General features: G+C 39.9%; 2 protein-coding genes across 18 annotated transcripts; one reads left to right on the top strand and one right to left on the bottom strand.

Moving 5' to 3' along the window:
• The first annotated feature begins 91,931 nt into the window (after window positions 1-91,931).
• Window positions 91,932-106,252, top strand: CCK (cholecystokinin). Its single transcript, XM_072650246.1, has 3 exons — window positions 91,932-92,046; window positions 94,028-94,285; window positions 105,846-106,252. The coding sequence occupies exons 2-3, from the start codon at window positions 94,030-94,032 to the stop codon at window positions 105,977-105,979; spliced, it is 390 nt and encodes a 129-aa protein (XP_072506347.1). The 5' UTR covers window positions 91,932-92,046; window positions 94,028-94,029; the 3' UTR covers window positions 105,980-106,252.
• Window positions 106,253-126,010: 19,758 nt separating this feature from the next.
• On the bottom strand, window positions 126,011-265,373 carry TRAK1 (trafficking kinesin protein 1). Of its 17 annotated transcripts, none has more exons than XM_072651454.1 (17): window positions 265,106-265,373; window positions 229,930-230,124; window positions 183,490-183,566; window positions 175,684-175,800; window positions 174,113-174,213; window positions 172,424-172,532; window positions 169,398-169,476; window positions 167,331-167,461; window positions 164,932-165,006; window positions 164,238-164,375; window positions 159,538-159,611; window positions 157,601-157,837; window positions 155,483-155,799; window positions 147,761-148,102; window positions 134,581-134,683; window positions 131,937-132,014; window positions 126,011-129,257 (listed from the first exon to the last, which is right to left on the bottom strand). In XM_072651454.1, the coding sequence occupies exons 3-17, from the start codon at window positions 183,538-183,540 to the stop codon at window positions 128,474-128,476; spliced, it is 2,736 nt and encodes a 911-aa protein (XP_072507555.1). In that variant the 5' UTR covers window positions 183,541-183,566; window positions 229,930-230,124; window positions 265,106-265,373; the 3' UTR covers window positions 126,011-128,473. The 17 variants fall into 17 exon arrangements, with proteins under 17 accessions (XP_072507555.1, XP_072507553.1, XP_072507541.1 ...); XM_072651452.1 differs by lacking the exon at window positions 265,106-265,373 and adding an exon at window positions 257,880-265,040; XM_072651440.1 differs by lacking the exon at window positions 265,106-265,373 and adding an exon at window positions 257,745-257,845.
• Window positions 265,374-288,358: the final 22,985 nt, after the last annotated feature.

Raw genomic sequence — 288,358 nt, 5'->3', positions numbered from 1 at the left:
TCTGTAAATTTCCTACAGGAAGTTTTATTCATGTGACTTTCCATCTTCCTTCCACCTTTAAGGCCCCCTATTTCTTCATCTACAAAATAAGGCAGTCAAATCACAGGATCTCAAAGATCCCTGGCCACTCTTACATTCTCCCTCTTCAATTCTATAATTCTGCTCTAAGTAAGGTCAACTTTTTTGCTTGTATAGACAGCAATATAGTTCCTTATACTCAAAGAAATTCTAGACAGATGGACAGCATACTGTAAAAATTAAATTAGGAATAAGGGGAGGGAGGAGGAAAAATGTTTTACAGTGTCTTCCCCTCTTCTTCATTATGGAAAAAAGGCAGGTGTTTTCTCTTCAAGCAGATGGAAACCCTAGATGTCCTAAGGCTGATAGAGCATTTCAGTTTCCATGCTCTAAGGCTCTAGGCTTACAAAGAGAGTGACTGCACCATGCACTACCACCGTGACTGCTCGAAATTTTCCAGTGTCAAACATGGAAAACTTCTCCCATATGCGTATGACTTCTTTCAGATGCCAATGAGCATTTTTCAGAAAGAGCCAATGTTCCAGTTTTGAAAGGCAGATAAGTAACTCTGGAATAAAGAAAGCCAAGGAAAGAGTTCCTGTGCTTCATGTACCCCCAGGGAATGCAAGTTTTCTAGATAACACGATCTAATGGAAAACCTGCTTATTGACTGAGTTAATTATACTAGTGAGGAAGATGGTTAGGATAATGAGGAAGGGGCTCCATGCTCTCAAATAAAAAATGAGGGTATTATGAGAATTATTACAAAGAAAGCCACCAATGTGACATCATGGAGGGAGACCGCGAGGGACAGAGGGAGCAAAGAGCCAGGATAAGAACAACAGTGAGATGTAATATGCCAATAATATAATGCCCTTACTTTACAGTACAGTCAAGAATACTACCATTCTTTTGGTCCCTTGGCATCTTCTATTTTTCTTGTCACCCACCGTCAGGTACCTACCCAGTAGTTAAATCTTATCTATTCTCCTTCCATGTTGCCTCTCACACCTCTCATTGATTGACCAACAATAGGTCCCTAGCCAAGCACCACTTAATAGTTATGGTTTGGGGAAAAAATAATTATGGTTTGGACCATAATGGCTCAGAGTGAATGAAAATAGTAATTGTTACTCTTGTGGCCAGAGAAACGTAGAGTATCCCCTTCCTGTCTTGATTTTTTTTTTTTTCAATTAAAAGGTCCATCCTTCGGTTCACTTCTTAAATAGTCTCAATCACTGAATGGGGGTTGCCTCAGTCAAAGCGAGAATTTGGAAAGACCTTAGCTCAAAAAGGCCAAGGTCTCCCACAGCATCCTAGACCATCTTCACTTGTCCTGATCTATATCTGGCCTCTGGACCCAGATGGCTCCAGAGGAGAAAATGAGGCTGGTGACTTTACACAGCCCTCCCTCACTCAAATCTAATTCACGTGAAAGTCATGGTATCATCTTCCTGATGACATGGTCCTCTTCAAGAATGAAGGATAAAACCAAATCCATTTTCTTCCCTCCAGTCAGCCAATAACAACCCCACTTCTGGCCCTTATTTTTTATTTCTTGAACTAGTATGATAGCCTCCCTAATTTGTCTCCCTGTGTCCAACCTCTCCCCTTGGCCATCTGTTGTCCTCAAGCTGCCAAACTGATGTTCCTGAAGCACAGGTCTTATGATGCCTCTCTCCTGTTCAAGAAACCTCATTGGTTCAGAATACTTGGCTCAGCTCAGCAATGCCTTTCTCCTCCTCCTTCTCTTCTTCCTCTCCTTCATCATCTAGCCTTTCCCTGCTGCATTTAAGGTTTGCAAAGTGCTTAACATACATTAATGTATTTAATCACATAGTGGGTATTTAGTAAATGTTTATTGAATTGAATTGAGAAACAGGAAGGTCATTTGTATAATAATCAAAAATCCCTGTGACAGTTTGCACAACTTACTTGGACAAGGCAAGATAACCTATGGTTTATCCCTAAAGAGAGGGGGATAAGTGGATATTTACCCCAAAAAACCAAATAAAGAGGAAAAGAATTCATATTTATAAAAATGTTTATGTAGGCTTTTTTTGTTAGAGCAAAGAATTGGAAATTAAGGCGTGCCCATAAACTGGGGGATGACTGAATGAATTATGGAATATGAATGCAATGATGAAATTTACCATGCTATAGGAAATCATGAAAGGTTCAGAGAACTCTGTTGAATCTTATATGACTTAATGCAGGATGAAGTGAGCAGATTCAAGAGAATGATATTTATATAATAACAGCAACCTTAAAAGACTTTATGTAAATATAAAGATGAATAACTATGGATATGACTTGTTATCTACCTCCACATGGAGAGGTAATGCATTCAGATTGCAGGATAAGACATTTTTAGACATGGCCAATAGAGAAATTTGTTTTTGCTTAAGTAAAAGTATTTTTTTCAAAAGGTTTTGTTTTTCTTTTTTTTCCATTGGGTAAAGAGAGATGGAAAGAAGAAATGAGAAAGGATAAGGTTGCCCTCCCACAAAACAAAAGAGAAGCTGAAGAACTTTTTAACAAAAAGAAGGAAGGTCAGACAGAATCATACACAAGCAAGAAAGCTTTGAAAGTTACAGGCTGAGGGGGCAGAGCCAAGATGGCAGAGCAGAAAGATGAACTGCTCTAGCTCTCCTGCCAAAACCCATAAAATATCTATTAAAAAAATTACTCTAAACAAATTCTAGAGCAGCTAAAGTCACAAAACAACAGAGTGAAAGAACAGGACTGAAGCAGGCTTCAGGATGCAGAATCATGTATAGCAGCTGCAGTTCCCAGCTTTCTCAACCCACAAACACCAAAGACAGCTTCAAAACTCAGTGAGAAAGCTCTTTCACCTGGGTGAGAGGGGAGCATGGTCTAGCCTCAGCCCGGCCCCAGGGCAGTGGCAGCCACTACAGCAGCAGCATCCACTTTTGGAGCCCTTGGCCTAAATACCCTGGGGGAATTGAGCAGCTGATCTGATCTCAGTCCTGAGTGGTGGTCCTGGGGTGAGGAGGAGCACTGTCATGAAGGAGCTGGTGAAGGCTCTGGAGAGGGAATCCTACTCACAGATCCTGGGTAGAAAAGGGTGCTTGTGGTTACTCCCAGATGAGAGTGCAGGCCAGGAGAGGAATAAACTCCTCTTCCCTGATTATGCCAGAAAATCATAAAAAGTGAGGCAATAGTTTACTGAAGAAGACCCAAAATACTAAGGAAAATAACACCTTTAAAAATAGACTAACCCAAATTGCAAAAGAGGTTCAAAAAGCCAATGAGGAGAAGAATGCTTTAAAAAGCAGAACTACCCAAATGGAAAAGAAGGTTCAAAAGCTCACTGAAGAAAATAGTTCTTTAAAAATTAGAATGGAGCAGATGGAAGCTAATAACTTCATGAGAAACCAAGAAATTATAAAACAAAACCAAAAGAATGAAAAAATAGAAGACAATGTGAAATATCTCATTGGAAAAACAACTGACCTGGAAAATAGATCCAGGAGAGGTAATTTGAAGATTATTGGTCAAAAAAAGCCTAGATATCATCTTTCATGAAATTATCAAGGAAAGCTGCCCTGATATTCTAGAACCAGAAGGTAAAACAGAAATGGAAAGAATTCACTGATCACCTCCTGAAAGAGATTCCAAAAGAAAAACTCCTTGAAATATTGTAGCCAAATTTCAGAGTTCCAAGGTCAAGGGGAAAATATTACAAGTAGTCAGAAAGAAACAATTCAAGTATTGTTGAAATACAATCAGGATAACACAGGATTTAGCAACTTCTACATTAAAGGATCAAAGGGCTTGGAATATGATATTCCAGAGATCAAAGAAGATAGGATTAAAACCAAGAATCACCAATCCAGAAAAACTGAGTGTAATTCTTCAAGGGAAAAATGGAATTCAATGAAATAGAGGACTTCCAAGCATTCTTGTTGAAAAGACCAGAGCTGAATAGAAAATTTGACTTTCAAATACAAGAATCAAAAGAAACATGAAAAGGTAAACAGGAAAGAGAAGTCTTAAGGAACTCATTAAAGTTGAACTGTTTACATTATTACATGGAAAGATGTTATTTGTAACTCATGAGACCTTTTTCAGTATTAGGGTAGTTAGAGGGAATACATATATATATATATATATATATATATAATGTATGTATGTATGTATTTGTATATTACATGTGTGTGGGTATGTATATGTACATGTGTGCATATGTATGTGTGTGTGTGTATATGTATATATGCATATATAGAGGGAACAGAATGAGCTGAATATGAAGAGAGAATACCTAAAAAAACAAACTTTACTGTTGGATGGAATGTACTAAGAATAAGAGAAAGGGAAAGGTAGAATGTAGCAAATCATCTCACATAAGAGAGAAGAAAGAGCTTCTACAGTGGAGGGGAAGAGCAGGGAGATGAAATGAAATCGAGTCTTACTGTCATGGGATTTGCCTTAAGAAGGGAATAATACACACTCAATTGGATATAGAAATCTATTTTATCCTGCAGGAAGGAAGTGGGGAAAGAGATAGGAGAGGGAAGATGATAGAAGGGACGGCAAATTGGGGGAAGGGATAATCAGAAGCAAACACTATTGTGGGAAGACAGGTCAGGGGAAAGAATAGAATAAATGAAGGGCAGGATAGGACAGAGGGAAATGTTGTTAGTCTTTTACAACATAACTATTATGGAAGTGCTTTGCATTGTTACACATGTATGACCTATATTGAATTGCTTGTTTTCTCAATGAGGGTGGATAGGGAGGGAGGGAGGAAGGGAATATGGAACTCATAGTTTTAAGAATGAATATTAAAAATTATTTTAGCATGCAACTGGAAATTAAACTATACAGGAAATGGAATATAGGAATCTATTTTGCCCTACAGGAAAATAGAGGGGGAGGCAGATGGAAGAAGAGTAGGTAATAGAAGGGAGGACAGACTGAAGGAAGGGGTGCATGGGGCGCATGCTGTCCTGGGGTGGAGGATGGGAAGAGATGGGGAGAAAATTTTGAATTCAAATTATTATGGAAATGAATGTTAAGAACTGAAGATAAATAAATTATATATAAAAAATTTTTAAAAAGAAAGTTACAGGCTGAATTTATTATATTTATTATAGGATTTTCTGTAATCTTAATTTATTGAATATTAACTAAGTGAATTTATTATATACTTTAAAAGAAATACAAAGTATAATACTAATTTTCTATTCTCTTTTATATATTGAAGTGTTCCTTTTATTTGGCAAATTAAGAATAAAAATAATTTTAAAAGACAATACTTATGTCAAAAGTAGGGAATGAGATGGATCAGAGATGGATTCAGGAGGCTCATGCTACTAGAGAAAAAATTCTAAGAGGCATCTATCCCCTGGTCCTAAATTTAAAGGAGCAAGAAATGCTTCAAAAAGTGATTGTAGACCTGATTGAAGTATTATAGGAGTATTTTAAAGTAAGTACTATAAAGTTAAGTATTGAAAAGTAATTATATAGGAGTATTATAAAGTAAGCTGCGAATTGTACAAAGGGAACACCTCTGAACAGTGATTAAGTGCTGACCTTGTGCAGCTTGATGATTTCTGTCACCTAAAAGGAGGTAATAAAATATATATTCAATTTTTTCTCAAAACTATCATTTAGAATTAGAGATTCAGAATGAGAAGAGACTTCTTTTTCTCTCTTCTCCACTTTTCTTTTCTCATCTCTTCTTTCCTTTTTCCTTTTCTTTTACTTTTCCTTCTCCTTCCCTTTCCCCTTCAGATTCACCTGTCCTCCCCTTCCTTTCCTTTTCTTTCCTTTTTTCTGTCCTTTCCTTTTTTTGCCTGGACCTGTGAGTGATTTCATTAGTGAAGGGAAATCCCAGTATGGACACTCCTGCCACCAATGCAGATAAGCAACCCACAGGTAACTTAGATGATCATTTTTTCAGGCACTGAGAAATTCAATGCTTTCCTCAAAGCCATGACTCCAAGACTGAATCTCTTATCTATGAGGCCACACTGCCTCCTTATGAGTTGTAGAATCTAGTCACTTTATTTTGCAGGTGAAAAAACTGAGGCCAAAAGAGGTTAAGAGGTAACTCAAACTCATACAACTACAAAATGGCAAAAGTAGGATTTGAATCCAGGTCCTCTGATGCTAAATTAAGTGCTGTTTCTACTTCACTTCTCTGCTCATTGCCTCTTCCTAGCTCTATTTCTTTCTGCTGGGGCATGGTGATAAATTTAATTTGTGTAAAAACTGTAAAAGAAAATCTATTTCTAATACAAGTTCTCATCCATTCAATTGATTTAGCAAGATAGGATGATGTTAGAAAAATGGGCTTTTTGGTGAAGAAGATGCCAAATCTTCCTCCCAAGAGCCAAGAAGACCAAAATTCAAATCCTGTCCTTTCTGCTGGACCTTAGACAAGTGACTTAACCTGTCAGTTGCCCAGGAAGCTTTTTTAGACTCTACGTTGAACAGCAGGTGCTGCCTTGCTTGGGTAGTAGGGAGTTTACTCACTGGGCTTTCCCTATGCCCATGTAATTTATAAGTGCAGACACCTTCCCCTAAATGTTCAAGGCACTGTGATAGGATATAAAGACAAAAGCAAAGCAACCTCTGCCTTCAAGAGGTTTTGATTCGATAGGTTTCTCATCCTCCTTGATATCTGGCCATTGGAATCCTATGGCTCTGGAGGAGAAAATGAAGCTGGTGACTTTGCACAGCCCTCCCTCCCTCAAATCCAATTCATTTGTAAGTCATGTTATCATCTTCCTGATGTCATGGTCCTCTTTGAGAATGAAGGGCAAACCACACAACCATAGCCACAAAGGTAAACAAAGGAAAGAGCATTCATTCTCATGCCCCATCCAATAAGACCAAGCAAAGAAAGAAAGCTTTCAAGTCTCAGGCATATGCCACATTGTTGTCAGCCATATACCTATCTTGACTAGGTGACTGGCAGGAGCTACCACTGATTCTGACGAGTTTAGTCCCCTATTCTCTCACCTCCACCCCAATGTCTCTGTTGAGAGTCAAATAAGCCAATCTGGAACAAGGGTTCTGCAAAATCCATATCCTCCAGATCTAGCATGGAACCCAAGGTTTCTAGATATCTTTATCTAGTAGAAAAATTGCTATTGATTCCAAGGTGATAAGTCACTGGAGAAAATAGTTAGGATAATGCAGGAGTAGTTCTACCCTTGACAGAGGAGAGTCCAGGAAATTGTGGTAACTGTCCAGCAGAAAAATCCAGCCAAAGTCCAGTCTGCTTCTCTTTGGCCAACCACCTGCTTAGTAATTAGGGAGGAAATCTATACAGAATGCTACCCTGAGGGAAACAACTGGAATTTGCTTTTGATATTTCAGTGAGATATTGTCAGCCAAGCATCCATCAGGCCTGGGCATCTTCCTGTTGATTCAGAAAGCTTTGCCCTCGATGAATTCACTGAAGCTTTGCCAATCCAAATGTTAAAAGTCTGAAAAACTCTGCAGTTATAGCAGTTGCCTAATTTTCCCCAAGTGGTGAATATGAAGACAGATGTTGGTATCCATCATTCTAAATGAAATCTGCATTGCAATCTTGCTTTTCCTGAATGTTGTAAATAGTGGCCACCTAGAGCTGTAAGTGACCTCACAAGCTACCTAGTCCTACCATCTCTTTTTACAGGTAAGGAAATTGAGGCCTAAATTCTGTTAGAGACAGAATTTGAACCCAGGTACTCTGAATCCAAAACCAGTGCTTTTTTTTTTTCTTTCTCTTGAAGTTGCATCTCACCTGGGCTGGAAGAGTGGTGGCCACCCACATTCCTGTTCCTACTACTGATTGACACCAAAGTTTTGCATGGTGGTCACACTCATTTAGGCCCTCATCATCATTTGGCTGGACTGTTGCAATAGCCTCCCTTTTGGTCTCAAATGAGATATTTGTAAAGTGCTTAGCACCATGCCTAGCACATAGTAAAAACTATGTAAATGCTTATTCCTTTCTCTTCCTTTTTCTTCTTTTTTCTTCCCCCCTAATTTATCATCTCATTTCATCCAGTGATTGGATGAAATTTTGGTCTTTCCAAACTATTTAAGGCTTTTCCCACAACTTGCAGAATATCTTGGTTTGCTAGATTCAACAGAGTTGTTCTTTCCTGACTAAGGTATCTGTGTGTATCAGTTACTTTAAGTGGGGGCAGGGTGGTTGATTGATTGATTCAATCAACCACCACCTCTCACACATGCATTGTATTTTTACCCTCAAAACAATCTGCTGAAGAATTGTAAATTAAAGCCCATCAATTGAAGAATGGCTGAACAGGTTGTGGTATATGAATGTAATGGAATACTATTGTGCTGTAAGAAATGATGAACAGGAAGACTTCAGAGAGGCCTGGAAAGACTTATATGAACTGATGCTGAGTGAAATGAGCAGAACCAGGAGAACATTGTGCACAGTAACAGCAACATTGTTCAATGATCAACTGTGATTGACTTAGCTCTTCTCAGCAATACAATGATCCAAGACAATTCCAAAAGGCTCCTGATGGGAAATGCTATCTACATCCAGAGAAAGAGTGATAGAGTCTGAATGAAGATTTTATTTTTTCTTTCTCATGATTTTCCCCTTTTCTTCTGATTCTTCTTTCACAACTTGACTGATGTGGAAATATATTTAACACGATTCATCATGTATAACTTATACCAGATTGCTTGCTGTCTTGGGGAGGGGGAAGGGAAGAGAAAGAAGGAAGGGAGAAAAATTTGGAACCCAAAATCATACAAAAATGAATGTTGAAAACTATGTTCACGTGTAACTGGAAAAATAAAATACTATTAAGTGCAAAAAATCTACTGCAATAAGTACTATTATTATCTCCATTTTAAACACAAAAAACTGAGATTAATAGAAGTCAAATGCCTTTCACAGACTCATATAACTAGCAAGTGTCAAACCAAATTGTAGCCAAGCAGAACTAGGAAAACGAAATGCATACAATCTATATGTGTATATATGTTTGCATACAGATGTTTATATATGCATATATGTATATATACATCTACAATGTGTATACACTACACTATAACACTACAGCAATGTAAACAGAATTCAAGAAAAAGCCTGAATGCTGTATAATTATAATGATCACACAGCCCCAAAGAAGAGGAATGATGTCTCCTTTCCTTTTTTGAAGAGGTAGGAGGCTATGAGCATAGAACATCGTTTGTTATAGACAACTTAGGTGATATATTGGCTATATATATTGTTGGATCACTTTTTATTTTCTTTTTTACTCTTTATTACAAGGAATGACCAGGAGAGGTGGGGAGGGGGAGGGAGGAAAGGGATAGATTTGTAAATGAAAGTGATAGAAAAACAAAGATTGAAAGCTATAATAAAGTGAAGTGCATTTCAGTCTTTGTTGGCTCATTGGATTTGGATCCTCCGATGTTCCTTGGCATGAATAGAGCTAATTTACATCTTCCCATGATGGACTAGCCAATTGTGACACTACCATAAAAATTATAGAAAACCTTGAAAATTGCCTTGTGTTTTTTCACTTGTCTTCTAAATAGCACAAACCACAGCCAAGCAATCTCAAAGCTGATTGTTGGTTATGCCCCATCTACTTCAAGGTCCTTGCCAGGGTTTCAGCAAAGTGACAACCCAAAAAGTGATACATATTGGTATGTGTTTATACTGAATTCAGGATTGTAAGAGGGTAAATGCAAAAGATGAGTATCTCAAAAATGGCAGAGTGCAGGAAGAGAAATAAATAAGAATCTTTCAGTTTGTAGGGAAGGAAATAAAATAGTTAACAGTGAACAAGAACAGGATGAAGCAAGAAAACAGCCAGGAGAATGGAAGAAGACAGAGGACATTTAGAAATAGAAAGCTCTGCCTGACCATGCTTAGAAAAAGAAAAGAAGGGGAAGGAAATGGAAGCATATCAAGGGGCCATTGAGAAGAGGAATACATGAGAAATTAGGCAGTATAGGCCAGTAGGAAAAACTAGAGTCCAAAGACTCCTCCTCTGGTATTTCCTACCTATATGACTTCTCTAGTTGCTGATTGCTTTCTCTGTAAAATCAGAGTGTTGGGCTTGATCAAGAGTTTTTAACCTTCTTGTGTCAAGGCAATCTGGTGAAGCCTGTAGGCCCCTTCTCACAGTAATGTTTTTAAATGTGTAAAATAAGATATGTAGGATTACAAAAGAAAACAATTATACTGAAAGATAGTTACCAAAATATTTTTTTTAAAACAAATTCACAGACCCCCGATTAAGAGCTCTTGGATTAAATGGTCTGAAAGTTCCATTCTAGCTAAGTCTTGGCAGACACAGTAGATGAAATACAAATGTACAGAATTAAATATGTGGATTCTGAAATAAAAGTAAGAGTTAGAAAATAAGGGCTCATGGGGAAAGGAGATTTAAATTACATAGAAATGGAGAAAGTATACCCAACAGCAACAATCTGGGATACAAATGGAGTTTAAGCAGAAATGTGACACTTGGAACTGTCAGAAAAAAGCAACTAGATGTAATTTTAGTGCAAACAAAAAAATTCTGAAGAAAAGTATTTAGGAAGAGACTGGTGGTGTTGAGGCTTTTCCCAGTGGTCAAACAGGGAAGAGATCAATTCAGGGATGAATTTTTTGTTTAGCAAATAGAATGTGGATACTAAAAAAGACCTAAAATCTGGGTTGGAAGTTGCTCGTATGATCAATCAATCGATAAGCATTTATTAAGTGCCTACTTTGTTACTAGGACCTGGGGACAAATGAAACAGCACCTGCCCCCAAGAAGCTTATATTCTACTGGGGACAAACAATGCAAACATACATAAATACATGTTGATAGTTGTGAATTGGAGAGGGAAATTTAAATGGCATTCAATTAAATAATTATCTATTGAGTACTTTCTGCATGCAAGGCATTGTGCTAGGCCTTGAAGAAACAAAGACTAAAATGATACAGTCTCTGTTCTTATGCAGCTCACAATCTGCTAAGGGGACATTATCAGCTACATAGTAAATGGGAGGTAACCTGGAGGATAGGCAGAAGCATGGCTTATGGATGGTGAAAGGAAATGGAATGCCCAGGTTGGGGAACAACTAGTAGTCTATTTTGGCTTGACTATAGATTGTATGAGAAGGAGCAAAGTGAAATGAGTCTGGAAAAGTAGGTATGAACCAGATAGTAGACCACCTTAAGTTGCAGGCAGAGGGGAGAGTTTTTAGTTATGTCCATATTAGTTCAAATAATGAATCCCATGAAGTGGTCACATTATTTGAACTCATACTGCATATTTCCATTAGGCTGAAACCATTTACCATATTTTACAAAATTATAACTTCAAGTAATGTAAATTCAAACACATGCAACCACTTCACAGGATTAATTATTCACACTAATATCTTACACTACAGATAATGGGGAGCCACTAAAAGGATTTGTGCATATAGACTGCCCAAAAATAAAAGTGATGGAGAAACATTACTTGTAGATATAAAGCCTTCCAATTCAACTCAATAATAACATTTTCGTGGAAGAAGATTTCAAATATACCTAGTGGGGAAAGGTTCCATACATGGAACCATTGGTTACAACAAATGAAGAAGTTTTGAATGCTGTGGATAAGTTCACTTACCTTGGTAGTATACTTTCCAGGGATGTACCCATTGACAATGAGGTTGATCCATGCATTGCCAGAGCTAACTGTTTGGGAGGCTCCAAAGAAAGGTTTAGGAGAGAAGATGTATTAGACTGACTACCAAACTGAAGGTCTACGGAGCTGTTGTGATGACCTCATTTTTGTATGCCTGTGTAACATGGACAGTCTACCAGCACTGTGCCAAGAAACTGAATGGCTTCCATTTGAACTGTCTTAGGAAGATTCTGAGGATCATCTGGCAGGATAAGGTACCAGACCCTGAAGTCCTTGCTCAAGCTGAAGTGCCAAATATTCAAACTATGCTTCAGAGAGCACAACTCTGAAATTCCATGTTGTTCAAATGCAAAATGTACGCTTGCCAAAAAGACTATTTTATGGAGAACTTGCATGGGGCAGGCAATCACATGGTGGCCAGAAGAAATGATACAAGGATGCTCTCAAGGTCTCTCTCAAGAACTTTGGATTTGGCTGTGCAACATGGGAGACATTGGCACAGGACCACTCAGCATGGCGTGCCCACATAAGAAAAGGTGCTGTGCTCTTTGAGCAAAGCAGAATGGAGATGGCACAAAGTGTAGGATAAGTAAATTTGGGATGACATTTTTAAAAAATGATTAAATGGAGCATCAGAATAAATCTGTGCTAAGGTTATTGTTACATTTAGGGAGAATAGAGGTTCAGAAGAGAAATAATTCAATGCGGGTTGCAGTAGTTGAGATGACATAGGAATTGATCTCATCTTGAAGCATGGGTAGAGCTTAGAATAGGTGAGAGGAAAGGAGAGAACATTTCAAACAAGGGAGACAGTATGAGCCATTGCTTCTCATACAGAGAGGTCAGTTTTGAGGAGGTGACAAATTAAAATTGAACAGATTCAAGCAGAGAGAAGCCATCCATGTGACCTCTGTGTGTGATTTGTCTTTCATTCTCAAAGAGGACCATGACATCAAGGACGTGATGCCATGACATGCAATTGAATTTGATTTGAGTGAGGGAGAGCTACACAAAGTCACCAACTCCTCCAGAGATGTCTGGGTCTGATGGCCATATATTGATTAGGACGACTGGAGATGGCCCCCCATGTGACTTAGTTAAGGTTGGGAAAGTGTGCCCTCTTGTATTTGAAAATTGTGCCCTCTGTCTCCCAAACACTTTGAGACCTTAACTACAATACATACAACTTGACTTCTAGTATCATAAATATCATGGGTGATGAAGTTTGGAATTTTCTAAAAATATGAGCACTTAAAATTATTACTGTATTTTTAAATTCCTTTCAGCGTTTCCATTTCCCTCTTCACATTGTGCCTTGGACAGATGCATAGTTTTGTCTACTGCCAACCCAACTCTGGCCCAACTGTTTTGGAGGGTCTTCAAAGTCAGACTGAAGAGATCAGATTTAAAGTCATGGAAACCATGGAATAGCTGGCGGTGTTCATGCAAAAAATGATACAATGAAAATAATATTTTTCAAAGGATGAGTCTGGAAGCAGGAAACAGGATGGATTACAAGAGAGAAGACCCTGTAGAGGCAACCTCAGGTAGAGGAAAGAACACTGTATTTGAAGTCACAGAACTTGGGTTCAAATTCTGGCTCTGTGTCACCATGATCACTAATCTTCTGTGAAATTCAATTTCATCATCAGCAAAAATGGTGGCATCAGATTGGTAAGATGCCTTCTAGCTCTAAATCCCAGAATCCTAGGGAGTCAGGAAACAAGGTAAGAGGCTGCTGCCATAATTCAGGCATGACATGATAAGGACCCAGACAAAGCTGGTAGCAGAGGGAACAGAGTAAGAAAAGACAGATGTGCCATTTCCCTGAACCATTTCACTAAAACTAGTCCATGTAGCTAAAGTCACATTAAGGCATGGAAAAGTTATTTAGCCTGAAAAAAAACCCACCATCTTTTAGAATAATTTCTAAGGAAATGGTGCAACTCTGAGGTACAAATTATAACAAAGTGCTGTAAATACCCCCTCGAAAGATTTTTGCAAGGGAAGAAAGCAATTGCTTTCCCAGTGTGTCACAGAAGAGGTCCCTAAAAGTATCTAAGAACCAGGAAGATAAAAATCCATTAAAAGCTCAGCAGTCAAAACTGAAAGTACTTGATTCTTGATGGATATCAGCTGAATGAAACCCCAAATGTAGAGCTAATTAGATGGAAGAGCCATTTGTAAAAAAACAAAAAACAAAAAAAAACTAAGAATACAGGCACTGATTAATATGCGGATGTAATTAGCCAACCTGCTGACTAGCTAATGCTTTGCATAAGTGGCATGATATTCAAATGCCATCATGCCCTCCTCATTGAAGCAAGACAAAATGCTGGCACAAAAAAATAAGCATAATTGAAATGCATTCAATCATGTTTAATGTAGGGCACTTCTCACCCCCACAAGCCGCAAGTCTCTCTGCCAAGTTTTCTCTGTGTGAGATTAGGAAGATTCTGATAGAGTAGAAGGGGATGGCAGCTTGGACCAATGTTTGCAGAAGTCACAGGTACTAACCCAATAAGGCAAGAACTCTTAGTATCTAGACAAGCCTAGTCTAAACCCATGAAATATAAAGCGCTTTCTGAGACTTAACCAATCAGTGTCTTCCTAAAGGAGGTAAGAAGTAAACATGCTAGAAGTTCTTTATGGCCCTGAGGACTGAGCAAGCAACCACACCATAACGTAACCATGTTCTATGCGACTCAGCATGGCAGAGTGGATAGCAAGCTGGACTTGGGGTGATAGATTGAAATGTGGAATCAATCTTTGAAATCATCTAATTCAACCCCCTCATTTTACTGATAATCTTCAATATAAATAGAAAGGGAAGAAGTACTTATTAAGCACCTACTATGTGCCAGGCACTGTGCTAAATGCTTTTACAAATACTACCTTACTTAATCCTGACAACAACCCTAGAAGGTACTTATGCTTTTCATTTTATAGCTAAGGAAACTGAGGCAGACCAAGGCTAAGTGACTGGCCCTGTCAGGTAGCAAATAAATATTTGAGGCTGGATTAGAATTCAGGTCTTCCTGATGCCTAGTCAGAACTCCCTCCCTGACTATGGTGCTATGGGTAGTTGCCTTTCTGATGTCTTTATCTGGTGGGAATCTTCTTTGTGCTACTAAGACAGGCCACCTAAAGGATCCTTTTCTAACCTTGTTCTGGCAACAGAGGCCTCTCAGTCTGAATCCAGTTGTGGCCAGCCCTTGGTATTAGCTATTGCATCTGACTTCGGTTCCTCAGACCTAGTGTCCCCCAATCTGATTTCCTCCAGATCAGAGTTCCTAGTTTCTGCCCCAGATAGGAAAGAAAGGCATCTTCTGTCCCAGAAGAGGCCCCTGTGGAATTGAAATTTACCTACCTGGGACTCTCTGACCTGAGGTGGTTGTTCCCAGACCTGGGCTTTAGGCCCCTCTAAACACATGAGCTCTCCTAGACTTCAGTCTATTCGATATGACCTTTGCCTCAAGGGTTATACCTTTTACACCTGCCCAGAGCTTTACTGATTAGGGAGAGCACAAGTAAAGAACTAGTTCTTCTGATTTTGGTTCCTGAATTCAGAGCTATATCTTGTTTTATCCCTAATCACTGGCTCCTCTTCTGACCTTGAAAATGATCTTAGAACTAGAAGGGATTTTCAAGAAGGAAAGGAGGAGGGAATAAGCACTTACATAACCCCTACTATGTGCCAGGGATAAAGCACCTACTAAGTGCTTTCCAAATACTTCTTCATTGATCTTCTAGTCTAATTCTCTCATTTCCTAGATGATGGCTATCTGCAATTCATCCTGTCTATGACTTGTTTGTATTTAGGTGTCGGCATGTTGTCTCCCACATTCAACCATGAGTTCCTTGAGAGCAGGGACTATTTAGTTTTTGTCTATGTGCCTGGCACACAGTAGGTATTTAACAAATGTTTATTAACTGGGTGACCAAGAGAAGTAACATAAGAAGGTAACATGTGGCAACACCAGCATTCAAATCCAGATTCTCTGATTACAGACTGATTCAGTGCTCTTTCTGTTGTGTCAAAACCACAGTGGCCTCAGAGGATCATGCCAGCCTCTTGGCAGCAGGAATGGCATTAAGTTCTACATTTCTGTATTTCTTTTTCCAGCACAATGGCTAGCCACTGATCAGTCAGGGCCAAAGGGGTTGGTGACCAGAATCAGTCCCTGTCCTTTCCATATCATCATAGTTTGCCTTAAGTTCATTGCTCTGGGGTTGCCTAATTTCTCTATAGGGGCTGGAGGCTCTGCAATTCTTATATTCATTGCCTCTTTACTCCTATCCCAGCTATTCCTGGGAAAGTTGCTATCTACAGGCTTGCTAGTTATTGAGATGGTTGTGGACTCAAAGTCTAAGGATTCTTCACAGCAAGAGATAAATTTAAAAACCTACCTAATATACAAACACAAATCAGATAGGGAACAACTAGTTTATTGCTACACAGAAAAGGGAATAGTAAGTAATAAGGAATTAGAGAATTATTAGAATAGAATCCATTTGGGAGGCTAATATTGGAGCCTAATTGGAGCACAAAAAGGTTGTTCAAATCTGCTTTTCAGCTCAGTCACAAAGTGACTTTTTAGCCAGTTCATCCACTGATCACACTCTAACCAAACTTCAAGTGGGATGTCCAATACCAATGTTTTCCTTGTCTTACAGCTGATCCTGTTACTACAGCTGCAATCACAACTGCTGCAATAGAGACTACAGGCTTTCCAGGACCTTCTGATGTTCACAAGGTTAATCCTAGAGGAAAGGAAACTAAAGAAAAAACAAGGCAGATAGGGCCTTCTAACCAAAGCCCAGCTAGTTGGATCCATGCTCCATGTGAGGATCAGTGGTCCAAAGGCCCCCACCATCATACTGAAGTAGAGAAGGTCCTTTCCTTCTTTTATCATCAGACTGGTATCAGATTTTATCTTTTTAAGGTACCACTTCCAAGAGAACCACCAGCTGGGAAGCAATTTCTTTCACCAGGTATGACACCCCGAGTCATCAACTTTCCTAATTTAGCAACAATCTGGAGGATTCAAATCCAATGGTGAGTTATGCATAGCTGGAAGGAGGCAGAGGATATATGTGCATCCTAGAGTTTCTATGTTGTCCTCTAAGGACAAGTCAGAAATTGTTTAGGAATACTCCAAGGCTGAGGGGTGGGGGTGGTAGGTACCTATACATATATAGGGGAATCTTGTTATCTCTTTGGGTTGGCTCTTTAATCATCTTTTGTTTTGAATTAATGTGGCCTCTTGTTGGAAGTAAAACAAAGAAACAAACAAAAAATTTGTTGGGTCTCAGGGTTTATAGTTTTGAATAGATACTGACCCATACCAAAACTGAGTAGCCACCAGAGACAGGCCACCTGTAGAGGGGAAGGTAGAGAGGAGTGCTAGGCAGTGCAAAATGCATTTGGATCTCATTTACTTATGTTGGTCAAAGTTACCCTAAGGGTTAGCTACCTACAAGGAAAACAAGAAATTATTTGTTCAGTAAATTAGCTCCCTTGTCTGTTTCCATCAGAAATGGAATGTGTTTTCCTTTTAGAAACTAACTTAAAAATGTGTCCCTTCTCCCCCACAGTTCTATTCTCTTACAAGACACAGTCCAGTTAAATGGGCAGTAAACAAAGGCTCCTCCAAAAGTCCAGCAATTGTTTCATCGGATTCAACTTTAATAGAGAGGAAAGAAGAAGCCACTGTGTTCAGTCCTTTCATTTTCTCTTGTTAATTAGTGTAGGCCAAGAGATGGCTCTCTCCTGACTCCAAAGCAGCCAGATGGTAACCCTGACATTGGCTCCCAAAGAGCCAAAATGAGCCAAGTCTAAGCTAACAAGAGGCTCTGCTGAATGTCTTATTAAAACAAGACATTGCAGGCAAGTTGACAAGGTAAGGTGCCAAGTCCCTCTTAATATGGGTGTGGAATTTTTCTGTTGAAGCTGAACATATCACTTCTCCTAAAGTTGTTTTTTGTCCACTGTGTTGTCTCACAGACAGTTTCCTTTTCAGGTTTTGCTTGATATAAGCTCAGCAATTAACCCTGTTCTCAAAGGTATCTTCTGAGAAGTCATCCACCATACAGAGTGCACTATTCTTTTGATCTCAGCCTATCATGCAGGCCTATTATCGATGGAGGAACATGTCTTTGTACTGAGTCTCCTCCCCTGCCTGGGATGTTCTCTCTCTTTTTCTCTACTTGTTGGCATCCCTAGCTCCTTTCAAGGTTGAAATCATGGTCCACTTCCCATCCTAGACCTTGGATGATCTCCCCAGTAATAACTGTGGGGTGCTCTTCACATTATTACTCTGTATGTATTTTGTATGCATCCTTTACATCCTGTCCTCACCAAAGGAAATAAATTCCTTTAAGGTAAAGAATGCTTTGGTTTCATCTTTGTAACACCCCTTCCTCTCATCCTAACTTAGCATATTCATTTAATAAATAGATTGAACTGTTGTGTATGGTACTCAACATTATAAGTGAATTCTATAGAAGTCCATTCTAATGCTGGTGTTGAAGGATAAAATAAACTAAGGTGTATGGCACCTCATTATTAGTCTCTTTCAAGTGGTAGACTCTGTCGCACCATAGGACAAATCTGTCTTCTCAGAGGAATCCTCTGCAGTCTGTACACCTTAGAGAGATAATTCAGTGTAGGAAAGGTAGGAATTTGGGTGTTTCCTGTAAGAGTGCAGGACAAAGGTCACCAGTTCCACTCCTATCTCTAATGTCTTCCAACTCCTAAGGGTCATCTGCCTGGCACTAATGTTAACTCTCAGAGAACTGAGAACTGAAAGGAATTTACTCATCCCAACCCAAATAACTAGCATTTGCCTAAGGGATTTGCTCCTAAAGAGGAAGCAAAGCTGTCAAAAGGCAAATTTGACCTGAGGGTATCTTGAGGTACTAACTCACAAAAGAGCTATTAGTCAACTCACAGAAGAGTTCCCAGCAGTGAATCTGCCACAAAGAAGCTATCTTCCAGGAGATAAATAGCAGATGTCAATAAATGCTCTGTGGAGAAACAGCAAAAGCCAACTTCCTAGCCAGAAAAACAGCTCAAAAGATGACATCAGCTGTTCACAGTTCAGTGGAGAAATCAGCCCATGAACAATTTTGCTGCCAAGCTTCTGGATGATAGGTAGCAGTTTTGGAGATAGACAAGTATTTTATCCAGGATGCAACCTTAAGGAGTAAGCTGTGCTTGTAGATGAGTTTCCTCTCTCCCACCAGTGGCATAGTAATCCATGGGAGAGTATACTATTCTGCATATGAGTGGGGAATTTTTCTTTATGTGATAAAGTAAAATTTCAACAAAGGCAGGCTGAGGCAGAGTTTTTTCCAGGACAAGATAACATTTTACTAACGGTGACTTGTAAACAGTTAGTAAAATGGGTGATGCTGGCCATCTCACCCAAAAGGCCAGGGACTGGAGCATGATCAATTTATTATTCAGGCTAGCAATAAATAAATTGGGTCAATGATCTCTGTCAATAACCAAAGACCTTGAGTGAGGGCTGACAGATTCTTTTAAACTTAGGTATCTGTCTTCCTTCTGATTGACCTGACAGTATATCATGTGGATCTCCCCTGGCAAAGGTAAAACAATTCCAGTTGGTAGACATTTTAATAAGGCGTTGGGGTATTGGGAGAAGGGAGTAATCCTCAAGTGATAAGATTAGTCTGCAGCAGGGAAAAGTGAGTTGGTCTTCAGCAATTAAAGAATGCTCATTGCTAGATGGGTGTGAAATGCCTCCAGTAATCTTGGATAAAAAAATCAAACCAATGCCAATCTGCATCCCTCTGGTTCTTTTCCCTTTAGAAACCAGATCACTCCTAACTTTAACAAGATAAGAGGACAAGAGTGTCTTCCCCAAGGATAGGCCAGCCCAAGATGATTCTTTGTTTATCTGTGACTCTGGGCAAGTCACTTAACCCTATCTGCCTCAGTTCCTCATCTGTAAAATAAGATGGAGAAGGAAATGGCAAACTATTCCAGAATCCATTCCAAGAAAACCTCAAAAGGGGTCATGAAGAGTAAGACATGACAGAAAAATTGCCTGAAGAACAACAAATAAAAGCAAGGATCCCAGGTTAGCAAAAAAGTGGCCTGGGTCTAGGAGTGGTTAGTTGGGATAGTTGGGGTCTGAGAGACTGTCTTTTGAGCTAGACTGAGAAATGGGGGTTTGACAAAATGGGAGAATAGGATGAATTACATAGTAATATTGGATATTAAATAATATAGCATAATATGAATTTTCTCCACTTATTTATCATTTTATTTTGATTAAATACCTTTGATTTGAGTTAACAAGTCCTCTGATTTGATTTGAGCAAAAGAAATATCAGATGGTGATTCATTAACCATTGTTTTAACTAGATACCAACCTACACCCTTTGAAACTAAGCATAGCTTTCTAGGGTCTGTATTGAGACAGGACATAGACTATGTAAGTAAATCGGGGCAGCTAGGTGGTGCAGTGGATAGAGCACCAGTGCAGGAGCCAGGAAGACCTGAGTTCAAATCTCACCTCAGACACTTGACACTCACTAGTTGTGTGACCTTGGGCAAGTCACTTAACCCCAATTGCCTCATCCTGGCTCATCTCCAGTCATCCTGATGAATATCTGGTCACTGGATTCAGATGGCTCTGGAGGAGAAGTGAGGCTGGTGACCTGCACAGCCCTCCCTCACTCAAAACAAAGTCAAGTGCAAGTCCTGTCATTATTTCTCTGATGGCATGATCTTCTTCGTCAACAAAAGATGAATACACACAATAGGCGTCAGAGTAATAGATTTCCATTACTTTCTGGTCATTTCTAGGCATTTCAATTGGTGGTAACCACTACTAACAAGTTAAACTTTTTAGGAACTAGGACTATACAGCAGTGAGGAGGATTGTATAAGCTACATACAAAAATCACTTCCATTACTTTACAAACCAACTGAGATAATATTTGTAAAGTGCTTAGCACAGTGTTAGCATATAGTAGGTGCCTAATAAATGCTTGTTTTCTTCTCTTTACAAATTGTTTCATATACAAAAAAGACACCACAAACCATCAGCAGGATAAGCACTTTGAAATTTGCAGCAGAAATAGAAGAAACAATAACATATTTCTTTAACATTTTGCAGTAATAAAGTTCTTTTCTGTATAATATCTTATGAGACCCTCCCAACAACACTACAGGTTGATATATTGTTCCTAAGTAGATGAGACAACCAAAGTCAGAAAGCTTCTGCTATTTCCCCTGTAGGCATTAGTGACTCCCAATTCTATCTGAGTATGACACCAGTGATCACGTACTCCTCCCTCCCCCTCATCTTTCAGATGGTATCCAGATAGATAAAGTGATTTGCTCCAAGGTCACACAGCCAGTAAATAGCAAAGCAGAGACTGAACCCAACAATTCTGATCCCAAATAGCAGACTCTACCTTGCCACTTCAGTGTACTCTATAGAACAGAGCAAAGCTTAACTGGTCTATATGGGAATTGAACTCATGACCTTGACGTTGCTAATACCAAATTGTACTCAAACTTATTGCGCTAAGTACAGGAAAGATAATAACCAGGACAAAGGGTCTGTCTCCCTCCCTGTCTTCAACATTGCTTTTATTAAATAGGTTAAAACAACAGCTACTGATTTTTTTTCTAAAATAGGTCATCCACTCCATGACTCTCTTGTCTGGCATGAAATGAGACAGTTTCCGTACCTTAGAGCTTTGGAGATTCAGTGCCAGACTAAGTGCCTCCTCTCACTTCAGCTATGCGCACCTTTCCTAAATGCTCCTGTTGACTTAAATCCTCAGAAATCTAGCCCAGAAAGCAAGACCTTCACCACTTTGTAGCTCGGAGAGAGTCCTGCTCACCAACTTCAAGTTCAGATATTAATAGTGATAATTACTATTATTATTATTATTATTTATATAGCTCTTCAAAGTTTACAAAGACTTCATATGTCATTTAATCCTCACCACAACCCTGTAAGGTAGGTCCCACTTTATGGATGCAAAAACTGGTGATTAAAGGGATTAGGTGACTTGCTACCTAGATAGTAAGTATTCAGACAGAATTTGAATTCAGGTCTTCCTGACTCAGCCCAACTCTCTACCCAGTATGCTACTTAGCTGCCTACTAATAACTATAAATCTTGATGTCCTTTCCCCCTTAGTTACCTGGGAGAGGGCACATTCCTTACTTGTTCCTGAAATGATGATGCACCCAATTTTTTCCTAAACATTTCTAAGTCAATCTATCAACGAATGAGCATTTAGTAAAGAACTTACAGACTATGTTTTGGGTACTGTCCAAGGTTCTGGGGAAACAATGACAAAAATGAGAGTCCCCGCCCTTGCAGAAACCTATGTTCTATTGAAGGAGACAACATATGCATGCAAATGTGTCTGTGTCTGTGTGTGTGTGTGTGTGTGTGTGTGTGTGTGTGTGTGTGTGTGTGTGTGTGTACACAAATTAGATATAAGGTGATTTGTGGGGAGTGGAGCAGAGTGGAGTACCTGGGGATATTTGGGAATGAATGGCCTCTTGTAGATATGCGTAAGCTGTCTTGGTCCCCCCAAAAAAAACTCTGAAGCAATTGTGAGGTTATTTGCATCACTCTGAGATGCTATCAGTCCCATCTATAATGGAAGGGTAGGTTTTCCAACCAGGAATTTCTTCAGGGAATGCATGCACTTTTTTAAGGGGAGGAGAGTGGGCTGGGAAGAGAAGAACAGCTACCCTTATTTACACTTATGTCTGCTTCCCTCCCCATATAAGCATACTGCCTGAAGTCATAAAAGTCTGTGCTCGTGCTTAGGAACTGGAAGTAGCCAAGCCCAAAAGTTGGACCCAATCTCCCTCTCTAAAGCTGTTTGCCTGCCCCTCAGCCTGTCACCACTGCTGAGACTTTCTGCTCCCCCTCCTCATGGATCCTCTGAATGAAGCCTTCTCAGTCCAGAGCCAGCCTTGGCCTTTGCCCAGGAGCCTAGTTGGCAGTTGCATGGAGAGAAGAGAGAGACTGAGAATCTCTGAAACAGGGGCCTTTGAACCTTCACATTGTCCAGTCCATTAGATTTCAATAATAGAGCTCTGCCCGTAATTGGTGGCCCAGCACACATATAGGTAAGGAGTAGAAAGGATTCTATTTCCATCTCAGCTGTTGCCAGGACTTTAATGGCCTTGTGCCTGGTCCTTCCTTCCCTCAGAGAAAATGCAGGTTCAGCCTCCAGTGGTTGGAAAATTTTGAGATGATGCAAGATGTTTACAGGTTTGGTTACTTGACTGCCTGTTATTTTTCCCTTTCACATCCTTCTTAGGACAAACTTTCATTCTGCTTAAGCCTTCCTAGAGGCTGAATGTTTCTTGACAAAGATATTCTTTTAATAATAGAGATGGATATGGTGTTTGGAAGATTAGAATTTGAACCCTGCCTTTGAGCTTACCAGTTGTGTGATCCTGGGGAAATCACTTAAGCCTCAGTTTCCTAATCTGCAGAATCAGGATTAAGACACCTATAGAATCCACCTGGCAGGATTGTGGGAAAACTTCAATGAGACAGTATGTATTATGATAATAATAGCAATAATAGCTAGCATGTACATAATGCTTTAGAGTTTGCAAAGAACTCTACAAATATCTCCCTTGATCCTCATAACCACCCTGTGCAGTAAGTGTAATTATTTCCTCATTTGCCAGGTGGAGAAACTGAAGCAGACAGAGGTTAAATGATTTTCCCAAGACAGTAGACAGCTAGCAAGTGGCTGAGGTCAAACTTAAACTCAGAACTTCCTGTCCCTAGGCCTAGTGCTCTGTCTCTTCTTACACCATCAAGATGCTCTGTCTATCTAATCAGACATAGGCCTACGTGTATAAAGCTTTTTGTACATTTTAAAGCACTGTGTTAGTTATTATGACCTCAACAACAACCCATAGCTTTCATACTGACTGACTACTCAAAGGGCTTCCATGGTGAATTAAAATGAAAAGTTGATGACAAAGCATTTATCAGTGTGTACTATGTACAAAGCACAGATTATCAAAATAGATAAGGAAGACCCACCCAACTCTGAAGGAGTTCCTATTCCAGTGGGGCACATGATGCGTATCAGAAGTTTCAGCTGCAAGTCAGAGGGAAAGGCTCCCTGATCTTTGGGATGCAAGGGTAAAGTCGATGGTAATAAATATTCTCTAATGTCATTTCTACTGATAATCACATCCATTTCTGATATTAAATTATTTGAACATTGGTGGTGAGCATTTTATTTTCCAAGTCTTCACTCTTTGTAGCTGCTAAGGAGGGAGGAGCTTTAGTATCTAAAGAAGTAGCTGTCAAGTTATATTGGCACAGGGGTTGTTTTCCTGGATGATGCCTCTAGGGGCTGATGTGGAAGCAGGACTAGTGGTCTACGGAGTGCTGCCAGTCTTGGGGTTCTTGGCTTACCTGCCCAATGGGGCTGGTGGTGGTAAGGAACTTCCATGGAGCACATGCTGGGGTAACTATAGATCAACAGGGCATCCATCCAACAAGCAAAGTTAGTTAGCTTAATTAAGTACGTGAAACATCCTGACTTAGTTTAAATTCATATCTTAGCCAAAATGCAGGTGGGAAATGTATCCCTTTGTTTTTCCATCTATAGGGAATATGTATTTTCATTCAGGGTATCATTACAGTAAGGAGCGCTTCATGCTGACAAAGGCTATCTGTTGTATATGCCCTCTGGGTCAAAGCTAATTCCTCCTGCTCTGGTTGCTGTTCTCTTGATCACTTTTTTTGCATTAATTTAGGAATGTGTTTCTTAAATATGGAAATTATGGATAAGCACTATTATGTAAATAGTTGGGCAGCAAACAAAACAAAGCCAAAAATAACCTTATTATTTAGTCACAATTAGAAATGGTAGGTGATAGAGCTCAAGGGGTAAACAAAGAAACAATTCTGCATGCCCACCTTCTTTATAATATCCCCTATTATTATTAAGGAATAAAAGTTTACTTTTGCAACATCATGGGTAGCTATTGAAATGTACCATTCTAGAAGGCAAGGAAAAAAATTAAAGTCTGGGAGACCATGGCACCAGAAAAGTTGGTATTCAATTCAGTTTGAACCGGCACCTGGCGGGTGCTAGGCAAGAGGGGCAGCATAGTATGGTAGATGGACACCTGACCTTGGAGACAGGAAGGTTCAAGTCCAGCCTTTGCCACATGCCAGCTTGTGTGACCTTAGGCAAGCCTCTTAATGCCCCCAGCTAGTTCTGCAGAACAGGTGATGATCTTCATTGGTAGAGATGCAAAGAGAGTTTCTTGAATGATGTCATAGGTGCCCAATTCCTCCCTTTAAAAAAGTGCTGGTCACTGTGCTAGATACTGAAGATATAAACCCAAAAATGAAATAGTCCCTGCCCTCAAGGAGCCTATTTTGGTAGCACCCAGAGCACACCTTGTTCACCCTGAACAAGGTTGGTTGGGTGCCCAGATCACTAACCCTTTCTCCATTCCATTTCTATCTTGCCAATACAGAGAATAACACCGAAGCCACGTGGAAACCAAATGTCAATGGTATGGATCAAACGGATTGCAACAAGAACTGTCTTCCACAGAACTTTGAGTCAGTCATGCAGTCCACAAGAATTTACTAAGCACTTATTCTGTACTAGACACTGTGCTACCATGCAGGATAGGCAGAAAGGCAAGAACATGGTCCTGCCCTCAAGGAACTCACAGTCTAATGGGGGAGAGGGGACAAATATGACAATAACTAGCTATGTACAAAATAGATACAGATTATATAGAAGGTAATCTAAGAAGAGAATGAAGTAGCAGCTGGAGGAACTAGGAAAGTCCCTCTGTAGAAGGTAGGATTGCAGTTGTGTCTTGAAGGAAGCCAGGGAAGCTAGAAAATGGAGTTCAGGAAGGGGAGCACTCTAGGCATGTGGGAACAGCCAGTGCAAAGGACCAGAGATGGGAGAATTGTCATGTTCAAGGAAGTTAAGAGGAGTGTCATGTGGTTGGATCATAGAGTGTTTGGGAGTGAAGTACAAGAAGACCAGAGAAGTAAGAAAGAGACAGATCTTGAAAAGCTTCAGTTGCCAAATAGAAGAGTTGATATTTGATTCTGGAAGTAATAGGGAGCCACAGGACTTTGATAAGTAGAGTGGTGATATGTTGGGACTTGTACTTTGGTGGCTGAATAGTGGATAATGAACTGGAGTGGGGAGAGACTTATGGCAAAATCAAATAGAATATAAAGTACTCTTCCCACAATGACCTTGGGAGTAGCATCTTCCTATTCCATTCATTTGGCCAGGGGTAAAGTCTGTTCTACATGAAGAACAAAGATTCTCCCCCATTAAGCCTAAAACTAGGGTTGATCTCCCTCCTGGATGCACATAACTTGCCCACTTCTCTGCAAATCTTCCTGCTTTCAAACAACCAGCATTTATTAATCACCTCCCATGGACCAGGAAGCATGCCAGGTGCTAGGAATACAAACATGAAGGTGAAATACTTCTTTCCCTCTAAGAACTTATAATCTAGGTATAGATAACATGTATAAGGCAGGTATACACAAAATAGAAATTCATAATGGGGAAAAGATACTAGAAGCTGAAGTCAGGAAAGTCTTCATTCAGAAGGTGGAAATATTATAACTCACTGATTAGGTCAATAGCCATCTGTGGACAGAGCCAGCAGTGTTATACAAGGGTTAGGTGTGATGAGTCTGGCTTCTCAGTGATATCAACGATAGAATGGAAAATAGATTGCCTTCTCCTTGAACTGACACCAGTCAGTGGAGTAGGAAGTGACTAACAATTGGGAAACTCAGGAATCCAAAAATACTTAAGGAAAATAATGAAACTCAGCCTTAGTCACACTCATTACTCTGATATCTATCTGATTCATTCACTTCCGAGGAAAAACAGTTCTGCGCATCCCATTTCCAAAAGAGGAGTAGTTATGTTGAGTCTCTTGGGGAAATGATCAAATTCTTGCTTTCCTGAACTAGTTATCATAATATCATATCCCCAGTAATATAATCATCACAGCATCATTCTTCAAAGTGCTCATACACTATGAGAAAATGCAGACCAACAAAAACTTCACTTCAGAGTCATCAAGTAAAGCCAAATCATCCTCAAGCCAAGTATGGATGCATAGTCTCTTACATAAAGATACCATCTTTGTCTACTCTTTATTTGTATCTTGTCTTGGCCTCTTTTGCTTCAAGCTCTGAGGAAGAGGTGACCTTATCCTTCCTGAGGCCAGTTCTTCCACTTGAGTCTTCAGTTCTCCAATCTTAATTCATTTAACCCTTCCATCTCACCAAGCTATCACCCTGCTGCTTTCCTCACTTTTATTGCCAAATTCCTAGAAATAGTTATCTGTCCTCCTTGTATCTAGTCACTTACTAAGCCACATCTCTTAACTCCTTGCAACCTAAAGTTGGTAACCCTCTCCAAGGTCTCCAATGACCCCTTAACTGATAATCTAGTGTTCGCTTCTCATTCCTCATTCTCATTCTGCCTTTTTTTATCCTTCCTGATCTTTTGACACTATCCACCACCCCGCTTCTGAATATTCTCACCTTCCTTCCCTTCTGTGATATTGCTTTCTTATAACCTGTCTAACCATTCTGTCCATGTCTTCTTTGTTGGATCATCATTCATTGCCTAGCCCCTTAAACCAGGTGCATGTATTTTTTGCATTGTAATTATTTGTGTCCTGGCTTGGTGTTCTTAACATGTTCATGATGCTGTGGGAAAGAATGCCAACTTAGGTTCTAATCCTGGCTTTTCTACTCATTACCTGTGTGATTTTAGGCATTTCCATTCTGTGGGCTTCATTTTCTTCATTAGTAAAAATGAGAGGAAAAGATGAGCTCTAAACTTCCCTCTAGCTGCAAAATTATGATACTCTGGCAAAATGATGAAAGAAAGTCTGCAGTGCTCAGATTGATTTGAGAAGTTGTACAGAAAGACATAGATAAAATTACATAGGATCAGATGGCATAGAAGGCATGTAATCTGTACCATTAGATCAAATATGCACACCTTAAAGCACCGTGTGATAAATGTCAGCCCCATTCCTCAGCTGTACTCTTAACCTGGATCCTTCCTCAGCTCCTGGGGTCCCTCACCCCCTCAATCTCTATCCCTTTTCACAGTAGAATATCCCTCCACCATGCCATCTCCCTTCTCCCATTAGAGCATTCCTCCAGTCCTCCATTTTTGGTGAAAGGCTCAATCCCATCAACCCTCATTCCCCTCCTGGCTGTGCTTCTGACATTTTGGACTTCAGCATCAATGGACATCTCCCTCTGCTCTTTTCACCACCCTGTTGTGTGTGGGTTGTCTTCTCCTATTAGAAGGTAAACCTTTGAGGGCAAAGGCTGTCTTCCTTTTTACTTCACTTTGTGTCTCCTTGCCTTACCTTGAAGAGGGAACCCACACTAATGGGACAACAGATTGCTCAAAATAGTCAGCATGTTCCTCTTTTGAAATTCAACAAATATTTGTTAAGCATGTATGGGTCAGGAACTGGGGTAGAATCTCGGGAGTACAAAGACCAAGATGAAAAAGTCCCTGCCCCCAGAGAATTTAAATTTTACTTGGGGAGTAGAGGAGGGGAACAACACATATGCACAAAAATAAATACAAAATATATACAGGGTAGAAGAGGCAGCAAGGTGGTACAGTGGATAGAGGACTTGGAGAGGAAAGATCTGTGTTCAAATCCTGCCTCAGAAGCTAGTCAGCTGTGTGATCCTGAGGAAGTCATTTAACCTTCAGTCTCCTCCTCTCCAGAGTCAGCACAATAGTAACTGTGGGGCTATTTTGACAATCAGCAGAGATAACAAATGTAAAATTCTTTGCCGACCCTGAAGTGCTATGTAAATGCTATCATTATTAAATATGAAAAGGCTCATTCCATTCTTTTTCAAATTGCCAGTGCCTTGAACATAGTAGATGCTTAATAAATACTTACGATTTATTCAATTTAACTTTTATAGATCTTTCCAGATGACATCTCCTTACTTGTCATTTATTTGTCTAACGAAGGATTTCTAGATTGACAGGAGAACAAGAAGCTGGAATTTAGTTCAACAATAATGGGAAGTCTTAACTGGGAATTTTTTTGTTCATCTTTCCTACAAATATAGCATGAATAAGAGCTCAGAGACTAGCCAACCAGCTGATATCGGTCACAGGATGCATCTATGCTGATATCTGCATGAATCTGCTGTCCACCATCCTGCCTTTCCAGAAAATCTGCAGAACCTTGGTCTAACACTCTGAAAACCCAGTACCTTGATCATTCTGACCAATGAGCTTTAGCCAAGGTAATTCTGTGTCACTCCTCAATGGAAATAGTGAAGAGCTCAAACATTAAAGGGAAGGCAAGACCTCAAAGTCTTGCACACAGTTTAATTAACATGCATTATTAATTACAAATTTGATTTGAAATGAACAAAAGGGTTCTCCCCCCTCATACTTATGGGTGACACGAGATACAGGAGATGCTGCCAATTCAGTAATAGAATATTGCACACATATCTCCATTACCCCAAGTGAAGAAGAATCAGCTGGACATATTAATTTGCAGAAGCTGAAACAATCACCTTGTATTGAATCACAACTAATATTTTTTTACTGGTCTAATTGAAATCAAATTATGCTCCAGAATTCAAAGTTGTAATGACCTTGCTTCATCCCAGCCCACTTCACATACCATTGTTTTGGTTACTGTTGTGCAGTTGTTTCAGTTCTGTCCAACTCTTCATGACCTTATTTGGGATTTTCTTGGCAAAGACACTGGAGTACTTTGCCATTTCTTTCTCCAGTTCATTTTGCAGATAAGGAAACTGAGGAAAACAAGGGTTAAGTGACTTGCCCAACGTCACACCACTAGTAAGTGTCTGAGGCCAGATTTGAACTCAGAAAGATGAGTCTTCCTGACTTCAGGCCCAGCATTCTATTTACCATACCACCTACTTGTTTACATCTCTCAAATACATCCATCATGTCCTACAGTTCTTTTTTTATATGTCTTAGCCTACCAGATTCTAATAACAAGAATTAATAATAATAATTGTAGCTGATATTTCAAGGTCACTTTAGGGTTGACAAGGCATTTTATATGCATCATTTCATTATAAATTTGACTTTTACAAGGGGAGATGAATAAAAAAGCATTTTTTAAAATTAGGTTTATTTTTAAATTTTGAGTTCCAAATCCCCTCCCTCCCTCAAACTTCTCCTTCACCCACTGAGAAGGCAAACAATCTGATACCCATTATACATGTGATATCATGCAAAAAAATTTCCATTATTAGCCATGTTTTTTTTCTAAAAGCAAGAAACATAAAGAAAATAAAAAAATATGCTTCAATATATACTCAGAATTCTTCAGTTCTTTCTCTGGAGGGGGAGAGCATTTTTCATCATGAATCTTTTGGAATTGTCATGGATCGTTCTATTGACCAGAGTAGCTAAGTCTTTCACCATTGATTGTTGTTTCTGCATACAATATTATGGTTCTGCTCAGTTGCCTTTGCATCAGTTCATGTAAGTCCTCCCAGGTTTTTCTGAAACTATCCTGCTTTTCATATCTTATAGCACAAGAGTATTCCATCATAATCACAAACCACAGCTTGTTCAATCATTCCCCAATAGATGAGCATACCCTCAATTTTCAATTCTTTGCCACCACAAAAAGAGCTGCAATAAATATTTTTGTACATATAAGTCATTTTCCTTTTGATTTAATATCTTTGGGATACAGACCTAGTAGTAGTAGTAGTATTGTTGAATTAAAGGGTATACAAAGTCTTATAGGCCTTTTGGGCATAGTTCCAAATTGTTCTCTTGAATGGTTGAACTAGTTCACAACTCCACCAACATATGTATTAGTGTCTCAATTTTTTCACATCCCCTTTAACGTGTGTCATTTTCTATTTCTGTCATGTTAGCCAATCTGATCAGTGTGAGGTTGAAAAGAAATATTTATTAAGCATATACAAGAATGTCTCTACTTCCTGCTCCTGCTGGGAGGGTCATCTTAGGTTGGGATGGAACACTTAAGAGAGTCCTTAGAAATCTCAAGGGGCTGTTTTAACAGACTATCTCCTTGTTGTTTGTCCTTTGTTCTCAAAGGGGACCGTGACATAAGGAGGTGATGCCAGGACATGCAATTGAATTGGATTTAAGTGAGGAAGGGCTATGCAAAGTCACCAGCTTTGCTTTCTCCTCCAGAGCTATGCAGGTCCAGTGGAGAGATAAAGATCAGGACAACTAGAAATGGCCCTTGACACTCTCCATAGTGATGTAGAGGGTGTTTGTTCTTTGACCTTCCAAGAGCTAATGAGAGAACACATTCTCTACTGTACTGTGGTTCATGTATGGTCTGGATTTGTTATTCTATTGTGTGGAAAACCCCTGGGGTAGAAACCCCACAATGTTGATTGGTAATTTTCTATAGATAACTGGGAAGTTGTCTGAAGGAAGGATCTTGAAGGGTGAAACAAAATGTCCCCGGCCTCATAGCTAGTATGTATCAGAGGCAGCACACAAACCAGTGTCTTTCTGAGTCTAAAGCTCCAGCCCAGTCTTCACTCTGTACTGCCTCTCAGTGTATATATAGAGTCATTGAAATGGAAGGAATCCTAGATTTTGAGCTGAAAAGGACCATCTTGTCCACCTCCACCTCATTTTCAAGAGAGTAAAAAACTGTGCCCCAGAAGTTGAACAGCAAGGAAATGACAGAGCTCGGACTTGAAATCAGATCTCCCAGATCTTGGATCAGTTCTCTTTCCATCCCACCAAGCTGCCAAGTGCCAACAGCATGCATAATGTCTTTGCCCTGATGTTCCCCACCTACTCTGGCTGCTGATTAGCTACATTCTGGCTGCAGGGAGACTAGAAAAGTTTTATTCTTTTTCTGAAGTCCACCCAAATGCTAGACATTTTTCGTAGGTTATATGACCCATGAAATACATTGACTCATGGTAGCTAGCACAAGGCCATTGCCTTCCAGAACCACAGGAATTTTTAGAACTTGGTACTCATCTCTTCCAACTCTTCATTTGGCAGCTAAAAAAAACCAAGACCCAAAGAGCCCAAGATCCAAAGTCATCTTGTGAGAGGATGGCGGAAGTGAGACCAGAACCCAGATCTGATTTTCAGGCCAGCATGTTTGCTGCTACATCATGAATGCCTTCCCAATATTTTCTCTTTCTTTATGTTGTTGGGTTAGGATTAGAAATGCCCCCTGTTGCTTCTCCATCTATAATGTAAAGGCAAGTGGAGTCCTAATCTGATAAAACCTCCATGGCTGGGCGGTTCTGTCTTTGGCAGCTTAAGAAATAAAAAGGAAGACATATGAGAAAGATTTTTGGTTAGGACTAAAAAAATGTATTTTTAATAACAATAGCTTAAATTTATATAACAACTTAAGATTTTGAAAGAATTTTCCCCAAAACAACCCACTGAAGTAGCAAATGTAAGTAATAGTGTTATCTTCTTCTTATGAATTAGCAAACTTAGGCTCAGAAAATGTTAGGGCACTTACCCCAGGTCACTCACACAGCTCAAAGAGTGACAAGCTGAGACTTGATCGATTATACCCTGGTTTCAAATGTTGGAATGCATTTCAGCTGATTGGCTCCATGCACCAGCAGACAAGGGTCATAAGCTAAATCTCCTCTGAAACTTAACAAGCATTTGAATGCCTACGAAACAGAAACAATCCCTGCTGTTAAGATGCTTCTATTCTACAGGGTGAAAACCAGTGATTGTGAATAAGGATTCACAAATATATACAGAGGAAATACAAGGAAAATTCAGGGAGAGAATGCACTCATCATGGTAAAGGGGAGAAAGTGGGAAATCAGCAAAGGCAAAAGGTAGTCCCTGAACAAGCTTCAAAGGGATCTAGGAACTCTGTAAGGGATGCAAGATGGTCATTGCAAAAGCATGGAGAAGAAAGATGTGATATTATGTAGGAGCTACTATTGACTAAAACATAGTATATGAAGGAGAAAGGGAAGTTAGAACCAGTTTATAAATGACTTTGAAGGTCAAAATTGCTCATATTTGATACTAGAGGCAATGGAGAGTTATTGAATCTTTTTGAACAATGGAGTGTAACACATACACTTTAAAACACAATCTGGTAGCTGTATGGAAGATGAATCAGAGTGGGGTGAGACTTGGTATAAGGAAAATAATTAGGAGGCTGTTACAACAATCCAGGCTAAAGGTCATGGAGACATGACCTTGGGTGCTGGTTGTGTGAGCTCAAAGAAAAGAAGAGATATGAAATATGTTGTGGATTCAACAAGCCTTAGAATCTTCACAGGTTAGAAAATTGAGAGATTTCAGTAACCTAGATTTTGTTCAAGCAGCATCAGCAATGTTCCTTTATCAATTCCCTCCAATTTCATCCCTAACCTTTTGAAAACATTTCAGCACTTACTAACATCTACTTTGTGTCCATTATCCTCTTGATGACCCATTATTTTGATTTTGGGGCAAATTTACTAGTCCATTATTTGCAGTCACATAGCATCACTGGAGGAACATTGATATCAAAAACTTAAAGTTTTGTTTTGGGGTTAATTCTCGGTTCACCATTAAAAACATCATTCAATTTCAAAATGCATCCTAGTCCAACTATTCAGTTCCAGGTCTCATCTATTCTATTTATTCAAGGTATACACACTGACACACCGAATCTAGGAACTGTCCATCCAACTTCATATCATAGACCAGACGGTAGGCAATCTTCCTCTAAGGTTTTCTCTGTGCGGATAGTGAGAGCAAACTCTTGAGTAACTAAGAATCTCATTGAAGAGACTCTCCAATGTATCAGAGTTTGACACAAGTTGCATAAATAGTGCTCCTGCAAATAGGAGGACCCTACCATTTATAGGAATCCTTCTTCAGTTGATATGTCATGCTGGATCTTCTCCATGATGGTGGCAAGTGCCTTTGGCAAGTATGCCTACCTGTTTTGTGACTAATTGGATGTTAAATTATCAATGGGTTGTCAAACAAAGTTACCTAAGCATTAGATTTGATCAAATGAGATCAGAGAATCTCCCCAGAAGGGACCTGAGAGGCCAACTAGACTAACTAGTGATGAAATTGAGATCCAGGGGGATGATGTGACTGCCTGGGGTCAGAGGGGTAATATATTGAACTTGTGGATCTAGAGGTAAAAGGGACCTGAAGGGCCACCTATCCCAAACCCTCACATTTTATAGGCATGGAAACTGAGTTTCCACCACAAGAGATAAAACCAGAGATAGTACTGTTCTCCACTTCTTTGCAGCTGTTTAAAAGTGATGAATTTCATGAAGGGAAGGTTACACTCATCACAGTACCTGGAGCCTTCTACCTAGTTTGTTGGTTTTCTTGAGTAAGAGCACCAAACTTAAGTTTGACATCCATATGTTATATTTTTAGGGAGCCTTGTCAGGCAATCTCCCTTGTTAGAACAAAACTCCCTGATACCCTCAGGCAGACATTTGATAGAGTATGAAAATAAAAAAGGACATCTGGGAGGTAGCCCCAGTGCTGACAGTACTGAAGCCTAATTTAGGACAGGGCTCCAGCAATCCAAAGAAAGGCTGATTGCCCACACGAAGGAGACAGATGTCAACAATGGCATTATGTCCCACCCTCCTGACATTTCCATTCCTGAACTGATGTCATTTGCTTTCAAATTTCTATCTGTTAAGAGACAATTGTCAAAATATAAAGGGGGGCATTAGTATTATTTCTCCTAATGATCACAGTAATTAATAAAGAAGGGATGATTCTATTAGAACCTTTCACTGACATATTTATTATGCAACACCTCTTCCATGCCCATATACTTATACTTCAATGAAATTGTGATCTCAAAAATATTATCTGCCCCACCCTCCAAGATGCAAATCAAAACCCATCCATGTTTTCTCATCATGTGGGATATTTGTTGGTGTCCTCCCATAAATTCTCCTTAGAGATTCTACCCAACACATCACTGGTCTTCCTATCAGTCATTTTTGGCACTCTGTGGATACTAGGATAGACTATTATCTCTCACTCTAAATACATGACTGCCCACATTCTTTTTCAGTCATCTGTTTCCTAGATGCTGTTTCTTCTATTACTTCTTGTATACAAGCCATCATCAATAATATGCTATGGCTATGGCCCCTTAATTAGCTAAAGAATGCAAACGATGAGAGAAAGGAAAGGGAATCCCTATAGTGTTTGACATTTGTCTAAGAAATTAAAATGTCAGGAATCACTGTGTCCCATTAACAGCCTACTAGGGAATGGCTAAAAAAACTATGGAACATGAATATAATGGAAAATTCCTGTGCTGTAAGAAACAATGAATATAATAATGAGAGAGAAGCATGGGAAGCCTTATAGGAACTAAAGCAAAGCCCAGAAAACAATTTCACAATGTAAATAGAAAGAACAACAACAATAAAAAAATTGAAACTGAATGTTGTACAAAGACCAGTCATGACCTCAATGAAGGAAGGAAGAAAAGAAAAAATGGAGGGAAGAAAAAAACATTTATTAAGCTCTTACCATATGCCAGGCACAGTGCTAAGTGCTTGATAGATAATATCTTGTTTGATCCTCACAACAAGCCTATCTGTCCTATTATTATTCCCATTTTACCTTTATGGAAACTGAGGCAAATAACGATTAAGTGACTTGACCAGGGTCGCACAGCCAGAAAAGAGTCTGAGGTCAAATCTGAACTCAAGTCTTCCTGATTCCAGACCCAGTGCTCAATTCATTGCTCCATTTAGGGATCTGAAATGGCATTTTCCCATCCCCATTTGTCAAAAAGAGATGGGGGATTATGGATGTAAAAAACTGCCTAAAATGTCAAACTTTTTTGATATTTTGGCTGGCTTTGTTGTATTTTTTCTCTTTTAAATTCTTTCTTTCAGAGGATAGCTCTCTGGGAGATAGAAGGGATACTTTTGGAAAAATGTAAAGAATGTGAAAACAAAAGCTATCAATAGAAATCTATTTTGAAAAAGAATAACACTGAAAACAGAGTGAGAGACCACTGAATCAAGTTTCTGTGAGTGACAACACTTTGGAGAATATGGTTTCGTTAGAATGGTGAGCTCAGAAACTTGGTGGTAAGTGACTAAAAACTGAATAAATGAGGAGAAAAGAGTGTTGGCAGCTCTTTCCAGAAACTTACAAATGAAAGAAGGAAATACAAAGTATGATAGCCTGAAAGAATGCGAGGGTCCGATGAAAGATTTGGGTTTTTGTTTTATTTTTAACATTGAGGGAAACCTAAGCAGATGTGTGTTGTCCTTCATTCTCAAAGAGGACCAACAAGATATCACTATGTTATCGTCAAGTTATAGTTTCTAATTGTGGTTGGTCAGACTAATATGAGCTCAGAATGTTTTACCACAGGATGGACACAAATAGTCCATGTAAACATTTGGTGTGGATTCTCTAAATTTGCACATTTCACATTTCTTTTGAGCTACTTCAATTCTGTTTTACTCATATAGCACAGAATCTTCTCTGATGTGGGCATGCCATGCTAAGCAGTCCTGTGCTGGTGTTTCCCATGTCACACAATCAATTCCAAAGTTCTTAGGAAGACCTCGAGTGTCCTCGTATCACCTTTTCTGGGCACCATGTGAACTCTTACCCTGTGTGAGTTCTCTATAAAATAGTATTTCTGGCAAGCATATGTTTGACATTCAAACAGAAAAGCCAGCCCATTGGAATTGGGATCTCTGCAGCAGAGTTTGAATGCTTGGTAGTTTAGTTCAAGGAAAGAACTTAATGTCTGATACCTTATCCTGCCAGGTAATGTTCAGAATCTTCCTAAGACCATTCAAATGGAAGCTATTGAGTTACACAGATGTATGTGGGTAGCAAGAAAGGAGCTGGTAGACAGAGAGAAATTGAAGAGAAGAGAGGGGAAGGGAATGATGTGTATGTAGGGCAAATACCTTAAGGAGATGACGGTATAGAATCAAGAGCACATGTAGAAGGGTTGGGCTCTATAAAAAGAAGGGAAACCTCTTTCTCAGAGACTTGGAATTGGGGAGATTCTAAAATGTGAATTTGGAAAGATATACAACTGTGGAAGGTCTCATTAGTATCACTGTCTCACTTCAGCCCATTATCCATTCCAAATGATCTCCCTAAAACTGCAGTTCTGACCATGTTACCCCACCATTCAATAAATGTTGATGGCTTTCCATTATTTTCATTTCCAGGATCCAAATAATTTTAAAGCCCTTCAGATCTTGCCTCCCTTCTATCTTTTCAGTCATCTGATATCTTACTCCCCTCCACATACTCTATGACTGAATGGTCCTGGCTTCCTTACCATTCCTCAGACAAGACACTCCATCTCCCAGCTATGGTCATTTTCATTAACTAGTTCCTATACCTGAAATTCTCCCCATATTCTGCCTTCCTCCAAGTCTCAGCTAAAACTCCACCTTCTGCAAGAAGCCTTTTTCAGTCCTTCTTAATGCAAATGCCTTCCTTCCTTGATTTCTTCCCATGTCCCCTGCATGCATCCTATTTTCCTGTAGTTATTAGTACATGTTGTACCCCATTAGACTGTAAACTCCTTGTGGTTTTGCCTTTCTTTGTCTCTCTAGCACTTAGCACAATCTCTGGCGTGTAGTAGGTATATAATAAATATATGTTGCCATGACTAAGAATGGTTTTGAAAAACAAAGACAAGGTCATCTGCCAAGAGAGGAATGGAATACAGTGCTAAGATGGCATGGACGGATGGAGGGGAAAAGAGGTTCCAAACATCTGTTACAGGGAACATAAGTCAATCAAGGAAGAATAAGAGGATTACAATGAAATAGTAAAGACAGAGTTAAAGTTAGACAACATGAATTTATAATGAGATGCAGCTAGTAGAATTAGGGGGGAGGGGAGGTTCCATAGTATCATTAACCAGAATAGGAAAGAAGACACATGGTGAGGGTGACCAAGAGTAGAGGAAAAGCAGGTTACAAACTGTGGAAAGACAAAGAGGCTAGGGGATTCAGTGGTGGAGGACAAAAGGTAGTTCAACTGCTTATCTAATGAGCCAAATAATTATGTCCAAATTTGGTTGCCCAGAGAAGTTCATTAGCATTATTCTACGTCAATTTCATGATGGCATGTTTGCCCAGGTTCTGGATAGCGGACAATGTTCTCGTGCCTTCCCAGTCACCAGTGGAGTGATATAGGGATGTGTGCTTGCTCCCATGCTTTTTAACATGATGTTTTCAGCCATGCTGACAAATGCTTTCAATGAGGATGAATACAGCATCAAGGTCAACTACAACAACACTGATGATAAGTTCTTCAATTTGAAAAGGCTACAAGCCAAGACCAAAGTAGAGGGAGTGTTGGTGCAGGATTTTCTGTCTGCAGATGATTGTGCACTCAATAAAGCGTCTGAAGCTGAGATGCAACAAAGTATGATCAATTCTCTGCTGCTTATGCTCATTTTGGCCTAATAATTAACATTAAGAAAACACAGGTGCTCCATCAGCCATCACCACACCATCAATATGTGGAAACATCAGTTACAACAAATGGAGAAGTTTTGAATGCTGTGGAAAAGTTCACTTACCTTGGTAGTGTACTTTCCAGGGATGTACCCATTGACAATGAAGTTGATGCACTCATTGCCAGAGCTAGCTCAACATTTGGGAGGCTCCGAAGAAAAGTTTGGGAGAGAAGAGGTATTAGAATGACTACCAAACTGAAGGTCTACAGAGCTGTTGTACTGACCTCATTGTTGTATGTCCATGAAACATGGACAGTCTACCAGCACAACGCCAGGAAACTGAATCACTTCCATTTGAACTGTCTTAGGAAGATTCCAAAGAATACCTAATAGGATGAGGTACCAGACACTGAGGTCTTTGCTCGAACTAAACTGCCAAGCATTCACACTATGCTTCAAAGAGCACAACTCTAACGGGTTGGCCACATTGTTCTAATGCAAAATGCGCACTTACCAAAAAGACTTTTATGGAGAACTCACATGGAGCAGGCGATCACATGGTGGTCAGAAGAAGCAATGCAAGGACACTCTCAAGGTTTCTCTCAAGAACTTTGGATTTGATTGTGTGACATGGGAGACAGTGGCACAGGACCACTCAGCATGGTGTGCCCACATCAGAAAGGGTGCTGTGACCTATGAGCAAAGCAGAATTGAAGCAGCACAAAGAAAACATAGGATTCGCAAATTTGGAGTACCCACCCCAAATGTTCACATGGACTATCTGTGCCCAACCTGTGGTAGAGCATTCTGAGCTCATATTGGTCTGATCAGCCACAGTCAGATACACTGAAACTTCACCTTATCATGGTGATGTCATTTTGGTCCTCTACGAGAACGAAGGACAACAATCAACCAACTAATGGACCAAGACTGTGAAAGGTAAGTATAACAAGACTGAGAGAATATAGACAAGGATGATGTTACTAGAGATTACATTAAGAACAAAGAATAGGTTCAAAAGGAGCGAAGAGGCAGAGGGAGAGAGAGAAGTCAGAAGATTATAATCAAAGGGGAATTTAAGAGTTCAAGATGTTGGAGGTGACACAATTATAGGTGGTGGTGAAGTCTAATGTACGACCATCCCTGAAGATATCGGAGGTCAAGGTAAGACTAATGCCATGGGAACTGAGAAGGTTGATGAAATGGGAGGCCACGGTGTTTGAAAGTACATTAATATGTATATTGAAATATCCAAAGACTGTGCCAGAGGTAGAGGTAGAGTAGAAGACTACAATATGGGTACTTAACTCCTCTAGAAAGGAAGGAGAATGTCCTGGAGGAATGAGGATGAGGATAGCGATAAAGATGAAAATAAAGATGAGTAGAACAAATCTAAAAGGAGGCGATGCTGAAGAGGGATGGTGGCAGAGGGTCTGGAAGTCATAGTAAGGAACAATGAGTAAACCAATTCCTCCTCCTGTCAAGTATGTCAAGGAAAAAAAGAGAAGTATTGATATGTGGTAGTTAGTGTGACCAAGAATATAATCTTTAGAGGGAACCAAATTTCTGTGAGGTCCAAAAGCTAGGACAGTGTGAAATGATGTTTAAAAAATCAGACCAAGTAAAAGTCACATAAATCAAGAGATTTTATTTGTTTAAACAAGAGGAAGTAGACTCAGATCACTCTGAACACTCTTCTCATTCTAAATGGGACAGCCTCAGATTTTTATCAGTTTGGAGGTGGGGGCAGGAATAGATCAAAAACTAGTGGAAAGATGTCAAGGATGTCATAACATTTTGTGGTTCCTATATTTACATTCTCAATGTTTTACATTATAAAAAAATGCTTCATAAGCAACTTAGTGACTTCAGGAGAATGTGCTTGTCATCTCGGTTCCAATTTTCAAGATTGCTCCAAGATGGAATCAGTCTTGTTCTTCTTCAATGAAGAGATGTAGTATAAAGGGGAGTCTGTTAATAATACAGCTGGGCATCCAGTGAGCACAATGGAAGAGGAGGGTAGAAGGAGATAAAAACTTATCTTTATAAGGCATAAAGGGCAGAGGAGTAAGGATGAGAGTTCAGGGAAGGGTGGTAGAGAAAAGGAATTTTCAGCTTCCACAGGGATCAAATCACAAGCATCTGAAGAAGTCAGGAATCTTCCAGCCACCAGATGGACAGAAAAACAACCGATGGAGGTCCCTATCTTCGAAGGTCTTATAATGATTGGGTGGCATACACTTCCCTAGTTTTTTTCTCTAAAAACTGGGGACTTGGTAGTAGAAATTGTGGGGAGTTTAAGCCAGCAAGATGATTGAATACGCAGTAATCAGGTCCTGGGATGAGTTAAATTCATGCCTAATGTCATATCATAAGATGGTGAGACATGCTCAGAAGACATCCAGCTTGCAAGGATTCATAGGCCTCTGAATTTCTGGTGATTTTGAGTCTCCAACAGCATGGATCCAGTACTGATCCTGACTCCTAGATGCCTAGATGCTCTGTTGATTTCTTTAGGGCACTGCTTTCTTCTAGAACTAAGCTGAAAAACCACTTCAAGTTGATATCTGAGAACAACTTTGTATGTAACTAAGAGAGCATTTGCAATTTAACAAACACTTCCAAAACTCTAACCTAAAGAAGAGAATAAAGTGAGAATCACAATGACTGTGAATGTCCAAGAGAAGAAATATTTTTGGTGCTTGTAGGAAAGGGGTCTTTTCTTTGTGATCCTCAAATCCTACCAGCTGCCCATTCAATCTATGAACAGAATTGGCCTCTATGAGGCATATACTGTCAGAGAAGTCCAAGAGGAAGACTGTGTGGAGCCATAGCTAAGGTGAACCCTTCAGTTCTTCATGTGGCAGGAACTGGCAAGAGCCAGGAGCAATCAAACCCTATAAAGGTCAGACAACCACTCAAAATCATTTGCCATTTTCCCTTCCTTCCCTCATGGGAAAGATGACATGGCTTACTCCTCAATAAGGTTAAACCCTTTATCTGTACCCTTGGACCCATCAACTCTTTCCTTGCCCAGGATCTTGTCCCAGCACTCATGCTACCACAAATCCTACTAGTGGGAGTATAGCAAAATCACTTAACCTCTCAGAGCCTTGATTTTCTCATCTGTAAAATGGGTATGAAAATATTTTTGCTACCTCCCTCATAGTTGTTCTCTGTTATACCTCTTAAATTTTATTTATCATTTATGCTTTTTTTCCATCTACCTATAAAGGTCTCTCGATCAAATAAAAACAAAATTTCCCATCCCTTCCATTCCATTCCATTCCATTTTTCCATTTCATGGAAAACTTTTTCAAAATAAGAATTGCCAGTCTCTGTTATCTCTACTTCCCCATTTCTCACCATCTTCATTTGCTTGTAATGGGTCTCTGCCCCATGCACTCTCCTGAAACTTCTCTCTTACGGGTCACTCATCAAAGATCCCTGAAACAGCCAAAGCCAATGGCCTGAACTTCAGGCAGGGCATCTCCTAATCTGGATATTCTGTGGATGCCTGAAATTCACCATATCCAAGACTCAGCTCCTTGCCTTCCAAACCTCATCTCCAAAACTTTGCTGAAAATAAGAGAAGACATTGAGAGTAGAGATAAGGTGGGGTGCTACCTATCTATTGCTGATAATTCAATTTATGGGAGCAGATGGTCTATCAATCAACAAGCACTTACTAATTAAGCACTTATATGTGCCAGAAACTATGCTAAACACCAGGAAGACAAAACAAAACAAAGTAAACAGTATTTGCCTTGAAGGATCTCACATCTTAATGGAGGAGAATGTCATCAAGAGAGACAAATAAGAGTGAGGAAAAAGGAGAGAAAAACGGGTGAGAAAAAAAGGGTCCAGGTCAGAGACTCAGGCATATCTATCTATGCTTAGGAAGATGTGGTTCAATGGCAAGAACATGGACTTTGGGGACAGAGCACCTAGATCCAAATCCCACCCCTGGTTTATGACTTTGGAGTTACTATTGACCATTCCTGGAACTCAGTTTCCTCATCTGTAAGATGAAGAAATTGAACTGTGTGGCCTCAGAGGTCCATCCCTTTCCCCACCACCAATCTATCATCATACAAAAGAAAGTCCCAGAAAAAAAGGAGAGTCAATAGTATGAATGGCTATTAAAAAGGCAATAAAAATTAATGGAAATTGACTTCCCCTTCAAAAAAAAAGACATTATATTTGGTGATTTGAAGGACATGGATGGAGAGTAATTTCAGAAGAATGACTGGAGCAGAGGAAGATGAGAAAGTGGAGACATCAGAAATAGACAACACTTGCAGAAGTTTGACTGTAAAAAAAGGAAAAAAATGGGATGGTAGCTGGATGGGGTAGAAGGATAAGACTGGCCTTTTTTTTTCTTAAAGATTGGAAAACCTGGGCACATTTGTTAGTAATGGAGGGGGGGAATGGTGAAGATGCTTAACAGAGAAGGAATGACTGCTGAGGTAGGATCCTGGATAAGTCGGGAGTCAATGGGATCAAGGACACAGACAGAGGGTTTATTTAGCCTTACAGAAAAGTAGGCTATATCTTCTTCACAGGAGAGAATAAAGATGCTGCTACATGGTTTTTTGACCTTTACAGGGTCTGATAGCTCCTAGTTTTTGCCAGCTCCTGCCAGATGGAAAAGATAAGAGTCCACCCTAACTGTGTCTCCATGTGTCCTAGACTTATGTAACTTTCTACACCCCACAAAAGCTGGAGTTATTTGTGGATTGAGTAGGCAGCTGGTGGGATTGGAAGGTCACAGAGAAAAGATCGCTTTTCCCTTTCCCACATATTCTGAAAATATCTCCCATCCTAGCCCTGCCCAGGAACTGAAATTCTCACATTACTCTCTCCTTCGGGAACAAAGTTTTAGAGGTATTTGTTCATATGCAAATGTTCTCTTGGAGGAGTAACAAACCCAAAGGTTAGAAGCTCTTAACTTGAAGTGGTTTTTCAGATTAGCCATGGTGGAGAACAAGACCCTGAAGGAATCTTGAGGGAAGCTTGGAAAGTCAGAGGCTCTAAAAGGCTCATGTAACTTTGTACTCACAACCAATAGAGGCCAGGACTCTCATATAGACTAGATAGACAAGATAACTTCCCAGTGTGCTGCCATCTTGGAATGAAGTTCCACAGTTGCCAGCAAGTTTGAGTTCCACCTAGTCGTGGGCCCCCAATTATGAGATATTTACTGTCCCAGATGACTGTTCTGTAAGCCCCAAGACTTCTAAATCCCAGCTTTCCAGAGGTTTGAGTCAGCAACCATGGATGATGCCACTCAGCACAGGCATGAAGGCTGTTTGTGTTGCTGTTCAGTCATGTCTGATTCTTTGTGACCCCACTCATCAGACATCAAAGGGGGTTTGTGATAGAAAAATATTAAGCATTTATACTAGAAAGTCTCTAAGATCTCTTTTAGCTCTAGCATTTTTGTTTGTTTCTCTGGTTAACTGGAAGGTGAAATGGCTGGCTACTGCTAGTGATATCCAGTTAAACAGGGAAACAAAAAATGCTTAGAGACTTTCTAGTACAGATGCTTAGCATTTATATATCACAAACCCCCTTGGCAGTTTGATGAAGCTTATGATAATGTTTTCTCAGAATAATGTTTTTAAATGCTTAAAATAAAATCCATAGATTATAAAGGAAACCAAATATCTTGAAATGCAGTTGCAACTCAAATTAGCAATTGAACTCATAGGAATCACAGGACTTAGAGTTGGAAAGGCCCTTAAAAATTGTCAAGGAAATGACTTCATTTTTTTAAATGATCTCTATTTTTAACTCAATTACTTGTAAAAGCAATTTAATATCTTTTTAAAGTTTATCCCTTCCTCCCCTCTTCTCTCCCTGGTACAGCAAGTAGTCTGACAGAGGTTTATATATATGCAATCATGTAAAATATATTCTCATATGAGTCATTTGGAGGAGGGGAGAGAGAGAGAGAGAGAGAGAGAGAGAGAGAGAGAGAGAGAGAGAGAGAGAGAGAGAGAGAGGAAGGAGGAAGGAAGGAAGGAAGGAAGGAAGGAAGGAAGGAAGGAAGGAAGGAAGGAAGGAAGGAAGGAAGGAAGGAAAGAAGGAAGGAAAGAAGGAAAGAAAGAAGGAAAGAAGGAAAGGAAGAAGGAAAGAAGGAAAGGAAGAAAGAAGGAAAGGAAGAAAGGAAGGAAGGAAAGAAGACAGAAAGAAGGAAAGAAAGAAAAGAAGGAAGGAAAAGAGAAAAAGAAGAGAGAGAGAAAGCAGGAAAGAAGAGAGAAAAGAAGGAAGGGAGAAAGAAGGAAGTAAGGAAAGAAGAAAGAAAAAGAAAGGAAGGAAGAAAAGAAGGGAAAACTAGGATGCTATAGTCTGTATTTCAATACCATCAGTTTTTTCTCCAGAGTCAGATAGCATGTTTCATCATGAGCCCTTTGGGATTGTCTTAGATCATTATACTGTTGAAAAATATCTGCCATTCACAGTTCTTCATCATACAATACTGTTGCTACTGTGTAAAATGTTCTCCTGGTTCTTCTTACTTCACTCCAAATCAGTTCACATAATCTTTCCAGTCAGCTGGGTGGTGCAGTGGATAGAGCACTAGTGCAGAAGTCAGGAGGACCTGAGTTCAAAATCTCACCTCAGACACATGACACTCACTGTGTGACCTTGGGCAAGTCACTTAACCCCAATTGCCTCATCCTGGCTCATCTCCAGTCATCCTGATGAATATCTGGTCACTGGATTTAGATGGCTCTAGAGGAGAAGTGAGGCTGGTGACCTGCACAACCCTCCCTCACTCAAAACAAAGTCAAGTGCAAGTCATATCATCATTTCTCTGATGGCATGGTCTTCTTCAGCAACAAAGGACAAACACACACACATAATCTTTCCAGTTTTTTTCTGAAATCATCCTGCTCCTCATTTGTAACATCACCATAGTATTCCATTACAATCACATACCATAACTTGTTTAACCATTTCCCAATTGATGAGCCTCCTCTCAGTTTCCAGTTCTTCACCATCACGAAAAAGAGCTGCTATAAATATTTTTCTTCAAATAGGTCCATTTTCCTTCTTTAAAAAACAATCTCTTTGGGATGCAGACTGAGTAGTGTAAACCACCTCGTTTTACAAGTGAGGATACTGAGTGTCACATAAGTAAAATGATTTCTCCAACGTCGTGTGGGCAAAACTAGTAACAGACTGACTGGAATTTAAACTCATGAGTCATAGTATTATAGATTTTGAACCAGAGGCAGTGTCAGAGATCATTTAGTCCAACCACTATAGAAGAGGTAACTGAGGCCCGGAGAGAAAAATCCTTTGTCCTTCTTAGCTTTTCACAGATAGGGCTCCTTCTGTCTTTTTTTCTCCACAAATTCCATGTTGCTTTAAGTGACCAAATGACATACAAGATTTTAAGCCTTCATACAAGGTATTCTTAGGCTCTCTAGATAAGCTTCTTCCTACTTCTCCAGAAGATATTCTACCATGGCACCTACACCAGATCTTCCTCAGGACATGCAATCTCTCTGGATCAGCTCCATCCTGCAAGTGTGCAAACGACTAATTGTATTTCTTCCTCTTGTTTCAGAACCAGTTAGGGACGTGGGTAGCAGAGAGGTCCAGCTGAGCAGCCAGAGCTACTACATCATCGGATGTGGGGTTTCTATCCACTTTGAATTGATCCATCATAGCTTGCCATTGGTAAGGAGTAAAGTTCATCCACTCTCTCCTCTTAGTCTTGCAAGGACCAACAGCATCCCATCTGTCTTCCAGTACTTCATCAACCACAAGAAGGGAAGCAGGCAACAAGGCTGGCTCACCAATATCAAAAGTCAGTATCTCTATGATTGCCAATTGGGGCAGGAAGGTCATATCTTCTGGGTCCTTCTGCTGGACCTGCATCCCTCCCAAGCATTCTGAGAGTTCATCCAGCAGTGAAACCCTTCAGAAGGTAAAGGACAACTGGCATCCACTTCAAGGTGCATTGCAGAAGTCTCAATCAACATTTCTTTGGGTCCAGTGACATTCCCCTTCCCTTCCAAGATGGAACATTGAGAACTAGCACACATCTGAACCAATTCTTCCACATCAGCGCCTAGAAAGGAGTTGTTGAGAGACAGGATTATGTCTCTGGGCTCCATGCTGATGGAAACAATGGGGAAAAGGTGAAGCAAACTTGGGGAAAAGAAAGTTAAAAGCCTTTGCTTCAGTACAACAAGGCAGCTTGAAGCATTGGGTGGCTCTGCCTTGATTCAAACTTCTTTTATAGAAAGGAGTTAAGCCACTTGCATATAAGGGCAAAGGTATTTTGATTGGAGCACTTAGTGATAAATACTTAAATGGTACTTAGCAGGAGGTGGAAATTAGTGTCACTTTCACTGAAAACTTATTTTTATGTTAAAGGGAAGTAGGACCTCATCTTGTATCAGTTCTCAGTATTGAAGCTCTGACAGAAATTTTTGAGATTTTACATGTTGTCATTAGCAGCTATAAAACCCAGATTGGTCAAAATATGTCCTGAAACTAAACCAGAATATAGTCTTAAAGGTGCTCCGATACTGGGATATTATGGTAGGTCAGTCTAAATCCAAGAACTGCCACTTTAAGTCTCAGTGAAAAGATTTTGCTGTTCAGTCCTGTTTGAAAGTCTGACAAAAATTGCACACATAAAATTCCATAGTGCCTACATTCTTCACTTACCCTGTGAGATTGAGATGTACCTACTTGAGAAGCCCAGGTTAATTGAGTATGAGGAAAGGATCTAAACGCTGACATCAAGAAATGCTGTTTTTTCAGAAACTGGTATCTTGTGGTGGTTTCACTTTCTGTCTTCCCCCTTCCCTTTTCTCTTTTGATCAGTGTTATTCTACCTAACTGGAATAAATTTTTAACTGCTCTTACTCATAGAAAAAATAAACTTTGAACTCCATCTTAATTATAAATTCAAGTACCCAAAGCTTCCTGGGCTCTAGTAACCATCTGCCCTGTGGGTTCAATTCATTCACTAAGCATTCTTCCCTCTAGAGTAACAGAAACCGTAGAGGGTAAAGGTAGACCATGACAGCCAGCTTGGACACCCTTCTTCCCCATCCTTCCTCTCAATTATCTTTCCAGCATGCCTTTATACTCTCAATAGAATATAAGCTCCTTAAGGGCAGAGACACTGAGCTGGAGCTAGTTTATCTACAGCTCATACTGGCATAGCTACAGGAACCTTCTGAGATACAGATTTCTTTAAGACTACCCATGTCTTTACTGTAATCTCTTTAATGGAGTCTTCATCAGGTCTTTGTCAATGTGCATCATGGGCATTCATAACTCCTTTGGGAACCAGGTTACTGACCTTTTCTTTTGATTGTCGCTGTCCAGCAATTACATCATATTTAATTTTTCCTTTTGCAGGTTGCTTTTTTTGACCAAATGACATACAAGATATATGATATATGACTGTAACTGAGTACTATTGTGCTATAAGAAATGTTGAGCAAGATGATTTTAGAGAAACCTAGAAAAAGTTACACAAACTGATGCAAAGTGAAGTGATAAGAACCAGGAGAATGTTGTACACAGTAACAGCAGTATTGTAAGATAAAGAATTGTAAATGACTTAGCTCTTCTCAGCAATACAATGATCCAAGACAATTCTAATGGACATGCAATACAAAATGCTATCCATATCCAGAGAAAGAACTGATGGAGTCTGAATTCAGATCAAAGCTTATTATTTTTCACTTCTTGTGAGGTTATTTTTGTCATTGTTGTTGTCATTCTGTTTCTTCTTTACCAACATGACTAGTAGGGAAATGCATTTTTGCATGATTGCATTTTTATAAGTTATATCAAATTGTTTATCATTTTAGGGAGGGGGTATAAAAGGGATGGAGAAAGGGAATTTGGAGATTAAAAAGTTTTTAGATGAATGTTAAAATTGTTTTTACATTTGATTGGAAAAAATATCAAAATGCTTTGAGTTGATTTATGTAAGTGACATAACACACCTTAATTGTTAAATGAGCAACCCAGGATTTTTGCAAACTGGTAACTAAAGCTAGAAGAAAAGGATGTGGGAAAAGGATATACATTTATTTCTCATGATAGGCAACTGGAGGTTTACAAGCTCCAAATTAGGAGATGGGAACATTAGGTTGCCAAGTAAATGGTCAGGAGATCTGGTCCAGCTCTTTGGGTAGTTAAAGGTGGATTTGAAAAGTTACAGGGAACTAGGATCATCATCATGTGTCAGTTCTTGATCTTGAAGCTCTGACAGAAATTTTTAAGATTCTGCACATTGTCATTTGTAGCTATAAAACCTAGATGTGATTTGATCAAAATATGTCCAAAGCTAAATCAGAATGTGGTCTTAAAGGTGCTTCCCGGTTAGGATAATTATGGTACATTAGAGCCTAAACTGAGGAACTGCCACTTTAAGTCTCTATAACCTGAAGGATTTTGCTGTTGTTGTTCAGTTCCGTCCAGCTCTTATGACGTCATTTGGGGTTTTCCTGGTAAAGATACTGGAGTAGTCTGCCATTTCCTTCTCCAGCTCATTTTAAGGAAACTGAAGCAAATAGGGTTAAAAGACTTGCCCAGGGTCACACAGATAATGTTTGAGGCAAAATCTGACATCAGGTTTTCCTAACTCCAGGCTCAACATTCTATCCACTTTGTCAACTAGCTACCACAACTGAAAGATAACAAGTCTTATAATATGAAGTGCTTGAAATAAATGGGCCTAGTAAAGAATAATGCTAAATAATTAAAATTATTACTTGGGTAATCTGTATGGTATCATTTGGGAATATAGATCCAGGTATAATTGACTTCATTTTGGTCTCATTGTAAGTGAGACAGTTATGATCAATCAGATTTTACTATTTGGCATTAAGACAAAGTGTTGGGAAAATGCCATGGATCAAGAAATTTGTCTGCTGTGTGGTCCTAAGTCAAGTTACCTCAGTTTATCGATTTGTTAACTATATGAAAATGGTGTCTAAAATAAACGTGATGATTCATTTTATTAGAAATTTGAATTAGAAAAGTGAGGTCTTCTTTGTTCTCTTGAGTTATCAATATAATTGTTAAAAGACTGATGTAAATATTTTTAAACTTTAAGAGGACCCCTTAAAATGTCCTCATCTTTGAAGGACAAAATATTTAGATCTTAATGATTTGAAGTTGTTAGGTTTGAGAAATAGAGCTGAGAGGTGGATCTGGCAGCAGACTGACATCTAAGCAGAGTGTCTATGCTCAGTTAAAGTACAGTGATTTTAGTTGAGAAAGACATTTCAAAAGGAAAAGATTTAATTCAATTCATATCCTTACACATTGTCACATCGTTCTAAGAATTTTCTGAAGCTTTGACTTCTCAGTCTCTCACAAATGAAATTAGATAAACTTCTAGCAGAGCTCATCCATCTTTCAGCTTTTGTTCATAAAAGTGCTTACCTATAGCCCTTGCCTAAATTATACATCAAGTGCTAGGTAAATGTGGGCTAGATTCAGAGATAGAAAAGCTAGCTTCACTCCTAACTAGAATGAGAGTTTATAAATCAGCTTACATTATGAATCAGCTTATGTTAAAGAAGCTCCACTTAAATTTGTTCAGTTGTATGTTTTTATGATTTTTAAAAATATATTTATTTAGCACTTTATTTTTCCAATTTACATGTTAAAATAATTTTAACATTTATTTTTAAAATTTTGAGTTCCAAATTTTCTCCTCTTTTCCCACCCCCATCATTGTGAGGACAAACAATTTGACATAGGTTATACATGTGAGCTCATGCAAAACACATTCCCATATTAGTCATGTTGTAAAAGAAAACCCCCCCCAAAAAAACCCACGAAAAATAAAGTGCTTTTTTTTTTAAGTTTGTTTTGATCTGTATTCAGACTCCATCAGTTCTTTCTCTGGGGATGGATAGCATTTTTCATCACAAGTCCTTCAGAGTTGGCTTGGATCATTGTATTTCTGAGAACAGCTAAGTCATTCACAATTGATCGCCTTACAACATTGTGGTACTACGTACAATGTTCCTCTCACTTCACTTTGCATCAGTTCATGTCTTTCCAGATTTTTCTGAGAGCATCTTGCTCTTCATTTCTTTAGTACAACAGTATTCCATCACAATCACATACCACAGCTTGTTCAGCCATTCCTCCATTGATGGGTATCCCCTCAATTTTCAATTTTTTGCCATCAGAAAAGAGCTGCCATAAATATTTTTGTTTTTATCTCTTTTGGGGATACAGACTTAGTATTGGTATTATTAGTTCAAAGGGCATACATAGTTTTGTAGCCCTTTGGGCACAGTTCCGAATTACTCTACATAATCAATTAATCAGTTCTCAACTCCAACAGTAAATGTGTCTCAGTTTTCCCATATCCGCTCCAAAATTTGTCATTTTCCTTTTCTGTCCTAGTAGCCAATCCAATAGGTATGTGGTAGTACCTCAGAATTATTTTAATTTGCATTTTTCCAACCCATAGCAATTTAGGACATTTTTTCATATGCCTATAGATAGCTTTGGTTACTTCATCTGAAAACTGACTGTTCATATCTTTTGACCAATTGGGGAATGGCTTTTATTTTTATAAATTTCACTCAGTTCTCTATAAAATTTGAGAAAGTTTATCAGAAAAACTTACTTCAAAATTTTTTTTCACAGTTATGATTGCTAACCATTTTTTTCTCTATCCTATTCATCCCCCTAGCCCTGTTTATTTTATTCTATCTCTTTTCATCCTGTCCCTCCTCAAAAATGCTACTGTCTCCCCCAATCCACCCTCCTTTCTATCAATCCCATCCTCCCCTTCTATCATGCCTTTTCCCTACTACTTTTCTTTAGGGTAAAATAGATTTTTATACCCAATTGAGTGTGTAAATTATTCCCTCTTTGAACTAATTCTGATGAGCATAAGGTTCACTCACTCTCCCTCACCTCCCCCCTCTTTCCCTCTACTGTAAAACTCTTTCTTGCCTCTTTTATGTGAGATAATTTTCCCCATTCTACCTCTCCCTTTCTGTCAGTGTATTCCTCTGTCTCCCTCCCACTTAATTTTATTTTTTTAGATATCATCCCATCACATTCAACTCACACCTGTGCCATCTGTCTATATATACTCCTCCTAAATGTCCTAATAAGAAAGTTCTTATGAGTTATAAGTATCATCTTCACATGTAAGAATGTAAACAGTTTTACATTATTAAGTCCCTTATGATTTCCCTTTCCTCATTGCCTTTTTACGCTTCTCTTGAGTCTTGTATTTGAAAGTCAAATTTTCATCAGGAATGCTTGAAAGTCCTCTGTTTCATTGAATGTCCATCCTCCCCCCACCTCCCAGGGATTATACTCAGTTTTGCTGGGTAGGTGATTGTTTTTATGCCTCTTTTACCATGTGGTCTATTCTGTTTTTAAAGGTGTTGTTTTCTTCAATATTTTTTGTGCCTTCTTAAGCAACCTGTTGCCTCTTTTTTCATGATTTTCTTGTGCCACTCTCATTTCTCTTCCTAATTATTTCTCTCCCTCCCTTACTTGATTTTTTTAAAAATTGAGCTCTTCCATGGCCTGAGAACAATTCATTTTTCTTTGGATATAAATTTGGATGTAAAATACATCGAAAATTCTTTGAATGTAAAAGTTTGATGAAGTAATCAAAAGGGTTGAAAACTCTTAGCCCACCTCATCATTAAAGGTATACCAATCTGGATTGGTTTTCACTGTCAGAAGGAAAACACAGGGTTAAGGTGAACCAGAGACTCCCTTTTCAGTTTATTAATTATTCATTAGCCTAATTAATAAATTGATGTCTTATACCCAGAACCTTGTCTCTTGGAATTTTATACATGACAGAAAAAAAGATTAGACTTGCTCTGTTTAGCCTCAGAAGGCAGAACTAGGAATGGTGAATGGAAATAACAGAGTCAAAATAAAGATTTGATGGCCATGAAAAATTTTGTAATAATTAGAAGTATTCAGAAAGGGAACGGGTTGCCTCCAGATGGAGTGAAGCAAAGGCTTTATAGCCACCTGTTGAGTAGACTATAGAAGGAATCTTTATTCAGGGATTTCTGGGATGAGATGGCCTCAGGTCCCTTCCACCTCTCAAATTCTTCAGTTGCAGACAAATATGGCAGCCACCACTGAGAATCCAGGAAACTTTAACCTCTCAGTGTCCCAGTTTCTTCATTGCTAAAATGGGTCCAAAATACCACTACTCATATCTCCATCTACTTCACAGGGTTGTCATAAGGATATTTTTTAAAGTATAAAGCATCATAAAAATATATATTATTCATATTTATTACTATTGTGATTTATTTTTGAGTGAAGAGAACAGTTTCTTTGTCATAGTTCTTCCAAGTTCCCTAGCATCAGGAATAGAAATTTCTGTTTGTTATATGTCTGATGCAAGGATGATCGGAAATATATCAGATATCCTGCCCTGGGAGTCAGAGCCTCCTCAGTTCCTCGACTTCAAAGGAAACAGAAATGCATCAGAATTCCCTGGCGGTGATCCTGCCCAAGGTCCTTTCCCCCCTCGAAGCTTCCATGAATCCATGAAACAAGGATTTAATATGAGACAGCCAAGTGAGAGGCAGTAAATGACTTTAGCAGAGATTCGCTACTGCCATGCCATACATGGAAACAGCAATGGATGAGGACCCCACTAAAACAGAAGCACTCTGACATTCCTGAAGCAAGAAGTTACTGCTCTTACCTGCTCTGTGTAAGGAAAGAGGGAGCCCCTGCTGCTCTAGGAATATTCTGGAGGGAAGGAGCAGTGGGAATATGACTGCTTTGTTCTGAGAAACTTTCCACATACAAGATTGATATGAATAAAACAATTTCAGCATCAGTTTTCAGAAGTGAAAATAAAATAGTATTCATGAATTTATAGCCAAATGGCACTGGGTAGAGTACTGGACTTGAAGTCAGAAAGACCAGAGTTCAAACCCTGCTTCTTAGCTGTGTGACCCTGGGCAAGTAATTGAATTTCTCTGAGCCTCAGTTTCCTCATTTGTAAAATAAGGGCAGTACCTACCTCCTACAGCTACTGTGAGAGTCAAATGACGTAGATAAGTAAAGTGATTTACAAACCTTAAAATCCTAGTTATTATTAATAGAAATTACATTTAGTAACAATAGTATCCATTTCAATAATTAGATATTAAATACCTGCTAGGCCCTGGAGTCAGGAAGCCAAAATAAAAACAGTCATCAATTTCAAAGAACTTACATCCCATGGGGAGTTACCCCATACTTCCAGAGAGACAGTATAGTATAATGGACAGGGTATTAGCTCTGGGGTCAGAGGACCTGAATTCAAATTCTGCCTCAGATTTTAGCAACTGTGTGACCAAGGGCAAGTCAGTTAAAACTCCCTTGGCCACAGTTTGCTCATCTATAAAATAAAGGGGAAGGGGTTTGCAGTAAATGACTTCTGAGGTCCCTGTTGGCAAAAGGAAGAGGAGGCCACTGAAGGAAAGACTTCCTATAGGAGGTGATATCTAAGATGAGCTTTGGAGAAAGCTCAGAGATTCTAAGAGCAGAGGGGGTCAAAGTGTGCAGTCCAGGCATGGAGGACAATGTTGTTTAAAGCAGGGAGGCAGATCCTCTTTTCAATGAAACTAAAGATGATCAGTTTCTAGGGGAAAATGTCTTGATGCAAGGGACTGGCTGGACAAGTGGCTTCTTACAAAGGGATATTTTTAAAATCTGGATACTCTCATGACAATTCACAAAATGACTCATTGCTGTTTGTAAATTATACAATGAAACGAATGTTGAGGGAGAGGGGGAGAGGGAGAGGAAGAAAGAGAGGAGGGAAAGAGGGGGCAGGAAGAAGAGAAGAAAGTAAAGGAGAAAGAGGGGAAGGGAGGGAGGGAAAGAGGGAGGAAGAAAGGAAAAGAGGGTGAGAGAGAGAACTTGCCTCTTTCTCTTTCTAGTTCCCCCTCCTCCTGAAAAATGCCTAAGCAGTATTTACAACTACTCTTCCTTGCATCCCAAAGCTCTTGGAAATAAGATGAGATATGGGAAGGCACTTTGAAAACAGTTCAGTGCTGTCCAAATATAAGTCATTATTAATCCTAGTGCTCAAGTAATAGATATTTTGAAGCAACGAGCCACAGCTGGCGAATGACATGGATCTATGACAGCAAAAAGATCAGTTTGGCATATAAGAGACCAGGCAAAGGGATATTCATTCGGAGGCAATGTAGCAGGCAAGAAACCCTGCAGGAAAATGAGGTGATGCCTTCAAGCAGGAAGAGCACAGGATCTGGAGTTAGAAGACATGGGTTTGAATCTAAACCCTTCCACTTTTTCACTACGTGGTGTAACAGTAAGCACCCCAACATACACAGGGGGGTCTGCTATCACAGGTTCTTAGATCTGCATTCATAAAAGGAAAGGCAGCTTCTGAGAAGTTAACAATCACTTTAATCAAGCACATGTATCGTTCCTTTAACGAAGCACATATATCATTCACCTAGTTCAGGGGAGTCAGCACCCTGAACTTCAAAGAAAATACAGGGAAATAAAGATCAACAGACATGGCTTCCTCTGCCTGACCATAATCAATATATATACATATATATATGTATATATACATATATATATGTATGTATATATATATATAGTCTGCTGATTTGTGATATATATGTATATATGTATACATATATGTACATATGTATGTATACATATATATATACATATATCACAAATCCAAAGACAAGTCCAACTGTCTGATTATAGTCACTAGAGAGGGAAGCACCAACATCTGGGTTTTCAGAGCTGGGGGGCTCCTCAATGGCTTCCCAGAGTGCTCATCTGACCACACAAGCACTTCCAGTCAGTAAGCTCCAAAATAAAATCACACCTCAAAGTCCTTATACACTTTTTAGAGTCAGAGAGCATCACATCCCTTGAGAACCAGCGCCTCATTAACAGAAGTCGTGGACCTTCCTACAAATCTTCCCAAGCCCGACAATGGGTAGAAAAGATCCTTCTTAATCACATTATTCAGAGGCACGTTTAATAAAACAAGAACAGCAGAAGATCTTACTTTGCTTGCCCTTATACCTGGCCTTTAGTAAATGAGCCACTTGACTTTGCTAGTCTTTGGTCTTCTCATCTATAAAATGAAATGGCTGGACTAGAGATGATGTCTAAAGTGCCTTCCAGCTCTGAATTCTATAAGGTAAAGATGCAAACATCAGCTATGGTGACAAATGGATGGTTAAGAAGGAGCTACTGGCCATTCACCTGCTTCTTTTACATAGCAATGCATTAGCAGAATCAATTTTGGTTTTTTTTTTATGTTTATTTGTTTATTTTTAATTTTCAACATTCATTTCCACAAAATTTTGGGTTCCAAATTTTCTCCCCATTCCTCCCCTCCCCTCACTCCAAAATGCCGAGCATTCTGACTACCCCTTGCCCAAATCTACCCTCTCTTCTAACACCCCTCCCTTCCCTTATCCCCATCTTCTCTCTTGTCTTGTAGGGCAAGATAAATTTCTATACCCCATTACCTCTATTTCTTATTACCCAGTTGTATGCAAAAGCAATTCTGAGCATTTGTTCCTAAATGGGTTCCAACTTCTCCTTCTTCCTCCCTCCCCACCCATCCCCACTGAGAAGGCCAGCAATTCAATATAGGCTACATATGTGTGTAGTTTTGCAAATGACTTCCATAATAGTCATGTTGTGTAAGGTTAACTATATTTTCTTCCATTCTATCCTGCCCCCATTTCTTCTATTCCCTCTTTTGACCTTGTCCTTCTCTAAGAATGTTTACTTCTAATTGGACTCTCCTCCCATTTGCCCTCCCTTCCATCATCCTCCCCACTCTGCTTATCCCCTTCTCCCCTACTTTTCCGTAGTGGAAGTTAGATTTTCATACCAAACTGAGTGTGCATGTTCTTCTTTCCTTGAGACAAATGTGATGAAAGTAAGCTTCACTTTGTCCCTCAAACCTCCCTCTCCATTGAAAAAGCTTTTTCTTTTATGAGAGATAATTTGGTCCATTCCATTTCTCCCTTTCTCCTGCCAATATATTCCTCTCTTACCTCTTAATTTTTTTTTGATATGATCCCTTCTTATTCAATTACCCTGTGGTCTCTGTCTATGTGCGTGCATGTGTGTGTGTGTGTGTGTGTGTGCCTGTGTGTGTGTCTGTGTGTGTGTGTTTGTGTATAATCCCTCCAACTATCCAAATACTGAGAAAAGTCTCAAGGGTTACAAATATTATCTTTCCATGTAGGAATGTCAACAGTTCAACTTTAGAAAGTCCTTTATGATTTGTCTTTCCTGTTTACCTTTTCATGCTTCTCTTGATTCTTGTGTTTGAAAGTCAAATTTTCTATTCAGTTCTGGTCTTTTCATCAAGAATGCATGAAAGTCCTCTATATCATTGAATGACCATTTTCCCCCTGAAGTATTATACTCAGTTTTGCTGGGTAGGTGATTCTTGGTTTTAATCCCAGTTCCTTTGACTTCTGGAATATCCTATTCCAAGCCCTTCAATCCCTTAATGTAGAAGCTGCTAGATCTTGTGTTATCCTGATTGTATTTCTACAATACTTGAATTGTTTCTTTCTAGCTGCTTGCAATATTTTCTCCTGGACCTGAGAACTCTGGAATTTGGCTACAATATTGCTAAGAGTTTCTCTTTTGGGATCTCTTTCAGGGAGTGATTGGTGGATTCTTTCAATATTTATTTTGCCCTCTGGCTCTGGAATATCAGGGCAGTTTTCCTTGATAATTTCATGAAAGATGATGTCTAGGCTCTCCTTTTGATCATGGCTTTCAGGTAGTCCCATAATTTTTAAATTGTCTCTCCTGGATCTATTTTCCAGGTCAGTTGTTTTTCCAATGAGATATTTCACATTGTCTTCTATTTTCTCATTCTTTTGGTTTTGTTTTATAATTTCTTGGTTTCCCATAAAGTCATTAGCCTTGATCTGCTCCATTCCCATTTTTAAAGAACTATTTTCTTCAGTAAACTTTTGAACCTCCTTTTCCATTTGGCTAATTCTGTTTTTTAAAGCATTCTTCTCCTCATTGGCTTTCTGAACCTCTTTTGCCAATTGAGTTAGCCTATATTTAAAGGTGTTATTTTCTTCAGCTTTTTTTAGGTTTCCTTTAGCAAGCTGTTGACTCACTTTTCATGATTTTCTTGCATCACTCTCATTTCTCTTCCCAATTTTTCCTCCACCTCTCTTAGTTGATTTTCAAAATCTTTTTTGAGCTCTTCCATGGCCAGAGACCATTGTATATTTATTTTGGAGGCCTCTTATGGTAAGCATTGTTCTTCCTCATCTGAAAGGGTGGAAGGAAGTACCTGTTCACCAAGAAAGTAACCTTTCATAGTCTTTTTTTTTTTCCTCTTTTTTGGGCATTTTTCCTGCCAGTTACTTGACTTTTGAGTTCTTTGTCAAGAGGAGGGTATACTCCGGGGACCTGTAAGTTCTCAGTTCCTCCAAGGTGGCACAGGCAAGGGAGAGGAGTTTACTTCCTGGTTGGGCTCCCAGCTGAGATTCAGATCAGCTGCTCAATTTCCTCAGAGGCTTTAGGCTGAGAGCTCCGCAAAGGGATGCTGCCACCACAGCAGCCACCACTGCTGCCACCTGAGGCCAGGGCCGGGGCGGGGGTGGCCCTGCTCCCCTCCCGCTCTTAAAAAAAACCCTCTCACTGACCTCTGAAGCTCTATTTGGGGCCTGTGAGTTGAGAGATCTGGGAACCTCCAATGCTGCTGTTGGGGAGCTCGCCCTCAGGGCCCATTCTGATCTGCTCTCCCAGGTGTCGTGGGCAAGGCTGGGCTGTGCTCTGCCCTGTGTCCAGTGCCATTGACCTTTCCTGTAGGCCCTCCAGGCTACTCTGGGCTGGAAATCTCTTTCACTTTGTCGTTCTGTGGCTTCTACTACTCCAGAATTTGCTGAGGTATTTACAGGTATTTTATGGTCTGTGGGGGAAGACCTAGTGTATGTACATCTTTCTACTCCACAGTCTTGGCTCCCCCTCCCAAATCAACTTTGAACCCAAAGGAAAATGATAACCCAACCCTGGTATAGACATGCCAATGACTATTACTGGAAGTAAGTGTGGGCAAGGGTCAAAGCCATCAGTCACTCAGTTAACAAACATTTATTAGGTGCCTACTGTGTGCCAAGCACCAGGCTAAGTGCTAGGAATACAAAGAAAGGCAAAAGACAATCTTTAATCTCAAAGAACTCACTGATGAGGAGACAAAATGTAAATAATTTTAGTAAACAGTAATAGTAAAAAGATTCAGGAAGGATAAATTGCAACAGAAGAAAGACACCAACCTTCAGAGAGATCAGAAAAGGCTTCTTGTAGGTGAGATTTTAAAAGGTGGGGATTGAATTAAGTCAAGGAGGCCAAAAAATGCAGATGAGGAAGGAGAGATTTGTGAACATGCGGGACAGCCAGGAAGAATCGCCAGTGGACTAAGAACTGGGAAAAAATTGTAGAATGTACAGGGCAGGAATGGGTTTGTTTTTGTAACTGTATCCTCAGTGCCTAGCAGTGTTTGTCACCTCCTAAATACTTAATAAATGATGATAGGTGGATTATTTCTCCATTATTGATTTTTCATACAATAATAATGATATAGAGATAAGGATTAGACCTGAGATTGCAATGATACAGGGAACTCCCATGTGAGGAAACTCTCTCCACCAATATAAGTCAGCACCTACTCTGAAACTCATAATCTGCAAGAGCTGCTTGAGAGGTAAGCAAATAAACATTGAGCGGTTTAGTGACTTGCCTAGGGTCACACAACCTGTATGTGTCACAGAAAGGAATTAAATCGAGGTCTTCTTGGTCAGCCCTCCATCTGCTTTACCATGCTGCCTTAAGTAATTGTTTCAAATAAGAATGCTTCTCAGTGAAAAAGGCACCAATTGGTCAAGGGAGCCTCTCTCAAGGGACCTGTTTGACCCAGCATGGATTAAAAGCAACCAAGAGGGAGCTACAACAATTCATCCAACAGCTATAATACATTTAAATTGAATTTGGTCACAGAAACTTCTTAAGTTGGAGCCCACACGCCCCAGGGACCAAGGTAGCATAGGGCAACATGGACCCCAAGTGTTGGGGAGAATGTTTGTACTTCTGTTCTTACTATATCTTTCCAGTCAATAGACCTTTGTAAAGACTACTTAAATAAAACCAAAGTGATAGTAACTGGAGGTTGGTTTTGAGGAAAACACACTAGAAAAAAAGCTTGAACTGACAGAATTAGAGAATCAATCTCAACCCCTCCAAAGTACTCCTGGAATCCTGAGAGAGGGTAAAACTTTGATGGGCAACATAAATTCATCAGATGGAATTTGGAGTAAGGATTCCCAGATAGTACAGTCATTAAATGTTACGTGGATCTACTGGTTTATTCTTTTTCCAGATGGTTCTTATCTATTATACCATGCAACTCTTGCAAAACTTGGTGAGATTAAGGGGAAAATATTACTAGTCCCACTTACAGATGCAGAAACTGAGGCACAGCAAGTTTAAGTGATTTGTCTGACCCAGCAAGCGAGTGTCATCGTCAGCACTAGCCCCCAGCTCTGCCAATTCCTAGGTCGATGCTCTTACGGGCTTTACCTCATTATATACCTATCCATTTGCTCTGTTGAATATCTTCAGTGAAAATATATTTATTCTGCACTTCCTTTTGAGCTCAACTTGAGGAATCCATCATCATTCGTTATGATAGATTCCTGCATCCATAACCAGATTGGCAGGTTGTTTTTAAAAGAGAAAAAAAACCGTCAATAAAACATAAAGAGGCCCAGGACAGATGGTATATTCTGCAGGAGCTACATAGATTAACTTTCAGCAGGGAGGGGGAGAGAACTGGAGGAAATATGAAATATTCATGTCACTTGGTAAAGCCCCAACAGAGAGATAATTTTTGGTTTCATAAAAGATGCAAGCATTCACCATTAATAAGACAGAAATATATGCCAAGTTCAGGCTTCTATGGCATGAATCAAATCCTTCTCTTCTGTGACTAAAGATTGTAAAAATCAGAGATCACAGAAACCTGCAGAATAATGCTGCCTGCATATTAGAGGATTTCCATTAACATAAGTGAATTAATTCAGCATTTTCATTGCTTGGGGTTTCAATGTGAGATCACTTATCATTTCAAATTTCCAAGCATAAAGATGGATGAGAAGAAATTTGATAGTGGGTATTGTGAAGAATCTTCATTATTAACTATTGCCCATCACTGGCCAAAATAGATGTGTATTTCAATAAAATTAAAGGGAAATAAAACTGAAATGAGTGGGAGGAGGCATGATTTCTAGTCACTGGGGGATGAGAAGTGAAGTAAGTAATTTCCTCTCTCTAGACTTTAGTTTCATCCTCTAAAAAATAAAATCAGATCATTCCCCTCCTCACCTATATTGAAAAAATGATTCCAGGACTAAGGAGTCATTGTGTTGTAATGGAAACAGCACTGAATATAGAATTTGAAGGCTTGGACTCAAGTCCCAGGTGGAGTGGTCAATGCCACTTACCATTTGTGTGACCATGGGCCAGTCCCTAGCCTCCCCAAGACTCAATTTCCTAATCTGCAAAATGAAACCACTAGACTAGATCCATCTCTAAATCTATAATTCTATTATCCTATCACTAGATGGTCTCCAAGATCCCTCCCTTCTAGCCCATGATCAATGAACTATCAACTGCAAGTCTTATTATTATCATAGATTCCAATCGGGTAGTGTAGACAGCAAGTACTATTACAGTTCAGAAGAGAGAGATATCAGTTCCCATGATTCAATATTCCACACTAAGTTTCGAGGCCCCTGATTTCTCTCATTCCCCCCAAACCTCCCCTTCCATCTGTTGCTGTCTCTGTCTCTGTTTCTCTGTCTCTCAATCTCTATCTCTCTCCTTTCCCTCTCTCTTCTCTCTCTCTCTGTCTCTCTCCATCTCTCTGTCTCTCTGTCTGTGTGTGTGTATGTGTCTCTCTCTCTCTCTCTCTCTCTCTCTCTCTCTCTCTCTCTCTCTCACACACACACACACACACACACACACACACACACCATGCCTCAGTTTCCTCTCACCCTGAAACCTGCCTCAGCACCTGGATTCCAATTTATTGCGGAAGGGTATATGGGCACCTATTATACATCACTTCCCCTCTCTTTGGAAGCACCAAAATCAAGTTCATTTGTACACCTACCTATGTCTCTGAAAGTCTAGAGCTCAAATCATTCACTGAAAAGAGGCAAAGATTCTTGCAGAGCAATGATCTATGCTATCATCTCCAGCACAAAAAGGCATCATGCTGAAGCACCAACCAGAATTATTACATTTCAGGCCAAGAAAGAATCTGACCAGAATTAGAGCCATCATTGAGAATGGAGGGCAATCAGGAGCACAGAACCAGAGTGTCTTATTTGAAATGCTCTTTTGCTCTTTCGTCCAGAATAATTTTGCGTGGCAGGGCTTGCCTAGCCCTGGGTGTCCAGGAGCAGTTCTGTGCATCATCTAACAATTGGCTTTTTAGAGAATCAAGGCTGTACTTTAATAGGACTCTTCTGTGCAAGGACCTAGTGAATCATGTCAGTGCCTGATGTTTAACTCAAACTATTTTCTGGGCACTTGAAGTTTAATGTAATCACTGAACCACATTTTCCAAGGCAGAGTAGATGACTGACCAGCATAGAATCCAACAAGTTAGAGGTGGAAGAAATCTGAAAAGTCATATTGTCTAATCTCTTCAAAATCCAGATGAAATGCTTAATAAATACTTCATCTATCATAAAACTGTCAGAGAGGTGATTTGCTAAAGACCACATAGGTCTTAGTGGCAGAGTCAGTATTTCAACCCTAATCTCCTAGTTCCCAATTCAATGTCCTTTTCCCCACATCATTCTACCTGACTTAGGAACTCTCAGAATTCGTTCAGCTATCATCATCCTTTGCTCTTTCAATTAATTATAAGAATAATATCATGAGACTCATAGAATGACATTTGCCCAGTTCCTTCCACTTCCCTAATCCAATCTTCATACCACAGCCAGAGTTCTCTTCCTAATACACAGATGGAACCATTGCGTTGGAGAATCCCTCCTGTTTAGCAGACCTTAAAACACAATATAGTTTAGAACAATGGTATCAAACTCAAATGAATATGAAGACCATTGAACTGTGCATAAGGATCCCTGTGGGCCACATATTGACTTAGAAAATGACAAATTAACATTATGTATTGCATTTTTTCACTTATCTTGTTACGTATTTCCTAATTGTGTTTTAATCTAGTTCAGGCTGATCATGCCTCTATTCCTGTAGGACTATAGGAAAGTCACGTGGTCTCCTTAGGACTCAGTTTCTTAATCTGCAAGATGAGACCACTGACCTAGGTCCATCTCTAAATCCGTGATTCTATCATCCTACCACTAGATGATCTCTGAGAACCCTTTCAACTCATGATCAACCATCAGCTATAAGTCTTGTCATTATCATAGATTCCAAATGGGTAGTATAGATATTGAGCATACTGCAGTTCCGAAAAGAAAGATATCAGTTTGGGTAAGTCTCATCAATTCCCATGATTCAATATATCACACAAAGTTTCTATGGGCTTCCCCCATATATTTCTTCTCTGTCTGTCTCTTTCTCTCTCTTTCTCTCTCTCTGTCTCTCTGTCTCTCTTCCCTCACTCTCTCTGTCTCTGTCTCTCTCTCTCTCTCTTCTTTCTATCCCTTGCCACCCCCCTCACCCCCCCACCCACACACACACACAGTTTCCTCTCACCCTGGAACCACCTTCAGCACCTAGAGCCTTATCTTGGAACATCCATCTGCCATGACAGCCACCTTTCTCCCATCAGGGAGGTCCTCCCAGGGTCTCCATTTTAGACCTTCATTTCCCTCCTCCAAATGTTTCTGACTTTCTGGATTTCACTTTGCCCTGGATCAGGTACTTTTGTTTCTTCCCACTCTCCATTTTCAACTCCTTTTTATGTGTTGTATTTCTGTATTAGACAGTAAGCATCTTGAGGGCAGACAGTCTTTCTTTTTGCTTGTATTTTTATCCCCAGTGCTTAGCACAGTGCCTAGAACATAGTAAGCATTTAATAAATACTTGCCTCTTGCCTTGCAGATAATCACAGCTGAGAGGCAGGTAGATGGGACAATGAATAAAGCACTGGACCTTGAGTCGGGAATATTTAAGTTCAACTCTCAGTGTAGACAATCACTAGCTGTGTGACCTGTAAAATGGAAATAAAACTAGAAATTACCTTCTGAGGTTACTGAGAAGATCAAATGAGATAATATCTGTAAAGTGCTTTGTAAGCCTTCAGGTACTATCTAAATGTTAGCTATTAGTGTTATTTGTAGAAGTGAACCTTAATGATTTCATATATAATCTTTTGTTGAACTCTATTGAAATGTTTGTTCATTTTAGAATTCATATTTTTAAAAAATTTTAAAGTTAATCTGAAGTAGGCATTTATCTAGACAAAAAGGAATTGAACAGGGGGCTAATAAAATAAATAGAAGAAGTAAATTAAAATTCTTTATTTCACTATATAGGAGGGTTTATCTCAGTATGTCTACTAATCCTATTAGAGTTATTCAGTAATTCAGTAAAAGTGCTGATTAGATTCAGGGTACCATATATTTCAGGATATTTGGGGGTCAGAGGGAAAGATATAGACTAATGCTGGGCATTCATGCTCAGTCCTTTACTAGGTGTTTTGCTTTCCATTTTCAAACTGTCCAACACACTAAGGATTCTCTTTTCTAAATAAATCAGGAAAAAATTCTCTGTTATGTCAGAAAATTAATCAGACCCATGATAGGTAGGTTGTTTTTGATAGAACTTCCCAAATGTTCCTGGATATCATGCAGAAAAACCAAAACAAAGACAATGATTAATAGGTAAATAGAATAGGGCTTGAAAAGTTGATTTTAAAATAGCTAGGGGACAGAGTACTTTTGAAATGATTAACTGGGAGGAAAAAAATGAGATGTAACCCTGGAAAGCCAGAGATAGACAGCTTACTGTTCAGAGCTGACCTTCAAATAATTGAAAGGTTAGAGGACAGGTGTTGGGGCAGGGGGGAGGAAAGGCAAAATGCACTTCACATTTGTAGCTCGGCTAGGCGGAAAATTGGGCAGTGATTTACCAGTAGACTTTGGGCAAGCCATTGCCTCTCCGACCTTGTTTCTGCATCTATAAAATGGTACTCTGTACACTGAGGGAGCTATGGTTTCATCATCGAGGATCTCTTGGGAGGTAGTGAGTTCTCCATTACTAGAAATATTTAAGCAAAAGATGAATGACCTGATAGGTATGTCGGAGAATGAGTCTTGCTCAAATACAAGTTGGATTAGAAAGCCTGTAAGGCTTCCTTGAACTCATTTCTGGGATACTCCCTCGGTCAGTGGAGGATACAACCTTTCTATGCCTTCTTGGGTTGTGTGGTCTTTTTGTCATCATGTTTTCCTAGAAATCCTCCTTCAAAAATTCGCCTATAGTAGAATGATCGGATATTTTCTATAATAATAATATAATTTCTATAATAATAATAATAGCTAATAGCATTTATGTAGAGCTTCAAAATATGCAAAGCACTGCATATATCATTGCCTTATTTAATCCTAACAACCACGCTGAGAGGTAGGTGTTACTATTTTACAGAGGAGAAAACTGAGGCTCAGATAGATTAGGTGACTTGTTCAGGATCACATAGCAAGTATCTGAGGCAGGATTTGAACTCAGGTCTTTCCTAGGTGCACATCTCAAGATATCCATAATCATGGGTGGGAGGACAACTTGGGGAGAAAAAAGAAAAAAGAGAAAGGGATTATCCTGCAAGGAGAAAATACTGGAAACTAGGGAAAATGAGAACTGTGGAAGCTTATGCCCCTAAATCTTGCATACTCTCTGTCTGTCTGCCTGTCTCTCTCTGTCTCTGTCTCTGTCTCTCTCTCTCTCTGTCTCTCTCTGTCTCTCTCTCTCTCTCTCTCTCTCTCTCTCTCTCTCTCTCTCTCTCTCTCTCTCTCTCTCTCACACACACACACACACACACACACACACAATGACTCAATTTTGATTTTTTAAACATTGTGCTTAATAAATACTTGTGTACTTAATTTGATCAAAACCAAGGTTCTTTCTACTTTCTCACATATTCACTTAAATCTCCCTTCGATCCACCCCTTCTACAACTCCCCTACTCCTGTTAGAATGTTAACTCCCTGGAAGCAAAGACTGTTGCCTATAATTTAATCCCAGAGCTTTCTCAGCAGATGCCTGGCACATTTCTTCATTTCTTCCCTGGCTTGTACTTCAGCACCTCTCTGACTGCCCTAGAAAGTGCATTAGTGGGATAATTTCATCATTTTGTAAAATCTCATCAGTCTTGGGGTTCTGTCCCTTCTTCACCCTCAATCTCCTCCATTTAAGGAGAGAGAGACCAGCTCAGACATTTCATTTCTCTCCTGGCCACTTCGGGATATCTCTGACTCTTCCACCATGCCCTCGGCTTGTTTTTATCTGTCATCTTCCCCCATTAAATTATAAGGTTCTTGAGGGCAGGGACTGTCTTTTTTCAATCTGTATCCCCAGTGCTTGGCACAGTGCCTGACACTAATATTTAATGTTTATATATGTTTATAAATGTTTAATGAATGTTTATTGACTGTTAGCATACTAAATGCTTAATAAATGCTTTGCCTGCCTACCTAGGCATCCGTCTCAATATCTAGCCTAATGCTAAACATTCAAATAACTACGCAGGTGCTTTTATTTGATCTGGACCTATTATTTCATTTGTGTAGGAAACTGTTGGTCTAGAAACTCTTCTACCTATACAGGTCAGCAACTGGTCTACAACTTACATTCTTCAAATCAGAATTTAAGTGACTTATCTACAGTAATACAGCCACTAAAATGTCAGAGGCAGAAATAAAACCCAGGTGTTCTTGACTCTATGGCAGGCCCTCTATCCACTAGACCATGTTGTCTCCTCTCCTTTGGCCCAACACAGCTAAAAACGCCATTATTATTATCCTGAACATTCATCATCACTGTTGTACTGCTTACTGTACCTTGACAAACACAGACTGAATTATAGGATCTCAGGGTCAGGCAGGGTCTCGTATACTATGTAGTCCAACCAGAACCCAACCAAAAAGCTCTTCTACAATACTGCACTCAGGAAGACATCTTCCCTTTAGAAAAAGACAGAATAATAATTCATTCAAAGATTTAAACAAGATGGTCAGGTAAGGACGTGGTAACATTCAGTCACAGTGAAGAAAACCCCAGATAAAGCCAAGGCTAAGATATTAATGTCATAAACTAATGGCCCAATCACCCAAGCTATGAATCCTATTAAAACTCAGCATCTGGCCTGGAATACTGTTCCACATCAACCACTTCAGGGAAGTCTGAGGCTCATTGATCCCTTGAGCTGAAGTTGGGCAAAAACCAATCCGGTATCCACACCTAAGTCAGGTTTCTGTGCCATTTAGCAATGTGGACTTAGGAGCTATATTAAGTGAGATAAGGAGAATCTGTTGAAAAAGCAAAAAAACAAACCCTCAACGCCCATATCCTGAGAGGAAGAGAGCTAGCAATGGGGATAAAAATTGTCGGTGAGATGTTTCAGAAAAGCAGTTAAAATAATACTTTACCAGTCTGTCCCCCTCTCTTCTGATCCAGCTCAGACACAGATTTCCAAAAATAGTTTCCAAAATGTACTGGCCCTAACTAATGACATAAATGGCTACAGAGCCATCTGATGCCAAGATCGGAGGTACATTTTTGGGTTTTTTCTTCATTGTCTTGATTCCCTCTTCATTTCCTCCTTGTTTTTGTCCACCATCATCACCCAGATTGCTTTGAAAAATGTATCACCCCTTGCTGGCTCTTTCCTCTTAATAAGGAATCCTAAATCACTGCTGTTCTTACCTATATAGGACTTTTGCTCAATTGAAACAGGATCTTCGGTGCTAGAGACAAGGGTAGTATGCTGAAAAGAATGCTTACTGGTCAGGAGACCTATGTTCAAATCTTGATATGGACACTCATAAGCTATGTCATTACAGTACCTCTCTGGGCCTTGATTGTCTCATCTGTAAAATGGGGGCAGTGGGTTCTAGAACTATGTACCTCACAAGGATGTCTTGAGAAAAATTCTTTGTAATAACAACTCAAATAATTGTAGTACTTTCTGGTTTCAAAGTGCTTTTTTTTTGAGGGGGGAATCCTGGGATTACCTGTCTTGCTCAGTCTGGAAGAGGCTACTCATGGACCAGTCCTAATGACTGACACAGAGGCTTTGACTTGCTTTATTTGCAAACACCAGACCCTCATGAGACTGACTGGACAAACTGACACTAAAAGGGTAAGTTAGTGAAGAACCAATCTATCTATAGCAGGGGTTCTTAACCTGGGGTCTGCAAATTTGTTTTTTTTCCCAATATTATGATAACTAAATTTATGTTGGTTTCCTTTGTAATTTTATATGCATTTAAAAACATTCTGAAAAGGCTTCTTTCAACTCCCAAAGGGGCCCAGGAAACAAAATTAACAACCTCTGATCCAGAGAGAGATTTGAAAACTATACACGCATTATATGCATTTATATATGTCCATATGTATACATAAAGGGAAGTCATTTACTTGCAATGCTCATAATGAGTGTTATTAAGTTAATAAATATAATAAATCTGTTTCAGAAGTTGGCCTGGCCTATTTTGTTGTGCTGCACTGTGATTTAAGTATACTTGTCGTACAACAGAAGTGATTACAGTGTGGGCCACCTGAAAGACAGTCATAATATCACAGATGTACCCTCAACTGTGATGCATAAGCTGTTGTGAGTTTCCATGCCTATTTGTTGAGGGTTTTGCTGATCTAACTTGTCCGTTTTTAGGGTCAGTCATTTCTGCTTGGGTCTCTGTTGATAAGCAATGCCACACAGTAGGAAAAGACCTGTATTTGGAGTCCCATCCCTGCTCTGCCACTCTCTCACCTCAGCTCTCTCGGCCTCAGTTTCCTCCTCCATAAAATTCTAGGAGATTGAATTAAATGACCCTTAAATTCCCTTCTACCTCTAATGGTCCTATCAGAACAAAGGAAAAGGATCTTGGGCAGTAGAATCCCATTATAACCCTGAGATCAGGAAGCAAAGGCAGGGATGCCTCAGTCAGATGTAAGCTTCCAAACTGCTGAATTTTCAGTGTGAGCATTTATTCCTCAGAAATTGCTACAAATCACACCTTTATGTACTGCTTTGTTGATTGCCTCAACTAAAGAAAGTGTTAAAAAATGATGCAGATTAAACTTGAAAGTGCATGCACGTACATTTTACCCCCTAAGAGCCTAGTGTTAAACATTCACCATCATATCCCTGAGCAAAGTAACAAGCAGGTCTAGCCTACATTCTGATGAGTACAATGAACTGCCACAGATACAAGAGATGTGATCTTTACACCTTTGGATGAACAGAATAGGAAAGTATACTACACCAGAGCTTCCACATATCTTATGTTTATGAATTAGGTACCAAGGTTTGGAAAAGTTAAGAATGAAAAATGAATCTTGGATTTTAAAAACTTGGGTCCAAAGTCCAGATGCGTCGTGTACTAGTTGAGTGATTTGGTATCTATTGTCCTCCCCTCTAAAATGAGGAAACTGGTCCAGATAGCCTCTAAGGTGCCTGACCCTAAGGCTCATAACCATACAAAATCCTCTGTTCCCAAAAGTCAAGTTTTTTTAAGCTTTCCGAGTTTTCTCGGAAATTCACACAGTTTTCTGTGTGAATTTTTAAATATTGGAGAAAGTCCAACAAATCAACAAGTCAAAAATGTGCTTCATCTTTCAAATGAGAAAAAGAATCTCCCTTGACCACCTCAATACCCCCACATCCCCTCTTCCCATTCACTTTTGAACCATTTCGATGAACAGTGATGTACCAGCCTATGGGTATGTTCCAACAATGAGAACTCAGCATGCGTGATTCAAATATCAGAGAAGAAAGTTCACCTTAAAATTCAGCGATTAGTGTTTTTCCACGGTGTTCAATTTCCAGAAGAGAACCCAAGTCCAGAATATAAGGACTTAAAACATAGGTGCCCGTAGTTTATCACCAGCATCCCAAGAATTAGACAAAACCCATTTAAAAACTTGTTAGGATAACACCTCCAAGTTTTCACAGGAGCAGGGAGCTTCATGGGAAGTTCATTCCCATCAGTGACCAATAATGAGCCCCTGAAGGGGGTGAAGGAAATAGAATTAGGTCCAATATTAACATGTACCTGGAGAGTGAATGAAATGAAAAGCTAAGTGGAATGGAAGACCACTGTTATCCCAGGTGCTTTAGCTGGAGACTCAAAACTTAATCAGCTTTTCTCTCCTTGGGAAGGAAAAGGGGACAACAAGTTGAATCTGCATCTCAAAAATGTGCCTTGGTTTCCTGGCTTTTAGCCCTATTGTGAATCACGTACACATGCTGAGTCCTTTAAGAAATAATGAGATGTCACATTGTCCAGCGTCCTAGGATGGAATGATCATACAACCCCTCAAGCATACTTCATTACCCTAACTCATCTCTTCCACTGAAAAAAGCAAAGAAGATGGAAAGGAAAAGAAAATGGAATAGAGAAAGAAGAGGAGAGGAGAGGACAGGACAGGAGAGGAGAGGAGAGGAGAGAGGGGACGAGAGGGGAGGGGAAGGGAGGGGAGGGGAAAAAGTAAAAAATGTCAATTTACATTTGCAAAACTATATAAAACAATGACATTTCTCATTCATTTTGTTTTTTAAAATATATGTGTCTATACTTATTGGGAAAATCTTTCTTTTCAAATACTTATATTTGAAAAATAATTATTTTATAGAATATATCATTTATGCTAACATATAATAGGCATATCAATACTATTTTAATTGAACTAATAAAAAGTTTGAATGTATTTGTTTTATTTCTAATATGGCAAATATTGATAGATAGAATCCATATAAACAAAAGTTCTTTGGGGTCCTCAATAATTTTTTAGAGTAGAAAGGGGTCCTGAAATTCAGATGTTTGAGAACTGCTGCCCTACAATATGAGGCATTCTCTAAAGATCATTTTGAAGAGAAAATGCTTTCTGGGTCCTAAAGAATGAAGCTTCAGTGGAGAAACTGAGAAGTTTGAGACCAAGAGACTCTGCCAGGCATTTATCAGATCATCATGCGCAGCAGTCAGGCCTTCCCTGACCCCAATCAGATCCCTGTGCTTTCAGGTTTCTATTTCCCTGCTAGTAATTGGGACTTGCTGAGGGACAAGAGGAAACTGGAGGTATGGGCCCCCCAGCACTCTCCCTTCACCTAACTCCATCTTCCCACATTTATTTTTATATTATGAAGAATTTATATCATACAGAAAATTCATAGTATTCATGTATTTATTACTATCTAATATATTATATAATAAATATTATATATGCATTTATATTATAAAGAAAAAATAATTACTTACATTTCTAGAATACTTCAAAGTTTGCAAAGGGGCAACAACCCAGTGAGATAAGTAGTATAATTACCCCTACATTTACAATATAGTATTATTTTATTTTTAATTTTTGCATTTTTTTTTAATTTCATTAAAATTTTAAAAAAATTTTAAATTAAGAGAACGAAATGGGGGCGCAATTTAGCAAGACAAGATAAGGGTAGTTAGGATAGCAATGAGCTTTGAGTTCATGCCACAAAAGGATTGGTTGAAGGCACCAGGAACATTTAACCCAAAAAGGAGAGTTGGGGAACATGTCTGGCTTCAGGTATTTAAAGATCTGTCACATGGAAAAGAAACTGAATTTTTCTGTTTGTCCTCAAAGGACATAACCAGAAGCAATGAGTAAAAATTGAAAAGATATAATTAAACCTTGATGTAAAGATTTCCCCAACAATTAGAGATGTTTAAAAGAAGCCTGACTGGGTTCCCATGGAAAGTCATCAAGAAAAAAATAGACTAGATGATCAGTTGTTGGGTGCATTGTAGGGGGAGGTCCTCTGTAGTTGTTGGTTAGAATAGAAAACTTACAAGATCCCTTCTCATTCTATGATTCTGTCACTTTATAAATGAGAAAATTGAGACTCAAATAGGTCAAGTGAATTGTCCATGGTCACACAGTTAAGGTAAGATTCAAACTTAGGTCAGCTTATTACAACTCTAGAGATTTCCATCCCTTATTACCCTTTGCAATTGGATTTTGACGTAACTTAGAAACCATTTATTATGTTGTTTCATATAAGCTGTGTGTGCATAAGCTAATTAAGTGGTTGTCCATGTTATTTCTTTTTGAAATAAAGGAGAGGTGTAGAAAAGGAAACGGAAGGAAGAAGGAGAGAGAACAAAGGGAAGTCGGAAGAGGGCTTTGTCTTTGGCAGCCAAGCAAGAAAAACCATTCATCAAAAACCACCTGGAAAGCCTTAAGCACCATAAACCCAGTCTCATAGAAATGATCCTGCAACTTATGAAATTTGCAGTTGTGGGAGGCTTGACAACTAACAGTGAAATCATCAGAAATTCAATAGTAGCTAATACAGAAATTTTATTAATTTTTACTTTTCCTTGGTAGTATGAGTGTGTTTTCATGTCATAAACTAAAAAGGATCCATCAACAGAGAATATATTGTCCTCATTGTTTGAGGCCTTCAAAAAAAGAGGACTTCCGAGCTGTTTTGGGCACATGAAATTATACATAATAAGTATGCAATAAATAGCTAGCCTCTTTTTATCCCCTTGTTTTTCTTCATTTTCCCCTTTCACTCTCTTTATTTTCTGGTTTTCAGTGTGTATGTGGCAGTAATGAGGATTCGGCTCTGGGTCTAGATTGTATTGAGCCATAACAGGAAATGCAAAAGAGGGAGAAAATGTCTCCTCCATCTTCTCATCAATCAATGTGGTTTTCAAAAGCTGCCAGTTCTTGGCCACCAGTATGATCTTACCTCCAAGTTATTGTTGTTCAGTTTCAATCTTGTGTTCAGGCACTCTTTGTGACACCATTTGGGATTTTCTTGGCAAAGATACTGGAGTAGTTCACCATTTCCTTTTCCAGTTCATTTTACAGATGAGGAAACTGAGGCAAATAGGATTAAGTGACTTGCCTAGGGTCATACAGTGTCTAAGGACAGATCTGAACTCAGTTCTTCCTGATTTCAGATCTAGCTGCCTCTTGCTTCTAAATACTAATCCCTAAATAACTCACTGTCCAAAACTGGGTCATCTCTGGGTGTTGATTTCTATCATCTCAAAGAGACAGACAATTGTCAATGGCAACCCAAGAATCCAATTCCTAGAGTCAACAGCCTTGTCAGAAAGTTGATCTTTGGTCAGTTCAAGTCAACAAGCACTTAGTATCAAGGCTTACTTTGTGCTAGGCACCAGAGCTAAGCATGGAGAGTACAAATACAAGCAGAAAGAAGGACAGCCCTACCCTTAACAAGAATACATTCTAATAGCACAATACATAAAAGGGAACCAAGAAAGGAGAGGAGGGAAGAGTCAACAGTAACTAGTATGGCAGCTTTGCAGAGATTGTCCATGAGAATCAGGAGTGCAACCTGAAGAGCAATGAAAGCCTGACTTGCTTGGACCTTCCCTAAAATGGCAACAAACAGCCCAATCAGATGAAGAGACCAAAGGATACTTCCAATGTATATCACTGGCCATCCCTCATGTGACCAATCTCCCACCCAACACCTCACCTGCACACTCAGTTCTAGCTCAGGAATTCATGAGTCTTCAATCCTTCTCCCTTCCTAAGGCAACCAGAAGACTCTTTGTCACCACACAATATCAGCCCCTCCATCATTCAATGGTCATAAATAGGTTCTCAAACCTCTATATATCATTAAACTGAAAACAGAGAATTTTGCACATATTCTAGTCTACATGTTGTTTCCCTGTTAGAAAATAAGCTTATTTAAAGCTTAGATTGTCTCCTGTTTCTACTTGCATCTCCAGTTTTTTTGCACATAGCAACCACTTAAATACTTTTTTATTCATTCATTCAAACATTTTGTATATCATAAGATGCTGTACAAATGTAAGGTATCATCAATGTTTTATTATTCACATGGGACCAGTTGACTGTAACCTAATGACAATCACATCCTTAGAGTTCTTATTTCTTTGGGCCAGCACCCTTAATTGCTCCGTCTCAGATTACCTCTTTTTTTTTTTTAAACTATAGGGGCACATACATTTGGATTTAGCTGCAGAAATCCCAAAGAAAGGTCTTCAGCTCCACCCTACCACTCCTATGATGCTAAGTGATCCTAAGGTGCCTTTTTATCTCTTCTATTAGGATGTAATCTGTTCAAGAGTAGAAACCATTCTTAGTTTTGTCTCCCTAGCTACCTAGCATAGCACCTGGCACAGAGGAGGTGCCTGCTATTTCATATCAGAAGGTTTCTTCAAATAATTTGTTTAATAAAACTCAGATTGTGCTTATCCCACACATACCTGCTCCCTCTCCCATTCTTGCCTAATTAAAGTTGCCAAATCATGCAGTAGGATGCCAAGCATATCTGAGTAATGGGGATGGAGAGAAAGAGAGGAAGAACAATTTTACCAGAGGTTTGGAAGAATTCCCAAAGGGAGCCTCTATCTACTGCCTCCCAACAAGCGCATGAAATATTCATGCCCATGCAATTATGAAAAATTCCGTTATTTATCACATCCAGCAATTCTCAGCTCATTGTATACAACTGCTTTACTTCTGGGACCAATTTGCTGTTCCTTCCCAGAGTTTATGTGAAACTGGATCTCATCGGATCTTAGCTCTGACAACTTACAAGTATGTGTGTGAATACTGAAAAAGATCTGTGCTGGGTACTCTTGGTCAATGATTGGAGAAAGTAAGCAAATTTCTTTTTTTTTTCTAATATGCTTTTCTCATCAATTTCATGTTAACAACTCTAGGAAATGCCAGGTTATTATGGCATCATCTATCTAAAGCATGTCCCTGATTTGCAATATATTCTATGTAGATGGTCATACCATATTGGTCCAAAATTCAGCCTGAATAAAGGTTGTACCTCCAGAATAAGAGTTCATTGAAAGTCATTTTAGCTAAAATAATGAAAAACAATGCCTGTTACTCCACAAACTTGAATGGATCCCCATAGGATTTCAAAGATCATATATAAAATTATTTATATAGTTTGGAAGTCCTCAGCACTGCCCCTTTCTACATTCCAGTCTCCCTACACCTCACTCCTCCCCAGTACTCTTTAATCCAACCAACACTGCCTTCCTTGCTGTTCCTTGTCTGATGTCTCACCTCTTGTTTCTGTACATTTTTACTGGCCATCCCTCATGCCTGGAATGCCTTCGCTCCTCAGCTCTGCCTCCTGGCTTCCCCAGATTTCTTTAAGACTCAGCTCAAATTCTGTCTTCTAAAAGAGATTTGTTGTTTTTTTATTTTGTTTTGTTTTTTCCCAATTGCCTGCACTGCTGGTGTCTTCTCTCTGAAATTACCTCCCATTTACACTGTATAAATCTAATTTGTACATAGTTGATTGGTCACATAGAAAATAAGCTCCTTGGAGGCAGGAATGGTGTTTTTGCCCTTTGGGGTGGGGTGGTTATCTCCAGAACTTAACATAGTTCCTGTCACCTGATAAACACTTAGTTGATTGACTAAATTATAGGTAGTTACATGACCCAGTGGATATTGTTCTGGAAGATGAGTTCAAATCCTGCCTCAGACACCAAATAGCTAGGTGACTCTAGGGTTGTCCCTTCATCTCTGTTAGTTTCAGTTTCCTCACCTGTTAACTCAACAATGGCCTCCAAGGTCCCTTCCAGCTAATTAACAATAATAATAAGTGCTATAATAATAAATGCTACAACAGTGAGCATTGATACATGACTTTAAGGTTTGCGAAGGGCTTTATATGTTATCTAATTTGATCTTTATAGCAGCCTTGCAAGATAGGTGTTGTTGTTATTCCCATTTTATAGATGATGAAACTGAGGCAGGCAGAGAGTAAATGGTTTGTCCAGGTTCACAAAACAAGTAAATATCCAAGGCAGGATTTAAACTCAGGTCTTCCTGACTCCAAGTCCCATGCTCTATGATCCCATGAGCTGCTCTCAGCTTTTATATAAGCTAACTTTGGAAGAAAGAAAACCACATGTACCAGTGAAGGATGTTTATTCAAGGAAACATAGAACAACCGTCAGAGTCCCCCTTGGGACAGTAGTAAAGCAAGGCTTGAACAAGAACAAAGACAAAAGATTCAGAGCTGTCCTGAAAAGGACTTTGAAGGAACATGATTAGCAGTAAATCCCTGCGCCTACCAAGAAAGTTGTTTAAAAAAGATAAATTACGGGAAAGGAACCTAGATCAGACAAGCAGGGAGATGTCCTGATTGGAAAGACCAGTCAGCACTGGAATGAGATATCAAGAGAAATCTAGAGTCTTCTTTAACATCTGGGTTCAAACCTCAACTCCGTCACCTACTGCCTAGGTGACTGCAGGCAAAGCATTTCATCTTCCTGAGCCTTAGTTTCCTCATCTGAAAAATGAGGTGGGTCGGACTAGAGGACCCACTTCTGACTCTCAATCCAGTAGCTAGCAGTCCTCTGTGATCCTTCAAAATCTTGAAAAACAAGACATACTCATTTGCCTTGGCTGGGGTGCCTTCCTACTCTGTGTGAAGGGTGTGGTGAGGGAGAGAAATGGAGAGAAACTTTATTAGTGTCTGAAAGTCTCCTATGAGGGGCTTTGATAATGCTTATGGAGACATGGCTAGTGCTAATGCTGGAAATATGGAGTCTAGAAAAAAAGGATGTACAGAGTAGGAAGCCTCAATTTTCACTTCAACTTAAAAAGTGTGTATGACCAAGTCATCAGTGTTCTATCAGTACTGTACCTGCACATAATAGGTGCTTAATAGGATTTTAAGCCAGATTTTCAGGAGGAACCAGACTGTTATTCGTAGCTCATGTCTTCCCACCAGTGTTCTTTCCAAGAAAACCTTTGGAAGATTACAGACCTGGGATTTATGAATCTAAACCTAAGATCCTCTGAATGCAACCATGATTAAGGTCCATCTTTCCAGTGCTAACCAAAAACACCCCAGAAAGCCTAATGGAAAGAATCCTAGAGGACGAGATAGGTTGTTGGGCTACCTGGAGTTTTGGCTCAAATGCCCATTAATTATACGGCCAAGGGTATTTGCTAAAGGAAGTCACCCCATACTTCCCCAGCTGCTACTTCCTTAAGTGCCCATGCTCAATAGCATGGAGGCAGGGGAGGGTAGAAGGGGAGAGAGGAATGAAGAAGATGTTTTTAAAACTTTGAGAATGAACTGAGCATCAAATTGAACTTATTTTTCTAGATAATAGGAACCACTGAAATAATGTTCATTGTGAGGTCTTCCGTTCTAGCCAATTGTTCAAAAGTGTACGTGACACTGGGGTGGGAGGCAGGTGGGGAATAGTAACTAGGATTTGATTGACTACACTGCCGAAAGCCCTCCAACATCATAAGTTTTCCTGATTGGCTGAGAGTAAGACTGGGTTTTATAGAATGAAGAAATGAGATCTGTCTGGAGACCCCAGGCTGTATGCATAATTTACTAAAGAACTGCTGAATAATTCACTAAACTCTGTTCTCAGTAGCCAAGCATGGATATATACATATAAATGTGAAGATTTTTTTGATCTGATGATCTGGAAGAGTTAATATAGTTTCCCCAAAGGCTCTCTGTTCTCCTTGGGATTGGTTTATGTGTTTAGTTCTATTAAACTCAGTCAACATTTTTTAGTCTTCTGTTTCAGATAAAATACTCTAGGAAAATTTGAGAAAGAATAAACCACTTTTAAGTGACAGATATCAGGGAAAAGTCTTCACTGAAGGAGGAGCATCTAAACTAAAGCTTGAAAGAAGAGAAAGTTTTCCACACATGGGAATGAGAAGGCAATGCAATTCAAGCTTGCACAAATACATAGAGTCAGGAGATGACAATAATCAGAAACAAACAGTAATCCATATTGCAAGCAACATAGAAAGTGTGAGGAAGGAATAATTTGAAATAAGGCTACAAAAGTAGATAGGAGCTAAATTGGGGAGCATCTTAAGTGCCAAAAAAAGGAGTTTGGATTTTACCCATAGAGCCAGTGGTCTCCAAAAAGGAGACCATGGCGTCATCCCAAAGGGGTGAGCTTTCATATATCTGTGTGTATATGTATGTTACCCTTTGAGGTAAGTGCTACTATGATCCTCTTTTTCCTTGAAGAAATGGGCTGAGACAGATTACGTGATTTGTCCAAGATCACACAGCTGGTAAGTATCTGAAGCAGGATTTGAACTCAGCTCTTCCTGACTTCCAAGTTCAACACTACCCATACCTAGTTGCCTGATAATTTGTAAGCAAAATTACATGTATGAGGGTGAAAAGGGGTGTCCTCAACAATGTTTTATTGATGGAGATGCATGATCAAAAAGTTTAGAAGAGAATAAGAATGTATTAAGCACCTACTATGTGTCAGGCACTTTGCAAAATGTTACCTCATTTGATCCTCACAAGAAACCTGTCTTTTTATGATCTCTATTTTAAAGTTGAACAAACTGAGGCAGGCAGAGGTTAAATGACTTGCCCAGGGTCATAGCTGGAGTCTGAAGCAGGATTTGAATTTGGATCTTCCTGATTCCAGGCCCAGTCCATGTTGTGCTACCTAGAAACCATTGCTATAGGTAATAGGGAAACACTGTTGGGATTTGAGCAGAAAAAAAATGACCTAAAGGGAAGGATATTTTTATAGTTATCTAAGAGATATGTTGTAAAGGGAAAGCTAGAGGGAGAGACGTATGTAGGAAGGAGGATGTTTCAATGGTCCAAGTGAAAGAAAAATACAAGAACGTGACCTAAAATGGTGGCCCTCTATGTGAGTATAGAAAAGGGTCTAGAGAAGATATAAAAGCAAAGGAACTTGGCAGCTGATCTAGAAAGGGAGAAAGGGAAAGGAAGAATCAAAGTTGTTGCTGAGGTCTTGAACCTGGGTATCTGGAAGATGGTACTATATATTAGGATCTTAAAAACCTCACAGACAAATGCAGGAAAGCAGAAATATTAAAGAAATCCTCCAACAATCCTAATTCAACACCAAAATAGATGCTGAAAATCAAATAACCAAGAAAAGCCTCCAACTGTCTTTGAATATCAAACAGAGCATTTTGAATTTGATCCTGAAGTGATAGGGAACCACTGGAGTTTACTGAGTGAAGATGTCTCATTTGGCCAGACCTGTACTTTAGGAAAATCACTGTAGTACCTGAATGGAGGATGCACAGGAGTGAGGAGAGACTAGAGGCAGGCAGAACCAGCAGCAGGATTATTACAACAATATCTTGGCTTGATGAATCAAACAGATTTCTCAGCTGCTGCTCTGTGGTCTTTTCAGATTTCCAATGCCCACAGGCTTATGTCCATTTCAAGGCTTCTACCACTACCTTTTCCTGAAAACTCTGCTACTGATTCTGGTTACCTGGCAGACCTCTTACCTCTAGATTATCCAAACTAACAAGGTTGAAACCTGAATGAGGTCACCTCAGAGCACTTACTCAACTAATATCAGGAAAGAAATGAGTCATGTGCTCATGAACACATGGTGATTGAGTGAAGAAATTCTTGATCAGCCTTCCTAAGAGGAAGCTGCCAATGTGAAGGTGTAAGATGGGCTTATCACACCTTTTATTTGCACCCCCAGTTTCAATTCAGCAATCCTCCATCTTTGGTGCTTCTGAATCTTTCCAATTAGAAGACTTTTTGTCGTCACACAACTTCAACATCTCAAGCCCTCGTGGTAGGAAGGAGGCTCACCAAAGTCTCCATATGGTTAGATTGGAAGTAACCAAAAAAAAAACTTAAACAAGGAAGAGGATATCTGCACATGCTTCAAGAACTGGTCCTCAATGGCCAAATACCTCCAGCTCCATTATATTGACATTTACTTTTCCACCAACTAGAAATTACAAAAAGAAGTGGACTCACCTCACTTCCCATGTCCCCTTTTCAGGGTTCACAACCACTCTGGCTCAGATACTGATAAACTTTGGTATGGACTCCAGCTCCTGGACCTCTAATAGCTTCCCCTTCTGAATTTTCAAGCTCACAGGTCTGTAGCCTTGCATTTAAGAGCAAGAAAATAAAGAGAGAGAGAAAAGAACAGAGGTACCATGGATTCCCACTCAGAGGTAGGCTCAGTAGGCTGCTGACTTTGGCATTTCCTCTCTCCCAACCCAGTACCTTCCAGTGGTTATTGCCTCAAGCACCCTCTAGAATGAAAGACAGAGATCAGATTGCTAAAGCCTTTTGTGCACATGCTCTGTTCCTGCTCAACAGTCAATGCAAAGGCCCCCACTAGGTCATATTGTGCTTAGATAGGAAACAGTCATGTAATACCAGCAAGTGCCCTGAAGTGGTACCAAGGCTTTCTATTACCCAAGCCCAGAAATAGCTCTCATTGTCCGTTCCTTCATTACAAAAATAAAAGTCAACTACAGGAAACCAAAGATGGGAGCATTGTGTAACTATTCTAGAAGGAAAGAGTTCCTCATGTAGCTAGATTACCTAAACAGTTCTAGTCCTTAGGAAGCAGGCAGTCTTTTTATTCAGTGCTTCTTTATCCCTTTTAATGCCAACCCCCACCCCCCAGTGCCTTCAAGCTACTCTCAGATTCCCAGGACTCCATGTTTCTCCCACATCCTCCAACTCTTTCCAAACCAACCTATCACAGCTCATTCCTCCAGGGTCTGTTTTCTTGTATGGACCAAACAACCAATATTTGTTAAGCACCTATGATGTACCAGACATTGTCTTTATCACTAGGGATACAAAGACAGAAATGAAGAAATGAAATAGTCCCTGACTTCAAGGAGCTTTCATTTTCTTGGTGTAGTATGTGTGTGTGTTTGTATACATACACATATATACACACAATATGTATACAGACATATATAAAAACACATATAGATATATATATACAAAAATTAGACAAAATAAATATACACACATATGTACTTCTATATGTATATATACACATATATACATACATGTACAGATATATATATCTGTGTATACAAAAATTATACAAAACAAATACAAATTATTTGGTGCAGTGAATAGAACGATGGACCAGAAGTCAGGAAGACTCAGTTCAAATCTGTCCTTAGACATTTACTAGATCTGTGACCCTGGGCAAATCACTTCACCCTATTTGCCTCTGTTTCCTCATCTATAAAATGAGCTGGAGAAGGAAATGGGAAACCACTTCAGTATCTTTGCCAAGAAAACCCCAAACAGGGTCACGGAAGAGTCAGACACTACTGAAAAATAACAACAACCAATTTTGCAGGGAAGATAGTAGGAAAGTCTCTACACAGGAAGTAACCCCTGACCTATGCTTTGAGGAATACGAGGGATTCTAAGAACAGAGAGGAGGGAGGACATAACAGGTACTGAGCAGGAGATAGAATGTTGCATACAAGAAACAAGAAGGCTAGTTTGGCTGGACAGTAGAATGCTCAAGAGGAAGTAATCCATCATAATAAGACGAGAGGCAGATTGCAACTAAATTGGGCAGGGCTTTAAATTCTTAACAAGGTTTATTAATTTGATCTGAGAGGCAGTAAGGAACCAGTGAAACTCACTGAGCAGGAGAGTGACATAGTCAGGCCTGTACTTTAGGAAAATCACTTTGGTAACTCCCTGGTGGATAGGTCAGGAATGAGGGGAGTCTTGAAAACAACTGCAGTCATTAGGAGGCTGGTCCAACAGTCCAGGTGAGAGGTGATGAGTATCTGAACCTGAGTGTTGGCTGTGTGAGTACAAAGGAGTCAGGGCAGCCACAGATGTGAGTAGATTACACCTAAGTGACTGGAAGAATGATGGCAGTCTTGACAGAAATAAAGCCATTTCGAAGATAAATGGTTTGGAGAGGGAAAGATAATGAGTTCTATTTTGGACAAATTGAGTTTGAGATGTTTCTAGGGAACTGCTAATAAACTAATTGGCCCAGATGAATTAATTGTAACTAAAGCATTAATGGACAATAAAGTTACCCTTTTACATTACCCTTTCCAGGTGATATTTTTTATCTTAATAGCTGCCTTTAGTTCCTTGAAAAAGTGAATGCAAGCAAGAATTCTAGGTTAAAAGGCTGACTGATGGAAGAGGAAGATGTTATTGATTGGGAAGGAGTTACAACAGAGAACACATATTGGGGACCTGCTTGGGAATGGAGGCTGCTGAATACAGAATAAGGCAGGATACACTGGACAAGAGTAATAGAGGGAGTTGGGCTTGCCCACAAAGAAATATTGTGTATGCAAGTTAAATTAGCATATTTGGCATATGTTGAATTTTTCCTCATATGTAAATAAAGTATTATCTTTCTGAAAATCATTGTAAAGAGAAAATAAGACAAAAGTTTCAAATTTGTAAATGCTGGAGGAGAATTTGCTTTCTAACTGCAAATGAACTGGAAATCCTGTCATAGCTTTTCTGCTGAGCATCACAAAATAATGAACAATTTCCCCAAGATCCATCTAGGAGAGTTTTGGATCAATCAGTCAGACTACTCTGCTAAGAAGGCCGAGATCATGACTTTGACCTTGGGCCAGTTAGCTTCTCTGCCTCAAAATTACATACTATGGCCCTCCCTGACCCCACTTAGCCAATCCATTTCGCAGGTGATAGCAAAATATCATGAAAAGTGACCAAAGTAGAGTTCCACCTCTGTGTGTCATTGGGCAAATCGCTTAACCTTTCTGAGCCTTACCTGGAAAGTGACATAAAGATTACTTGTACTACTTACCTCACAAGGCTATTTTTGAGGATCAGTAAGATTGAGCAGCTTTAGAGCAAAGCAGAACTACAGCAGCTTAAAAAAAAAAAACATGAGATGTGCAAATTTAGAGCCATTTCCACTTCAAATATTCATATGAGCTATTTGTGCCCAACCTGTGGTAGAGCCTTCTGAGCTCATCTTGGTCTGATCAGCCAGTCAGACAGACTATACCTTGACCCCAACATAGTGATGTCATTTTGGTCCTCTGAGAACAAAGAACCATTATCAGTCATGGAGCAAAACTTCAGCAGGGTCACATTTAGAAAATTATACAACACTTTCAAAGATCCTACTTGCTCACTTCCATGAAAGTCTATCCTTTTGACACCAATTCCATCAGTACTTATGATTCTGAATCTTGGAAGACCAAGATCTCACAAAGAATCAAAGCAGAGGAATCCAAACAGGTCCGTTTGAATTGTAAATATAAACAGTTTCAAAGGAAACTCTAATCAATGTACAATAATTAACCACCATTTTAGAGGGCCAGTGAGGTCCTCTGGAGGTAGCTAGGTGGCATTAGATGGTGCGGTGGGTAGAACCTTGGGCCTGGAGTCAGGAAGACCAGAGTTCAAATTGGGCCTTGCACACTTGCTAGCTGTGTGACCATGGGCAAATCATTTCACCTCTGTTTTCCTCAGTTTTCTCATCTGCAAAATGGAGGTAGTAACAGCCCCTACTTCACAGGGTTGTTGTCAGGATCAAATGAGCTAATATTTGTGAAAAACTTAGTACAGTGAATTGCACATAGCAGAAACCTAATAAACACCCCATTGATGAAGAAAAAAACCCAACTCCTGATAGAGAGGTGATGGACTTAGAATGCAGAATGAGACATATTCAGAGAGGTGAGCAGTGGGGGAGGAACATGTCCAATGTGGGAATTCATTTTACTTGGGCATATTGGTTACAATGGGATAGAGGGAGATGAGAGGGATAAAGATAGATTTCTGTTCATTGGAAACAATAAAATTAAGTTTTCAAAAAGAACGACGCTTGGTTGTATGTAAGTAAGCTGTAGCAAGCTAAGAATAAAGATTTTGCATATGCATGACCAGAAAGGAGGAAGGCCTGGCCCATAGTGAGACCATGGTGAACAGAAAGCTTAAGTGCTGCTCGGAGGCCAGAAAAATATGCAGAGTCTGAGGCAGGCCCCTAGTGTGTTGACCAGAGCCCCCATGGAGGATTTCACAGTATGAAGTGTGAACGAGTTTGCAACTGGATCTGCCCTGATTGAGTCAGTGACCAGACCTTTGATCTCAGGATCCCACAGAACAAGCACACACAGTGGGGTTGTTAGTACCCCACACTTCAGTCCAATCCTATAAAGCCAATCAACATTTATTAAGTACCTCTGGAGTGCCAGGCACTGGGCTAAGTAGCCCTCCAAGGCACTTCTAATCTAAAGAGTTAGATCATACACAAATGGGTCAGGAAGCTGGGAGAGGGGTAGAACCGGGAGATAGCCTGCCTGGGGGCATCTTGTGTCCTAGAGTTGAAACCCAGCAGAGCAGCAGGTATGAAGTGAAGCAAGCTGAAGTCCACTTTCTGTCGTCTATAAAGGAAGGCATTGGGAGGAGGTTAGTACTTTGTCTTCCAGCCTTCCAAAAGGAGGGAGAGGAGGCTGAGGGAGGAAGTGTGAGTCAAGGCTTGGGTTAACAACAGAGTGGTAATATTCAAAGTGATCTTCAAAGTGCCCCTCCCATAACCTGGGAGGAGCATCTTCTTTCGTGGAGTTGAAACCAAGCAGAGCAATAGAAGCAAAAGGGACAGTTTTTATTCCTGTGTTGAAACCAGTAATATCCAGCTAACATTTCGAGCATTGTGAAGAAGGAAGAGGGGAGGGATTGTCTCCTGCAACTGTCTCCGTGCATAGCTAATAATAGCTGACTTTACATCATACTTTAAAGCTTATAACGTATTTTATATCATCTGAGTCACATGATCACCCTGTGAAGTAACTGCTTCCATGATGATTTTTTTTGCAGGTGGGAAAATAAGACTATGACTGAGATTTGCCCATCCATCAGTAAATGTCAGAGGATAGAACCAGCCCCAGACCTGACTCCAGCTCTACCAATCTACCATTATTCTGTGAAATTCACAATTAGATCCTTTCTAGATAGGACCACTTTGGTAAATGTTTCTAATGAACTTTATTCTGCTGTCTTAAGGTAGAGGTGAGCCTAGATTCTCAAAGGTTCTGACGTTAAGATATCGGAAGTCCTACCAAACTGGAAAGGTTTCCAGTACAGCCTGCCAGTGGTGATTAGCATCTCCTCAAAGACCAGCCTAGCTACTTAGAAAAGTTTATCACCAGAAGACTGGCTACTAGGCAGTAATTTTTTTGGCTACCACAACTCATGAGAACTGTCCATTCAAGGTGGTGCTGGAGACTTGGAGCCAGTAAAGGAGTCATCATCTGCAATTTATAGTCCTCTAAACAATGAAAGTATAGTCCTTTGGAAGTATTGAAATGAATGAGAAGTAATTAGTTTATAACTGTAACAGGGAAGATAAATTATAATGCAATCAATTTTTAATTATTCATATGGTAATTTAGTCAGAAAAATCTTGCTGCCAGATTCTATTGGCATAATTAAGTAGACTAATATAAAAAGTCATGAGTTTCCACAGTTTAATATCTCTCATTTATTTGTACTTTGTCATACTCCCCCAACCCCCCACCAGCAACCTTTTGGGACTTCTTTTAAGAAATGAAAATATTTAATTAGCTCCTCTAACCCAAAGGTGTGACAAACAAATACTTCTACTGAACCCAAAAGAAAAGTCTAAGATACAATGGAGTTGAGGGCAGAATACTGAGCAGAATGGAAAAAGTGGAAGCAAACCATTCTTTCCCAGGCAACCTTTCACAATATAACTTGAGTCACTGTCCCCATGACCACAGCAAAATTTGATTGCACTTTCAAGTTGAAAAGGCACAAAGTATAAACCCATATTTCTATATCTTACCATTAAAAGCCAGTAGGAAGTGATAGAAAGAAAAATTCCATTTAAAATAACCACAGACAGAATAAGATACACAGCAACTATATGAACACAATTACAAAACACTTTTCACAAAAAAAACATTTAAATAATTGAAGAAATATTAATTTCTTATAGGTAGAACAGGCCAATATAATAAAAATGAAAATATTACTAAATTTATTTATTTAGTGTCATATTGAACTGCCAAAGAACTATTTTGTAGAGCTAGAAAAATCTGAATCTAGAGGAACAAAGTGTTAAAAATACCAAAGGAATCAATGAAAAAAAAAATGAAAGAAGGCAGCCTAGCAGTGTCTGGTCTCACACTATATTACAAAGTGCTAATCATCCAAACGATCTGGTACTGGATAAGAAATAGAGAGGCTGATCAATGGAATAGATTAGGTACACAAATATGCAAAGTAAATGACCACAGTGACACAAAAGAGTGGAGTGCCAAGGGTAAGAGCTCGTTACTTGACAAAAACTGTCGGCAAAACTGGAAAACAGTATGGTACATCTCACACCATATAACGAAATAAGATCAAAATGAGTATATGATTTAGATGTAAAGGGTGAAATAATAAGAAAATTAAGAAAGCAGGGGAAAAATTAACTGTCGGATATATGGATAAAGGAAGAGTTTATTACCAAATAAGAGATAGAGAGGTTCATGGGAGGTAAAGTAGATGATTTTGATAACATTAAATTTTAAAGGGTTTGTATAAACAAAACCAATGCAGCCAAAATTAGAAGGAAAGCAGAAAACTGGGGAAAATTCTTACAGCAAGTTTCTCTGATAAGGGTCTCATTTCTCAAATATATAGGGAATTGTGCTGAAATTATAAAAATAAGATCCATTTTTCTAATTGATAAATGGTCAAAATATATAAATGGGCAATTTTCAGAAGCAGAAATCAAAACTCTCAATGGTCATGTGGAAAAAATGCTTTAAATCACTAATGATTAGAGAAACACTAATTAAAACAACTCTGAGGTACCACCTCATACCTATCAGATTGCCTAACATGATAGAAAAGGAAAATGACAAATGCTGGGGTGGGAGGTGGGCATGTGAAAAATTGAAAAATTATGGACTGATCTAACCATTCTGGAGAACAATTTGGAACTTTGCCCAAAGGGTTATAAAACTGTATGTACCCCCTTGACCCAGCAATCCCACTACTAGGTCTGTATCCCAAAGAGATCAAATAAAAAGGAAAATGACCTATGTGTACAAAATATTTATAGCAGCTCATTTTGTGATGAAAGAGGATTGCAAACGGAGAAAATGCCCATCAATTGGGGAATGGCTAAACAAGTTATGGTATATGAATATGATGGAATTCTATTGTACTATAAGAAATAATGAATGGGATGATTTCAGAAAAACCTGAGAAGACTTATATGACCTGATGCAAAGTGAAGTGAGCAGAGCTAGGAAAACAAGGAACACAGTAACAGCAACATTGTAATGACTATCAACAGTGAAAGCCTTTGCTTCTCTGATCAATATAATGATCCAGGATGATTCCAAAGGACTCATGATGAAAAAGGCTATCCACTTTCAAAGAGAGAACTGATGGACTCTCAGTGCAAGTTGAAGTTTTTATTTTATTTTTCTTGCTTTTTTCACAACATGGCAAATATAGAAATATATTTTGCATGACTTCATATGTATAGTAGTTATCATATTTCTCACCTTCTCAATGGGTGGGGAAAGTAGCAGGAAGGAGAAAATTTGGATCTCAAAACAAAAATAATTTTTTTAATGGCCTCAAGTGACTAGAACATGAATTCATTGGAGACTCAGACTTTGCTAATCCAGCAAGGGAAATTTGCAGAGGTTTATGGGTAGAAAGAGCCCTACACTTGGAGACAAATGACATGGCAGCTCTATTCACTAGCTACAAGACCTTAGGCAAGTCATTTCACTTTATGAGGCCCAAATTTCCCCATCTGTAAAACTGAGGAGGTTGGCTAAGATGGTATCCAATGTACCTTCTACTCATAAAATTGGTGGGTTTAATAATTTAATTCCTTCTAACTCAGCTAATGGTAGGCACTGGCTGAAGATCAGTTATTGAACTTGCTAAGAGTTCCAGTAATTCCTCCTATGATTCTGGAATGGAAAAGGGAATGGAAAGCAACTCTTGTCAGCTTTCTCCTTTTTTTATTTCTCCATAAACATGACAATCATTTCATGTTGTTCCTGGGTCACAGGATAGTGGATATCTATCTGCTGATTTTATGATGAACAAAAAGGGGGACTTTTTCTGAAATATTTGCTTTGAGAGACCCAGAATACAAAATCCTAGTCCAGTCCTCTCCTTTTGCAAAGGTAAACACTCAGGGTCAGAGAGATGAAAGGATTTGTTAGTCAGTGACATCTTTGAAGTTTCCCCTTTGGAGATGAGGTAATGTCAACCTTAGTGTCCACGAAGTAACTAGATTCCCTGTTTAAACAGGTTTCTTTTTTCCTAGAAATTTTTTTCTTTTTTTTCTTTTTCTTTCTTTCTTTTTTTTTGAACAGGACCTATGATTTTATTGCAATGAGAAAACTCCCTCTACCGTTGCAGATTGGCACCTGAGTTTCTGAGAGTTGCCTGAGGCAGGTTGAGAAGTTAAGGGTCCCACAGCTCATAGTCACAGCTAGGGTGCCTCAGAAGCTAGACTTGAACCCAGGGCTTCCTGGCTTTGGAGGCCAGAACTCTATCCATTACAGTAGTTTACCTCTCTAGAATTAGCTCAGAAATTTTTTACCACAGTTAACAAACAAAAAAATGCACCTAGTTACTCCAACCAATCTACATGAACCATAACAACCTTATGGATAAGTCACTTAAAATCATTTAATCAACTCCTCTTCACATCTCCTACAATAAAAAGTACTGTGTAAATGCTTGACTTTAAAAATGCAAGGAAGATGAGAGCTATGCAGTCTTCACCTGGGTCTCCCTCGGGGAAGGACAAAGTAAATGTATAAGGCTCCCACGTCCAAATGTCTCAGTGTCAGAGATCTCTCACACCTTCCTGGGCCGGGAGAGGCAGACTGGATTGCGGGAGAGGACCGACTACAGGAAAGGAAAGGAGGGAAAAGGAAAGCAAAGCAAAGCCAGAAGGAAAGAAATGAAGAGGGAAGGAAGAGAAGAGAAGAGAAGAGGAGAGGAGAGGAGAGGAGAGGAGAGGAGAGGAGAGGAGAGGAGAGGAGAGGAGAGGAGAGGAGAGGAGAGGAGAGGAGAGGAGAGAAAGAGAGAAGAGAAGAGAAGAGAAGAGAAGAGAAGAGAAGAGAAGAGAAGAGAAGAGAAGAGAAGAGAAGAGAAGAGAAGAGAAGAGAAGAGAAGAGAAGAGAAGAGAAGAGAAGAGAAGAGAAGAGAAATCAGAACTACTGAAGGACCTTCTCAGCCGAGATTTGCTGTCCCTGGTGAATTGCGGAGGAGAGGGAAGTAAAGCGAACTAAGCTGCTTAGCTTGGGAAAGAAGAGGGGCGCGCGAGAGCCTCGCCACGGAGCAGGGCGCATCGAAGGAGAAGGGTCCCTGGCACCGGGCGCACAGGAGCGGAGCGACGGAGCATGGAGCCGGGAGCACGAAGGAGAGGGGAGCGGGGAGCAGCCCAGCACCGCGCAGGGGAGCGCAGAGGGCATTCTGCGAGCCGACGCCAGAGGACAGCACGGCAGGTTGGCGGAGCTAGGCAGAGGACAGCCGCCTCACCGCGGCCGCCTCCCCGGCATGTCACTTTCCCCTCTCAACTATTGGACCAGAATGCTCCCCTGGACGTCCCCACCAACTCCTGGCCCGCCTCCGAGCGGGACAAACCGAGCGAGAGATGTTCTCGTTGATTCAGGACCCCAGGTTCTCACCCTGGGTTCAGGAGAGGGAATGAAGGTTCGAGGAGCTGCTGTTACCCCTGGTCTGCCGATCCCACATCTTTCCATTGGCCCACTTTCTCTACCAGCTGTGGCCAGCTGTACCACTGTTTTATCAGGGGTCCGTGGCTTCAGCTTTGGGGTAAGGGATGAAGAATGGTGAAAGTGGGGAGCTAGGGTCATTTTTTTTCCCCTCAAGCCCCAGGGATTCAGGGCAGGAAGCACAGACTTCTACTTCTGGGAATATGCCATAGACCGGGAAAAGAGGGAGGGGAAGGGGAGGCGGAAGGATCTTCAAGTAGGTTAGGAATTTCAAGTGCCCAATATCCTAGGATTTAGAGCTGCGGAGGACCTTAGAGAGGGCGTGTCCCCAGGGAACGGGGTCGGGAAGGTCTAGATTCAACAAATGGAGTTAAAAGTGCAGATGGCCCAAGGCAAAGGATTGTAAGGAATCTTGCTTCAGAATTGAAAGGAACCTCAGAGATCACGTAGGCGGGCTGGTCTTTTTACAAATGTAGAAGCTGAGGCCCAGGGAAGAGAAATAACGGCTTAGCTAAGGTCACACAGGGAGTTAGTAGCGAGTAGCTGTCCGAATTAGCTCCCACTTCTTTGGCACAAATTTCAGTATGCTTTCCACTGCAGGAGGATAGTAAGAAGCTTTCAAAAGGTCAAAGGCCAGATTGAAATTGATGTGAATGCCTCACCTCGGAACCACCCTGCCTACCCTGATCTGTGACTCCCCTCGTCCTAGATGAAAAATTGCCCTTCTGAGTTGTAACATACCCAGGGACAATCGGGTTCGAAGAATAAGAGCCCCTGCCAAGTTCAAATGAGTGGTTGGGAGACCGGCTAAGTTTAGAAATAGGAGTGTGTTGTGCAAAACTGGAAATAGGTCCTGAGGAGAGGAGAGAGTTAGACCAAAGTCATCCTCGAGTCTGTCCTTCCTCCCCGACCCCACCCCCACCTCCACTGCCCAGATACACATAGTAACTAATAAGTGGGTACAACCTCTCAAGGAGCGGAATCTCTACTCTGATCTTAGCTATTACACCTGGTACTTTGTATATGGGAAGGGAGGCTGAGACAGCCCATACCTGCTTCTGAAAGTTTGCTTCCTGTACCTAATTCAAGAAATCATACCTCCGGCCTAGTACAAGACTTTATTGACAGCCGCCTCGGTCAGATCTTCCTCTGAAATATTTAATTCACTCTATGGAGATACATTCCAGGCTCAGCCCTTCCTCCGACAGCCCTTTCAATGCAGTGGTAAAGAAGTCCATTATGACTCAGGAATGTCTTATGTTGGGAAGTGAAAGCAATCTGACAAGGGAGAAGAGATCTCCATAGCCTAGGCAAACTAAGGGTTGCTAAGCTGACTGGGTAGATACATATAGGAGAAAAGTTAGTTCCTGAATATCCTATACACAGGACTCAAGAGCAGCCCAAGATGGAGGCTAGAAGTTGGCCAAGGGTACCATGCTTGGGATAATTGAAGTACAGATTTAGAGCTAGATAGGACATTATCATCCGTAGAGTCACCTCTCCCTGCTTTTGCAAATGAGGAAACTGAGGCCCAGAGAAATTAAGCAATTAAAAAATTAAGTCCAGTCACATGGGTAGTATCAAAGTGAATAGGAGTTCACTGCTTCTAAATCAGTACTCCTAGGATGATTCCTCTGAGTTACCTGAATGAATTGGAAATAATATATATTTATTGTCCTTATTATGGGGTCATAAGTTTAGAGTTGGAATGGGCCTCAGAAGACTTAATCTAACTTCATCATCTTTCCATTGAGGAAACTGTGGTATAGAAAGGGTTAAATGACTTGCCAACACAAGTTTTTGTTTTTCAGTCTTTTTTTCAGTCATGTCCCACTCTTCATGATCCCATTTGGGGTTTTCTTGGCGAAGATACTGGAGGGGTTTCCATTTTCTTCTCCAGTTCATTTTACATATGAGGAAACTGAGGTAAACAAGTATTTTAAGACTCAAGTCTAGAACTCTTTACACACACAGTAGGCACTTAAAAATGATACAAATTAGCAAGCAGAAGATAGGAATTTTATCTAGGTGCCTATCAGTTCTTTCTTTCCAGGAGAATGTCACTTCTTTGACTAGAGGGACTGGTTGGGTTTTGTCTGTGGATCTCCAATACCTCACAGGTGGAGTAAGTGGCACATAATAAGCACACATTTAACACACGAAAGAATGAATGAAAACCCGCCTACACAGGCTAAGTGAGCATAAGGCTCTAAATTCCTTGCTACCATAAAGTTGGTGACTTGGAGACTGACAAAAACAGCCCTTTGTCTCCTTAACCCTAAGTTTATTTCTCTGAGGGAAGAAAAACAGATCTCATTGGTCCCATTTTACAAGTGATGAAAATGAAAGACAGAATAGATAGATAGTTGTGTGCAGAACACTTTTTAGTGATACTGGTAAGCATGAAGGTTCCTTATCCTGCAAAATATTGCTTCAATTCTCCTAGACAACTACTAGATGACTGGGTATCAAAGTGGGTAGAGCACTAGCATTGGACTCAGGAAGACCTGAGTTCTAGTCTCAACTCAAACACTAACCTTAGTTCGCTCATCTGTAAAATGGAGGTGATACTAGCACCCACCTCCCAGGGTTATTCTGAGTTAGGCAGCTAATATAGGTACAAAAGACAGAGAATAAATTCTGGCAAGAGAGGAGTTAACCAGTTCTTAAATGGTGTGTGTGTGTGTGTGTGTGTGTGTGTGTGTATGTGTGTGTGTGTATGTGTGTGTGTGTAGTTATATATATATATACATATACACACACACACACATACACACACACACACACACACACACACACACACATATATAGTGACCATTTTCCTCTGGGAGTTAAATTAATTTGTTCTGACCCTTTAGCATCTATCTGAGCACATGTTGATCCCCTATCTGCGTCAGCACTGTGTCAATAGATGACTCTACTACAGGCAGCAGGCTGGACTATTTAAGAGACAGCTTTTCCAAACCACCATAAGTTGTCTAACCTGGACACTCAACACATCTCTCTGGCTCGAAATAGGAAGTTGCTATCATATTTTTAAGGTAGGAAATTCGGAATTAACTCATTTTTATGAGAGGGATGAAATTGTCATTTACTGCCACAGGAATGCCTATTATCATGTATTTCTGGTGATCTATTTTCCATGTCTCTCATGGTTTTAAATTATTACTTATAACTGCATTTTTAACTATTCCTTCTTCAGACTTAGTCAAAATGAGAAACTATGACATTATTTTAAATAGCATTTTTAATGACAATGGTTAGTAAGTTGTAAGTGGAGTCAAATTGATTTGTATTTTTGAGGAAAAAAAGTTTAGTCTTCAAGGTATTAGCATCCTGTTCCCTCACAGATATAATCAAATACTGTAAAAGCTGTCCTTTAAAATGGGACTGAAATCATTTGAAGAAGTATAATGCAGGGTTGGGAAGGCTTTTAAAGTCTTGCCAAATAAAAATGCTGGAAGATTTTAAGGTTCAAAGTAGCTATGGAAATACCATTAAGCACTCCAGTGCTAGGAAAGTGAAAATTGCGTTTGCCCAGGAAACTAGTGTAGACCATTAATGTCTTCTCAAACGTGTTCTGATCTCTAGTGAGACCTCTAAGTCTTTCATATTTCTAATGAAGATGCATTTATTATGGTTAAGATTCAATGCTAAACCTTGTGTATTGCTTGTAAAAAAAAAAAACTGCTGTAAATGGGATTTTTTGTGGTTCTTGACTGCTTTTTAAAATGGATATTTCTTCCCAATTTAATCCAACACAATGGTTACTTAACTAAGGGGGAAATAAGTTCTCTGTTTGAGTCTGATTCAATGAATAGAATCTTCTTTTTAAAATGAATTCTCCTCCCTTTCATCAAAGGTTCTGCTGTCCTGTCTTTGCCTCTCCCCTACTATGAATCTTGTCCAGTATATCCAAGCTAATTAATGATGTTCCATTCAAACTAAAGGTTTCCTCCTAAAGATAGAAAAAAATAGAAGTTTTTCTCGGGGGGAGGAGAGGTGTTGGGGGGTGGATACTGCCTACTTTTTCATAAAGTGTACTTTGTCAGAAAGTAAGGACATATAGATGAAAAAACACTGGACTTCTAAGCTGAGAAACCATAGGCTTATAAAATCACAGATCTAACTGAAGTTCTAACTGAAATGGAGTTCAGGTTATCTAATTTAATCTCATTTTATAGAGGAGGAACTGAGACCCAAGAAGTCACGTGACTTGCCCCCAGGTCAGAAAGGTAACTCAGCAGTCCAGCTAGAATCTAAACTCAGGTCCTCTGCTTCCAAAGCTTTTGTCCTAGCTTCAACCAGTTCCTAACTGTACAACATTTGGTAAAAAAGAAAACAAAAAAACTGAACCTTTCTGGATCTCCGTTGTCTTCATCTGGGAAATGGGAAATTTGGTCTAGATTGGGATTTCTTAATCTGAGGTTCAAAGATATCAAAGGGTCCATGAACTTGGATGAGGGGGGAAAATCACATCATTATTTTCACTAACCTCTAACTGAAGTTTAGTGTTTCCTTCAATTATGAATTTTTTTTAAATCCTTATTATTTTGAGAAGGAACCCATAGGTTTCACTAGAGTGACAAAGGGATCCATGACACACCCAAAAAGCTTACAGATGCGTGCTAGGTACTTTAATCTGCCTCCTTGCATTCCCTCAAGACATATATTTCACTGGGGAAAGAATGAACAAAGCTAAAAAGGCTGGATGATCTGATTTATCTCTGAGATTCCTTCCACTTGGAAAATTCTACAATTCCAGTAAAGGCTCAGTAGACTCAATTAAAACAATAAAAAGACACTTTTATAGGCAAAGGGTCTGTCTCATAGCATCACCTGAAAATGTCCTTTGTATGCTATTTGTACTTTGTCACAAGCTCCTCTAGAGTGTAACCAGGCACCACCTTATCTCTTACCTGGGGTAGCCTCCTGCCAGTCTTCCTCTGTTTTCCACTGCTCCTTCAGCATAGCAGTCTTCTTTCCCCTAACTGCCTCTGAATTCCTTCCCTCCTCCTGCAGCTATGTACAGTAGCCTCAGCATCTGCGTGCTCCTCGCTGTCCTGTCAGCAAGCTCCTTGGGACAACAGCCAAAAGAGTCCAGCCATGCCAACCCAGGGACTTCCGAGCTGGAGCAGAGCCTGGCTGCCCAGCACCGGCATGTCCGTGCTCCTGCCTCCCCCAGTCAACTGAAGCCTCTACAGAGAGCTGATGGAAATGCGGACTCCAGGAGCAACTTCGGGGCTTTGTTGGCCAGGTACATCCAACAAGCCAGGAAAGGTAACAGAATCCCTCACCCTCTTCTCCCTCATCTCTTGCAAATATTTCTACAAGGCTTTTTTGCAATGTTCAGTAGAAAAACTCAGAAGTAAATATATTTATAGGAATAAGTTCCTTTTTTTTCTTTTCCTCAACACATATTTTGCAAGCAACAAAACCTGTAGCCATTTTTAGCATTCTAAGTGCTGAAATAATAATAATTAATGCTAGTGGCAGGTGATGTTTATGTAGCGTTCCTTAAGTTAAAGCTGGAAGACATTGTGGAGGTTTGCAAGGTAAACCTAATTAGTTAAGTCCTATTTCTCATTCCCATATTACAGATGAAGAAATTGAGGCTTGGAGTGCTACAAAGATTTTGTTATTATTTGGCACTGATTCTTAACCTGGGGTCCATGGACATCTTGGGGGTTTGTGGATAGCTTTCAAGGAGTCTGTGAACCTGGATGAGAGAAAAAAACTGCACCTATATCTTCATTAGCCTATGCTTTCCTCTTTATTTTATGTGTTTAAAAATATTATTTACTTCACAGGCTGCCAAAGCCATCTATGATACAAAAAAAAAAAAAAGATTAAGAAAACCCCTATTCTATTCTCAATGGGCAGAGAATGGGAGGAAGGGAGGGAAAGAACTTGGAACTCAGATTTTTTTAAAGAATGTTTAAAAAATGCATGAATAAATAAAAGGGGGAAACGAAATCTAAAATAAATATTTTTTTTAAAAAAACCCTATTGTATATGATGCTCAGTGACTAACTAGAGGGCCAGGCTATGAAAAGAAGAGTCACCAGTAATTCAGTTCCCCATACTGACATTATTTATTTGTTGAGGCTTCAGTTCTTTCTCTGAAGATGTTCATATTTCCTCAATGAATATTTTCACACCAAAACTGAATTAATTCCTTCAGATAATTAAAATAGGATAGTCATAAAAAACTTCTAACCCCTATTTTTTTTAACCAAATATATAGGATCAGTGTGGTACAGTGGGAAGGACATTAGAGCTGGAGTTCCTAGTCTGAATACTGAGCTTACCTTTTAATCCCCATGTAAGAAGCCACTTTGTTTCTCCTCAACCTCTGATTCCTTATCTGTAAAAAGAGGAAATTAATCTAGATGGCTTCCAAGGTACCTTCCAGCCCTAAAACTATGATCATACAATCCCTATGCATTTTGACTTTAAAATCGTGGAGGAACACCCAACGTGAATTTTAATAGACTTACAAGATTTGACAGAAATAGTGGCCCTTAGAATATTAAATTTTGCTGTGTCAGATTTCACCAAAGCAAGAATTAGAAGGAGTGAATGCTTCATGTTAAATGAATGCTTCTCTGCCAAGCTGAGAGGGATCATCCGTGGGTGAGAAGGACATTTGGGTTTAAAACCTTTAAAGACTATCACCATTGTGAAAGGATCTGATGATTTATTTCTTACTGTTTGAATAGAGATTGTTCACCAATTCCCTAAGAGATGAATGAACCATCATTTCTCCAGCATCTGACATTATTCCCTGGGAATAAATTAGGTTCTCAGAAAGCATCATGGACTGGGTTCCAGGAATCCTGGACTTCAATGCCATCTCTGTCCTCACACAGCTCAATGTGGAAAGAACAGAGATTCTAGAGGTTCTACCACTCAAGTCAGTCTCCCAACTTTTATGGTTCTTAAGTCAATAAGCAATTATTAAGATGATATTACATTTTAAAAACTGAGCCAATGTGCAGTCCACAGGGATCCTTATGTAATGGCTTCCATTGCTATTTGGGTTTGATGCCACTGTTAGGGAATTCCTGAATGAGGAGGCTTCCTCTACCAAGGCACATTGGCACCATTGAGTTAGAGTTGAGCAGACCACTGAAAGGTTAAGTGACTTGCCCAGGATCACACAACCAATATGTACCAGAAGCAAGACTTGAACCCATGTTTCCCTTATTTCTAGGGAGGTTTTCCATCCACTTCGCCAGTGCTGCCTCAGGCCAATAGTTTTAGTAATTGCTTCAAGTGGAACTACTTACATGTGACTTTCCTTTCATCCATATATACCTTCCATGTCATGAACTAAGTTTGAGATTGTATTCATAGGATCATGGCATATAAAGTCAAAAATGACCATAAGTTATCTAAGTTCAACCCTCTCAGCTAGCAGGTGAGGAAATTAAGGCAGAGAAATGAAGTGATTAACTCAGGATCTCATAGGTAGGAAAAAGAAAAGCAATGATTCAATCCTCTTCACTGGAACAAATGGGGAAGATGTGACTAAATCACACTTCTCTTGATAAGGATCTGGAGGTCTTAGTGGACCACAGGTTCAATACAAGTCATGGCAGTAAAAGAAAAAAAAATAGATAATGCAGTCTTGGGCAACATTCAGAAGGGCATAAAAAGAAGGAGATAGTCTACTTGCTGAATTCTGCCCTGATCAGGCCATATCTGGTGTATCCTGTTCCATTTGGGGCGCAGTATTTTAGGAAAGACTTTTGATAACCTCAGAAACATCCAGACAAGGGGAATACAGATGGTAAAAAAAAAAAAAAAAAAAAAAAAAGTCCTTGAGATCTTGCTACAAAAAATTAATTGGAGGATCTGGGAATCTTTAGCCTGGAGAAGGGAAGACTTAGGAAATATGTGATATAATTAAAGTATTTTTTTAAGTATTAAGTATTTAAATATTTAAGTATTTTTAAGTATTTAGCTATTTTAAGTATTGAAGTATTAGAAAGGGCTGTCCTGTGAAAGAGCTGTAAGACATACTTTTCTTGGCCCCAGAGGGTGGTACTGAGTCATTGGCAAAGTATGTAAATGGGCAAATTTAGGCTGAATACAAGAAATTAAAAATCCCAACAATGAAAGCTATAAAAAAGTGGAATGGGTTGCCTCTGGAAGTCATGATTTCCTCCTCATTGAAGGTCTCCAAGTCAAGGTCACATGACCACTTGTTGAATCTGTTGCAGAGGGTCCTTATTCAGGAATGGAGAGAACTAGCCAATTTCCAAGATCCCTTCCCCCTCTGATTCCGTGATTCAGAGTCCAGTGAGGAATCTCTACTTATATCACAACCATATCCCCATCATATGACCCTATTAGGTGAAAAAATAGAGGATTTGTTCTTCTTAGAATTGTCTTCATATTTCCCATTAATTGCAGCCCTTTTAGCCAACTCTGAGTCAGAAGGTAAAGTTAGGTTGCCACTTCAGCAAATTGTCTTCCTCTTTCAGGAAATTGGTCAGAGTGGCATGCTGATTTTCCCTTCCTGCTAAGCCAGTGGAAAGTTAGAAGTCCTATGGCAAAGGTTGCATCAATTCTTTAATGATCTTCTAAGTTTTTGGTTAATTAGCTATAACAAGATGCTTGAGATGTGTCCTAGCTGTGTGACTTTGGGCAAGTCATCCTGGTTCTCAGTTTCCCCATCCATGAGATGAGGGGGAGGGACTAGAGGCCCTTCCCAGATCTAAATCTGTTCTTGTCCTAATCCTTTGCCCTTCATTCACAATCTCTTCTTTTGCTGTAAGGATAAGCTCATTTTGCAAAACCAAATGAAATGTGCCTTTGTCACATAAACTGCTCATATTACAAGGGTGTCACTAGGCTCTCCTTCAAAATTAATATGAAACATCGACATGTAACTCTCACCCACTTCATTTGAATATTTTGAGATGGTTCACATTTCAGACTTCTAAGTTGTATGTAAAGTGAGATATGAGTTTACAATTAAGCCAAGTGTGTCGCTGCAGGTTATCAAATATCTCTTAGATAAAGGGCCTAAAAAATATTCTGTCTTCCATCTGTTCCTGCCTGGTCTGTGTTGTAAAGTCTAACTGAACTGTACCTTTGGAAGCTCCTCTATGACACTTCCCACCAGAACCATGGCAATATCAAAATTCCTGTGCTGGCTTCCTGGCCCAACCCCAAAGGCACTGAGTCCACTTTCCTATTACAAGGTATTTTCTTTGCTTGAATAAGCAGCAGTATCACTGGGGAGGTTTTGATTGGCCAGCCCTCTATGGAGGGGCATTTATCCTAACTATAAATACCACATTTGCAAAGCAAATCTTGAGCTTATATATGTTACAGTTAAATTCTGAAAATTGGCTAATTTTGACAGGGAGCTGAATAATTATAGATTATGACTGAATTGACCATCTGTTCCCAACCCACTATTTTATTTATGGAACAAATAAACATTATGATCTGTCAGCATAACTAAGACAAGTAACAATGGAGTATCTGATAAAAGACTGACCTTAAATCTGGAAGTCCTGGGTTCAAGTCCTGCATCTCAAATGTGTGACCAAGAACAAGCTGTTTAAATTTTCAGGGCCATACATTCCCCCCAGACTATAAATTAAAGACTACATTGCTGATACGCATAGTTGAGGGTCTTTACATGTTGCACATTTATTTCATTTGTTTTCAGTAATGTCCTACTCTTTGTGACCCTTTTTGGGTATTTTATTGTCATTTCTTCTCCAGCTCATTTTACAAATGAGGAAATTGAGGCAAACAGGGTGAAGTGACTTGCCTAGAGCCACATAGCTAGTAAGTGTCTAAGGCCAGATTTCAATTCAGGAAGATGAGTCTTCCTGACTCCAGGCCAAGTTCTTTATCCACTATGGCGCCACCTAGTTGCTCTTGGCACAGAGTAAGCACTTAGTAAATGTTTCTTGGACTGACTTAGATTGAGCTCCTCTAGGGCAGGTGCTGTCCTTTGACTTTCTTTGTCTCCCCAGCATTTAAGCACAGTGCCTGGAATACAGAAGACACTTAATAAATGCTTATTCACTGATCCACTCCCACAGATGAAACCATACACAAATAAAAAAAAATCTAACATATTTAAATGTGATGAACTGTGCTTTAAGTTACTTTTTTTAACAAGGCTAATTAATTGGGAAAGGATTTGTTTGTTGACAGGTAGTAATAGTAGAAAGATCATATGTTTACCACCCCCCAAGATTAAAAGTTTCTCATTTGCACCACCAAAAGCTATTAGGCTGATTTATTCAGCTTGCATCCATTAATATTGACCAATAGAAGGAGTTATATCCATTGCAGTCAAAACTACTTTGATTAGAATATGGAAATTTTCAAATGCAAAATTGTATCTTTCATCCTTAGAGAAATAATCACTATATGGATGGAAGGAAATGCAATTTACTTTCTTCTGATCAACACTCTCTGGGTGCTCTTTACTAAAATTTAGAGAAATAATGCGATGGAATCGGGGCATTTTAATAAAATACAAAGCAACTAACTCTATGGCACAATGGGTAGAGAGCCACTGTGGAGTGACTATAGAGTCAGGAAGACCTGGGCTCAAATCCTGCATTAGATTCTGGCTATGTGACCCTGAGAAAGTCAATTTTCTTCTGTCTGACTCAGTTTCCTCATCTGTAAAATGGGTATTATAATAACAACTACCTCCCAGGGCTGTTGTGAACAATAAATGAGATAATATTTATAAAGCACTTTATTAAGTTTAAAGTGCTATATAGATGCAATTATATATCCTTATATATACTCTTACATGTTATATATATATATGTATATACATATGCATATATATGGGCATGTATGCTGTTATATACCCTTAATGTCCCAAGTACACCATTAAGAATTCCAGAAGATCACAGATCTGATTGGAGCCTCTTGGCAATTTGGGGGTGAAAAAGTTATAACCATCTTATGTACAGTGATTTTGGAGTAGGAATAACCGGGACTTGGAATCAGGAGAGCCAGGTCATTCTGTCTTTAAAGTGTTAAAGTCATTTTTTTAAAATATCAGTTCATTTCCCTGAGGTTGTTTCCACATCTGTAAGATGAGGTTAAAAATTCTTGCTCTGAGAACCTTCTAAGATTGCTAGAGGAAAGCATTTTTACCAAGCATCATATAAATGAGAGGTATTACATATTCTCTGGAGAAACCATATTTTCATCCTCTCATTCAATCTTTTGAAATCTATATGGGAATCTCTCAGCTTTAAATGAAATCTTTAAAAGATTTGTTTTCTGCTTGCCAGTTCAGTTTTTACCATTTGGTGGAATTTAATGCCTAAAGTGGATTATTTAAAAAATATATATATCACTTCCCTCTCAACTTTACTGTGAATGTTATTAGCATTCCTGGGCTTTTCATCTTACATTATATTTTAAAAGCTACTTTCTTCAGAAAAGAATTGTACCCATTGTGATGTTTTTTTAATGGTGTTTATCCAGCTGAGGAGTTCAATTCCACTGGGAAGCAATCATTCCAATATCAGAATATTAAAAGTGCATTAGCTTAATCATTATGGCTTTTAGGATTAGCCAAGCATATTTAGGAATCTTACAAGATAAAACTAAAAAATGCCTAACTACCAGTCGGCTCAAAATGAGCAACCACTATATGCTAGGTTTGCAGTATCTTCCTGAGGAGGCTGGGAGTAGAAAGAAAGGCTCAATTGGGAACAACTCTTCCTGTCCTAGAAAAACAAATGAACACAGAAGTAGAAACACTAATAGAGCATCTTTACCTTATTTTGAGTCATGGACCCCTTTGGCATCCAGTGGAGCCTGTGGTCCTGCAAATAATGCTTTTAAATGCATAAAAAATACATAGAATTACAAGTAAAAAAATATTGTGAAATACAGTTATCAAAACATTTTAAGAAACAGGTTCCTGGACTCCAGCTTACTAACCCCTGAACTACAAAAGCACATAAAAGTAAAAGCACAAATAGCTTAAAGAATACAGTAACTGACATTTCTATGGTGCTTTAAAGTTTGCAAAACACTTTATAAATGTTGTCTCATTTGTAGGATCAGAACAATCCTGGGAAGTACTTTTATGATTCTGGTTTCACTGATGAGGAAACTAAGGCAAACTTGCCCGTGGTCACATGGCTAGTTAAGTGTCTGAGGCTGGATTTGAAATCAGTTGTTCCTGATTCAGAGGGTACAGGGTGGGATGGGGGAGGGAGTATGTTCTATCCACTGGGCCACTGAGTTGCCTCTTAGATGATAGACATGCATATATGCATATACATTTATGTGTATGAATAATGCACATATATAATGAACAATCCTATAAGTGACTTAAAAATATCCAGAAATATTTATACTTTGCAGAAATGTATTTAATGGGAGGGATGTCAAAGCTAAAGTCTAGAGATCTGGGTTAAAATCTTCCTTCTGATACCTAATAGCTGCATGACCCTAGGTAAGTCACAAGCTCTCCATGAGGTTGTTTTCTCATTTGTACAATGGACATGATAGTCAGCCAATAAACATTAAGAGCCTACTGTGTAAGTGGGGTTGTGAAGAGTCCGACTGCACTGAAAGGACTGAACAACAAAAAAGGATGTACCAGGCACTGGTTGTTGTTTTTCAGTCATATCTTATTCTTTATGACCTCATTTGGGGTTTTCTTGGCAGATACTGGAATGGTTTTCCATTTCCTTCTCAAGCTCATTTTACAGATGAGAAAACTGAAGCAAACAGGGTTAAGTGACTTGTCCAGGGTCATACAGCTATGAAATGTCAGACTGGATTTGAACTCAGGAAAATGAGTTTTCCTCACTCCAGACCCAGCCTCTATCCACTGCACCCCCTAGCTGCCTTCTGTTAACAATAGTATTGCCATATAAGTACCACCTGTTAAATTAGAAATTCCTAGAACAGTTCCCAATACAAATTGCTGCTTAACTAGTGTAGTAACTACCCCCTTTCTGATTCACCCAACTTGCACTTGGGTTGGATTGTACTCTGCTGGAACACCAAGGCTGTATTTTTGGCTGCCTGTCTCCAGCTAGGATCTTGTACTTACAAAACATTTAATAAGTATTTGTTTAGTGAATAGGGTTGAGTTTTTAACAATCATAATAAGGATGACTGAATGGCAGGAGGCCTATAAACTGGGATCTAACCCCAAATTAGACTTTCTAATTTGTCCCTGAAGGCAAAAAAAAAGAAAAAAGAGCCTGTACTGGATTTTGAGAACTATGGGGTCTAAGGGACAGCCAAGAGAGTAAAGTGATGCTTGCCTCTAGGTGGGGAGTAGATTGGAGAGGCTATATACACTGAGGCCAAAACAAGACTGTTCCAAGTGTGGCGGACAAGGAATATCAAAGCCCAGGGAAGGATCAGAAAAATTCAGGGGAAAAAGAAATATAAAAAAAAAAATGTTTATTTATTTTGCTTCTTTAAAAATTTTTATTTGGGCTTTTGAAAAGCCATTAAAAAATAGAAAAACGTTGTAGGTCTTCCTCCTAATCCCACCTTATATTTTTAGTTGAGCACGATGGTCCAAGGGAGCTTATCAAAGATTTAGGTGAACTATGAATCTGAAGACTGGTATCTGGAGGCCTTGGATTGGTGGCATGCTTTGCCCTGGGATTGTATCCTAGGGATTCCTTTCACAGCACATCTGCCTCATGAGGCAGCGATGACTATTCACTTAGACTGCCATGTTTGATTCCTAATAGACTCTAAAAGTCTTGCAATAGCAATCACTCTTAGGGAGACCTAGCCTAGAGACTTGGGTCTTGAGCATCTACTAGGCATTTCTCATTCGGTATAAACATTGGTAAAATACACATTGCCTCCTATCTCAGATTCTGAAAGTGCTGGGACCCCCCAAAATGACTGCATGGGCAATGTTGGCACATTTATCTTTCAGAGATATACATAGGCAGGTACAGAGATCTGGAGATATGCATAGAGATTTCCTCCTGTTCTAGAAATTCAAAGCAGCCTTCTTGATGTTTCTCACACATAACATGCTATGTTCCATCTCTGTACCTTTGCATAGGCTTTCTCCCATGCCCCTCTCTCCTTACCTTCACTTCTTGGAATTCTTAGTTTCCTTCAAAGTTCATCCTAAGCACCACCTCTAACATGAATTCCTTCTTGATTCCCCCCCTCCATGTTAGTATCTCCCCCACCCATGACCTTTAATTTGGTATATTTATAACCATATATACTTTAGCATATCCTTATTTATGTATAGATAATGGTATTGATCCTTTTTCAGAATGAAGGATGAACAATAAACAACAAGCAGTCTCCCTTGTTAGAGTACAAGCTCCCTGAGGACAGAAACTCTTTCATTTTGGTCTTTGTATCTCTAGCATCTTAGCACAATCTCTGGCATACAGTGGGTGCTTACTAAATGCTTATGGGATTATTGACTGACTGACTGATTGGAAGTTAAGCCAAGAAACATGTCATCTTGTTAATGATTCAAATTGAATGTTTTATTCTGCTGTGTGCAGAGTTTTTCAAACGTCTAAATATAGTTTTAAGCTTGAATAACTTAAATGTTTGGGTGTCAAAAAAGAGACATAGCAGTTGACATTGTAGGCATAGTAAGGTATGCATGTTCACACAGATAGTTATGTGTACATACGCATTCATCCATAATATATCCCCAGGATTCCAACTTGGGTCCTCGGACTCTACTAAAAACCTAGGCAAGGTAGATTGTTATACACAAGCATTAAGGTGACTTTCGCATTTCTCAATAAATTGCCTGCTTTTCCAATCCAAGATTTTGTTACTCATAATTGCCCCATAGACTTTATAGAAAGCTGAGGGCCACCTCCAGCTAGATGAAGCAGTTCACAATGGCCCTACCAAGGGTGATGACTGTGTAGCTCTCTATTTGATTTTTAGTTCCTGAATAATAAAGAATGTAGAAGTTTGCTACCTTAGGTAAGGAGGTAGAGAGCATGAAGAATCTGTGCTGGTGAATGTTCAACAACCAGCTCTCTGAAAATCCACAACCCATTTTTAAGTTTAATTTGCATCCTTTAAAATTTCTTCATAACTTTCTTAAGTCTTGGCAACCAACAAAACACTGGCTCAAGCCCTGATGTGCAGCATTTGCTCATTTCCAAGGCGCAACAATTGGATAACAATAACAATGTATCAGTTATACATATTAATACATATTGATAAAGTAAAGAATATGATATATAAATGTGATTTATTATATTTAATGTGTTATACCTATGTGTTATATTTAAAATACAATATCAAAAAGTATGATACAAGTAATAATAAATATTAATTTATTTAAAATATTAATAAATTATAAAAATAAAAGAATTTGTTCTGTGAAGTTTGGATTCAGTCAAAGGGCTGAATTTAAGGACCTAGAGGGTCCCAGGTTCCCCACCACTGGTGCAAATCTTCATACTGAAAATGTAACAATTGGCTTTCCCTACCTGATTAGAGCTGGTTCCAGCTCACCATGCTGGAAGCATAGAAAAGCTTTCCTCTAGATCAGGGGTTCTTAATCTAAAGTCTTTTTTTTATTGTTTCTAGTGTTTTGATGACTGTATTTCAATAAAATTTTAATGCTATGTAGTTTATTTTATGCATTTAAAGACTAGACACTGCCAGAGGAATCCATGACCTAGTAGAGGTCCAGAACCCCAGCTCTAGTACCTCTGATGGGCATCTATGTAATTTAGAGGCAAAATCAGATTCTTTTTTTTGAGTGAGTAGTTGCTGAAGTTGGAGGCTTGAAACCTCAGCAAGAGAATACAGTTGGTGTTTTGATGACATACAAAACTAACTTACTGAGAAATGATCGTTCTGTGCCATATGTGATTTCTGAAACAGATCCAAGAAGATGCTGCAGTTCCTATAAATGGTAATCAAAAGAACTTTGTGTTTAGCAAACTTATGTTCACTTTAGATTACTGATTTTAAAAAAAATAAGATAAACTGTGACCTACAAAGTAAGATACTAAGAAAGAAACAAAGAAAGAAAAACTCAGTATGGGAATCTGTAACCAAGGTGGGATCATCAGGGCTTTGTCACAAAGTTAAAAGTTGTTGGCAGCATTTGCAATTCTTTAGCAGATTAATTAGTTAAAATAGAAATCTACTAAATATCTTCCTGGGATCACCAGCAACCTATGTTCTAGAGTCTCTGTCTTCTATCACTCCCAACTCCTACTCAGTTAAGGGCATACTTCATGCCACTTGCCCCTGGTACAAAGATTCTTATGAAAAAACCAAGGTTTTCATCACTGGACACATCATCTTCTCAATCTGTTAGAGCATATCCATTCTAGCTTGGTACCAGTGGCTGGCCCCTAGAAAGCAGTGATTGGTTGTTGATTAGAAAGTTTAGAACAAGGTTCGCCAAGGTTGATGTATGCGACCCAGATAGTCTCAGTCCCATTTCATGCATTTTCAAACTATTCTGGGTCTGCATTGTATACACATGGGATACAAGGACTTAATCCAGGAAAAGAATCTGAAGGCATAAAAGGCCTTCTGATTCTGGGCACCAACAGTAACATACCTGGCATTATTTAGTGTGGCTTCAGTGGGAGGGCATACTTCAAGAAAAACAGGGCACTACAAATAAAATTTCAAAATTGCATTTGCAGCGTCAACAAATTCCCTTGCTTCACATATAATATAAGTACCTAAAGGGAGGGACTGTCTCATTTTTGCCTTTCTATACTCACCACGTAGCACTGTATGTGGCACATAGTAGGTACTTAACAAAATGCCTGTTGATTAATGGATCGATTTGCTTTTGCTTCTTTCCCTTTCCTCATCCTATTAGGTTCTTCTGCTAGGATGCCAGTCATCAAAAATCTCCAGAGCATCGACCCCAACCACAGGATAAATGACAGGGATTACATGGGCTGGATGGATTTTGGGCGCCGAAGTATTGAGGAGTATGAATATTCCTCCTGAAGAGGGTCAGAGCCCAACTGGAAATGATCCTCACCATTCTCCACAGAAAAATAATATTAACAAGACTAATCATTTGTCATCTCAACCAACTGATGTTTTAAATATGCATCATATATATTTAAGTATTCGATGTAAAAAATCTGCTTGTAAAACTGTATGATACACATATACAGAATTTTCCAAAAGAGAGGAAAAAAACCTCATGTTTCCTTTCCCTATGATTTCTGGTCCTACACAGTTGATATGACATTAAAATCTCATTCAATCCTCTTAGCTGGTCTTGTTGGCTGTTTGGCAATGAACTTTTGGGGTGATTAATGTCCATGCCCCAAAACCGAATTTTAAGGTCCTGTAAGATCATTCTAGCGACTGACATCCAGAGGGATCCCAGCCTAAATCCAGGCTGAAATGGTTGCCCTTTTCCATGTTGCCCTAGCATCAGGAGTCTGTTAGATTCAGTTTTTTATGACCCTGGACCTTCCTGGTTCCCCTTTCTCCTTCTCTTTCCAATTGCAAGTTGTCCCCTGAGACATCTACTAACTGCTACAATTCATGGAATAAATAGAATGTTCTCCGGCTTATGGTGAGTTAAACTTTAGTCTTATGAACTAGCCAAGGGGAATAGACAGCTGTGGGAGATGTATGGTAACAAACCAAAAACCAGATCATCTAAATTGTTTTTGAAGTAAAGGACTCAGAATTTATTAAAAACACCCACACATTCATTATTTTTGTTCCTAGCTCACTTTCCTCCAAGTACTTCTTAGCTTAAATTATATAAGAAGTAACCCAAATAAAACTCTGGACCCATTGCCTCATGCCTGATTTACTGATAGTGGGGATATGTTTTTCTCTAAGGATTAAACTGGGTAAGAGTCTCCCAGGATTCCAGGTTGGAGCCTTTGGCTCTATTAGAATCAGTCCTTCTCTTGAGTAGCCAGAGAAGAGTTAACAATTTATACATAGCACTCAATTGTCCTTTAAATATGTTATCCTACTTGGTCATCACAGCAATCCTGAGAGCTAGATGCTGTTATTATCCCCACTTGACAGATGAGATAACCGAGGCAGGCAGAAGTTAAGTGACCTGCCTAGGGTCTCACAGCTACCATCTAGGGCAAAAGCATTTTTCTCCACTATGAAGGCTAAAGAGGTAAAATGGCAATCTCACCCTTAGAAAAGTTGGAAGAAAGAGGAAAGAATAATCCAGGGTTTCCATTTTTTCCCTTTTACTAAAGCTTCACCTATTAGCAAAGCTAATTTTATAATATTCTCTCTACCTTAGGAAATGTTTTCTTATGACCATTTGTGATCTCTAGGATTTGGGACTGAAACTAAGATTTCATTAGTAATAGGAAACTCCTGAGTGAGCAAACTGCCTCTGTTATTGGAGGCGAGCACCTTCTCTGTAACTTAGATCTTAAAGTTGCCTAGCACCCTGAGAAAATGTGACTTGCATAGGGTCACTCAGCCAGTAAACATCTTAGGGGAGACCTGACCCTAAATCTTTCTGGCTTCAAAGCTGACTTTCAATCTACTGTATCAAACTGCTTCTTTTGAAATCTTTATCCAGTTTAATTCCTATAATTTTATAATGTGTCAACATCAACATTGAACGCTTGAGTGATAAATTCCCATGTTTTATTTTGTTTAGTTTTTAAGTCTAGACTGAACTTTTTGTATCCTTCATTCAAAAAGGCTCTTTGTCTCCTACTGGAAAAGACATTTTGATGTGCATAGACACACATATGTGGGAAAATCTAGGAGACAGAGAAACAGACAGCCTCAAAGCCAGGAAGGCCTAGGTTCAAGTCCCACCTGTGACATACGCTGACTGTGGGAGTCGGACACAGGTCTAGAAACCTCACAGTGCTCCAGGAAGTTCTCACCGACTATACATGGCAGAGAAAGTGCCACCTTGTATTGGTACAGAGAGCTTCCTATACCAGCAAAACCAGTTCCAGTCCCTGACAGTTGAAGGAGATGACCTGTTCCTCAACCCATACACTTTTTCATCCCTTAGGTTTGTGCCCAAACTCAGCTTTCTCCCCAACCCCACATTTCTTCCAAGAATACCCTAAGTAGCAAATAAAAATAAATTCCATACTGATATAGAACACATGAACAGTTATAACAGACATACTGGCCTAAAGTGCTGAGACCTCCCTGCCTCACTAAAGAATCTTACATCTGGACTCACATGAACTAGATCTTCTCCTGGGGGATCCTGACCCCTAAAGGAAAGAGGTCTTTTTTTCCCATTTTTTTGGCTAATTATACCCTTACCTCAAGGTACACTGGTGATAATCTCTTAAACAAAGCTTAAATCTGACACATGCTTAGGACTGGCTAACTTCTAGCATGGTCTTCAATGTATAAAGTAGATCAGGTATAGGACAGCTATTTACTTCTTCCACAGCAAAAGAAATGCTTAAACACAAAGACTCAAAATCATGCATTAATAACTATTTGAGGCATGATACAAATTCGTAAAGCATGGACAGACATGACACTTTTACCTCAGATCTATAGTATGACCAACTCCCTGAAGGTTCTTCCTACCCAGTCCAGCAGGCATGGTTCATTCTCATATCATCTTCTCCTCCTAGAAGTGGTACCTGAATGGATCATCTCGTGCATGCAGTCAGCACTGACTGAGAAACCCAGAAACTCCTAAACTCTCATCAGGCTCAAAAAAGACTCTCTCTCAGGATTTTTGTGCAGTCATCTATACTCAGGAAAGAAATGCAAAACAGAAGAGACAGTCTGAGACTTGGAGTTCAGTCCCAGTCTCACCTAGACAAGCACATGTACTCACTCCCTGCTGCTCATGATAGTCAAAGTTGCTTATCCCTTTTGCTACTCCCACACACTATGGAAAGTGTAAAGGAAAGCTGGCTGAGTCCCAAACCACATGTTTAGAAAAGAGGAACAGAAAAACTTGTCTAACCCTTGAAAGTCCACTGGGTGCCTGCTACTCTGTAGTCAACCATCTTTGATAGAGCCCTCTTTTTTGGGTGGGGAGAGCAGAGAGAGAGAGAGGAGAAAAGAGGCAAATACATGTGGAAACCAACAGAGTCTTCTGGTTAACAGTTAACTCAGACACTGGAAGTGATCAGGGTTCATGCCCAGATCTAGGGGAAATGCCCTCCACCAAATAGATTGGGAGGGATAGAGGAAGTCCCCTAAATACTCTCATTACACATACATTTCGTTTAAAATAAACTCAGTAGATGGCATTTCAAACTGATGAAAGTGATGAAGGGGCTCAGTCTATTTTAACTTGAACCAGAACCATCTCTAAAACATAGTAGAGAACCTAGTTCTTCTGACGCTAAATCAAGTTTAGTAAATTAGGGCAACTGTCCCCTTCCCTGGGCTTTGAGGATGACCCTGTGTGGCTGTGGAGACCAGAAAATTGAAACTGTGCAGTGATGTAGGCATGCACGAAGCCAAACACTGGGAAAGAGGTGTTTCCAAGAGCTAGGACCACTTGGTACCAATGGCCTAGAAATAGAAAAAGAATCCTGGCAGCCATCTAATCCAACCAATCCAATCCTAAAAAAAGAATCCCCACCACAACATGCCCAAGATGTGAGGGCCTTTAGGGAGAGTAAAACCCAGTGATTCACCAAAAGTCACCTAGATAGTGAGCAACAGAGCTAGCGTAAGAGCCCAGGTCTCCTAACTTACAGATCATTGCTTTTGACTGCACTGACTTTCTGGCCTGCCTTTGACCTGTGATACTCTTGACTTCTGGTACCTAGGATCATATGCTTAGAGCCAGAAGGGACCTTAGAAATCATCTAATCTGACCCGACTCATTCTACAGGTAAGGAAACTAAGTCCCAGAGAGAAAGAGACATGATGCCTAAGGTCACATAGGTCTTGAACAATAACCCAGGTCTTCTGGGTCCAAAGTCAGTATTCTTTCCATTGTACCTTGTATATAAGCCTTGTATATCAGTCTGTGGGGTGTTCAAGGAGGACTAGCATTGCTGATGTGAGGACTTGCTGAGCCCTTTTCAGGGCTCATTCACCTTCAGTGTCCACCTGTCACCCAACTCTCACCTATGGCCCCAAGAAGCTAAAGCATGCACAGTGTAAACTGTCTTGGCAGATGGGCTAAACCAGGTTGGAGGGAACTGACAGGCCTCAAACCCATCAGTGAGTTAAGGGAGCATCTACACCAAGCATGTGAAGACTTCACCCTGTGGAATAGGCCAATGAGAACAATTCCCATTGAAGGCAGTTCTTGTGCTGCCTGTGGAGCAGCACTTAGAGGTCAAACATAAAAGATGCCAAGGTCACTCACTACATCCTGGGCCATTCCAGTCATCCTGACTTTTGTCCTGCCACTGGACTTTGATAACTCAGGAAGACAGTGACTATGCAGCTCTGCCTCACTTAAATCTAAGACATCGTCTGTGATATCATTGGTCCTCTCTGAAGCAAACCATCGGCGCTGCTTCTTATCTGGTCAAATTCTCAGTCTTGATCCCTTCTGGACCACCCTCTTCTGCTGCCTGCCCCCCAACCCAAATGCTAACAATGAATAAACAGTATTTGATCCCTGAAGTTCCCCTTTACAGGAAACTTTGCTGATTTGCATCTATCCCATAAAGCAAAGGGCATCTGTAATCTCTACACATTGCTCTTAGTCTACTTGTTGTGTGGATCAGACTCGTTAGTCAACAGGCATTTATTATTATATTATAATTATATCATTTTATAATAAGTGCCTATTATCTGCCGGATTCTGGGGATACAAAAAAAAAATGGCAAAAGACAGGCCCTGGTCTAATGTGATAAAATATGCAAAAATTCTTTGCAAACCTTAAAGTTGTATACTGGTGCCAACTATTATTATTTTTTTAACTTTTTGGGGGAGGAGGAGGGAAGGCAAGGCAATTGTCCAAGGTCACACAGCTAGTAAATGTGTCAGTTGTCCGAGGCTGGATTTGAACTCAGATTTTCCTGACTCCAGGGCTGGTACTCTACTCTACATTGCACTACCTTCGGGCCCCCAATGTTATTATTATGAGCTATTTAATTTATAGGATTTTCCTTGATGTGGTTTACCAGTGATGACCTTTCACCAAATGTACAGAGAAAGAAAAGCCAACTGACCAAAACTAAAAACACGGAGGCCTAAATGTGTTTCTTCTCAGGAACTGCCCCATCTACTTGAGATTTTGAGAGCAGAATTTAATTCTTTTTGACGTTGCTCACTTAACCAAGTTTCTAGTTTCCCCCAGGCCTTCCCTCTCCACCTATCAAACCATTCCAAACCATGGAAACATGAAGTGCAGAATTCAGTTGACTTTAGATATGAAATACCAGGGAGAAACCATTGGACATGGGTTCAAATTTCGACTTGATAGTTAATTCCCATGTGATCCTGGGCAAGTCATGACCTCTATGGCCTTCAATTTCTTCATTAGAAATATAAATAGGTTCAACTAGATGACCTCCAAGGTCTCCTCAAGCTCTAAATCTAGGATTTGGGGAAATAGTAGCTGCCTTTCCTCTTGTTTTCTAGATTCTGAAATGTAGATACATTCCACAGAAAAGATACTTATATCTCACCCCAATTTCTCTTTCTTAGAAGAAAAACGAACCTCAATTTCATTATCACTTTAGGCACCAAGCCTCAAATTCCCAGGTGACCACAGGTCCATGGTGATGGTTAAGAACATGGATAAATTCAGCTAAACCGCTGCTACCTGCATGACCAGTGGCAATGTCATCACCCTGTATCCCTCCAAGAAAATGGCAAAAACAAAGATGGAGAATTCAGTCAGCATGCATATGGACAGTCTGCTCCAAAACGCCTTCCAATTCCATTGAGGCCTGGAATGGTCAGCCTGCTGTTCTCCTCTACAACAATATCAAATGTGCATTTAGCATCTCCCTCATTCATAGCCCTGTATACACAGCTCAACGCTGGGGAAGGTGTGCTCTCCAAAAAAAAAAAGGTATGGAAGACATATTTTAATCTGCATTGTTCACATTTTTTCTATTGTTTTCTTAAGTCTAGACAATCAACAAAACAACAAATCAGTTCTTGACTTGTAGCATTTGCTGATTTCTGATTTCTGAGGTATTGCTTACGCTGGTAATTTAACAACAGGCTGTCCTGATCCGGTGTAGAGCTGGAATCAGTAACCCCTGAGGGTGAGACCTTCATGTTCTAGAGAGCTAGACCACACAGTATAACCAAGGAGAGGCATTAGACAGAAACGAATGGTTATGTGAGGGCCACTTAATAAATGCTCTCTCTCTCTCGGTGTCTCTCTGTCCCTCTCTCTGTCTCTCCTCTGTATTGTCTCTCTCTTATTCCTTCCTTCCTTGCCTCCCTCCAATACCTCGAACGTCACTCCTTTATAGATTGGGTCTGAGAACTAGTTTAAGTCAAGTTTTTAAAAAGCAGAAACACTATATGAACACCATGGGATATCAGCTTCTCTCCTCAGTAAGTAGCAGGAAAATGGGGAAACTGAGGTCACTAAGATTGATGAAGTGCACAAAGTAAATACCTGGTAAAGATCAGTAAGTTACTATTGCATGTATTCAATGCTTTTGGAGAAATTGAGGTGTGTTCTGCAATTTGATACTGGTATCAAGTGACCTTAGCATGAATACAATATTAAATCTGTAGCAGCAGTCTGCAAAGAGAAATAATCAATTAACCAATGAACATCTAAGCCATAACCTGTATTTATGTCATGCTTTATGGGTATGAAGCGTTCTCATGGACATGATTTCATTTGATCCTCACAGCCTCTTTGTGAGGCGTAGGGTAAATAGAGTAAATACCCAGGTCACTTGACTCCAAATCCAATCCCGTTGGACATCATCCCTGTTCCTTTGCCTCTTTCACACTCTCTTTTGTATTGTATTTGTGCTTGTACACGCTGTGTCCCCTACTATAATTTAAGGTCCTCGGTCGTGCCATTCATTTTTGTATCCCCACCCCGTAGCAGGGGGCAATCTACAAGGGAGATATGAGCCAAATTGAAAATTACCAGGATGAATGAATAAATGAATGCATTATTATCCTCACCTGCCAGATGAGGAAAAGGGTCTATGAGTGCTTGGGTCAGAATTATGAAGCCCTTGGTTCAAATACACCCTCGAGACACTTATTACTTTCCTTTGTAGAGGACTCAGAAGTTTCCAGAAAATTCTATTTTCCATCAGGACCTCTGCTTACTTTCCAGTCTAAGGAATAGCATGACCCTTGGTGTCCCACCACCCCCTCCCAGCTTCCTTTTGTGTATCGTCTCCCTCCAGTTTGACTGATGGTAACTTAAAAGGTTACCTATCTCAAGTGGCATATTTTCATTTTCAAATAAGCCTTCACAGATTTATGACTGATGAAGGACATTGAGGAGATGAGATTTTAGAAATAGAAAGTACTTCAAAGACCACAGAGTCCAACCTCTCAGTCAATATTTATTAAGCATCTACAATATGTCAGGCATTGTGCTAAGCAGCAGGGATACAAAAAGAGGCAAAAGACAGTCCCTACCCTGAAGGAGCGTACAATATAATGAGGAAGACAATACGCAAATACATATATACAGGGTAAATGATACACATGATAAATATAAGATAATTAACAGAGGAAAGACACTGGGATTAAGAGAGATTAGAAAAGACTTCCTGTATGATTTTAGTTGGAATGGGACCTGAAAGACACCAGGGAGGTCAGCAATCAAAGCTGGAGATGGAGAGTATTTCTTGCATGGGGGACAGTGAGAGAATATGCCTGGAGCTTAGAGATGGAGTGTCTTGTTTGTGGAACAGTCAAGAGGTCAGGGTCACTGGACCAAAGAGGAAGAAAGTGTAAGACTTGGGTGGTAGGGGAGAGCTAGTATATGAAGGACAGAGAACCACTGGAATTCTTTGAGTAGGGGAGTGACATGAAGGTACTATCTCTTTAGGAAAATCACTTTAGTGGATGAATCTCATGTCTCCAAGTGCTTTTCAGGTATCTCAGCCTAAGTGTCCAGCAGACATCTCAAACTGAATGTGACCAAAACAGAACTCATCATCTTTCCCCCTGAACTCTCTTCTACCTTCCCTGTGACTGGAGAGGGCAACAGTCTCCTCCCAATCCTTTAGGCTCCCAACTTAGGAATTACTATGGATTCCTCACTATCTCCCACCATCCTTCCATATCCAAGCTCTTGCCAAAGCCTATTGATTTCAGTTTTGCAACCTCTCCCAATACCTCCTGTCTTCTCTCCTCTGATCCTGTCACTCCCCAGTACAGAACTTCTTCACCTCACATTTAGATTATCACAATAGTTACTGATGGGTCTGCCTGCCTCAAGTCTTTCCCCATTCCAACCCATCTTCCATTATCCCACAAAAGGTGAGAGAGTTCAAAGAATGATCAGAAGTAGGAGTAAACCCAGGGTTCTTTCCACTAAATCCAGTTATTTGCTAGGAAGACAGATGTTATGGAAATTTAAAATGTTCATGCCCTTGAGTGTGTCTGTGAGTTGTGCATGGAATAGGGTAAGAATATGGCCATTTTTCCCCCTTGTTTTGCCTGACAATTCTCCCAATGCCCTTACCTCTCTACCAGTCTTTCAGCACATTTTCCAGCTCTCCCCATCATTCACCAATTCTTCAGTCTGTCTTAGTTCCCTTCCTTGGGAATGCTGAAGCCATTCAGAGCTGATGATAAATGAATGAAAGAGGTTCCTAGAGGGTGTACAGTGATTCATCTGTGGTTTAAATGAGGTTTCAAGAACATATTACTCCTATTAACTTAGCCCTTATTAAAGTGCCCTCCAGGAGCTGGGACTGACTCAGACTCCACCACTTGTTTCCTGAATTAATTAGCCCAGATCTCTGAATGCAGAAGAGACTTTGGAACACTGTTCCTTGCACCTAGGAGACAAGGTGGCTGAGCCCTCCATCTATCAATGAGTAGGGGGTCTTTATAAAATCTTTATTAGAATAATTTACATGTATATAGAAGATGTCCTCGATGAAAAGACAGGGAGAAAAAAAACAGACTTTCTCAAAAGCAGACCATAGCTTTACTTCAATTGATCAAGAGATGCAGAGAATATAAGAACCAGATGTGTTGCTTCACGTTGTTTTTTAATGAACATGTGTTTGTTTTCTGTCCCTCCATACCGCCCGAAGCAAAACCTTTATAACAAATATGTATAGTCTGATTTCTACACTGAGGAGAGGAAAACTCATTTCTTCATTGTCCATGTTCAGAAACGTTTGTCTCATTCTACAAAATGAATCCACCATCATAGCACAGCATCAAAAATCTTCAGTCCTGGACAACTAGGTGAGACAGAGGCTAGAGCACTAGCCCTGGAGTCAGGAGGACCTGAGTTCAAATTCAGCCTCAGACACTTACTAGCTGCATGACCGTGGGCAAGTCACTTAACATTAATTGCCTCCAAAAAAAATTTAGTCCTCTGGAATTGTGATTGGTCAATTCATTGACTGGAGATCTTAAAGCTTTCAAAGTTATTTGTTTTAACAATGTTGTCATTATTGTCTAAAGTATTGTCGTGGTTCTGCTCACTTCACTCTGCATCAGTTTGTGTAAATTCAGGTTTCTCTGAACTCATCCTTTTCATCATTTCTTATGACACAATAGCATTCCTTTTTTGATTAATAGCACAAACACGGCTTTCAGGAGCAAAACAGCCTAAAGGATCATCCTCTAATAAAGGACTCTCTCCTATATATCTTAAGATCATATAGGTTTCTTTGGTAAATGCGATGGCAAGGATCATTCTGTTCCATGACCCTCTGATTATTAACATCAAGTAAGGTATAAAACAGGGAAGTGTATGTTTTCCGGAGTTGCTCATGGTAATGGAAGATGTATTTAGTCCAATTCAATTTAATATGCCTTTTTTAATCATCTTGGGGCAGGAGTTATGCTAGGTGCTATGGACATAGCTAAGGACACTAAGACCAAATGATCCCTACCCTCAAGGAGCTTATATTCTATTGTTCAAGTTTTACCTCAGTTTCAAATGGAAGAAGAATGGAAGCAAGCAATAAACATTTATTAAGTACCTACTGTGTGCCAGGCACTGTGCTGAGCACTGGGGATACAAAAAAAGGCAAAAGACAGTTCTCTGCCTTCAAGGAGCTTATAGTCTAATACGGGAGACAACATGCAAGTAAATACATACAAAGCAAGCTATAGAAAGAATGAATGGGAAATAATTATCTGAGGGAAAGCATTAGAATTAAGAGAAGTTGAGGATAAATAAAAGATGGGATTTTAGTCGAGAGGTCACTAGTCTGAGCAGAGCAGAGAGAGCATTCCAGATACAGAGGAGAACCAGAGAAAATGCCCAAAGCTGAGATAGGGAACGTGTTGTTCATGGATAGCCAGAAGGCCAGCGTCACTGGGTCGGAAGATCAAGGGTCAGGGATTTTTCAGTAAATCAGTGGACATTTCTTAGTCATCTAAATGTGATTTAGATCTGAAAGGGCCCTTAGAGGTCATTGAATGCAAGTCATTCATTCTACAGTTAAGGCCCTAATTGCTAAAATGTCCCAAAGTCATGAATTCAGGTCTTTTGACTCCAAATCCAGCCCTCTTCCAAAGCTGGCCACTTCCCAGAACTTCATGGTTGGACAGGATTTTAAAGGTTTTCTAGCTGAATCCATACATATGGACAATTTCTAAGAAAAATGAACACTAACAATGGTAATAATGATGAACTATCACCCTATCTTCTACCTTTTGTAGTTAAACTTGAGAGGCATCTACCATGGGTGCCTCCCCTTTCTCTCTTCTACCTTTCTTCTCGACACCTTGCAATTGAGCTTTCAACCTTAACATTCCACTGAGACTGCCATCTCCAAAGTTATCAATAATCTCTTAGTTGCCAAATCCAATGGCCTTTTCTCTATCCTCCTTCTCCTTAACCTCTCTGCAACCTTTGACCCTGGTAATCACTCATTCCTCCTTGACGTTCTCTTCTCTCTGGGTTTTCAGGACCCCCTCTCTCCTAATTTCCCTTCTACGTATCTGACAAACCCTTCGCAGGTCCCTGTGCTGGATCCTTAACCAGGTCATGGTCTCTAACCAGAAGGGTCCTCAGTGTTCTGTCCTGGGCCTTCTTCTCTTCTGCCTCTATACTCCTTCAGTTGGTGATCTCAGTGGCTACCATAGACATAATTACCATCTCTCTGCAGATGATTTTCAAATCTACATATCTTGCTCCAAACTCTCTGCTGAAGTCCAATCTCTCATCTCCAACTGTCTTTCAGATATCACAAACTAGATGTTCAATAGACATCTTAAACCAAACACGTCCAAAACTGAAGTCATTATCTGTCACCTTAAACATTCCATACCCCAGCTCACTCTGACCCATTCTCCTAGTCCCTCAGGCTCCCAAGGTAAAAGTCATCTGAATCCTTCACTGTCTCTCATCTCCCGTACCCAAACTGTTACCAAGGCCTATTGGCTTCATCTTTGTGGCATCTCTTAATACACCCCACCTTGTCTCCTCCGACATTGCCCCCCCGCCCCCCCATGCAGGCCCTGGTCATCTCATGCCTGGACTATTGAAATAACCTCTGGGCATTCTCTCTGACTGTCCCCATTCCTGGACCTGTCTCCCTCCTCTGCTTTGACTACTGAGCTCTCTGGCTTCCTTTAAGTTCCAGCTAAAATCCTGTCTTCTGCAGGAAACCTTCCCCAATCTTCTTATTCCCAGTGCCTTTCTTCTCTTAATTATTTCCAATTTATCCTACATAGAGTTTACTTTACATATACTTGCTTTCACATTGCCTCTCCCATTATATTGCGAGCTCCTTGGGAGCACAGACTGCTTTTATGTCAGTCTATCCTCCGTCTGGCACATAGGAGGCGCTAAATAAACACTCATCGACTGGTTGATTTATCACATTTACTATGTGCCAGGTGCTGTGCTAAGCAGTTTACAAGGATCATTTCATCCTATCCTCACAACAACCCTGGGAGGTAAGGGTTATTATTATCCCTTTTTACAATGGAGGAAACTGGGGTAGACCAGAGGTTAGCTGACTTGTCCAAGGTCACACAGCTTATAACCGTCCGAGGTCAGATTTTAGCTCGGTCCAGGCCCAGCACTCAGTTCACTGTGCCATCTAGCTGTCCAGCTCCAGTACGCCTCTCCTTCACTTGGAGACCTTTTTACAATTTACAAGCCACCACACCAAAGGATATTCTCCACTGACATTGGGTCAATGGTGACTTCACATAAGTTCTACACCCTAAAAATCAGATTCACTATAATCAGCTTCCAGGATGGCCAAAGGTATCAGGAGGAAGGAGAGACTAGAAAACCAGTGAAGAGGATGCAATACACGGTTGGGGGGAGGGGGGAAGGGAAATAAAGGCCTGGACTATGGAGACGATAATGGAGAGAAAAGAACAGGCATTGTTAGGGAACAGCTATTAAGACCCAATTCCCTAACACACAGTGGGTTAAATGTGAAGTAAAAGAAAAAGAATGAAAATCAATTACAGTAATGCCTCACTTATCCAGAACTCAGCTATACAGAAAATTTCCTATTTAGGAAAAGGCCAAGAACCAAAGGTAAGAAAATAAAGACTCCTGAGCAACCAAAACTGGTGTCATGAAGTCCATGCACTAAAAATGCACACGTTTTACTCAGAACAGCCGGTCAGACACCTTCTCAGTGTTTATTTATTCTTACTTCACACAACATTGCAACAAGCTTGGTTAGTACCCAGATCCCCCACAGAGAAGCAGCAACAAAGTAGAACAGGGCAGGAGGACTACAGACAGGCAAACTGAGAACAGGAAGAACTGAGAGAAGCCTAGCAGTGGTGGAGGAAGAAAGAAAAACTCATTGAAAAACAGCCGTAGGAACTAACACATACACACACAACTCACAGCCATGTGGCACCATTCAACATAAAGGTAAAGTTCCCTACGTATTCCTGTAGTCCCTGAGGACACCAACTGTATTATACAACTTGTTGTTCAGTCGTTTCAGCTGTGTAGAACTCTTCACGACTCTATTGGGGGTTTTCTTGGCAAATATATGTATCAGCAAGCTCCCTGACACACATCCAGGATGACCCGCTGGCACAGGTTCTTAGATCTACTTTTCTAAGAAAAGCAACTTAAAAGGGGTCAACAGTCTTCTTTAATTATGTTCACCAACAGAGAAACTACAAGTAGAGAAAAAAAGACCAACAGGTCTTCGGTCTGACCGTAAGCAATACATGCATCACAGATCAAAAGACAGATCCAACTGTCTGTCCATTACATATATACATAGCTACCAGAGAGAGAAGCACCTACATCTGGGGTTTCAAAGGGGAGGGGCTGCTCCTTAATGGCTCCCCAGAGTCTCATTTGGCACACGAACATTCTTCCAAAGGGTAAACCCCCAAAGCAAAACCTCACTTCAGAGTATACATATACTTATCAAAGTTAGAGGGCTTCCCAACCCTCCCAGTGTCTCATTAGAAAAAAACAAAAGGTGTAGACCTTCCTATAAAACAAGGCTCCCTTAATCAAGCTTCCTTTAATGGGCTCCATTTGAGGCCTATTAATGGGTGGGGAAGATCTTTAACTCTCATTAACATTACAAGATCTTACAGTGATTTGCTGTTTTCTTGTCCAGGTCATTTCACATATGAGGAAACTGAAGTAAATAGAGTTAAGTGACTTGCCTAGGGTCACACAGTTGGTAAATTTCTGAGGCTATATTTGAGCTCAGGAAGTTGCATCTTCCTAATTTTCTAGCCACTGTGCCACCTAGCTGCCCCAATTGTAAACCTGGTTTAAGACAATTAATTTCCTTCCCTACTACTTAATGAACTCTATTCTCTTAAGCAGAAACTTCCTGAAGTGCCAAGTGGCAATATAAATCCTTGATTTATAGAATCTGTCAATTCTATAAAATATATATGTATATGTGTATGTATATACATATAGATATATATGTATATGTATGTGTGTGGATATGTTTTGCCTTGGGAAGTCTCTATCCTGGCTACATCTTATATTTTTCTATTTATTTACATGTTCTTAGCCAAGAAAAATAGCAAATAATTAACAGAAGGAAGGCACTAGAATTGTGACAGATTGAGAAAGTCTTACCTGTAGAAGATGGGATTTTTAGTAGAGACTTCACGGAAGTCAGGGAGATTAGTAGGCAGAGTCCAGAACTTTCCCCGGAGTACCAGATTGCCTCTCTAGGGGAAGAATTCCAGAGCATTTGAAGATACAGTACTCAAATGAGCATCTTACTTTCATTGTAAGTTTTTAGTGTCTTACCTTCTCATTCTCCAGCACAGAACTGCTTTTAGAGATTAGAAGTTCAGACTTGCCTCTTACTAGAGGCATTGCCTTGAGGAAACCATTTCACCAGTTTCTTCATCTATAAAATTAAGGGATTGGAAACGTGATACAGTAGAAGTCCTAACCAGCTCGACTCACTAGCTGTGTGATCTTAGACATGTCAATTAACTTCCCTCAGGCTGAAGGCATTGTCAATGGTCCCACCTCTGGGCTGCTTCCAACGTTGGTAATCTGTGATGTTGTAACCTGGGGGCTCAGGGAAGGAGGTATTTTCTCAAGGTTGCCCAGTGAGAGAATGGGAAAATGTCAGATTTAAAATGTAAGCTGCTGGCATGATTGGAACACCATGGGCTTTCTTTGAATCAAATGCTACTCTCCGAGCGCCCTCTGCTGGCAAGAGAAAAACAATAGTTGGTGTGTCCTACAGCTTCGGAGGTTGGTAATGTCTCTAAATGAGTGATACATAGGATCATCAGAAACATTGTTACCCAAGCTAGGATGATACCAGAGGAAGGATGTTATGTAGATTCCCTTCATGGAGAGCTCTCTGCTCCCTTTCCTTTCAAATGCGTTGGACATAGTTTTGATTATAAATGGGAGGTACTTGGGGGAAGTGGGGAGGGGTGGGAATTGTTCTTGCAACAGACACAGAGGTGTCACTAGGCCAGAGTCTGAGTGGCCTTTTTCTACCACCCCAAACTGATCACGACTCCTAAAACCCAAGACTGAGATCATTCCATCAACAAAATTCAGTCCAAGTCCAGTCTGGAGAGGCCTTTATCCTGACTGTATCTTAAATGTTTTTATTTATTTACATGATTTAGCCCCCATTAATACGTAAGCTTGAAGACAAGGACTAATTGTGTGTATTTCTGATGCTAAACATAGTGCCTGTCATATAGTAAAGCTGTGGCTTCATAGATGTTGAAATTTAATTAAGTTGATAGGGACCATAATTTTAGTTTGCTTTGATTAGTAACACAGCACAACTCTGAATGAATGGAATAGGTCATAATTAAGATAAGGGCGTTTCCCAATTTATGTATGAATCCTACCTCTAATCAGCAGTCTCCAGGTGAATGACAAGACTCTATGCTCCCTTTTTGTCATCAGCTGTGCTAAGCTGTGCCTGAGTGACCCAACAGTGATAAGATTTCAAGCTAGAAGGGACTGTAGAGAGGGGCTCCTAAACCTCTATTTTACAAGTACGTGAGCTGAGGCAAAGGTAAGAAAGTTGACTTGCCCAAGGTCATGTTATTAAGTAGCAGAGATAGACTTAAAACCCAGGTCCTCTGACTTTCATTCAGTGAAGGAAGAGTCACCATTAATAAGAAATGATGTGGACGGGATTCTTAGTTAGGGGCAGTTTGGGCAAGAAGGTCTTCTAAGTTCTTTGTAACACCAAGACTCCATGCCCCAAGACCTCCACAATAAGAGATGCGCAAGTAAATGCCTTGCTTGTGGTAGGCACTGAATATAACCTGTTGAATGATTCAGTAAACACTTTAGATGCCCCCACAAATAACTTTTGTTCATCTGTTCAGTCGAAGTAAGCAAAGACTCTGAGTACCTCCAGTGTCCTCTTTGTCCTACTAAGTGCAAATCCTGGCTTTTCTACTTACTTTCCACATGACCCCAGAAAAGTAATTTAACCTCTCTGGCCTCCATTTGCTCATTTGCAAAATGTGACAGTTGGATTGGAATGCCTCTGAGGAGACTTAAGTAATATAAACTCTCTTGATCTTAGTTTCCTCATTAGATTGAGAGCTACTTAAGGACAGGGCCTGTCTTTGGCCTCTTTTTGTGTCCCTAGTTCTTAGCACGGTACTTAGCACATAGTTTCAGTCGAGTCAGTTCAGTCATGTCTGACTCTCTGTGACCCCATTTGGAGTTTTAAAGATACTGAAGTAGTATGCCATTTCCTTCTCCAGATCAGTTTACAGATGAGGAAATTAAGGCAATCAGGGCTAAATATAATCAATGTTTATTGGCTGTAAAATGAGGTATAAAATGGCAGCTAAATGGCACAGTGGTAGAACACCAGGCATGGAGTCAGGAAAACTCATCTTCCTGAGTTCAAATCTGGCCTCAGATACTTACTAGCTCTGTGACCTTGGACAAGTCACATAATTCTGTTTGCCTCAGTTTCCTCACCTGTAAAATGAACTGGAGAAGGAAATAGCAAACCATTCTAGTATCTTTGCCAAAAAGCCCCCAAATGAAGTCACAAAGAGTCAAACACAATTGAAACAATTTAACAACAAAACATTGAGATGGTTGGAGTAGGTGGTCCCTTCCAGTTCAATATCTATATCTTGGGTCTCTTGGCCCACAGATAGCACTGATTCAGGATCTTATCACCTCACAGCTGTATTACTGAGATAGTCTATTGGTTTGTCTTCCTGGTTCAAGTTTTTCACCTCTCCCATCCATCCTCCAATCAGCTGCCGAAGTCAGCTTCCCAAAGTGCAAATCTGATCATCCCTGTTCCCACTCAATAACCAAGCTTGTTTTTTTGCCTTTCTTTGTGTCCCCAGCATTACCAGTGTCTCACACATAGTAAGGGATTGAGCTTCAGTTTTCAATCCAAGATTGAACAAGATCTTTAATTTTGTCATAAGCACTTATTAAGTGCCTATGAGTTATATCCCAGGCACCATACCAGTCAATAAAAGAATATCCATTTTTTTAAGCACCTACCAACTGCCCAGTGCCATGCTGAGACCTGGAGAAAACAAAAGCAAAAGACAGTTCTTGCTCTCAAGATCATAGTCAGCCTAATTGAGGAGACCCCATGAAAACAACTGTGTTCAAACAAGATACAGGCAGGACAAAGAGGAAATAATCAATGTCACCAAAAAAATCCCCAGTAGTTTTAGCTTTCAAAAACAGCATTGGCTGCATGCACTCTTGATCACAAAATACAACCCTTCAATGCCTGCACTTTCCCTTTGACAAGCAGATGGCACCCCACTATCCAGCCACTCCCACACTCTCACCTCATGCTCAGGCCAAACCAGTGAACAGCCTACCAAGACCCCTGTGCCATTTTGAGCTTTATCACCATGCCTTTGCCCACATGGTTCCCTATGCCTCCAATGCCCTGCTCACCACTCATCCCTCAATATCCAAGTCTCTGCTTAGTCACATATGCCCCATTTTATCATGACTTCACAGATATAGGCCTGGGAGAGAATCCAATGGCCACCTAGTTCAAGCCCCACTTTACAGAGCAAGAAAATGAGGACCAGGACTTGTCCAGAATCTCACAGGTAGCCAGGAACCCAACCCTCATTCTCAGACTTCACATCCAGCATCTCCCACTGCTTTACATTGCCTTGAGACCCAACTCAAATGTCAAATTCACCATGAAGCCCTGGTTAATATGTCTCCTCCCTCATCTAGATAAGGAAACTGAGGCAAACAGGGTTATGTGACTTACCCAAGGTCACACAGCTATTGTCTTAGACTGGATTTGAACTCAGGTCCTCCTGACTCCAGGGTTGGTGCTATATTCACTAGCTGCCATTTGACCTTTCCTCTCTCAGACCTTGAGCAGCAGCTACACACTATCTTTCTTGTACTTAACTGTTTAGTTCTTATAGCTATTTGTGTGTGATAACTATCTCCTACTAGACCCTACTCCGCAATAGACTAAATATTGTATTTTTCCCCTGGATCTGTGATTGATCTGGGAGTTCCTGGTGAGGAAACTCCCCCCACTAATGCAGATTGGTACCTGTCTACAACTTCAGTTGTCTAGGGGAATGGAAAGCTTCAGTGACTCGACATTGGACTTGAACCCAGAACTTTGGATGATCAAATGTCAATCTTTTATGCCTGTATGGGCATAGGGACCATGTCTTGAATCTCCACATCTCCCCTAGTAGTTATCATGGCACCCTGCACTCAGAGGGTATTCACCAAAATGTTCACTGAATTGACCAAACCTTTTGTCCATTGTATCCAGCACATATGTACACAGGCCCACTGCGCAATAACAGAAATTCACATTTCTAAAGTGCTTTGCAGTTTATGAAGCCTTTGGGCCCAACACTTCTCAAGGCTGTTTATCACTCACATTAACTCAATCATTTAACACTTCTAAATCCCCCACTTCCCCTACTCCTTGATTTCAAGGAGGGTGGAGAGGAGCTCACAAATCAATCAATGAGCATCCTGGGATTTGATCCTGGGTAAGGGCACGTTCATAGCTAAGGATACTATTCATAGGTAGCTGACCCCTCCAAAATATAGTGTTGACTTGTACATAAAGGCATTATTCAAATTTTTGAAATGATTATTTCCTTTGTATATCTCCCTATCTTCTGGTCTGACGGACCTTCAAGATTTCTTCTCTTCTCCTGATTTACCTTCTGATGAATTTCAGTTTCAAGTGGCAGATACCCAGAAATTCTGACAGCCCACTAAGAGGATTAAAGAGGCATTAACTGATGTCATTAAGTAGAAGGTGAGAGCAGGAAGGGATCTTCTAGATCACCTAGGCTAGAGGTTCTTAATCTTCATGTCATAGGTCCCTTCGGCAGTCATTCTGGGGAAGTCTATGAATCCATTCGCAAAATAATGGTGCTACGTGTATAAAGCAAAACACAAAGGATTATAAAGAAAACCAACTACATTTAGTTATTATAATACCCAAAGAAAATTGTAGAACTTAGGTCAAGAACCTCTGATCTGGTCCATTTTACAAAATAAAGGAACAGAGAAAAACAGAAATGGAGCAACTCTAATTCCTGTTTGTAGAAAGTAAATGGAACCAAGTGTGGCCCTAGAAAAGAATGCACCTCCCTCCACTTGTTAGGCATAGAATGCTCCATCAATGGTCAGATATACAAGAACTGGCAGTTTTGCTAAACTACTTTTCTTGTGATTTTTGTTAAGGATTTCTGGGTATGGGAGAAGTGGAGAATATTTAGACATGAATGTGAGATAAAAAAAAACTTTTTAACTTTAAAAAAGATAATGGAAAAGTTAGGCATTATTCCTACTTCCATAACTTCACTCCTTCCATGTCCAAAGACTCTACACTCTGAAGAGGGAGGCTGCTTAGAGCCATACTGGGTGACATGGGGAATATTGTGATTTTGGCTGCAGGGTTACCTTGGGCTCATATTCATTAATGTGTTTAAGTAGTAAAACACCTGTATACGCACAAAGGGGGACAAGGAGAATTTTGTAATGAAGGTGGTCAGTGTCTTTAGGTCAGGAAAAATGGATGTTACAATATTAGTAGGTGTGAAATAAATATTTCAACATGTTGCTGCTGTTGAATCATTTCAGTTGTGTCTGACTCTTTGTGTGACCCCATGTGGGGTTATCTTGGCAAAGATATTGGAGTGGTTTGCTATTTCCTTCTCTAGCTCATTTCAGAGATGAGGAAACTGAGGCAAATAGGGTCACACAGCTAGAAAGTGGCTGAGGCTGGATTTGAACTCAGGAAGATGAGTCTTCCTGATTCCAAATCCTGTGTTCTATCCACTGAAGCACCACCTAGCTATCCATCTCAACATGGTTCATTATTTTTTATATATAATATTACATGTCACTTATATTACATACATATATACATATGTACACACATTTACAAATTAAGGGAAGTGAAAATACACATACCAGTTGGTGTTCTCAGAGTTCCTCAGAAAAGAAGTTAAAAAAAAGATCACACACTTCTGAATACTACACCAGATCACTCAAGCTTATTTTATTGATACTCATTAGATAAGAAAATTTTATTGTAGCATTTGATGCATTTTACAACACACCGTCAGGGAGTGGTTGTATAATGTCTACCATTTATTCTGTAGGCTAAAGTCTGTTATGCCTCCCAAGTGGATGATTTGTTATTATATTTTTAATTCCCTCATGGTAATGTATGGTCGGTTATTTGCTCTGGGTACTTAAAATGGTCCATTCAGTCTGTGGGTTTTCTGTTGTTATCCTATCTAGCTACAGGTTTAAGATACATTCAAAAAAAAAGATAGTTAAGTTATCTGCAGTAAGTGCACACGTACAACAGCAGATCGAGCTGAAGACACACTTTTACTAAAATGTCTTAGGTTTAGAGAATAAATAGGAGTTTGAAAACATGAGCCACGCTTATTTGTATGCTTTCCCTCAAAACATCTAAGTGTCCATGATACTATGTGGTCTCCCTTCGGGACGGACAACTCTTTTTATCAGATGGGCAAAGACGACGGTATTATTTATGCAAAAGATCATCAGTACTAATTCTTCAAGTAAGAGTTTGGAAGAAATGGCAACAATGCTGCTACAACATAAAGTGTGGTAACTGATTATAATAAATAAACCACCTTCTTGGAAGGAAACATTTTATAGTGTAAAGAAAACCAAACGGACTAGATGATGTTTAAAAGCGGATAAACTATGTACAGACATACATACAATAGGGAGTCAATAGTAAAGGTAATTTTTGTAGGCATTACTTACCTAGGTTGAGTATGTTATGATACGCTCTTGTTGTTATGGCTGGACATGTAATACTAAGATTCCTCAACTTAATGTTAGCAGGATTTTTGGTTCATGTTTCTGAATTGTATCTTGATATTTTGATTTTCACCTTACTCACTTCTGTGTGTGCATACATGGGTATGTGTTTGTTTATAAATAAGACCACTATGCTTCCAATTCACTATTTGCAGCACTCAACAGAACCTACCTTTTTGTTCATTTTTCATTCTGTCCAAAAGAGACTCCATCTTTTTCCAAGCACAAGACACAAAGGTAAACGGAAAGTGGAAAAACAAGAACAGCCCATAGGCTAGAAAAATCACATTGATACAACGCCCTCTGTTGAAGAGAGGGAGAAAATTCATGGGCATTAAGTGGTCGCACCTTGAAGCTGCTCAAGTGTTTGGATTTCAAAAGTGGCTACTGTGGAAAAGGCAAGGATATGGATCATATGAAAATCCCACAGTCCTGCTTTTTGAAATAGTCTGATTTTCTGCAAGTGAAACCTAACGATCAAAATTCTACAGCCTCTCTCCTTCATACCATTGTGCTATCACTCAGTTTTGCTGAGGTCTTCCCATCCCTGCTAATACACTTTCTCCAGAACACCCCTACATTTTCCTCTTTAGGTCCTCTGATTTACGTAAGGATCTTTGGCTCGGATCATTAGACTATTTTTGCTTAGTGGCTGTGGTTCCCAGAAACCAGTTGCCATTTTCCCTGATGCAAGATGAAAATAACCTTGTGACATGTGTATTTCAGTGCCATGAGAGCACATGGTAACATGATGCTCAACCAGCACCATGATTTGCCTGCATTTTGCAAAATGTGTTTAAAGGAAAAAGGTGGGTCGGGTTTTTTTAATCCATACATTCTCGTTCTTTCCAGACTTTTGGCCTACCTGTGGATTATAGAAATGGGATTTCAAGTTTTCTGCATGAGGAAAATACAAATATTTCCCTCCAAAGACACAATCTTTCATCCAGGTAAAGGAGCCATGGGCTCTGAAGAACCTAGACCATTGGCAGAAGCAAAATAAAATCAGGCTGTCTCAACACAAATACAGATTTAGTAAAGGGCCGAAGCTGGCTGCTTCATTTTGTACATAGTAAAGGATCAGGCTCATGACATTTTCATCTAGGAAACAGAATGTTAGTCCACCCAGAATGAAGACACACTGGGATTGGTGTCATCTGACAAGCGTTCCACCCTGACTATACCATGCCTACAATCACAGTCAACAAGCTAAAGGATTTACTTCCCCCCAACCACAGGATAATAACTGGTTTCCATTTTCAGTGCATCTTTAAAGGAAAGAAAAGAAAAAATAAAAATAAAAAAAGACCTGTCAAAGGTCAGCAAGTTAAATCCTTAATACAGCAATTGCAGCGCTGGGCCATTTCTTATGATATCTGAAGAGTAATAAAATTAAATACAAGGTCTCTGATACATATTTACATACTATACAAAGTTTACACTCTTCTCCCATTAGGCACAAGGTTGATTTGTCTACTCAGGAGGATTGAGAGAGAGACAGAGAGACAGAGGCAGGGAAGGGTGGGGCGGTGTGGAGCAGAGTGAGAAGGGAGGTCAGAGGACTGGGAGGTTCAAAGAAAATATTTTTTGTTTTTGTTTTTTTCTTAAAAAAAAAAAAGGAACCAAATTCCTCTCATCGCAAGCTTGTCTGTTTTGGAAGCTTGGCACCCATCAGGATGCCAGAAGTAAGAGTCACAGGGGCTTTCATCTGCATGCTGGACCCCACCATGGTGGGGAAGCTGCGGTTCCTTCGAATCCCAGAGTTTAGCTGAAGGCCTCCAATGGCACTCGTGACAACGGGACAGCCGAGGGGAAGGCCCTCGGGCCCAAGGGCCCTCGTTGGCCCCTGGGGCCCACAGACAAGAGGTCCCTGATTTTCTGCCAAAGCAGGGGCGTGGGGGCGCCCTGAGTTCACGACCTTGGCTATGCCAAACCGCTTGACTTTGTCCACCAGATTGAGATTGGAGACAGACACCTCCGTCTGGCTCTCACTGTTTCTGATGTTCTTTTTCTCCCTCACTTCCTTCAGGATGGAGCTGGCTGGTTTGGAGGCCAAAAAGTTGTCATAAGGGGGGCTGGTACATTTGAAGTCGAAGGATGGTGGGGAAGATAGTGGTGTCTGCATAGGTGAATTTGGAGGGGTGGAAGGGATCACAGCCATTTTAGGGGAGTATGGGTTCAAGAGGGTGCTCTTGCCGGCCCGGTCCCAGCTCTGGGGATTGTACACGGCCGCGGAAATGCCCCTCTCCTTCAGCAGCCACACCAGTCCAAGGGATGTGCTCATTGTGGTGGTGGATTCCCGGAGGTTGGTGAAAGACTCAGCCAGACTCAGTCGCCGGGGAGTGCATGGCGTGCCCACTGGGGTGGACTTCAAGTTGCTAGAATTGCCACAAGCTGGAGTCGGTGCTGAGTTAAGGCTAAAAGGAAAAAAAAAATCAGACCTAGTTATTCAACATGAAACACCCTCAGAATCCTGGGGGAGATTACTATGTCAATTTATACCAATCAGTTTATGCTGGGTTGAGCCAAAATGGTACAGTCTTAAGCACCATTTGAGCAAAACTGAAGCCTAAACAGTCAAAAAGTGCACTGAGACTTCTGGGACACCCAGAATCAACCTACAAACAGAATGTAAACTCTGAAGGCAGGGCTTCTTTAATTTTTGTATTATCTCCAGCGCCTTGCCCAGAGCGGATGCTTCATAATTGCTTCTGGAAAAGATGAATGAATGTATTGAACGCCAGCCCTGGACAAAACTGTAAAATCCATTACCTCCAACAATCTCTTTGTAAAGTCTTTTCTTCTTTCTCCCCTCTATGTAATAGCCCTTTAACGGGGGTCCAGCGACCTTCCTCCATACAACAAAATAACAGAGATAACAACTGGCATTTAAATATTACTCTAAAGTTTATAAAGTGAAAAATGTCTTATCTAATTTAAATTTCATAATAACATTATAGGATAAGTATTACAGTTATTATCCCCATTTTACAGATGAGGAAACTGAAGTTCAGAGATGTTAGGTGTATGTCCAAGGTCATATAGTTACCAGCTCTTCCTGACTGTCCAACACACCACCACATTGTCAAAAGCTTAAGGGAAAATACATCCAAGAAAAGTGATACATTGATTTAAAGTCACTCTACTGTCCAAAAAGCATGAGATTTCACTGGAGTGGGCACTCCCTTCCACAAAGGCAAAATGCCCCTATTCCAAAGGAGCCTTTCCCCCCATTGTCAGTAGTCTTGATGTCATTCATCTTAGGATCCTCTATTTTCTTTCTCTCTCTCTCTCTCTCTCTCTCTCTCTCTCTCTCTCTCTCTCTCTCTCTCTCTCTCTCTCTCTCTGTCTCTGTCTCTGTCTCTGTCTCTCTCCAAACATAAGAATAAATGTAGCTTCTATTCCAGTATTGTGGTGAAAATGAGAAACATTCTTTTATCTGTCCCAGTCTCTCCATTTTTCCCCTTTCCCAATTCTGTTCTGGCAGCCTTATATAGAATCAGCCTGAATAGATCTGAACAAGGCATATGAGAAAGACTGATCTCCCAGTGTGGTCTAGGACTCATAAGTGAGTTCTATTGCCAGATCTATCACTTAGCATAGCTGTCTGATGTTAGATCAAATCACTCCTCTGGGCCTCAGTTTCCATATTTCTAAGTAGGGTACTCTGAGTGGGAAGGAGTTTTGACTGGACCTGACCTCAGATCTCTTTCTGTGCTAAAATTCTGCACATTTGAGTGACTTTCTTGTACCATTTGGGCAGTTCTCACACACTAGGTTTTCCTGACCTTTGCACCGCTGGGTGGGGTTGCTAATCAGTCTTATCAAACAGGTGAGCACAGACTAAAGTGCATTTCCTTAACATCTTTTTGTTTTTATGGGCAAAAGAACTGATGTGAAGTTGAGTAAAAGAGAAGAAAATCAGGAAGTGGGTCATGTTGCTCCATGGCTTTCTCCACTTGAGTGACACTGAGAAGAATCTAACCTTATTTATAGGTTTTTACCTCTTCTATTCTTGCCATGGCTGGTGTTTGCATAAGGCGAATAGACAGTGTGGTTTTGGGAAAGCTAAAAAGGTACCTTGCTGCTTGATGGTACTTCCCTCTTATCTCTTTCCCCACCTCCAAGTCCTCCCAATCAAAAATTGCTCTCATACAGGTCATTTCTAATTTGGTGTGAAGAGAAGCAATGATGTCTCGTTGTGATATAAAGATGCTTCTGTGTTCTCAAATGTTATGCCAGCAGGGAACCATCTTGGCTAGGCCTTACCCATTGGAAAGGCTTTGAACCCAGGTCTGGTAACAAAACTGTAGGAAATCTATCCTTAACCAGTTCTGTCTGACCACAGCTACAAAACATAAACATGAACAGTCAACTAAGGAAGAACACAGTACAGGTTTAATAAATGGAAAGAAAGAGGAGAGGAAGAAAATGGATAAAGGGACAGAGAGGAAGGAAAAGGAAGGGAAGGAGGAGGGAGGGAAGAAGGAAGAGAAAGAAGAGGAAAAATGATGGAAAAGGAAGAGATGAGAAGAGAGAGGGAAGGAGAAAGAGGAGAGGATGAGAAAGGAGGAAGGAAAAGGAGAGAGAGGAAAGAGGAAGGAAGAGAGGAAGAAGGAAGCAAAAAGGGAAGAAAAGAAGGGAGGGAGGAAGAAAGGGGGGGAAGGAGGAAGGGAGTGGAGTAAGGGAGACAATGAAGCAAAAACACTTCCAGTGCAGTTCATCCTGCTGACAAACCCGGGAGTATGGAATCACAACTTATTTCCTTTCACCACCTGGTGGACCGATCTGTAACTGCCAAAGCTACCTCTAAAAGCCGCACTGATGAGCACTCCCACTGGAATCAGCCATAACTTAGTGAATGCTTGAAAAAGAAGGCTTCTTGATCAGAAGCAGGAAGGTGCCATGGTCTGCTGACTGCCCTGTATATTCACAGAGCAGATGAGAGAAAGAACTGTATGATCCGAGAGAAATCTTGCGTAAGTTCTCTGAACGAGTGGAGAGTCTGGGAAGCCACGGATGAAAGATGCTTACAACTTAAAGATGTGTGAGCCTCAAAATGTAAGTTTAAGAACTTCAAATCAAAGCTGCATCACCTTTGGTTTGTTAGTCCGTGAGAGTAGAATGAACAGCCAACATGCACACCACCACGTAAACACAAAAGCATCATCGCACTAGGGGAAGAGAGATTATAGAAAAGCGCATGAATTCTCATCCTGCAAATGCAAAAAATGCATTTTTTAGAAAGAGTAATGGAGGTGGAATTATATGAAGTGTAGTCTACCAAAAATATCAATTTAAAAAAATAAAATTAGAAATGTTCTTAAGGTTTTAAACTTTTTAAAAAAATCTTGTCATTCCTAATTTTCCTATTTAACTTCTAACTATAAGGTACATACTCAACCAAATAAAAATAAAACAAAAAAAAATCAGCAAAAATAAACCCTCATCACTGAGGACACTGAGGACAAGGGGCCCTTCTCTCTATTTAAGCTCATGTTTTTAAAAAAAAAAAAATGTGATTACTGGTATGTCACCAGAATTAACTATCACAGCCTTGTGGATAGAATGCCTTTGTCAACTGTGTTTACTTGATTTTAAACAAAAAAACCTTGCTAGTAATTCTGCGTATAGGGTAGGAAAACAAGGTACCACAGGAAGAAAGGAATGAAATCCATTTATAACCAGAGTTTCATAATTCAAAGGTTCTTAACCTGGGATCCGTGAATTCAAAAAAGTTTTTAAAAAATCAAAATCTATTTTGATAACTACTTCAGTATAATTGGCTTTCTTTGTAATCCTGTGTATTTTATGTTATTCAATTTTTTTTTAAAAACATTATTTTGAGAAGTGATCCTTTAATTTCACCAGACTGCCAAAGGGGTCCGTTACACCAAACAGTAAAGAATTCTTGGCCCAATTTCACCAAATGGGAGCTTTGGGGTTGAGTATCTATGTATTAATGGCAGTTTCCTATGAAGTTGAGGAAGGAGCATCTTTAAAGGAAATGTTAGGAACATGACCTGTTAAAATATTAGCTTGGAATACCAACAAAATGGCCTTCAGCATCTAATCTCTCCAGGTTAGCCACTGTCTCACACACACACACACACACACACATACACGCGCACACACACACGCACGCACTCATTGTACAAGACCCTGCTGAACAGGAACTGCCAACAGCATTGCTCACCCCCTGACCGACTGGGTCATACTGTCTGCCCTATATCTCCTCTCAGCATAACGTGACATAAGGCCGTTTCATCCTCCTCCTCCTCCTCACATGACCTGTGAAGAATTATTTATAGGTAAAAGAGCTCCTTGGGGAGAACAGTCTCACGTCTCCCCTCCCTACCATTCAAGCCCACCTGAGGTCCATTCTGGCCCCAGCTTCAACGAGCAGGATGTCTTCCTTGGCCCCTGGAACCACTATGACAAAATTCTCTTGTGGTATAAATGTAATTTCCCTTTAGCTAAATTTCTGGGAGCTCTGAGTAGGGCCATATTGAAAGAAATGTTCAAGTCAAGTACCCTTACCAATATCCACTGCACAGTTTCACCAATGAGGCTGAGGTCTGTGGGCCATGAGTTAGGAATGGACTGTGCTTTTGGTCTTTGAACCTCTAAACAGGTTCCACTCACTTGGGTGTCAACAAACACTGAAGCATTAGATTCACAGCTATGTACAGTTAGAGGCAGAAGGGGACCTCAGAGGCCACTCATTCCAATTTCATCATTTTACAGGTGAGAAAATAGAGATGAGAATACCCTGGGTCACACAACTAGTATCTGAGGTAGGATTAGGACTCAGGTCTTCTTGGCTCTATGCACAGTACCACCTGAATGCCTTACATAGCACTGGTTCTTAGGGTTCAGTCAATGGTGAAGATCAATGCCCTTCTGAAAAATTTCATGCTACCGTGAATAGTTTCAAAGCAGAGCTCCAACAAAAAGGTCCTTGGCAGTCTCCATACTATTCTATCAGAAAAGTGGCATAAGAATGCATTCAGTTCATACTCCTGGCCTTTTGGTCATTCAGGATTTTGGGTCATATGATCTTTTTAACCATACAGAGCCAAATTAGAAGGAAATTCTACACATCCAAGAGGCAGTATAGAATGATGGAAGGAGCCCTGGTTCTGGAGCTGGAAGACCAGGATTTGAACCTCTGCTCTGCTCACTGTGTAGGTAACCATGGCTGGGCCTTTGTTTTTCCTTATCTATAAAATAAGGAAGTTTGACTAGATAACCTCTAAGTTCCCTTCCCATTCTAAATAGAGGAACATGTGATTTAAATCCTTCCAAAATAGAGAGTTCATAGATATAAAGTAGGAAGGAGCCTTAGAAAGTTCAACCCCTCATTTTACAGATAAGGAAACTGAGATCCAGAGAGCTCACATAATTAGTAAGTGCAAAATGATTTGAAACCAAATGTTCAGACTCCAGATCCAGAGCTCTATCCACGATGTATGCCAAGCTGAATCACATGAGGAACCATCACAGGGGAAAGCTGTCTAATTCCAAACAGGGTCCTGGAGGGGGGGAATATGAAAGCACTTAATACGCCTTCGGGATAAAGATGTTCACCTCAGTCCTTCCAAACTACTTAGTTGCTTGTTGGCTTGTGCTCTTCCTTACTGAATTACTTTGGTCTGTGCTTCTGACCGCAAAGCCTGAGCACTGCCAGCCATCTCGTGAAGTCACCCAAGCTTGCACTCCAGGGTTGTCATCCCTTACCTTGGTGTGACCCTTGTGAGCTCATCGGAGGGGTGCAGGATGCGGCATGTGGTAAAGGTGAAAGTGGAGTTGGTCTGCGACATACACTTCCCAGGATGATGTGCTACATTGAAAGAATAAGGGAAAACACACACACAAAAGAAATTCTTTGACATCTATAGATGAGAGAGAGGGAGAGAAAGAGAGAGAGAGAGAGAGAAAGAGAGAGAGAGAGAGAGAAATTCTCCACAGTCTTTAACAGATGCAAGAACAGTGATGAGATACCTTTCAGTTGGATCTAGGCGAGGAAGGTGAAAACACAAACGTTCTTGGTTGAAGAATCCCTCAAAAACAATCGAAAATCTGAGGTTTGGCTGGTGAGTGCCCTGATCATGTATGGATGGATTCCAAGTTTCGTCCTGATCCAGGTAAAGGTATCCCATCATATTTCTTTTTCAATAGTGGATCCAGCTTGGGGATGGGGAGGCCAATGTGCCTTGTGTTTAAATTTGGTTCCTGGCTGTATATAATGGGGACTGCTTTCTTCTTTCAGCATTTTTTCCAGAAAGTTTCTCATACGCAAACAGATGCCAGAACTCCAAGCAGGGAAGGATAGGGAGCATTTGGAGATATATTGGCATGTTAGGGTTAGTTCAAGCATTGTTTCTCTAAGCTGCTCACCCAACAATAGGGGTTGGGGGGCTGTGGAGGGGAAAAGCCTTTTGCTCCCTTTTTCATTTGTGAAAAGAGGCTCTTGAAAGTTGGTTCCACTACTGCTCATCTGTAATTGCCATTGCAAGAGATGCAAAAACCTCAGCAGGACTTGACAACAACTTTAAGAGGACATGCATTGATCAAGGCTGACCTAGATTGAAATCTCAGCACTGCTATTCACTACCTCGTGATCTTGGGTAAGAATTCACCTCTTAAAGTTGCAATTTCTTCATCCAATCCATGATGACCCAGAATGCTGAAAGAAAGCCTTACCTACAATACAACAGTTACAAGCATTGGCAGGACCATTGCTTTCAGGGATGATCTTTGAATTAATGAATATTTTTTTGTAACCAATACCAATCATGTTGGCCAATTTACCCAATTATCTTTCTTTCAAAGGTTCGGCAGGTTGTTGTCAAGTCCTCTGTAGAACAGGATCCACAGCAAAGGAAAGCAGAAAGGTTAAGAGCCGTGCATTTGAGAAGCTGGCTAAAGAATCTGTTTTACGTTCTACTTAAGAGATCATGATTGCATAGGATTTCTTCATTCATAACTTAAAGGTTCTTTTTTCTTTAAAAAGAGACTGTTGCAAATGGCATGCACAACACATTGTTCACAGAGATCCCCATCCTACTCAGCCCTCAGAGACCTCCTAGGAGGAGCAGACTTTTAACTTAGTCTCACAGGCCCACTTGCCTAGTTTGCAAATTAAAAAGTCCTTTTAGAACAAAGTCTTCCAGAGAAGCTCCTAGCTCAGGTCTAGAGCTCACCGGAGGGACTCCATTTTCTCTTCAATTTATTAAAGGAAAACAGAAATGAAAACCGTATGCTGCAAGTCAAACTGGATGAGGAAACGAGGGAATGGAGGCAAAAAATATCCCAGATACATAATGGAAGATGAAATTAAGAGCATGAGGACTGAGGTGGATCGATGGAGGGTCAACGTAACATTGTTGTTCACTTCAATACAACACATAGTTGTGTACTTGAAGTTTACTGCACATAGGGCTGGCTGTTGTTTACGCTGGAGCAAACTCTGAGCCATCAGATCTTAGATTTAAAGCTAGACAGAACCTTAGAGATCATTCTCTTACAGATGAGGAAACTTGAGGTCCATGGAGGATAAGTGACTTGCTCAATGTCATACAAACAATAAAGCAGGGATTTGAACCTATGACCTCTGGCTCCAAATCCAGGGTTCTTGTCACTATGCCATGATAAGTCATGCCATAAATGGCATCAAAGTGGGAAGAAATCAGGTCCAACAAAGAGCCTCCATCATATCTTATTTCAACCAATGAATGTAACGTATGATGGACTTGATTAACTTAGAAAATACTACAAACACACACATACACATACACACAAATGGGAAAAGCTATGAAGGGAAGGGTAGCCTAGCAATCACGACTCTCTTATTGTGATAAGGCCTAAAAAGAAAAGCCACAGAAAAGCTGAGGAAAGGATCCCAAATAACAGACATGAGGTTATTTGGAAGGGAGAAAAGAAAATACAGTTATTAGAGATTATCAAGACACAATAGTTCTTTGCTAAATGACACACATGATTGAATGAAGCAATGCTGGATTTAAAATCAAGGGCATACACCTTCTAAAACACATGGTCCATATAGCCAAAGATGGTGAAAGGGGGATACAGGGGCACCAGGTCACTTTCATCCTCCACCCTTTCTGGATTAGAATTGAATTGCAACATCTCTTATGAAGTGGACATTTGAAAGACATAGCTGCATTAGCAGAAGCAAAACCCATCACTGAATAATGGGCCTTGGGGACAAGGAAAAGGCTGCTAAAAGTACAGAGGTCATGGTTCTCCCAAAGCCATGGAGACAAGTTAGAAGGGAAAGAGATTAAGAGTCAAAGCCAAGAGATTCAATCCCATCCCATATACCACTAGGAAAGCTCGGACTCGGTCTTCCTCCATCAGTCAATAAAGGCTGCCATGTTGCTGAAGGACTTTCCTTCCTTGAACAACAAAGAGAGTAAGTGACCTCATATCACTGGACACTTAGGAAGCACCTTATGTTTGCCAAACAGTAAAAGCTAAGTCACACCTAAAATTGAGAGCTGTTGATAAGACAATACAGCTTCCAATCATCAGCACCTACACCAAATGTCTGCTTTGCTTTTTCAGGGAAGCCAGACTCTTGAACAACAGAAGATTTCCAAAATTCACATTCCTTTCCCCGAATTCCACCTTCAATAGCAAAAAAGCACTTTCTTTGCAAAAGAGCGATATGGCACCCTAAATGTAACAATCAGGGATTCACTTGCCAAAGAGGTGGTGGACCTTTGGGCCAAAGACATAAAGGCCAAATTGCTTAAAATGTTCTCTAGGGAGCCAACTTCAGGGTGCATCAGAAATGGTTAATGGTCTGGGTTTAAAGAGCTGCTACATAAACAAAGGCAGGGGCTTTTATGGAGTATTTTAAGAAATTTCACTTAAGTTTTACGAAGGTAAATGAGTTCTTCCTTTCCACCCCCAATTTTTACCACTTGTGTGTGATCCTGACCCACCAATCGCAACCTTTAGGTTTTGGTAAAGAACCTGGCATGGAAATTGCCTCCAACAAGAGCTGATCACGATCCCTTTATCAGCTATGAAGATTGACATGAGGCACAAGTGACTTGCCCAGGGTCACCGAGCTCATCATTAGAGGCATTGTTCAAATCTGTGGGGGGTTTTTAACTTGCAGTCCAACACTGGATCCATTAAATCAAATTACTTTTCTTCAGTTTGGGGATTTTAAGGGGAAAGAGTTCAACTCTTCAGAACAGGGAATTCCTAGTGATAGGGAAACACCCCCTATTAAAGCAGAATGGCAATTACTTTGTCATTTATAGCAACTTAAGAGTTAGTTGCCTGGGGCACTAAGAGATTGATTTGCTGAGTCACAGATATTACATGTCAGAAGTGGAACTTAAATCTAGGTCTTTCTAAAACTCTGTCTCATAATATACCATACAGTACCTTTTTTTCTTCCTTCCTTCCTTTCTTACTATTTCCTTATTGTTACATATGGTCCTTTAAGAATGATAAAATAGTCTTCAAAGTCCCTTCCGGCTTTGATTGGTTCCCTGATTCATTTCCCCATCAAACTTGTGCCCTTTGATAAATTCTCAATGATTAAGTTGTATATGTGGCTTTCCCAATTTCGCACTCCAGTAGTTCTGTGTAGACTAATCTAAGATCATTAGAAGGACACAACAAAAAATGCTTTCTCCAGGACCAAAGGCCATGCCTGGTGATAAACTCTCCAGAGGGCCTCTCAATTATTAACTAGTACAATACACTCACAGGCAATATTTTTCAGTCACTGGGACACTAAGTCCCAGTGGACCATGACCCTCAATTCCAAATCCACTACTAAGCTAGGAACCCCACCACCGGCAAGTTGTCTTTGCTCCTCGAAGGACCCAGCTGGATCCCAGCTCTATCTCAACCACCTGCAGGAAGTCAGGGTTTGACAATGGGGATTCAGCCTTGGTCTACCTGAAGCTTCCTTCTTCCTTCCCCAGCTACCCAAATGGGGCCTGTCCCTAGCACTCTCAGTCCATCCCCTAAGTGAAAAAGGCCAAAGATGAGTGACAAGAACTATCTCCTGAATGGCCCAAAAGAATCGATTCTACCAAGGTGTCCTAGGTACTGAGGAGGATCCAGTTTTATTGAGTAAGGCCAATGTTACTACTGTACTCAAGCATCATAAGAATGGATCCTCCAGTTCTTCTGTGTCCACGATTTCACCTCTTTCTTTGAAAGTAGCCTTGGATTTTAAATAGGATAAATTGTTACCAACAGGCAAATAGTCCAATAAAGAAAACAATAAGTTCATTCATCTTCCCATAAGGAAGGATACACTGAGAACACTGATTAACAAAACTTTTAAAAATACACTCATGACAAAATAAAGTGAGGTGAAGGAGTGGGAGTGAGGATAAGAAGTTATCCATACACAACACACAGACTAGATCATCATTTTATTCGCAAGATTACTGTTATTTCTTAAGATTTCAAATAACTTCACAAAAACACCTGAACAACTCTTGGAATATGAATGTTGCTAATTCACATTTTTAAAAAGAAAGAGGAGGCATGGGATTGTTTACCTGACACCTTTCCCACACTTGAACTGGGGGACAATTTTACACAGATGGAAAATCCCCAATACTTGAAAAGTTAAATTGTGGGCAAATGCTACAAACTTAATGACTGTCTTCCTCCTCTTTATCTTTCACCTTTAATAGAATTGTGAACTCTGATGTAAACAGCAGGAATGAAGCTTATGGGGGGGGCGGGGGGGGGGGGGGGGGGAGGAAGGGTGTTAAGGCAAGCCGGGTAAAAGTACTCGGGTTGCAATTCCAGTCGCTGCACCAGGGGGGGTTGGTAAATGGAGAAGGTCCCATAAGCATAGTCAGTCAGGGCTAATTGCACCAAGTTCATTAAAATGTTACTGTCTAAAAAACCCAAATTGCAGGTAGATAAAAGGTCATTTTGTTCTGTGACCAAAATAGGTCTAAATACATTCCAAATGGACATGTGATCTTTATAACATTTGTGGAGGAATCTGACCTGCCATTTGCAAGAAGTCTAAGTATCTAAAAACAGATAGAAAATGCCTTGCTCTCTATGAACCAGGTCTCCTTAGCTTGGAATATGGCCCAATTAAAATCTGTTGGAAATGTTCTTGATTTACCTAGCAGCTGCTGGAGAGGAGTCTCCATTTTTTCTCTTTTTAAAAATTTTTCAATAATAAGATATGGCTTGGATCTGTGATTTCATTGGTATAGGGAACTCCCATAGGAGAAAAGTTTCTTTACCAATGCATACTAGCACCGTCCCTGAAACTTATGGCCTTAGATAGTTGCCTAATGCCCTGAGAGATTAAGTAACTTGCCCAGGGTCACAAATCAGTATGTGTTGGATTTGAAATCAGACTTTACTGGCTCCAAAGTCAACATTCTACTACTATGTCATCTAGCCTCTTACTAAAAAATAAATCAATAAATTTAGTGTTGTTCAGTCATGTCCAACTCATGAACTCATTTGGGGTTTTCTTGGTAAAGATACTAGACTGGTTTGGCATTTCCTTCTCCAGCTTATTTTTACAGATGAGGAAACTGAGGGAAACAGAATTAAATGACTTGCCCAAGGTTATGCAGCTAGTAAGAAATGTCTGGGGCTGCACTTGAACTCAGCAAAATGATTCTTCCTGGCTTCTGACCTGACATTCTATCCACCATGTCACCTAGCTGCCCCCAAATCAACAAATATACTCAAAATAACGGAGAGCAGAAAAAACCTGTATACTTTTTTTTTTCCTTTTCCTTATCTCACTATGAAGCGCTGGCCAAATGTGCTCAGTGAAGATGAAGTTCAATAATAGGGCAAGGAGGAAAACATCTCTAGCAACTTTGTGAGCGTGCTTACTCTTACAGTTTTGGCATGAAAGTTAATGTCCTCTTTGGCATTAAGCAGTTTCTGAAATGTGGCTCTTTGATCAGGTCTGAACGCTTTTCAAGCACTCTGAATGTTTGACCTACTTTCAGTATGGTGAGGGGTTCTGATACATTGGTCCCCAAATCTACAACATTCTCCTAGTACTCCTGCAATACAAGTGCACAGCTCCAGCTCTCCAGCTCCCAAAGGCCTCCCCTCCCCAAGCCGCCCTGGTAATCCTTCCTTTAAGACAGAGGCCACCAGGTAAGAGTCTGTTTGACTTGACTGGGATCCACTGAACAAAGGCCTTTACTTGGGTCTTGCATGGCTAACCTATAGCTATAATGAACAGTGTTTTCTAGTATAACATGAATGCAGCAAAGATTACTGATGGCTATCCACTTCCATTCTGGGAAACGAATGTAATATGATCAATAATCTGAGATCAGCCTATGCCTTGGAGAGGTCTGTGGTTCTTAAGTTGGCCACAGAACACTGTTTGAAAGTCACTGGTCTATTACCTGGGCTTTGCAAATGCTTAGGATTATGGGTACTTCTTTCATTTCCTTTTCCCTGCAAAACATGAGTCTCCAGATAGAAGGAAGGGGGTTTGCAGTGGTGGGGTTCCCTCTCTCACTCTGCACCTTTTCTCCTATGGGAGTTCCCTATACCAATGAAATCACAGACCCAATGTGTTCTTGCACATTTGACAAGAACCTGGGAAGGAGTGACCTCACATTGTTAAGTTCTATACCCATAAAGTCCCTTATTGGATTTTGGGAAATACCAAGAATGTCATTCTCATGCAATCAAGTTTTGGGGTGATAACTGGGTCTGAAACTGGCTTGTATTTTTTCTGAGTTGGTCTACACAACAGTACATAAAATTATATCAGGTATTACTTCATAGGGCATTAAAATAAACCACATTAAGATATAATTTTAACAGGCTCACTGCTGGTACCTTCCCCTGAGATTATCTTCCATTTGCAATGTGTACCAGGTGTCCCAAAAGTCTTTGTACAGCTTTAAGCTTAATATATTAAATAGCTTTAAGAGCTTAAAACTGCACAAAGATTTTTGGGACACCAGTAGAACTCATCTGTACACAGCTGTCTGCATGTTATCTCTAACTTTAGACTGTAAATTCCTTGAAGTCCTGGACTCTTTTTGCCTTTCTCTGTATCTCCAGCGCTTAGCACTTAAACATTTACACTTAATGTTCTTTGATTAACTGACTGCCAGGCATTATCAGAGTCCATGCTGGTTTAACTCTGTGCGTGTAGAACCAGAATAACTTAGACTTTGCTTTAAGCATGGTCACCATTAAACTATTTAATTGGTTGAGGCTACAAAATTTCAAAGTCATACTAAACAATGTCTGCCTTTTTTTCCCTGAGGCTTATACAGATTATATTTGCCTGTTTTGTTTCACTATTTATAATATAAATGGCTCAAGAGGGTCCTTCTTCTGTGTTTTTTTCCCTACCATGATGCTTAGTACCCTCTAGATAAAAAAAAAAAATAGGCTTGAATGGCTTCATTAAATCAATTGGATAATAAGTTCCTTGAGGGCAGGAACTGTATTTTGCTTTTTTTTTGTATACCCAGTTTAGCAGACCATCTGGTGGCTAGCACGTAATAAGTACTTAATACATGTTCACTACTGCTTGCTAGATTGATAGAATTAATATAGGATCACAATCAGTGACAGTGCTATAGCTCTAGAGCTGGAAGAACTTCAGAAATGATCTAATCCAATCCACCCATTTTACAGACGAGCTAGCAAAGTCAAGATCTGAAACTAGGTCCTCTAACTACAAAGCCAGATCTTCATCCACACCACTCTTTACTCTAGAAGACTCCATGGATCCCAGAGTAGAATCCTGCCCATGAACTAATTCCACTGGTAAATCCTCACCCTATTTTATGTCATTATTCAGAAATATGCCTATGATTTTATCAAAGTTTGGCAGCTCATTGGCTATCCCCACTGATCTGTTCCTCTTGGCCTTCAAGAATCTCATCAGGTTAGAACATCATAAGGATGGAGTGGTACATGACTGGAACCCTCATCGTAGGTGACTTGCTGGATAAATTAGCCTAGATTACAGAATTCTGGGGTTAACTCTTGGTCAAAACATCCTATTTCCTTTCTTTTCTATTCTTCATGGAAATGATAAGCTAATTCTAGACCTGTAGGGATTAACAGACTTTGTATCCTTGATTACTTTATAAAGTAGACAAGGTAGCTCAAGTGAAAGATACAGACAAGAAAGTATGGAGGGCCCAGATTGGCAGAGGACATCCCTGTGCCAAGAGTCTAATAAATGACTGAGGTACGTAGTTGTCCTAGTCTACCTCTGACTCATGTATATGATTGATGGCATTTCTTGCAAATCCTCAAGCCTTTCTTGCAGCTGAGCCTCCTATTATGGAATTAGAGGATGACTGAGTCAGTGGGTGATACAGTTATGCATAAAATGTTCCAGTTACTAGCCTAAGTAGGAAAGCTGATGAACTCCTCCATTTCCTGTCTGGCTTCTCCGTCAATGGGTCTCCACCTTCTCCCTTCCCTCCACAGTTTCTCCAAATATAGTTGACTTTGAACAAATGAAGTAAAAATGGTTGACCAGGAAGATAGATTGAGATTACTAGCAGAAAAAAAAAATGTTATATGATTCACTTTAAAACCAACAACTACAATCTATTTTTCCCCCAAGTATCTCAGCATTAAAATATATGCTTCTCTTCTGATTTCCTTTACTTAGACTATGTTACTTAACCTCTCTTGGTCTTAATATCCTCCTCTGTTTAAAAAAAAAAAAAGAAAGACTTTGGACTCAATGGTCCCGAAGGTCCCTTGCAGGTCTACACCTGTAAAACTGTGACAGACCTCTAGCTCTTTTCTACTTTAAGAAGGTGTCCTATATAATAATGGGCAATGTAATAAGAGTGGCTTTTCAGTTATCCATTCTGTAGAATGATCCTTCAAATGGAGTCTCTCTGCTGAGATCTAGGTGTGCCATATGTGTATACATAATTCCTTTCTAAACCTGGCTGCACTATGACCTTGGGCTTCTCTGGCTGACCTCTGCCATCATGACCTCAAGAAGCTCATTACTGGGATGATTTCATCATCCTCCAAGATGTCATCAGTCTTGGGATTACTCATCACGGAACCTCGGTCTCTCAGACTGGAGGGTGGGGCCATGAACTCCAATCCCCCATGTAAGGAGAGATCCCATCTCTCACCTGACTGCACTACTTTGGGACTTCTCGAACTGACTCCTCCTCTCCCTCATGCCCCTGCATTGGGTATCTTCCTCCCATCTCTTTGACATCCTTTTTTATGGTGTTGTCTTCTCTCCTTAGACTCATTCCCTGTAGGCAAGGACTGTTTCTTTTCTCATATTTGTATGCCCAGACACTTAGCACAGTGCCAGGCACATAGCAGGGCTTATGATGAATGTTTATTGGCTATATACTTGTGGACACAGCAAAAATTAATAGTATGTAATAATTATTTTTCATAGGATCATATATTTAGAGTGAGAAGGGACCTCTGAGGTCAGCACATTCATTTTATAAAAGAAAACTGGACTCTTCATCAGAAACATTAAAACATAAAACACCCCACAGAAACAAAATAAAACTTTAACCTAAAGATTAAAAATTTCTGTTTTAATATACATTAGTCAAAAACAGGACATAGACTCTTCCTTTGAAGAGCAGAATATTTTAAAATGTAGTGATATTTAAAGAGAACACAGATAAAAATAATAAATCCTAAAAAAAGTGCTTAAAACTTTTACTCCATTGGAATCCATAGGCTCCAGAAACCTGTTTGAAACATGCTTACAACACATCAGGTACTAGGGAAGACTACGGCCATCTTCATCTTAGAAGAAGTGACCGGTATCTTTCAGAATGACAAAAAGGGGAGTCACTCAAGATAACTGAGTTCAAGTCTTGGGGGCTTCCAGAGTAAAGAGCAAGAGGGACAATAAAAACCCCACAGAAACCCAATAGGAATCCAGAGCCAGACCCTCCTCAAGTTGTCTTAGAGGAGCAGAGCTATAGCTCACTAACCCATGAATACTGTTGGAGAATCATACAAGGTCTATCCAATGATTTTTTTTTTTGAAAGAATCACTTACTTCTCATATTCTAAGACTAATCAAAGTCCTATTACTACAAGAGGAACATTAGGTAAGTCATGCTTGTCAAGTTTCCTTTTATAATATGGACCTGACTCAGGAAGTATCCCAAGGGGAAATTCACCATTGGCACTTTAGTGACAACTGACTTGACTAGCCCTTCCTTGAATTACCTTTGATGTGATGGCTGATGTTTGATCCCCAGAGAGGATTAATTCCTTCTTGTTCCTGGTTCTCTGCCTTGATCCCTCAGCCAAGTTTTAACAATAGGTTTCTAACTACAGTCTCAGATGGAAGATAAAACTGTATATATTATGTTGCTTTAAGTTTGGAAGAGGAGATTAAATGGTGAGATTTTTATTAATGGTAGGAAGACAAGCTCTACTTTCTTTACCCCAGGGCAAGTCCTTCTGTAATCTGATTCATTCGTAGTACACCTTTTCCCAGCTCCTCAGTTACAAGCTGACTTTGCTTCCTCAGATTCTGCAGGATTGTTTTGTGACTTGTTCATACAACAGCATTTGCAAAGACAGCTATTATTTCATCAAAGCCATCAGAGATAATGGAATGTGGGGTAGGGAAGAAGAAAGTATGGGTGAAAGTAAGAGAGCTGTCTTGTTCAGTGGATAATGTTGAGAATGAGAAACTAGAGGAATTCAGCTGTAAATTCCAGCTTCTCAAACTTAGTAATGAGAGCCAAAAGCTTTCATTCCAGAAGTCATACAGGAATCTCATCTTTTAAAGATGTCAAGGAGAGTCTACAGTGAGATCAATTCTCAGTAACATCATGGTTGCTTAAAAAAAGTGTCCAATCAGAAAAAGCATTTCTACCATAACTCTTATCCTAAAGTCAACTGACTAATAAGATGTTCTGTCCTAAATAGAGAACCAAGAAATGGTTCTATGAGAACATAGGAACGGAGGTTAGGAAAGCAAAAGCCCCTTTGGGGGCCATTTCAGGATAACTTCCTGCCATGGATTTTGAGTGATGCTTTGTCACCTTTGTTAATAAAAAAATAAAAAAAAAAAAGCAAGAACAGTAGAGAGAATGTTGACTCTTTAGCCAGATGATCTGCGTTCAAAGCCTTCCTCTGACACCACCTTTGTGACCTTGGGCAAATTAACTCAACTTTCCTGAGCCTCAGTTTCCTCATCTGTAAAATAAGCGAATTTGAATAATCGGGTCCCTTTTAGTTTAGCTCTATGATCCTACAATTTTCCTTTTTTCACTAGACTCTGCTACTCAAGCAATAATATAGCATTGCCATTATGATAATGGCAAATTAGGCAATTTTTTTTCTTGGCCTCTTTCATCTCATGGGAATTTCACTTCCTTCCCAGCTGGAGAAAGCTGAGTGCTGAGTAGTTTTAAAGCAAAGAGCATCATCACGTTAACACTGTGGATTCATGATCCCAAAGACTGAGCACAAGGTCTGACTACCAAGAAAAGAGAGAAAATGATTCTTCAAACTCCTCACCCCATGACTGAAATATATTACCCTAGGGCTGTTCACCAGGTAGAGTTTTTCATTCTGCTAAGTCCACCCTTTCCGGTAACCCTAACACCAAATGAGAATGGGATCCCTTTGGGCTCTGGGAAGGGGATAATGGAATGAAACAAGGAAATTCTTTCTAGAACTTGGGACTTGGGGGCTGACATGGGAATGGGGATGAGGCTGCTTCACATTTGGGGGAGAGGGGCACATGCACATGTCTGGGTCTGGGCTTATGAGCGTTGATGCTAGATTAGGCTGGGAGTATTATACTGGAAGACTTAACAGACTAAGCCAAGGCTAACACTGAACAAATGGCTTGAATGCCTTGGGACCTAGCACCAAGTTGTTTGAGAGACAGCTTCATGTGACACCTTGACAAGTCCCTTTATTGTGCTTTGCTCTGGATCCATGACTTCATTGGTATGGAGAAATCCATTTCACCAATGCATATTAGCAATTGTTCTGCCATTTTAAAATCTTGGCTACCTGGGGCATTGAAGGATTAAGGGATCTACCCATAACCACCATATGTGAGATAGGATGACAGAAAGGTCATTGAAATCCAACCCCTTATTTTACACATGAGTAAACTGAGGCACATATTGCTTAAGTGATTTGTCAAGGGTCACACAACTCCATGTGTCTTTGAGGTAGGATTTGAAAGTGGACACAGGTCTTTCTGACCCTGAAGCCAGTTCTCTGTTCATTATATCATGCTGCCTCCCTTCAAAAATCCAACATTACACAGAAAGATGATGGTAGAACCTTAAAAATCTGCAATCCTGGGGGGAGAGAAAACAGGGGATAAATAATCATTTTCTCCCACAAAAATTCATCTAAGGAAAAGTTGAATCTGTAGGGTTCATTTGTAATGTTGAGTTTTCTTATTTGGAAATCACCTTTATATAGTCTACAGCTGCCTATGTCTCCTGTTCAGTTTCTAAATTACCAATCTTGCCTCCCCTTACTCTGAAAAAAGGTATCAGACTTTACCATTGGCCACTGGAAGCTCCCTCCTGACACAAGGGGAACAACAAGTGGGAAGAGCAACCCTAGGGACCCCAGGGCCTACAATGGGTACTTCCATTTAGCAGCGTTTCCTTGTCCCACTCAAGGCATCTCTGTTAGACCATGCACCTCCAAAGCTCCACAGATATCTAGCTGTTAAGAGACAGGACATTTCTGAGTTTGGTTTTAAGAACAACTCAAAAAAAAAAAATGGGAGTGCTTTTTAGTCATCACCCAAACAGACGTGCTGAAGCTACACAGAAAGCATCACTATGGATGGCACCCTGGAAAGATGTGAGAATGGCCCAGTATTCAGCATCCTGTAAAGGTGTTGGGTTTACAGGACTTAATGTGGTTCCCTCACCAGACCCCTCATCATCATCATCATCATCGGCTGCCGTTGGCTCCTGAATCTCCTCTGTGAATGCCTGAGACCGGCTCGGGTATTTCTTGTGGTCTGAAAGAGTCATTTGGACTTGTGACCTCTCACCTGAGGTCTCTGAGTGCTGAATTGGCATGGAGGTAGCAAGGCCCTTGTAAGAAATGTCACCTGTCTCATCTTCTTCAAAATCGTTAAGGCAGTACACTTCATCCAGGTCAACGTCCAGGGTCCGGAAGCCCTTGGTGACAACACCAGGCCGGGGGTCCAGGATGCCCCCAAGGTGAGGCTGGGCCAACTGTTGCCAGTGGTGAAGTGTAGCAGAACCTTCAAAGGGAGAACATTAGAAGGAGGAGAAAAAGAAAAGAAAGACAGAAAGGGAAGGAGAAGAAAAAGTTAGCACAGATTGTCAAATACTCTCTTTTGCCCAACCCTCAATTCATTTAGGGAAAAACCAGATGGAACCAATGGACCACATGTACACACGTGAGTTTTTGTGCAGGTGCGGTTTCCCTATCATTTTCTAACAAGTAACAGTGTTCTTAATACCATTCTTGGATGCAGCATAAATGTGGGGAATCAAATGCAATTTGTTTTGAAAAACGAAACTAGTGCTCCAGTCAGAAATCAACGTGTAGGGGCTATTCATAGACTTTCTTCCTAGGCACAGAAAGGAAAGCCCAGTCACACAGTATTGTATTCTTAGGGGATTTTCTTTTTTAAAGCAAACAGATCACAAATGCAACAGTAGACCAACCCCTCTGGGGGCAAGTGTTTTGTTTTCTTTAAAACATGAAAAATCTTGCGCTATTTTGAGCAATAGAAGAAAGGTGGGGAAAAAAAAGAACAAAAAAAAAGAATCCGTAAAGAGTTGAGGGTGAAAATTTCAAGCAAGCACAGCTTATGGATAACTGTGCGGAAGCAAGTAGATTGGGAGTGAAAGAATGGTGGTCATTCAAGTCAAGGGTGGTTTGAAAACAATAAGAAAAATGTGCCTATGTATCTATATACCTATATGCATATAATACATATGAAAATACATATAATTACATTGCACACACATACACACACATGTGTATGCATGTATATTTTACATATATATACACAATACCTACTTGTATAGACCAACAAAAGAGTTTATTAGCTACGCATATCCTACTGTACCTGTCAGCTCCATCCTTGAGTGACTGATATTTTAGGGAAGGTACATGGGCACAGGGTAAAAGAGGTGTGATAGCTACAAAGAGGGTGATTCTACACAAGGCAGCGATCAGCTGAGATGATTTCTTGGGTGACACATGAATCACTGGAGTCAAATAACATTAGATATGATTTGTAATAACATCAGAACCTGTGGTGTAAGGAAAGGTGGGATTAACACCTCCCACTCCCACTTTCTTTGTCATGTACACACGTGTACGCACACACACACACACACACACACACATCTCAAACACACATCCCAAATAATATGTTGCACTTTTGTGTTTTTTATTAATCTCACCTCCTAAATCTGTTGTAGAAAATAAAGAACTGAAGACTTTTTAACTGGAGCAAATTAAGGAATGTTAGGACCTAGCTGGGATAAATAATATAACCCAAGAGTGAACAAAAACTCGTTAATTACATTCAGGTCGCATTAATACAAACATTTATTTCTTACCCAAAGTGAAATGCAAGGTTGGGACAGGTGACCTTTAAATACAGCTTTCTGATAGAATGAGTTTTATGACAGATACTAAGACAAGGCAGTATGGCATGTGCATATCACATCGGCATTGGAATTAGGAATATCATTTCTAGGCATTAAAGCATGTAAGCCCATGTGAAACTGCTTAACAAAGGAAACTTGAAAAGAGCCTAAGTTTTGTTTTTGACATAATCAGGTGGTTTGACTCTAAGCAAACCATTTGTTTTCTCTGGGTTATGGGTAACTCTCTAATATTTTAAGTTACAGAAAAGATGGCTTAGTAAAGGCATTAGTAAAGGAAATTTCTTTGCTGGGAATACCCCACAAAGATTAAATCAAAGATCTACATCCAGACCATATGTATAACATAAAATTGAAAAACAACCTATTTAGAAGCTGGGGAGATTTCCAGTATTTAGGTAGTTTTTCTATTTTCAAACTATTTTCTTTCATTATTTGTCAGTTTCACACATTAGTGAATGGTCCAAACTAAAAAAAGAAAGACATTTTTTATTTGTCTCTCCTGAAGAATGCCTCCCAAATAATTTCACTCTGTAATTACTAATCATAAGATAGGAAAAGACTAGTCACTCTTGAGTTGCTAGTGAGCTTCTAACAGTCACTCTGCTGTCATTAAATGGACAAGGTTTTAGCCAGGAGGCCACGGGCTATGGGTTATTAGCAGAGCTGTCAATGACAGAACATAGTCTACAAAGAAAGGAGGAGAAGAAAGAAAAAAAAAGATAAGGTGACAGCAGAAGGGACAGAGTGGTGTGAAAAGAAGAGAAAAAAGGGGAAAAGTATAGAGAAGAGTTGCCAAGGGTGGGAAACAATGAGGCCTTATCAACTAACCCTCTGGACTGCCACTTAGCGACACCCATGCTATTATAGGTTTCTTGGCCCTATTTTAGCAGAGCCTCCTGGAATGACCTCTCACAGGCAATACTTTGCCAGGGTGTAATTTTATTCCCCAGTGTAAACTGATAGGATCAAGCCAACTCTTTTCTGTGGTTCATCTTGCTCGTATGACAGTGAATCCCACTGACATTCTTGGCATCAGGTCAGACTTCCTATTCATGGCAACAAAGCTTATTTATACATAAACTTTTCAGGCACACCTAAAGTCACCTGCCTCAGGATTTTATGTTGGCAGAGAATCCAAACTATTACCAGAAGTCGCTTTATGCAACTTCTCAATCTTTTTAGATTATGGGAGAGTGAATACCGAATATTACATTGACCTTAGAATTCTTGGGTTAAGTTCTCTCTGTACACACATGGTTTGAAGTTGGACAAACTTAGCTTCTCTGTGCTCTGGATAACTCTTTAAGATAAGCTGCAGAGCAGGTGCCAACTTTCATTGGTAAAGGGAATTTCTTTACAGGGAGTTCTCCACATGGATTAATTCCTGACCATACTCACAAATTAAATCTTGAAAAAAACACTCATTTAAAAGTTGGAGAGATGTAATCTTCAAGAGGATTTTCTAGAGTTTGGGAGAATCAGAGAAATTACTGTCTATTGAGAGAAAAAAAAAAAACTGAGCCAAGTCTGAGATAACAGGCAAAAAACCATTTGCATCAAAGCCCAGAAAAGAAACATGGGGTCAAGGTCACAGGGCTGGGGGCTGGGTCTGGACTCTCCATTTCTTGTGAAAGTCTCTTCAGGACTTAGTGAAACATGAGGGAAAAGGCAATCTAATAGATAGAGCATTCAACTAAGAGAGAGGAGGCCTGGGCTTGAAACTAACTCATTGTGGAAACCTGACAAGCCGCCATGTCTGATTTTGCCCATTCATGCAGTGGGTGCCTCATTGGAAGGTTCTAAATTTAAAATCAGGCTACAGAAGTACTCAAGTTTTTAAAGATACTCTATTATTTCAAAGCATTAAAGTATTTGAGCCTACTTAAAGATGCTTAACAAAAGAAATTTAGTGAGAACCTAAATCCAGTTTCTAACAAAAGTTTCAAATACATTTTTTTGTGTGCTTCATCCATTATTTACACAAGAAAGAAGGGCACAGAGGCTGCATACCCACATGTCATAGGAATGAGGAAAATAAAGTCGTGGGAAGGCTTTCTTATTTTATACAAAGTCGCTTTTAATTTGCCCTACGTTAAAATTGGTAAGACCCACCTTAAACATTTTAGCTGCACACAGCCATGGGCTATTATTCAAATTAAGTATCCTCTTTTAGGAGTTACATTCAGGAAGATACTAAAAGCTACCTAAAAAGAATCCACAACATTTAGGACAGCTGGCAATACTGGTTTCCCTCCCAGAAGGCAAAGACATCCCATCCTGCCCTGCCACCGTTTCTAATCTTTACTAACCTCTTGGACTGTATCTGTTTTCATTTTGTAGGAATTTCTGTTTTGTAACTATCATCATCACCACACACACACACACACACACACACACACACACACACACACACACACACTCCCTTAGGGTGACACATCTTTGGCGACAAAAACCTTGCAGGTAGGGCACTTGATACTAAGGTTCTACAAATAAACAAATCAGCAACCTGCCTACCTTGCTCACCTCCTACTCAATTAAGAACATGAGTCAGATTATATCTGGGCTGGTCAAACAAGGAAAAAGAAGTTTCTCCTTTCCCTTCCTACTAACAACTAGGTTGAACACAAAGGTATGAACAGGAAGAAAAACTAACATCTTTGTCAACTGTCCCTGACTTCATTTATCCTACTTCCATGCTGACCTGTTCCAGGTAATATTACAGGTACTATCTTAGTACAGGAAAGTCAGGTTTTGTAAAATTCATTTAAGACAAAGGCATATACTCCAAACATAGAAATGTATCTGTTCTACAATATACAGCTTGAAGGTGTTTATTAGCCCTATTGCTAATTATAGCTTAAACGCCTTCCTTTGGAAATTCCATTTGGGTTTTAAGTCTTTAGAAGGGCTAAATGCAGAAAACAATACTTTTCTCTTTAACGTGTAAATGTTTTCAGAAGAACACTTTATTCTTCATCTAGCGAAGACATCAGGGCAAGATAAATATAGGAGAGCGCAGCTAGGTGGTGCCATGGATAAAGTAGATGGGTACCTGGCTTGGAGTCAGGAAGACTCATCTTCCTGAATTCAAATCTGGTCTTTGACACGTAATAGCTACCTGACCCTGGGCAAGTCACTTAACCCTGTTTGTCTTTGTTTTCTCATCTGTAAAATGAGCTGGAAAAGGAAATGGCAAACTACTCCAGTATCTTTGCCAAGAAAACTACAAACAGTGTTACAAGAGTCAGGCATGACTAATTAACACAACAAAAATTAGATATCTCTCTACGGTGACTCTCCAACATGAAACTTTAAAAATTCAATTTAGTTAGTTCAGCTTAAAGTGATAAACAGAAAATTAAACATACAGATGAGAAAGGCATGGATGAGAATGATGATAGATTATTTAATATGTCCCTAACCCAAACTTTCCTACCCCCCTAAACCACAGCCTGTGCTCTCTAGGTTTCTACCAGAGCAGTGTCATAAAGGAAAGAAGAAGAAGGGGGGGAATTGAAGATTGTTGATATCAGAACTAGCCAAAAACAGTAGGTCTGGTACTAATGGTTTAAAACTCAGGACATCATTATGTTGACAGGGCTTCTGGAATACTGAGCTGAAATCTTGGTGATTTTTCAAATTAGTTTCTTTAATTAATTAAATTTCAAATTTTCATGTATAAAAAGGAAAGAGGGAAATAAAGCTTAGATAGACCTGACAAAACTACCAAGCTAATTAGTTAGATGATCATAGTGGAACTATCAGAGGAGTCTGTAATATAAGAATTATCCACACACTAAACTAGCATGATAATACTTGATTCTAGAAAGCCAGTGAATTCTCTTTCAATTGGGCATAGAGTAGGTGGCAGAACGTTCTAGGCGAAATTCCTCTTGTAATTTATCTTTCTTTTTTGTTAAATTTACCTTAAAACTCTTGCCCAACACTCATTCCCAGCCTAAATTATGAACTCAAAGGAAGTCAGAGGGTCATAGATTTAGAGCTAGAAGGGGACTTTGAGAAAAACGTGGTAAAGACAAACTTGTGTAACTGGCATAAAATAAAAAGCTTAACCTATTTCAAAGAAGGACAAAGGCACCCAACGTTCTGTATGGAAGTTTAAACAATAAACCCAAAGGAGATACCCTTATGGGACCCTAAAGCAATCCAATTAAGGAAGGGAAAAGGAAGTGAAATGGTAAAGCTAACATAACACAATCACCTCTTGAGAGAAGGAAAGGAAAAGAAAGGCAGATAGAAAGATTATGGAAATGGAAGATTTTATTGAAAGGAAAAAAAAAAGACAAGATTGGAAGCCAGAAACAATCACAACGTTGGCAAATAACAAATAAGTCAAATGAAAATGGGCCATTCTATGCCCAAAGTGCAGAAGGCACCTAATGGAAGACTATTCAAGGAGAATTAATTTCATCTGACTATGCATATTGTTAGGATTCTTTTTTCTTGCTTTTCATTGAGGGATGGAAGGGTAGAGAAAACAGACACTTGTTAATGGGGGAAAAAATTTTAGTTAAAAACTTCTAATGAGAACAGAAGACTCTACTGTGAGAAAAGGCAGGGTAAGTCCGAGAGAGAACTTTGAATGCAGCACTTGAGGGGCAGAAGGACACTTTCTAAAAATGTTTTTAGGCCTGAAATGTTGATTGCTGTATAATACTTTGTACATCTTTGGTGAGATCAACATGCAGATAAGTTACAGGACAAAGATTAAAGGTTCCAGTAGAAAAATAGAGCAGAAGATCGTAAAAGAACACACACAAATCTTCAGAGGAAGGTGGAGGTTGGGATATCACCATCTCAAAAGAGGACAAAAATAGGTTGGGTATGATGGCACATGATTGCAATCCCATCTACTGAGAAGGCTGAGGCTGGTGGATTCTTCTGCTCAGGAGTTCTTGGCTACTCTGGTTGAGTGTCCACATCAACAAGGGGAGCCTCTGGAATTGGGAGTCACCAAGTTGCCTAAGGAAAGGCAAACCAGCCCATGGTGGAAATGAAGGGGGTCAAGGCTCTTGTGGCCACTGGTAGTGGGTTGAGGACCTTGAGTAGCTCCAACATTTGTAGCCAGGGTGAGAGAGGGAGACCCAATCTTAAAAAAAAAAAAGGGAAGGGAAGGGAAGGGAAAGGGGAAGGGGAAGGGGAAGGGGAAGGGGAAGGGGAAGGGCAAGGGGAAGGGCAAGGGGAAGGGCAAGGGGAAGGGGAAGGGGAAGGGGAAGGGGAAGGGGAAGAGAAGGGGAAGGGGAAGGGGAAGGAGCTCCTGAAACAAGAATTAGTAAGCACTGGAAGAGACTGATTCAGGGGAGTTACGTAAAAGAGATACTTCCATTGTGACATTTCCATACTCTCCATGCTATAGAAGCACATTATCTTCCAAAATATGTGTGTGTGTGTTTGTGTGTGTGTATTTCCAACTAAACTGAACTGTGTTCATTTTAAGAGAGGATAGTTGAGCAAAAAAACATTTTCACTTGGCCAATGAAGGTCTGATCTAAATTTGTTGGTTTTGAAACCCATATTTAGGGAATCAAAGCTAGACACGAATTTTCTTGCTCTTTCCAAAGTCACAAGCATGATCTAATGCATTTATGAACTCTTAAATGGTTCATTATATTTCTTTAACATTTCAGAAACATGAAAAAAAATTGAAGGAAAAAAATCATTAACAAAATTAATTTCAATTGAAAAATTAAGCTTGGACTGAACTGCTTTTCAGCCCTTCAAAAACAAGTTAGTATTCACCGGTTTGTTGGAGGGGAGTGAAGGGGAGTGTTGTTTTTCAAATTTCAACAATAAATGGCTTTGGTTTATGGTGTTAAGTCACTCTCAATGTATTTCAAACCAGCAACGGGGGTGGCTATCTTTAAAGTAAAAGGAATATGTATGGCAGAGATTTCCTGATTTACGATGGTGGATTAAGGACCAGAGAGAGTCGCCAAGAATGACGGAGAGAGGCCGAGGCCTTTTGTTATCACCTTCTAAGGGTTTCACAATCTGGAGTTTCTCCGGCAGGTAAGAGCGGCTGCTGAACGACATGCCAGAAAATCCAGTGAACTCCGAGAATCTCGAGTGGGTGCCCAGGGACATGATGCTTTCAGTCGGGGTAAGGGAGCCGCTGCGAAGCTCGCCCTTCTCCGCCAGTTCCCGTAGCTTCCTCTCCTGCTCCTCCTCAAAGAACCTTCTTTCCGAAAGGTAATTCTCCCGTCGAAGTGACAGTCGCCTAAGGGCTATCTCCAAGTCATGGGAGCCAGGAGTTCCTGGAGTCCCAGGTTTCTTGTTCTTGTCCTCATTTCTAGAAAAGAGGATGAAAAAGGGGGATGGAGATGGGAAGATGAGAGGGAGAAGAATGTCCAGGGAAAGGAACTTCAAAATATATAAATGCAGAAAATTCTTGGATCTCATAGGAAACTCTACTCTTGGGGTTTATAATTAAGAAAAGCTACTTGCCAAGAACAACAGGTTAAGTCTAAAAGAAATGAGCCTAAAACACAAGTGCATGCAAAGAAAGTTATTCAGGTATGTATGCAAATAATTTACAACACGCTTGCCTAAATTTACCACCTTTGGTAGAACTGGAGAAGTCTTTTTCAGTAGGACAGGAAACCTGCTTATTGTTCTAACTGGTTCTTCCTGATTTTCTAAGAAATGGGCTAAGTCTCAGATTCTGCAAGAAGCCTTCCCCAGCCCCCATCTGGTGCCTTCTTCTCTGAGGCTGCCTCCATCTAATCTCTATGTATTTTGTATTTAGCCAATTATTTACCTGTCATTTCTCCCATTGGAATGTTAACTCCTTGTGGGAAAAGTCTGTTTCACTTTTGGCTATGTATCTCCAGTAGGCAGCACAGTGCTTGGCACATAATTATTCCTTTATAAATGCCTGTCAATTGACAGAACTATGCTTAGAGATATTTTTTCGTCCTGAATTAAATGAGCAGAGAGACTTACTCATCATTTTAAAAAGCAAACACTGTTGCCTAAGCAATGAGCCTTGACTGGTCATTTGGCCCAAAAAAGGTCTGCCCAGGTTAAACCTATTTTAGAGGACACTTGCTCACTCAAACTAGATGAGCAGGCACATGGGGGTAGATCCCAGAACTGATCTCACTGTCAGGAAGCTGAGGTAAAACATTTCAGAGTTAGAAGGGAACATCAGATGCCATCTTGTTCCAAGCCACAGCAAAGACAAAATCCTCCTTATTCTGAAGGTGACCTTGGGAAAATCCCTTTAGTCCTCTGGGCTTCAGTAACTCATCTATAAAAAAAAGACCAATTACATCACCTACATCTTGGGGTTGCTGTCAGGAATCTACCTTGGACACCACAGAGCACAATGGAAGTGCTGTTAGTACAATTCATAGCGATATACATATATAGTGCTTGAAGATTAATTCACCTAAGATAATATAGCTAATGTTTATTATATATAATTATTAAAGTATGTAGGGCAAAGGATTCTAAAAGGCTTTAGGGGAAGGAGCAGCCCATGAGTGAATTCTACCAAGGAAAAACAAAATTACCCAGAAGGGCTAAGTTCGCTATCACACCAATGCAGTAATGGCTCTCTGAGCTACATGCACATATGAATCATGCTTACATCATAAACATGATTGGCCCAGTGCTTGCCCGTATCTGAGTACAACCAAACTAAGAAAGGGGGAAATGGTTTCACACACCTACCCTTCCATTTTTTAGACCAAAGTTGGCCTCCCAGTTTCCTCTTACCATTTCTCCTACTTTAAGTCAAAATGCAGAGAGTGTGGTGTTGCAGGGAAAATGCAGAACTCATCAACAAGATTTTAATTTTAATCCTGATTTTGCCACTTACTGCCTCTATAACCTCAGACAAGTCCCTAATCCACTCTGAGCCTCAGGCTTCCTCTGTTCAAAATCAAGGGGTTGGACAAGATGACATCCAAAGTCCTGTCAATTCGAGATCTAGAATCACCTCAAGCAAAGGCATCACCAACTGACTGGCTAAAGAGGTTTGGGAAGTGAAGTGCTCACATCTGACCAGTCCACATGCTTAGGCACATAACCCAAATCCTTCCAAAGACCAGAATGGTACCCAAGCCATATCACCAAGCCTCACTGACCCAATGTCTGATGACTCTGTTTCCAGAATGATGCTGTTGGTCTTATTATCAATCATGATGTTGGTGATGTCACCCCCATAAAGACTGGACCTTGGTGTGCTCACACAGCTGGAGATAATGGAGTTCATGGCTGAGGACTGGTTGGAACCCGGGATGTTCATGGGCGACGGGGTGAGGGACCGCTGCTTGACTACTTGATTCATGCTCCTCACAGCCTCAAAGACGCGCTTCTGATGGCTAGAGAGAAACAGGTACAGTTTGTATGAAAGTACAAAGAAGCAAGCACCAGTGGGGGCCAGAATCCAGGAAAAATGGCAGTTGAAAATATTAATTCAGTCATCTCAAATATTAATACCAATCAGGGATTCCACAACCTACAAGTATTTCTGAGTATACGATATTTGCCAAGACGCTCAAAAACCTTTAGTTTCACTTATAATCCTTCCCACTGAAATGATTTACAATGCAGCCCTTGGTGGATACAGCTTTAAACTAGAGTTAGGAAGACCCAGTTTCAAATCTGACCCCAGCCACTAACTAACAGTGTGACCCTAGGCAAGTTGCTTCATGCATCTGACTATTTTTCCATCTGTAAAATAGAATTTATGCAGCTTCCAACTGCACGGGATGTTGTGAGTCTCAATGAGGATATTTGTAGAGCACTTTGCAAACTTGTAAAAATGCTATATCAATAAATGCTAGCTATTATTCCTGCTGAAATGAAGGCCCTAAATATTTCATCTGGGTCCAAACGAAATGCTGCAAAATCCAATAATGCCTTGTACTTCTAGAGCGTAGCTCAATCAATACTTTTAAAAAACGAAGAGACCTGCTCTAGGTCACCCTCCTCCTTTTAGGCTGAGCAGCTTTTCAGGTCACTCAGATGCTTTAAGTGAGTAATCTGATGAAAGAGGGGAACCATGCTGAACAGGGACAGGTATTTCTAAGTGAAGAATTATTCATTTTTTAATTTGTTTTAAAGGAGGAAAAAGAATACTTGCATTAAAATGACTTTAACAAGCATATGAAAGAAAGCCTAGGCATTCATGTGTATCTGTTTATCTAAGCCTCTTTAAATGCCTTTCCTTTTCAATAATAATAGCTTTGGAGGATATGCTCCACGCTTCACTCCTTGTGTAAATTAAGAATTTTCAAATCATCTCATGTACTTTACATTCATTGGAGCCTTCAGACAACTCCATGACAGACATCATGGATGCAAGTTATTACGATATCCCTTTTCTATGATGGGAAAGTGAGGCTCAGATATGTTAAGGGACTTAGTCAAGGTCACACAGTTAGGAAGTGCTATTTTGAAAATTTTAGCACATAGGGAAAAAGAGAGGTTCTTTTTTTTTTTTTTAATGTTATCATGGATCCCACTGACAGTCTAGTGAAGGCTGTAGACCCCTTCCTCCATTTTGGAGGACAAATACTTAAAATAAAAGGATTGCAAAGGAAACAAAATATACTGAAATAGTTATCAAAATAAAAAAGAAGTTCGTGGAGCCCAGGATAAGAACTCATCCTCTCTGAGAAGCGGATCTTCATGAATACCACATCAGCATTTATAAGTCCAGTAATAAAAGAAGCAAGCTAAGCAATTTAAGTAGAAAAGGAACATTCTACCCAGTTTTCATAGAGAAACTCCAAAAAATAAAGGGAAAAGCCAATTCTGGTCACATCTCTTAAATAACTCCCTCTCTTTATCTTCTCTTTAAAAATATTAGATTAGAAAACATTGCTTTCCATTTTTCAGGCAGGCTGAATTCAGTGCTCCCACCATGGGATGAGCATTTCTTAGCTGTCCTCAATCTGGGAGGGAAGTACGCAGTCAAGTACTATCAGGCTCCCCAGCTACCATTTCTAATCACTACCAGCTAAGAGTCAGTGAGTCCGTCGCAGTGAGCATTAGAAGGAAATCTGTCAGTCATTACGTTATATCTGGAGATTCTTCTTCCATTTGCAACTCCTTTCGCATCGATCCTTCTATCTCAGCCGCCAAGGAGTCCTGGGCAAAGCCAAAAGAAATCTAAGTGAGTGTTTTTCACTTGACACAATCCTGAAACTGGCAATTTAATCATCCTCTTGATGGACTTGGAGAAAAGGGAGACAGCTAGGATACTACTCATATAATTCACATGAATAGTACGATTTGGGAGGAATTCAAACAAAGAAAAATCTTTTTTGGGGGGAGGGAGAGGAGCAGGTCGGGGATGGGACCAAGGATTTCATATGAGTAGAGAGCTCTCAGGGATGAAACTCCCTCTACTACAGTCGATCGGTAACTGCTCTGCCACTGTTCAGAGTTTTGGTGGGATATTGAGCAGCAAAGTGACTAATCCAGTGTCACAGACCCAACAATCACCATAGGCGAAGCTGGAACCCTAACTCAGAATTGAGTCCTCTACCCATTAGATTACTCTGCCTGTCTCGTAAGCAAACTTAAACAAACAAAGAAATCAAGTGATTTCTTCGTGTTCACAAAACAGATGAAAAGTACCCCCAAGATTTTATAACCACAGATCAAGAAGTATCCATGAAATGAGAAGAAATTTGGTAGTAAGTTGTTTTTGGTTTTGAGATGGGGTTTCCCTATCTCACCCGGCCTGAATGAGCAGTAGTCAGTCACAGGGCCAATATCGCTATTGATTGGATTGGATCTTTCGCCCTGCTCCATTTCTGACTTAGACTGGTTCACCACTAATTGTCTTTAGTCAGCCTGGTGTCTTCCCACTCCCCCAGCTCCTACGGGCTCACCATATTGATGATAGACTTGGTATGGACACCTGATTGGTTTTAGGTTCACTGCAGCTCAAAACTCCCAAGATGAAGATTCAGCAGCCTCCCATTTCCCCAGAAGGATTATGAGCATATATCACCACACCCAGCAATAGTAAATTTTAAATAAAAACTAAAGAACTCTATCATGTTTTAATTAAATTTTCATGTGTTAGCAAGTCTAGCCAATTGTCACAGAGATCACGGTGAATGGAAATTGTGAAGTGTAGAAGACAGAATATGCCTGGAAAGATGTCAGTAAGGGATGATAGAGACGTGGGGTTTTTCTAACTTTTAATTTTTTAAAAATCAACTTATCAGGTTACATTAAGACTATACTACTCTTAGTTATTCTGACACAATAATTTTCAAATGAGATTATATCTCATGTGTTTTGCAAACCTTAAAGTGCTACGTAATTGCTACCTAATATTATAAGTCCCTCAAAACATCAAGAGAATCAAGAGTTTCCTGGATAGGGGCACTCACTCAGCCACTACAGAGAACAACCCATCCATGACATCTGAGATGGCATTTATTCATGAGTTGCTGTGGCCAAAGTGAAAACTGCCCATCAGGTGATAAGCCCCTTCCTAAGTCAACTTGGCTGATTCTCAAATAACAAACCTTCACTGGGCCTGCAAGGAAAGGCTGGTTGATAAACGCCGACCAAAGTTGGCACATCCACTGGGAAGTCAGGGTCTCAGCGTGCAAACAGGGCTTCTAATAATATATGAAAAAGATATATCCAGGATAGCAGTTCTTAGGAGAAGCATAAAGCAGCTAGCCTGACTGCTTGGAAAGAGGACAGCCAGAGGCAGCTCTGTCTCCCAAAACTAATTCTCTTTAGCCAAAAGTTCCTGCCAGAAAGCAGTAAAATAATTAGCCCAGATGGTATTTCTATAACATTTGACACTTGGCAAGTTCTTCTTACTTCCAAAAGGCTCTTTGGTTTTATTTTAAAGAGTATGTTGTGACTTATAAACAAGGGAAATGGCTGCTGAAAGAAGATATTGGAAAAGACACAAAATGCCATCTATTAATCAAATCTGCTATCACTGTTCTCACAAGGATCATCACCTCTGTGACCTGACCAGAGTGGAGAATGTTCCTTTGCACAATTTCCCATGTCCAAAAGTGAACTCAATAAATTTCCCCTTCAAACCCTCCCCATCTCTTCCAAACTTTTCACGGTCTAGGCCACCACCATCCTTCCAATCTCCCCAAACTGGAAACCTGGGAGTCCTTCTGGACTCACTCTCTCCAACTCCCCCTACCCACACAATAGCCAGTCTGTTACTAAGTTCTGTCTCTTTTACCTTTGACTATCTCTCATATATAACATCCCCTTCTCTTGTCTGGTCCTGGTGCCATCTTAGTATGGGCCCTTATCACTCCTCTCCAGTGGCTTCCTTACTGTTCTTTGCACAAGACACTCCGTATCTCCTAACTCTGCCCTTTCAATGATGACTGCCCCACATGTCCAGAATTTTCTTCTTCATCTAATGCCCTCAGGCTTCCTTCAGGTCTCAACTGAAACTGAACCCTTTTATAAGAAAGTTCTTAATGTTAATGCCTTCCCTCTGTTGGTTATGTCCAATTTATCTTGGATGTACCTTGTCTCTACATAGCTGTTTGCATATAGTCTCCTCCCTTAGACATGAGCTCCTTGAGAACACAGGCTATTTTTTGCCTCTCTATGTATCTCTGGTATTTAGCACAATGCCTGGCACATGGTAGGCATTTAATATTTGCTGACTTGTCAGAGGTCTTCTCCCCTCTCTGCTTGTGTTCATGGTATCCTCCCACACCTGGAAGTCAAAAGTGAAGTGATTTACCCAACAGTATTATTGACACAGAGAGGTATCTGTCTAAGGCAAGATATGAACTCAGGTTTTCCTGGTTCTAAGGCTAGCTCTCCTTCCACTCCACCAAGCTGTCTTGCTTTCATGTTAATTTTGTTTAATGAGAAAGCAAGCTTCTCAAAGCAGGGAGTATATCATACCCCTTTGTGTACATCGAATGGTAAGCATAGGGTTGGTTTCCAAGAAATAGCTGTTATTTTATTCTTCCATGGGGCCACTAGGTGGCGCCATTGTGCACAGAGTGCCCGGCCTGGAGTCAGGAACACTTATCTTTTCAAGTTCAAATCCAGCCTCTGATACTTACTAGCTGTGTGACCCTGGGCAAGTCACTTAACCCTGTTTGCCTCAGTTTCCTTATCTGTAAAATGAGCTGGAAAAGGAAATGGCAAACCACTGTAGTATCTGCCAAGAAAATTCCAAATGAGAGCATGAAGAATCACACAAGACGGAAACAACTGAAAAACAACAATCCTTTCTTTTCCCATAGACCAAAAACTCTCTCCTACGAATGCTTTAAGATATTAACTCCTCCAATAAATTATCAATATCTTGAAGAAAAATGCCTCTTTTCAGTCACAGAAAGCAGTATGGGTCCACAAATTTCAAACCCTGAAATAAATAAGACCATATCTAAAAATAATAAGATGGTAAGAAGTAACTTCCAAGTGTCAAAGATGGAAGGCCACTTAGTCTAAACCACCTCTGAACTGGAATTCTCTGGACAATATCCCTGACAAGAAGTCAACCAACCATTTCTTGAAGATCTCCAGTGAAGAGGAATTCATTCCTTCTCCAGGAGGCCCATTCCACATTTAGATGGCTCTTTTGAATTTTCCCCCTGACATCAAGTCTAAATCTCTGAAACTTTCACTTAGCTCTCTCTTCCAGGGGGAAAACATGGCATATCTATTCCCAATTCCACTTGATAGCTTTTCAAATATGTGAAGAGAACTGTCCTCTTCTCTTAGTCAAACAGCCTTAAGTTCCTTCAGACTAGTCTCATTTAGTATGAGCACAGGACCCTCTTCCTGAAAGCACAGGGGTAGGGTTTAGACCCATGATTTCACTAGTACTGGGGACATTCTCTCTGCTACCTGTTCTCTAACTTACAGTCAGAGTTATCTACAGCACAGAGAGGCTAAATAACTTGAACCCAAGGTCAGACAGCCAGTATACGCCAGAGGCAGAACCTGAACACAGATCTCCTTGACTTCAAGGCCAATGAAACTATCTACAATGCCATGTTGTCTTTGTTCATTTTACACAAGAATAAAAAATATAAACCGACACAGGGTATTTGTTTAGTTTTTTTCTTTCCCTAGATCCCTGATCCTGAATGAAAAATTGAACCATCATTACTAGAAGTGGTAAATACCCAAGAGAATGGTAAAAATTTCCAGGCTACTTACAACACTTTTTTTAAGCACCCAAAGCACTTTACCCTATTAACGTGAGGCCAAATAACCAGTAAGTACTGAATAATCTGCAAGAGTTTTCTATTCCCTAGTAATTAAATCAGAAGTGGTACAGTGGAGATTATAGATGGGAATCCCAAGGAAGACATGCAATTAGCCTTTCTAGGTCAATTAACAAGAAGCTCCCAGCTGTTTCCAGATGTGACTCACAGAGCAAACTTTTATCCCCTGTTTCGATAAACTTGCTTTCCTTTGGGTGGCAAAGTCCAGAGATGAGTCTAAAAAAGCTAGAGAGAATGCAGTCCTCCTAGGATTACAGATCCTGTATGTTCTGATAATTCTCTTTTACCCCAGGGGAATAGATTTGGGAAATATTCTCTCCTACAAGGACATTTAAAGTCTGGCAAAGGTTAGGCAGCTTCTATGCTCTCTGGAGCCCAAGTCAACATAAATGCCCTCTATTCACCAAAGGGATTTCTCTTGCCCCTTTTAGGAGAACCAAGAAGTGTGGTGGTGTTTTCAAAAAAAACACCAAAAGCCTGCTCTATGTCCCAGTTCAGTCCAGATGCCACTCACCATGGGAAAGAGGCCCAGGGAGTGATAACGTCGGGAGATGGTATTTGGCATGGATTTGTTGCGGAGGTTTTTCAGCTCTTCCTGCGCCTCATGAAGCATTTCCATGCACTCTGCATACTTGTCTTCCAGCTCCCGCAGCTGTAAGAAATCAAGAAAGATCTCAGAAGATTAGCACGTCTTTTTGGAGCAAACATTCCAGAAATGGACGTGCCAAGACTCAAGCTACATTCCCCCAATAAAGAGACCAGCATAATAAACACATCACAGACGGGGACACATCTAACTGGTCCTCTGCAGAACTGAGCCCCGTTACTCCCAAAGTCTCCCTTTCCTGAAAATCCTTTTACGTTTCCATTTATTTTCTTCTGGGCCAAAATGTGATTTTTGGGACCTAAAAATGTGATGTCAGCCAAATAAGGCTGAATTCTCTTTAAACAGATAGGATAACAATTTTTACAATTTTTAAAAATATTTTAATTTTCTTATTTTAAGTCATGCTACCGTAAATGAGGCTTGACTTACATGGATCTAACAGAGTAAAAGAGAGAGGTATTATAGCAGGACATAAAATCAAACCAAGGTTGTAAATTACTTAATGACCTGAAACAAACATCTAAGGAAATAGACAAAAAGAGTAGGAAACAAGAAAGTTAACAAATTCCAACCCCAATTGACGTGAAGCCACTCTCCGTACCTCGGCTGTAAGTTGTCTCTGGGCATCTTTAGCCGCCCCCAAGTGTTGGACAAGCTCCTCATTTTCAACAGCACACTGAAACACAGTAAAGAAAATGTATTTTCTAAGTTAAGGTGCAGCATCTATTAGATTATAAACTCCTTAAGGGCAGGCACTATCTTTTGCCTGTTTTTGTATCCCCAGGGCTTAGCTGTACAGTGCCTGGTACGTTGTAACAGCTTCATAAAGAGCTTTTTTCTTTCATTTTCCTCTCAGTTAATCTCTTACAACCCTCTTACTAGGGAAAAAAAAATTATCTTAGTTATTATTGATTTTTTTCCCTAACATCAAATTAAAAGCATTTTCTTTCCTAATTCTGCAAAATAAAAATCCACACCCTCTACCTTCAAGACACCACAAAGAGCTGATCCTAGGTGGTAACAGAGTGTATCTACCAAAGGCAACAAGGAATCCACAAGAAATCCTTAATTATTTTTGTTACTTCAGATTTAGTTTCAATCAACTAGTAAGCATTCTGTACTTACTACATCCTTGGCACTATGAGATACACAGATAGATACATACACATATACATATAAGTATGTGTGTATGTATGATATAAAACACTCCCTTGTCCTGGAGAAGGTCACATTCTGTCAGAGAACAATGTAAAAATAGTTGTCTTATTTTTCTTTTTAAAAAATTTTAGACTCAAATACTAGAAACTCAAATGCAGAATAGAGAAAAGAAAAAAAAATATGTCTTCTTTTATAAAATGTCCCTTAGAAACCCTAAAAAGGTCAAATACTGCTCTGGATGGAGCATGAATAGGAGGACTAAGTTTATCTGTTCCCAGTGAACCAACATCCTTTGTAAGATCTTATATCTATATTAAATACTGTAGGTTAATGATAGAAAAAGGATATTGGAAGCAAAAGATAGTATCTTATCCCTTGGACAGCTTACTCGAAAGGAATATTGTTAGATCTTCCTTGGAGGCTCAATGGGAGAATTCTTGGGTTCACTGAACTACAGGTGGAAGGGTCCTCAGAGGTCTTGTCCAATCTCCTCATTTTGTAAATGAGGAAAAAAATGAAGCCCAGAGAGGTTTCAATTTGCCCATGACCACATGCCATTGTCAGAGGGCATGGAGAGAAATAGGACAAAACACACAGGTGAGAATGAGGCCGGACCTGGACTCCCAGAGGAAACCTGATCATTAATGAGATCACAGATCCACCTGCACACTCAGATAAATTCTGTGGCTTAAGAGAAACACCAGATATTCTAGTGGGGAAGGGACTTCTGATGACATCTAATACAATTTGGATCTTTATGGGAGCATCGCACTTGGTCAGCTCTCCTCTGTACTGAAGCAGCTCATTCCACTTTCAGACAGCTCTAACTATTAGAAAACCTTTCCACACAGAAAGCCTAAATGTGTTTATCTGAAGTCTTCTATCCAATACTTTTCACAAATGGTGATTTGTTCTCTTAATATTCTAATGAGACAGAAGACACATTCATATCTCTAGAGTTAGTTAACATGATAGTCTCTATTCAGGATGCCAAGACAAGGAAGGCAGTGAAGACTGGGGATGCATGTGTAAACAAAAAGAGTATTAAAATAAAACCAAATGCTGTGCAATTATAATGCCCAATCTGGCTCAAGAAAAGCATTCCCATTCCTGCACAGGCAGGAGATTTGGGGTACAGAATAATGCACATGGTGCAAGATGTGGTCACCGCATTGGTTGTTTGGCTCAGCCATCTTCTTTATTTCTTAAGTATAAGAGAAGGATCACTGAGTGGCCATGGGGATATCTGGAAATGATTTCAATGTAATGATAAAAGGTATCAATATTTTTTTTCTTTTTTTAAAAGAACATTGGCTCTGATGGCAGAGGACCTGGTTTTGAATCTTGGGCTCTACTTGCTAGCTGGGTAACTTTGGGCAAGTCACTCTCTGGGCCTCAGTTCTTCATCGTAAAATGGAAGTGTTAGAATAAAGACCCTTTAAGTGGTCTTCTAGTTCTAAATCCTGAGACTACTGAGTTCCATACTGTGCTTTCTATAGAGGCATCCCAAATGATCTAATGTCATTTCAAGCTTTAGCCACTTTTTCTCCAAAGGAGTAGAGCTCTATGGAAAGACCACTAGCCCTGGAGTTGGAAAATCTGGGTTCAGATCCTATGTCTGATGCTTACTACCTGTATGACCACGTGGCCAAGTCCTTAATATCCTGGAGCCACAGTTTCCTCAACACTAAAAATGAGAAAGTTGGATTGGAAGGTCAGCAAGTTCCCTGTCAACTAGGATCCTAAGAAGACATCTAGAAAACACAAAACTAAAAAGTAACAATCGCCTTATGACCCAGGACCATTACTCTATGAGAAACAAATGGAACCGCAAGGTCTTACAGCCTTGGCCTTCTTCTGCAGATCAACTATTTGAGAAAGAAGATGAGTGATCTCTTCTTGCTGCCGGGATGCATCCTCAGTCTTCTTGGCCAACTCTTCTGAGATACTGGCGATCTGGACATTGGCATCCCCTGAGAGAGATCACACAAGGACAGCAACAAGGGGAGGTCAGAAAAGTAGTAACTGCAGAGCCCTGTGATGGAGCTGGTCACAGGAAGGAATTTTCAAACAACTCTACAATACAGAAATTTCTCACCAAAAACCAAGATAATACTATTATCTTATCGTTCCTTTCTTTGCACTTTTCAAAAGTGACCATCTAGGGTAGGTAAAGAACACACTGATCACATCTGTTATGTTACAGACCGGAAAGCTGGCCCATGGGAGTGGGAAATTAACCGGCCTGTTTATGTTCCAAAGGACAAGAACTCAGCTGCTGGTCCACTGTTCTACACATCCAACTGAACTCCACAAGTCAAAATGAAATCCAGGGCACTGTGTTAACAAGGACGCTTAGACAGGAGGTAAATAACAGCTTGCATTTACACTATGCTTTTAAGTTTGCAAAGTGCTTTACATATGTTATCTCATTCGATCCCTACAACAACCCTGGGAGGTAGGTGCTATTACTATTATCATATTTTACAGATAAGGAAACTGAGGCAGACAGTGATAAGGTGATTTGTCCAGGGTCACATAGCTAGTAAGCATTTGCGACAAGATTCTAACTGAGGTCTTCCTGACATCAAGTCCATCTACTGCACCACCAACTGCTCCAGAATGGTGCAGCAGAAAGGAAACTAGCCTGTGAAATAGGGATCAACGGCCCTACTTCCAATTTTGCCACTAACTAGCTGTCTGAGCTTGCCATTCTACCCCAAATGAACCTACCACAATTCTTACAAAATCATAGCGTGGGACGGGACCTGGGAGGTCATCATGCCCACCTTGTTCATCCAATAGCTAAGGATGAGAGAAGGTAAGTTATATGCCCTGGGTCAGACAGCTAAGTATCTGAATTCAGCTCAGCCCATTCAAGTCCATTACTCCATCAACCACAGCATCCAGCCAATTCATTCCAGTCACTTCACTTCCACCATCAAAATCTTTAACACACACTCAAGAATTTCAAGACTTATGAAACCATCAAGAGATCATGCTCATCAAAAGGCCCCACTTTTAAATTTTACTTTTAAACCACAATGTAATAAGGAGGAAAGAGGAGGAAGAGAAGAAGGAAAAGAAAGAAGTAAAGAAGGAGAAGGTAAACTTACAAGCTATGTGATCCTGCGCAAATCATTTATCGTTGGTTTGCCTCAGTTTCCTCAATCATAAAATGGGAAGCATAATAGTATTTATTGCTCAGGGTGGTTATAAGAATCAAATGAGATATCTGTAAAGAACTTAGCACAGTTTCTGGCAATGGTAGTTATTATTATTATATCTAATGGGGACCAAGAAATTTCCCAGGAGTCTTTAAAAATATGTATAAAGAGCCACTCTTTCTAGTCATTAGACATGGGCAGGGCCTTTTACACATTCATTTAGTATCTTGCTGGTCTACACATTCTGCTAACTTTCTTATCTAATCGCGGAAACTTGTGAAAATAAAAGTTAACACAATATTTGTTTTTCAAGGGTAAAAGGTCAGACATATCCCAAAATAAATCGCTTGTAAGGACAGCTTTTGCACGTTTTTATAGGCAGGTCCCTTTGATACTTATTATTCCATGTGACCACTCAAAGGCTCCAGGAGAAAGTCAAGATGGTAATTAAATAAGAAATAAAGGATAGTAGAATTGGTCAGCTAACACATACTCACTCATTCGCTTCTCACAAAGTTTCCATAAGTAACTATCAGAAACAAGGAAATTAACAGACTTTCTTCCTTATTATTTTTTAAGATTATTCTCAAAGGAATGGCAAATACGATGTTATAGGAATGGAAGCAGAGGACAAGGAGATGCAAAGGGAAAGTGTCTGGTTCGATGTATGAAGCATGTCACTGAATAAGTTGATGGCACATACCAAAGGGTAAGGGATAATAAGGCAGAGAAAAATACATACTCAGCTCTTTGACACAATCATTAACAAGCTGTTGCTCTTTTTCCTCGTAAGTGATTGTTTCCGTCTTCAGTTGGGAAGCCTGCACAAAATGGAATCACATATTCCATGGTTATGACTGAGCTGCTGTTACATAGTCTATTTGACACAAACGTACAGAACTTCTAGTCTGGGGGCTGTTTGTGCAAACCTCTGGCTGCCATCTTCAGCAGCATATCTGAGACTCCTCTATAACATGTCCCTGCCTATGGATCTTTTTACATTAAAGAGACAGCAAAGTACCTCTCTTCCTTCCACTAGTGAATAGTCACAAAAGCACTTCTACTGAATACAGAACAGATAATGAAACTGTGCCACTAAGAGTCAACATGATGAAAAGAGTACAAGCTAAAAGGGAGTTTTGAGGTCATCCAATCCAATCCCCTTCATTTAGAGATGAGGGGACTGAGGCTAGGAGAGTGATGAAAAACTTTACAGTGTACCAAGGAAATGGGATAGATTTCCTAGTTATATGGTCTCATCTCACATCTATACATTTAGTGAAATTGGACACAATTCAGATCTGTAAAAATCCAGAAGCAGGAGAACTATGTCCCAGGACACTTCTCCTTGAGGGCAGGGACTATTTTCTTTTTGTCTCTGACTCTCTGGCACCTAATGGTGCCTGGCGCACAGTAGGTGCTTATTAATGTTTACTGACTGGCAAACTGAATCGAAAATTCTTGGTGATATGATCGACATGTGATCTGCAGCCAGGTCTAACCATTTCCCCTTAAACATTAGCAGGGAAAAGTCACCACTGAACTTAAGCTGATGGCTTAGGTCATAACCTTTTCCACCATATTTTGTTTTCTTACTGCTCTGTTCCTCTCATATTATAATATAGTATATACTATAACAATCTAATAATATTATATATTATGTTATGTTATATCATCATCATAGGACTCTATACTTGTCAAATATATTAAAATAGCACAATAATATGTTGTATTATACTATATAATATATCATCATAGTACTCTATACTTGACATATCATAGTATATCATATATTATAGTGTTCTGTACTTGTCATATTATAATATATCATCGTATATCTGTCACATTATAGTGCTCTGTATTTGTCACATTATTCATTTCTCTCCAGGTTGTACTACTGACTCATCTCCACAGGACTTTGTCTACTCTTTGCCTGCCCTCTCCTCCCTCCTCATCCCATCTCCCCTTTTTAGCTCCTTTCACAGTCTTCACCCATTAGCGCATGAGCTCTTTGAGCACAGCCAAGGTCTCCTTCTGCTTAGATTCACAGCATTTAGCAGAGTAATCACTCCATAAATGCGTGTTGACTTGACTTCTAGGTTATAATCCTTTATGCTTCTCTCTCCTATCAGATTCTAAACTCCTTAAGGGCAGATACTAGAGCGCAGGCTTTTTTTTTAAAGATTCATTTTTGCATGTTTCTATGCCAAACATCTAAGAGGTAATAAATGCATGTTTGCAGAATTGGCCTTTCCCTCCACTGAGAAATGAATATGCTTTCTACCTGTTGATGAGGAACTCGACCTTGAGTTCACAACTCATGCCAGAACCTAATACGGTTACTCTCTTCTGCAACTGCATGCAATTTGTTTTTAATTAATATTTCATAGGATAATTTTTTGATATGGGCACCATTTTGTATATTTATATACAAAATGTATATCTAACATATATATATAATACATGTACCTGTATATGTAAATATATATTTGTTAATTTCACATTTATGTTGTACATAATTTTGTATGGACTTGTCTCCCCCATAGTGAATAGGGATCAATTTCTTTCTTTGCATTTGTATCTAAAATTCCTAGCTCAATACCTGGCACATAGTAAGCTCTTAATAAGTACTTCATCAACTAATTGCCCCAGAGATGCATATCACAACCTGCCCTGTACTTTTACATGACGTCCATCTTCATTAGTTTGTGTGACTGAAAAAACTCATCACCTGGTAGCAACGTTGTGGTGATGAATCTCTCTAAACTTACCTGGGTGACCCTGGCAAAGGGTCTCAATCTCACAATCTCAGATTTCTCATCTACAAAACAGAGATAACAATACCTGCTTTTGCTGTCTCACAAGGTTGTTTTTAAGTATCAAAAGAGACAATCATGGGTGGAAAGTGCCTTATACATTGGAAACCATCCAACAAGCACAATCCAATCAGCATTTAGTAAACCACTGCTATGTATGAAGCGTACAGCCCATGAGAGGTAGCCTGCCATAGTAGACAGAAGGGCCAGCCTCATACCCAAGGAGACTTGGGTCTAAGCACCTCCTCTAATACATATCATCTGTGTGACCCTGGGAACATCACTCAATCTCTCAGCACCACAAGAAACACTCTTAAGATTATAAACTGCAAAATAAGTGCCAATGAGGAAGTCCTTTCCTTACTAGGATTTAAAAAAAAAAATGTGCAAAGCACCATATTAGGCACTGGGGATATAAAGACAAAAATTAAATAATAAAACAAAACACTCCCACAGTCCATGACATCAAGGAACCTACTTCCTACTGGCTGGGAAGGGAGGAAGGGGTACCATATACACAAGGAAACTTGAAGAAGGAGGTGGTAATAACAAGCAGGGATCAAGAAAGGCTTCCTGTAAGAGATGTCAGAGATTATTAGCAAGACTGCTCCTTGAACAAAAATCACATGGTCTAATCTATCACTCAGTCACAACTCAGAGCCTTTCTGGTTGCACAGGATTTGCAAGCATTTGTGGTCTACCAACAAACTTTCAAGAACTTGGGGGCACCACCTCACTATGAGTCTGGGATTAATAATCCAGACAAATAACAGATGACATTATTAGTGATGTATTTAAGGTGACTAATTCTTAGTCATGTGTAGATGACTTTCTGGGATCTTATTTAGTGGCTATGTACAAGTTCATGGCTGGTATTAGCACAGTATTTGCTCTTGCAAGATAAGGAAACCATAGTCTTTGTGAAAGGAGATAAGGGAAGGGAGAACGTCACCTCTGATCTAAGTACAACATTCTCTTCTTCAAGGTCTTTCAGTTTCTTTTGCAGAGAATCCAGATGAAAATAATTCTGGACAGAGGATGAAGATTCATTTCTCTTCAACCTGGTTCAGAAAAAGAAGAAATAATGGAACGTTACTGCACTGTGACGATCAATGAATATGATGACTATAGAGAATCATGGAAGATTTACACAAACTGATCCGAAGTAAAGAAAGCAAAATCAGGAAAACAATCTACAAAATGAATACAACCACAGAACAATGAAGCTTCATTATAAACCAAGTACAGGCCAAGACTAAGCTTGGCCTCAAATATGTAAGAAAAGAAGTTCTCTCCCCTAACTTCTTTGCCAAGATGAGGAACTACAGGTGAACATATAGTAGGGTTTGTTTGGGTTTTTTGGAGATATTGACTAGTTTTGCTGAACTATTTTTCCCTCTCTTTTTTATTCTTTATTATAGAGAATGGTTCTGTGGCTGGAGAGGTAGAGAGGCAGTGGTACAAAAGACAGAAGTTAAAATTTATTTGAAGATGAAATTATGACAAGTTATCCGGAGTGGAAGGGAGGGGTGTTAGTTTGTTGTCCACCTACATTTCTTTCTACTGTCTTAGCAAACAGCAAAGAAGGATTCTATCACTGGAAGGGGGAAGGGAATAAGCATTTATTAAGCATCTACCGTGTACCAGGCATTGTGCCTTTACAAGTATTATCTTTAGATATCTTCAGGTATGAAAAGTCATCCCTTTATTCTTCATAAATCAATACAAACTTTACTTTCATATTTGTAAATACTTAAGTCTGAATATTTCCCTCCTTCCTAGAGTTGTAGTTCAGCTGGGTTTCACCAGTATAGCTAATGCCCTGAGACTCCACCTGAAGCAAGCAGCTCAGCAGTAACTAGGGACTTGGTCACCAAGAGATCAGGTGGACAGATGAAAACCCCACCTGTGGTCCTGAGGGACAACCGCGCCATCTCTATGCTGCCTCACAACACAGCCATTTCTAGAATCTAATTATTTAGCCCTAGGTGCCATTTGCTCATAGGCTAAGTTTGCTCATTTTATTTTCAAGGACGACTCCATATTGGAGAGGAAACATGGAATTGTACATTGAGTAAAGAGCTGGCTTTGGTGTCCATAAGACACGTATTGGCTGTGTGACCATGAACAAGTCCATTAACCTCTCTCTAAGGCTCTAATTGGAGGATTAGGAGTTTATCTGCAGTGGGAGACAGTTTCTTCACTTAGAGTTCCCTATATTAATAAAATCATAGATCTAGAACAAAAGTCCAAATATATATTTTAAATTTCTACTTAAAAATACTCTATATCTTAGAAAAAAGAAACAAACATCTATTGTATAGCCTTAGTTTCCTATCCCCCCAGTCCCAATTGTGAATCAGTGCAAGGACAAAATCATAAATAGAGTTTTTATAGACCATCTGATCCAGCTTCCTCATCTTACAGATGAAGAAATGGGGGCCTAGAGGGGTTAGGGGCTTGGCAGGTATAGCATTTAAACCTAGATTCTATGACTAGATGTTTAACCCAAGCGACCACCATCAATCCCTTACCTTGAAATAACACTCTTACTAACATATTTGATTTCACTCCCTGCTTCCCTCAAAGTATCAAAGGTAAATTGTCAGCTTTGTGTTCCAGGCCCAGGATGTTAACTTACGGCGTAGAGCAGACAGACTCCGGCTCACTTTCCTCAGCAGCACTGGTATAGAACTGAAGCAGTTCATCCTTCATAGACAATTCATGACGCAACTGAGACACCTGAATCGAGAGAGGAATCACAGGTTTCATTCACTGTGCAGGAGAGGTGCTTTAAGGACAAAATCTCAGAGATATTCAAATTTCCCATATTATCCCAAACCTCCCCAGTAGTCCTTTACCATTGGTCAAAACCAATAGTCTTATCTACATGCAATTAACCCACTACTTAATATGTGCCCTTCTCTATACTAAGTATTGGGATGCACAGAAACTGTAGAAACAGTCCCTGCCTTCCAGGAGCTTATATTCCAATGGCAGAAGCTGTGATATAATTACAGTTATCCCTTCCACATCATAGGGTTAGGGGTGCCATGTCCCTATGATCTGGAAAATCCACAAAAAAAATTTTGGCCCTCCCTTTGTACCAGAGAGGAAGTCTGAATTACCATGGTACTAAAAGATAAAACATGTTGACATTAGATAATGCTATACATATATTTTATGCATTTCTGAATTTTTAAACCTTTTCTGTGTCATCTGCTGGCCTTCACGTGCCATTTGTGGCTTCTGCAAAACTTTCAAAAAATTCCTATTTAATTTCTTATGCCAAGCCATGACACTAACAACATAATGGGGAAAGTGGCAACGTAGAAGGGATCACCGTAGATACATTCAAGATAGATACAAGTAGATGTAAGGTGGAAATGACTCGGAGGACCAGAAAGACCTCCAACAGGAGTACAGACAAGGCACAAATGCCTCCTCATCTCTATTTTTACGAACAGCTGGGTAATTTCATGGAGAGAAAGTTGATCTCATTTAAGAAACACCAACTTGCCTTTTACCCGAGTTCATTTTTGCTTACATTACTAAGATTGGGAGGATGCATAAAAGGGCAATGGGAGATTTTGACATACAGCTAGGTACCAATTAGTGTGAATAACTAATCCTTGAAGTGGTTGTATGTGTTTGATTTCACAGTATCTGAAGTTATAAGTATGTAAAATATGGTCACTGGTTCCAGTCCAATGGAAATATGGAGGACAAATTCAATAATATGATCCCGTGAGAGTGGGGGCAGGGTTGAAAATATACCACTGACTGATCAATCTATAATCAAATTATAGATTAAATGAGTAACATGTATTAGATATCTACCTAGGTGCTGTAGATACACAAGCAAAGATGGGAAAGTCTTTGCCCTCAAGGCAATTGGACCATAATATATGGAACTTTTCTTAGATATTCCCTTAAGCACTGTTGGTTGTTGGAGGCAAGGGACAGTATATCTGACTGGCTGATCAGACCAATGCAGGCTGGGAAGGCTCTACCACAGATTGGGCACAAATAGTCCACATGAACATTTGGGTTGGAGATGTCTCTAAACTTGTGAATCTCAGGTTTCTTTTGAGCTATTGTAGATACAAACCCAAGGGTGAGAAAATATCTGCCCTCAAGCAGTTTATATCCCACCAGGACATTATAATATCCAGCCATAGATCTGGCGCCTTCCATTCTTGATGGTCTCACCTCTTCCCGGATGTGATCTACTTGTTCCTCAAGCAGCTCATTCCTCTCAGTTAAAGTTTTGTTCTTCTTCAACAACGACTGGCCAATCCGAGCAGCTAATTCTAAATCCCGTTCTTTCTGTTAAGAGACAAAAGGGAAAGAGAATGTGATACAACACCCTTCCCCTCACTTAGTCACCAGCATTGAATCCTCCCAAAGTCCTTCTTCTTCCCCAACTCCCACCCTGAATAAATTTTTGTGAAAGCACACAGAGAAAAATTCTATATTAAAATAGCAACTGATTATTCACTGTTCATTTCTATTATTTAATACCCCTCAAATAGATCCCTACACATAATATGGAAAAGCTGTCATCTATCTGTCTACCTGAGGCATAAAACTGAAAGAGAGGTCTTGAGATCAATTGTAAAATACATTTTTGTTACTAAAAATTAGATTTCTGTTAATAACTTTTATGGGGGTGACAGTTTTCACCCCCACTTCTTTCTTGAACAAATTCAGAATATTCTAGTAAGAGAGCCAAGCTCTGATATAAGGACTTGGACTAAGGATATAAGGAACGTGTTATACTAAGATTTTTGTCTATATAGTTCTTATTATATTATTTAGAACCAAAATATCTACAGGGAACTTGTTTTCAACTGCAAGTTATTTAGACTATGAGTTTTAAGAAATGCTTAAAATGAGGAGAACATAAAAATCTTAATTTCCATTTTAAATAGTCAGAAATTGCATCAGTTCAAACAAAAATGTTAAGAATATACAATTATATTTCTGAGTTTCATGCAGCCACTTGGAGTCCAAAAGAATGCAAAGGAACATCATTAATTTCATTAAGCTGCCATTAAATCAAGCAGCTGCCTGGATACCAATGTCCAGCTGACAGATGCCATTACATAAGGGAACACAGGCCCTGTATATCACATCTGTATTCCGGAAACAATGTGAGAGAATCAATCAATCAACAATCATTTATTAAATCCTAATATCAGACACAGTTCTAAGCACTGGGGAAACAACAAAATACAAAATAGCCTCTGCCCCCAAGGCTCTTACATTCTAATAACATATACATATGTTATATATATATATATCCATATCCATATCCATAACATATACATCAACTGGCACACACACACAGTAAACACAAAAAAGATGTTGGGGAAGGAGGGCCTTAGAAGCTGAGAGGGCAGTAAACTAGGAGAGTTAAATCAACAAAGCTCTGGGAATCACTCTTAGTTTGTCCACAGTCACAATGCAGTTTCTAAGGAAAAAAAATAGTAGCTCCCTGGAGGAGGCAGAAGCACTTATTTTAGTGACTTTTACTAATTCTGAACTGAATGCTACACTCCCAGGTTAAAACAATTAGGCCAAGGGAAAATGCCACAACCTTCCACAAAGTGGAAGTGACTATGGCATGAAGGTGAGAGCAGGACATCATTTTAGACAGGTTTTCACAAGCTGGAGTGACTTCAGCTAGAGGCTAGGCAACAGATTGTCTCCTGCTGTCTCCTCAGACTAAATAAAAAGAAAGGGATTCCAGGATAGGGAGACAGAAAGGGAATAAGCATTTATTGAGTGCCTACTATGTGCCAAGCACTGGGCTAATAAGCGCTTCAAAAAATAGTTTATTTAGCCTTAGTGAAGTTTTTTGGATATAACTACTAAGGAAAGAGATAAAAATATAAAATAGTTCTTCTACTTCCATAACTATGAGATAGAAAAGTAGAAGAAAAGGGGGCAGAAGTAGCTAAAAATTATATGGTTCTTAACCTACCCACATCAGAAATTTTAACCTTGATATTTTTAATGTATCATCTTTGGGCAATGGACCAATGAAGAAGCATTATTAGAAAGGATTGGTTCGTGCCCATGATAATCAACTTACTATTCATCAGAGGTTCCCAAACTTATTTGGTCTACCTTTCCCTTTAAAAAAATTTACTCAGCGCCCCCCTGGAAATCTACTTTCTTTAACGCTTTAACTTTTTTTAAATTTGCATCATTTCAAAAAATACATAAAATATTTTTAAATGATGCATCACTGTAAATTTGGGGGGAGCTGGAGGGGTTTCCTGCTCTGAAATTTTGGATGACACAATACTGCATCATGTAATCGTATACTATTGTAAGCAAGTCATTATACCCACATATTCCTGCTATGCATGCTGGACCTCCCAACAATGAGTGACATGCTCTCCTGCCAACACTTGCTTGTTAAGACCTGTCAGTGGATGACCACTGATGGGTTATAACTTGCATTTGTATGTTTTTTTTTGGAAAAGAATGTAATCACTATGACTTTAACATTGTTACACAACAGATGAAACATATATGAATGCTTTTTCAAAATTTTCTCTACTTTCCTTATGCTTCCACTGCTCCCTTATTTTTATTCAATACCCCCCCAACTGCACCCAAGGCTACTACCAACTCTCTGGACTTTTCAGCACACCCAGAGGGTGGTATCACCCAGTTTGAGAACCTATGCATGTGAAAAGACAAAGATATTGCCCTTACATCTATATCTAGAGGTTCTCCCCCAAAAAAGTGAACAAAAATGTTGACAGAGTTGGCTTCATTGTGAACCCAAAGCCAATGAGAAACATCCTCTCACAAGACACTTAGTCATCTTGCCTTGCATATCCATGTATGTAAGAGAACAGTAAATGAGCTGTATAGAAAAAAGACAAAACAGGCCATTTGTGAAAATGATCAAAGGATCAGAGATCTCAGGACAAAGGGACCTCTGAGGCCATATGTCCTTATGCAGATAAGGAAATTTAGATCTAGGAAAGTTAAGGGGTCATACAGGTAGTAAACATCAGGGGTGGAATTTCAAAGTAGGATCGCTTCACCATATAGGCAGAAATCCTTCTGGCTATATTGAATTGTAGAGTTTGTGGCAGTATCCATTCTAGAAGATGAAGGAGTTGAGAAAGTCTATGAAAAAAGTGGCAAGATCCTACCGGCACACACCTCAAAACTTGGCGACTTTCACGCCCAGGGAAGGATGACAAAAAAATACAAGGGAAAAGCTGGTTTGGCATTAAGAAATGAGAGACGGCAAAGATTTACAGATTACTTGGCAGGTTCACAAGTGACTACCATCAACACTTTTGTTAAGAAGTGAGTTAAAAGGTACAGAGTTATGGTGAGCACACTCCTCTAACATAAAAAAAAATTAAACTGGTAATCATTTGACAGAAAGGAAACAAATAGTTAAAGACATGGCATTCATTTCAGAATCCGCTGTCTCTGTACACAGTTAAATATACTGACTGGAAAGGACAAAAGTCAACGTGAATACCAAATTAGAAGAAGATAAGATGCCATATGCAATTAATTAACCACAAGAGCTCCAACTTGGTGTATTTAAACAAAGCTATTGGCTGTAAGATTTGTTTCTATTTTGTCCATTCACACTTCCTTTTTTTTTTTAAGTGAGAAAGATGACAACTTCCTGTGGGAAGTGTAGCCACTGATTTTAGTGGCCTTTGCTCATTTGCAGTTTGAATAATATGTTCCCAATGTAAAATAATTAAGCAATTTTTTTATTTTCAAAATAAGTTTACATTCACCTTTTATTTTTTTCTGTATGCTTTTCCTCAACCATACAATGCAGATAATAATAGCACCTACCTTCCATGATTGTGAGGAACTTAGCACAGTGCTTGACACACAGCAGGCATTAAATCAATGTTTTATTTTTCTATCCCCCTCCCAAAGACCATCTGCATACGATAAAACTGGAATAGGACAACAAACAGATAGGATGCAGAAGAGATGGGCTGACATTTTTACCATGATCTATACTTGGCAGTAACAAGAATGGAACCAAGTAATTTGACCTCTGTTATCCAATACGGTAATGATACTTTATAGGATTAAGTCAAATTCTAATCAAATAAAGGAAGAAGAAACCTATCTCTGTGTTGCATGACACTCAGTGTTAAGGATGCTTGGGTCAATCTGAAGATACCTCGAAGAGGGGAAGATTCTACCAAAAATAAAAATTAAAAATCAGTCATGTTTTACTTTTTCATAAAAAGGCAGCCAAAGAAGACATCAACAACTACCAACCCTATGCCTCTATACCTAGGTAACACCACAATTTCACTATAAAATCTTTAGACACATAGAAGGTATCCTCAATGAAACATGAGAAGGAAGCAGGCAGACTTTCTGGAGATGATTTTCCGCAGGAGACCACAACTGTACAGTTATATGGAAACCTAGCTTCAGAGAAGTGCAGAAAATTAGATCCTTCTGTGTTTATCATTTATTGATTTTTTTAAAAAGGATTTGACTCAACAAAATGCAAAAAAAGGATTTGACTCAACAAAATGCAATCTTGAAGGCACTGCTCAGAAAAAAGTATCTCCCCAAACACAGAGCAAGTCTCTATGACCCAATCAAGTACAAAGACCACACTCCAATGGATACTGGCATGAAGGAAAGTGATGATCATGGAATAATGCTATTATCCAAGATGTCTTCCAATGGCAAAATGTGTCCTATACAAAGACCAAACCAAAGAATTCCCTCCTTATTTCAAGGTTCTCCAATTACTCCTGTTTAAAGATGACACTGAACCCCTAGGCAAAAATCCCCAAACTACCAAGCCTTATCGATTAAATTCATAATGAAATAAAACAGGACCTCACAGTAAACAAAGGAGATAAGAAGAACAAAGAGCCCAGACTTAGACAGCTGGAAGGACATGTGTCTTGGCAGTATAGTCATATTGTAGACTGGAACACAGCAGAGGGGCAATCAGTTAAGTCCAAACTACCACTGCCTCGTGAGTCTTTGTTGACTATCGAGGAATTCCAATAGCTAAAGAACATCACATTCTCTGGAAGAATCAGGATTACAAACTGCCTAAAGGGTAATGTAATATTAATCGCTAACATTTACAGAAAGCCTGAGAGTCTGCAAGGTGACTCCTACACATGAGCTCATCTGAGCAGCACAGCTCTGTGGGGAATTTCTACAGGTAGGATTATCCCCAATTTAGAGATGACAACATGAAGGATTGGAGAAGCCCAGTGACTACCTCGAGTCAGGGATGTCAGAGGTGGGATGTAAACCCAGGTCTTTCTGACTCCATGTCTAATGGTTAATCTAACATGCATGGTGAGAATAGGTAAAACTCCAGCATTTTACAAACAAGTAAATCAGGAAGACATAGGCTAAGTAGAAAAGATATAGGTCCGCTAGAAAAGTGGCAAGAATTACAAAACTGAAGACATGCCTAAATGGAAAGAGGATACTTGGCCGTAAAGCCAAAGTAAGAGGCAACAGATAGACATGGAAATGGTACCTAAAATGGTACCTAAAAAAAAAAAATAGCAAGGAGATAAAAAGCAGTTGTAGGTGCCCATCTGTTTGCCCAAAAGGATCCATAGTTGGGTCCTAGATCAATCTACACAAGGAAGAATTTTATTCAAAGGGCTCTTGGTCTACATAATTTCCTTGCTAGCAATAATCCTGGATGGTCTTAATGGGAACATGTTAATTAACAAGTTAATTCATATATACTCAGTTCCACTAATATCCTAGCCTATTAATAGATCCAATGGCATGAAGCCCTCTTACGGTCCTATGATGAACATGCCTATTGTACAAAGACTCTGTGATGGAGCTGTGAAAAGCCATAACAAGAATCAAACAGGATGTGAAGTGATCTATATTGGATGAAACAATTTATTGGTTCCACAAAGGACCTTTGGATTAAAATGTTTCTTCATCTGTTTCTGATGTTGCTTTTCAGAGACTGAACCTCTGGGCATCCTGTACTCAGTAATACTATCCAAATTGAGTCTGTAAATGAATTTAAGTTCTGACTGATCCATTAGCCTACCAACAACCTGAGAATCATTTAAGTGGCCACCACCTTTGGTGAATACCTAAGGTGTTGAATTCCATTTCCCAATGCAGATGTGCTCCTCGATGCAATTCAAGGCAACAGTACATCAAACAGTTCTACCCTAGTCCATTGGGAATTTGGCATGCAGGGTTGTGACATTTAAAAAAAAGGACAAAATAAATGCCTGAGGATTGCCTCACTGGTTCCTCTAATGAGTGAAATAGGAAGCACCCTTTTTGTAGATGAGTATCCCCAGCACATAGCACAGTGACTGGTCCATAGTAGGTCCTTAGTAAATACATGTTAATTGATTGCTTTGATAAGAAAACAGTATCAACATAATTCAAAGGCTTACCCAGGGTCCATTAGCTCTATTTAGTCACAGATCTGTCACCTACCATGAGTCAAGTGCAAAGGATATAAACACAAAATAATCCCTGACCTCTTTGAGGTACAATACATTCTACTGTATCAACATATTTTCCTTAATATATAAGTTCCTTAAGAAGAAGTTCCTTAAGGTCTCCTTGCTTTAATTTAGAGAATAAATATAGTCCACTGATGGTAATAAGTTCAAAGTTATACAACCTAGCTCCTTAGGAAAGAAAAAAAAAATCATAATTTCTCCAACCCAAGAAAAATAGCAAAAAAGAAGTGGAGAAGAAGAGATAAAGAGTTTTTGTAAGAGTAATACAAGGAAAGGCTCATGTAAATTATATCCTAGGACTCCAAGGGCACACCAAAGTGCCCATTCCCAAAGGGAATGGTGTGGAATTGGGCTTGGGCTCTGAGCTACAGTAAGCCTTCTCTCTAACATCTGTTGACAGAGATTAAGTGAATGATAAAAATTTTTATATCTAATTTGAAAAGGGGGAGGTGCTATGTCGGATGAGAAATTAATCACTAAGAAATGTTGCACAACAGTCTCTTAAATTCTACTGAGGAAAAAATCTACTTTGACCTTTCCTGATAAAATATGGGGGAAAGCGAAAAAGTACAAGAAAAAGGAATTCTTTCCTCTTCTTTATAAGTATCTAATATAATTAGTGCTTATTTCTTTAAGAAAAAATAAAGGGGGAGGGGACAGATTTTCCAGGTAATTATTTGTTTATTAAACTATAGTGTCAATGAGAGAATAGGATATTTTGAGAAAGGGGAAGAGGTATTTCTTTAATTCTGAGAAACACATGAGATGCTACATTTTTAGCCTAGAATTTATAGTTCCTGCAGTTGCTTTTCAACTGGTATAGTGGAGCAAAGTGATGAACCCCACTGGAGTGGAAATACGCAAAGTGCTACAAAGTTGTCAAAGCACTTTCCTCCAAAAACTCTGTTAAGTAGTCGGGTATATCAGCATCATGCCCATTTCAGAGATAAGGAAACTGAGGTTAAGAAAGTTTAAGCAATCTGCCTTCTCTATAACTACCCAGCTGGAAAATAAGACTGGAATCCAGGTCTTTCTTCTCCCTTAGTAAGCCTTACATTCTTCCCAGTGCTCTGGGGCTACCTTTCAAAACTTGTCTTGGAGAGCATTAAAACAATTCAGAAAGTAACTGCTGTACACAGAGAGTGAGTGTTAAGACGGTGTACTTGTGTACGCATGACAGCCAGACAGCACAGGAAAGATTGCTAATTACTACTAACTGTAGTAATCTCATCTCAACCTTCCCTCTTTTGCTCATGCCTGCCTCTCAGACATAGAGAAAAACACTCACGCACAAAAGTACCTATATAATTGATATGTTTAAAAAAAAAAAAGTCTCAGAATTTGTGTCCCAGAAGATCTCTCTTTCTACGTTTCACTAGGCAGCAAAAAATACCCACAACAACAGGAGAAACAGAAAATGCTTCCCTCCCCCACAAAGAATTTTACACAACAAATAATAATGTTTTTACTATAAACAGCTTCTACCCAGATCCTTAGACAAGCTTACCTCCTCAAGAAGACGTGTCACGGCATCTATGTCATTGTATGTTTTAGTCATCTGGCCCACTCTCTCAGCACATAAAACTGAAACAAACAAACAAAAAAAGACCATGAAACCATTACCTGGGGCATGATTTTAGTAATTAGTGAGAGGGGGAAGGGAATAAGCATTTATTTAGCACCTACTATATGCCAGTCATGGTATTAAGTATTTTTATGAATATTATCTTGGTTCCTCACAACAACCTTGTGTGGTAGGTGGTATTATCAATCCATTTTACAGGCGAGGTAACTAAGATGAGGGGTTGTTGACTTGTCCAAAGTCACACAGGTAGTAAATGGTTGAAGCCATATTTGAAGTTGTTCTTCCTGATTCCAGGCCCAGAGCTCTATCCTCTGCACCACCAGCTGTTGTCATAATTAGTATACATAAGTAGTTCTGAAGAGCACCATGTGGATTTCGCCCAAAGGACCACCTGTCTTAAATCAAGACATCAAGACTCCATATCATTTTTCACTTTTCAGCTACAAGAGAACTGAACTTTTTTCAATGAGGATGAGCTATTTTTTGTTTTTTTCAAAGGGTCAGGAAATCACTGCAGGGAAGTGGAGGTGGGAGGCAAAAGAGAGGGAGGGAAGAGGAAAGGCAGGGGACAAGGAGAGATGAATGCAGGCAGTCATGTTTCCCATGAGGAAGGAACAGGAGTGAAGCAACCAGTGATGAAATATTATTCTCCACTTTTCCTCCCTCCAAAAAGAACCTGCCAAAAGAGGGGAAATTCAACAAATTGTCAGTTTACAGAGCTAAGCATGCTAATCATTGCTTTTGGTTTATTTTGTATTGAAATAATTTTCTCTTTCTTTTTTAAAGTATGCAGGAAGAAAAGGAAGGAGGGTTGGGAAAATGGGTTCAGGGCCTTCTGGGGCATAATTTTTTGAGACATAAGCAACACCTTCTTCATGAGGCCCTTCCTGATCTCTCCCAAACTACCTTTTCTTTACTTTTTTTGATACATTCATATATACATATATAATTACACATATATGCAAACATATCATCCCCCCACTAGGATGAAAATTCCTTGTAAGGAGGGACTGTCTTCATTTTCATCTTTGTAACATCAGTATCTATCATGTCATGCCTGACACACAGAAAGCACTTAATATATGCTCGTAGATAAACTAAGACTGGAAGAATTTAAGTCTTAGTTTAGCTTCTCCAAACAATCTAAGTTCAGTAATCACTCATGGGGGACATCTGTGAATTGGAGCATGTCACAAAGTCAGTGTCAAAGGCGTTACTGGCTGCAAAATGTTGGCCTGAAATGAGATAGGGTTCTAAATATTTTATTTAATGCCAGTGGAGATATTATTATCCTAACGAATAACCCAGGAGAGAGAAGAGCTGATAGAATGATTTTTCAACCTAAAGGAGGTAGAATGACCTTCAAGCCAATTCTAAATCTGATCCTCCAGGGAGATTTCTAATTAATGGAAAGAAAATGAAAGCAGAGAACTGAAAAGCAAGAACTGCTTGTATATCTTCCACATTTTCATTTTTTTGTGGGCATTTTTATTACTAAAAACCTACCACTTTGTTAAGGGAGTTAGCTTGGTTGATTAAATGGCCTGTTCCAGCACAGTGCTCTAAGGCAGCCCATTTCTCAATGTCAGACAAGAGTTTCAATTAAGAATGGGTCTTCTTGATGATGGTTGAAGGTGTTTAATTGGATGTAAAAGGAATCAAGTTCAAATTACTTTAAATAGCCATTCTCTGTGCACTTCCCATGAAAGTATGCCACAGTCTAGTCGAGAAAAGGTTTCCATACATTGAAAAGAATGAATAATTTATCACGCAAAACCATGATATTAACTCAAGATGGAGAATGGCTAGCAAGCATGAACATCACTGAAATTCTTGAGTCTAAAGCATTGGATTTAGTCCCAGTTCAAATACTTACCAAGGTTGGTGACCTTGAGCAAGTTACCTAACTTTGGTTTCCTCAGTCATGAAATGAGAGGCAATATGGTGTAATAGCTACAGACCTACACTACTGTCAGAAAGAACTAGGTTCGAGACAGCTCTGCCATGTACAGAATGTGTGACCCTGGGTAAATCAGTTAACCTCTTAGTACCCCCGGTTAGTCAACAGGCATGACTTAAGAGCATACTGTGTGCCATTTTTAGTATAATACACTTTAAGCTGTTATTCATGTTAATTCCAACCCTACTGTAACTAAAGCTAACCCAACAGAAGGCAGAATGTGTCCACATCTTTCTCTGAAGAAGCATCATTTGCTCAAATACATAAAGGCTAATTTTTTTGTCTGTTTAGGTAGTATGATACAGTGGATAGAGAGCTACCCTTGGAGCCAAGGGGACCTGAGTTCAAGTCCTATCACTGACACATATTGGTTGTGTGACCGTGGTCTAGTTATTTAAACTGTCAGTGACCCAGACAACGCTCAAAGACTGGAAGGTGAAGGACAGCTGCCAATCTGCATTGCTAGAGGGAGTTCCCATACTGAAAGTTCCTTTAAAAAAAAGATCAAATCACAAGTCAGATTTTATTGACCCATGATTTCTTACAAGATATAAATGAGGGAAGAAATGTATTGAATCGTGTCAATGTGATGAATCAAAGTCAACAAAAGAAATAAGATTCATCAATAAGAAAAGCAGTATTATGTTTTGGTATGGTCTAGGAGCTTAACGTTAACTACAAAAGAAATAAGTGAGTAATTTTCAAAAGGGAAACGTCAGAGGATCATAGCTTTAGAGCTGGGAGGGACCTTGGAGGTCAGCTAATCCAATCCCCTTATTTTATAAATAAAGAAACTGAGTCTCGGGGAGGTTAAGTGACTAAAGTCTAAAGGTAGGTTGGTGGCAGTGAGCCTCTGAACTCAGGTCCAATGAAAATGAAGAGGAGTTTGATAGAAGTAAAGCTTCCCATTTTATTTCCTCCATTTAACTTGCTGTCCAGGGATCTAACTTTCAACATTCACTTGGTTTTCAAAGCTCTAATTAATGATCAAACTAAAGCTGTATCAGAGGGTGGGTTTTGATGGGCAACAGCAGTGATCATCTATCAATAGAATACCAATAGTTCTCTCCAGTGAAAAGACAATCTCAACCCTACACAGTTCAACAGCCTAGCAAAACCCCAGGCCAAATATCTTCCTTTATTTGGAGGTGTGGGAAGAGAGTAAGGATGACCACACCTTATTTTCTCGGGAACTTCTACAAAGCTTATTGTGGGAGTTTATCAGCAGGTAGAGCCATGGGAAATCAGCATGGGCAAAGTCATCAACCAATTTATGAATGAGGATAACCTGTATGGCAAGAAATATTAAAATGCTTCAGGGTTAGTGATTTAATAGACAATCAGGCAAAGAATAAATGTCCCTGATCATCATAACAGGCAAAGGCTTGGCTCATGAACATTAACTTTTACTCATGGCAGACCATGCAATGCTTCCTCTTTCCTCAACTGAAATGAGGCAAATGAGTAAGTGGCAGATTTGGGGGATCTGTAAACCACTTGAGATGCCACTTTTCAGAAGCTAAAGAGTGACTTCATAAGATCTGAACATCTGTAATTATATTTTCTTCAAAGGATTAGCCAATCAGAGCAAGGGTTTTTCTATCTCAGGATAGTTGGTCAATCCAAAAGCACTTACTGAGCATTTACTGTATGCTAGGGACTGTGCTAAGGGCTGACAGGAGTCTAATTTGCTGCTTCCCCCAAAAGGGGGACATGACAGTATTTTGATTTTACATGTACTAAATTATGCTTTTCACAAAGACCCTACCCCATTCGTCATCTAGCAGTGTCTGTTACATGGATATGGAATCAAAAGACTTAGGTTTAAATACCATATCTGATACTTACCATCTGTGTGACCCTAGACAAGTCACTTAAACTTTTCAGGCCTCAGTTTCCTCATGTGTCAAATGAGAGTTGGATTTAATGACTTCCAGCTCTAAAGTTGTGATTTATTAGTTAATATTCTATTAACATTAATATGTATTAATATAATGAGATCATTATAAACAAGTATTTCTACATTCTACAAATAATTATTTCTATATAGACCAGTAACATTTCCAAGCAGAGTCTGATTATTCCAGCCACAAAAGAGAAGTCATTGAGGTGGGTGTTTCCTAATGAAACTGACCTCCAAACTCAGAAGAGGGTCTTGTTACCATGGAAGACTCTAGAAAAATGTAAAGTGTTGAACACGTTGTGTCACCACGGCACAGCTAAGTTGACTCAGAAGATTCAGAGGCTATTCAGAGGCTATCAGGATTGATCAATACTGACTCAAAATGTGTACCCTAAGAAAAATGTACCCCATTTGCATTACAGTCATTGAATCCTTTTAGTGAAGGAATTAAATAAAATGATAGTTTATATTGTGATTAAGGAGTTAAGGAGACCTGAGTTCAAATCTAGCCTCAGATACTTACTAGCCGCATGACTCTGGGCAAGTCAATTAACCCTGAATGCCTCAATTTATTCATCTGTAGAATGAGCTGGAGAAGGAAATGGCAAACCATTCCACTATCTTTGCCAAGAAAACCTCAAATGGGGCCATGAAGAGTTGGACACAACTGAAAAGGACTGAACAACTGAAGATATCTTCTACATACATGCCAGGCACTTGACTATATGCCAAAAATCCAAGGACATAATGAAATAAGCCCTGCCCTCTGGGAGCTTAAATTCTATTGGGGTGAAAATGACATATACAAAGAGAAGACAACACAAGATGTACACAGAGGAAGAGCATAGCGCTAGCAGCTGGAGGGTCAGGACCGGGACTGAACAACTTTTGGTACAGGAACCTCAAGACACTTTGAACAAAGGGTTTTAATTTCAAATCACTTAGAAAATTAATTTGAACAGTAAAAACATTCTAGTCAGCCACTTTTCTCCAAATTTAGATTAAAATGTTCCATTTTAAATGTATTTACATTATCAAATAAAGTTGTGAATTCCCCTTCTCTGGTAAGGCAAAAAATAGTTATCTATCCAGAAAAATAGGTATATATAGTCTGAGATGGAGGCAAAGAAATTCTCTCAATAGTTTTATAAGGGTTTTTTTTCAGTCTATGTTTCTATAAGACTTGTGGAAGGGAGAAAAAGGAGGAGGCACTATCTTGTTCCCATCAATGTCGTTGGCAGTCGGGAAAAAGGAATGACTGACTGACAGAATCAGTGGTGGATAGTTCCCCTCATTCCATTTTTTAAGTGCCTAGTTTGAAAGCACCAGGCAATGGTACCAAAGCACAGCAGGAGGAGGCTTCTGAAGGACATGGCCCATGATGCAAGGCACCTTTCCAACATGCTACTTTTCTAGAAATAACTGTAACCTTAAAAAGGGATAAGATGCTAATTTTGCTTCATGACTTCAAGCAAGAGACACTAATAAAAGAAAAGTGACTTCAGAGGCATTGCCTTTTTAGGGAGAAGAATAATAGCAAACATTTCGTGGGGGTGAGGGGAGAGAAAGAGAGGGGGGGAAAGAGTGAGAAAGAGAGAGAGAGAGAGAGAGAGAGAGAGAGAGAGAGAGAGAGAGAGAGAGAGAGAGAGAGAGAGATGGAGGATGGGAAAGAGTTCTACTTGAGCAAAAGTTTTTTAGCTGATGCCAGACAAATCTAGGAGGCAGTCACAAATAGTCACCTGTGAAAATAGGAAAATGGTGTTAGGAGAGACCAAAGAATAGTCTTCATCTGTGTACAGTGTAAAAAGCACAGCCATACCCACACACAAGAGAAATTATGTTCCATTATAAGAAGCTTCAAAAACACTTGAACCCACTTTTTTCTTATTGTGCTCCATCTACATTTTGCCAGATTAGATTACAGACTTTTTTTTAAATCCTGCCTTTTCCTGTTCTTTAAGACTTCTTTCAGACCATTCAGAACCAAGGACCAATGAGTGGGAATTACATGAGGGCAGATGGCCTTGCTCGCTATTTGAGCTGTTCAAAAGTAGGATAGAATGCCTGAGGAAATCCCAAGTCCCTTGTCCATAGATGTCTTTAAAGCATCTTACAGAGGACTGATAGTTACTTGCCCCAGAGATGCAAAAGGGATTCAGGTTTGTAGACAAGAAGCTGCCAACATGGACAGATTGAATATGGCACTGGGCTATTCCTGGAAGAGACTCTGCTGGATGCTTCCTCATCGACTGCTCCAGCACCAAACTCTACCCCATTCTTTCTCTCCTCCGGCACTGTGGTCACATTAATCTTATACAATAAGCTCATCTCAGATCCAGTCACTGTCCTGCTCGAAAGACTTCAATCACTGCCAATTTCCTACAGGATACAGTCCAAACTCTTTAAACTGACATTCAAAGATTCCCACTTAACAACTGTTTAATTGAACTGAATTCTATGTTTTGGCTCCACTTGCCTTTCTACTATGAGCTTTCTATTCTATTCAGACTAGGATAGTCATCATTCTGAGAAATCATGGCACCTAAACTTTCTCCCTTTCCAGAAATGCTCCACCCATGACCTGCCTAACTGATTTCACCCCATCTTTCAAGACCCAGAGTCCAGGACGGGAAACCTGAGGCCTTGTTCTATGAAGTTTGGATTTAGTCAAATGGTCAGACGAGGACCTAGGGGGCTACGTGTGGCTTTGAGGCCACAGGTTCCCCACCCCTGATCTAGAACCTTTGTGAAACCACCAATGATTGCCATTGCTTGGGAATTTTTATCTTAGAAGAAGAATATTGTAGGGAGAAGAGAGCAGAACTCAAGAAGTGGACTCACATCTTATCTCAGATACTACTGAGCTAGTTGACCCCAGACAAGTCCATCAGAACTCAACAAACATGTTGATGGATTGATTTGGGTTCTCCCACAAAAGACAGTCTCTGCTCTCAAGGTGCTAATGAAAGAGACATGGAAACAGATGTACATACAAGACAGATGGGATAAATGGGAGACAATCAAGAAAGGGAAGGGACTGGAATTAAGTGAAATGGGAAAAGGCTTCCTGTAGAAGGTGAAATTTTAGCTGAGGTTTGAAAGAAGCCAGGAAAGCTAGGAGGCAGAGATAAAAGAGGGGAGAATTCCAGGTATAAGAGAGAGCCAGTGAAGATATTCATAGCTGGGAGATGGGGCATCAGTAAGGAAGCCAGGGTCAGGTAAAGGAAGGTAATGTGATACAGTGGTAAGTGTGCTAAATTTAGATCAGGACTCGGACTTGAACCCTGGGCTCAGCCACTTACCAAAGATTTCCTACCTATGCTACCTTAGGTAAGGCATCTACCTTACTGGACCTCAGTTTTGGATTTGTAAAATGAAGGGGTTGGTCTAGATGAACTCTATGTTTGCTTCTAGCTATAAGGCAGGGGTTAACACAAACCCCCAAGGGATCCATGAATAGATTGCAAACATATGTGAATGTGGATGTAGAGGAAGAAATTACATTTTTTATTTTTACTGATCACTAAATGAAATTGATGGGTAGCTAGGTGGCACAGTGGATAGGGTGCTGGGGCCTGGAGTCAGGAAGACCTGAATTCAAATCTGGCATCATACACTTACTAGCTGTTTGTCCCTGGAAAAATCATTTAACCCTGTTTGCCTCACTTTCCTCTGAGATGGAGAAGGACATGGCAAATACTCCAGTGTCTTTGCCAAGAAAACCCAAATGAGTTCAACAAAGAAATGGACATAAATGAAGCAACTGAGCAAAAAAAATGAAGTTTAACATTTTAAAACAAATGTTCTTGGCTTCACCACAGAGACAAATGTAGTCCATCACACAGATGTAACTTTTTTTTCTAAAAAAATGTAAGCCAGCTACACACACACACACACACACACACACACACACACACACACACACACACACACACGGTTAAGAAGCACTGATGTGAAGCTATAATCCTCTGACCCGAAGGTAACCCTGGATAACAAAGCTACTACTGAGTGACTAAGCTAGAATTGGAAAACCAAGCCCAGGGTGAAGGCTTACTTCATTTTGTTTCTTTGTTTTCACTCTAGAGAACCAGGCCCAGTAAATATTTTGCCATGACAATAGCCCTAATCAAGTGTTACAATCAGATTCGGACAAACAATTCTCTTGAAAAGAAAGGTAGGCAGAAGAATATACTGAAAAATGGGGCAATCACTCCTCCCTGGTCATGTACAGATATTTGGTCTTTAGGCCTTAACACTGTTCAGTTGTTTCAGTCTGGTCCATTTCTTCATGACTCCAGTTGGGGTTTTCTTGGCAAAGACACTGGAGCAGTTTGCCATTTCCTTCTCCAGCTCATTTTACAGATGAGGAAACTGAGGCAAATAGTTAAGTGACTTGCCTAGGGTCACAAAGCAAGAAAATATCTGAGGCCACTCAGGAAAATGAGTCTTCCTAATTTGAAGCCCAGTTGCTCTATCCACTACTCCAAATTATGCCCTATTGAAGTCTGGGCTTTAAAAAAACCTGTATTTACTAAGTCTTAAGAAATGTGTTCACAAGTAAGATCCTTCCTGCAGTTTGTATTTCTGCTGGCTTAGCCTTCCCATAGACATTGTCAGGGACAGGAGCCAGCGCTATATACTTTAGGATCATATACTATATTTAAAGCTGGAAAGGACCAGAGATTAGCCATTATAAGGGATAAGACATCAATTTTACAAATAGGGAAATGGAGGCTAGAAATGATAAAGTGACTTTCCTAGGCCCTCCAACTGCTGATCCCCACATTAGAAAGAAAGGACAATGGATTCCAACGATGATTCTAACACTCAGATTTACCATCTGGATCATTAAAATAATTTATTTAGTCATTTTTTTTAAAAGTCCCAGTTTTTTTTTAAATTTGGAATACACATAATACTTCAACCTCCATCTTGATTAAACATTCAATAAATTTTTAGAAAATAATTAAGTAGGCAGCATTTTTAAAAACTTTGTGGGGGGAGGGGAGATTAGTTAGTTTTTAAAATTTCTATCAAGATTTGCCAGACCATCAATACAAGGACACTTCACTATCCACAAGAACCTGTGAATAAACAGATTATCCCACACTGGCCATGATGTTCATAGCTGGATCTCAGCAAAACATTGAGCTGTTCCTACTGAAAAAGGGAGTTGGGTGATACAAGACTAAATACCAGACTATCACCCTACCCATAGACCTCTTGTGTAAAGTTACCCCTTTTAACTACTCTGACCACTATAATGTTTTTAAGTGTTCAGATCCTGCCTTTGACACACACCAGCTATGTGACTGGTCAAATCGCTTCATCTTCCAGAGTTTCAGACAACTTTCTATGACTGTAAACTGTGACCTACAGTGGAAATTCACACATGTAACTCAAGCTTCTGTGAAATCCTAAATTAGTAACCACAGCCAAAGCTATTATGTCCCTGTGTGAACCCTACAAAAAAAAATAGCCCTTCAAAGTTTTTCCTTTTTAAATATACCTTTACTCCTAGAGTAGAATGGGCAAACCAGGCCAGCTTCCCATCAAGACCTCTGGGTGGACACTCTGAGAAAGATTCTGCTATGTCTAGCATAGTTAGAAGTTTATTGACAGCCCAGGCATAAATGAAGAATTTCTTAGGAAGATAAGAAAGTTCAACGGTTCATAAAGAGCAAATTTCAATGTAAATAAATGAATTGAAGAGAGAGGGCTAAAAAATAATGTGTTTTATGACCACATTTTAAAAAATGAAATATACTGTTATAAACCCTAGGCCTAGAGACAGATATGCTGGTCAGGCCTCTCTCTCTTGAACTATTGACTAGAAACATCCTCTTGGCACCAACACTGCCATTTTAACAATGCAGTTTCTGGTCTGTACTGGTTTCTGATTAACAAGAACTCCTAGGAAATTTGGATAAATATAATTCAAAGGAAGGCTTGTAAAGGGAGGCTGTAAATTCCTGAACAGAATTATAATTCTCAAGTTATCTGCACCTTGGAGATCCAACAATATTTGTTTAGTGTCTCCAAGCTAGAAGGGAGAGGCAGGTCAGCCTGTCAGAGAAGTAAAGAAGCTACCTACTATGTTTTTATTAGCCATTAACATTCCACTGGGAAGCTGATCACTCTCCCCTGTGAAAGAAGGCTGCCAGAAAGGCAACTTTGATAAGCCGGGAAACAGGGAGGCTTCAGGGAGGTAGACACAAAACTGCACAGAACTAGAGGAGAAGGCATTGAGGGAGAGGGACACATTCAATCAACAAGCATTTATTTAGCACCTACTATGTGCTAAGAACTGGGGATACAACATGTGCAGTGCATAAAGGTTAAAAAAGAGCATTACTTAGAATTAAATATAGAACTGAGAATAAAAATGCCTAAAAATCTATAACAAAGCCATATTTTGTCAAATGCTGTTCAGTTATTTCAGTTATATCTGACTCTTCGTGACCCTATTTTGGATTCTCTTGGCAAAGATACTGTAATGGTTTGCCATTTCCTTCTCCAGCTCATTTTACAGATGAGGAAACTGAGGAAAACAGTTAAGTGACTTGCCCAGGTTCCCACAAGTAAAAAGGTCTGAGGCTACATTTGAACTCATAAAATTGAGCCGTCCTGACTCCAGGCATGGTGCTCCATTCATTGCACCACCTAGCTGTGCATTCTGCCAATAAAGAAATTAAATGCCTGAAAAGTGGGTGGATGCAAAATACATACAACTCAGTATCTTCAAAACCATATGGAGACTCAACCTGAAAGGTCTAGGATCATCATATCATATATCATAGCTTTTGCACCAGAAAGTACCTTCATACATTCATTTCACAGATAAATTATGACCTAGAAAGGATAAATACTACACCCAAGGCAACAGTAAGGCATAGAGCCAGAATTTGAACCCAGATCCAAATTCCTATTGGGTCAACAAAGATAGTTTAATGAATTTCCGAGATCAACAGGGTGACTCAAAGGACAAGCGTGATTCCCGACATAACCCTCTGGATTTGTTCCCCTTTGGAACCATACTCAAACTACATGACCAAGGCCCGCAACTGGCTCATTGGTCTGCCTCCACTCCATAATGAGAACACACTTGGATTACTCCCAGGACCAAGAGGGACCCTGGCTGGTTTTTGCCTTCCCCTCCTCATGGGAGCTGACCTGTGGACGTTTTCATTGTACAACGCAGCAATGGAATAGAAAATCAGTTGTCAGGGAAATTCCTCTCAATCTCTAGGAATTTACTTACTCATTTAATTCCCCAGCCTTTCAACCAACAGACAGCCCCGTGTGAAATGTCCCCCTGTGCTCAGACACAGACCCTCAATACACTGCTTACCCAGGGTTCTGGGCCATTCACACAGATTTTTCAAGGCTCTGTCCCTATATTAAGCTTTGCTGTTGTTTTTTTTAATTCCTCATTGGAGCATAAATAATGATGTTAGAGCACTCCACATCCCAAACATGAGAAATATTCTTTGAGATAAATGCTACTGTACTCTCACAAAAAACTGTTTTTTCGATTCAGGCACTTTTCAGTTCTAACTCTCCATGACCCCATTTAGGGGTTTTCTTGGCAAAGATAGTGGAATGGTTTGCCCTTGCCTTCTCCAGCTCATCTTACAGATGAGGAAACTGAGGCAAAGAGGGTTAAGTGACTTGCTCAGGGTCACACAGCTAGTAAATCTCTGAGGTCATATTTGAATTCAGGTCTTCCTGACTGCAGGCCCTGCACTCTATCTACTCACCAGCTATTATTATCTTCTCTAAGACTGGTGTACTTTTTATATACTTTAAATATGGTTGAGGGGAAATGAGGACAACAGACTAACAATTTTCAGATTTCAATGGAACACACATGCTATTATACATAGATTCTATAAAAAAATTAACAAAATATCTGGAATGTTTAAGATGTGATTTTATCTACCTTGAAAACTCTTGGGGTGGAAATCCCCTCTGCTTATTCACTGAGAGCTTGTACTTTGTCAGGGTTCACATAACTAGAATGTGTCAGAGGGGACTTAGTATCAGACATTTAAATATTAGACTTTAGAGGTTATCTACTCCAACCTTCCCATTTTACAGATGACTGTACAGTACTGATGCCTAGGAAGCTAAGTGACTTGCCTACAGTTTCACAGAATCCAAAACTATTTCCACAGTACCCACTCCTTTTCCTCCTAAAGACTCAAAAGGCTGCCCAGTATCCATTATGCCAAACTCTCTTTCATCCAAGATAGCATTCTCTGGCCTCCACTAGTATGAATTTCTGGCAGGCTGTAAGATCTGAGCCACTAAACTCTAAAATCCACAATACATGCTCCTGGTAAATCTTTCTATCTTGATAGCCATCCTGAATGCCACTAACTGGTGACTGAACAAACAGTTTCACAGCAGTGTTGAAGCAGCAGAGAACACACACAGGTGAGAAAAACCACAAAAGTTGTGCTTCCTTAAGTTTTTCCTGGAAAAAGTTAGGAATCTGAAATATATCAGAATACATACTAATTGTTACAAAATCTCTCTCTCTCTCTCTCTCTCTCTCTCTCTCTCTCTCTCTGTCCTTTTCTCTCTCTTCTTCCTTCTCCCTCTCTCTCTCTCTCTCTGATCTTTCTCATGCAAATGTACTTGGTGTGGGCATTTAGGCCTCCCTGAGCAGAACAAGGGAAAAAGTCTGAATGTCTGCTTTTACATTGGGGAAAGGGCTAAGCCAACAATCCAGACACTCACCTACATTATACACTCACTGACCAAAAAGTAAATGCCCCTGTTTGGACTGTGTGAAGCAAATTGATGCTCCTGGTGGAGCGATGAGTTGATTGACTCATTCTGGAAAGCAACTGGTCGTTCTGAGGAGAAAGTAGCTAAACTGTCCATACCCTATGACCCAGAGATTTCTCTTCTAGGCATAATCCCAAAGAATATAGTAATAAATTATATTAGCCATATAAAAGCATATCAAACCAAAAAGATATGTACACCAAGACTATTTATAGTAGCACTATTTTTATGATAGTAAAGAACTGACAGATTAGGGAATAATTAAACCATATCAGGTCCCTGAGCCTAATGGTATATATGTCACTGTGTTATAAAAGATGATTAATAGAAGGAAGGAGAATAATGTGTTTGATAACTGTAATATGTAGAGAAAAACAATTTTGAAAAAAATTCAAGAACTGATCATTGGAATGACCAACCACGATCATGATTCTAGAATGACAATGCAAGCCACCCACCATCTAATTAAAGATGGTGGGCTCCAAGGTACAGAGTGAGACACATATTTTTGGACAAAGCCATTGCAGGAATTTGTTTTCCTTGACTATGCATATTTGCAACAAGGATTTTGTTTTTTTTGTCTTTTCCCCCCAATTGAGGCAGGAGGAGTTAAGAGGGCCAGTGATAAAACTGACAAAATAAACCCAAGGGGGTCACTGAAGAATTTTTTTTTTAAATGCTTAGAAGTGAGATGGAAAGAAACAAGCAGGTCAGCTCTGAAAGTTCCAAGTTGAATTTTATCGTGCATAAAATAAAATATAAGTGATTCACAATTCCTTGTATAATCCTCTTTGTTCAATTTTTATATGGAAATGCTGCTTTTAGTTGGTGTTAAATTCAGGTTAAATTTTTTTAAAAGAGACTTATTACAGTGAATACAGAGAACTATAGAAAGACTTCTATAAAGTGATGAAAAGTAAATCCAGCAGAAACAGGAAAACCCTATACAAGTCTATGAATATAAATGGAGAGGCAAAGCAAGAGAACCACTGAAACAAAATGCTTTAAGTTATAATAATCAAGCGTGACTCAAAAAAAGACACATGGAAACTCACTTCCTCCCTGATTTCCAGAAGTAGGGAAGAACCATGAGTATGCAAAACTACACTGAGAGGTTCAGACTTTTTCAATGTATGGATTAGTTTTGCTGAACTATTTTTTATTCTTTTCATTTTTTGTTATAAGGGATGGCTCTCTCGAGGTGGGAGAGGAAAGAGGCATATAGTATAAAATGGAGGTGATATTAAAATATAAATGTAAAATAAAAAATTTTTAAACCCTAGTCGCAGTCATTAAGAGACCATTTTAAATGGTTTTACTTTTATTGGCCTGTGTAAACTCTCTGTGATTGAAGGAGAACCCCATCAAACTTTCTCTTCCAGGAAAAGTATATATATTCCTATCAGAAAACCCTAATTCTTAATCACAAATTGGCCCACATCCCCAGCACCTTTCTAGGCATCAAATCGTTCCTTTTGCATCACTATCGGATTTTTAAATTTGGTGGCATCACCAACAATGAACAAAGAAAACATAAAGGATTTTCCCAACCCTGATACAATCTAAGATCCCAGACATGATAAAAAGAACTATCTATGATCCTGTGCTTTTCTATCCATCAAGCATTTATTAGGTATCTACTTTGTGCAAGGCATTGGGAGACAAAGACAAGTCCAAAGGACGTCCTTGCTCTCAGAAAACTTAAGGTCTAGCAGCTAATGGCACTGGGGGAAGTTCATCAGATAGAGGTGGAACCCAGTTGGAACAGCAAGAATGAAGGAGATACTGGTCCTTCCAGTTTAAAGAACTCTCAGATCCCATCCCCAAGGAAAACTCAATCGTCCTTCAGTCCAACACAAGATAAGAGCCTGAGGGAACTGGGACTCACAGATAAGGAAAATGTCACTAAATAGAGTGGGAGAGGGAGTGGGAGAACTAAAAGACTTGAAGGGAAATTGAATTCCAAAGAAAATGAAAGCCTTAAAGAAAACTGAGCCCCAAAATCCTAAGGAATAATGTCACTTCTACAATTCACATTCAATTCAGTTAAACAACAATCAATCAGGAGACACTAAGCATCTACTTGGTAGGATCTCAAAACAGAGCAAAAATACACAAATAAACAACAAATCTGAACTGGTCTTCAATTCTTCAAGGTCTTTAATTCAATCACTTTCAATCTCAGAAAAAGTCTTCGTCCATGCTAAATTTCAAGTTTGCCTTATGGATGTCTTCTCCCAGCTTTTTGCATATAATGGCTCAATTCTCTATCAGTTTAAATGAGCCAGACTTTATTCAAGCCCATGTCCAGTCCTCTGGTTAGGTTTCTCTTGTCATCTTTCTTGTTTTTATATCACAATACTTAGTATGTGCCCAATCATTAATATCTTTTCGATTAAAAATTATGCTTACACCTGAAAACACACCACCCATAAATCTGGATTTTGAAAGACTGCCCTAATATTTATTCTGAGGAACAGGAGACCAAAGAAATTCCAGGGACCAAAGCAATCAATAATCAACTATTAAGTTCAGGCATCAGGGGCTGGGAATACAGGTGTCAAATCTGTAGTGATTTTCCTGGAGCTCTCATTCTACCCAAAGAATTCTATGATTTCTATACAATTTAATCAGAAAGCCCGTTTCAAGGCTGTGAGCACTTAACCTATCATATATATCATGGATCTCTTTGGTAGTCTCATAAAGCCTGCGAATATGACAGATTACAAAAAGACCAATTACATAGAAGTATAGTTATCAAAATATTTTAAAAGTTCACAAACCCCAGGTTCAGAACCCCTGTTATAAGTAAAAATCCCATAAGGTCAACTAAACAGGAAAAAACCAAAACTCTTGTATTTTTATCCTGATCTGCATTTTTTCAGATATGTTCCACCCACTCAAAAATATAAATTTAATTTTCAAAATAATACCAACATAGGCACTATTTAATCCGACATACCCTGTGAAGACGCAAGAAATGATTTTGAGGCAGCAAACAGCTTACTGGAAGAATAAACTAACGTTCAAGCCCACTGGGCTTGGGAAAGGAAAAAGCTGAAAAAGTTTGAGACAAAGTAACATTTACCCTCTTCCAAGAGGTCCAGGCTTTCTTGTTTAACAAGGGCAGGCTTCTTCGGTTCATTGTCACAGTCATACTCAAAACACTCTTCTTCATTTCCCAATTCTTTCAATGACATTGCTAAAGTGGGATCATTCTCCTAAGCCTTGGGCACTGGGATACCTCCCAGCCACATCCGTGGAAGAGCCATCTGTAGAGTGACCTGAGTACACTCCCGGCAGCCTGGAAACTCTCCTGGGCAGCGACCATGCCTTGCCAACATCCTGGGTGATTTATCTGTGCAAAGGGCTATATTATCGTGCCCAACATCTCTCTCGCCTAAGAGGGAATCTCAAACTGCCTGGGAGGATGGGGATCAGGATGGGGGAGAGGAAGGGGAATTGGCAAAGAGCCACCACCTTCCTAGCCTAGCCTCCTACTGCACAGAAGAGCTAGTGGTTAGGGGGTTACTCTAAACCAAGCTTCCAAAACGGTAGACTGGGAGGGGAGGTGGTCAATTTTAAAGCTTTTTGCTCCCTTTCTTCTTCTCCCATAATCTCCCTCCCCTCTGGAATCCTGGATAATGGTAGCTTCCTTCAAGTTTCATAGCAACTGCATAGGGAAATGCAGACCGATACTTAAACTGCTACACCTGTTTAGAGGCGGGGAATCTGTAGGCAAGTCACCTTGGTAAATGATTGCCTAACTTCTCGGGTGACAGGTTTCCTATGGGTGTGCTGAAGATACACATATACACACACTCACACATGCGCACACACACAGGGTGGTGGGATTGGGCAAAACTGGGATTCCAGTCTCATGATAATAAAATGCAGAGAAGGAAACCTTTAATTCTATTTCCAGCAAAAACACAGATGTAATAAAGATCTAAGTCCTACTTGCATACCTGCTCTCTGTGTACTTTGCGGTTTTCTCTTCGTTCTATATTGCCCCTCAGAGCCAACTCTCAGGGTAACTCTGTAGTCTAAGAAATACTGCAGTAAGAACCCTATAGTTTAACAAGGCAAAGTTACTCATCCCATGGCTGAAGAAAAGAAAAAGGAGGGGACCAAAATGTGCTGATTCTAAACAATGAAAGAAAGTCAGTTTTCCTGCACATCCGCTTCAGATAACAACCATTTTTCCCAGCTGGTTGTCTCCCTGCCAACAATAAGGAAAAGCAAACGCTTTTCTGAAATGATCTGAAAAGCATCCTTAGCTTTGGGTTTTGTGGAAAGAAGCAGAGAATTGCTCCTGAGCAAATCCTACCAGAGCTCTCCGCACCTAATAGCATTACATTAGGGAATATATCGTGCCTTTCTCTAAGGAGAGAACTCAGGGTCACTAAAGACTTGCAGACTGCTGGAATCCTAGCAGGTAACCAAGAGGGAGGATTCTACAGAAGGCAGAAGAAATAAATGACCAGAGAAAAGGACAGTATAGCTAGCTCTATGTAAAGTGCTAGAAGACCACATTAAGTCTCTTTAATTGGCAAGGCTGACCTTAATGGAAAGAAGAGTAAGAACTTGAAACTTAAAAAAAATACCATTTAAAGCATGTGATTCATTCTAGAAATGGAAAACAATGGTACTCCACTCCACAAGAGTTTTGGTTTTTTCCTGTTTAGTTGACCTTATGGGACTTTTACTTATAACAGGGGTTCTGAACCTGGGGTTTGTGAACTTTTAAAATATTTTGATAACTATACTTCTATGTAATTGGTCTTTTTGTAATCTGTCATATTCGCAGGCTTTATGAGACTACCCCACTTCTATATATTATGTGATATATTAAATAAAAGTCTTTATTGTTTCAAGGGATAGAGCTTTTTTAAAAAAGGTTTGGCAAAATTAAAAGAGCAACCAAGAAGATATTGTACCAATACTGCAAATGGGGGAAAAAACTCTGAAAGCTTTCAGAATTCCTGATGAATGCAGAGATTAATAATTGCATCTTCCCAGGACCAACAGTGAAGTCTGACTCAAGTCTCTTGGAAGAGAGGTAAAGGGCTACAAGTGCAGATGAGATACACATTGACAGGTAGGGCCTGTGTACTTCCCTGGACTGTCACTAGGCAAGATTTTAAAGGAGCGGTAGAGGGAGTTTTTTGTAATGGATAGCGATGTTTTGAAAAAAAAAACAGTAGTCAATAAAACTTCTTTTAAAAGACTGAGATTTAAGGTTTTCAAAAGCACTGTTAGCAAATGCAATATAAATCTTTCACAAACTTACAAACAAAACTGTTGATGAAGCCTGTACTCTTGCACATACGTGTCTTGTGCAGACTATATGAAGGAACTAAACTATAATACTAAAAAAATAAAAAGAAAAAAGAAAAGTGATATAAGGGGTTGTTCATGTTATTCAGTCCTTTCTAGTTGTATCCGACTTTTCATGATGCCATTTGGGGTTTTCTTCACAAAGGTAAAGGAGCCATTTCCTTCTCTGGCTCATTTTTACAGGTAAGGAAACTGAGGCAAACAAGGTTAAGTGACATGTCCAGGGTCACAGGTAGTACGTGTCTAAGGCCAGATTTGAACTAAGAAAGAAAAGTCTTCCTGAGTCCAGGCCAGGCGCTCTATGCACTATGGTGCCACCTAGCTGCCCCTAGTACTGTTGTCTGTTCCTATTAAGCAAGGGTGGGGATATCAGCAAAATGGAGCTTTTAACTGGCTCAATTAAGGGTATCCTTAGCATCAATTTTAAAAGGGTAACTTTAAATTCAATCAGCTAGGGGACCCAGTGAATAGAGAGCACTGAGCCTGGAGTCAGAAAGACCTGAATTCCAAACCAAACCCAGACACTCACTAGTTGTGCCACCCTGGGCAAGTTATTTAACCTCTGATTGCCTCAGTTTCTTCATCTGTAAAGTAGGGGACGATAATAATAGCACCTCCCAGAGATATGGTCAGGATCAAATAAGATAATAATACTATCTAGCACACAGTAAGTACTATCTAAATGTTAGCTATCATCATCATGAAGTTAGCTGAATGTTTAAACATTAACAAAAATGGGAAGAAAATTATTCCATCTCAGGATGGGAGAAGAAAGACCGCTAAATCTGGAAGCAGAAGTCTTGGTTTTCAGACTTGTATCTGATCCTTGTGGCTTCTGTCACCTTGAATGAGTCACTTAGCCTGGGTGGTCACAGTTTCCTCAACTGTTAAATGAGAGGGTTGGTCTCTAGATTCCCTCCTAGCTCTAATTCTGAGAGCCTAAGAACCAATATAGAACTCATCCATTCCACAAATATTTACTGATACCTATTATATGCAATGGCATGAGCCATTACTGCAAACATACGCATCAAACAATTCCATTTATTTGTCAACCAGTTAACACAACCTGAGCCATCCCTTGACACACTTCTTAAAGAGGCCTGAATGGGTGTTGCCTCACTCAAAGTGAGAACCTGAAAAGACCTTAACTTAAAAGGGCCAAGGTCTCCCATTGCCTCCTAGGCTACCTCCAGTCATCCTGATGAATATCTGGCCACTGGACCCACATGGCTCTGGAGGAGAAAGTGAGGCTAGTAACCTTGCACAGCCTTCCCTCACTCAAATCAAAGTCACTGCAAGTCATGTCATCGTTCCCTGATGTCATGGTCCTCTTTGAGAACAAAGGACAAATGCAAAAATGCCTTTTAAAATGTTACTGCATTTATAACCACTTTGTTAATGTTCACCTTTCAAAGTAATTTCAGACTACCTTTGACTAATGATGACCAATCTAATCTACGTATTTAATTGCAACTTTCACCTTTCAAAGTTCATTCCTCAAACTTGATTAACTGAATTGTAGCATGGTAAACAGAATGCTAGAATCAAATTCCATCTCTGACACTTATTTGATGACTACAGGCAAGTCACTCATCTCTGATCCTCAGTTTCTCCATCTGTAAAACAGTGTACAATATCTGTAGTCAATATCTGATATGGTTATTGTGAACCTTAAATGAAATAATGCATATAAAAGCACTCTACAAACTTTAAAGCACTTTATTATTATTATTAAATGTTTAATATAGAATGCTTTATGACGTACATACAACTCCATCTCCTTATCTTGCCCGAGTGTCTCTCAAAATCAACTAACACCAATCCTAATTTTTGAGATCAGGCTATCTTTAAACCTTCGAAGTAATTCTCAAGCCCAATTTAATTTTTATTCATGTTATTTTTAATGATAGACACATGGCATAAAGTACTTTTGGCAAATATATCCCCAAATTAACAAAAACAAAAAAAGTCACAACTAAAAAAACTTAAGTATCGCTATTTCAAGTTGTGCATGGGTGAAAAGAAGCCAGTTTAGTAAGACAAGTGGGCCACGAAATATATTCACAAAATGTTCCAAATAAACTCAGAGGTTGAGTGGCATAGAAAAGCAAGCAGAGATGAGCCCCAGGACTGCTGTAAGTAAGTACATTACAGGCTTAAATATCTGTTAGTCAATTAGACTAACCAGTATCCTCTTATTAACTGGTACTTCCACATACCTGTGGTATGGGAACACCTGGTGTTCCTGATGAGCCCAGATACTATAGTGTCTTAAAAGTGCCTTCTGGTTCCTTAATAAGAAGAGCTCTGCTTCAGCAGGCATTTTCCTTAAAACAACACAATGAGCAGAGGACTGGGCTAGGTGCTAACGATACAAACCCAAAAAAATTAAACTGCCCCCAGAAGGAAGAACACCTCCAGTGAGGATCTCCTTGAGGAGATCTACAGAAGCTTTTGAGAAGATCCTATACAAGAGTCACATGCTATGAGACCTGAATCAATTTCACTGCACACCAGAAAGCCAGTAAGAACATGGATCCACTTAACAAAAGGATTCTATGGAAGAGCAAGGAACACCATACATATGTTTTATTTTCTTTTGCATGTTTACTCCCCTGTTGGTCTATAAGCTGTTCGGAGGCAGGGATTATGTTTGCCTTGATTAGTCCAGTACCCGACAAACAGTAAGTGTTTAATAAATGCTTGTTGATTTGACTTGGACTACAGAAAAAGCAAAGTCTATGGATATTTACACTTTCTAGGTTCTGAACATGTAAAATGAGGGGGTTGGGTTCTCAGATTCTATAAGTCTACATTCAATGATCTTAGGAAGCTAAGGATAGTCTCTGACTATCCAGAACAGCCTTGGTTCTGGACCCAGGATGACTCATTTCATCTCACTCACAGTTCATTACAAATAGTCCTTTCTTCTGTTTGTTACTGGTGGTAATCATTAAGTAAAGAGATGGTAGAAACACCCAGCAATGGAAATCCCCCCAAAATGAACTTTTATGTCATCTTCACACTAAATTGCATGGAAAGCTATAAAACAATAATTTATAAAAAGCTACTGCAGCTTAACAGTTGTTGTTCAGTCATTCTCATTCATGTCCAATTCACGGCCCCATTTGAGGTTTTCTTGGCAAAGATACTGTGCTGGTTTACCATTTCCTTCTCCAGCTCATTTTTACAGATGAGGAAACTGAGACAAACAGGGTAAAGTGAATTGCCCAGGGTCACATAGCTAGTGTCTGAGGTCAGATTTAAACTCAGGAAGAAGAGTCTTCCTGACTTCAGGCCCCGTACTCCATCTACTAGTCCATGTAGCTGCCCCTCAGCTTAACAATTACCCCCATGCTAAGACTACACACCTGTTTAGCAGGCTGTCACAATAGGCTATATGGTTGTTGCATTTTTTACACGGTTTAGTTGCCATCTGAAATGAGTTTGAAACAAAGTAGCAAAGTATTTACCTTTTTAATTCTAAGAGTAGTACCTGGGGCATCAAATTTCCATAACCAAAATTATTAGAAATACAAGATTACTACACTCCCCAACAAGATTACTACACTCCCCAACTTCTCATCCTCATCTTTTGTATTTATTAAATCAAGTCAACAAACATTTACCAATTGCCTACAAAATGATGGGCATTGTGCCAAGTGCTGGGGGATACAAAGAAAAACCAAAAATTAAAATTAAAAGACATTTTTTGTGAACTGAGGAGTTCACAGTCTTACCGAACACTCACGTACCATACTAAAAACCTAAACAAAAGCAAGAAGTCCACATTGCTTAGGGGCCTCTGGTCTAGGGGCCAAGAATTGTTAGTGTCATGGTGATTTGTAGGAAAAGTTGACTCTTTTTCCATATTCATTCTAGTAAAACGAGAAGAGTCAGGTCTCAAATCATATTTACAAAGGGAATTGTATCGACAAATACATATTTGCACACTCTTTTAATTGCTCAAAGCATTCTTTCAAAGTATGCAAAGCTGACTCAAAAGAAGATAGGAGACCCTCCTACCCTCCTCCATGGCACATATTTTCAGACTTTTTCAATCTGTTGATCAATTATGTGGATGTTTTTTCTCTTTTTTTCTTAAAAAAATATCACTTGTTATATGGAATGGTTAGGGAAAAGAGGAATACTAGGAAAAACCATGCTGATATTAAAAAAGTCCATAAAACTTATTTTTAAAAAAGAATAAATAAAAGTATTCAAAGTATTAAAAAGTTCTCCTAAGTATTTTTTTTTTTAATTTTCAGTATCTCAGACTATTTTATGTCTGAACTAAATCTGAGAAAGGACAACCTTTATAATCTATTTCTAGGGTGACTGATCAGAAAGGTACCAAGTATGTTTAAAACTTAAGTACATGAAAATTTGAATCAAAGTCTCTGAAAATGACACTGACCCATCTCTCAAGTTTTGAAAGGAAATGAAACTTGAGCCAACTTAAGAAGTCAGAATTAAATTGGATTTTTTTCACAGACATGCTAATATAACTTATCCCAGACTAGAATGAGTAATAACTGGTCAATGCATTACATTGATATATCTCTCTATGCATGACTTCACACAGATCTTTTGTTTGCTTCAGAGAATGCATTCTGAAACAGATTCTCCCCATCCCCAAACCTGCACCTGTACCTTTGCAGGCTTCTTTAATAAAAATCCAAGTCCATCCACAACCCAACAGTTCAGTTACACGGGGCCAGTATAAGTTCACACTAGAGATACTGCCACTTGTACAAATCAACTCTAGGAATAGACACTCCCCTCCTTACCCTTTAAGAAGGGAGCAAACACTAAGCTGGGGACTTTAAAAATCATCAAATCCAAATCCCTCATTATATAGATGTGGAAACTGAGGCTCAGCGAGATTAGTAGGTCGTCCAACGTCACACTGGCAGTAAGCGTCAGAGCCTGTGGGCTAGCCATAAAAACATTTTATTACAGGCTCTCAACAGGATGTCCACTCTACAAAGCTTCTAAAATGCCTAAAGAAAACCACTTCTAAAACACTAGATTTATTCCCAAGTCTCAGATCGATTCCTTTAGTACAACTCTAAATATCTTGTTTCTTTCTCTATTCATGTCTTGTTTTATTCCTTTTTTTTCTTGAGGAGTGGGAGTGTCAACTATCAAAAAATCCACTGCTAAAACTTGAGAGGGGGAAATAAATTTTAGACAAAATGGCAATATTCTTTAAAAAGAAAAAAATGAAAAATATTCCACTAAGTTATTGGAGAAAATCCAAGAGACTACCATTTTTTAGTGCTAACAACTCTCACTATCAACATTCCAAGTGAAATACTTAAATACCACTCCTACATTCCTATTCCTACCTCAGAGCACTTAAAATATTTACTTTATAAACTAATCATAAGTCAATAAACCAAGGTAAACAAGAAGCATCTGCCTTTTTTGTGAAAAATACACAGTTGTTTCTACTTGACCACAAAGGTCTTTTCGAAATAAAGTAGAGCTTGCCTTTGGGGCAATTTTGCTTGGGGAATTCACTAAAAATTTTGCTCTTTAATTATTCAAAGAGTACAGGACAGCGAAGAGGAAGGGTCAATGTGTATTCCTAAGCATTCAAGTTCCTAAAAATATCTCCCTTATCAAACTGTAGAGAACAGAATGATCTAGAAGGTTAATCAAACCAACAAGCATTTATTAAGTGTCTACTATGTGCCAGATGCAGACACAAAAGTTAAACTGTCCTCAAAGGGTTTACACAATGAAACAACAGAAGACATAAGGGAATGAAAAAGTTCAACTATCTATAGGGGTGGAAGAGGACAGATTGGGAAAAAATGAATTATTCTACGCACCCTAAGTCTTTCAGGATCTAAGTCATATGGATTCAAATGTCCTTCAGTGAAAGACCAGGGAGATAAGCAAGAACAGTGACCTTGGTGCTACTTTGAATTCTGCTTTGCAACTTTCTGTGTCAAAGGCTTATGCAAAACAAGTTTATACTTTACAAATATATGAACTTGTGTCAGAACAGAATGGGCAATGACTAGTTAATGAGCTACATTAAAATATTTCTGTGGAATTGCATGACTTTACCCAGATCAAGTGCTATGAAATATTTTTTTTCTTGCACTTCTTTTATAAAAATCAGACCCAGATATCAAAGGAGTAGCATTTCCTTTCCATTTCACCTTGCCCCAATTCTTCCTGTAGCAATATAAAGATAGATTTTGTCCAAAAAAATTGAGTCGCATCACCACTATCTTCCTGTTCACTTAGGAGAGCAGGAAATTTCCCATGTATAAATGACTCAGCTCCCATTCAAACTTTAGCATCAGTCAGAATTTACCCCTTGGAGAATCACTCAGTTCTTCCATTTTCCTTGTTGATGTATCAGGGCAGAGATCAGGAAATAGCAAACCAGGAAAAAAAAAGAGTAAAAGGAAGAGAGGAGTCAAGGTGAGAAATTCTTCTCACAGCAAACAGCATCCGACCAAGTCTCCTCTTAACTCCCAGGATTCACTGGAGGAGAGGCAAGTGGCAAGTGATTTTCTTTCACCAAGTAATAAGTGTGTCTGGAGCTCAGGTAACAATTAGGTCAAGACAACACTCACCACCTCCCACTCACCTCCAACTCTTGGAGTGTATTGACCTGTACTCAGGTGGCCCACAGGCTTCCCTTCCCCACTCACTGCCTTTCCTTTTCCTTGGGCTACTGAGTAAAATCCTCATGTGTGTTCCTAAGGTAGATGCACACCTCATGTATAACACCTACATCTTCATAGGTGCATGAGTGCAGTAACAGCTTGCACTCAACATCTGCAAAGCATTTACCTCTATTTTCTCATTTGATCCTCCCCAACCCTCTGATGTGTCCTACTATTATTCCCCTTTTGCCGATAAGGAAACCAAGATTCTGAGGCTCATGACTTCAACAAAGCCCCACTTGTGAGATGAGCTTGTGAGATGAGATGCAAACCCAGTTCTTACCAATGCGATACCAAGAAATGTCATATCCCTAAAAGCCCTCCCATATACTTACTGGTAGAAGTAAAATGATGCTGTTCCACTTACATGGACACATAAATACACACACACACACACACACACACACACACACATACACACACACACCTACCTATGCATACACAAACACAAATATACAATAAAGAGATTTACTAGGCTTTTAAGGTTACACCTATAGGGAGTAACCTTGACTTCAGTTTTCCCATCTGTAAAATAAGGGAATACTTGATGACCTCTGATCCTTTCTATTTCTGGTCTCTGATCTTGCAAATCTTCATCTAAAGCCATTGTAATGAGAACTGAGCTCCACATTCTTCTTCCTCTCCTTAAATCATATCCATGACCTTCCCACAAGGCTCCCTGTACTTACTTGGGGTCTACTAGCAGAAAGAGAGGAGGAACGAACTCCTTCAGCCAATTTTCAGCCTCCAGCAACTGACTTATACCTGGTCAGCCTCAGTAAGGTTGAGTTTATTTCTAATATAAATGAATCTGCTCCCCTCTGGCACCCTCTCCACTTGATCATTCCTAAGCAAGTGCGTGCCCATACCACCAGATTCTCATAACCTGAGGCTTCTCTGGTCCCTCTAAGAGAATTACTGTGCAAATTTTAAAAGTGTGTTATTCCACCAGCACCATTGCCCAAGATATACACCTAGGACTCCTCTTTAACATATATTCGCAGCAGAAACCACCTGATAAGACATGGCTGTGCTACTTCCCTCAGCAGTTAACCAGGCCAGTTCACTAATCTAGTACATCATTCAGGTTAATCAGGTGTGGGGATCTTCTGAAGACAAACGTTCAAAGGGGGAAAGGTCATACAAAATACTGGATGACAACACAAACATAGCCACCTTCAGTCTTTCCTCATAGGTGTGCAGGTAAAATGCACATCCTCTTGAAGATCTGTGTGTTAGGCGATTAAAAGAGAAGTCTGCTAGAAGGCCTTTCATTTGAGAGAATCACCTTTAAAAAAAAGTGTTCAAGGGAGCAAACAGAAATAGAGAATTTTAATGCTTTACATTACAGCAACAAAATCTCAACTGCTTTGGGACCCATGCATCTAAAAGTGTTTCTAAGCACTACTCAGTCCTGGAGAGCTCCATTTTATACCACACCATAAATTCCCTTCTAGACCTGCCCTGCTTGTCAAACCCTCCTCCTCCTCCTCTTCCTTCCATTCTCACCACACCCATCCTTTAAAACAAGAACCATATGAGGCAATGGCCAAAGATCCCATTTCACATTACACATGTCAGACAAGATCCTGGCTAGGTCTCCTAAGTAAGAGAAGCCACTTGAATCCCTGGCAAGAGAATATTACAGTTCTGTTCCGTGAGTGGTTTTCCTGTCTCCCCCATTCTCCTCACTGCTCAGCATCCCAAGGCAAATAAATACACTGGAAGCCATGAGAAAGACAGTCTTCTGGATCCTCAGCTGACACCCTGGATGTCTGTGGAGGAAGATGCTCAGCACCTTTCTCATCTTTGTGTCCAAAAAGCACAAAGGATAACTGGCACATCTTAGGCTGCACACGGTCATGTACACACGTGCACAGGCAGACACACATACACACACAGACTGTAGGAAACAGAATTTCAACAGAACCTATGAACCACAAATATTTCTATGCCCAATAGGTCATAAACTATCATCTCTTCCTGAGAATCTGTTCAGAGAGACCTACCGACAGACGATTCTTCTACTGCAAAAAAACCCTTGGTCACGCTTTGGAAAAGGAATTCCTAATGTCATACAGTCCTGCTGCACCAATGCCACTGCCACCGTCTCCGCCCCCTCCCAGCTCCCATCCGAAGGATTCAGATTCATCCACCAGGCTTACATTACCATGCACCCACCCTGCAACCTCATCCTTGCCAAGCCCCTAATTACCATCTGTACATTCGTCATAATACCAGTCAAGTTCATAGTAATCCGCTTCGATAAATTTCTGCATAGTCAGTTTTCTCAGAACTGATTTTGCCGTGTTTCTGAGGTCAGGTGAAACGCAGCCATGCCTTCCTGCCTCTAGGGTAGGCTGAGCTGAACGGCAGCCCCCATAAGGCTGAAAGCAAGCTACACATTCTCAGTGACCGACAAAAGCCAGAAACGAAAAATAGAAAAAGGAAAAGAAAAAAAAGGACTAAAAAGGGTGAGGAGGAGAAAAATCAGAGAGGCAGACTTCCAAAGCCAGTGCCCTCACACTGCATGCACACCCTCATAAAGAAGCTCTGTACAGAACCCTTGAATGGGAGCAGACCAAATCATCCTATCAAAAGGCTGAGAAGGTGACGTCAGGGACACACACCACCACTTGGTGCTCTTAACTCAATCCTCTCTCCCTGGCTCCCCACACATCTTTCAATCGGACATGTTGCCATGGAGACTGGTCGGCTCTGCAAATGATGCAAGGATGCAGGAAATGTCTTCCACGGATGCTAAAGCTATTCTCTCTCAGGGATATCTGGGTCCATGCAAAGAGAAAATAGGAGTTTCTAATAAAATAATCTAAAACAAAGCACTCTGAGGGTTACAAGAGACCCTGTGGGCATCTTGTGCCCCCCAGGAAACAAAGACATCTAGAAGTTTCCTTGCAGTATGGGAGGTTTACCATAACCACACATTCCTCCTAACCCTAAATGCACCTCCGATTCTAACCCTAAATGTGCTCCAAGTCTGAAAAATAATCTTTTTTAAAGTGGGGGCAGGAGAGGAAACCTTTTGACTTTTACCCACCTACATGAATACTAACTTTTCCTTAGTCCTTTCAGAAAAAAAAAAAATCTGAGAATGTAGGGAACAGAGTGAGTCATCATTTTCTAAAGTTCCCTCCAAAGGAAAGGTTTACTCACAAATATCCGTATTGTATGAGGCTTTTCCATGCTCTCAGGGAAACAAAAAACTTGTGTGGCTTTAAGAAATACAATATACAACCAAAGAGAACTTCATAATAAAGCTAATTATAAGATTTAAATATACTCCATCTCCAATTACGGTGGCTGAAACATCATTCTACATCCCCAGCTCCAGTCACTTCCCTGATCTCTACTCCAAAAATACCAACTTTGACTTTAACTCCCCATTCTCATTCTACCCCCCCATATATTAATCAAAACCCTGGTCATTTCTTCCCCTACAATGTTTCTCACTGTCTGTCCGCTCATGGCCACCAATCTAGCTCAGCTGTCTCTCACTTGGACTTCTATAATATCTTCTGAATATCCTCCTTGTCTCAAGAATCTTCCCATCCTAATTCTTCCCACTTAAAGCATCCAAAGTACAGAGTAGATGATGTCATGCCCTTTCTCAATAAACTCTAGTAGTTTCCTATCACCTCAAGGTTCAACTTGAAACTTTTTGTCATTAGAGTCTTGATCCCAACATACACCTCCCTTTCTCACACCCAATGGACTGAACACATTTCTAATAAAGATTTGTTCATTACAAAAGGAAAGCTAAAAATCTTTCCAATCATATCCAAAATGAAACAGAAATGCTCAAGAGTGTTTTGCTTCTTTGTTTTAATGAATAGCACCGACACCAAGAGTTCACAGCCAGGACCCTACAACAGAAATAACCAATACTTACTGAACTAAGCAACAGACTGACTTAACACTCCCAACTGACAACTCTCAGGTCTTAGCAATCACATGGCTCTCACTCTTGTTTGGGCAGGCATCCAGGCCCTGCTGAGTTTCCAACAAGAAAAAAAAACAAAACACTACACCCCCTTGGGGAGGTTTAGTCAACCATTTGGGCTCTGCATCCTTGTTGAGTCTGTGGGTCATGACCCACATCCAGGAAAATAAAAATACATTTGAGTTGTATCAACAGTTACACAATCTCATTCCAAAGCAGAAATATAGCAACCTCCTCACATACACACCCCACCCCTCTACCATCTACTCTTGAAACCCTTCCTCAGGCTGTGACTCGATTATTTCTACCTTGGATTATGAAGTTTCTGGTGAAGAAGAGTCTTTGGATTCGTTCACACCAGCAATGGCCATGGAACAAACCACTGGCCAAGGATTCTTCCTTGCCATAAAAGTGAAGGTGTAATGGAGGACTTCTTAGCTGCCTTTTTTTCTTTCCCCATAATATAAATTGAAAAGATGACTGCTGAGCTCATAAATGTATAAACATACATACACACACACACACACACACACACACACACACACACACACACGCACACAAGAGATTCCCTAAACGTCAGAGAGCTAAGTGGGCTTTCTGCCTAGTTTTGGGAAGCTCATCACAAAGTTTACAAAAAAGAGAATTTTTTGATTAAAGGGGAATAAAATGCCAATTCACCACAGTGCCATATGAAACCCATGCTTCACAGGGCAAACTGAAAAAAAATGAGCAGGGCTTCACTAGAGTGAAGATCATGGATTCCCTTAAGAGAAAAGCAAGCGGTGAGAGAAATAAAAAACTGAGAAGATTCAATTCCAAAAGCCAGAATTAGGGTTTGATATAGAAACACCACCTCAATCCTTTAACTTGGAAATTAGACTGAGGCAATGAGGATTGTGGGGACATACCTCATCCAACAGTGAAAAGGAGGCCTGAAAAAAGGGAAACCTCAATTTGACTATAACCAAATCTAGAGTAAATATAGTAGGTCGTAATGATGGTGATGAGGATGAGGATGATGGTCACAATGATGATAAGCACTTATACAGTTCTTTACAGTTTGCAAAGAAATTCACATTGCAAAAAAAAAATCCACATAGGTTAATTCATTTAATCCTCACAATAATCCTGTACAAATAAGTACAAATTTATTATCCCCATTTTACAGCTGAGGAAACTAAAGCTGACTTGGTCAGGATAACACAGCTAAGTCATGTCAGAATTTGAACTCAGATTTTCCTTACTCCAAGAACCTTCTACTATATACTATACCATCTAGTGGCCTATTCAGAGGACTTTCAGCATTCACTCTGCTTTTAGAATAATTGGGAGGGGGCTGTACATAAGAAAGCAAAAGTCACCATCAGCCAAAACATTCTATAGCTTCAAATAGTAACCTTAATTCTCTGGCCCCTTTTCCTCAGATCTCCCGCTTTGCACCCTAGAGCTACCTTCAAAGCTCAGCTCAGCACCACCTGCTACATTGGGCCTTTCCTGATCTCCCTCGGCTGCTACTGCCTTTTCCCCAAATAATCTCATATGTGTTTATTTTATTGATTTTCTGTGTATACTGATATATGTCCATGATCTCTTCCATGACAGAATATAAGGTCCTTGAGGGTAGAGACCTTTTCATTTTTATTTTTGTATCCTCAACAATGAACACAGTGACTAGCACACAATATTTAATTAATGAATATGTTGATTGATTTCCTACCAACCATACATAGAAACAGTCACCCCATGCAACCACAATAGTATCACAGGAAAGTACAGATGGCTAGTAATCTAAACCCAATAGGGGACTCCATATGTCAGTTGTTGTTGGGTTTGTCCATTATTCTCCAAGAGGACCATGACATCAAGATGATGACATGACTTAGTTGACTTTGATCTGAGTGAGGGAGGGCTGTGTAAAGTCACCAACCTCACTTTCTTCTCCTGAGCCATCTAGGTCCAGTGGCTGATATTCATCAGGATGGCTGGAGATGGCCCAGGATGCAAAGTGAGACCCTGACCCTTTCAGGCTAAGGTCTTATCACATTCTCACTTTAAGTGAGATACACCCATTCAATGAATAGGCTTCTTTAAATCATAATAAGAACTGATAAATCCCCCTTAACTCCACTGTTCAATAAATCATCCAATATCATCCTCCCAGTGAATAGCACAGCATATGTTCTTGTTGTTTTTTAATTAAAGTCTCTCATTAGTCTTCTCATCTGTTGCTTAGGTCAGGTGTACCTTAATCTAACTGAATTTGACTCAATATGTGCTAATAATCAAACTCTATATGGTGAATTGCATTAGGTGCTAGGAATACAAAGATTAAACACAATCATACCATCCTTGCCCTCAAGAAGTTTACAAGGACATGACATGCATAGAAATAGGATTAATATGAGATAGAGTATAAAGAGGCAAAAGAGAAATCCAGAACCCTCTCAGTTAGGGGATGGAAAGGAAGGAGGGAAGAAGGAAGAGGGAAAAGGCTTTTTCTACAGGAGGTGAGCCTGAGAGGAAGAATTTCAATAGGAATAAATTAAGAAAAATATGGGGCAGCTAGGTGGCATAGTAGCTAACACGTTGGGCTTGGAACAAGGAAGACTCATCTTCTGAATTCAAATCCAGCCTCAAACACTTAGTAGCTGTATGACCCTGGGCAAGTCACTTAATCCTTTTTGCCTCAATTACCTCATCTGTAAATTGACCTGGGCCAACTACTCCAGTGTCTCTGCCAAGAAAGCCCTTGATGAGGTCATCAAGAGCAAGTCACCACTGAACAACAACAAATATATTCTAGGCCGAGAGGAGCTACATTAATGCACAGAGGTGGAAGATGATGGGACAAGATCAAGGACCATCAAATCATGAGGCAGAAACATGACGTATATACAGAGAAATTATGTGAAATGAGGTCAGAAAGACAGACCAGAGCCAGACTATGGAATGCCTTAGATGCCAGAATAAGGTATTTGTATTTAACAGAAAGACCCTGAAGACTATTGAGAAAGTCATGTTTCAAATTGTGAAATTAGAAAGATTTTTGCAGCTGTTTAAAGAATGTAGGAGAGAGGGGAAAGAAGGGAGGAAGGGAATCAGTTAGTAGGCCACATAAGGGATGAGGATGGCAATGTGAATAGAGAGGAGTGGATGATGCCAGAGATGGGATTCATAGAATTTGGTGATTTGGGGAGGAACAAAGGGAAAGAGTCAAAGGTGAATAACCCTAGGGCTTCATCTTGAGGTGTCTCTGAGAAGGTAGTGGTGCCATCAAAAGAAACAAGCAAGTTAGGAGGGGAAGGAGATTAGGAGAAAGTGAGAAGGTGACAGATTCACTTTTGGACATGAACACATGGAGATCCAGAAGAACATGCCAGAAGAGATACCCAAAAGGAAGTTAGAGATGCAGAAGAGGATTGGGGATAGAGATAGAGATGTAGGGAGTCACCTGCTGCATGACGGGAATCACTGAACTGGCAAGAACAGATGCAATTATCTAGACAGAGAGTACAAAAAGAGAGGTCCTAAGACAAAGCATGGAGGGATACCAGCAGCTGGGAACAAGACTAGTAACTAAGAGAAGCAAGAGTTGGAGCAATTGGACAAGTGGGAGGAGATCTAGAAGAAATCAAAACCACGAAGGCCAAGGAGAAAACAGCTAAGAGGAAGAAGAGGTGACAAAGTGTCCAATACTCCCACAGGGTACAGCAGGATGAGAACTGATAAAAGTCTACAGAATCTAGCAATCATGAGGTCACTGGTGACCTCTGTTAGACTGTGAGCTCCTAGAGAATAGGGACTGTCTTTTGTCTTTCTTTGTAGCCCCAATGTTTAGCATACTTCCTGGCACATAAGAGGTGCTTAATAAATGTTTAATGGCTTCCCAAAGCCAAGGGGTTGAGTGAATACAGCCTTGTATTTGGAGTCAGGAAGTCCATAGTTTAAATCCTGTCTTACACACCTGCTAGCTGTGTGCCCCTGAGCAAGGCATTCAACTCTGGGCCTCAGTTCCTTCATTCAAAGAGTGGACATAATAATAGACCTACCTCCCAAGGTTATTGTGAGGATGAAATGAGATATTTGTAAAGTGCTTTTGAAAAAAAAAATGGTGCTACTGGTTGACCTTGGAGAGAACAGTTTCAGCTGACTGGCAGAGCCAGAAAACAGAAGGGAAAGGGTTGAAAGTCAGATTGTAAAGGATTGAGAAGTGAATGAGTAGTAAGGAAATGGAGGCAAGAATTGCTTCAGAAGTCTGGTTGTGAAAGGGAGAGAGGCCACAGGATAATGGCTTGAGGGTATAGCAGGGTCAAGGGAACATCACCCATTTTGAATTAAAGGAAGCCTTGGAGGTTCCCTAATCCAACCCCTTCATTTTATAAATAAGGAAACTAAGGTCAATAGAAGGCAGTATGATTTCTTCTAAGATCATCCAGGGCAACAAGAGGAAGAGTCAAGATTTAAGCCCAGGTCTGTAAGACTTCAAACATATTGGTCTTTCTCCTATGTCATTCTTCTTCTAATTTTGACCCTAACCCTCCAAATCTGCCCCTAACCCTAACTCACGTCTTTCAAGGCCTAAAGATATCTGAATAAACAGCAGAACAAACTACCAAGAAACAAGAGAATGAAGAGCAAACTTAAGAGGAGTAAGAGAGGGTGGTCCCCCTTCCTAGGCACCTCCTTCCACATTGTTGGCAGAACCAGTCATTCACCACAAATCTCAAGGAAAAAGTCAATTCATTCCTCAAAATGAAAAGTTCTGAGCTTTTGCCTGGCACATTCCAAAGCTTAGAAAGGAAAGGGGGAAATCATCTTCCCAAATGGACGTATCAGTTGAGTTTATGCAATATGGTAGAGGAGCTCTTTGGATCTGAAGTCCAATAGAAAAAAAAAGATCTTTCTGGTCTTCAGCTCCTAAGGCAATAGATGAGCCTAGCATGAAATAATGTTTCACAAAAATGTTTTTCCTCTCTTGATTGACTTGAAACAATAATCGGTTTAATAACAGGGTGCCTTTGGGATACCCTGGATTTTTTTTTTAAGCACAGTTGCCATCAGTCATTCTACTCTGATGGCAGATGGCATGGTGTTAATGAACAGCTTGCCAGCATGTATCCTTAACTACCCTTCCCTCTCCGTCTGTTTTTTTTAAAAGCTGCTTTCAAGAGTGGTATAAAACCACCCCTCCTGCACATGTAAAGTCCCCCTACATTTTTCACCCCCTCCATCCATCAAAAACGAAAAAGCAAGGTTGTGCTTTTTTATAATAGGTTCAAACACAGGATGAAATTCGACAAAAGTTGGACACCAAAAGCTACAGCATCTCTGACTGTATCATTAAAATTAATCTGAACCTCAGGGGAAGAAGGATTTGCTTTATGTCAGCAGAATCTTTAATAGAGGAAGGGTGATTGAACCAGCTTGGTACTTGCTTGTGACCTAGTGCTCACTCAGCTAATGAAGAACCAACTACAGAATCACAAATGAACTGGAAATGCAAAGTACAACAATTATGATCCTCCGATAACCTACCCTCCACCTAACTCGCTGAAGTTTGTGTTGATTATGTGGGGGTGGGACGGATCATAGAGTGCCGAGCTGTAAATGAATGTATTTCCCACAGCATTCCAGCTTTGTCTTAGGCAACGTGTTGAAAAAAGAAAATTCTTAATCTGTGAAGTATCCTTCCATCCCACTGTCTCCCCCTTCTTATCCATTTTGCCTCTTAAAGAAGATAAAATCAGTATCAACAGAAAGAATGAGCAAAGTGAGCCCACGCACAGCTAGAGCTAGAGGGGGAAATCCTTAACTAAACAAAGGACTAAGATGATCAGAATAGATCAAACACTTTGGATTATGTGAAAATGAGAATTTTTTGACTGAACAAAATCAATGCAGCCAGAAAAACAAAAGAGAGAATTAGAGGAATACAATGGGAAAAAGTACTATATTTGGAGTCGGAGGCTCTGAGTTTTAATGCTGACACTGTGACTTAATACTTATTCAAATTTAGGCTAATCTTAATCTCTCTTGGCCTCAATTTCCTCATCTGCAAAATGAGGGATTGGTATAGATGACCTTGAAGATCCTTTCTAACTCTAACTCTAACTAAATCTATAAAAAAAGGAAAGGGTATGGGGGGAAGAAACAACAACAAAACTGCATGAAGTATCTCTGGAAAAGAACTGACACAAATATGTAAGACCAGGCATTCTTCAATAGATAAGTGGTCAAAGGATATGAACAGTTTCTAAAAGAAGAACTGCAAACCATCAACAACCGAATGAAAGATGCTTCAATTCCCTAATAAAAAAAGAATGCAAATTAAAAGAGTTCCAAGATTTTTGCATGACACAACTTGGCGAAGGTAAAGATGAAAGGAGTCCATGTTGGGTGGACTATGAAAAGAAAGAAACACTAATAAATGCCTGGTGCAGCTGTAACCTGATCCAATTGTTCTGAAAGACAATTTGGAAACAGGAAGGAAAAGTCACTAAACTGTTCATACCCTCTGACCCTGGTGATCCCTGGGCATAAATATGCCCACTGACAAACCCTCAAGGAAGTCAAAGAAGAAAAACCTTTATACACATCAGAATATTTATAGTAATACTTTGTGTGATCAAAAAAAAATCTCAAAAAACTGGAAACTAAGTGGGAGCCCAAAGAATGTTCAATGACTAAACAAACTGTAGCATATGGGCATGATGCAATACAATTGCACTGCAAAAAATAAAAATAATACAGATTTTTGAAGATAACACATTTAGAGACACAAGGGAAGACTTTAATGAACTTGTTCAGAGTGATATTCTCCAAGAATAATATACATGGTGACTACATGAAAGTAAATTAAAATGACTCATCTTTTTAACTTCTCTTCCACAATAAACAAAATCCCAAGGTTATTTGTTGCCTTCCATATAGTTCTAATAGGTTAATATGGTCTCTTGTCTGATTTTTTTAAGTATCTGGGGGTTTTTTAAATAATGATAATACAACTAAGTGGCACAGTGGATAGAGTATCAGCCCTGGAATCAGAAGGACTGGAGTTCAAATCTGGCCTCAGATACCTATTAGCTGTATGACTCTGGGCAAGTCACTTAACCTCCATTGCCTCTAAAGAACAAAAATGAAAACAATAAAAAAAGTCAATTTTCTTAAAAGAAAATATCTATAACTTCTTGAAATTCCATATCATTCAGGCAAAATCCTATTACATTTGAACAAGTTGTAAATGGACAGCAGGGTTAACCAATAGGAGGGAGAAGATTTCAGAAACTGCAGAAGTATAAAAGCTAACTGCATACAATGGGTAGTCATGTACACAATGATCATTTTACATGCACATATCACAAAAGAAAAATTAGCCTCTGTAACTACAGCTATTCAGGATCATGTTGTAATGTGTATATTTATCTCAGAACCAACACAGATGCAATTAAAGAGCATCGGTTCTCAAGGCAGCAAGCAAAAAAAATCTTGAATTCAAAAAATGCTTCGTCTGACAAATCTGTTGCATTAGAAAGGTCAGGAAATGTTCTATTGTGCAAGTCAAATCAATGACCTAGAATCTATGGGGTTTTTTAAATCTCATAACTTCATTAAAACGTAAATCTGATGGGTCACTATCCTGCTATAAGATTTTCAGTGGCTCCCTATTATTTCTGTCATTCATTAGTAAATTTGGAGAACACACAATTTATTTTTAATATGTATGGGAAAAGACAGAAGCATGGTATATGAAAATAAAGTGTTTGCCTTAGAATCAAGAAGATTTGGCTTCGATCCTGTCTCTAACATTATACCTACATGTTCTTGGGCAAGTCTCAACCTCTCAGTAACCCAAGCCGCTATCCAAGACTACATTACAAACACTCATCAGCAGTCCAAATTAATGATGAGTGCCCTGACCAATGAAATAACAAATCTAGATACAAATAACAATAGAATGTGTACATGGTTAGATTTATGGGTCTTTTATAGGATGTGGTTTGTGACTACAGATGCCCTCACAGGTGAGAGGATCTCTACCCAGATGGTTGGAAAATTCTGGATCCCAGAATTTTAGAGCTGAAAGAGACCATAGAGACCATGTAGGTCAGCCTCTTCATTTTACAGATAGGGAAATGGAGGCCCAGAAAAGGTAAGTAACTTGCCCAAGGTAACAGTAAATGGTGAAGAGTCCTTGAGTTTCAGAACAGATACCAATGTATATGTGAAACCACAGGAATAAACCTGAAAAAAGAATTGGGAAACTTTTACTTTTTTTATTGTTAAGTCATTTTCTAGTTGTGTCTGACTCTCTGTTACCTCATTTGGGGTTTTCTTGGCAAAGATACTGGAGTGTTTGCTATTTCCTTCTCCAGCTCCTTTTACAGATGAAGAAACTGAGGCAAAGAGGGTCAAGTGACTTGCCCAGGGTCCTACAGATAGTATCTGAGGTCAGATTTTAACTCAGATATTCCTGACTCCAGGTCCATGGGCCATCTACTACAGTATCATATATTTACTTATATTGACCTAAAATCTTCCTCCCTATAACTTATGACCTTTAGTATTAGTTTTGGTCATTTAAGGTCAAGCAGAATGACAGCCCATTAGATATTTGATAATTCGATAACACAAAGCATGTAGCTCCTAATCATCTCTCCTCCCAGCTAAATAACCCTACTTCCTTCAACCAATCATCCTCCAGCCTAGAGGAAAAGGTCCTGTCTGTTGTCATAATTTCAACTATCAGCCTGGGGAATAATGGCCTGATATCTCTGATGCAAGGATCAGTCTTTCTAAGTAGAGGGAGGCTCACCACAACGTCTAGCCAGGCCAAGAGGTGGGCTTTTTCTGTGACAATATCTGATGAAGACCGTACAGAGCAAATATAATCCACATTGGTGGAGGAGAGTAGCTATATAGACAAAACCATACATCTTGAAATATGGTGATCAGTGGAAGGTTCTGCTAGTCGGGAACTCATTTTCCCAGCAAGCCGCCTATCCTTGGTTTCCAAGACATCAGCTGTGTCATCTTCAAGTCCAAAACTATCAATTGATCCATTAGCAACTAGGAAAAGAGGCTATTTTGAAGATGAGAATATACTGATTATGAGACAGCTTTGTGCTTCTGACCTTTGGTCAAAAGATGAGTAAAGATGTCTCTTTGTCTTTGAATGCTGCCTGACATCAGAATGTTTAAAAACAAACAGTAAACTCATCAATGTATTGATTTTTTCTAATGTTTTCACTCTAAATACTAAAGAGAGACAAATAACAGCTGACATTTATAGAATGCTTTTAGCTTTACTAAGTATTTTGCATGGTGCCAACCATTATCTCACTTGACCCTTACAATAACCCTGAGAAGTAGCTATCCCAGGTACTAGTAACTCCATTTCAAAGATGAGGAAATTGAGGTTTAATTTCCCCATGCTCATACAGCTGGTGAGAACTGAAATCAAATCCAGGTTGCTGGGATTTCTCAGATTCTTCAAACCCAGAGATATAGCTGCATCCTAAAGACTGGCACCTCTTTGTCTGAATTGGATTCAAGCAATAAATGAAAGGAGAAAGAGAGTAGTGAGGGAAAAATGACAGCAACTATCTCTCGATAAATTGCAAACTCTCTTGAGAGAAGGAATGATTTGATTCTGACTTTGTGTCCCCAAAAGGGGCACTTGGCGGTGTTTGCTGATTGGCTGACTGGCTTCTCTAAGGTCTCACTGCTATTAAAAAACACAAGGCAGAATTCTAACTCCAGTGTTCTAACCTCAAGTTCAGAGGTTTTTGATCTCATTATAATAGTCAACAAAGGGTTAACCTGGGCTAAAGGGTCTGGCTTGCCTCTAAGGACACAGCATGGTAACACACCTGGCTGCTGGTCTGTTCCTTCCCCACCCTTGATTTGATAGGAGACATGGCTACATTCTAAAGATGGATGCCTGTTTGTCTGCACTGAACTTAAACAGAAAGATAGCAAAATGAAAGGAATGAGGAAAAAAGAGATGGCAGCAGGGCCTGAATGGGAGCCCAGGGATGGTCGGCACCTGACTGAAGATACTGACTTTGGCCCAGAGACAGGTGCAAGGGTTATTTATGCAGATGAATGTTAATGACTGGATAATGAAAGTAAACAAAGCAGGAATGCAAAATGATTGATTGACATTAGGGAGACAAGAAAGGAAGATGCCTTCCAGTAACACAGGGAAGGGTAGAAAGGAGAATTTGGCATAAGGAATATAACAAGAGTGACACTTGCAAACACAAACCTGACAAGTTTATGCCCACTTTTTTAACCAGAGCTAGAACGCCTCATTTACAGAGATCAATCCAGATTTATTCTACACTATTCTGTGACCGGAGAAGATCATATAAAAGAGGGAGCCGGGAGCAATGATCTTGCTACATCACTGCAATGATACAGCAAGAAAGAGGGAGCCACATTCGTTGCAGACGGTCAACTGGTATTTATTAAATGCCTACTATGTGCCAGGTGCTGGGGATGCGAAGAAAAACAAAAGACAGTCCCTGCTTCCAAGGAGCTCCCAGTCCAACCGGGAAGGCAACCCCCATTTACAATCAGCTATGGACAGGAAAGATTGAGACAGGATAAACTGGAGAGAAACAAGGGAAGGAGGCACCGAAATGAAGGACTGGGAAAGGTTTCTTGTAGAAAGTGATGTTTTATTTGGGGATTTAAAGGAAGCCAGGAAGCAGAATTAAAAAGCAAGAGTCTGGGAATGGGGGACAGTCAGAAAAAACACTCTGAAGTTGGAGAGGTAGGAGTGCCCTGTGCAAAGACCACCAAGGAGGCTGGGGGCACTTTCAAGCCCTAAAGTTCGTTCAGGAAAAACTACTGGATTAAAGGAATAGGACCAAGGAGGCTGCTTACATGACAGACAGATATTTTCTGATCATTGCTCCCCTTAATTTAAAAAAAGAAGTCATTTAGACCAAGAACTCTTCAAAGGGAAAGATTCAAGAATAAGCTGGAAAAGCTGAACTAATTGTTGTTGAATGGGAACTGCAGAGTATGTGTGTGTAGGACTGCAGAGTCAAGGAAAAGCCAGGTCCATCTCCTATCTCAGATACTCTCTGTGTGATCCAGGAGAAGGTACAACCTCTCTGGGCCTCAGGGTCTTGAAAGATGAGGGGGGATTTGGATCTTTTGCTTTCATCCCATCTAATCTTCTTTACTTTAGGTGAGTGAAACATGATCTAGAAAAGCTAAGCTTTCAGAAAGCAAGCACCCTCATCCGCCAGTTAGGATTGGTCAACCCACCAGGAGCACACATCTTTTTCTCTTGGCATGCTGACAAGGTCACCAGAGGACCTGGGGTGTGGAAAAAAAAATGAAGTCACCTTTTAGACTGAGGCTTACTCCCACACAGTAAGGATATCTTGGGTTAAGTATTTACTTAAGTCCCATAGATGGAGGTCCTTTCCTCCTGTTTTCCTATCTAACACTAATTCTAAGAATCGGTATAACCTCAAAGCTCTGACTGTTATCATGGAGAAGTCGCTTCCTTTTCCCTTCCATATTTATGTATATGTGGATCTATGATTATAGGGCAGCCCGGAGGTACAGTGGATGCCTGGAGTCAGGAGGACCTGAGTTCAAATTCAGCCTCAGACACTTACCTAGCTGTGTCACTCTGGGCAAGTCATTTAACCCTATTTGCCTTGGTTTCTTCATCTATGAAATGAGCTAGAGAAGGAAAGGGCAAACCACTCTGGTATCTTTGCCAAGAAAACCCAGATCATGAAGAGTCTGAAACTGAAAAGTAGCTGAATGACCAAATCTATGATTATACTTTCTTTTCCCTTTTTTTTTTTTTTGGTAATAGACCTGTGCTTCATCATCAGTATAAGAAGCTTTTAGAGTTGTGCCTGTGTGCAGCGAAATGTCAAATGACTGGCCAGGATCTGTATTGATTCTCTACATATCTTAATAGTTCTGTATGCATACACTTACATTCTCTAACTTACTTATGGAAATGACAGGGGCACCAGCTATGAGATATCCTTAATAAAAATAGAAGGAAAACAAGATGCGTTTTTCCACTTTTTTCTATCAAGCCACATCTTCAGTGCTGCACAATTAACTAATAGTTATAAAAAATAAAAGATTCCCCATTATTCTTTAATTATTTAAAAAAGCATGAAGTGGAGCAGAGTGTGACATGTCAGCAGAGACAGCCAGACTGTGAAAGACTTTGAATGGCCAGTGGAGCTTATGTTGTATCCTGAGAAGCAAGAGGGAGCCATGGAAGCTGCTTGAGTGACATGACTATACTTATGGTTTTGAGAATTATAGTTTGGTAGCTATAAAGAAGATGGATTGTCAAGCAGAGAACATGGAGGCAAGAGGAGCAAATGGGAGGTGCTGGTGAGAAGGGAAGAGGGCCTGAGCAAGGGTGGTGGCCATGGGCAGCAAAAGGGGACAGATGTAGCAAGCATATTGTGGAGGTGGGATCAGCATGATTTGGCAGCTAATTAGATACGTGAGAGAAGGAGGCATTCAGGATAAGTGAGATATTCCAAAGTGAGCGAAATTATTGTGGAAAGCTTAAATATTCATGTATGCCACTGGTTATTTACATTATTACAAATTGCTAAGGATCATTGTAAGTCATGATGCATACTGGAGGGAAAGGAGAGAGGAAGAGAGGAAGGAAAGAAAAAAGGAAGGAAGGAAGGAAATATAGAAAAGAAAAAAGAAAAGACAAAAAAGAGATCCATCGTTTTCCCTGTGGAAAAGGCTATTTGACCACTCAGTAAAATGGGAAAAGTCTAATCAGATGCTGGGAGGCCTCTCTGTTCTTAGCTATAACTATTTGAGAGCTGGTTTTATCAAAGCAAAAAGACAACCAAACACACAAACAAAAAGCAAAGCTTCCAGCACAGAGAAAAGAGGGAAAGAAAGGGATTTTTCTTTAATCCGTTCCAACACGTAACCCAGATTTTCCTCTGATTGGCCTGGTAGCAGTCACAAAATCATTGTGAAACACTTTTACTGATAAAGAAGTTATTTTAAAAGTAAAATATATAAGATTAGAAATGGAAAGGCTCAGGCAGGCATTAGAGCTTGTTGCCCTTTTCCCATGACTGGGAGGTAGACAAAACGAAGCCATTTGTTTGGTTTAAATCACAAGTAAATTGGTTTCAGCTGGCCGTACCAGTAGGCTAAGAAAGAAGCAATTACAAAAAATCATCTGTAAAATCGACATCTTTATTGTGAAAGCTTTTTAACGTTCCATATCCTGGGGAGAGAATACTTGTAGTCAAAAAAATGGCAGGTTCACAGATGGAGGGCTGGGAGAGATCCTGAAAGTCAGTGAGGACAAACTTCTCAGTTTGCAAATGAGGAAACTGAGACCCGGAGGGGTTAAGTGTGACTTGCCTGGGGTTACAGAGGTAGGAAGTATCTGAGGCTGGATATGAACCTGGGTCTTCTTGACCAATATTCTCTACTCTGTGCCCTGGGTTCAAGACCTGTCTCTTCAGTTTAACTACATGACCTTAGACATAAGTCATGTAAGATCTTTAGGCCTCACTTTCCTTAAATGTAAAAAACTAACTGACCTCTAAGGTTTCTTCCAGCTCATCTTCAGATATGGCAGAACACGCAGTCAGATTTTAAATTACATCTCCCAGCACCTAGCATAGTGTGTGGTATACAGAAGGTACTTAACAAATCCTTGTTGACTAACACGGTGGGCCTGAAAGCAGGAGGATTCATCTTCCTGAGTTCAAATCTGGGCAAGTCACTTCACCTTGTTGTCTCAGTTTCCTCAACTATAAGATGAGCTGGAAAAGGAAATGGCAAACCACTCTAGTATCTCTGCCAAGAAAACCCCAATAGGGATCATGGAGAGACAGACACAAATGAAACAATTAAACAACAAGATTTAAGGGAAAATGATGCACATTTGAGTCAATACAAGACTGTTAAAATGTTGAATTTGGTGTTTCAGACCTCCACTATGCCTTGGAGGTGGACCCTGTCTTCCTAAAGGCTGTAGTAATAGAGTTTAAGGCCAATTAGGTTAGTCAGCCAATAAGCATTAATTAAGCATCTACTAAGCACTAAGAGCTTTACAGTCATTATTTCATTTGATCCTCAAGACAACCCTTTGAAGTAGGGGTTGTTAATATCCTCATTTTAAAATTGAGGAAATTGAGGCAGACAGAGGTTAAATGATTTCTCCAGGATGATATAACTAATAAGTGTCTAAGGCAGCATTTGAACTTGGGTCTTCCCAACGCTAGGTCCAGGATCTATCCACCGAGTCACCCACCTCCCCAAAGTAAGGCAAAAGGAACCCCCAAAGTGAAGTCTAATGGAAGAAACAATTATGTAGGAACAAGATATACACAGGACAAATTGGAAATAATCCACAGAAGGAAGACTGAAATTAAAAGAGATTAGGAAAGGCCTTCTCGTAGAAGGTGGGATTTGAGATGGTAAAGCATTTGGTCTGAGTTCCAGACTAAGAAAATATGAAATCCTCATCCCCAGACAGTGATGACCACCAAGGGATGAGACCTTCTACAAAAACAGGGGAAAGTTGTGATCTGCATCGATAGAAGGAAGGGCTCACACAAAATGAAACTGAAGATGTTGGAAGAATTGGTACCTACAATGTGCTCACCACTGTGAGGGACCACAGAGCGGCACGATGCATAATTATCCTTGGATTCAATTTAAATGAAGCATAGACAGGCCACAGGACCGGTCCCCAAAAGTCTTATCGACATCTTATTGTAATTCTTCCAAATCCATCCAAAAGGAAAACTTTCACTTAACTATACAACCGAGGACATACCCATGTATGTCCCTTTTTAGGTATCACTGTCCAACTTTCAGATCTCTGAACATTTTTTAATGATAAAAACGTCTCTAAAATGGTTACTCCTCTGATCAGCATTCAATTTAGGGGGTTTTTTGTAGCCATGGTAAAATTTAGAGACAGCCACCAGAAGTAAAAAGATTTTATCTGTTGACATAGTGAGAGTATCTACAAGAAAGTGGGAGGGAACAAATTATTTTCATTCCAAAAACAAAAAGAAACTAGTAAGTCAACTAACAAGGACTTTGTTCCCTGTTTTGTCCAAAACATCCCAAATGCCTGGCGACAGACAGCATAAGCAAAGGGAGTGACCTGATAAGGTGCTCTCTGTAATGTCACAGGGGTCACCTTCCATTGTTAATAAATTGCAGAACCATATTTACATTCTTCTCAGCTCCAGCATGGGCTCACCTTCCATGGGCTCCCCCGCCCATAAGGTATCTGAGGCATGTGTCAAGGACAAACACAGAGTTCATTTTAAACTAAACATGACTCCCTACAAGTCAACAGCCAGAGTAAGTGCTAATTGGAAATAACAAAGTGAAGCTACATGTCCTTAGAATGAATATGTAAGCACACTGAAGGATAGAAGTTTTTGTTTTGTTTTAAAGAAAATGCCGCATTATTGCAGTCAAGCAAACTAATTACTGACAACTCTGCTGAGAACAGATAGGGCTCCTGGGCCCATGTTAATGAGTACCAAAGAATCATTTGTAATTAAATACTCAATGTGGAAATAGATGCCACTGAAGTTGATTATTTAAGAGGCTTGGAAATGTTTTTCTGTCCTTTTTCTCTTCAGATTGGACAGCCGTTATTTGTCAATTCAGTCTGGTCTGAATTACCATCAATTTCAAGTCTGCAATATCTAGATTAATGAGGCATCACCTAACCTATCATGATACGAACATAATCTGAAGAAATATAACACACCAGGGTGAGTGGGGAACCTGCAGCCTCGAGACCGCATGTGGTCCTCTAGGTCCCTCAAGTGTGGTTCTTTGAATTCAAACCTCACCACCCCTTTGACTAGGCAATAAACTAATTATAATAGGAGATAGTATGGGGAAGGGGGGCAGGAAATGTCTGAAATTGACATTGGAAGACCTGAATTTTTTCTAGGCTTCAATTTTTCTCATCTGTTAAATGAAAGTACTGGAAAGTACTTGGGTTTGTTCCAGGCCTGTATCTATGATCCTATAATTTGGTCATTATGATTTGGGGGAGGAGAGAGGAGGGAAGCTTCAAGCTCTGGACTTGTAAGCTCTCAGGACCATAAGGGAACACCCAATGTGGAAACTCCCTTTACCCCTGAAGATTAAGTTTGTCAGGAACAAATTACATATCATCGAATTGTCTGTGGGGACAGAAGAAAGGATGCTTGTCATTAGAAAAAAGAGGTGACTTGTCCAGGAGCACAATGCTAGTGTATCTGAAAGCCAGGCCCTGAACCTAAGTCTTCCTGATTCCAAATCTGGCTCCTCAATCTAATATTGTGTCATGTATACTAATGGTTATAAATTATTATATTAATGCTGAAATTAAGAGGGCAGCATGGCATAGTAAATCTAGCACTGTGCAGGACTCGGGTTCAGATTCCATCTCTGACATTTAAAAACAACAAAATCAAAAAGAGTTTCCGGGTTCAGTCATTTTTCAGTTGTGTTTAACTCTTCAATGACCCCACTTGGGACTTTCTTGGTAGAGATACTGGAGTGCTTTTCCATTTCCTTCTCCAACTCATTTTATAGATGAGGAAACTGAGGCAAATAGGGGTGAGTGACTTGCCTAGGGTCACACAGCTAGTAAGGACCTGAGGTCAGATTTGAACTCATGAAGATGAGTCTTCTTGACTCAAGGCCTGGTACTCTACCCACTATGGCACTACCTAACTGCTCTACCTGCATGTCAAACAGGAGGCCCACAATTCTCCCAAGTGCTCCCAGGACCAGATTAAATAGAATTGGACAATATTTAACAAAATGAATAATATATGACCTGTTTGGCTTTCCAGTTCCTAGCACATCGTAGGTACTTAATAAATACTATCGACTGACTGACTAATTCAACTCTGTAACCCAATTTCTTTAATAGCTTCACCAAAGATGAAAGAAGAGATTCTATTGAATTAGTATACCCTTTCTGGAAAGCAACATGGAACTATATCCCAAGAGTTACTAAATTTTACATGCCCTTTGTCCCCCTTACCAGGCCAAGACCCCAAAGAGATCAAAGAGGAAAAGGACCCATATGCACAAAAATATTTATAGTAGCTCTTTTTGTAGTGACAAAGAACTGGAGACTCAGAGGGTGCCCGTTGATTGGAGAAGAGCTGGAGGTGATAGAATGTTATGGTACTGTAAGGAATGATCAAAGGGGATGACTTTAGAGAAACCTAGGAAGATTTGTATAGACTGATGCAGAGTGAAGTGAGCAGAACCAGAAGAATAATGTATATAACAATAAGAACATTGTAAAGAGACAACTTTGAAAGACTTAAGAACTCTGGTCAATGCAATGGCCAGTCCCCATTCGAGATGATCTACACTACCCCACCTCTTGATAAAGAGGTGATAGATTCAAGATGCGAATGAAATAAACATTTTTAGACACAGTCAATGCACGAATATGTTTTGCTTGATTCTGCATATTTTAAAGCAGTTTTGTTATTCCTTTTCATCTTCCAAAAGAGAAAAGAAATGCTTGTTGATTGAAAAATAAAATATTTTAATAGATTGTGCTGATTGGGAAAACACCTCCAGTATTGCTTCTGAAAGTGGATTTGGTCAGTTTTCACAGTAATTTTGACACCAGACTAGAACAAGACTATCAAACCTAAAAAGGATGGCCACTTACGAAAATACTTCAGCGTCTCTTCTATCTGTTCAGTTGTTAGGTCGATATTAGCATCGGGTGAAATGAGAGGGGTATGAAGCCAGTCGTCGTGGTCATAACCATAGATGGTGTCTGCTCTTAGCTTGTAATGGGGCAGTTGTTCCTCCAGCAGACTGATGATTTCAACTTCAGGAAGATCAGTACTATTGCACACATCTGAAAAGAAAGATTTAAGACATCAGGGATGACCTATTTACACTTTGGGAATAATAAGCTGTGGGACTCTGGGTAGCAGGAAAAACATCTCTGAACTTCAGTTTCCTCATCTGCTAAATGAAGTGGAGATTGGGTTAAATGGTCTTTATGGTCTTTTCCACATCTAATGCCTACAGTTTTGGGCTTCCATAAAACATTCCTCCTACTTTACTTCTGCCATGTGCCTCTTAGCATGGCTTACTCAAACCAGCTACCCCTACTTAGGATCCACAGGGTATCTGGGCTTGTTTATTAATTAAGGGGATTGCAAATTCCTTGGAGATAATTCCTATGTTTCATTTTTCTTCTCGATCTCAATCCCAGTTTACACAAGCAACATTGCCTCTCACTGGAATCTAGATTAGAATCCTACCTCTGAAACCTCCTAACTGTGGCCTGGGCTGAGTCACCTAACTGCACAGTGCTCTAGACCAGGGGTAGGAACCCTGCGGCTTTGAGGCTACATGTGTCCTTTTGACTGAATTCAAGTTTTCCAGAAGAAATCCTTCTATTAAGGGGATTTGTTCTGTGAGGTTTGGATTCAGTCAAAGGGGGGCACTTGAGGACCTAAAGGGCCACATTTGGCCTGAAGCCCACAGGTTCCCCACCGCTGTTCTAGGCAATTCTCAGCACTAATTTGCATTGGTAGCAGAAATTTCCTCACCTGAGAGTTCCCCATACCAATGAAATCACATGAGCAGTCCCTATCCCTAATTAGTATTTTTTATTAATATTATTATTATAGGGCTATGTATACGCTGCGTATGTTTAACATTTATACACTATACAATTGACCGATAATATTTACGTTCCCTCTCATTTGAATCAAGATTAGACTCAAGATCAGATTAGAATGAGAATCTCTACAAAATTATTTAATGTGACATATTCTACATTATCAACATGCTACTATAATTACAAATGAATACTATTATTGTTATTAGTGGATAGAGTGCTGGAGTTAGAAAGGTGCTAGCTCTAATCCTGCCTCTGGCACTTACTAGCTGGGTGACCAAAGGAAAGTCACTGAATCTCTCTCAGGTTCCACCTCTTTGTCTACTCAGTGGGGACAAGGTGGTGCAATGCAGAGCGCTGGACCTGGAATCAGGAAGACTCGTCTCTCTGATTTCAAAACTGGCCCCGGGGACCGTGTGACCGTAGGCAAGTCACTTCACCCCACCTGCCTCAGTTTCCTCATCTGTAAAATGAGCTGAAGAAAGAAATGGAAAACCACTCCAGTGTCTTTGCCAAGAAAACTCCAAATGGGGTCATGGAGAGTTGGATACAACTGAAACAACTCACTAACAACAATGATCACACCTACTTCGTGTGGCTATTGTGAGGATGAGGTCAGATAATATGTCCAAGCTTGGCCAATCTGAAAGCATTATATAATGTCAGCTACTATTATTGTTATTATCAGCAAGCACTTATTATGTACCAGGAAATACGCTAAGTGCTGGGAACACCCATACAAACAGAAAGATCATTAATATTATTGACTAGCAGTTGACCTTTAGGCACTAGAATTCGCCTAAAACAATCCATTTGCAATCTCTCTGAAAGGCAACCCTGCCTTCACCTGCAATCACTGGAGCAGAGATTCAGAGAAGGACCTTGGAGAGGCCTTGGACGTCACTTAGCCCAACCGTATTTGGGCACAAGGACCAGGGTTGTTTTAGGTCAGGAATACAGGGTGTTGCCACAGTCAGAAAGAAGAACTTTAAAAGCCTACCCCATATCACCCCATTCAAAGTCAGTTTTATTTTCCTCTCTTCCAGTCACATATTTAATGACATTTGTTAAATGTCCTACTACATAAAACGGGCTACAAGGCTTCTGAATACCAAAAAGGGAAGAGAAAAAAATAAATATTTTTTATCTTTATATTAACCTAATTAGAAGGTAAAACACCTCCCAAAACACTTTGTTAAATATGATGGAAGCATAGTACTGAAAGACACCTATAGGACATCCAGGTGGAAGGAAGGAAGGAAGGAAGGAAGGAAGGAAGGAAGGAAGGAAGGAAGGAAGGAAGGAAGGAAGGAAGGAAGGAAGGAAGGAAAGAAGGAAGGAAGGAAGGAAAGAAGGAAGGAAGGAGAGAAAGAAAAGAAGAAAGAAAGAAGAAAGAAAGAAACAAAAGAAAGAAAGAAAAGGAAGAAAAGAAAAGGAAGAAAAGAAAGAAAAGGAAGAAAAGAAAGAAAAGGAAGAAAGAAAAGGAAGAAAAAAAGAAAAAGAGAGAAAGAAACCATGGGAGACTACTGAATTATAGGATCATAGGTCTAAGGCAGAAAGAATCACCTGGTCCAACATATTCATTTTACAGATGAAGAAACTGAGGCCCAGAGAGGCTGAGTGATTCTATTACAATTAGGCATTTATAAAATAGCGCCCTAACTTGGGAAAGGTCTGGCTAAGACTCTGGTGTTGTCACAGCCTTAAGGCTGGGAGGCAGCCTTCCAAGTCGATTGCATTTGATGTCTCCTATTTCTTCCCATACAACTTCCCATTACTGGGAGTATGGAGGGGGGTCAGGGGGTCGCTGAGGATGGAGAAGAGAATATTCAGGAGGAATAATAAACCAAATGCTTTCTTTGAAACATTTAACAGTTTCATTAGTTTCCCTAACTGGTTTGCATCTGAAAGACACATTTCCTAAATAAAAAAACATTTTTTTAAACGGCAACCTCTTCAGCTATTTACCAACACCAGAAAGTCCCTATCAAATGTCAAAAGATCACTCAGGATCAAGAAGTTGCCATACAGCAGATGAAATTTTCTGGCTAAAGTGTGAACAAAGCTAGCCTCACGATAGGATGAGGCAGTCGGAGCACGTCTGTGCGCCACCCAAGCCTAGCCTCTCCAAAGTGGTGCCAGCCTCTGTCACCAGGAAACCAAGAGTTGTACACAGACCCATCCCTATGGGGAGGGAGTTCCCAAGGACAAAAATCGGCTCAACAGTCAGATTTTTTCTTTGCCATTGATTTGGAGGAATGGGGGGCTAAAAAAAATTAGTTTTTATGTGTGTGTGTGTGTGTGTGTGTCTGTGTGTGTGTGTGTGTGTGTGTGAGAGAGAGACAGAGAGAGAGAGACAGAGAGAGAGAGAGAGAGAGAGAGAGAGAGAGAGAGAGAGAGATTCTTTTGTCTAGTAATACTGTCACATGAAAAGATTCTGTCAGAGTGCCAGATTCACCAAGAAAAACCAAGCTGGTATTTGATTTCCCCTTCCACATTCACTGAGCTGAAGGTCAACCTATTTACAGTGTAAAGCATGGCCAAGGCAGTATCACGTTCTCCAAACCCTCCTAGGATGACTGCAGGGATAAGGTATCCTAAAACAAGGCAGGGTTCAAATGCATTTTTTCCCCTCCACATTTGTTCTTCTAATTCTGTGCCTGCTTCTTCCTGCACAGAGGGAGAGCTCTCAGAGAATAGAAGCTACACTCAGCAAACACTGAGCCCTTATAATAAGAATAATATACGGCACCAGAGATGCCAAGACAAGACCCAGGGAACCTGATCTAGAAGAGTGAAGAGTCCTTCATTTCTCAAGGCTCAGCTCAAATGCTATGACCTTCAGAAAGCCTTTCCAACTGCCCTCTCAGGCAGAAGGATAATAATCCTCCACTCTAATGGAATATACACCAAATACAATGTAAGGTAGAATGTGGTGGGGATTAGAGTCGCCAAGTTGCAGTTCTTTTTGAGAGGCATCCTATCTCCATGACATCTTTCATATATATGTCCTGTTCTCTCCATTCACATAGCTACCACCATGCCCTCCCCCAGATGATTGGGATAGCTTTCTCATTGGTCTCTTGGGAGTGGTCTCTCCACTCTCTCCAATCTGATAAAACAATCTTCCTAAGGCACAAGTCTGACCAAGTCACTATAAGGTTGCCTATAGTCTATGATAAAATACAGGCTCCCCAGCCTGGCACTATCTGACTAGAACTTTCTCTTCCAGAGATCTCATTACTCAAAGTCCACTATCTGGCTCCCACTTTTGGACATTCCCACAAGCTAGTAGTCCCTGTTGCCTGAAATGTTCTTCTTCCATCCCAGTCTTTCCAAATACATTATTGTTCTTTCAGAGCTCCGCTCTGCTCCACCTCCTCTGGGAACTCTTCCCTGACCTTTTCAGCAACTACTGTTCTTTTTCCTATTACCTTTCATTTTCTCATATGCCCTGTACAGGCAGGGTGATGGTTCATTCGAAAGAATTCTGGAAGTGGAGTCAAGAGAGGACTAAGTTCGAATCCTACCTCTACTACTTACCAGTCAAGTAACCACAGACAAGTCGCTTTACTTCTCTGTGACTCAGTTTCCTCACCTGTAAAATGAGCTGGAGAAGGAAATGGCAAACCACTCTAGTATCTCAGATGGGCTCTGAAACTACTGAACAACAACAACTCACGTACTTGCTTCACAGGGTGATGATCAAATGAGTTAACATATGCAAAGGATTCCTTGAAATGCTACATCAAATGTTAGTTATTATTTCCATCATCGTCATTACATTCTGTCCCCCCATTAAATGGAGTTTACTGAGGACAAGGATTATAATTGTTATTTTTGTATTTCCAGGGTTCAGTACAGTACCTAGGCACACAGTAGGAGTTTAACACTTGTATGTTGAACTGAATTAAACGGAGAAGAGTGGGATGCCTTTTACTCAGGAATCCACATGACCTTGCCTGGCATTATGGCAGACCACCATCAAGGAATCAGATCCAAGATTTAGTCTTTACAAAATCAGTAGCATCCAACATGAGATCTAACAGGCAGTGGGAGCTTTGCTGCTGAAATTATGATGTCTGCTACTCCTTAACAGGCTTTTAAGCACATAAAGTGGCAGCTGGATGGGGCTTCCAGACTTTCTTGCCTGTGTTACCAGGGAAACACCAGCTTCTTGTAGAGATTCCAAACTAGCAAGGAAAAGGAGGCAGGCACTAGGAGTGGCAGAACTCAGTGATTACTGAATGGCATTTTTAGTGGCAAGAGAAAGATAAGGGTGCATAAACATCCCTACAAAACTGGGAATGGCAGAGAGGAACTTAGAGGGGAGGAAAAAAAACAAGAACAGCATACACTCATGCAACAAGGAGGCAAAAGGGGAAAGTAGCTATCAGGAAGAAAGGCTCAGAAAAACACCAGAATTGAGTAAATAGCAGGAAAACAGTGAAAGAACACAGGGTGAAGGGTGAGAAAGGGAAAAGCAAAGCCTGGCATATAATGATTTTGAAGAAAGGCAGGGATGCATAAGAGATAATACCCATCTTAGAGGAAACAATGTAAGAATTGTCTTCCATGAAATGAAATAGTTTTAGGCAACTAGTAAGGGACCAAATGCTACAATCTCAGCAGAAAAACTAAATAAACAAAACTAAAAAGGAAAAAATAAATGAGCTAAAACCAGGTGGGCTAACTAACTGCTCACTAACACTCAATCCTCAATCCCCAGGGCACTTACTAGCCACAGACAAAGGAGGATTAAATTCCAGGTTAGAGATTAGCTCCTGAGGCCAAAAATTCTATATGTGCACTTCTTAGTCACTTACTACTTAGTGACTTACACTTATTAGTAGGTTACTGCACTTGGCCACTTACGAGGTAGGCATTATGGTAAGGACTAGGGGTACAAGGCAAAGACAGAAGCTTTCCTCAGGTTCTGTAGTAAAGTAAATAACAAAGTTAGAGACAGTCTAATAATGAAAATGTAAATGACTAAGTAGATACATACAAGATACATATAGGGTAGCTAGAAAGTAACCTTAGAAGAGAAGGCACTAGGAGCTCAAAGGACCAAGAAATGCCTTGGGTTGAAGCCCAACTAATAAACAAAGGTGAGGGGGTGGAGATTCCGAGATGAGAGACAGAGTATCATGAGTGAGGACCAACATCATGAGAGATAGAGGAAAAGAGAGATCAAGAAGGGTTTCATGGAGAAAGTGACACTTGAGTTTGTCTCCAAGGACGCATATGATTCCAGAGCTGGACTTTTAAAGGTAGGGGAGGGGATAAGAAGATCCTGGGATAACTGCTCAGAGGAGGATCAGATTTAGAACTAGAAGGGACCTTAGGGGTTACTGAGTCCATCCTCTTCAATTTCCAGATCAAGAAACAGAAGGTTGGAAGAGCTTGGATTTGCACTTGGATCCCTCAGACTCCAGATTCAATGAATGTTCCAGAGGTAAGGATTTTTTACCCTTTCGGACTTTTTCTCATTGCTTAATGAGAAAGCATTAGCTAGGTGCCACAATGGATAGAGTTCTGACCTGGAGTGAAGAAGACCTGAATTTAAATTTAACCCTAGACACTTACTAGCTGTGTTCTCCTGGACAAGTCACTTAACCTCTGCCTTAGTTTACTCATCTGTAAAATGGGGGTAACAATAACAGCACGTACCTCCCCAGCATACCAGGAGGATAATATGACAACGTGAGCAAAGTACTCTGTAAAACTTGAAACATTATATAAATGTTATTATTGTCATTAGTATAATAAAGAGCAGAGAAAGAAAGAGAATTCTCAAGCTTGAACAGACTACAAAAATCTTCTCTTTTCTTCTCTTAACTTCCCAATCCCCTGTAACTCACCTAAGATTTTGCAAAGAGTCACTAATGAAAAGGAAGTTAAGTAAAGAAAAATGCCCAGTCTTTCTTCCCTTCCATGCCCAATAAGAATTGGAGGGTGGTGGAGGGAGGAAAGGTGGAAGTCAGATAGAGACATAGTCAGTATCATATGTTGCTCCATGCTAGACTATTTTCCTTTATTTCAAAGCACCTGAGCAACTGTGTGAGAGAAACCAAGTTTAAAAAGAAAACAATTAGTCTGATCTTGGCATTGAAGAAACACCTAGGCTTTCTTAGAAAGCATCCCAAATGTAAGGGTGAAAAGGATTCTGATCATTCCCCAGAAAGTCAGATCAGAAGATAGACCCAAGACAATGGATAAGGGCTTGAAAATGGAAGGGCAGCACAATCATGTTTGAAAGCAAGACCCAACCAGCAGAAGACTATGTTGAGGGAAACAGGGCTCTGCTGTCCAAGACCCTGATGAAAATCTGCGAAAACCAGAATCCCGAGAATCCAATGCATGATGCAAAGAAGAGATAGGAGGTTGCAGAGAGGCCCGGAAAGATTTAAATAAATGACTATCATTTAAAATGCTCTAGAAATCAGATCTCCCCTACGTGGCTCAAAATTAGGACCAGCCAAGACAAGAACAAAGTCATGGGAATAGGAGTGATGACTCCAACAGTTTCTGAGGAAGAAGAGAATTCTAAGAGGTCTGTGCTCAAGGAAAAGAAACAGGATAATATAGAATATGCCCCTGATCTAAGTTGGGTCACTATGGAAAAGGACAAATCACCTATAGGAAAAGCATCTGAAGACAATGTGATCAGTGTTTCAGGAAGTCTGGCCAAGTCAAGAGAGTAATAACAAAGCATCTTTTCATAAACTTGATAATGAACCAGGGAGGGGAGGAAGGGTGGGATGGGAGTGCAATAAAATACTAAACTTGAACAAAGAAATGCAAATACCACACCAGCTCTGACTGCGTCATACTCATCTTATAATTCTCAAAGAAACTGTAACAGAAGACTGTGTTCTGTTTGTATTTACAAAGAGGCTGGTAGGAAAATGGTCCTATAGTTAAGACATATTTCCCAGAAAAGGGCTCGTTTTGTACCACCTTATTACCTGTTGCCTCATTACCAGAAAGAACACATTAATTGTAGAAGGAAAGGAAATGACTTGGCAGAGATCCCCATTCCTCACTTCTCAGTGAGTGAGACATTGGTCAGTTGTTGTGGGTTTTTTGGTTTTTTGAAACAGGGTTTTGGAAGGACCTCTAATTCCATGAATTAGGGTTTCGTATTTTGTATTTGTATTTGGAGTCAAGAAGACCTGAGTTCAAATCCCTCAGACATTTTTTTACCATAAGAAGCCTTTCCCTCTCCTCCTTAATGCTGTTGTGCTTTCCCTCTGTGATTATCTCTATATTATCCTCTCATATCTATATGTTTGTACATAAATCATTTGCATATTGCTCCCACTGATTTCCACTGTAAGCTCCTTGAGGGCAGGGACCCCTATTTTTGGCCTTTCTTTGTATTCCCAAGATTTATGAGCACAGTAACTGGGACATAGTTGTTGCTTAATAAATGTTTATGGACTTAACTAACCTCTTGGCCTCAGTTTCCTTATCTGAAAAAATGAGATTAAGTCTGATGAATTCTCAGCTTCCTTTTAGTTCTAAAATTATGACCATATGATCCATGAATGAGGTAAGTATGTATGCAGCAATATTACTGTAGACAGTTATGTTCAAGTGCACACTCACTGCATTACAGAGACAGCATGACTAGATTCTCTCAGTATTTTTAAACTGCCTAGGAGTAGATCCAAGACAAAGCATTTGGGGAGCCAATATCTTTTAACATCATTCCAAAGCAGAGTTCTAGCGTACTGAATATATACTGATTTTACCTCTGACAGTTCATTTACATATAGTAAAAATCAGTTGTCTGTGCAACAGAGATGGTACAATGGGAAGATTACAAAAGACCTGGAATCACATTCCAGCCCACATAATTTGATTCCGAAAGTCTTCATTTATAAGATGAGGGGAGTAATGATTAACATTATCAACCTCAGAGAGCTGTTTTGAGAGAAATAATTTGTAAAACGCAGCCCCTTAAATGTTAGTGCCCTAGGACAAAGCCCCTTTTGCCCCATAAAAGTTATGGCTCCGGTGATCTGTAAATGACAACTTACAGCATAATTATGATAAGAAACTACCCATTTCCTGGATGAAATACGCTAATAAGTCAGTTACAGAGAATTAGTGATCTTGATTTTTTTAAACACTGAGTATTACAGTCAACATAGAGAAAAGGCAATGGATGCTAATGAGGACAAAGCTGTTGCTTCCATCTGTCAGTGGGGATGGTTCAGTGCATTCTGTCACCACTGCACAAAAGCAACTCAGTACATTGTCCTACTGCTGCTGAATTACAAACACCATCATCCTAGACCAAAGAGAGCACATTTATTTGATAATGGATAAATCAAGTATTCCAATCCAGTTCCTTCACCAAACCCTATACTTGGTCTTAAGAATTTTTAAGCATACTACTTTACTGATGGGGTACTTCTTAATATGGGAAAACTGGAAGGATACATATACACATATGTACACACACAGGATCAAAAAAAAGAGAGGAAGTACGGCACAGTGGAGAGAGTTAAAATTATGGAAAGTAGGGTTCAAGTTCCTACTCTGATTCATCCTAGGTGTGTGATCACAGGCAAGTCCCTTAACTTCTTTGACTAAGACAACATTTATTATAGGCTATAGGTATGAAAATGTCTGCTAAAAGAAGGAATGTCCAACTCAACAGGATCAGAGGTCTCTGACAATGATATAAAAGACTTCTAGCAATACCTGTGGGAAAGTATTAATCATAGTTTATCCTAAGAGTTCTTAGAATGACAAGAAATAAGGGGATATTCAAGATCAAGTCAATTTTATAAAATAAGGAACTGAGCCCCGGGTGTTTTAAATCTTAAAATCATACGGTCAAGCTTTAGAGCTGGAAGGGACCTTAGAGGTTATAGCTGATCCAACTGCCTCATTTTATAGATGAGGAAACTGAGGCTCAGAGAAGTTAAGAGATTTGCCCAAAGTCACACAAGCAGCAGTAAATGGCATAGACAGAATTTGAATTCAGATTCTCAAAGTTCAAAGCTAGAGGGTCCTTGTCACTGGAGCATGCTGCCCCCAATGACTTGGTCAAGATCCCAGAGGTACTTTGTCCTACTTTCATGATCCCACTACTCTGTCATCTTGCCTTCAGGATAAGACTTCTACAAATATTTTGTGAGTCCCTTCCCAAGAATGGAAATAGAGAGGGCAAGCTTCTATCTGCAGGTTATTTATACAGTGTATCTATCTTCATGGAATCCAAGTTCTTGTTCAATGAATAATACGTGATAGCCAATATTGCCATCTAGTGTCCATTGAGACCCACTGCAAAGGTAACATAACCTCAAGGTACAATGCCCCCAAAACTATTTTTCATCATTTTATAAATGACAACTCAATTACAGGGGAAAAAATAATTAGAAGGGTCCTTGGAAGTAATCTACAAAAACAACAAACAATAGGTAACAGGGAAGCTAGGTGGCACAGTGGATAGAGTGCCAGGTCTGGAGTCAGGAAGATGAGCCTTCCTGGGTTTAAATCTGACTGTGTCTCTGGGCAAGTCACTTACCCCAGTTTGCCTCAGTTTCCTCATCTGTAAAATGAGCTGGAGAAGGAAATGGCAAATCACTCCAGTATCTTTGCCAAGAAAACCCCAAATGGGGTCTCAAAGAGTTGGACACAACTGAAACGACTCAGAAACCAACTCATTAGTAAAGTTAGGACCTGAACCCATCTACCATGCTATTGCTACATCTACACCTTTTCTATTTGATCTGGCTTGTGCCTCCTAATGCTGCCATTTTCTTTTCTCCCTTCCCCCTTACCCCCCAAAAGCAAAACCAAAGAGGGATTTTTAGCTGCCTTCTTCCTTTAGTACTTTCAAGTTCCTCATTCAGAAGAGAAAACAAAAAGGCAAGACATAAAAAAAGCTAACAAGAGGTGGGAGGGGAAAAGGAAAGGAGGAGAGAAGATGACACACAAAGAGCTAAACTCCTTTTTCTGGCATTCTTGGGATTGAGAGTTGGACTCTAAGGATCCAACTTCTTTATTTTACAACTGAGACCCAGAGACAACTGAGGCCCCGAGGGGGTAAAGTAACCTGGCCAAGGTTCCTCGGGTAGAAAGGAGCAGAGTTGAGATTTGAACCCCTGTATCCTAACCACAAAGCCAGCTCTCTTTCCACAAAGTCACACGGATAAAATGGAGACAAGATTTACGGTAGAACGTTCTCAGGGACATCTGCATTCTGAACTAGTGCCTCATTCCAGCTCTTTAAAAGACAACAATGCTACCTGGACTAAAACTAACTTTAACTGGATGCAAAAGATTCAAAATAAAGGACGTACCTGAGGAACAGACTCCAATCCAAGATGGTCACTTAACTAAGCTTCTTTTCCCAGGGAAGTTAGCTAAAAAGAGGCTAAAAGTTCAGCCTTGTGCAATACCACAAGTTCAACGAACTAGAGTCTGACCCCTTGGCCACATATACTCTATTGGGCAAGGTACAGAGAAAAACAAGGAAAAGAGGTCCTAAACTATCTAACTTCAATATTCTAGATCCAGGATTTAAACAGTTGATCAGGTATTTATTAACCTCTTCCTAAAGCACAAGTCTGACCATGTCACTCCCTACTCAGTCCCCATGCCTCCAGGATCAAATATAAAATACTCTATCATTCAAAGCCTCTTCCTTTTTAGTCTTCTTATACCTTTCTCCCCACCAAGTACTCTTTGATCCAGGGATGATGACCTCCAGGCTACTACACAAATAAGACTCCCTACCTCTTTGCCCCAGGCACTTTAGGTGGCTGTCCTCCAGGCATAGAATGCTCTTCCCCTCCTCATCTCTGCCTCCCGGCTTCCTTCAAGTCCCAGCTAAAATCCTGTCTTTACAGGAAGCAATTCCCCCTTAATCCTAATATCTTCCCTCTGTTGATTATTTCCAGTTTATCTTGTATGTAGTTTGTTCTCCCCCATTAGTTTGTAAACTGCCTGAGAAAAAACTGCCTTTTTCCTTTCTTTGTATCTCCCAGGGCTTAGTTTTGTTCCTGGTACATAGTGGGCATTTAATGAATGATTACTGACTGACTACTATGCACTAAGGACTCTGCCAAGTTTGGGGATACAAAGGGCAAAAATCATAAAAAGTGCACACAAAATGCATACAAAGTTCAGATAAGGGAAATACCATCATCCAGTTTTGGGGTAGAGGAAGGCAAAGCTTCTTGGAGATGCGGGGACTGAGATAGCCCTTGAAGGATAGGATTTAAGGAAGGGAAAAGGGTGTGGCAAAGGGAAAGTCTAATATCTGTGAACGTGGTTCGCCCCTTAAAAGTCTGGATTGACTGAAGGAAAAATGTGGAGGAACTAGGGATCAAATTACCTAAGGCTTGGAACACAAATCCAAGGAGTTTACACTTTTATTCAGCACACGATGAGCCACTGAAAGTTTTAAGGGTGGGAATGCTTTGATCAGAGGCATGCTTTAAAAGATTTAAACCACCCCACAACCAGATGAGATTCATTAAAGCAGAAGAAGCAACTTCAGTCATGCAAACAAAAGGGAACACCAAGTGGCTAGGTTCAAAAGCCAAGTCAAAAAGAGAAAGAAGCAAATGACTGTGTATTTGTGTGACCAGAAACAACAGGGAAGAGAACAGGTAGAAGAGAAATAGACCGTTAGAGGTAGGAAATCAATAAAATGGGACACAGAGGCAAGGAACTAAAAAACTGTTTTTAAGACTTAAGTAATAAAAGCTGGCTTTTTATATGAAACTTTTTAGATGGTTAAAATGCTTTAGCTCTCTCTCTCTCTATATATATACACACACGTGTGTGTACATACGTACATGTGTATACATACACAAACATACATGTGTATACATACACGCATATACAAACATGTTTGTGCATATGCGTATGATGTATAGTTTTGTCTGATCTTCAGTCTGTGAGATGGGTTCTATTATTATCTGAATTATTTAGAAGCAGCTAAGTAGCACAATGGATAGAGAACTTCAAGCCTGGAGTCAGAAAGACCTGAGTTCAAGTCCAGGCCCAGACACTTATTAACTATGTGACCCTTAACAAGTCACTTCAACTCGATTTACCTCAGTTTCCGTATCTGTAAAATTTTGTTGTTCAGTCATTTTCAGTTGTGCCCAACTCTTTGTGACCCCATTTGAGGTTTTCTTGACAAAGATACTAGAGTAGTTTACCATTTCCTTCTCTAGCTCATTTTACAGATGAGGAACCTGAGGCAAACAGGTTAAATGACTTGTCCACAAGTCACGCAACCAGAAAGTGTCGGAGGTCAGGTTTGAACACAGGAAGACTCATCTTCCTGACTCCCAGGCCCCATACTATTCACTTCACCCCCTAGCTGCCCATCTGTAAAATGGGGATCACAACAGCACCTACTTTCCAGGGTTGTTGTGAGAATAAAACGTCTATTTTTTTTTGTAAAGTCCTTTGTACATATTTGTAAAGTATTTTGAAAACCATAAAACACTATCTAATTGCTAGGTATTTTTTTAATTTAATGATGACTCTGAATCCCAAAGAACCCATCTATTAATGTTGGGTTACATGCCACCTCATCACTATCACAGTGGTCCTGGGCTCCTGAAGGCTACCACCAGCTCTGCAGTTGCTACCAAACTGGAAAGACTTTTAATATGGACCCAGCGGGAAACGATCAGTCCACAAGGACCTATCAGCATCACGACATGTTTCCATACAGTTTTATGATATACAAAGCATCTTCCTTAGAAGATCCCTCAGACAGACGGGGTCACTATGTCCACTGCACAGATGATGTTCAGAAAAGGTATCAGCAGTAACATTGGCAGGAAGAGTCAGTTCCATGATTCCACACCCAGTGTTCTGACACCAGAGTCAATCATCAGAATCTACAAAGTTGGTTGTGCCATAAAATGCAACTGGTGTCTCACAAGAGCATATACAAACCCAGATTCAAGTGACAGAAGTTATTAAGTGCAAATGTTTTCATCATAGGAATGACATGCATTCCTTTTGTAGAGGGGAGAGAATAAGTATTTATATAGCATGTACTATGTGCCAGGCACTGTGCTATGGGCTTTACAATGATCTCATTTGATCCTCACACCCACCCTGGGCGGTAGGTGGCTATTATTATCTCCATTTCAGAGATGAGGAAAACAAAGCAATCGGAAGTTAAGTGACTTGCCAGGGTCACAGAGCTAAAGAACGTGGATGGGTTTGAACTCAGAGATGACTTCAGGGCCAGCCCTACCTAGCTGTCTCAAACTTTAATTCCAGAATATGCCTCAATTCTAGTTAAATTTCTCTCTGGACTCAATCTATTATTTGTTGGTATGAACTCCCAATGAGAAAACTCCCTTTACTACACAGATATAGAAATGATCGTGTCTGGTGACATTGGATGAGCTAATAATAAAGAGAATTTTTTTATGAGAACTTTATTTTAATTTATTTTAATTTTAACTTTATTTTAATAAATTTTAATTTATTATTTTTATTATGAGAAATCAACTGAATAAAAAATTATATGCACAAATATTAAAAACAACACTACAGGCTAAATAAGGTTTCTTGAGCGAAAAGATCATAGAGTTCAATCCTCACACTGCCAACAGTAGAAACCAGGTCAAAAAGTCTTTCCCAGTCAAGAAGTCTAAGTATTCTAGGGAGGGAAGGGAAAAAGTATTTGTTAATGAACCTACTACTATGTGCTGGACACTATGCTAAGTGTTCTTACAAGTATTACCTCACTTGATTTTCGGGATGATCCTGCAAGGTAGGTGCTATTATCCCCATCTTATAGTTAAGAAACTAAGGCAAACAGAGGTTAAATGACTTGCCCAAGATCACACAGCTAGTATGTATCTGAGACTGGATTTGAACTCAGGTCTTCCTGACTCAAGGCCCAGAACTCTTATTACCTGAACCACCAGCTGCTTCTAGTCAAGTGACTGTACTGGAAAATGTTCTAATACAAAAATATGAATGAATGAATAAAACTTTTTTTTAAAAAAAAATCAACTTTTGCTCAGTAACTCAGAATGATTTTAAAAAGATGGAGAAACCAGAGAAAGAATGGATGGAGTCTGAATGCAGGTTGAAACATACTATTTTCATTTTTTTGGTTTTTTCATGTTTTTTCCTTTTGTTCTGTTTCTTCTTTCACAACATGACTAATGTGGAAATATGGTGAACATGACGACACATGTATAACCTATATAAGATCGCTTGCCATCTTGGGGGAGGGGAGGGAGGGAGAGAGAAAAATTAGAATTCAAAATCTTGCAAAAATTGAACATTGAAAATTGTCTTTACATGTAACTGGAAAAAAATACTATTAAGAACTTTTTAAAAGATGGAGAAAGAATAAGGGCAGATAAAATAAATAAAAGAGGAAAAAAGAAACCTTTTAAGTTCTATTTATGACTTGTCCTTGTCTCTTACCCACATACACACCCCATTTGAAATGACTTTCTTTGATCTTTTGACAACAGCTTTTAGGCCTTACTTTCTGGGGGGAAAATAAAAAACAAAACTTCTCTTTAATTATCCCTTTTCAAAACTGGTGCGTGTGTGTGTGTGTGTGTGTGTGTGTGTGTGTGTGTGTGTATACTAAACAAAACCCAGTAGTGAGACAGAATTGTAAGATTCCAAAAAACAAGGTACTAACTTTGCAGTTACACTAGATGGTGCTACCTCCATTTTGGTCATTCCTTTCATGTCCCCAAGCAGTACGAATTTATGCAGAAGAATAGGAATCAATTTGATAGTCCCCTATATGTAGATGCCTAAGGTCACACAGCTGGTAAGAATCAAGAGGAAGATTTTGAACTCAGATCCCTCCTGATTTCCTGAGTCCACCAATCCCCTCTCCACACCATGTGTTGCTTCCTTTGTATGACACATACCATGTATACACAAGTGCTTAAGTAGCAAAATGATGGACATATAAGACCATTGTAAGTCAACAAGTATTTATTAAGAAGCTACTGTGTGCTAGAGACTGGGCCAACTTATAGAATTGACAACTCTCTGGGCCTAATACTTCCTCTGCTGGTCAGTCCCTAGTCTCCCAATAAGTCTGACTTTTCTTCAGAGTTCCTCTCCATTTCCATCCTCTGACCCACTAAAAAGCAGCTAAGAACCTGATCTCTAGGAAATAAAACCTTTCTCTATGGTTCCCCAGTCACAATCATGGATTCTAGTCAATATATTATAATATACTGTATTATATATTAATACATAATACAATGTATTATGTGTCTTCTATGCAACGTCCAATCACTTGTATACCTTTTTTTTCCCAGCAGTAAATCAGTCAACGAACATTTATTAAGTCCTACTGTGTGTGTCAAGCACTGGACTAGGTGCTGGGGATAAAAAGACAAAACTAAAATATAGCCTTGGCCCTTATGGAGCTTATTAGGGAAAACAACATGTACACAAATATATTCATACAAAATAATTATAAGGTTAAAAAAAAGTGTTGGAGGGAAGAATGGGACTGGCCAAGGAAAAGGATGGATCAGGAAGGACCTCTTATAAGGGGACCCATGAAGAGCAACCTGATGAAGAAAGAAGGGGATTCTAAAATGTAGGAGTGCATTCTTGGCATAGGGAACAACCAGTGCCAAGAAATGGAGACAGGAGTGCTGTATTCAAGAAGACCAGTTTGGCTTTTGTTGTTCAGTCATGTCCAATTCTTCATGACTCCATTTTGGGTTTTCTTGGCAAAGGTACTGAAGTGGTTAGTCATTTCCTTCTCCAGCTTATTTTTTACAGATGAGGAAACCAAGGCAGAGTTAAGTGACTTACCTAGGGTCATACAGCTAGGAAGTGTCTGAGGCCAGTTTTGAACTCAGGAAGATGAGTCTTCCTGATTCCAGCCAGGAATGCACGATGGCACCACCTAGCTGCCCAAGCCCCAGCTTAGCTAAACTCACACAGGTTGTGTTTGTCCATCATTCTTGAAGAAGACCATGACATCAAGATGATGGCATGACTTGCAGTTGACTTTGATTTGAGTGAGGTAGGGCTGTACAAGGTCACCTCTCCTGGGCCATCTGGGTCCAATGGCCTGATATTCATCAGGACGACTGGAGATGGTCCAGGATGCAATGAGACCTGGCCCTTTCAGGCCAAGGTCTTATCACACTCTCACTTTGAGTGAGATACACCCATTCAAAGAATAGGCTTCTTCAAGTAGTTATTCAAGGGATGGCCCCTTTAATCAAAAAAAAAAAATCAAACTAGCAGGGAAAGATCCTCAGAGTTCCTGGGTGAAAGAGAAACAATCCCTTCTCCTCTCTTCTCCCCTCTCCTCTCCTCTGGTGTTCTAACCAGGGGAAGGTATACTGCATGGCCAAAAGCTGAGGAGGGAAGGTAACATATAATCAAGCTAGAAAGGGTTTCTGTAAGTGGCTCTTCTTGCACTTATCAAATTTGAAACTGTCTACCTCCCACTCTTACTTTCACTCAATCCCTTGGGACTTCTTGTTGTTATCACATGTTTTTTCCTAATAATTTTAAAGGGTTTTGTTCACAGAAGGGAGGCAGCCTCAGTTTTCTCATTTGTAAAATGGAAATCATAATAATAGCACCTGCCACAGGGTTGTTGTGAAGAGCAAATAAAAGGACACAAGTGTAGTGCTTTGCAAACCTAACAGTGCTATTACACATAAATAATACAAAATATTACTTATGTATAAAATATATAATTATAAGTAAGTAATATAATTGCTAATATCCCTACTATTATCATGACAACCAGCCTCTCACGACAACTCCATTGCACATCCCACATTGCGCATGTAGGTCATGCACATGTTACTAAACCAGTTTGTAAGAGATGGGCTCCTACCTACCAGCCCCACCCCCAATGCCTGATTTCAACCTGCTCCAGTCTCCTTCTCAGGCAATCTGCAGCCCATCACAAATTAGCATTTGTTAAACCCCTTCATTAACACTGGACACCAATCTTGGCCGTGGAAAAAAGGAGGAGCCATCACAGGCACACAGCAGAGAAGACACTGGTTCAGGCAGACCAAGCCAGCATTAATTAAAGGCCTGAGAAAGGAGCTACTTCTTTACCAGTATGCTGAAAAAGCACTCAAGCATACTAACCCAGCAGAAACAAGGGCCCTTTTTATATTACGTCCTATCTCATTGGACCAAATTAATTGGAGGAGAAAAAGGAATATTTTGCTGCTTGAGAGGGAAAAAAAATTCCCCATCCCACCTCTGCCTCAGGCCTTCTCTTGAAAAACTAGGATGATTCCCCAGCTTAATTCTGAGCCAGCATATGCAACTGATGCAGTTTTTGGCAGAGAGCCCTGCTGAGTATTTCTCAGTCTACACTGGAATGAGAGGTGAGTGGAAAACATTATCAAACTGAAAGTATATTCATTGAACACCTAGTATGTGCAAGCTGCCTACTACGTACAAGGCATGAGGCTAGCCAGTATCAAAGATGCAAAGTATTATGAAACCTGGATGTTCCCTGACTTTAAAAAGGAGCTAAGACTCTAAGTAAGGAAATCAGATATACACAGGAAAACATAATCAATACTCCAAAGCCATATATAAGTGCCAACTGAGAGATATAGAGAAGAGTCTGGGAATTCCAAGGAGAGGGAAGGAGAAGAAAACAGGGAAGGAAGGAGTGAAGGAGAAAGGGGGAAAAGGAGAGAGAGAGAAAAAAGAAGGGAGAGAAAAGGAGAGGAGAAAGAGGAAGCAAGAGAAAAAAGAGGAGGAAAAAGAGAGGGGAAAGAAAGAAGGAAGGCGGGAGAGAGAAAGAGGAAGTGAGAGAGAGAAAAGAGAGGGGGGAAAGAGGGTGGAGAGAAAGAAAGGAGGAGGGAGGGAGTGAGTGAGGAGGGTAAAAGAGAAGGAAAGAGGAAGGGAGGGAGAGAGGGAAATCATTGTGGGCAAGATGCCTTCTTTTAGAAGTGGTATTTGAGCTAGGCAATGAGAAGTGACAGGCTTGGAGGAGGCAGAGAATAGGGAGGTATTCCAGGCACCATCAACAGAGTGATTCCAAGCACAATGGTGGGAAAGGAAAGGCATGTTTGAGGGCACAGGATAGAGATCAGTTTGGCTGAAGGGAAGAATTCATGGAGGACACTAGGCTAAAGATGTAGAAGGGGGTCAGATTAAAGAGGGCACCGAATACCAATTCTGAATACCAACTGAAAGTTTCCAAGCAGAAATGTAACCCGATAAATGCCCTATTTTAAGAAAATGAATGTGCTCATAGCATACGATAGAATGCAGTGAGAAGAGACGTCAAGAAAGAAGATTGATGAGGAAATACTGTAGTTGCTCACATGAGGTGATAAGGGCATGAACCAGGACAGTAGCTATGACAACAGAAAAGGAAAAGGAAGATTTAGGGGCCTCAGAGAAGGTTGAATCCAAAGAGCTTGGTGACCCATATCCAAGTAGGTCATAATGTGGAAAGAAGGGGGAATTTGAAGTATGACTCAAATTTCAAGCCAGGGCAACTGGATATGAACAGAAATAAAGAAGTCAGAAGAGAGAGCCAGTATTGGGGAAGAAAGGGAGAAGTGAAGAGAGAAAATGATAAAATTCCATACTCAGAAAAAAAGGAGAAAAATCAACTGTCTTCAAATGACACACTGAGACATCACAGTGGAAACTTTAAAAGCAAGTGGGCACTTAATCCAAGCCTGAAGAGTTAAACATAAGACGTTAAGCCTTTGATGAGGACAAATATTTTATTAAACCTATGAAAATGAAATGAAATGAAACCTATGAAAATGTTTTCAAAAATAAGGAAAAACTGAACCTTATCCTGATGCCAGCAGGTTAAGGATAGCAATAGCTTATAATTACATTAGCAACATCATTTTCAAAGGGCTTTCACCTACATATTAGACAAAGAAAAGGGAAAATATCTAAAATCCTGGTTTCTGAAACTGGAGCCAAGAGTAAGGAGAGGCATCAATTAATTAGTATTTATTAATTGCCTACTATAAGCCAGGCACTGTGTACTAAGTGCCAATGATACAAAGAAAGGATAGATATGTAGAAAGGAAAAAAGAAGAAAGAAAGAAAGAAAGAAAGAAAGAAAGAAAGAAAGAAAGAAAGAAAGAAAGAAAGAAAGAAAGAAAGAAAGAAAGAAAGAAAGAAAGAAAGAAAGAAAGAAAGAAAGAAGGAAGGAAGGAAGGAAGGAAGGAAGGAAGGAAGGAAGGAAGGAAGGAAGGAAGGAAGGAAGGAAGGAGGGAGGGAGGGAGGGAGGGAGGGAGGGAGGGAGGGAGGGAGGGAGGGAGGGAAGGAAGGAAGGAAGGAAGGAAGGAAGGAAGGAAGGAAGGAAGGAAGGAAGGAAGGAAGGAAGGAATATTTTTGTTCTCGAGGCACTCACAATCTAATGGGGGAGATGACACAAAAAATAGTCATGTACAAACAAGATAGATACAGGATAAACTCAAGGAAAGCTGGAAAAAACTTCTTGCAAAAGGAAGGACTTGAGCTGAGATGTGAAGGAAGCGAGAGAAGCCAGGAGACAGAGATAGAGAAGGAGAGAGTTCCAGAAATTGAGGGATAACCAGTGAAAATGCTCTGAGTTGGGGAAGTTGGAAAATGGAGTCCTGTGTGTAAGGAATAACAAGGAAGTTAGTTTCATTAGATCCCAGAGTGGGGGCAGACATAAAAAGACTGAAGAGTAGGAAGGGGTCAGGTTATAAAAGGCTTTGAAAGTCAAACAGAGAATTTTATATTTGATCTTGGAGATGATAGAGAAACACTGGAGTTTACTGAACAGGATGAGGCAGGGAGAGATGGTCAGATGTGCATTTTAATGTGATCACTTTGACAGCTGAACTGAAATGGGGAAAAAACCTGAGGTAAGGAGACCTCCCTGCCCACCCAGGAGACTACTGCAAAATAGTCCAAATGTGAGGTGATGAGAGTGTACCAAGGTGGTGGTGGTATTTAAGAAGGATTTATTTGAGACATGTTAAGAAGGTGGAAAATTTGACCACTGATTAGACACGAGGAGTGAGAGTGCGGACCCAAGGCTGACATCTAGGTTGTGAGCCTGGGTGACTTAAAAGATGCTGGTACTCTCAATAATAATAAAGAAATTAGGAAGAGGGCAGGGTTTGGGGGTAAAGATGCTGAATTCAGTTTTGGACAAGGTGGGTTTAAGATGTCTATAGCAAATCCAGTTCAGTGTATACTAGGCAGTAGGAGCAGTCTCTAGAGGTCAGCAGAGACATTAAGGGTGGATAAATCAATCTGAGAATTATCAGTAGAGAATTAATAACTGAATCCATGGGAGTTGTGATTACCAAGTGAAATAATATCGTTTTTATTGTTCATTGATTTCAGTTATGTCCAACTCTTCTTGATCCCATTTGGGGTTTTCTTGGCAAAGATATTGGAGTGGTTTGCCATTATCTTCTCTAGCTTATTTTACAGAAGAAGAAACTGAGGCAAATGGGACTAAGCGACTTGCCCAGGGTCACACAGTAAGAATTTGAGGCCAGATTTGAAGACGAGTCTTTTTTGATGCCAAGCCCAGTGCTCTATCCACTGGGCCACTTAGCTACCCTAAAATAATACAGGAAAATAATATAAAGGGACCCAGATACAGTCCTATGGCGCACCCACAGTTTGCAGGAAGATTCAGCAAAGGAAACAGAGAAGAAAGAGTCCAACAGAGAGGGGGAGAACCAAAGAGAATAGTTGTCATAGAAAACCTGGAGAGAAGGAAAAGTATCACCGAGAAGAGTATGATCAATAGTGTCAAAGCCTGAAAAGCTAAGGAAGAGTGAGGACCGAGTACACGAAGAAACCTGACTCGGAAAACCCTCTGGAGCCTAGAGAAATGAAAACTTGAATTCTGTCACAACCTGATGATCAAATTTGGACAAGTCGCTTCTTTCTGCATCATTTTCTTCATCTCTATCATTAGGTATTTCAACCCCATGAACTCCAAAATATTTTCAGACTCGGCATTCCATAACCATCTTATTCCATTGTTTTGGGATAGGAGAACAATGACCTTTCCAATTGATTCTTCATAATTTTCAAGAACTTTCAACAGATGGTTGGCAAGTCCTTTAACCTCATGAACCACTCTGTTTATCTATGAATCTTTATCTGGGATAATGATATCTACCTAGCTACTCACAGTATTGCTCTGAGAGTCAGATGAGAGATGGTGTATTAAGAACTATATGAATTTCAAAGTAATATGTCAGTGTACTCTACGTAGAGGAGACTGGCCTTGGAGTCAGGGGGCACAGTAGAAAGAACACTTAATTTGGAGTCAACAGACCTGAGTTCAAATCTGAGCTTGGTCCCTGGGCAAATCACTGGGTCTCAGTTTTCTCATCTGTAAAATGAGGTCCCTTCTAATTCTAAATCTGTGACCCTACGACCTTGGTTCAAATTCTTATTGACCAATGGTCCAAACACTCAACTTTTGAGTAACTCTCAAAGAACAAAAGCCTATCTGCTTTTACAGAGGAAATTCCTCACATATGAATTCTTGGGTCTTAAGAATCAATCTGTACTAAAACATTAGTAACAACACTGAGCCTATTCGTTTGTCAGCAGTCTCAAGGAAGAGATTAATATTGTCTAGTTTAGTTTAAGCAAGAACAGACTGAGTAAAAGAATTGGTTCTCCATGTCTGTTCTTTCTTTCGCCAAGGTCAAAATTAGACAACCTAAGAGTATGTCATCAACCTTATATTAAACGCAGGAACAACCAAATGACTTTAGATACTGGAGGAGTTTCCATAAACAGCCAGCTAAAACTTATTATTTGTGGGTGATGAACAGAAGAAAAATCAGGAAAGGGAAAGGAAGAATTTATTATTTTCCTTGATTAAAGGTTACATTCTTTCATTCTGTCAAAGAATTAAATATCCCACAGTCTGTTTCTCTTTCCTTCCCCTGGACAACTGGGCTAAAAAGATTTTTCTTAGAATGAAGGAACAAGCAAAATTTATTAAGCACTGTGCTAATTGATGGGGAAACAAAGAGAAAGAAGAAGATGGTTCCTGATCTCAAAGAGATAGCATTCTAAAAGAAAGAGACAACACAAAGAAAATAAGAGAATTCAGCAGCAGGATGGATAGAAAGGCTTGGAGTCTGAAATGAATGGTATTGGTGTGCTCCAAAATTGTCCCTGAAAAATCATCGTGTAGGACTCAATTTGCAATATGTTAGCTGTAACAATATAGAATGATTAATTTCTACTCCTGAAACTTTTCAAGAAAAAAATCTGCAAACATTTATTAAGGACCTACCATATGCCAGGCACTGTGCTAAGTTCTGAGGATACAAAAAGGGCAAAATCAAGTACGGTAGCTATATCTACCACAGCTGAAGGAATTGGAGGGGTTTCCAAACCAGGAGCCTTTTACGTCATTCTTATTGAGAAGCACTTAAAAATCATGGTTTCTGTATAAGATTCTCTCCACATACTCTCAACCAATCTGAGAGGGGACATATAAGTTAAAGGTAAAATGCTTACTAGCTTACTTTGGGATGGGACATCATGGAACCTGAAACCCCTCGTCCCCAGGAACGAATTCTGCTTTATCCATCCAGGGATGAGACATCCTAGACAGGAATGATTGGAAGGTTCTCTCATGACATCACAACGTAGCTTAAGGGAAAGGAGAAGAAACATCTGCACTTCACACCAAGAGAGGGGCAAGAAGAGCCCAAGAAATCGGAAAGTTTGGCATATTAGGATTTCTCACCAAGGGCAGAATTTGAAAAGCCCTGGGAGAGGAGAGGAGTCAATCTCTCTCCACTCCCTGGAGTGGGAGGGAAAGGCAATGGAGAGCCTCTGTTCTTTCTGACTTCCATTCCATGACCTATTTTTCATTCCTTTTTGTCAACAAATATTGAGTGCTTACTGTATGTAATGAACTGTACTTAGCATATTAGTGATATAAGGATAATTTAGTAAGGACTATGGACTGAACTCTTACCCTGTTGGCTCCCCCTACTCCAAACATGTGACTGGCCCAGGCCCTCCTGATCCCTGACTAATATTAATAATAGCACATTTATATAGCACCTATTACTGTGTGCCAAGCACTGTGCCTTTAAGCTCTTTACAAATATTATCTCATTTGACCTTTATAACAACCCTTAGAAGAAAGTGATTTTATTATTCCCATTATGCAGTTGAGGAGATTGAGGTAAACAGAAGAGAAGTGACTTGCCTGCTGTGGCCACAAAACTAGATGTCTTACGCGCAATGTGAACTCAAGTCTTCCTGACTCTAGGCCCTGTGCTCTGTGCACCATGATATCACCTAGCTACCTCCACTGAATGATTTCAATAATCTATTCCACCCTCAGGAACTTAAAATCTAAAAGGAAAGAAAGTCTGATAACCATAGATCAATCGTTAGGACCAAAGGAGAGATAATCTAAGTCAAAACCCTCTCAAAGAGGTGAGATACTAGCTGGTACCAGAAACAAGGGCAGACCACGTTTCCTAACTCCCAGTTCATCAGGATTCCCACTGTAACATAAACAAATAACCATAATACAAGGCAATACATGCTAAGTTGTCCAAATAAGCAGCTGTCACTTCAGGTGGGGAGAGGTCCCTTCCGGCCAGGGTGACAGGGAAGGCTGTCACACAGGGAGGACCTGACCTTTTGAGACAGGCCTCCAAGAATGGGTAAGATTTCACCAGGCACAGATGGAAAGAAGAGAGACTTCCAGTTGGAATAAAAGCAAAAACTCAGCAAACGAAAACAAATAGTCTTCAGTTTCCAAACCACTAACTGATTAAGGCTACTCTATAACAAAGAAATTTTATTCCACTACCCTATTTTGATTGAATGGCAAAGAACCCTGGATTTAGAGTCTAAGGACCTAGATTTGAATCCCAGACTTACTACTTTCTATTCATTATTTTTACTATCAGCATCATCATCATCACGTTACTTGACCTAAAAGCATCAGCATTCTCATCCATAAAATGAGAGGCTCTGGTCAGCGGACCTCTGAGGTTCCTTCTAGCTCTGAGTTGAGATTCCTCTCACACTTGAGATATAGCACGTTCAAAATCTGTTACCCTGAATTTGATAAAATTTCTTTTTAAATCTGGCACTTTTAGTAGCAGAGCTGGGATTTGAACTCGGGACCTTGACTACAAATCCAGGGTTCTTTCTACTGACTCCTCACACAAGGAGGTCACAGGTCAGTGGAAGAGATGGAATCAAACCCAGAACCCAGTTATCCAGATTTAAAACCTAGAGCTCCTCCCACCACATTTGCCCTGCCCCCAAGCACTAAATGAAATCGAATATTGTACCCTTGCATCCTCAAAATAGCCACTTCAGAACATCTGGGGATATTCCACAGGTACAAGAGCAGACTAATGCAAGATATAAAAAGGAAAAACTTCTGTCTCCATCATGGTCATGATAAGAATACGTAGAAGACAACTTTAAAAAAAAAAAAAGCCTGCAGTCCGTCATACTTACCAAAATTATTTGTCCTTATCAGTTTGGGCTGAAGTCTTACCAAAGAATGGGTGATTAAGGGCTCCCCAACCTGTGCCACCAACGCCATGGACAAAACCCACAACCAGAGAACCAATCATGAAATCCTGGACAAGTGAGCAAAGCCTCCAAGCCCAACACCAGCTGAGACCCAACTACCTCCAGCCCCCTCCTCTCCCTTTTAGTTTGTATGCTGGGGCAGGTCTTTGGAATCTGAGCTGTTCAAAGAGCACAACTGGTTATGTAACTCTGGGCCATGTGCCCAAATTCTCTTCTCAGCACTCTGTTAAACCACCCCTAACAGAAAATCATGTACCTACACTACGGTACAATGAGGAGACGATGTTCTGGTCAGGAACCGATTCTCCTCCCCATGCCAATCCCTCCTCCTTCACAAACAAATAAAAACAAGCCCACTCCACCATTTACATCTCTGTAAACTTAGTGAGTACTATTTGTACTTAAAATCAAATACAAACCGGATCTCCTGAAATGTTCTTTGAAGAAATTAGGAAAAGTCCAAGTTTATATACTCTCTCGGGTTTCACTGTTATTCACTCATTTTCAGTTGCGTCCGACTCTCTGTGACCCCATATGGGGTTTTCTTGGCAAAGATACTGGAGTGGTTTGCCATTTCCTAGTCCAGCTTATTTTACAAATGAGGAAACTGAGGAAAACAAGGCTAAATGACTTGCCCAGGGTCACACAGCTAATAAGTGTCTGAGGCCACATTTAAACTCAGGAAGATGTGGTCTATCCACTGTGCCACCTAGTTGCTCCTATCAGGTTTATTAGCTTTTAAACAATTATTGTGTTTCCGAGATTAGAAAAAAAAATGGGACATCACTGACTATTTATGGCAAATTAGAAATCACCTATTTCAAACCTCTCCTTTTAAAGTGAAGAAATAAGGTTCAGAAAAGATTGCTTGGGGGAACACAACACTTTGTGGTAAAAAGCTGGGACCAAAATATTGATTTCCTGACAGTCTTCCTGACACAGACTCTGACTGACAGAGTCTAGTACTGGTTCCAGTCATAGACAGATCTAAGGTTAGATGGTACCATATAAGACATTAATCTATTTTGTACACTGCTAAAAGACACTCCTTCAAAACAAAAGGGGGGGGACCTTATATAAGATTGTGATAAAAAAATAAGTTTCATTTCTTCAACATTTTGCTTTAAATGCTTTAAAAAAAAAAAATGTGACTGTTTCTCCCTTCTCCTGACCGTGATTTTACAGATGAAGAAACAGAAGCCCAAAGTGATTAAGTGATTTGTCCAAGGTTGCCAGGTCCTGACCCCAAAATTTATCATTCTTTCCACCACATCATGCTGCTTTGCAATGCCTTCTCCCTTCCCCTTCTCACAAAAAACCTGACTCTAACCCTAACTCACTGAATGCTAGAGACAGAAGGGTCATTGATAAAGAGGTTGAAGTCCAATTAATTGACCTGCCCAAAGTCACACAACTAATCAGTGGCACAGCCAGGTCTTGTGACTTCTGTTGTTGTTGAATTGTTTCAGTCATGTCCAACTCTTCATTTGAGGTTTTCTTGGTAAAGATGCTGGAATGGTTTACCGTTTCCTTCTACAGTTTATTTTACAGATGAGGAAACTGAGGCAAACAGGGCTAAGTGATTTGCCCAGAGTCATTCAGCTAGTAAGTGTCTGAGGCCAGATTTGAACTATGGAAGATGAATCTTCCTGACTCAGGCCCCCTAATTGCCCTACAGTTTTTTCCCCACTATACCATGCTGTCTTTCTGCCTCTTTTAAAGTGACTAAAAATATTTAAACCAGGCTACCATAGCAGGACATCTTCCTCCTTAGAGAAGTGTGATGGAAATCACTGCATTTGGAGCCAAGAGAGCCATGTTCTTGCCCCAGTTCTGCTATTTATTCCCTGGGTCACTTTAGACAAGTCTCCTTCTTCTTCATCCATAAAATGATGGCACTAGATGACTCTAAAATCTTTTCCTGCTCTAAGTCCTATGATTCCATCCCAATTATTGATCACATTTTCAGAAGATCAGACCTGTCATTGGCATAAGGAACTCCCTTCATCAACACAGATCAGTGTCTACTCTGCAAGAGATGTGATAGGGCAAAACTGCCTCTGGGACTTAAATGGCCTTAGCTTCCCTGCCACAGCTTTACTCCCCAGCCAACAAGGGGTAAGCCCAGGACAAAGCTACCCCTGGGAAATAAATGACCCCTGGCTTTCCTGAGGCAGTTCCCAGGTCCTAAAAAGTCCAGGCTCATGGAGCTTGTGTCTCTCACACATGGTACTGGTACACAACATCAAACAAGTCAGTCTACCCCAATGACTACTAACCAGCATTTCCAGATGAAGAGGAGGGGGTCGGTCCCATCCAGAGAAGCCTATGGCCAACCTTCTATTTTTTCAAATGAGGAAACTGAGGCCCCGCATAGGGGTGAAGTGATTACTTCATCATCAAGCAGCCCCTACCTGGATCTCCTGACTCCCAGCACAGGGTTCTTCCATTGTTGTGTTAGGGCTAAATAAACCTGCTCCTTGTTAAATGCTTAGTGACTTGCAAGTGTCTTATTTCACCCAGTAGTCTTGGACTAAGAGGGTGTTGTCACTGGAGCAATGTCCCTGACTGTCTGGGGGGCATAGGCCATCCATGTCAGAGACTAAACATGAGGCTGCCTAGGAGGCAGATTCTCTTTCCACTATTAAGATGGATATCAACCGGGAGCAAAAAGTATAGATGAAAAACAAAAGAAACCAAAAAGCGTTCCCACACTCTCATGGATTCCACTTTTACTAACGTTATCGTGTTCTATATCTCTCTCTGTGTATGCTTACGTTCCTGTGCATGCACACAGCACACTCCCATTAATCTTATAATCTCAAGGGCAAAACCAAAAATGGCTGATGGGAATGCGTCAGTGACACATCATCCTTTCTCTCTAATTAAAATTTAATCTCAGTCATGGGGCTCCACAAAAGAGCCTAGGCTCTCTGCATGCAACCATTCAAGTCTTCTCAGGCAAAATGAACTCCACTGAAATCCAGGCTTTTTATAGGAATCTATGATTTTTCTGGTTTGCGAAGTGCTTTATAAACATTTTCTCATTTGATCTTCATAACAACCCTGGGACAGCAGATGCTATTACTATTCCTATTTTACAGATGAGGAAACTGAAGCAGACAGGCTAAGTGACTTGCCCAAGGTCACACAGCTGGGTTCAAATTCAGGTCATCTTGACTCTAAGTCCAAGACTCTCTCCACTGTGCCCCTGAGCTGCTTTCCTGCCATGTAAAGTCTTGCTGTAATGCTTCGTTGGCCATGTGAAGGTAGCACCTGCTTCTCCAAGACTGCTAGAGAAGTACCAGCCCTGGCAGCTTCCAAACTGCAAAGGGCTCTTACATGGGTCTGCTGTTCAGTCTGGACAAGTACCTCCTATTGGCAACATTCCCTTGGGTTCAATTATCCAGAGACAATTCCTTCTTAGATTGATATAACCAACTCGCATCTCTCTCCTGAACTAATCTCACATCGACAAGCACCTACTAGTCATTTCCGGTTGGATGTTCTATATGGGTCTCGAGCTCAACACAGCCAAAACTGACCTCATTTTCTTTTCTCTAATATCTTCCCCTCTCCTGAATTTTTCTGTTGTTGTAAAATGCACCACTATCCTCACAGTTACACCAGCTTAAAACACTAGTGTCCTCCTCACCATCATCTTCACATCCAAAGTGTTGCCAAGTTTTGTCAATCTCCCACATGTGGTACAGCTCCTCTCCATTCACGCGGTCACTATCCAATTCAGATGCTTAGCAACTCTTGACTTAGCTGTTGCCATGGCTTCCTGCCTTGATTTTCTCTTGCACTCCTACTCAGCTTCATCACTAGCCCCCATCCCTCAGATTAGACTATGAGACCACATGATTTAACAAATGCTTACTGACTGGCTCTTCCCTCTTCCCACCACACAGTCACCAAACAGGTCTGCCAATGTCATACCCCTTCCCCAACCCCCTCAACAAAGTCCATGGCTCCCTGTCACTTGTAGGATTATAAACTCCTCTGTTTAATATTTAAATCTCTTCACAGCCTAGTGCCTCTCTCTTTCCAGCCTTATGACATATTCATTCCCCTCCTGGCATTCATACTGGTCCACTCACTGGCCTTCTCACATGTCATCCATTTTCCATCCCAGTGAGTTTGTACTGGCTGGCCATTCTCCAAGTCTAGGACACAGTCACTCTTTCCTCACTGCCACTTCAGAGAATCCTTCTGTCCTTAAAGATTCAGTCCTGCTACCATGTGCACCAAAAGTCTATATTTTGGACAAATCTCTATTTCCTTATATACTTCTCAACTGCATGTTTAAAATGTTTTAACATTCATTTTTTAAAATTTTGAGTTCCAAATTCTTTCCCTCCCTCTCCCGTTCCTCCTCCACCCCTTGAGAAAGCAAGCTTGATATCAATTATACATGGGAAGTCATGCAAAACATATCTCCATGTTAGCCATATCTGTACCTGAATGCTTAACCTTCTTTTGATTAATCCCCTTGACTTCTGGGGAAGTCCAATGCTACGGTGGTTTGCTACCTATACTGCTAAGTGAAAGAAATGTGAAATTTTATTTACAGCCTAATGAAGGTGAAGACATAATTATTCTGGCCATCCAAGTTCACAGACCTCCCCCCAAAACTATGAACCCTAGACTAAGAGTCCCCTCGCTACTACCCCCCTAAGCAGCTGGTACGTCTTCCCCAAAACACCATGTATTCACTTTGCATACTTTATCAAGTATTGACATATGTTCATTAGAGCGTAAGGTCCTTGGAGGCAAAGCCAGGTTTTTTGTCTTTGTATCCCCACAGCTTATCGAAGTACCTAGCACAGAGTAGCTACTTAATAAATGCTTATTGATTCACTGACACCAAACCAGTCCCTGCCCAGGAGAACTTATAAAGGCCAAGGTCATCAACTGCATCCCAGGCCATCACCAGTTGTCTTGACTTTTGTCTTACCACTGGACATTGATAACTCTGGAGGAAAGAGTGAGGCTGATGACTTAGCACAGTTCTGCCTCACTTAAATCCAATTCACATGCAAGTCAAGGTATTATCCTGTAATGTCATCAGTCCTCATCCAGAATGAATGATGAACAATAACAACATTTTACTGTGGATTAGCCCATAGAGGTTGGAGACACATCTGGCAACCCATGGAGGTCACCTTTCTGAGCCATGATTCATCTCTATAGAGGAAGCCCCAAATCAAGAGTTCTGCAGTTTCTTTAAGTACTGCAAAGCACAGAAATGACGAATGTCTTGGTTCCCCATGGGTAATCAATAAATGATACTGACTGACATGTAATTCCAATGGTTTGGATCATTTTAAAGGGTATTGAAGTGGTACAGAACAAGTCATGTCATAGGTTTGCATAATAATCAATAAATCTGTTTTAAAGGCCTACTATGCACCAAAGATTTTCCTTCAATTATTTTCTGTTTCATGTTCCTCGCTGCCCTCTCTGGCTTCTTGTCTGAAGTAACTTTAATTCAGTTCAACAAATATTTAACAAAGCCTCTACTCAGTAACAAGGACTGAGTGACCAGAACAAAAATAATCCCTGCCCTCTAGGGGCTTACTTTATGGTAGGAGGATATAATAGCTAAGCAAATCAATCACTAAGCATTTAGATTTCTAATTTCATTAGAACACCCATATCTTTCTTAGCGTAGAAACAACCCCATCAGGAGTCAAACACAACCAAACAACCACCACAGGTATCCCTCAGGGTTCTGTCCTGGGCCCTCCCCTCTTCTCCCTTTACAAGACTTCATCCAATCTCATCAGCTCCCAAGGATTTAATTGCCATCTCTATGCACTATTTCTTAAAGCTATCCACCTTATAGAGTAAGGTATATAATTTAAGTAAGGTATATAAGGTAATAACTTCTCTACTGCCAATGTTTGCTGCGAGAGTACATCCATGAAGTTCTATTGTGGTAAATGGAAAACAGGGTTGGTGATAAGAAGGTCATATGATGTACAAGTCTTCAGCAGTAAATGACCATCATTGTTGCTGTTTCCAACTCCCTGCCAAGTCTGATAGTCTGAGTCTACTCTAGCATTAAAGTCACCCAGAATTATAAGCTTGTCCTCTTTTGGCACACTGATGATAAGGGAGTCAGACAAGATATGACAGTGACAAAGGCAATGTATGGTGCAGAGTGCTGGACTGATCATAGACTCATCCTTTCCAAGCTAAATATTTGCATTCATCAAAAGTGCCATTCCCCAAGGCAAAATGACTGACACAAGAATTAATGTCAACAAATTAGAGCTCTTCTCTGAGAGTGAACAGTTTGCTGCTGACTTGGAGGGAAAGTTGAGCCAACACATAGTTGGCAACCATGGAGCAGGAAAGGAGTGGGCAACTTTCAGAGATTTGGTGTACAGAACTGCATGTGCTCATCCAGGTCAAAACACTCACAAACACCAAGACTGGTTTGATGAAAATGATGGGGAAATTCAGAAGCTGCTAAATGAAAAATGAAAACTCCACAGGATACACCAGCAGGATAGTTCATCCACCTTTAAGAAGGCAGAATTTAATTCCATCAAAAGCAAAATACAAGCAAAGCTTAGAGAGATGCAGGATTCCTGGCTCAGTAAGAAGAAAGATGAAATTCAGTTTTATACTGATAGTAACAGTCCAAAGCACTTTTATGATTCCCTGAAAGCTATTTATGGACCAAAAACCTATAGTGCATCACAACTACTCAGTGTTGATGGAGCCACATTGATTAGTGATAAGGACATGATTTTAGAGAGAAGGACTGAACACTTCCATAGCGTTCTCAACAGACCATCATCAGTCAATGCTAAGGCCACTGACCGTTACCTCAGGTTGAAGTCAATCCCTCCTTTAGCTGAACTTCCAAATGAAGAAGAGCTTTTTGAGTGCCCTTAGGCTCCTTTCATGCAGCAAAGCACCTGGTGCTGGTTCTATTCCAGCTGATATTTACAAGGTAGGGGGACCACTGCTCATACAAAAGCTGACTGAAATTTTCCAGGTTATATGGCAAGAGGAAGTTATCCCCCAGGGGTCCAAGGATGCCTCCATTGTCCATCTCTATAAAGGTAAAGGGAATAGATTGTCCTGTGACAATCACAGGGGTGTCTCTCTCTTACTCACTGCTGGCAAAATTCTTGCTAGAGTCCTGCTTAATAGGCTGATCCTTCACTTAGAAGATGGTAATATACCTGAGTGCCAGAGGAATAGTCGATATGGTGTCTGCTGCTCAACAACTCCAAGAGAAATGCTAGAAGCAATACAGAGGTCTGTACACAACATTTGTAGATCTGACCAAGGCCTTTGACACTGTTAGTCATGAGGGCTTATGGAAAATTATGGCAAAATTTGGTTGCCCGGAGAAGTTCATCAATATTGTACATCAATTTCATGATGGCATGTTTGCCTGGATTCTGGATAGTGACCAATGCTCTTGTGCCTTCCCAGTTACCAGCGGAGTGAAGCAGGGCTGTGTGCTTGCTCCCATGCTTTTTAGCATGATGTTTTCAGCCATGTTGACAAATGCTTTCAATGAGGATGAATACAGCATCAAGGTCAACTACAGCAACACTGATGATAAGTTCTTCAATTTGAAAAGGCTACAAGCCAAGACCAAAGTGGAGGGAGTGTTGGTGCATGATTTTCTGTCTGCAGATAATTGTTCACTCAATGCAGCCTCTGAAGCTGAGATGCAACAAAGTATGGATCAATTCTCTGCTGCCTGTGCTAACTTTGGCCTAATAATTAACACCAGGAAAACACAAGTGCTCCATTAGCCGCCACCACACCATCCATATGTGGAATCATTAGTTACCACAAATTGAGAAGTTTTGAATGCTGTGGATAAGTTCATTTACCTTGGTAGTATATTTTCCAGGGATGTACACATTGACAATGAGGTTCATGCATGTATTACCAGAGCTAGCTCAGTGTTTGGGAGGCTCCAAAGAAAGGTTTGGAAGAGAAGAGGCATTAGACTGACTACCAAACTGAAGGTCTACAGAGCTGTTGTGCTGACCTCATTGTTGTATGCCTGTGTAACATGGAGAGTCTACCAGCACCATGCCAGGAAACTGAATCACTTCCATATGAACTGTCTTAGGAAGATTCTGAGGATCATCTGGCAGGATAAGGTACTAGACATTGAAGTCTTTGCTCGAGCTGAATTGCCAAGCATTCAAACTATGCTTCAGAGAGCACAACTCCGATGGTCTGGCCATGTTGTCCAAATGCAAAATGTACACTTGCCAAAAAGATTATTTTATGGAGAACTCACATGGGGCAGGCAATCATGTAGTGGTCAGAAAAAGAGATACAAGGACACTCTCAAGGTCTTTCTCAAGAACTTTGGATTCGACCGTGTAACATGGGAGACAGTGGCACAGGACCGCTCAACATAGTGCGCCCACATCAGAAAGGGTGCACTTTGAGCAAAGCAGAATTGAGACAGCACAAAGTAAAGGCAGGATATGCAAATTTGGAGTATCGACCCCAAATATTTATATGGACAATTGCCTGGACTCTCGCTCCTCTAGGACTACTTAGTCCTTTGGCTTCCTTTAAGTCCCAACTACAATCCCACATTCTATAGGCAGCCTTTCCCCTTGCTGCTGCTGTTCAGTTGTTTCAATCATGTCTGACTCTGTGACCCCCATTTGGACTGTTCTTGGCAAACATACTGGGGTGGATTGCCATTTCCTTCTCCAGCTCGTTTTACAGATGAGGAAACTGAGGCAAACAGAGTTAAGTGACCCACCCAGGGTTCACTACATTTGAACTTCCTGACTCTGGGTCTAGTACTCTATCACTGTGACATCTAGCTGCCCTATTCCTAAGCTTTTCCACATTCCCCTTAATTCTAGTGCCTTCCCTCTGTAAGTGATTTCCATTTACTATGTATATAGTTTCACTTTGCATTTATTTGTTTTCATGTCTCCCCCATTACACAGTAAGATGCTTAAGGGCATGGATAGTCTTTTGCCTCTCTTTATAACCCCAGGGTTTAGCACAATGCCTGGCACATAGTAGGTACTTACAACATTCTAAAGGAGATTTTTATAGGGAAAAAACAGCCTGTACATCAAACACAAAGTAATAAGTAGGTGAGGATGAAAGATCTCCCACAGGTGGCCAGCCTTAAGCTGAGCACTAAAAACGGGGATTCCAAGGAGTAAACAAATACAATAGCACAAAATAATTTCAAAAGGGAAAAAAAAAAATCACTGATGGAGATCAGTTAAGGCCTTAAGTAGGAGATGGCAACACCCAAATGATGCTTGGAGTGAAGTTGGAGATTGGAAGGGTCAGAGGTGAGGAAGAGAATTTCAGGCATTGAGGACCATTTAAAGGTAAAGAGGCTGGAGAGGCAATGCAGTACAGAAAAGAGGTCCAGGGAACAGTTAGCAGCCTAGTATGTCTGGCATGAAGGGGAGGAATTTGAAACAGGGCTGCAGAGATCCTTGGGATACAGATTATAAAGGGCTTGAATGCCAAGCCAAGCATTTATCTTAGAAACACCTGGGAGTCACTGAAGATTTTTAAGAGTGGTCAGAACATATCAGATCTTGCACTCCCCAGGGCGAAGGTTACGGCATCCCAGTGCATCCCCACTCCAGGTGCCACTTACCAGTAATGGTGCAGGCATCTCGGTATTTCCTGCAATTGGACACATCTTCCAAGGCTTCACTTACATAGTGCTCTTCGTGGATGCCCGGGCTGCAGGCTAAGACCGCATGGTCACAAGTCTCAGGAAGGGGCACAGTGGTGGCCAAAATGTCGGTGGGCAAAGCTGTGGCGTCCAGCTTGGCAAGTTTCACTGGGATATACAAACTGCCATGGGGGGACAAATGCTGGGAGCTGGAGGGATCAGGTCTAGGTCTTGTGGACACAGCAGCTCTTTGAAAAGGGTCTGCAAGAAGAATATCAGATCAGTAGAGGAATGAGGTAAGTTCTGCAGTACCTAAGTAGACATTCACAAACATAACTAGTGAAAGAGATACTTATTTAGAAACATAAATTATCTCCTTTTGTATTTAAACAGATGAGTCTGCAGGAAAGACTTAGACAGAATATGTGAAGTCCCTTGGCAAGACTCAGGCACTTGTCCTTCTCCCTAAGTAGACAGAGTAGGGAGTGATAAACCAATAACAGTCATACCTGGGGCAGAGCTGAAATCAATCACCTATAAGGACTCCTGGTTTACAGATCCCACCCCTCAGGCTTCCCCACCATTCCTACTTCCCTTACCCTAATACTCCCTTCCCCCTTCCCAAATTAAATCAATCCCCCATTGTGTCTTAGGCTACAGGAAAGGTGTGGTAATCAACAATCCTAAAGTTAGTAAGCTTCCTCATCCATTAAGAAGGAGCTAGGTGGCTCAAAGGATAGAACACTGGGGCTTGAAGTCAGGAAGACCAGAGTGGACAAGTCACTCAACCTGTTTGTCTCAGTTTCTCATCTGCTAGATGGGCTGGAGAAGGAAATGGCAAATCACTCCAATACCCATGCAAAGAAATCCCCACATGGGGTCATAGAATCAGACAAGACTGAACACTGAACCACAAAAATATCCCAGGACTTAGTCCGGTAATGGACACAGATAAGTCCTCAATGAGTGCTTGTGGATTAGATTTATTAAGACTGAACATTTAATCTATGATAACACAGGTGAACAGAAACTTAAGGCCTGAGAGCTAATACTTCTCCCTCAAAGGGCTCAAAGAAGTAAAAGTGAATTATTAAATTACAATTTGACAAAAACTGTACCTATAGTCTATGGTTTCTGAAGTCCCTTTGGAATCTAAAATTCTGGGATACAACAGTCTTCCTGAAATGTTCAAAAGAACTTTTGCTGCTGATATTAATAACTCTGCCCATAAATAAGGAGAACCTAATCTAAAATCAGAACTTTTTGTAAAATTTTTTAATAAAGTCTTTAAGAAAGCAAGGATTCTTTAAAGATGACGTCACTTCTAGGCTTTACAATTAATTGGTACAGGAAGTTTTGGTTTGGGTACATAAAGTTAGTCCTGATGTAAATTTTCAGTATGGTTACTTCATTGTCTTAATTATTACCTTGTCATGGATCAGTCTCCACTGACCTTCAAATTACAAAAAAATTTTTGTTGTTTCAATCATGTCTGGCTCTTCATGTCCCCATTCTGGGGTTTTCTTGGCAAAAATACTAAAGTGGCTTGCAATTTCATTCTCAAGCTCATTTTACAAATGAGGAAAGTGAGGCAAACAAGATTAAATGACTTAACCAGGGTCACACAGTAAGTGTTTGGGGTCAGATTTGAAAATAGTACTTCAGAATAATTGGGATTAGAACCTACTACTTTTTATCAATAGACTTAGAATTTTCTAAGTATTTCTCTTCTTCAATCCGATAGCTTTAAATGTACTGGATACAGGGAATGACCATTAGCATTAGTTAAAAACCATGTTGATTTGTGAGAAGAGTAAAGCAAAGGGTGAAGAACGGGTTGAGTAAGCTCAAATTTAATTTAGGATTTTTAAATTTAATTTTAATTTAATTCAATTCACAAGCATGTATTAGGCATATGCCACAGGCCAGATACTGAAGGCACAACAAAGTGTAAAACAATTCCTACCTTAAAGCAGCTTACTTCTGCATTATGAGTAGATTCTACTGAATATGACACAGTGGGGAAAGAAAAGCTTTGGACCTAGTCAGTTTTAACAGATACTTTCTTATCACATCCCCATGAAGTGTGGGAATTACAAATATAATCACCATTTTACAAATAGGGAAACTGAGACACAGAGTGACTGATTAACCTGACTTTAGATCACAGAGCTAATCGGTGTCAGAGTTGGGATTCAAATCAAGGTTTGCTGACTTCCAAGTCCAGCCCAGTCCCCTTCATGCCGTCCCCATGCCACCCTCTGTGAAGGCTGTGATTTCAAAAGTGAAGACCTTTCCCCATAACTGGGACTGGCATATCTAAAATAATAATAACAACACAGGCTTAACTGTATTCCTACACAGGGATCTTAGGAATGTTTTGTATCCAAATTATGTGAGTTTTGTCCATAACAAGATCTGCTTAACCAGCCACAGGGCAGAGATGCAATGACTTGAAGTGAACAATGCTGAGATAAAAGCCCTGAAGGGCAAAGTACACTCTTTATTCATAACTGCTGACAGATATAATCATTTTCCATTCTGAGTTATGCCTTGTTGCCCTTTACCATGAAACCTTCAAGAATTTCAGAGCTGCTCTGTTTAGCGGTAGACACACTTCCCTGGAAGTTGGCCTCGGTCTCCCTCTGCCCACACCAAATCTCGCTTCAGTGTTTGTTCAGTTATATCTGACCTTCCATGACTCCATTTGGGTTTTTTGGGGCAAAGATACTGGAGTGGTTTTCTATTTCCTTCTCCAGCTCACTTTACAGATGAGGAAATAGAGGCAAACAGGGTTAAAAGACTTGCCCAAGGTCACACAGCTGGTAAGTGAGGCTGCCTTTCAACTCAGGTCTTCCTGACTACAGGTCCAGCACTCTGTCCCCTGCATCACCAGCTGCCCCAGGGTTCAGTGGTGTTATTCAAATAGCTTAATTGGCCTCCTGCCTTGAGTCTCCCCACTCACTCCAATTCATTCTACATTCAACAGCCAACATTACTTTCTTAAGTGCAGGTTTGGCCAAGTCACACTCCTAACTCACTAAATTCTGGTGGATTTCTATTATCTCCAGGATCAAATATAAATTAAGTGCCTTTGTTTGGAATTTAAAGTTCTTCAGGACATGGCTCCTTCCTAGTCTTCAAGGCTTATTTGCTGCTCCTCACATTTCCTGCCTTCCTCTCTTACTCCCTTCTTTCTTTCCTTCCTTCCTACCCTGCCTCCCTTCCTCCCAGAATGCTCTCTTCTCTCCCCTCTGCCTCTTAGAAACCCTAGTTTCTATCCCTGACTCAGTTCAAGCACTACCTTGGGCAGGAGGCCCCTTCTCATCCTCCTAGCTGCTATTGCCTTCCAATAAAAAAAAAAAATAACACCTTTTATCTGTATTTAGTTTATGTCTTTTTACCTACATGGCTCCTCTATTAGAATGTAATCTTCCTGAGAGCAGGGGCTATTTTTTTATTTCTGTTTGTAAACTCAATACTTAACATGGTACATAGTACATAGCCGGGCACACAGTAACATCTTAATAAATGCCTTTTGATTAAAAGTAAGCCTCCTACTACTAACAGATTATCAGATTTCTAAGAGGTAATAGTAAGGAGGTAAGCATCATACTATTAGCAGATTATCAGATTAACAAATAAATTATGGGTATGAATTTTAAGGCAGCTGTGACAACAGCCCTACATGTCCTTTCCAGTATCTATCCTTTAGTCAAATTTCATGATCACATCATTAAAAATGCCAAACATTTATTTGCTTACACATAAAATTTGTATTTTTTGTCATAAACTTCAAAATTCCTTAAGTTATCTCTCAGTGTGTTTCCTTAAATATAATCTTTACTAAAAGAGAAATGAACACATCCTTCCAATCCACCTTTTTAACTCTGCCTCAGTTTCCTCATCTGTAAAATGAGCTGGAGAAGGAAATGGCAAACCACTTTAGTATCTTTGTTATGAAAATCCCAAAAAAAGGTCACCGAGATTCAAACACGACTGAAAAATGACTAAACAATAAAACATACACAAATGTGTGTGTGTGTGTACACAAATACATATATAACTGAATATGTGTAACTATAACTATATGTGTGTGTATGTGACTAGTTATTTCCTGCCTGTTAAAATAAGGTCAAATTTTGTATGACATTCCTCATTGCTCTCACAGGATCACAGATTTGTAGCAGGAAGGGACCTCAGATGCCACCTACTCCAACCTCCTCATTCTAAAGATGAGGAAACTGAAGCTGTCAGTGTAGTGATTTCCTTAGGAAACCCCAGCAATGTCTGGTAGTGACTCCATATCCCATGTTTTTCATCTTCAGTATCTTCTCACTCTCTTTGAAATGACTGATCAGGACATTGAACATCCTGAAGTTTCTGAGGAATCATTAACCTTTGGCTAAAATTCTCAATTTTTGCTTCTGAATCCTATTTTGTGACCCTCTCCTGCTCACTCTCCTGCTGAAGTCACCAAGGTAATAATACTAAAATAACAGCTGACATTTAAATCATCTGAAGGTGTACAAAATGCTTTCTTCGCATTATCTCATTTGATCCTTAGAGCAGCCTGTGAAGCAGTAGGTACTATTATTGACTTAATTTAGAGAATCTCGTCAGGTTCTTTATGTAATGCCTCTACTTCATCCTATACAAAGGATGATGATATGTAAGTGACCATTATATTTGGAATGGTCTGTTTGATCATGTTCCATGTGAACCAAGTGTCCAATGATGTGTCACTGATTGTTGACTTTGGACACAAGATGAAAACAATTTTGGTTCCTTTGCCCTCCTTCCAAGAAGGATCCGTAGGTTAGCTTTCCATGGATCTACTTCTTAATAACCTCTGGGATGAGGGTCAGTTCCCTAACTAGGGGATAAGGATCTCATTTTGTCTACCATTGCTGTTGATTAGTGGTTTTAGTCCTGTCTGACTCTTCATGATTGCATTTGGAGTTTTGAGTTTATTTTTTCCAAAGATACAGAGTGGTCTGCCATTTCCTTCTCCAGCTCATTTTACAAATGAGGAAACTGAGGCAACCAGAGTTAGGTAGCTTGCCTAAGGTCATAGTTAGGAAGTGTCTGAGGCCAGATTTTAACTCAGGAAGATGAGTCTTCTTGACTCTAGGCAGGGTACTCTATCCATTGTGCCACCTGGCTGCCCTATTTTGGTGCAAGAAAAATTAAAATGCTAGATTACCGTCTGAATCGAGGATTTGGCATCAAGTAAGTTTGGCCACTTTCCAGTTTTCAAAAGCACTTTCAACATCTGTTAATAACTTTGCTTCCTCATAAAACCACCACATAGGAAAGCAGACCAAGGTATTACTTTTACAGAAAAGTAAACTGAGACTCAGAAGAGTGGAAGTAACTTATAAAAGTCACAGGGTTAGCCAGTGGAAGAACTAGAGCTATAAACTTGTCTCCCTTTTTTTTTTTTAACTTCCAGACCTAACATGCTGAAATCCCCATTTAAATCCATATTGTCATGGTGATCCAATGAAAAAACGTTTAGTACTCTGCAAAGCATGAAGGCCACATAAATTTTCAGTAATGTTTGAGTTTGGCAGAATTGTAAGTTTAAAAAAAAGGAAAAAAATACCACAAGACCTAAAGGTTCCTGAAAGGGTCCAACCTGCCTGTGGTGGGATGGAAAAAGCCTTGGACTGGGAGTCAGGTGACCCTAACCCACTAGTGCTGCATGCCCACAGAGTAATCACTTCACCCCTACAGGGGAAGCCTCTATTTCCTCATTTGAAAAATGAGAGGGCTGGATTTAACATCCTCCAAGCTTTTCCTATTTGGTCCTATAAATGGAATGTGAAGGGAAAGAAGGGAGAGAGTGGAATGAAGGGGTTCTTGTTCACCTCCTAGATCCCTCTTCTCCGAGCTTAGCACATTATTCCTTGCATGGTTCACCTGGTCCAGTCTTTTCACTGAGCTCATCATCACTTTGTGGAGGGAGCTCCTGGTTTCACATAAGTACAGGCTTCCCAAGAGAAAGACCTTATTCCTCTGTAAAAGAACAGGCTCAGCCAAGAGGTAAGAGAGAGTCAAGGCCAAGTGTGATGAATAATAATGTGGCCAGACTGGCGCTCAGTAGCCAGGGAGGTTCCAAAACGTTTATATTTGAACATCTCTGCTTGAATCCCCAATAGATGCAAAAGATTCTGAAAAAGCCTTCGCTTCTCTAAATGCTGGCCTCAAACTAAGTTAAGCTTTCATCACAAGGATAAATCATATAGAAAAAGTCTTGTGCGAATGGCTCCTCCAAGAATCAAAAGTGGTTTTGAATAAGAAAACATGTCCGAAAGGCAATGTATTTGGCTTTTAAATACCATGGCCAATAAGCCTTTCAGCAACGGGGAGAGAGAGGGAGAAAATGAATTTAAATTAACAGCCAGTTCTGTGCTTAGATTGAAAAAAAAAAACCTTTTTTTTTGAGGGGAGAAAAGGTAAGTGCTTCCACAAGTGCCACTAATTCTATGTGGGGAAATGCCACTGAGATAGGACTTGAACCCAGGTTTTCTTCACTTCAGGGTCATGCCTGTATCAGTGAATTAACAAACATGTTTAATAAGTTAATATTTGTATATCATTTGCTATATGGCAGGCACTATGCTAAGCATTTTACAAATATCACCTTATTTGATCTTCACAGCATTTCTATGATGAAGCTACTACTATTACCCCATTTTACAGGTAAGGAAACTGAGGCAAGTACCTACTATAGGCCAGGCACTGGGCTAGGGGATAAAGACAAAGAAAGAAAAGAAAAACATACAGACCCTTGCATTCTATTGGAATTCACTACAAGTTGCCTCTGCAATAACCAAGCAAAACACCTTGACTTATTGGCCACAAACCACTTCCTTTAGGAAGCTGCATGACCGACAGGAGTGTGCCTTCTTTTTTCTAATCTGTTGCTTTTATTGTATTCTCCATCTTGATAAACCAGAAGCCATCCCAAAGGAACAGGGAGGCCAACTGTGGGGTTTGTACTTGGATCCTATAACAAATCAAAATCTTTTGTTTGAGTCTTGCATCCAGCACCTGCAGTCGAGAAGTCTGGACAGGTACTCACCCAAAATGGGCATGAAGAAGCCCTCAACTGACCCAAACAATTGCCACTGATTCATAAAACAGTGGTATTTTAGTCTAGCCCTAGGGAAAAAATGACACTTTCTCCTCAGATACCTAAAAGTCAAGAAGGGTTTATTAAGAACCTACCACGCACCAGGCACCATGCTAAGTGCTGGGTACAAAGTTGAGCCAGGACTGCCCAACTGTTGTCAAAGAGTTTACGGTTCAGTGAAGAGATGACATGCAAACAAATGTCCTGCCCAGTTCTCTCTACCAAGCAGCTTTGTCCAGCATCATCAGGTGATACATTATTCCACAAATTCGAATTTACTTTTTTAAACACCAAAATCTGAATTACCTTAAGCATTCTGGAGGAAAATCTTTGCTCAGAAAAGCATTATGTCTTCCCTGCCTTCTTAAACACAGTAACTAAGCAGAGCTGAACCATTTCTTGATGTCTCCTGGTCACTACGATGAATATTCATTATCACACAGAACATATTCAATGACGTCCTCAAGGACTACTGAGCCATGGAGGTCTTTTGAACTTACCTCTACTAAATGGTCACAGATTGCTTTGCTTTTTAAAATTTTTTTTTACTCAAGGGTATTAGAATCTGTATTTTTCTTTTTACAAAACCTTTTTCCTCCTCCTTCCTCAAGGTCAGGCTGCTAACAGTCACCTTTCATGGCTATCAGTCAATTCTAACCTCCTGGCCTCTCTTTTTAAACTTTCTAACCTTTCTCTGGAAAGGAAATACACATTCAAAAAGCTTGTTGGAACTGTATCTAAAGAAAGAAAAGAGATCTGAGCAAACGTCTAAGAGATCCTCCTGAGTTAACTGCAAGAGCCTCATTGAAAATATTACAGACTCGGTGACATTTGGCAACTCAGAGGCTACTTTTGCTAATATTTTGGTTCTCAGATTATGTCGCAGATAGCTGAGGCTGCCAGATAAGTGACCTCCAGATATGTGATGGGTCATTATACCTTCAAGGCTATTTATTTAAATCCATTTAGCTCAGCTGGTGACAACCCAGCTCATAGTGAAGGTTTGGTCTCAACAGGAATTCCACAGACATTTAACTGTAAGTCTGGCCCCACTTTGTCCCAAAGTTCCTTCATGATGAGGGTCCAGCATAAATTGTCACTCTTCAGGAAACGACTCAAAGTGAAAAGCCAGCTGATATTGGTGTAGGAACACTACTTTCACGTAAGACATCATTCCACTGAAAAGTACAAAGAAGGTATTTAATCCCATTATTTTGGGGAGCAATCTGGGATTATGCCCAATAAGTTATTAAACTGCCTTATATGCCCTTTAACCCAGCAATGCCACCATTAGGTCTGTTTCCGAAGATGATTAGGGGGAAAAGGAAAAGAGTCTACATATTCTAAAATATTTACAGCAGCTACCTTTTTGTCGGCAAAGAACTGGAAACTGTGGGGATGCCTGTCAGTCGGGGTTTGTGATCATGATGGAATGCTACTGTGCTGCAAGAAATGAAGAACTTGATGATATTAGAAAAATATGGATAGCATGCATGAAATAACCAGAACACTGTATACAGTAATAGCAATATTTTAAAAGCAACTTTGAGCAACTAAGTCATTCTGACTACTATAAATACCCAGGTTAACTACAAAGGACATATGGAGACAACGTCTACATCCAGAGAAAGTAATGATAAATAGAAGCATGTATAGAATGATTTTACACACACAAACACACACACACACGTGTGTGTGTATGTGTCTAATGGTAGCCATCAGGGGGAGTTACATACTAATTTTATTATATATTTAAAAGGAATTGCAAGTCGTACATAAGAGACTTGCAGTTTCATGTGCAATCATCTTTTTTTCTGTTCTACTGTTTATAGAAATGCTTGTTTTATTTCTTAAGTTCAGAATACAATTAATAAAATTTGGAAAAAAACAAAGAAGGCATCTAACATTCATTTAATGAGGAGGGGACGGTGTCATGGTAGCAACTAAGAGAAACACCATTTTAGCAGGGCTGTTCTACCCTCTTCTCTTTCTCTACCTCATTTAACCTCTGTGACAATCACTCACTTGGATGTAATGCCAGTTCCTGAAATAACTGGACAAGTGGTTTAAGTGACAGAAAATATCCAGAAGAAGGTTAGCTGTTGGGTATGGAGATAAGGTAATTTATAGATTTGGGGACAAATGGGTTTTGGGTAGAGGGTGCTGGGTAGAACAAGTTCAACTTAGATGATACTTGAATTGTTTATTCAAAATATAAAGGAACCACCAAAAAAAATTTACTATATCTTCCCAAGCAAGGGTTCTCCTTATGGGGAACTAGTTTGTCTTTTCTTTTGTCCCTAGATAAGGCAGAGGAAAGATGTACCTGTGAATTAGACAAGAATTTCCCTCAATGCCTTGGATGCCAAAAGTGCTTACTAAATGCTTGATTAGTTGAATAAAAAAGGAGAAAAAAGTGAAGATTTCCAAACTTATTCGATTCTTCAAAGCCTTAACTATAGCCTTGTCCCTTTTTCTACCTTACTGAGAAAGTTATTCATCCCTCCACCACACAGTGAAATTTCTGGGTCTTCTTCCATACTCTTCTCCCTTGTATCAAGGGAAGCAATGGATCTCTACCTTGCCCAGGTTAACTCTTCCTTCTTTCCCTTTATCCCATTCCTGCATCTCTCAGGACCATGCTCCATCAATTATCCCCCTCTTTCTAGCATAGTATCTCCCCCTCTACTGGTTCCTTCCTACAAATACCCAATTTCTCTTTAAAAAAAAATTTTTTTTAACTTTTCTTTAATTTTCCCTTTTTGCAAGTAGGAATGTTATTTTGGAGAAGTAGAAAAAGCGACTGGCACTAGACTCTGAGGTCTTGGGATCACTTTATTTCTTTAAGATACAGATTCCTCAACTCTAAAATTAAGGATTTAAATTAAATGGTTTCTGGGGTTCATACTGGCTCTAAATCTATGATTCCTTAATCTTTGGAGATGTCAAAAAGAGACCCTGGTGAAATGTTATAAAAAAATAATTTGAGGGGGCAGCTAGGTGGCACAGTGAATACAGTACTGGCCCTAGAGTCAGGAGGACCTGAGTTCAAATCCAGTCTCAAACACTTGACACTTACTAGCTGTGTGACCTTGGGCAAGTCACTTAACCCCAATTGCTTTGCATTTCCCCCTCCCAAAAAAAATTTGAGGAGGAAAGGATCACTTTCAAAGGAAAAAGGAAATGAGGTGGGGGTAAACAGTAAAAAAGTGAAAACTGAGCCAGACCCTTGAAGGAAATGAGGAATCTCACTGCAAGGATAGCAGAAAACATGAGCAAAAGAATTATTTTTCTCAATTAAGTTAGAATTGACAAGACATGGAAATTGATCAGATAGAGAAGGAAAGAGCTCTGGGTTCAAAGTTTGGATTCTAGGTGACTGAATGAGGGACAACCATCTATAGAGAGAAACGTTGGAGGAGGCAGGTTTGAGGGGAGAGATGGAGAAGTCCATTTTCAGAAAGATGAGTTACAAATTGGAAGAACTTTGAGTCAGAACCATGTAGGACATTAATATTTAAGGGATTGTTAGAATATGAAGAATCAGCAAAGAAGACAGAGAAAAAATAGAGATATAAGAGAAAAATCATGGAACAAGAGTGTTATGGATGCCAGAGGAGAACAGACCATCAAAAGGGTGAGAATACCTTTGTTTTTCTTCTGTCCACTCAATGAATCTCTTATAATATGACTTCTTTTCCAATAACCATTAGAATTTGTCTTAGGAAAAATCACCAATGACCTCTAGCTGCTCAATGTAATGACCTTTTCTCAGTCCTCATCCTCCATGCCCTCTCTGAAACCATCCTGTTTTTCTTTAGCCCACTGGTTTCCCTGACACTGAATTCATGTTTCCCTTACTAACTCAGACATCACCTAATACCTTTCAATGTCTCCTCTCCTCCTTCCCCAATCTCCTATATCCATACACAGATGATCTCCATAATGGTCATCTTTCCATGCCCACACACTCTTTCCCTTAATGATCTCATCCAATGATTCCTCTCTAGTCCCATCACCTACTCCAAACTCTAGATCCAAATATTTCCATCTGGTTATCTCCACCCAAACATCCTACCCTTACTGATACCTCAAAAATTCAATATACCCACAATGAACTCACTATCTCTTCATGAAAAAAGTTAGTTATAGACCCATTTTACTTAGAGGTGGACAGAACCTTAGAAGTCTTATAGTGTATCCCTCTCATTTTACAGATTGGAAAATTAAGAGCCAGAAAAGGGAAGTCACTTTGCTGGAGTGGGATGGTATGATCTCATGCTTCTGTTCTACCCATTTGGGTATGAGTTCCCCTTTCAAGTGGTTACAGTGCTGGTATGAGGAAGAAAGAGGAAGGGCATTGGGGTTAGAGCCCCACCAAACTACTAGCCCCTCAGTTAAAGCTACTTAGCTGGTAACAGAAGATCTGTGACTAGAACTGAGAAAAAAGGAAGACCAGTGAAAATAGTGAAAATTCCATCTGAGGAGGAGGAGCAAACTAGCCTAGCATAGAAGACAGGGTCCTGTAAGAGAAAGAGTAATGGATTTGGAATGGTTCTGTATTTACAACCTCTGGGCCTCAGTTTCTATAACTGTAAAATGGGAAACAGGGTAGGCTAGATGATCTTCTTCCAACTCTAAATCTACAGTTCTATGGCTTGGCTCTCCTGAAAGGTGGTAGAATGCCTGTCCATCATTAAAAAAAAAAACAAAACACAAGTCAGCTTCCTTCTTCAATGGAAATGAGTACTGGACAAAACTCATCTTAATCTTTAAAACCCAATAAAGACACATCTTTATTTTAGAACTCAAAGAAGTATGGCACTAAACTAAATTTGGATTTCTACATTCCCTATTCTAAAATTTACCCTCCCCAACACTTATCCTTCTGCCTACCCCTATTTATGTTGGGAATATTATTTTCTTCCTAAGTCAACTAAGTTACTCCTAAGAAGTCTGATCAAAGCAATAACTAACCATGTTCCCAAATGACCTATGATGAAGCGTATCAACCCTTCTCCTAACAGAGAGGTGATGAACTCAAGATGCTGAGACATGAAAACAGACCACCGTGTTATTTTGCACAACTATGCTTATTTGTTACAAGTTTTTACCCCCTTCCTTTCAATCAGTTTTTAATTGGGGACAGGAATAGAGGAAGGGTCTGTTAATAATAGCATTGCCAAATAATGTCATTGATGTGTGTGTGTGTGTCTGAGAGAGAGAGAGAGAGAGAGAGAGAGAGAGAGAGAGAGAGAGACAAATACACAATGCACAAAAGAAAACAGAAGGAAGTTCACAATGAAATATGTAAGCAGGTCAGTTTTGAAAGAAATACACAAAATTTATTATATACTTTAAAAAACGTGTGAAATGGAAATTGACAGTTTCATCCAGAATCCTCTAGTTTTGTTCTGTTGTCTTTATAGAAATACTCTTTTTCAATGTTTAAGTTCAAAATAACAATTATTTTTTAAAAAAGGAAAATTTCTTCCAAAGAATTAATTTATCTGGGCATATAGAAAAAATAAATTGGATCTGTCTCACGTAAAATATTCTGCAAACTTTACTTCAAGTCTACTGTTTCCCAGAGGATGACAACGGCAGTTGATCCAGGAGGAATGATGTAGAGGGAAAAAGAATGTTTCTTCCCCAACACTGGGGGCCTGGTGATTAACATGAAAGGAAGGGAGAAGAGAATGCTCTCTGCCTGTACCCAAAATTAGGACCTTAAAGTACCCATTTTGCAGTGGGACAATGTGAATAATTCAACAGGAATACTAGGCCTTACAACTCAAAATCCCAGGGCTAAATGTATTCCCTCCCTCTAACAGCCCTAAAGTACTGATCCAGATCTCTCCTTTGCCTCTGTCTGCTTCCCACGCCTAACTTGAAAAAATGATTAAATATAAGTACCCTGAAGGCAGGAACTAGACATTTTTGCCTTTGCATCCCCAGTCCCAACAAAGGATCTCAATAAATGCTTAAATTGAATGGGAAACAGAAGTTAATGGGTTTTCATATTCCAAAGATATTCAGAAGGTGCCAAATACTGTTAGATCCTATCAAAGAAAACTACCTCAGAGAAAATAAAATTGTTTTAAATAAAAAGGGTAAAAGAGAATGAGGAAAGACCTAGTTAAAAATTACACAGGTGTGACAGGTTAAGTATAAAGTAATAAAAAGAAAAATATTCCCTCAAAGTCAGTAAGTGAATAAACAATTATTAAGTACCTACTGTATGTCAGGCACTGTGCTAACTACTGGGGGATACAGAAAAAAGGGAAAAGTCAGTTCCAGCTCTCAGTCTAATGAATAACCAACAGAGAGAAGGCACTAAAATTAAAAGAGGTGGGAGTCTGGAAAGGCTTCCTGAAGAAAGTGGAACTTTAGCTGGGACTTGAAGGAAGTCAGCAGGAATAGATGTAAAGAGGGAGATGTCAGTGAAAGGAATGGGGGAAAGAAGAGGAGAATAAATATTTATATAGCACCTACTATGTGCCAGGCACAATGTTAAACATGACAAATATTATCTTATTTGATGCTGACAACCACCATGCAAAGTAGGTGGTATTATTATTCTCATTTTACAGTTGAGGAAACTGAGGCAAACAGGTTAAATGACTTGCCTAGGGTAACACAGATAGTAAATGTCTGAGGATGGACAACAACTCAGGTCTTCCTGACTCCCTCTCTCCCACTGCCCTGCCTCACTGCCAAGGGAAGCCAAAGGGAAGCCAAGAGTGGCGAACATCCCTTATTTTTCTGTAACTTGGGACAGTAATTAGAATGACAGTTTACAGTGTTTCACTCAGTTCTTCCATCTTCTTTCCCCAATCCCCAAGGTTGGACGGATGACTAGCATTTCAACATATACTTTACAGTCACAAAGACTTAGTTGGATTCAGATCCCAGCTCTGGTTCCTATGTGACTTTGAGCAAATGGCTTTACTCCTCTGGGTCTCAGTTTCCTCATCTGTAAAATGCAAAGGTTGATCTTGAAGACCTCTCAATTCTCTTCTAGCTCTAAATCTATGGTCCTACATGAACCTACAGCTAGACAGAGAAATAAAAATACAACTTTCTTGAAGGTTTTTTTGTTATTCAGTTGTTTTTCAGGCACATTTGACTTTTCACGACTTCATTTGGGGTTTTCTTGGCAAAACTATTGGAGTGGTTTGCCATTTCCTTCTCTAGCTCATTTTATAGATGAGGAAACTGAGGCAAACAGGGTGAAGTGACTTGCCCAAGGTTACTGTTAAGTTTCTGAAGCCAGATTTGAACTCAGGAAGATGAGTCTTCTTGACTCCAGGCCAGGTACTCTGTCCACTGTGCTACCTCACTGCCCCTTTCTTAAACCTAGAGCAAACATTCTTGACCTGGGGTCTATAAACTTGTTGGATTTTAAAACATATTTTATTAGTTATTTCAATATAATCAGTTTCCTTTGTGGTCTTAAACATTCTGGGTAGGAGTCCATAGGCTTGACCTGACTGCCAAAGGGGTCTATGACAATGGTTAAGAACCCTAGGGTTCAAGAGCTCCCCTGTCTTAGTTCACGTAAGGCCAGAGGCTGGCTGGAAAGATGGCAAAGGGAACCAGCTTCAGTAAAGGTTAGTCCCTCATCTCTTGTGCTAAACCACCACCAGAGCTATAACTCAGATAATCAACCCATAAACATGTATAAGCACTAACTGTGCACCAGCAGGCACTGAGCTTACACACAGGAGACACAAAGAAAGACAACAGTCCCTATCTTCAGGAAACTTACATTCTAAATGGGAAGAGTACTTATAAATAGATCCAAAAAGTCACAGGTTTTCCCCTGTGACTGCCTCCAATAGCACAGTAGTATGGGACTCAGCAGGAGGGTTTTTGGGCGGATTTCTTTGCCTTTGACCAGTTGAGAGACCACTCTGGAGCCTCCAACTACAAGGAACTGAAGAACGGGCAGTCCCATGAAAGAGAACCATACTTGGCAATACCTGCTGGGAGCAGCAGGGGGCCCTAAAGGGAAGAGAACCTGCATATTAAGGCTGGAAATTAACACAGCTTTGGGAGAGGGATAGTCATTGTTGAGTCTCTGATCTAATCTTTCAATTAAAAAAAATTCCACCTCCTCTTCCTCCTCCTCCTCCTCCTCCTCCAAGACTGTGAAGAACATGCTTGAAATTGGAAAAGGGAAATGGGGAGCACCATGCGCAAATTTTCTCAAATGTCCTAAGTGGAGATTATGAGCCAGAAAAATAAAGAATTGCCCAAAATAACTTGATCAGCCTTCATGTCATAAACATCTCTGTCCCAAGGGTTTACAAGTACACAAAAAAGGGACAAGACAAAAGGGGATAAGATGGGAGGTTCTTTTTTTTTTTTTTGTAACAGCCGCAGTGTGCAAGGACTGTTTCTGATAGACTTAGTCCTTCACAGCAATGCAAGGACCCAAAACATTCCCAAAGGACTTGAGGCAAAATGCCATCCACATCCAGAAAAAGAACTATGGAGTTGGAACGCAGAAAGATGGGGGATTCCTAATGAAATAGGTCCACTTAATCTAGCTTCTCATCAATTACATAGTGTAACATATGATAAGAGTTTCTGAAAATAATTCTGCCACAGCACTTGCTGTGGCTGTAGCCATCTATGTAGGGCATTTTAAGGTTTGCAAAGTGCTTTTACATAGATTATCTCATTTCACTGGAAACTCTCTAAAACATGTGACAATTACTGAGCAGAGGGCATGCTGGTTAGTGAGACGTGCAGAAGGAAAGCCAGTGGTTTATTATGTAAGAGTTCTCTGCTCGCTATAGTTCCTTGCAGCAAATTTATAATAGACTATAAATAGATTCACTCCTCCCTCCCCCCACTCCCTCCACCTTTCAAAACCCTAGAAAACTGCAAAGGAAAGCTAAAGTGACTTCTTCCAACTTTCACCCAAAATGTAGCCTATAGTAACATCTCATTGTAAATTCAAGAAAAATGTTGCTACACAGAGTTTGGGGGTAGATTCTATAGAACTAACAGATAACCTGGGAGATTCCAGACACTGCTAGATATATAATTAAAACATCCGTGTAATTAATAAGGAGTCCTAGATTTGGAGTCAGAAGCCCTGAGGTCAAATTCCGGTTCTGTGTCTGTTTGACCTTGAGAAAGTCACTTAAATTTTCTGAGGTTCTCAGTTTCTTCATCTAAAATGAGAGGGCAGAAATAATTTGCAAATTTCCCTACAGTGCTAAACTCCACCACATTATGATCCAATAAGAAAGTATTTTCTATCTTGGAAATCAAGTGCAGGACAGTAACAAGGAAGGTAGGTCCAAACCTGTTAAAAAGAAGGTGTAATTTCTCACAGCGCATGCCCCTGAGTCTTGATCACTGGGGAACTGCTCTAATACATTTCTCATTCTTTTTCCAAGTGTTATGGATGACACTTTCAAATACATTCCTTCCTCTCACCCCCAACACACTGGGCCTCATCTTATTACAAAAGTTTTAAAAATAGAGTCCGGTAAAATCAACCAATACATCAGCCTCATTTGACAGCATATGCAGGAGCTCAGACCCATAGTCTTCCACCTCTCTAATGAAATGAGTTGGATGCATTTTCTCTTCTCTTTTCTGAGGCCAAATTGGGTCATCAGAATTATGTACCACTCAATTTCGGTTTGATTGCTCTTTCCTTTCATGCGGCTGAAGTCGTCGTGTATACTCTTTTCCTGGTTCAGCTTATGTTACTCTATGTAAGTTCATAAAAGGCTCTCCCCTTCCCTCCTCTCCCTCCCCTTGTTTCCCTTCTCTTCTCTCATCTCTGTCTTCGCCTGGGGTGCTCTACCCAGGGGAAGGTACACTTCCATGGCCAAAAGCTGCCTTTTCGTCCTTTGAGTTTACCGGCAACATTTCTTGCTCAAAGACCAAGCCTTAAACCCAATTCACTCTGGAGCTCATAGACTGGACAACAGGTCCCCACCCACCTAGCACAGAGTGAATGTAAATACTAAATAGTAACTGTTTCTCTTTCGACTAGGAACCCTGAGGGTCCTCCCCTCCCAGTTAGATTTTTTGAGTAACTACTTAAAGAGGCCTATTCACTGAATGGGTGTATCTCACTCAAAGTGAGAATGTGGTAAGACCTTAGCCTAAAATGGCCAGGGTCCCACATTGCATCCTGGGCCATCTCCAGTCATTCTGATGAATATCATGGCACTGGACCCAGGTGGCTCTGGAGGAGAAAGTAAGGCTGGTGACCTTGCATAGCCCTACCTCACTCAAATCAAAGTCAACTACAAGTCACACATCTCGATGTCATGGTTCTCTTTGAGAACAAAGGACAAACGCAACAACCATTGCTTAACACATCCAGATTCCCCTCCACAATCCTTTTTGTATATAAGCTTCAGTCTGACCCCCATTACGCTGCAGGTTCACTAGGAACCCTGCCTGCTCCTATAGGCATTTCAATAAACTTTGCCACTGACTGGAAGATGGTTTGAATGCGAGAATTCATTCCAGGCAGACACTGCCCTGTACCCAAACTGCATCAGTTACAGAAGAGGAAGATAAAAGGTAGAGGGGCAGGGAATGTGGACCTTAGACATGACATTTTGAACTCTGGCACCACTTCTGGGCTCACTGATGGCAGAAACAGCAAAGAGGCCACCGTAATGGAATCCCAGAGTTTGTGAAAATGCAAGAAGACTAGAAATGAAGGAAGAGGCTCAGTTATGAAGGGTTTTAATGGCAAATAGAATATTTCATACTCAATCCTGGAGGTAATGGGGAGCCAGTGGAGTTCAATAACTAGGGAAGTGATGGGGTCAGACCCTCACTTTAAGAAAATCACTTTGGGGGATGCTAGATGGAGCAATGGATAGAGTCAAGAGGACCAGAGTTCAAATTCAGCTTCAGATACTTACTAGCTGTGTGACCTTGGGCAAGTCACTTAACTCCACTGCCTCCAAACAAACAAACAAACAAAAACCAAGAAAATTACTTTGGCAACTAAGTGGAGTGGGGAGACGTAATGCAAAGAAGAAAAGGTGACTGAAATAGTTCAGGCATGAGGCAATAAGAACCTAGACAAGAGTGGATGCTACAAGAAGGAAGAGAAAGGTTGTGAGAGACTTTCTGAAGGTAATCATTATATATGAAGACACAACTCATATGAAGTATATGAGAGAGGTTACCAAGGAGAAAACAAGACCTGACCACAGTTTGGATGTATGGGGTGAGTGCTAGAAGTCAACCATGATACCCAGGTGACAAGCTTGGGTAATTACCTTGAAAGTAAGAGGAAAAATGAAAGCCAGAAAGAGGGAAAAGTTTGGTGGGGGAAGAAAACGAGCTCTGTTTTGGACACATTGAGTTTGAGACATCTATGGGAGGACTGGTGCTTGGGAGAGTGAGTAGGACTGGATATATAGATCTGAGAATAATCTCAGCAGAGATACTAATTGAATCAAGGGCAGCAGAGGACAGCACCAGCGTCCAGAGCAGGGCTTCTTAACCTTTTTCTTCAGAAGTCTGGTGAAGATTAGGGACCTCGTCCCAGAATGGTGCTTTTAAATGCATAAAATAAAATATATAGGATTACAAAGAAAGCCAATTATTTTGAAATAGTTTTCTAAATGGGGCACTGGATAGACTATCAGGCCTGGAGTCAGGAAGACTCATCTTCATGAGTTCAAATCTGGTCTCAGACATTTACTAGCTGTGTGATCCTGGGCAAGTCACTTCATCCTGTTTGTCTCCGTTTCTTCATCTATAAAATGAGCTGGAGAAGGAAATGGCAAACCACTCCAGTGCCTTTGCCAAGAAAACCCTAAATGGGGTCATCAAGAGTCAGACTTGACAGAAATGACTGAACAAGAAGAAGTTATCAAAATATTATAACCAAGTTCACAAATCCAGGTTAAAAACCCCTGGAAGGGCCTAGGACAGACCTTGGCTAGTTGAATTGACCAGGAAGGATGAATATCCTGCAAAGGATACTAAGAAAGAATTGTCCAGCAGGAAGGAGGAGACCCAAGAGAGAGTAGTTTCATGAAAGTCTAGAAGGGAAAGTACATCCAGGAACTGACTGACAGTGTCAAAGGTTATAGAGATGCAAGAGGAGGATTGGGAAAAGGCCATTAGATTTGGCCATTAAGAGAAGGATTCAGCTTTGTCTTGCGTGTTTCATTTTTCTTCAGAATTTTTACGTAAGAGAGTAAGAAGTTCCTCATCCTCTCATCCAAAGTATTATCATGAATTAGTTATAAGTCAGTCAGTCTGAAAAAGGTCACTGCAGAGTATTACACAAGAGACATTTAAGAAACTGTATTACACAAACACACAAAGTTTTTGTTTTTCTAAATCTAATCATATGAATAGGTGTGTTTTGGGAGGCAGAAGGTAGTACAGAAGAACTGGGTGACAAATTGTTACCATTCTGGACCCTAGAATTCTCATCCTGTCCAACAACTCTTTGTTTAGTTATACCCATTACAAGAGTTTTCATCCAAAGTGAAAATTTCCAAGAGTTATGCCTTTAAAAAAAATCATGAGTTCCTATGGCTTATAGTCATAGGTTAGTCTGTAGATTTCAAGTTGACACAGGAGATGTAAGATCAACTCTACACCCTCATTTTTATAGATAAGGAAACTGCAACAGTCAAAATGACTTTCCCTGGGTCATACACCTGACCTTCAAACCCAGTTTCTTTGACCCCAAATCCATCCCCTTATTAAACATCATACAGTGTTGATAGAACTGCTGCTGGAATGGATTTACAATTTAAACTCTCTACGTGAGTAATTACTATGGTCACCACTTCACAAGTTGTAGGAAAAGGACTTGTAATTTAGATCTTATAGGAACAACAGATGATGGTGAGTTGCAAAGTCACAGATAATGTTGATCCAGAGGTACAGAAAGCCTGCTTCAGGATCTTGGATTACATTGCTGTAGGGCACATGCTCAATCAACCCCAATCAATATCTATGCATTAAGCTATTAAGTTATGGCAGGAAAAAACAAAAAACATTAGTTGGCAGCCAGCTTCCCAGTGATGCCAATAAATACATAATAAAATTTTTGTTATTTTATTATATTTTAGTTTAATAAAATGCAGTCACAGAGCTAGCTAGGCATTGGATACTAAAACAAAACAAAAATGCAACAGCTTTCAAGAAGGTTGAATTTTACCGGGGAGTATATGATATATATGAAAATAAGTCAATACAATGTAATTCAGGGGGCGACAGCACAAAGCAACAGAGGGAGCAGGAGGACAAAGAAGAGATTTCATAGGAAAAGACACCCGGGCTGAACTTTGAAGGGAGCTAAGGATTCTCCAATAAAATGAATGAAAAAGGTCACTCCTGGTAAATAAAGTTCAGGGATACAGGTAGGTCAGGCCTCAGACAAAAGACCTGCCTACAGTCTATCCCAGGGATTATATTCCTCATACTTCCCCACTTGGGGAGGACAGGCCAGAGTCCATGTTCTTGCCTTGGAAAACCCAAGATCACTTCCACCATCACCATCATGAGGTATCAGAAGAATTTTAGTAGAAGACAGACATTATGAATTTTTAAAATTAAAACAGCTAAACTGTGCTCTAATTCTTATAAAATAGGCACAAATACAGTATTTAAATAGCCTATACATGCCCCAATGTAACTATCAAAAATCCAGCTGCCATATCATAAATCGAATTTAAATTAGCAAACTTTCACACTTAACAGATTTACTTGCTGTCCTGGACTTAAGGGAAATAGCTAGAATGGGCCAGATCCATCTATAAAAACAAAACGTTATTTAGGGAAACAAAAACTAAGGCCTTCTTCTCTCTATTGCCCTACAGCTAGTAGAATCTCCAAAATGTCATTGACCCTAGAGCTGCTGTTGTCAGAAGCATGGAAAGAAGAGTACACATGAAGAAGGATGTACTTAGTCAGAACTTAGTGCCAAATCTCAGTTCTGAACTTATTACTGTGTGTGATTTTGAAAATGTCACAACTTGTCTGGGTTTCATTTTCCTTATTTTTAAAGGAGGAAGAAGAGATGGGCCAAACAACCCCTAAAGCTCCTTTCATTCTAAATCTATGATCCTATGAATCACAGGTTCAACTGGAAATAACTAAGAAAGCAGCACCGAAAAAAAAAAAGATTGTATCATCTGACCCAGTGACTGCATTTCTGGGATGATTTTCAACCTCGAACAAGAGTCATGATCTCCTAAGCCTCAGGGGGAGACTTCCTCTACATATGCCCATCATGAACCTGTTCTACAACTTCTGGTCTCAGAGAACAATGGTAAGAGAAAAGCCGTGCTTGGACCATAGCCTAAAGAAAGGATAAAAAGAAAGAAAAAACTATCCAGCTGTATAAAAATATTCCTAGTCAATTTATCTATAAATTATCTATTACAGAAAACTGTAACCACCAAATCCCACAATGAGAGAATGGCTGAATAAATTATGGCACACTAAGACATTGGACAGTAATGGCACCATAGACGATGATAAGTAGGGAACATAGAAGACCCACAGGAAGTAACAAAATTAAGAACAATAAAGCCAGAACTATATATATCCCGGCTAAAAAAATACAAGGAAATCATAAGTCAAAGCCTTGAAACTTCAAAGGGACTTGGAAAGGGCAATAACTTTATTGCCTGCTGTCCTTTAATTGGCTTAGCCAGCTCCATTTTGCCCAGGGTTTTATGAGAGCTTATGGACAGTTTTAGCACTTATTGCATACACTTATTTAAATATCTGTCATTTGTTGATGGTTCCTGAGTTTATAAGAAAGCTTTTTTTTTAGAGAAAATTTTAAAGCAATGAAAAAATACAAATATCTATTCACGGAAAGAAAGCTAGGTGGTGCAGTAGATAGAGTGCTGGGCCTGGAGTTAAAAAGATCGAGTTCAGATGCAGCCCCGGACATTTATTAGAACCTGAGTAATTCACTTTACCCTGTTTATCTCAGTTTCCTCATCTGTAAAATGAATGGAGAAGGAAATGGCAAACTACTCCAGTATCTTTGCCAAGAAAACCCCAAATGGATTCAAGAAGAGTTGGACATGACTAAAAACGACTGAACAATAAATACCTCAAAGGGAAAGAAAATCCTCAAATCGTGAAAAGTCAGAAACGACTGAAAACCGACTAAACAATAACAACATCCATGGAAAAGCTTCAATAATAAAAAGCTAGAATTTGTATACCTATTTACAATTTGCAAAGCGTTTTGCAAATATTATCTAATTTAATTTTCACAATAATCCTGGGAGGAAAGTGCTAATATTATCTCTGTTTTGTAGTTAAGGAAACTGAGGCAAAAAGTGATTAAAGTAATTTGCCCAGAGTCACACAGCCAGTGTCTGAGGCTGCATTTAAACTTAGCTCTTCATGACTCCTGGCCCAGCATACTATCCAACATAGCACCTTGCTGCCTCTAGGCAGAAAGGGAGGATGTAGTGTTAGTTAACAGGAGCAGAAGTGGCCTCAGAGTCCAATCCCCTCATTTTACACATAAGGAAAATGGGGCCCCAAAGAGGCTAATTCTGTTTAAATCATTTTAGGAAGAGGAGTATTTCTTTTCTCTTCAAAGCTGTTCTTGAGAGGTATGCTGGATATGTAAACTGTTGATAGGCTTCATTCTAGTGCCGTATTAGAGGCATGGAAATGATCCTACATTCTACAAGGCAATCCCTGGGAAAACTCAAGGTTCTTTTAAGCTGGAAAGACTTTATGACAGGCCTGACAGCAGCCAGTGCCTGCTTTGCAAGGGCCAATCTAGCCAGACACAGAGAGCCTCATCATTTCATAAGGATTTCTTAGGCCATGGCAACCAGTATAAACACACCCAAAGAACCAGGCACATCATTAAACACCATATTTGTATATACATACAGAGCCTGATAATAATCCTCCCCTAGGATCATAGATAGTAAGTCCATTCCCTGGAGTAGCCTTCTCACCCTAGAGATGCCTCTACCCTGGGATCCCTAGTCTGGACCACTATTTCCTAATAGGCCAGAGTCACACTCTGTTCACTTCTGGCAACCTTGTCCTACTCAGGTCACACTGACCCCCTATCACACCTA

This window comes from Notamacropus eugenii, chromosome 3 (genome assembly GCF_028372415.1).
Source record: "Notamacropus eugenii isolate mMacEug1 chromosome 3, mMacEug1.pri_v2, whole genome shotgun sequence".
NCBI lineage: Eukaryota > Metazoa > Chordata > Mammalia > Diprotodontia > Macropodidae > Notamacropus > Notamacropus eugenii.
This window is presented reverse-complemented; position numbering and strand designations above follow the sequence as displayed.

Bases quoted from the DNA above. Each gene is read 5' to 3' on its own strand.
- CCK (XM_072650246.1), top strand. From the start codon at position 94,030: ATGTACAGTAGCCTCAGCATCTGCGTGCTCCTCGCTGTCCTGTCAGCA. The intron at 94,286-105,845 runs GTAACAGAATCC...TCATCCTATTAG, and splicing joins CATCCAACAAGCCAGGAAAG to GTTCTTCTGCTAGGATGCCA.
- TRAK1 (XM_072651439.1), bottom strand. From the start codon at position 255,475: ATGGCGTTGGTGGCACAGGTTGGGGAGCCCTTAATCACCCATTCTTTG. The intron at 183,567-229,929 runs GTAAGTGGCCAT...TGTTTGTTTCAG, and splicing joins AGAGACGCTGAAGTATTTTC to TTTTATGTGCTGAGAGAGTG. The intron at 155,800-157,600 runs GTCAGTGAGGCT...CCTCTTTTCTAG, and splicing joins ACAGAGTCATCAGACATTGG to AAATGAGGACAAGAACAAGA.